The sequence below is a fragment of the Neofelis nebulosa genome, chromosome 9 (assembly GCF_028018385.1).
Source record: "Neofelis nebulosa isolate mNeoNeb1 chromosome 9, mNeoNeb1.pri, whole genome shotgun sequence".
In the NCBI taxonomy this organism is placed as follows: domain Eukaryota; kingdom Metazoa; phylum Chordata; class Mammalia; order Carnivora; family Felidae; genus Neofelis; species Neofelis nebulosa.
This window is the reverse complement of record NC_080790.1, coordinates 50,326,991-50,596,880: the sequence shown is the minus strand read 5'-3', so window position 1 is coordinate 50,596,880 and position 269,890 is coordinate 50,326,991. Positions and strand designations below refer to the sequence as shown.

At 45.1% G+C, this 269,890-nt stretch overlaps 6 protein-coding genes, 3 long non-coding RNA genes and 1 pseudogene across 20 annotated transcripts in view; 7 read left to right on the top strand and 3 right to left on the bottom strand.

Annotated features, from left to right (window-relative positions):
- Window positions 1–835, bottom strand: part of DUSP11 (dual specificity phosphatase 11) — a 17,852-nt gene extending 17,017 nt beyond the window's left edge. The window contains exon 1 of one of the 2 annotated variants that reach the window (XM_058683673.1): window positions 588–835. In XM_058683673.1, coding sequence (XP_058539656.1) covers window positions 588–688 — 101 coding nt within the window. In that variant the 5' untranslated portion in view covers window positions 689–835. The remainder of the gene's footprint in view (window positions 1–587) is intronic. The other variant, XM_058683672.1, reaches the window with a different exon arrangement.
- A 5,144-nt stretch (window positions 836–5,979) lies between these two features.
- Window positions 5,980–12,813, top strand: C9H2orf78 (chromosome 9 C2orf78 homolog). The gene is made up of 3 exons (XM_058683668.1): window positions 5,980–6,086; window positions 9,117–9,878; window positions 10,733–12,813. Exons 1-3 carry the CDS (start codon window positions 5,990–5,992, stop codon window positions 12,649–12,651), a joined length of 2,778 nt encoding a protein of 925 aa, XP_058539651.1. The 5' UTR covers window positions 5,980–5,989; the 3' UTR covers window positions 12,652–12,813.
- Window positions 12,814–21,952: 9,139 nt separating this feature from the next.
- On the top strand, window positions 21,953–46,821 carry STAMBP (STAM binding protein). 2 transcript variants are annotated; one of them, XM_058683669.1, is made up of 10 exons: window positions 21,953–22,059; window positions 23,890–24,107; window positions 33,889–33,964; window positions 34,251–34,346; window positions 35,422–35,788; window positions 38,126–38,250; window positions 39,128–39,265; window positions 44,042–44,154; window positions 44,696–44,795; window positions 46,160–46,821. In XM_058683669.1, the coding sequence occupies exons 1-10, from the start codon at window positions 21,979–21,981 to the stop codon at window positions 46,214–46,216; spliced, it is 1,371 nt and encodes a 456-aa protein (XP_058539652.1). In that variant the 5' UTR covers window positions 21,953–21,978; the 3' UTR covers window positions 46,217–46,821. The 2 variants fall into 2 exon arrangements, with proteins under 2 accessions (XP_058539652.1, XP_058539653.1); XM_058683670.1 differs by having other exon boundaries at window positions 22,058–22,133.
- Window positions 46,822–65,811: 18,990 nt separating this feature from the next.
- LOC131484902 (uncharacterized) lies at window positions 65,812–71,583 on the top strand. Its single transcript, XR_009248494.1, has 2 exons — window positions 65,812–65,923; window positions 71,104–71,583. It is a non-coding gene; the product is annotated as an uncharacterized LOC131484902 (long non-coding RNA).
- A 5,335-nt stretch (window positions 71,584–76,918) lies between these two features.
- ACTG2 (actin gamma 2, smooth muscle) lies at window positions 76,919–99,076 on the top strand. The gene is made up of 9 exons (XM_058683671.1): window positions 76,919–77,029; window positions 84,831–84,992; window positions 85,830–85,958; window positions 90,930–91,040; window positions 91,287–91,371; window positions 92,895–93,056; window positions 93,833–94,024; window positions 96,277–96,458; window positions 98,855–99,076. Exons 2-9 carry the CDS (start codon window positions 84,867–84,869, stop codon window positions 98,996–98,998), a joined length of 1,131 nt encoding a protein of 376 aa, XP_058539654.1. The 5' UTR covers window positions 76,919–77,029; window positions 84,831–84,866; the 3' UTR covers window positions 98,999–99,076.
- A 5,485-nt stretch (window positions 99,077–104,561) lies between these two features.
- DGUOK (deoxyguanosine kinase) lies at window positions 104,562–135,310 on the top strand. 5 transcript variants are annotated; one of them, XM_058683675.1, is made up of 7 exons: window positions 105,070–105,291; window positions 116,786–116,898; window positions 125,052–125,239; window positions 128,707–128,854; window positions 133,823–133,938; window positions 134,548–134,647; window positions 135,086–135,310. In XM_058683675.1, exons 1-7 carry the CDS (start codon window positions 105,150–105,152, stop codon window positions 135,110–135,112), a joined length of 834 nt encoding a protein of 277 aa, XP_058539658.1. In that variant the 5' UTR covers window positions 105,070–105,149; the 3' UTR covers window positions 135,113–135,310. The 5 variants fall into 5 exon arrangements, with proteins under 5 accessions (XP_058539662.1, XP_058539659.1, XP_058539660.1 ...); XM_058683679.1 differs by lacking the exons at window positions 105,070–105,291; window positions 116,786–116,898 and adding an exon at window positions 104,562–104,583; XM_058683678.1 differs by lacking the exon at window positions 116,786–116,898 and having other exon boundaries at window positions 105,159–105,291.
- LOC131484901 (uncharacterized) lies at window positions 112,937–140,804 on the bottom strand. Its single transcript, XR_009248493.1, has 5 exons — window positions 140,694–140,804; window positions 118,311–118,931; window positions 116,128–118,059; window positions 113,636–113,877; window positions 112,937–113,052 (listed from the first exon to the last, which is right to left on the bottom strand). It is a non-coding gene; the product is annotated as an uncharacterized LOC131484901 (long non-coding RNA).
- Window positions 140,805–150,441: 9,637 nt separating this feature from the next.
- On the top strand, window positions 150,442–153,614 carry LOC131484900 (uncharacterized). The gene is made up of 2 exons (XR_009248492.1): window positions 150,442–151,233; window positions 153,337–153,614. It is a non-coding gene; the product is annotated as an uncharacterized LOC131484900 (long non-coding RNA).
- A 3,963-nt stretch (window positions 153,615–157,577) lies between these two features.
- On the top strand, window positions 157,578–264,325 carry TET3 (tet methylcytosine dioxygenase 3). Of its 6 annotated transcripts, none has more exons than XM_058683663.1 (12): window positions 157,578–157,700; window positions 159,747–160,479; window positions 174,497–174,553; window positions 211,206–213,339; window positions 232,078–232,168; window positions 238,419–238,512; window positions 245,271–245,479; window positions 247,264–247,414; window positions 250,089–250,178; window positions 250,690–250,827; window positions 255,575–255,911; window positions 256,496–264,325. In XM_058683663.1, the coding sequence occupies exons 2-12, from the start codon at window positions 160,177–160,179 to the stop codon at window positions 258,271–258,273; spliced, it is 5,382 nt and encodes a 1,793-aa protein (XP_058539646.1). In that variant the 5' UTR covers window positions 157,578–157,700; window positions 159,747–160,176; the 3' UTR covers window positions 258,274–264,325. The 6 variants fall into 6 exon arrangements, with proteins under 6 accessions (XP_058539646.1, XP_058539647.1, XP_058539645.1 ...); XM_058683664.1 differs by lacking the exon at window positions 157,578–157,700 and adding an exon at window positions 158,024–158,135; XM_058683662.1 differs by lacking the exon at window positions 157,578–157,700 and adding an exon at window positions 158,684–158,905.
- Window positions 199,771–199,869, bottom strand: LOC131486424 (U6 spliceosomal RNA; annotated as a pseudogene).
- Window positions 264,326–269,890: the final 5,565 nt, after the last annotated feature.

Below are 269,890 nucleotides of genomic sequence, written 5' to 3'. Positions count from 1 at the left end.
AAGGGGACTTGATGTAGGAGATGGGAGGAAAGGAAGATTTCAAGGAATAAAAGAGTTCAATGCACACATGAGCAAAGTCTTAAAATTAATCATTTGCACAGAAGAAGCTATTTCAAATGAAACGTGTTAGGAAGCAAACCTATGCCCTCTGTGATTGCTGGAAACAATATAAATCAACTTTTTCGGAGGAAAGTTCGGATATACTGGTGGTTTTTTTTCCACTCAAACTTGGTCCTCATTACTCACGTTTGCTGTGTCAAAACAACACAGCTCGAGGAACTGAGGGAGACTCCAATTTGGTAATTAAGGGGTGTCCCCGACACTGGCAGTCAGTCCCATCTTAAAAAGCCATTCCTGTGCATTTTAACAGAGAAGCAATGGCCAGAGCCTCGCTTTTAACGGAATGGGGGGAAAAATCAGAACCCAGTTGCTGTGGGCGGAGCAGCGTGAGGATCCATGCCTCCCAGCTTGGGTGGACGGGCCAAGCGCGTCGCGGGGACAGATACAGGTAAGAGACCACAAGACATGGAGCCCAGGCCGCCGAGCGCCCAAGTGGAGGGCCACGCCCAGGGGCCAGGGCAGATTACCTTTCCGGGACGTGGTTTCCGCCCCTCTTCTTGGTGGAGCGACGTCCAGAGTACGCGCGTCCTTGGCCCCAGCCGCCGCGGGCATGATGCCACTGGCTCATGTAGGCCCCAAGATGCCTCCCACCCAACAGCAAGAGAGCCAAAGCCGCCAGTCCAGCGCCTACGGTGCCAGAACAAGATCCCGGAGCGGAAGCGCCTAGGCAGCAACCCACGCAGTTCCCAGGCCCCTTGCAACTGCGCACGCGCCACCGACAGTCGTGATGACGTCACCACGCTGGCTGACGGAGAAGTTTGAGTAGTAAACAGGAGTCAGAGAGCGACAGTGCCCTCCTAAGCTGGGGGTCGGTAGCGCAGGTTCGATGAGCATGTAGACACCAGAATTCAAAGAGTACAGGACATGGAATGAGGGTTAAGTCCCAGTGCCCCAGTTCCTTGTGTGGTTCTTCCAGGTATTTTCCAACTGCTTACATTCATACTTATTGTGTGTGTGTATATATATATATATATATATATATATATATATATATATATATATATGTTTATTTGTAAATATATGGATATCTTTCATTTTGTACAAAAGCAGTATAGTATACATATCCTACAGTATATCTTGGGTACTGATTTTCCCAGTCAGTTTATGCATACATCCACTCTATTATTTTTAATGCCTGCTTTGCATAGTATTTCATTGATTATAAGAGCCATAATGTATATAACCAGTCCAATAATTGTTTTCAGGTGTTTTTTTTTTTTTTTGGTCCTCTGTAACAGACAGGCTGCAGTATGAATGCCCTTATATATGTATACAACTATATCTAAATCCCTAGAAGTAGAATTTCTGGAATGAATGATATGTTGGATTAAAATTTGGAAGGATACTTCCACATTACCCTCCAAAAATATTGTATCAACCTACACTACCACTCACAGTGAAACTTTTATTGGGTTCTTATCATGCACCAGGTGTCACATTAGAGGTTGACCTTAGGTCTGTAGGGTTTTAGAAAATACAACAAACAAACAGACTGAAAGACAGGAGTGGAAGCTCAAGTCTAAGATTTCCACACAGTGTCAGGCATAGGGAACTGTACCTGCTAGAAAAAGTCTGAATTCTGCTATAATTTAAACAGAAAAGGACAGCATGTCCTACAGTAGGTATGGAGACAGACTAGAGTACTAATTCCAGGTTAAACTGTAGATAATTATAATAGCTAATTTTTTGTTATCTGTATTCATTAGTTTCTAACTTGTGAAAGTGTCTTACATACACTTAGTAGTCTGGTACTGGGTAAACTGAGGGCCAGAAAGGTCAGAGTTATTGAATAAATGATCAAATGAATGGATAAAAAGATCACTATCTTTAACGTTTCTGGGACAGTCATATTCTAACCAAGTTTCAATCCACAAGCATTTACAATTCGGAAAACTTACACATAATTTAAAACAGGTCAATATTAGCAAATTGCTATTTGGAAAAAAGAAAAGGTGTAAGTTAGCACAGCATATTTGCAAACTTACAAATAGACACATTCAAATTTGGTGCTAAATCATAAAATATTCTTTTGGAATTTATTTTTAAAAAAAAACAATATTCAATAGGCATTCAGTGGCCAAAAAGTATGAATGGTACATATATCTACAGACATGAGAATATATAAAATGTGACGTAAGCCTATCAGAAACCATAAGGTATATTGGTCTTGCACTTCTTCTTTTTTAATTTTTAAATTTTATTTATTTATTTTGAGAGACAGAGAGAGTGAGCAGGAGAGGGGCAGAGAAATATGGAGAGAGAGAATCCCAAGCAGGCTATGCACTGTCAGCATGAAGCCCAATGTGGGGCTTGCACTCACGAACTGTCAGATCATGAACTAAAGAGAACCAAGAGTCAGTTCCTCAACCGACTGAGCCACCCAGGCACCCCTGGTCTTGCACTTCTAATTTGCTACAAGACACAAACTCAGTTATAGTTCACGCAAGAAAATCCAGATGTAGGCATAACAGGATTTCCAGAAAATATGGGAACTAGAAAAGAGTAGGCCTTTGGATGGGAGTAGGTCCAACATGAGGTAAAAGAGTACTTTGGGATGCCTGGGTGGCTCAGTCAATTGAGCATCTGACTCTTGATTTTGGCTTGAGTCATAATCCCAGGGTCGTGGGATGTAGCCCTGCATCAGGCCGTGCTGAGCATGGATGCTACTTAAGATTCTCTCTCTCTCTCTCTCTCTCTCTCTCTCTCTCTCTCTCTCTCTCTCTCCCTCTCTCCCTCTCTCCCTCTCTCCCTGTCTCTCTTTCTCTCTCCCTCTCCTTCTGCCCCTCTCCTCCACTCGCTCTCTGTCTCTAAAAAAAGAAAAGAAAAGAATGCCTTAATAGATATGTAGTATACTGGAATGGAAAATATAGGAGCAAGGGATATTTGGAACACCAAACAGCTGAGTAGTTGACACTAACAAAATCTACTAGTATCTGGTAGGGCCCCAGGTACCAAACCTTAGGTGTTTGAGGGATTCTAGTCTTTAACCCAGTCAAAAAGTAACAAAAGGGGAAGTAAAGGAGAGCAGTAGCAGTAGCAGATGGACTGGATATGTTACACCAAGACAAGTCCTATTTATCCCAATGTCTGCAAAATGCAGGAAGAGGGTCTATAGGATAAGACCATACTCTAACCACAAATATAAGACTTTAGGTCAGGATAGGGCTTGATGCTAAGTTCCAGAGTGTTTGACTAAAGCTTTTTAGGTTATTCCTCCTCCATTTTAGAAATTAAGATGATTCTGTAGGTTAAGTCAAATGGCTGAAAATCTGGAGAGAAGATAGGGAGGCTGGGAGCCAGGAAAGGCCTAACTAAGGGTCTGCCTAAGTAGAACTGAATGTTGGAACTAGATATTTTAATATGTAAATATTTCACTACTACCACAATTTGTGTTACTACACTTCCTCCAACCTTACAGCACTCACCCTAACCTGCAGTAGCTATAGATTCCCTTGATTTCCATAGGAACATAGAGAAAAGAGAAACTGGTCTGGCTTGCCTATTATTTCCTATATATTGTTAGCCTCACATTATATACTAATATCATAGAGGTAGGCTATTTGAGGTATGAGTCTTAGAGAAAAAAACGCTGGAAAACATTTATAAGCTTAAGCCATATCTCTATGCTGCAACACCCCTCACAATTTCTTCTCAGATAAGCATCATCCCCCATCACTGAACAAACTCATATCTCATAATAGGAAAAGTAGGCCTATAAATGAAACATTGTCTCTGGAGGTACCACCTGTGAGCTATCTTCTTGTGGGCTCTTGGCATCTTCTATCACGTACCTCCTACTCTTTGGCCACAGGTACTCTTTGGCCCAGAAAAGTCCATAGGTAGGCTGATCTGGGCACTCCTAAAAGCTTACCACTGAGGAAAATGACTTGATCCATAGATTTCCTCCCCCAAACCAGCTTACTTCACATAAAAAGCATTAGCAGTTCAGAACTAACTCACTTCATCACAGGGACAAGAGTGGTTAGTAAGAAAAGTACTAACCCGGGGAACAAAAATAGAGGTAATCCAGGCCAGTTCCAGCTGGCTGCAGACATCTTCCTTATGCTTGGGTGCACAGTATAACTCACCACAGGGCCTTTCTCATGGACCCTTTTTAAGTGTCTCCACAAAATCCAGCAGGTTGATTAGTTCATGATGCTTCAAAAGAATCATCAAGAGAAAAACATGTGATATGTCTTACAATGCTGGATACCTTAAAAATACAAGGGAAAAAATATAGAAAAAATGGAGCATTTAAAAACAACTTATATCCTGCGAACATACCGATCAATGATATAAATGAGGTAATATGACACAAAACAAAGTGAAAAAATATATTTAAGATTATTCTTTTTAGTGTACAGAATTCATGGCAAATGCTGCACTATCTGGTTGCATAAATAAATATATTTATTTAACGAATATAAGATTAAATACTCATATATGTTATATTATAATCAATATATTATATATGCATTGATATTATCATTGTTGTGTCAATATTATGTTAATATATAAGTACGGATTTACACTTATATGTATATAATTGCATGTTCTGTTACTATAAAATGAGGCCAAAATGTGTCAACTTGTTTCTCACAGAAACCCAAAATCCACACGAGGCTCTTTTTTCCTGTACCCTTTCACTTTGCATGTTCCCTATTCTCAATGAATGTCCTCTTCTTTCTGTAAACTATTGTACTCTTCATTTTGCCTGATCTTGCACCCAAGCATGGCAGGCAGAGAATCCTAGAGGCCCAAGATTCTACAGTGGCTGTTTGCAAGAGGGGAAGAAGCTATGGTAACTGCCACACTGGATACACTTATGTGAGAATGAGAAAGGGAAAGTACCCTGAATGCCCGGAATGCCTCTCACGTATAAAACAGCTGGATGGGATTGCAGGATGCCTGTGTGGCCCAGAGATGGAGGGAGCAAATTATGGGCAAAAGAATTGCAACCAAATGCTGGAAAAGGAAAGATCTGTAATCATCTGTGTCTTCCGACTCTCTGGTATTTGCTTCTAACGGGCAGAATTCATTCTGCAAAGCATCAGGCACTGAACAAAAGACTCCTGCTGCTGGAGGTTGACAGGAAGTAACATCCATGAGTGTAAGAATGCAAGATCAAGACCCCTCCCACAAACAATGCCTATGATGAAGGAGAGGAGAAGAGAGATCTAAATTCAACCTTGCCCAGCACAGCCCAGTCCAAGGAAGGTAGGATTCAAGGAGACGAGCCTTGCACCACATTGTTCCCCACAAACTTCACTGAAGCACTGAACAAACTTCACCCTACTCTTTAACCAAGTTACAAAAAGAATTCCTTAATTCCTTCCTTTGCTCCTTAAAAGCTGCAGTAAGTTTACTAATCAGATCCACTAATATTATTTCAGAGCCCCTTTAATTGTTCAACCTAGATGTGCCTTTCCTTTCTAAGGATGTTAGTTAACTGGATATATAATTGTAAATGTAGAATACAGATGATAAAATATAATACAGACTATGAATAATTATTAGTTCGTTATATTAATGATCACCTCTAAGAAACATTGAGATGATTTCCCTAAGATAAGAATGTGAGAGAAAGTGAGACTATCACATCTGTCTTATAGGATTAGGTACCACTTAGGTGTTGTTTTAGTTCTCCTGCCACTCCTTCCACCAATCCCGTCTTCTTGTTGGGAATCTGACCTCCCTATTGGCTACCTCGTACCTTTAAACTGCCTGCTTTGTGACATCATTCTCCCACCAAACCCCCACCACCTGGTGGAATCTTGGGGTTTCCATGGAGTCACCTGTAAATAAATTTGGATCATCGCAAGTGACCAGTGACCAGTGACCAGTGACCGGTGACCTTCGTACTGGACACATGCACTCTTCGGCTTCAGCCACTCAGACATCCTCCAGTATCATCTCCTCATCCCTTGTATCCGGAGTTGATGTTTCCTCTTCTCTGACCATGTCTGGTAAGGAAAGAAACTTAAAAGTTTTTCATTAGATTTTATTTTTGCCCCTAAATGTAGTAGTAGATTCAAAATAGCATAGAATCATGGGAGAAAGTATTGAACTAAAACTCTGGAGACCTCACTTCAGTTTTGACTTTGGCATTTATTACCTGTGTGACTTTGGACAAGTCATTGACTCCTGAAACCTGTTTTTTCTTCATCTGTTATATGAGGATGTTAGATTGGTTGTTCTCTCTGGTCCCTTTCTTTTCTAATACTGAGTCTTAAAGGGCACCCATGTCGAAAATGAAATCAGAGGCTTGTTGAAGAGTGTTTCAACAGAAAGAGAGAAAACCTAGGTTATGTAGAAAACTAGCAACATTTACCAAGATATTTCATCTGTTAACAGTTCCTCCACTAATATTTTAACTTTAGTATTTTTAATTTAGTGCTGCTCAAAAAGTCAAATTCACGTGTTTTCTAACTAATGTAGGTGTAAAGGGAAAACAGGAAAAGAGGATGGAGGAGAGTGGGCTCTAGGGAAGCAAGTCTTGAAAGGTAAGGAAGTTTAGGATTGTTTCCCTCAGCACAGGCTACCAGGAACCAAGGAGGAGGGGAAAATATAAGAATGAAAGGAAAGAGCATAGAGGCGCTCTCAAAGGGAGAGGGTGGGGGAAGAGGTAGTTTAGGGTGGAATATTGAAGGAAACCAAAGATTTTAAATTAAAGCAGAAAGAGCATAAAATGAAATCTGCTTAGAGCAGGGCAAAACAAAGTTGTTTTTAGCTAATACTTACATTAAGAGACTAGGAAGGAAAGTAAGGCCGGAATTGGGCATCACCAGGAAAAGCAACTTACAGAAAGGTCGTACTCAGTTGTTGTTTGCTTGCTTTTTTTGTATTGCCTCTCTGAACACAGATGGCACTGAAAAGTTTTGAATGTAAACATTTTAAGAAATATGCTTTAGAAATGATGCTTCTTAAAAAAAAAAAGAAATGATGCTTCTTATCCAAGAACTTAATAAAAGTGGGTATCTAAGGGGCTGGAGGAAACCGAATATTCAGTTTTATTTCATTCTGCTTTTTTAAGCCATGTAGGTGTTTTGCCTATTAAAAACAAGACTCAGTTTATCTAAAAATTGGTATCTCCTAGACTGAATCATAAGGACTAATTCCTTTGTGTGATAAGTAGGTTCCAAGTCAAGGCTTCCTTTCATCTTTTCAGTTACTTTCTTCCCAACATGGAGCACACATCTGTTTTCATAGCTCAGCAACCTAAGAAGAAAAGTCAAGCCCCACATCCCTAATTCCACATTTATCTAAAACAATTTTGTAGAGTCCTTTGGGTTTTCTTACATTAAACATTTTTGTCTGTTTGTTTGTTTGATTTCAGCGATGGTGTTTTTTTATAGGCTTTGGGGATGACATTTTCCTGAATGCTGAAGATGATTAAAATATATTTTTAGATAAATAGAAAAACCTTCATGATGCTTTTTAAATGTTCTTCCTTTTGTTATATGATTATATTGAAATATACATTTATATTAGACTTAGTATCTGTTACTTGCTGGGTAATATTTGGGAAAATGGGACTGAGTGCAGTAACAATTCCTTTACACTTATTTTCCTCTCTGCTTTGTACCAGATTTCATTGTAATACTTGTCTACAAAAGTTGTGGCTACCTATTCATTCACATTTATGGCATTTGCTGCTTGTTATGCAGTTTTTACTGATCTATCCTTGTCTGTATGTCCTGGTTAGGAATTCATTCAAAATCACCTTCTGTTGTTGTGGGCTCCATTTTGTTTAGTAGTATTCAGCAAAATTGGGTAGGCAATATTCACTTCTGTAATATTGTATGTATGATAAAGAACTTGTTATATCAGTAAACTTATTATGCCTTGATGCTTGCTACATATCCCAGTTTTCATTAATATCTATATATTTCTTCTTAGTTCTGTAATGTGTGTTTTTCGTGATTTTTCTGTCTTTTCAGAACATATCTTCCTTCATATAAATCATATGTAATGTATCACTTTTATTCATGTGTGAATTATTACTACTACCATTGTTGTTGTTACTATTACAACCACTTTATAGATGAGTAAACTGAAGCACAGAGACAGCTTAAATAACTTGATTCTATCAAAAAGCACTTTTTGAGAAACTTAGTTTCAGGTAGTCATTATGAGGTAGGATCAGAAACCAGGCTTAAGAAGAATGACCCTTAAAAAAAAAAAAGGTTTTATTTTTAAGTAATCTCTATACCCAACGTGGAGCTCAAACTCACAACCCTGAGATCAAGAGTCACATGCTCCTCTGACTGAGCCAACCAGGAGCCCCAGGAATGACCCTTTGAATTTACCAGCTGGACTGAGCTGTATGCGAACTGCACAAGCAAAACAAGACCCTGAAGATTACAATGGTAATAGCTGTATCAGTTTCTAACGGGGGAGGAATCTACATTCATTGTATTTCTCCTGGTTTCTGGCAGCATAATGCTCAGAGTAGGGTCCTGGCAAGTATGTCACGATTATTAGTTTTTATAACCTGGTAATGAGACCTAACATAATGGGAGAACTTGAACAAGTCAGTCTGACCTCCCTGGCCTCAGTTTCCTCACTCGTGAAATGAGAATATAGAACAGAGGTTCTCTAAGAACCTCCGAAGATGGAAGTGCTCCACTTCTAGGAAACAGTATGTGAGTGGATAACACTTCTAGGAAACAGTATGTGAGCTGGTGTAGGCTCAAGGGAAAGACAGGGCAGGGAGAAGGTTGCTTCTTGCTTATGGAATGATGTACGAAGCACACCACCTGGGTCTTCCACACATCTGTGCCCAAGTTGGGAGCACAGGCAGTTAATATAGAAGGGTACCTACCAAGCTACTTCAGCCCTTACAACCATCTTAAATGGTTTGATTTTTGGTATCTCAGCAACTATTGGTATTAGAGGCTTCTTGGTAGCAACAACTTTAAGATAATGTGTTTCCTCAAACATAGTGAGAATTGATCCATCTCCCTGATTCTTCATAACCCTCTTGTTCCCTACAGAAAATTTCCAAAATCCATCTTTACTTGGAACTCCAAACTCTCTGCAGCTCTCTCTCCCTGTGGTGAGCAATGCAGCTTCCCTAGCAGGAAGTGTCTACAGCTTCTCCAGAGTCTCTGCTCCAGCAGTCAGTTCGGCATGGCTACTGCCATCAGCTTCTGGCACTTCTTTCCAGCCACTCATGGGTAGTGCCTACCTTTACCAACATTCCAGTACAACTATGTTGTCTGGAGTTACTGCCCAGAGCCAGATCTCCACTTCAGCTGCTTCCTATCCAGGTATTTTTGAGTGGGATAGCACAGGGAGCACTGAAAAGAAGTCATCTTCACTTGTAGACTTCACTGTGACTGTCACTGACCAGGACACGGCTGTTTCTTCCATATCTATGGCAGCCCAGTATGATAAAACTTCAGAGGCCAATAACATGGTCCCTCTGTATTCATCACTTTCTGCCAGCCTTGTTCAGGGAACACCATCTCAGATTCCAAATCGGGGACACAGCCTATCACTTCCCTACCAGGAAGGAAGCCAGGTATATTACTATAATCAAGGCACACTGGGACCTCTACTGTCTGGAGAACTTGGTCCCTACCTGCAGTCCTATGGCTCTGTGTCATACATGGGAAGTAAGGCCTCTGCCCCCCAACCAGAAATGGTCATGGTACTAAAGGAGGTTCAGCCCACAAATGTCCCACCACCAGCCTCCACCTCTGGAATCTACTACTCTGTATCTGCTCGACCCATCACAGAAACAAGTTTTCAAGGTGAGTAGAAATAGCAAGAGGGAAAGAATTAAGGTCGGCATTCAAAAACAGGGTCAAATCTTCAGCCAAGTAGTAGTGAATCCACAGAGAAGCAGAATTTAAGTCCTGAGACTTTAATAACCACTACCCTCACTCAGTGCTCTCCATTTTCAGACTCTGTATAAGAACACTAAATAGGGGTGGGAAGGTGGGACACTGAAATGGCCATCTATGCTACAGGTACAAGGACCCCAAGTGCATACACAAGGGCTACCACACTTTTCACTGCTCTAGCTGATCAGTCTCCTGTACTACCACACTGTAATGAAGTCCTTTCCCTGATCTATTGTTTCAGTCTCTTTGGAAAGCATTTCGGAACTCTTATTGTGACAGTGCCAGTTTAACTTTCCCTCACTTCCTTAATTTACACCAGGATTTAAGACCTTGTGTTCCGAGATGCTGTCCAAAGCAAGCAGGCAAAGAATCTATCCTTATATATTTTATCAGAAAGAGCTCCATTCCCTCTCCTAGTCCATGGTGTGAAGTGTTCTTATTGTCTAAGGAAAGTGGGGAGAATTGCAAGGATTCTATAGGCTTTGTAGAAACATTTCATAATTTAAAAACCACTTTAGCCTCTTATTTTACTTAAACTTTGTATAAAATACAAAGAAAAGCAAGAATCAATGACATCAAATGATCACTGGTAAGAACTAGAAGTCATCTCCCATCTCCTAGCACAGGGTTCTGTCCATGATCCTTAAGAAGAGCTGGTAGAACCGCCTTGCCTATTGCTGGAAGGTGCATGATTTCTGTCTTGGTGTCTGGGGGAGCATCTCACTTACCAGGGAATGACTTCTTCCTTGATTTCTTTGTAGTGATGGAGACTTCCCTGGGGATGGAGACTTCCCTGGGATTGCAATCTCCAAGTCAGACATTTTGTCTGCCACAAACTCCAGAATTCCCCAAGTCCTGCAGTAGCAGAAATATCCAGGTGCTTGAAAGCAACCCACCTCCTGAGCTTGGAGACATCTCAGTGATAGCTCCTGTCCAGAGTTCCAGTAATCTGCTGGCACTGCCTCCAGCTCCAAGCCAGGAACAAACTGAGAATAAGAATTTGAATGATACTAAAACCAAGCTTTCAAAGCCTCTGGATGCCTACCAGATCCCATTAGAAAATCAAGATCCTCCACTACTTCCTTTAGAAATTCCTGATATTCACCAGCTCCTGGCCTGCATTGATCCCCTTGGCCAAGAGGAGCAGTCTGGTTCTGAAAACACTGATCTGGGAAAAAATGGCATGAGTCTTGAGGACCAAGGGACCCTTGAAAATGGGATTGAATCTAGTGGTGGTTTCTCAGACATCACTACTCTAGTGGAGGATATTCATCTTCCCCAGCTCTTTAATTCCTTGAACGACCTTGATCGATCCAAAGGTCCCAAGGTGATCAATGCCAAAGATACCAGAATCATCAAGTTGAATGAAGTGCAAGAAAAGTCAAGTGTCATAAAATTGTCCTCTGATCAAGCCAGGAAGAATAAACACAAAGCTGCTGAGACTATCAATGGTGTTCCCAAGACCAAAATCCAGCCAAAGGACCCAGGATGCCTGTTAGGGGGAGAAGTGGTTATTTGCAATGCTGGAGATAGTGACAGGGCTCGTGTGAATGCAGCCAAGCATTCCAACAGCAAATCTCAGAAAGCTGCATCCAGCAGGATCAGCAAAACTAAGAGCCATGGGCAGGAAAAGACCAAAAGGAGCAGAGAAAACAACCCCAAGAAAGCTGAAGAGAGTAAGCAGTCAGGGAACACAGTCAAGGCAGAAGAGAAGCCAACCATTCCCAAGATGAAGCGGAGGAGAAATCAACCTGAGCTTAGCCAAGAGACCTTTAAAAAGCCTCGAAGCTGCCTAGGCATGCACATGTTGGAGTCCGTACAGATTTTTCACGCGCTGGGGAAAAAGAGTGATAAGAAAATCAGACTCTCTTCCTCCTGGGCCCCGGGAAACTCCAGCAACCCTAAAGTTGCCCAGCCATCCCCAGTTATTAAACGATGGCTAGATACCCCACGTGAGGGTAAAGGTCCTGAGAAAAATAAAGTCAAAGTCCAGAAACAAGACAGTGGTGCTGACACAGAATGTCCATCTCCATCCCAGTATGAGCTGCCACCTCCCGGGAAGGTCAAGTTGGTGCCTTTGCCTTTTCCAACCTTGGAGAAGCCTCAAGCTCGACCTGTTCTTCGGAGGCCACACTCTCTGGCCTCACGTCGGTCTACTGTGGCTTACCCTGCCCGGCCAGGGTCCACTAGCTCAGCTCAACCTATTGCAGTCAATTCATCCCGGCCAACCCCTGTCTCCTTGACAGGTCCTGCCAGACCAGCTCGGCCAATTTCAACCAATCCAACCCGACCAGGTTTGACCAACCCTACCCGGCCTAGTGTCCCTCACTCTGCTGCATCCAGACCTGCACCCTACAAAACATCATCCTGCACCTCTCTCCAGCAGGAACCCATTCCTACTGCTGTGACCAAACTCCAGTCCCCACCCAAACCTCACAATCAATTTCTACTCCAAGACTTCTGCTGTCAACCTATTCCATGGAGAAAACCCAATGTTCCTGAGCCAGTAATGTCGAAGCCCATCACAAAAGAACAGAGGCCAGAGCGAGAGGCCATGAAGCGGCAGGCTCAACAAGAGCGTGAGAATGCAGCCAAATACACCTCTTTGGGGAAAGTGCAGTTTTTCATTGAGAGGGAAAAAGATATGGAAATTGCTCGATACTATGGCTATGCAATATAAGAGCTGCTACGTTTGTTGGTACCACTCTGGGTACCAGCCATTTATCCATATATAGATAGATAGATATAAATTTCTCTATTTATTCAGATGTATTTTAAAACTTAATAAAACATAATAAACATAATTAATAGATGAGAAATAAAGAAGACTTTTTAGTTCTGAGATACTGTTAACTGGGGGTTTTCTTTGGTGGGGGTCGGGATAAAAGTCTGCATGAGAAAGAACCAAAAGTTGGATGGGAGAATAAGGGAAAGGGGATAAGAAGAAAAGAGGAAGGGCCACGAAGGCTGAAAGGGGAGAGATTTTCTAGGTTTATAAAAAGCAGGAGTGGGGGAAATGGCAGAAGCAGGGTCTGAGGTTAGGGTTAAAAGAATAAATAGAATTGAAGATGACAGGAGATGAGTCAGTCTAGGCTGACCAGAATAAATGTAAAGCCTTTCGTGGAGGCTGGCCTTACATCTCATGTCCACCCTATAGTATTTTAGAAAACAAGAGATTCAAGACATACCTCCAAAATGTTTGGGTTGTCCTATCCATCTATGACTATATCTGGGTAAGGTAAGTACAAATCATCCATCTACTGGATGGATGGCAAGGGCTCACATTTATCCTGGGGGCAGCTGATCACTGGAGCCTAGCCAAGCCAACTGCTGTAGCAGGAGGCCCGCCGAGAAGCAGGAGGCACGCCGAGAACAGGGCCTGGGATACAAATCACTGTTTATTCAACACCTACGCACCAGGCCGGTGAACGCACTACTTCAGTTAACCAACACAATGACATGCAACGCTAGTACAACTGTGCCACTTTACTAGTGAGATTCAGCAATGGGCTTAGGTCACACTGCGGGCAGAGGAACGAGGCTTCAATTGGAGGCTTATATATGCCTCCAAAGCCTTCAGTATTAGCAAGCGCCAGCAGATGGCCAACCTGGCTTTCAGATCAGAGCATCCGGAAGTCACATGGTGGTCGAGATCAAACTTCCGGAGGGACTTAAACGTTAACCAGGGGGGCCTGCCAGGTCGTCCTCCATCGACGCCGATGTGCGTGCCCCTTTCTCTAAAACTGACCAACCGAAGCGCAGGAGGAAAATCAGCTGGAGGGGTCCATTCCCACAAGGTAAGAGCGGTGGGCACATGAGGGAACTCGGTAGCGCTCCAACGGCTGTAGCACGCAGGTGCCAAAGGTCTAGAGGTGCTCCTTAGGACTTGGTGGGACAGCTAGAAAGAATTGGGGGGGTAGAGAGAGTGAGGGCGTGGAGGGGGTGGGGCAGGAAAGGGAATGGAGTGGGGGGAGGGGAGGGATGGGAACAACGGAAAATCACCACGGAAAAATTTGCTTTTTTTTTTTTTTTTTGGTAATTTGCTTTTTAAAAATCATCTTGTATTGAGATATAATTAACATACCATACAGTTCACCCTTTGAAACTATAAATTCAGTGTCATTAGGACATTTACAAGCATGTACAACCATCACCATTATCTAACCCATAACATTTTCATCACCCCAAAAAGAACCCCCCTGGACCATTAGCAGTCACTTCTCATTCTCTCCCCCCCTCCACTGGCAACTGGCAACCACTAATCTTTCTGTCTCTCTGAATTTGCCTTCTCTGGACATTTCATAGGTGTGAAATAGTACAATATGTGCCCTTTGACTTCTGTAATTAGCATTATGTTTTCAAAGTTCATCCATGTCCTAGTGTGTCTACTTCATTGATTTTATGACTATAATATTCTATTGCACGACTCTGCAACATTTGTGTATCCACTCATCAGTTGGTGGAGATTTGGGTTGTTTCTGCTAGTATTTTACATTTATTGAGAGTTTCTTCACTCCACTTCACAGATAATGACATAGGCTTGGAGAGTGTCAAAAGTTTGCCCAAGATTAAGAGCTAGCAATTGGGGGTGTTGGGGCTTGAACTCAGGCAGTCAGAATTCAGAGGTAATAAAGTCACGTGACAGAACAAGGTACAAAAGGTATTCAATGGAAATACCCAGCTGCCCATTTCCCTGCCCCCTTAGAGACGTCTACTTTTGCCACACTGTATGTGAATCCTTCTAGAGAAACCATTTGTCTCAACATGAATGTATCACAATGTATTGACTAATTTGCTCCACTGATTTAGAATGTCACTTTTAGAGCATACTAACTTCTTGTATGTATTTGTATTACTCTCTTCAGAGTTGTCCTGACTTTTTTGCCTACCTTTTATATTTGCCATTTCTCTGGAATTCTTTTTATCTTCTTTTTCATCTTTAAAAGTTTCCCACTTTTCTTATTTGTTTCTCTTAAGGCATTATCCATTATGTTCATTTACTCTTGTATTATTTTTAACTTAAGTCTTTATTTCTGATTTTTTCTTTTATTTTTAATTCTGTCCTGAGCTCTATCATCCCTCCTAATTCTGATTTATGTTGGTCTTTCATCTTTTTTTTTATTATGGTAAAATGTACACAACACAAAATTTACCATTTTTTAGTACACAATTTAGCCATTTTTAAGTACACAATTCAGTGGCATTAAGCACATCCATGATGAGGTGAAACCATCACCACCAACCACATTTAAAATAATTATGTCAAAAAAATTGAACAGGACTCCAGAAAGATGGAACCAGCAGCATAGTTTTTGGATGTCCCCAGCCGTCTCATGGAAATAGATAAAACAAAAACCAAAAACCATTTCCAGAGCTTTTTCATCACCCCAGACAGAAACTCTGGAGCTATTAGATAATAACTTCCCTCTCCTTCCCTCCCTCACTCCACATTCTTTCATCTTTTACGTTCCTTCTAATATCTTTTAGCTTGTTGTGAATTTTTTTCAGTGTTTATTTTTGAGACAGAGAAAGACAGCGTGAGTGGGGAAGGAGTAGAGAGAAACAGAGAGGGAGACACAATCTGAAGCAGGCTCCAGTCTCTGAGCTGTCAGCACAGAGCCCGGTGTGGGGCTCGAATCCGTGAACCGCAAGATCATGACCTGAACTGAAGTCGGACACTTAACTGACTGAGCCACCCAGGCACCCCATCTTTTTTTTTTTAATTTTTTTTTCAACGTTTTTCATTTATTTTTGGGACAGAGAGAGACAGAGCATGAGCGGGGGAGGGGCAGAGAGAGGGAGACACAGAATCGGAAATAGGCTCCAGGCTCCGAGCCATCAGCCCAGAGCCTGATGCGGGGCTCGAACTCACGGACCGCGAGATCGTGACCTGGCTGAAGTCGGACGCTTAACCGACTGCGCCACCCAGGCGCCCCTCCACATTGATTTTCAAAGAGTACTGGCTTTTTATTACAGGTACTGCCGAAAACCCAGCTTCAGAAAGATATGACAGCACTGAAAGGAAAATAGCATGACCTAATGTTGAAACTGTGAACCACCCATTAGCTGGAAGCTCACATGGTGCCTGACAGATGTCAAGTATTTCTGTGAACCCTTCAAAAATTTAGAAAATCCCGCTACACCCTGATGAATTTGCTGTGGCATCCTGGGGGCATCCCAGCATACCTTATGAACACAGTCCGTACTGGCTTCTCAGCTAGCACCCTTGCCTCTCTAAAATTTGTCAACACAGTCACCTTAATGATCCTTTCAGAACATAAGTCAGATCTTGTCTTCCTTCTGTGACAGCCCTCTCATGGCTTCCCATTTTTCTCAGAGTCAGACCCAATGTCCCCACAAGGGCCTATAAGATCCAACCTACATCAGGGGTCAGCAAACATTTTCTATAAAGAGCCAGACAGTAATGTTTGTCTCAGTGGGCCAGATTGTCTCTGCCTCAGTACTCAACTCTGCGGTTGTAGCAGGAAAGCAGCCACAGAAAATATGTGAGCAAATGGGCATGGCTGTGTCCCAATAAAACTTCATTTACAAAGACGAGTCACAACATAGTTTTCTGACTCCTATCCTACAGGACCTACTGCTATGGCACCTTTTGCTCATCTCCACTCCACTCACTCCGAGGCCTCACTGTTCCTTAGGTACACCAGCAAGCTTCTGGCCCAGGGCCTTTGCACTTGCTCTTTCTTGCCTGGAATGCTTTTCTTAACCTCCAAGTCTTCACTCAAAATTTTTCAGTGAGGGTTTTCCTGACTACACCATTTGAATCGCAACTGCCTCCCTGTGCTTCTCTTTTCCTTCAGTCTGTTCCATTTTCTCCCATAGCGCATAGAATCTTGTAACATACAATGTAATTTACTTGTTTGTCATGATCATTGTTTATAATCCATCACTCCCTCACCTATCACTAACATGTAAGATCTTTGAGGGCATTGATTTCTGCTTTTTGTCTGCTTTATTCACTGATATATGTCCAAGGCCTTGAGCAATGTTTGGCACATAGTGAGTACACAATAGATATTAGTTGATTGACTGAATGGATACTTTTCAGAGTATCAACATAGGGGCATGCGATTTTTAATCTCCCATTCAAAGTTATAGTGCCGGTTATATGGCAGTATTTTTGCAAAGAAATGTATAAACCAAATACAAAATGATAAAATCCCTCAACCTAAAGTGTCCAATTCAAATAGCCCTATAATTTGTTATGTGATTTAGCCTTAGTTGAAATTTATAATCTTCAGATTGTCAATCAACCTAAAACAAAAGGCTTTGGGTTATTAGGAACCAAATTATATAACTCACAGTTAACTAACAAATACCAAAGGAATAAAATATGTCTAAAATTGATCCCTTATGTATAGATTTAAGCATTAATTATAACAATACACACACATTAAAAGCCTTTTCAAGCATGCATAAAACTCATTTTCCCAACTAGACGTTTTTCTTGGCAATGAAGATACCAGTCTTCAAACAAACTATAGGTGGCGCTCCAATCCTCAGATTCAGCTTGATGTTACCAATTTTACCACAGCTGTCTTCTCAAGGAACACCACTTCATCAGGTGATTCCAACTTCAGCTCAAAAGGAACACAATTCGCATGCATGTGCAACATTGCGTATGTTGTAATGTATAAGCGTTAAAGATCCCGGTACACTTGCTGCATTCCACCCCCCTTTTTTGGGAACACTTCTTTCTACATTCTACATCTTTTTTTAAAAAAAAAAGTATTTACTTTTAAAATTTTGTTTGCCATTTTATATCCCCAATGGGTTCACAGCAAAAATTTTAGCTGTGAACAATTTGTCTTTAGTACACATTCCATTTCTGCTTTCAAAGCACCCCCATTCCCTAGCAATGCTCAAGATAGGCTGCTTCAGTGTTTCAGTGCATGGAGTTCACCTAGAATCCCCTCGAGAAACTTAATCTTTTAAAGATTTTTTTTCTCTTCTGATGGCTTTGGGCTCTCATCCATGAGGGCCTTAAAACAACAGAAACTGAGTTTTTCTTGTTGTTATTGTAGACTCATTGCCTGACATAAGATTCATGAACATGATACATGCTCAATAAATATTTGCTCAATTAATGAAGGTGTCTAGCCTTGGAGGTTTTCTGTTCCTAGTTCTTCTTTGATGTTTATTTTTGAGAGAGAGGGATAGACAGAACATGAGCAGGGGAGGGGCAGAGAGAGAGGGAGACACAGAATCTGAAGCAGGCGTCAGGCTCTGAGCTGTCAGCATAGAGCCCGATGCAGGGCTTGAAGCCACGAACTGCGAGATCATGACCCGAGCTGAAGTCAGACGCTCAACCGACTGAGCCACCCAGGCTCCCCTCTGCTCCTAGTCCTAACTGCCTTTTAGAGAAGACTTGGTCCCAAGAGCATAATGGCCACTGTTTTTCATTGTTAATTTCATTATAATTGGCCACCCATCCTTGTAATTAATTTTGGGGACAGTGAGACAACATTTATTTTAACAATATTTGAACATTCAGCAATCTTTCTTGAGTGTCTTCTGGGTCCCCAAGCTATTCTAGGTACTGGGATTACATGTGTGAACAAGTAAAAAAAAAAAAAAAAGCTCCTATCTTTCTGGAGATTATATTTTAGGGGGGAATTAAAGACAATAATCAATCCAGACCATAAAAGACCAAAGCAGACAGTGGTAAGGACTACAAAAAGAATTAAAACAAGAGTGAGTGGTAGAGGGTGATTGGGTGGCTACTTAGAGTGTGTGGTCAGAGAACATGACATGTAAATTGATAAGTGAATGTTAAGATGGAGTCAGCCAAGTGAAAATCAGGGTAAGAGCAGTCCAGGAAGAGGAAACAGCTGTGCAATGGAACGGCAGATGTTCAGACAGTGTGGTGGAGAGCAGTAAGCAAGAGAGAGAGTAGAAGATGAAGTCTGAGAGACAGCAGGGACTAAGTCACTCTATAAAACCAGGGTGAGGAGTTTGGATTTTTTTAAAGTAGGTGCCACCCAGCATGGACCCCAATGTGGGGCTCGAACTCACCACCTTGAGATCAAGACCTGACCTGAGATCAAGAGTCAGATGCTTAACTGACTGAGCCACCCGAGTTTGGATTTTTAATTCCAAGTGCCATGGGAAGTAATTGGAGGGTTTTTAACCCAGGAGCAACAGAACCTGATTTTTGTTATAAAAGCGTATTAGCTGCTGCTGTAAGATTGCACTGAAGTAGGTAAGAATGGATGGCATTCCTGTATTAGTGAGATTGCCCCTCTAGGTATGTGACTCAGCACAGGGGTAACAAGGAGGCAAGTGATACGTGCCTAGAGTCTTCCTTGTTTTTATCTTTCCCAGAAAGCCCATCTGGACATTTTCTCTCTACCCTGAAGCTATATATTGAGGTAAGAATTTTGCCTTTTAGGAGACTTTTGCTGCTACCCAGGAATGAGCAGTTAGGAATAAACAAACAGGAAGGCTTGAGTCTGTGACACCGAACTTTGCACGAGGTCATATGGAGAATGTTATATTCAGGGAAAATGTACTGACTAGGTACATCTGGGCACCAGAAAGAACGACCACCTCACTTCCTAGTTTGGCCTTGGCCCTCCACGTGAGCTGCCGAAGCCTAATTGCTGACAGAATAGCTTGATGCTTAGCCTCCAATCTTTGGGGCAGGAGTCCTCCTCAGTTTTGCCAAGAACCAACGGAATTCTTGTAGCATTAATTTCCTGGATGCACATACAAAATCGTCCAGTTTGTAGCTTTTCCCGTTAATCAGGAATGTCATGAAGAATGTCAGATGTTCACCTTGGCCAGGGTTTACTTGCTGTTTCTGATACCTCTAAAGCCAAGAGTGCTGATCAGTTGCCCCAGAGGCCAAAGATTGGTCAATATTTACAGATTCCCTTCCTGAATGAACCAGATCCTGCTTACTACATCCTCTCAGCCATTATTTAAGAATTGCCATCACCTGGGTATATCTCCTTTCTAATATCAAGGACAACCTGTGTGTGGTGGTTGCTGTGTTTGTGATTATGTGCACCCCTCTCTTACGTGCTTCCCATTCATGGCTTCTTAAAGGCTTCTCATCATAGTCTTAACATAGAGCATGTTTGTAAACTCTGTTAACTTGTTACGTTAAACATTGCAAAGAACAACCACCACTTGGAAACGGTGCTTAATGGCAGCAGCTGCCCCTGTTCCCCACCCCACCAGCTCTGCTTCTGCCTGTACTGGCACCATAACAATATCCACCTACTGGATTTGTTCACTGCTGTATCCCTAACAACCAGAACAGAAGCTGGCACATAGTAGATACTCAACAAATATTTACTGAGTGAGAGATTGAATGTGTTGGATTTTGTCCTGTGTTCGCTCCTGCCAAGAGTCCAACTGCACTGTATGCCTTCACTATGACCAGCACCCTCAGTGCCTCAATTTCTTTAGGCTGTACCCACCATGTTTACATTCTGAAAGGAAAGAGTCAGTAGAGAAAGAGTTTTGAAGACAGAATAGAGTGCCCTTTACAACTGTCTTCCCAGAGTTATCTTCAGAGGATCCAGGAAAATTGATAGTGGATCCTTGCACTGACATGCCTATTTAATGTTTATTATTTTTGAGAGAGAGAGGGAGAGTGAGACAGAGAGACGGAGAGCAAGCAGGGAAGGGGCAGAGAGAGAGGGAGACACAGAATCAGAAGCAGGCTCCAGGCTCTGTGCTGCCAGCACAGATGCGGGGCTTGAACTCACAGACCATGAGATCATGACCTGAGCTGTAGTCAGCCGCCCAAGTGACTGAGCCACCCAGGTGCCCCTGACATGCCTATTTATGTTTTAAGAGAGAAAGAATCTGGCAAGTGCTTTCAGCCCTAAGTCTGGAAAGCCAATGACCACATAGAATCACTTTGGGAAAATCCCAGACACAGATACACAACAGAGGGCCAGAGAAATTAGAGATCTGGACACTGACCTGGTAGAAGGGCTAACATCCGTGCAGGGGCTTTAAGCTAGACTTTGAAGGATAGGTCAGGTCATCACATTAACGAACTTACAGACAGGGTCCCCAAATTTGGTGGGTAAAGTATCCTCAGAGAGCACAAAGTTTCAGAGTGGTGATATAAAAAGTCTCCTGAGAGAAAATGAATAGCAGGCTTGAAGAACCTCTTGGGAAAGAGACTGTGCATATATTCATACATACACACATCTGTATACAGAATGTGCCACTGTTTGGTGTAAATAACTATTTGGTGTGAATAACTGCCTGTCCTGGCTGTAGGGGCAGGAACTGTGTCATACAGATCTTTGTGGCTCCATTGCTTTGCACAGTGACCCTTGTAAACTAAACACTTGATTTCAATAAATTGTGTTCTAACATTAAAAAGTTAGTTTTGGGGTGACTGGGTGGCTCAGTTGGTTAAGCAACCGTCTTCCCTTCCAGTCATGGTCTCACCGTTCGTGGGTTCGAGCCCTGTGAGGGGCTGTGTACTGACAGCTCAGAGCCTGGAGCCTGCTTTGGAGTCTGTGTCTCCTGCTCTCCCTGCACCGCCCCCCCCCCCAAAATGAATAAACATTAAAAAAAAAAAAAAGTTGATCTTAAGGTTTTTTTCCAGGCAATAGAAGCCTGATACCTCACACTATCAATTTTGTGTAGGTAGTGACAAAAGCAAGCTGAAGTTTTAAGGAGTTTTTCTTTCATGGATTTAGAAACCCTGGTCAGTTTAGCCAGGTACTTGAATCAGTAATTCCCTCCTTGAATGCTGATTTGTGAATTTGTGTGAGTGTGGTATGGGGGCTATCTGGCAGGAAACTCGATCCCAAATCATTTTAATTCTAAAAACATAAGTTAGCTTGGCCATTGGTTCCTTTAATTACTTGGCTTTCCCTTTCTTCCTTGTTGCTTTTCCTTTACCAAGATGGCCGACGTGGAGCCCTCTTCTCATTGGTCGTATTTTCGCAGGTGGCGGCTCTAGCCCCGCCCACCAGCTCGCCGCTCTGGATCCGGTGTTCCCGAGAGTATAATGAGTAGATCAGCGGGAGTGGGAGGGGCGGGCGCCGGATGTGACGTTTCCGGAAGCTCCGAGTGTCGTCCTCGGGGACAGGTGGGGAAGGGTCCTGGGAATGGGGTGGGGTTGGGCCACTGAGCTTGTTCGGACTCTGAAAGGGAACGGCCGCCGTGAGTGTGGGGCCTGCAGCCTTCTCCCCCCGCGCCCTCTGCCCGGTCCGCCGCGCGCGAGGCCACTGATGGCTTCTGTCCCAGCCAGGCCCAGTGCATCCCCGCCTGCCGCGCTCAAAAGACCCGAAAACCTTGGATAATTTTGCCCTGGGTTGGCAGCTTGGGTTGGAGGGCCTTCAAGAAGGGGGCCTCAAGCAGGTGTCAGGAGGTCCCTCTTTACTGAATACACCACCTCTGCGCACTCCTGCTACTTCCCTAGACCTCCTCCTCTCTTCCCCCTTGTTTGCGGGTGCCGCATCTCCTCTTTGGAGGGTTGCTCAGCCCTGTAGTACTGCTGGCCTCAGGAGGGGGTTCCATCCGCCTAAAGATCCTCTTCTCAAAGCTACTGAGGCGCAACAAGCATCCTCTGCTTCAGTTGGTTTTAATGGGCTCTGGACTGAGTTTACTAATGAGGCAACCTAGGAAAGTTTTAGCAGCTTTCTGAGCCTCTAAAAAGGCTTTGGGGAGATGGAATGCCTCTGCATCCTTGGTCGTCCGCACAGCTTTTGGACTACTCGTAAGGGTGTCTAGATAGGAAGCTTGGGCGAAGTGTGACCTAGAGATAGAATTGACCAAGAGAGACCTCTTGGGGAGGGACTGGAGTGGAAAACAGAAAAGCAGTGGCTAGACAAGTGAAACAAATGTGTGGATTTCTGGACAGAATCCAGGACAGAATCCTGACTGGAGGAAAAAGATCTCTGTTGGGAAGGAGCAAATTTAAGATCGAAGACAAAATGGGGCCAGTAGACTTAGGGCCTTGAATTCTAGTATATACAGTTTGTATATACCAGAACGTGCTGGCTAGGGTGTGCTGTAATTCAATGTGTAACAAATACCCAGATTCTTTTTGAAAATGATGGTAGAGTGTTATCTGATTGGAAGTTGGAATCTGATTCTAACAGCAGAGTATCTAGAAAGATTGTAGAATTATTGCGGTTTGAAACACAGGAAGGGAAAACTCTTGGGGTTTTTGTTGATTTGTTTTTTGCATTCCCAGTTACCTTTGTGCCTGTTTGTTGTTTGAAGAATGCTTAGTCTTTGAAGATAGATTTGAGTAAATTGTTTTGTTTTGTTTTGTTTAGATCTAAATTCCTTACCCTGATGTGATGAATGATGTTGTGGGTTGACTGGAATCGTGGTTTGGTGAGCAGAACTAGGATTGTGAGCGTTTGTTCCCAGACCAGTTCCCCTCACCTTGTATTCAGATGTGAAAAAGTACACCATAGAAAAATGTCAGTTACTCTCATTAAATACAAATGATCAAAGTTGAAATCAGTTAAAAATCTTCATGAAAGTTCATTGAGCATACAGTGTCAGGTACTGGAGTAGATGGAAATGGGTAGCTGGTAGGAGAAATAATGCCAAAAATATAAGATACCATCCTTCCTTTTATGGCAGGGCCACCTAGTGGTAGAGAGAATGATTAACTTGAAGAGTAGAACCGAACACCCATTATAGTTTACTCCTTGTACCACGTAATTATGGCACAGAGATTGTAGGCTTTTGAGTCTGCCAGTACTTCTGTCATTGTGATGTGGGCTTCCTTGAGGGTCTCAGCTTTCCTGTAGGAAGGAGACTTTCTTTGATACAAGCCACAGCATATGGTATTTTTCTCTTAATTTCTTCATAAGGTAGAAGTTTGTGGGATGACCAGTTACTGTGTACTAGGCTGTGATGGGGACCATGGTGCTGATGCCACCTGTTTTTTCTGTCTCAGAACTTCTTGGTCCTGATGTCTGACCATGGAGACGTGAGCCTTCCGCCCGAAGACCGGGTGAGGGCTCTCTCCCAGATGGGTAGTGCAGTGGAGATAAATGAAGACATTCCACCCCGACGGTACTTCCGCTCTGGAGTCGAGATTATCCGAATGGCATCCATTTACTCTGAGGAAGGCAACATTGAACATGCCTTCATCCTCTATAACAAGTATATCACGTAAGACACCTCCAGGTTCCTTTTTCTTTTCCGGTGACTGATGCCTCACTCATTCTGCTCATGTGCTCATTTATTCTGCCCAGAATTGCTAAAAGTAGAGAACTTTACAACATCATTAGCATTAATCATTTTTGCAGGCAGCTCCTACATACCGACTGTCCTTGACATAAAGAGTCATGAGTACTGAAAGTGTTATTTTCATGACTCAGTGATTTCATGAGTAAGAGACCTAGCTTTTTTGGCCTGTGCCCACATAGCCCAGCTGTTAGACAAGGGAGATGATGGTTAAACTACACATGTTTTGTATTGATGAGTGCTTTTCCTGTCCTCTATTGAGGCAGCTAATCATAGGATTATTGCTGAGGGGTAGCAGAGCCAAAATTCCTCACCCCTACTTATTTTGTCACAAATTGAGTGATTCAAGAAAAAGGTTTTTCTTCTTAACCTTTATTATAGTCACGCAAATCATCAAATAAGTATTGACCGCCTACAGTTCATGTGACTCATCATAAGACCTTTCCCTTGAGGTACTTAGCTTCTTAGGGTAGGCAGCATAAATAGATGTCAGTATAATTAACAGGGGACAACTTCTAAATCCCCAGTGATAATGAAACGATGTCTAATTTAGGAAGGGAATACTGTTAAAGGATCTCATTTATAATCTCTGGTCTTGTTCTTTTATAATAATACCAAGGCCTTTAAAAAAATAATAACTATAATGTGTGTGTATGGCTCTTCATAGTTCCTAAGGTATTTCACCTGCATTATTCCATTTGATCTTCATAGCTGTGTGTGCATTGAAAGGACACATTGTCCTTCCATTCTACATGTGAGGAAACATACTCTGGGCTCAGTGATCTGCTTTGTTCCACACTTTAGAGTGACAAAACTCAGATTTCCTAACTCTTAATTCAGGATTCGGTCTACAACATAGACCCTGTTTTTGTTTGTTTGTTTTTTTTTTGGTAATGTTCTGTGAGTTGAAGCTAGAGTTGAGACCATAGTGTTGAGCCACACTGACTACTTTTGGTTATTTTTAGGTATTTTTTGAAAAGGTAACATGTACATGTGGTGGAGAATTCAGAAGGCACAAAAGGATATATATATATTTAAAAATGAAGTCTCCCGATCACTTCTCTTTTCCCCAAAATCTCAGTGCCCCTCCCCAGAGATAGTCACCCTTACTAGTTTCTTATATGTCCTCCCAAAAGTAATCAATGTAATTCAATTGTATCATGTTAAGTTTTTGATCCCATACTACTCCGCAGCAGGGTTTGTCAACCTTGGTATTACTGACATCTGGGGTGGAATATTCTTTGTTGTGAGTACTGCCCTGTGCATTGTAGAGTGCTTAGTAGCATCCTTGGTCTCTGTCCACTAGATGCCAGTAGCACCCCTCCCCCTCACTGAATTGCGGCAGCAGAAATGCTTCCAGACATTACCTGATGGTCTCTAAGGGGCAAAATTGCCCTGGTTGAGAACCAGTACTCTAAAGAAAGGTAGCACAGAAGCAGACTTCCTGGGATTCGTACTGTGATTTTAGAGTCCCTTTAGTAGAAAAGGGACTGCTGTTGTCTATTTTAAGTTTAGAAGTAGTGCCTGTGTCCTCAGAGATCGTGCAGTCCATCCATGCCATCGTGCCCTGTTGTGTGACCTTAGTGTTGATAAAGTTTCATAGAGTTATAATTGTATGTAATAATAATATATAATTATAATTATACATTTTGCCTCTCTTTTGCTATTATGAGTTTTTTTATTCCTTGGCACAATGGGTACAAAATTTGTTTTCCCGAGAAATCTCCTTGACTACTGTCCCTTTCTTTTGCTGCTAGTAGAAATAATATTCCTGAATATTTCCAGTGATCTTGTGGAGATTTCTTCCAGAATGAGGCCCCTGGGCACAATTCTTCAAAGAATCATAATTGAGAAAGTTAAGTAGAATCACAGAATCACTCTACCAAGTATTTTCTGAAGGACCTTCTGGATTCTGTTGCCCCTTGCCCTCAGGCCATATTCATTCAACAAATATATATTGCATACACCTGCTACCTGCTTGGCACTGCTCTAGGTCTTGGATATATAAGAAGAAAAATGGCCCCTGCCTTTACTGGTGTACCTTTCTAGTTATAGGAGAAGACAGTAAACAGGTAAGCAAATAAACATCTAGTCTCAAAGTAGGGCAAATGCTGTGAAAGGAACAAAGAGAGTGCTGTGACAGAGAATAACCAAGGGTGTCAAATAGAGTAAGGTCTGTCTGAGAAGGTAAGATTTAAACTGAAAGTTGAAGGATGCCATAGAGTTGGTCATTCCAAGAGCATACACCAGAGTGTTTAAAGCAGGTGTAACTGCATTCAGAAGCTCTTGGGTAGGAATTACCTTAGTGTGTTCTAAGGATTGAAAGAAGATCATCATGTTTGGAGGGTAGCAGTTGAGGGGGGAGAATAAGATGAGGCTGAGGGCAGGTGGAGCAGAATCATGCAGACCACGGTAAGGAGTTTGTATTTTATCTTGACAGCGTTAGAAAGCCATTGCAAAGTTTTAAGTTTTAAGAGAGGTTATGACCTAATCTTACTTATATTCTGAATATATAAATTGGGGCTGCCATGTTGCAAATGCTGAAGGGTGTGTTAAGAGAAGGCAGGGAGATTAGTTAGGATACTCTTAATGGCAATTCAAGAGAGAGGCTGATGGCTTGGAGTGTGGCAGCATGGAAAGAAGCAGGTGGATTTGTATTCTGGAGGTAGAGTCTATGGGACTTACTGACAGTTTGGGAGGGATGATGGTATCAAGGTTGATCTCAGGTTTCTGCCATGAGTAACTTAGGATGTGCTGGCCCATTCACTGAGATGGGGAGAACGGTGTAGAAAAGGGGTTGAGTAGAGAGGATATTCAAGAATTCAGGCCTGGTTTTTTTGACATGTTAAGGTGTTAAGTTTAGGAAGTTGGATGTACCAGTCTGAACTGAGGAGAGGTCTGGGTTGGAGATACAAACCTAGGAGTCCCCTGCATATAGACGGTTCTGAAGCCGTGAGAACCGCTGAGATCTTCTGGCATATAGGTCTTAATCTGGGGTCCAGGAACCCCACAGGGATTCGGAGGTAGAATTTGGACTCCATGAATTCGGTTGGGAAAAACTTTTCTTGTTTCCACTAACCTCTAACTGAAATTCAGCATTTCCTTCAATTTTGCACAGTAATAATAATATTCACAATGTCACCAATAGAAATCACTATTTTTATATCACATTACAATTGATGCTCATACCTCGAAATAGCATTTAACACTTGCCACTGCTTCTGAATTACAGTACTGTTATTGAAGCCACAGTTAGATCCTTTTAAAAATGTATTAATAATATATTAATAAAGAAGCACATGTTACAATTTTTATATTTTGAAAACTGTATTTCAGTAGAATTGGCTTCTTTTGTAATCCTTTATGTTTTGTATTATATCTTTAAAAAATTATTCTGTGGGGTCCATGAGCTTCGTCAGATGCCAGAAGGATTCCTGACACATTCAAAGATCAAGAAAGCTTAATAATAAGACTGTAGAATAGGGGCTCCTGGGTGGCTCAGTCGGTTGAGCATCTGACTTTGGCTTAGCTCATGATCTCACCACTTGTAGGTTCGAGCCCCGTGTCGGGCTCTGTGCTGACAGCTCAGAGCCTGGAGCCTGCTTTGGATTCTGTCTCTCTCTCTCTCTCTGCCCCTTCCTAGCTCATGTTCTGTCTCTCTCTATCTCAAAAATAAAAACATTAAAAAAATTTTTAATAAAAATAATTAAAAAAAAAAAGACTATAGAAGAGACCTGAGGTTGGTTGGGGAGGGAGGGCGGGCGGGCCAGCAGAAGAGACTCAAAGGGAGGTTTGAGAGGCAAGAGGAAATCCAGGAGAGAATGGTGCATTTGCAGGAGAGTGGCCAGGCTGTGTGAGAAAGGGTCAGATGGGATGGGTGAAGTTTTGGGTTTGGTGTCGTGATGTCATTGGTGATCTTGGTAAACAGTTTCACCAGAAGGACTAAGAAGACATTAGATTGGAGTGGGCCGAAGAGTCAGTGGACAATGAGAAAGTAGAGACCGTGAGTCCCGTCCAGAGGTGGGCAAATATTTTCGTAAAGGGCCAGGTAGTAAATAGTTCTGGATTTGCAGGCCATTTGATCTCTGTCACAACCTCTGTCTTGTAGTGTGAAAACAACCATTAGATAACACATGCACGAATGGGTGTGGCTGTGTTCCAACGAAACTTCATTTACAGACACAGGTGGCAAACCGGATTTGACCTATTAGCTGTATTTTGCCCAGCCCAGGCATAGATAACTCTTTCGAGGAGTTTGGTAGGAAGAGTGAAGTGAAAAAATGAGGAAGTAATTGAAGGGGGACAAGGAGTATGTGAATGGATTATTCTGTGGGGTCCAGGAGCTTCATCAGATGCCAGAAGGATTCCTGACACATTCAAAGATCAAGAAAGCTTAATAATAAGACTGTAGAATAGGGGCTCCTGGGTGGCTCAGTCGGTTGAGCATCTGACTTTGTCTTGGCTCATGATCTCACCACTTGTAGGTTCGAGCCCCATGTGTGGTGTGTATTTTAAGATGGGAGATTCTAGAGCATACTATTTGCTAATGGAAAGGAGCCTGTGAAGAAGGAGAGGCTGATGGTACAGCACAAAAAGAGGGTTTAACTGTCGCAGTAAACTCTTGAATAGGCAAGAGGGGGTAGGATTAAGAGTACTTAAATTGATACTGTTCTGTGACTTGGGGTTGCTTTGAGTGACATGAATATCCATGTTAACGGCAAGATCGATATGGGGAGTCTGTCCCTGCACATGGTGCCCACTTACAGGACCATTTAATATGATGAAGTAGGCCCTGGAGGAGAGCTCAGTGGGAAGATGGTGGCATGAAGCAGCTCATTTACTTAGTTTGCTAGATTCGGAGTTTAATTTGGGACTTTGTTGGGTTGGCTTGACCTGAAGCGAAACGTGTAGCTACCTTCATTTTTCTTGCAGGTATCTTCAAGACCCTAATTCTGATTCTGTGAACTGACAAGCTGTAGGAGTTGCAAAAAAGTTCTGGCTTAATATTCTCAGTCTGTTTTTCCACCGCATTTTACTTGGTTAGATTCTTGTCAGTAACAGTAGCTCACTTTGGCAATTATTACTACTGAGGAGGGAGGAGGGAAGGGAGCAGGCATCTACCTCACCACTCCTCTGCCTCCCCCACTATTGCAAGTCATTGTTCTAGACCTTTTGTGGGTACTTCAATTCCGGATTTTAAAAGGCATGTTTGTTCTTTTCCCTGGGCAGTTCAGGCATCTTAATGATCTGAAGCACATTTCCCCCCCAGAGTAGGCATGCTTTGCCTTTTGCAGACCCCAGTATAGCAGGATCTTCAGCATATTAAATCAGTACATATTTTCATGATGAGCACAGACAATAATCCAGGCAGTGAATTCTTTCACAGCTTTTTATGGTCATTGACTAGGCTACACAGAAGGGAGTTACAGAGGACTTAGGCACTTCTCGTCTGCTGTGTGAGCCTCCTATAACACAGACCTGCTTTCTGAAAGTCGTCTGTCACCTGCATTGACAATGTTTTCCATTGGGATTGGGGCTTACAGACTGAAGAGGGTTTTCATCTGTGATCGTGCTCACTCTGCTCAGGAACTTCTAAGATAGGAAGAAATAAGAGCAGAGTCTTTTAGCCATCCACGTTACGGAATTTCTGCTTGGCTTTTTAAATTAGTTTTTTTCTCAAACTGTCCAGCGAGGGAAATATTAGAGCAAAAAGAAGAGTCACATCCCCCAGAGGTGACCACTGTCCTTTCTTGTGTGTCCAGGAAAATGTATATGCCTGTGCAAGCACATAGGCTCACACGTTTATCCTTTTTTTCTTAAAGCTTGAATGAGATCATACAATATATTCTGTTCTACAGCTTGCTTTCTTAACAGTCATATCTTTCCATACTAGGACATACTGATCCATCTCATTCTCTTCAGGGCTATTTCTTCTGCCTGGAACGGTCTTGTCCCAGGTCTCTTTATGGCCTCCTCCCTTCCAGTCCTTAATTAAATGCCATCTTCTTGGCGATGCCTTCCTTAGCTGCCCTATCTAAAATCTTACTCCTTCTCCTGTCACTTCCTATTCCCCTTCCCTATTAATGAGTTTCTCCTGGCATTGATTATATATATATTGCTTTGTTTTATTGTCTGTTCCCCCCACTATAATGCACACCCTCTGCTGGGAGGGATTTATGACTGTTCATCGCCAAATCCCCAGCCTTCACGGTAATGCCTGATCCCATAGTAGATGCTCGGTAAATATCCGTCGAATGAATGAGTGAATGATTATGTTGTTTTTCACATTTGAGTGCAGCATAATTTATTAAATATTCCCCTATTGATGGGCATTTAAGTTTTCATTTAAGTTTTTCTCTACTTTTATGACCAGTGCTATATTGAATAGTCTTATATCTTTGTACTGTTGTGTATGATAAATTCCTAGAGGTGGAGTTGTGAGTTTAAAGGATATACAAATTTTAAAATTTGAATAGTTGTCTCCCCTCCCCACCCCCAAGAAAATTACTGTCCTGTGATAATACAGCGTATTATCAAATTACAGCCCCGTTAAGGGTGTCTAAGGACACCCATTTCCCAACACCCTGTGTATACTGGTTATAATCAGCCTTTAAGCCGTTGCCAATCTGATATATGGAAATGGTACCTCATCTTAATTTGAATTTCTTTCATTATAAGTAAAGTTGAATACCATTTCATATACTTACCTTTTGTGTTTCCTTTTCTGCATATCTCTTTTTATCCCCATCGTCCTAATAGTTTGCTTTGCTTGTGTTTTTGCCAACACATCTTTGCTTTGGTACGTTTCCCTTTCTAGGCTGCAACCAGATCTAACCCAGAGAACAGTATACCTCTGGGCCACAGGTATTCTCCACCTAGAACACTTCTAGCCCTGGTGTTCACATCTTCATCTGTTCTTCTTGCTCACAATTTTTGTTTATTTATTAGTGAAAAACAATCATATAGCATACAGAGCAATCATAGTAGATGTTGGCTGGGTGCAAGGCACTGTGCTCAGCACTTTTTTTTTTTTTTTAATCTCTTTAAATGTCACAGCAACCCTATCAGGTAGTACTAGTTTGTCTCCATATATATAACTCAATACACACACACACATACACACACACACACACACACACACACATACATATAAAGAAGGGTAGTGAGACTGAGTAACTTGCTGGAATTCACACAGCTTGTAATGGCCAAGCCAGGATTTGAGCCCAGGCAGGCTGCGAACTAAACGCTGAGCGCTATTGACTCCTGTACAGGCAATGGGCAACGTTGCCAGTTCTGTTTTCAAGAGACCCTTCTGCCTGTATGTTCCCCATTCAGAAAATTGACTACAGTTGTGGAAACAAGAGAAACGTATTCATGTACAGCTCTAGAAGTTTCATCTTTACTTATAAACTAGATTCCACTGCATGGTTCAAAATCAAAATGATAGAAAAAGGCGTATGGTGAGAGGTTTCACTCCCACTCTTGTCCCATCTGCTCTATTTCCCCTGCCGTCTACTTTCCTTAGTTTCCTGACTTACTGTGTACTTGGAAGTAAATGTATGTGTACGTACACATACAGAATTTTCCCCCTTTCATACTTATAAGATAGCATACTATATGTACTTTTTTATACTTTGGGTTTTTTTACTCAGCTCCTTCAAAGGTTTTAAGACCATTTTATTCCTCAGATATTTATTGAGTGCCTCTTCATCCAGGCACTGTCCCAGCTTTAGAGGGACATGCAAAGAAGCACAAGACACAGGAATCTCTGGCCTCAGGGACTTCACAGTTCTTCAGGCTGATAGCACAAGTGAATATAAAGTGTGGTGTTTATACGACATGGTACTATATTGGCTGATTCGGGCTTTCATACAAAGCACATGTAGCCTGCTAAAGTTATGAACAGGTACCTTGGTCTTTAGGGCCAAGGGAGAGTCATTGAATTATAGGTCTCTTGAACACAAGAACTAGTCTTACTTATCTCAACATCTTCTTCAAGACTCTATTGGTGAACAAACAAATCTGTATTTATTTTAAATATAGACTTCAAGGAAACTTTTATATCTTTTTCATGAACCCAAAGGGAAGTGTTTTAGAATCATTTTGATTTTAGAATTCATCCTTGGCTGAAGGGTCTTGTCAAATTGGATTGAAATAAAAATTTCATGTGCCTAGTATAGAACCAAGGGAGGAGTGCTCATCTAAAAAGAGTTTGCTTTGGGGTGGCTCAGTTGGTTAAGCGTCCAACTTCGGCTCAGGTCATGATCTCATGGTTCGTGAGTTTGAGCCCCACGTTGGGCTCTGTGCTGACAGCTCAGTGCCTGGATCCTGCTTTGGATTCTGTGTTTCCCTCTCTGCCCCTCCCTTGCTCATGCTCTCTCTGTTTCTCAAAAATAAATATTAAAAAACATTTTAAATAAACAAAAAAAATGAAAAGAGTTTGCTTTGGGCTCCTGGATGGCTCAGTCAGTTAAGCGTCTGACTTCAGCTCAGGTCATGATCTCACAGTTCTTGAGTTCGAGTCTTGCATCAGGCTCACTGCTGTCAGCGCAGAGCCCGCTTCGGATCCTCTGTCTCCCTCTCTCTCTGCCCTTCCTCCACTCTTTCTCAAAACTAACTAAATAAAAGCATTAAAATTAAAAAAAAAAAAATAAAAGGAGTTTGCTCTCGTGGGGGTCATCTTCTTTCCCCTTACTGAGCTGTCCTCCTCTGTTTACTCCCCGTGGGCAGAAAGTAGAAAAGAGTCAGTTAGTCCCAACTCTAGTACAGTATTTTAGAACTGTGGGCAAACTCCCTTCAATTGATTTGTTTTGGGCCTTAGCTTGTATATATTACAACTTACTTCTATTAAAAGACGTCTTTGTTCAGTACCCTCCCCCCCCCCCCCAACAGTTCTGGACATTCCAGGACCATGTGGAGGCAGTGTGATACAGTGGTTAGAAGAGCAGACTCTGGAACTGGTCTTCTGGCTTTGGAATTCTTAATCTGCTACTTTGGGTTGTGACAAGTTGTGACAAATACTTCTTTGTGCTTTCACTGTCCCCACATAGACATCATTAATGTTAGAGATCTGTGAATATTTTTCCCACTGAGCTTTACAGCCAGGGACAAAATGTAAAGAGAAAATCTAGCCCTTATATCTCTCTAAGAGCTTTTTATCAGGACCATAATGCAAATTACAACGTAACACGCACATAGTATATACATAACACGTGTACCATCTAAGCATCTTAGTGCTTAGTATGATGCAAGGAATATTCTGCTTTGAAGGAGGATGGATCCTAAAGAAAAAGAAGCCAAGGTTAAGGTCACAGGGCTAATCATAGAACATGGGTTTCCTGCCCTTGGCTGCCAAACTGTTATTTGAAGAAGAATTTGTGACAGAGGCCCTTTCCTTTGGAAGCCTGTCACTGTAATAAGAAAAGAATCTCTTTGGAGGTATATTTTTGGGCACAAGGTAGGTTTGCTTTTCTCCCCTCATCTTTTTAGTTGTGGGAGTCTAGTGCTTCCTGCGCACCTAATTTGGGAGAGGAGGGAAACATAGGGTTGGAGGTGGGTGGGGAACATGGTCACTGGGTGTGTATTATCCCTCCCCTGAATGTCTGGAAACCCGTCTTGCAGTGGGTGCAGGACAAGGGAGTCGCCTTGCTTCAGAGTCTGTTGGAGATTTTCTTTGCATGATAATCATTCTGATCCGTTCCTTTAGGCTCTTTATTGAGAAACTGCCAAAGCATCGGGATTACAAATTGGCTGTCATTCCTGAAAAGAAAGACACAGTAAAGGTGGGTCTTCACTCTCACTGTTGCCCATCTAAAAGCTTCAAAGCAGCACAGACTAACTTCAAGGTAAAAGTAGTGGTGTCCGCATCTGAGCATCAAATCCGGCAACGGGAAATAAGGCCATTTCACCAGATCAGTTATGAAGTAGCAGGTATGGGACAGTAGGGGGTATTCTGCATTGTTTTTGGAAACGTTGTTGCCATTGCCAAGTTGTCTTAAGTCACTTTACTTCTCTGCTTCATTAGCTAGGAATTATCCTAATTCTCAGTTTTTGATTTTTGTGTCTCAGAAGTTAAAGGAGATTGCATTTCCCAAAGCAGAAGAGCTGAAGGCAGAGCTATTGAAACGATATACCAAAGAATATACAGAATATAATGAAGAAAAGGTAAGTATATAATAAAAAGGAAATTATTTTGCGTTCTTAGGCTGTGCCCTAGGATTGCGATATGATATTTTAACAGGTCTTGCGATTTTAGTGTCATAGTTTATTTTTTTCAGCAAAGGCAAGAAACTCAAAAGAGTAGAACACAAGTGTTTAGGCTGAGGATTCTAACATATTTAGCCTGCTTGTCCTGGAGGGTGATTTGAGGGACAGAAAATCTGTTGCTTATGTGCTATATCTAGAGGGAGAACCTAAGAGCAGTGAAACATTTCACTGAAACGTAAGTTTTTAGATCAGTGAATTTTGGGGTATTGATTCACATTTGGTTATACCTGTTGATAATACTTGTTTTTCAAGCTATTTCCAAATGCTTCTTGTTAGGAAGAGTTAGTTAGAGCACGTGGAGAACTCCCAAGGCACTGCCTGTGGTCTGTGTCAGATGTGAAATTCGCACTGCCGGCAACTCCAGATTATTTTGTAGCACTCTGCTGAGCCCTGTTCTGGACTCTGATGTTGAAAATCAGCAGAGAGGTAAACAGCTATGAGGCATCTATTTCTAAGGTACCGAGTGAGTGAAAACCTTAATGAGGGTGATTGTTACTTGATGTTTCTTGTTAGTTTAAAACGTCACTTCGTACTGAGCTAGTCACCAGCTAAATTTTGGAGGCTTCCTTTTGGGTTAAAATTCTGCAAAGACCCCCTTACTTCGGATACAGAATGTATACATGCTAGAGTTAGAGAATAAGACTGTGTCTGATACAGATTATGCAGCGCGAACAGTAAGTTGCATCAAGATTTCAGTTAAGAAGAAAATGTCTTAGTAAGAGCCATTGGGGAAGGGTACTGAGGGGGTCGGGACCGTCACTGTCCTTGAAGAGTAGGTCCGCCGTGGCCTGGTAGACACAAGCGGTGACCACTTGGGCAGACATGAGCTGCCGAGGGAGGCACAGATTCCGTGTTGGGAAATTGGGCCAGAGCAGGGGCACGCTTTAGGAAATCCCTGCCGCAAAGCCTTGTCCCCCCTGAGATGTGAAGTCACCCAGGTGTCAATTGTTAAGCCTAACTCCTTTCTTTGCAGAAGAGGGAAGCGGAAGAGCTTGCCCGGAATGTGGCCATCCAGCAGGAGCTGGAGAAGGAGAGGCAGAGGGTGGCACAGCAGAAACAGCAGCAGTTGGAGCAGGAGCAGTTCCATGCCTTTGAGGAGATGATCCGGAACCAGGAGCTGGAAAAGGAGCGACTGAAAATCGTGCAGGAGTTTGGGAAGGTGGACCCTGGCCTAGGGGGCCCACTCGTGCCTGACTTGGAGAAGCCCTCCCCAGATGTGTTCCCCGCTGTACCTGCCACGTCCACACAGCCTGCGGACTGTAATACGGCGGGAAGGCCTGCCAAGCCACCCGTGGTGGACAGGTCCTTGAAACCTGGAGCGTTGAGCAACTCAGAAAGTAGTGAGTCCGCTTGCTTGTGCCCTCTTCCATCTCAGGGGCAGCCAAACAGAGTGTCATTCTGAGGAGGTTGCCTAAGATTACCTCCATTATCCCACTCATCAGGCTCTGGTCACAGAAGCCCCTTTGATCGGTATTGCCATACTGTGTCCTGTCACGCTGGCCATAGTATGAAGGTGGCCTTTGCTTAAGCCGTGTAACTTACCTGGCACCAGGTTGATATTTGGAAGAGCTCACAATGTCCTTGAAAGTCAGACCCTCAGCTTTTAAGGATTATATAGAGACTCGAAATGTTCAGTGAACCAGAGACCACTGTTGGTTCTCTGGAAGGGAAATTTCATAGCGCCACTTTACAATTCAGCAGTTGGCCTTTAAAAAGTGAAAAAGGGTTACCGAATGCTGTTTGCCCTGGAAGTGTTCCCAATCCTTAAGGAGCTTGGTCATGGTAAATACTATATGTAGTCGGCGATAATTCAGTCTAATCATAACCGCTATTAGCAGTCTTTCCTCCTCTCACCAAAGCTTGCCTATCTGAGAAAATAACAATAGTGGCAAAATGATGATTATACCTTGATTATTAGAATAGATCTTTTGGGGAAGGAATTTCAAGTATCACATGAGGAAGTCAGCTTTGCAGAAGATCCACTTCAAAGGGCAATGTGAGAGTGGGCAAGGGATGCCAGACCCCGAAGCCTGGCCTTTAGGTTTCTCCCCACGTACTTGGCAGGCTAATCTCCCACCACTGCCTCTTCCTTCACATGTATTCCGTGCTCCAGTCAGATTGAACTCTCATGTTCCCGGAGCAGCCCCTGGACTAGCTTATCCAAAGAGGTGTGTTAATATTTGCCCTGAACCGAAAATCTCCTTTCTCTATTTCTGCCTTCCCTGCTCATCTTAAAGTTTTGCCAGGTCTCCTTCCCTTCAATGAAATTGATTCTGTTCTTGAAACTCTCAGGGCTCTTATTATCTGTAATGCAGTTGACATCATTTACCTGATAGTGTAGTCATTTTTCAGTAACTAGATTTTAACTTTTTACTGGTTAGGGCTTGAGTCTTATTCATATTTGTGTTCCCTGGAGGTTAAGCACAGTGTATGCACTGGAATGCACTCAGGAAGTGATTATGGAATTGAAAGGAAAGGACTGTGCCAAGCCTTAATTCAGAATCCTCAGATATTGTCATCAGACTATCATGTGACTGTGTGGTCCCTGGTTTGTTACCTCTCCAGCAATTCAGAGCTCGCTGTTGAATGTGCAGAAACAGAACATCCTTTTGCACTTAAAAAAAATTTTTTTTGTAATCTTTATTTATTTTTGAGAGAGAGATGGAATGCGAGTGGAGGAGGAACAGAGAGAGAGGGAGACACAGAATCCGAAGCAGGCTTCAGGCTCTGAGCTGTCAGCACAAAGCCTGACACAGGGCTCGAACTCATGAATGGTGAGATCGTGACCTGAGCCGAAGTCGGACGCTTAACCGACTGAGCCACCCAGGCACCCCATGTACTTTTTGTTTTTTTTTTTTAAATGAAAAGTGACCATGAAAAACACCCCCTAATTTGAGCCTGTGGGCTCTCTCTCAGGGCTTCTCCGTGGTGTCCAGGGGCTGGGCCTATCCTTGGCATTCTGAACCAGGCTTATAAGCTGCTCTGTGCATTCATGCCTCTTTTGAGGACCAGAATGTGTTTTTTGTGGTTTTGTTTTGGCACTTTAGCATTCTTCTAAATGAATAAATTCAGCATTAAATAGTTATCCAAAGTATTTTCTGTTACCCAGGATATCTCTGGTGTATTTCTTTATAAGTCGTACTCTCCAATATTCTTATCTGAGATAAAAGACTTAAAATAAAAAGAAAAGCTCAGTGGAATGAGGAGGTTATTTTTTTTATCCTCTGTGTTAGACTGTGACAGAGAATTCCTGATAGCTCAGGAACTTGTTTGTTTTGTTTTGTTTTTCAGTTTTTGTTTTAGTTTTAAGTAGGCTCCACACCCAGCATGGAGCCCAATGTGGGGATAGAACTCATCACCCTGAGATCAAGACCTGAGCTGAGATAAGGTGTCAGATGCTTAACTGACCAAGCCACCTAGGCACCCCAAGAACTTGTTTTAAGTAGTAGTTTACCCTCGTCTTGAGTGATTAAAGCCTGTTTTCTTAAAGTAATGTACTTGCAATGGCTGTGCCCACAACCCTCTTCCTTCTGTCGTTAGGCTGAGATCCCCACTCACTGCCCATAGTTCGAGGAACCCCAGTGATTTGGCTTTGCCCTCCCAGGACTGCCTACTCTGGGGCCTGCTTGGGAGGCCTCTCCCTGTGGTCTTACACTTTTCTCCTTTCTCCATTACAGCTCCTACAATCGACGGACTGCGCCATGTGGTGGTGCCTGGGAGGCTCTGCCCGCAGTTCCTCCAGTTAGCCAGTGCCAACACTGCCCGGGGAGTAGAGACATGTGGAATTCTCTGTGGAAAACTGGTAAAAAACAAACGTTTTCCTGAGCTGAGCCTGTTTCTTCCCCCTTGGCCTCCTGTGACTCTGAGAGAAGATATCCAGGGTCAGTTACTCTTTGCAACGATCCCTCTGCAGAAGGAACCATGGATAGCATAATGCAGTGTTACTTTGGATTTGGTGACCTTGCATTTCATTGATTTTCTCAGTCCCTTGAATCGAACTGATTATTTTAATTCTAGTAGTAAGAAATAGCTAATTCTAAACTTGGAGACCAAGAGTCAGTGTTACCTATATATCAGTTTTTGAGTACCTGCTTTATGGTAGGCCTGGGAATATAACATATGTAAGGCTATGAGCCCAGCATGCGTCCACAAAACCTACCAAAGCATTTTGGAGCAATGGGAGCTACACCCCCGAAGAGAAATAGCATGCTGAATGGTATACGCAGTAGAGCACTATGAGTTGGGAGGAAGGAAAGATCACTGAATAGAGGCACTTGAAGAACCCATTACTAACTACTGAATGAATAAATGAGTGAAGGCAATAGACTAACACTGAGCCTTTGAGGATGAGAAGGACTAAGAGAAACAGTCAGAGGGAAGCTACCCTAGACATGAGCAAAAGAAGAGAAATGGTACTATCCTGGAGCTTCTTGGGAATCACAGGCAGACACTTGTGGCTGCAGCCAGAGGCACCTGTGGCTTTGCAGAGTGCCCTTTGCAGTGCATGTGAGCAGCTAAGGTTGGGAACCGCTGAGGTGAGGGACTCAAGGAGCACGAGGACTCTTGCTGGGGTGGGAAGGGCCTTCGCTTGTATAGATGTTTAACTTGCCACAGCTGTGACCACGTGGGGTTGCACAAGTGCCAGGGAGTGGTGACAGGCTGTTTTTCTCCTTTGACAGATGAGGAATGAATTCACCATTACCCATGTTCTCATCCCCAAGCAAAGTGCCGGGTCTGATTATTGCAACACCGAGAACGAAGAAGAACTTTTCCTCATACAGGATCAGCAGGGTCTCATCACACTGGGCTGGATTCATGTAAGCAATTCCGAGCTCTCTGAGGGTTAGTCCTCTCTTCTCTCACCATGTTGTAAACACACTGCTTGTTTCTTTCTTTGAGCAAAGCGAATTGCATGCAGATTATTTAGATGAAGGTTTTTCCCTCCTTCAGATGCAGACTTGACGTTCCTAGCATACTTGACTGCTTCCACTCCAGTATTGATTTCTGGGAACTACTTAGGGCTTTTTCATTTTCTTCATTTTAAAAAAATGGTTTAATGAAAATGAACTTCTTTCCCTAAAGTCCCAGCTTCCTTGTGAGTGTGAATGGTGATAAAATGCTGGCCTAGAGTATATGTGGCTATTGACTGTGGAGGTTCTGCCTACTTCATACAAATGGTGTTCCTGAAAATATCCTGAAAATATTTTAATGAACCAAGGAAGTTAATTAACTCAAATGCTTGCATTTGGTCTTTGTTAAAGCATAAAGCAGCATACACCTTTATGTAAACCAGTAGGGTCCTTAATATAGTGGATTTTCAAGTGTCTTCTGTAGCCTTCTGGTGATATTTAGGTAAAAGGTAATTCTATCCCTAAAGAGTATTTCTGCATTTTCCTTCCTATTCCTTTTCAGCCGGTCACTCCACAAACCAAGCTACTTTTCGTGTTGTGTGATAGGCTTACATACAAGCAAGTCAGCTCGTTTCTGGATTTGGGGAGATTACACATACCTGTATGTTACAATTTGGGAAATACTGACCTGGGAGGCAGTCCCATGTGCCTCTGTCCTTTCTTCATTCTGTGACATTAGTATTTGCCTTCTATTGTGTATCTTCCATTATAGTATATGGGAAGTAGAGAACTTTTTTCTTATCTGCTGGGGGATACAAATTTGAGAAAGACACGACTTTAGTCTCATAAAGTAGATTAGACAAAGAGACAAGTCTTCCCGGGAGGCAGAATGTGCCAAGTGCCTCGAGAAGTACAAACAGCACAATCAAATCGAGGAGGGAAGGACTGCACCTGGCAGGATTTACTAAGATTTTGACAAGATAGGCTAAGGGAGAATTCCATATGCAGGGGGCAGCGCTGGAATAAGCAGACTGTGTTCCTAAGACGTTGAGGTCCAGTTTGGGGTTTATGTCAGGAATCGTAGTAGATAAATAGGCTTTAATGTGATACATTGGAGCAGTGTTCTTGGGGGGAGGATCTTGGGTGGATAGGCAGAATAGTTCTGCTTTTTAGTAAGTGGGGAACTTTTAAAGGTTTTTGAGTAGAGCAATGAATGATATGATCAAAGCCGTTCTTTAGTATATCTAACATAAAGGCAGTTTTAAAGTAGGTTGAGGCAGGGAGATCATTTAAGAGGTTAGCATGCTGATAAAATCTAATGATGAGAGCTAGGGTGATGACATTGAATTTGGGAAGGAGATGAATGTTGAATTTCAGAGGATGTGGGGAATGAGTGAGAGGATGATGAGTAAAAGCCAGTGATGACAGAGAGCAGGCCTGACTCACAGGGCTGGCAATGATTATCCCATAAGCAGAAACAGGGGCTCCAGGAGGATAGCTTACTTTGGAAGCAGGGCTAATTGTGTGTTCAGTTCTGAGCATGTTGAATTTAAAGTGTATGTGAGACATTTTGTCAGTGGAGGTAGTTATCAGGCAGTTGGCAGTGTGGCTGGCGCTGGGGGGCAGGGTCAAGGTGGGAAAGAGATCTGGGAGACCTCTGCATAGAGCCGACCTGAGAAGCCTTAGCACTGGAGAAGAATGGAGAACAAGCTTGGGGGCAGGCCACCCAGGGGAGCGCAGGGAATAGTTGGTAATGAAGCAAAGAGGCGTGAGAGCAGGGCAAGGACAGTGTAAAGGCACAGAGCCAGAGGAGGAAGAGCACTGCAAACGTTTAAGAAGTAATGGGGATCGAGGATGTGGTCACGGTGAGATGGGCACTAATTTTTTTTTAAGATTTTATTTTTATGTAATCTCTAACACCCAACATGGGGCTCGAACCCATAACTCTGAGATCAAAAGTCACGTACTCTGCCAACTGCGCCAGCCAGGCACCCCTACACACCAATTTTTTGAAGAGTTTAGCTCACGGGGAAAGGAAGAAAATGGGATGGTGGCTTAAGGAGTAGCCAGGTTGAGAGAATATTTGCTTGATTTATGGTTTACCATAAAGGCTTGAACATGTGTTTTGATTTTGTTTTTTTGAAACCTTTGTATTTGAAATATATAAGAAAGTACATAAGGGTAAATGGATATTTCAGTGAATCATGAAACAAAACATCTGTGTACGTGCATGACGCAGGTCAAGAGATAGAACATTGTGAGAGGCATGGTCCCACCCCCATGCTCTTGCCCTGTCCGCTTCCCCTCTGATACAGGCAGTCTCTCTCCTGACTTTTCCACAAGTCCTTTGCTTTCTTTATAGTTTTACTACCCTAAATGCATGTCCCTGAACTCAACAGTTTAGTTTTGCCTGGTTTTGAGCTTTATATAAATAGAATTATATGATACATGTTCTTCTGTATCTGGCTTCTTTTGCTCAACATTTTTAAGGTTTACTTACATTCTTGTATGTAGTTGTTTCAATATGTTTGTACACCCAGTGAGCCAGCAGAGCTTAGTGGAGCATAGTAGAGCCAGGAGAGGAGATGTTAAAGGGGCAGAGACAAGGGAATGCGGAGGTAGGAAAGTATTAAATCAAAAGTACAAAAAGGGGGCTCATCTTCATATGGGGGAGAAAACACTCATCCCTCTGAGACAGAATTGAAGGAAGAAAGAAAGATACAGAGATTTTGGAGGTCTGTTTGGAGGGGTTGACGGAACTCCTTTCATTCAACAGTGTTGCAGTCTAGATTCACTGCCTGGCAGGAGGGAGACCGGTGGTTTTAGGAACTGGAGGAGATGGGGGAAAGTTTGGAATAATCCCGGTTTAGACTGCAGATAGAATTCAGCCGCAAATGAATAAAAGGATTTCTAAATCAGGGTTCAGCTAGGAACAAATTTAGAGCCGAAGTCTATAGTATTTCAGCTCTTTTCCCCTATGATAATTTCTGTGCCATTCCTTCCTAACTGGAGATTAAAAACAAACAAACAAGCAGGCTGTAAGGTTTGCTCAGATCTTAAAATTGGCAAGAGCATTATGCAGAAGATCAGTTCTTCCTTCTCCACTTTGCCAGCTGTAAAATCAGGTTCCCGGGTCAAAAAGTTTGTATGGTCATGTATTGATCACCAACTACTGTGTGAGCCTCCAGTCCAGTATTCGGGAGGCTCCTTCATCTGGCTTCAGCCCTGCCTTAGCTCGTATCCCTGTCCTATGGCTGCTCTGCTCCCATCCAGGCACCGAGGCTGCCCCCAGCATCTGCTGTTCTTGTTCATTTCTGCTCCCTTGGTTTATTGTTTTCTCTTCATAAAAATGCCTTCCTCTGTCTCCAGCATGATGGACAAAACTATTTTTTTCAAGAAATCCAATTGTTAAGGGAAGGAGAAAGAGAAAGCACAATAGAGGGGAATAGAGACTCAAGACAGGGTTTTTTGATTTAGTTTAACAATTATTTATTGAGCTTCTATGTATCCCTATATTGTCTTTCTACTTTAGATCAGAGGCCTGGATCAGCTTGTTCCATGGCCTTGTTTGTTCCCAGTTAAAATTCTTTGTTCTAACTGTGGGATGAAAGGTGTTGGCACAGGCCTTTTGTCCCTAGCAGTCTGTAGGATCATATTATTAGGTAGAAACTATTTTTCCTTTGTAGTCACCAAAGTTCTTACCTGCCCCATGAGGATCTGCGTGTGGATTTGCTGTCAGCACTCAGCTAACACGTTCCTGTCCTGCAGGCCTCTTCCACAGTGAGCTGGTCACAGCATTCTGTGGGGTGGTGCTTCTCAGATGATGCTGCACATAAGAATCATTGAATGGCTTTTTTAAATTTCAGGATGGCTATTTCTAGGGGTGGGGCACAGGAGCCTGTGCTTTTGACCGGCTCCTCGGGAGCTTCATTTTGTACATGGCAGGTTTGAAAATGCTGATCAAGTACACTTATTTATTTTCTGTGCTTTCTGTCACTGAAGGTTGGTGGTCTTTTTGAGTCATATTGGGTCGTCTTTTTCCATTCTTGTTCTCTACAGTCACACCCTTCTAAGATTAACATAAGGCATTATATGGTTATTCATTTGTATACAAAGAATGTGTTCAATAAAACATTAAATGATTGAAAACAATAGAAACTGAATGTACATTTCGATGGTGCTTTAACTGATTACCCTCAAATTTCGGTATCTTGGTCCTTTTCCCAAACAAGATAGGGTCCTTTGTATGATGTAACTACTATTGTCCCCTGCTTCTCCTATCCTTGGATGGTATGCTTTAGCCATAGGACAGCTTTTGTCATTGCCCGTAGAGCTCCACACTCATTCTTGACCTTTTAACACTTCTGTCTGGAAGAGGAATTGTTCATCCAACTGTGGTTTGTTAAGTCCTTGACTTTTATCATTTTGAAATATTGGACAGCATATACCATCTATTCCAGAATGGATGACTCTCCATTGCCCTGAGAGAGCTTGTGAGGGGCCAAATAAGTCTTGATGATCAATTAGAAATTATGAGTTTCCTCTCATACTCATGTTAACCTATATTTGTTTACAGTGCTCAAAAGTAATGAACTTCAGACATACCCCCTTGTGGCTGCCAGTGACTTTGTGTTTGTGAGGGGATTGTGGCCAGCTATTGAGAACCATTTGGGTCTGTTTCCTTTATGGGCCAGGCTTGGCTGTTTCACTCAGAGGGTCTCAGACATGTTTTCCTCTTCTCAGACTCATCCCACGCAGACCGCCTTCCTCTCCAGTGTTGACCTACACACTCATTGTTCCTACCAGATGATGTTGCCAGAGTCAATAGCCATTGTTTGCTCCCCCAAGTTCCAGGAGTAAGTACATAGATGTGGTTCTGGGCATTACAAGGAGACAGTGGGGAAAAGCCTCCAAGGAAAAGTTCTCTATTTGGAAGACCTTGTTCTGTGTAAAGTATATAGACTGTGGTATTAACTGGCTGTTCTAAAAGGTTTCCTTTTAAGCACCATATCCGGATGCTCCTACTATTCTTGTTTAAGAAGACATCAAAGCAACAATTTCAATGCTTTTCTAAGAAAAGGACATAAGAAATTTGAAGTGTTTGACTTGAAGCAATGGGAATTTCAAAACACTGATGTCAGATTAGAGAATTTAAAATCAAACAAATTATCTCAGTTAAATTCTTTTTCATTCTAAATCCTGTTATTTACTATGAATTCTCCCAGCAAAACTAGTGTGGTGGCAGTGATGAGTCATTCCCTAACTCTGATTCATTCACCAGAAAAGAGACCTGTGTGCCAGCATAGTTTTGAAGCTGTCTCAAAATGAGTTCTGTGTGTGTGTTTGGGAATGGGTAGACACCTTTGCTTGATTTGGGCCTGCTTTTTCTTATTGCAGAACTGGATTCTTTAAACTAACTGACCATGGACTAGAGGAGATTTCCTCCTGTCGCCAGAAAGGATTTCATCCACACAGCAAGGATCCACCTCTCTTCTGCGTATGTATCTGTGTAGAAGAAATCAGGGCTGTGCTTCAAGCAGGGAGGACGGTCAGAGCTGATGAGGTGCATTGTCTTTTCTGACCCACATAGAAGATCAGCCTCGTCACTTATCTTTGCAAATCTTCCCAATAAGGACATACATGGGAAGCAGTGTGGGATAGCAGTGGATTTGAGTCGTAGCTCTGCCATCGAAGGACTGTCTGACTTTGATCAGACTTCATCTTCCTGGGCCTCAGCCTCTTATCTGTAAAGGGGAAGGACAGTGATGGTAATACCTACTTGATAGGGTTATTGAGAGGATTAAATGAAGTAATATCCAGAAAGCACCTGGTGCAGGAGCTGGCTTGTTAAATGTTAGGTTTTTTCCCTTCGTCAACACCAGTTGCTAAGCCTGTACTTCAATAAGGGATTTGAATTCAAAGGAAAAAAGCCATTTAAGATAGGTAAAATATATTTGATTTTGCAATTTTGCTTAAATAATAGGGATTTTTATGACCCTTCTAGGAAGCTTGTTTTTCTAAGTTGTATTCTGTGAATAAAAAGTTTCAGTTGCTGTTAGAGCAGTATGTTTCAATTTGCCCCTCAAATCTAATGTGATAGGCTGCTTCACTCCTTCCTGGCTGTGGGGTGTTATTTCTTTTGGGTTCATTAAAAAGTGACCAGTATGGAAAAGGGACTCAGAACCTTGTCACATAAAAGGAACTGGGGATGTTTAGAAGTGAAACCTCAGGGAGGCTCTGAAAACCGGCTTTAAGTTTCAGAAGAATTGTTGTATAGAAAGGTATCGAGTGCATTTCATAGGACTCCCAGAACTAAAACTAAGACCTCGTGGAATGAGTTTTCAGCTGAGCATGAGAAAGCACTTTCTGACAGATCTGTTGAAAAATAGGTCAGTCTGCCTTAGAATGTAATAAGTGTCTAGGTACCAGGATGATGAAACAGAGGCTACAAGAAAAGTGCCCAGGTTTTCTGTTATAAAGGCCTCTTTGCATGCCAAAAGTAAGCGTTCCCCCATGTGTCAGTGGGTACGCTGTATTAGCTGGTTGACATAGTGACCCCCAAAAAACTAATGAACTCAGCAATTCTTTCAAATAAGTGTGTATTTTGTGAACGTCTCTAGAATATACATTCATTTGAAAAGTGAATGAAGATATATGGGCCCACATTGATTCAGGCTATGTACAGGTAGGGATTAGAAAGTTACTGATTCCCAGACCCCTTACGATAACTGCCATTTAAGTAGCAGCCTGGCTTCCAGACTGGGAACCACTGGTCAGAATAAGCATGTTAAGTAAGTTTTAAACAAATGACTTCTTAGAATTTTTTAGGACTTTCTCTTTCTTTCTTTTTCCCTGTTGTAGAGCTGCAGCCACGTGACCGTTGTGGACAGAGCAGTGACCATCACAGACCTTCGATGAGAACTTGACTTGAACACCTCCCAAGAATTATAAAACCATACCAGTGTACTGTAGCCCCTTAATTTAAACTTTCCAGAAAGCTCTGAAAGCTTTTTTAGACAGAATTGAAAGTGAGTATCACCTGGGGGAAAACTGATTTTCTATTTCTGGTTTGAAAAAAAAAAATTGGCTGTATTTCTTAGGCAAGTGTGGAGAATAGCATGACCATGCTAAGACAACTTTTCAGTCTGGCTGCAATTAAAAAATTAAGTTGTTAAAATGGTGTAGTGAACACTTACATACCCTTTGTTCTAGATTCACCAGTTGTTAACATTTTTTTTTCTTCTCAGCTAGCCTTCTGGTTTCTCTGCCAACTTGTTTATTGTTTACCTTTGGAATTTTTAAGGGCATCTCTGCAGAAATCTGGAAGCCACTTAGAAAATCTTTGGGTTTTTCTGTGGTTTATGACAATATTAATGAAGCTTATTACGTGGATGAGGGACAGCCCGCCTTGACCAGATGGTGGGGCTTGAAAACCCTGAAGAATGATTTTTGTCAGGAAGTATTGTTATTTAACAAATATTTCAGGATATTTTTTCTTCTACAATAAAATAACCATTAACTTATTTTGTGTGTGTGTGTGTGCTCTAGAGTGATCTGTTTGATCAAGGGTTGTCTAAACAGGCTAACTGAAAGGTCTGGTTGTTTGGGGAAAGGTGAGGGGGAAATGGAACTTGAGCTGTGCTGGTATTGAAGGTGTGTCCCAGTTCACAGTGAACTGTTGAGTGGTTTTTGTCTGCCTGTTGCGTCTTCCAGGGCTGTGAAATTCTCTGTTCTTTTGGTGTTGTCTCAAGTGGGTCATCCCATTCACTTCCTCCGTGTGCCCTAAAAGCTTTCAGCTAAAGATAATAGAGCCTTTGTTTGGAGTGCCAGGTTATACCAAATGAATGATTACATTCCCTTGCCACCCCACCCTACCGATTTTAGGATGTTGTTGATTCTTTTCTGACTCAGGCAACATTTAGGAAGGGGTTTGACACTGCAGTTGATTCTATATTTTCCTTTCTATGAGCTGAGCCTAGCATTGTAAGGTGGCCTAGAAATAATGGTACTGCTTGTGACCCCTCAGGTGACGGCAAGAGGGTAAATACCTTGCATAAGAGAAACATGTTTCTTTTTCTATTAAAATTCTATAGGAAACATTCTGCAAATGTATGAAGTTTGGCTTCATTTTGAAGTTTTGTGTCCTGAATATATTAAGTTCTTTATCACTTAGGTTAGTGTCCTTGAACTTTTCCCCTGGAAGAACCAAGCCTCTATATTCTTCTTCTGTTGGGTTCTTAACTCCCAGGTATCAGAAATTCTTTTTTCTGTAGTTCCAGTGTAAGTGGGAACATGGGGCCAAGTGACTCTGGGAAGGAGGAAGAGTGCCTGTCCTATCACTGCCTTCCTTTCCCTCCAGCGGCCCCAGAGGCAGCCTGGGCTGTTCCACCTTGCCTTAACAGTCCTGTGATTGCCCCAGTTTGGTACTTTCTCGGAAATTCATCCTTTTCTTTCCATGCTCAGGGCTTTATTGCCCCTTACTTGGACTAGTGCAATAGTAGGTTTTTACCAGGTCTCTCTTCTCTCTCTCTCTCTCTCTCTCTCTGGTATTTCTCGACTCCAGTCTGTTCTGCCCAGTACAGTCAGGAGAAGCTGCCCATATTACAGCCATCCTCATGTTTCCTCTCTTGCTCCAAAACCTGCAATATCTTTGCATTGCCTAAGACCTAAATTTAGCCTTTACTCAGAACTTTCTGCATATGGCCACATGACGCTCTTGTCCCTGGCTACACATTCAAATACACATTAAAAAACTACTGATGCTTGTGCTCAACCCCACACCAATGAATTCCAAATCTCTGGGGCGGGGTCCCAGACAGTGTTTTTTGTTTTGTTTTTCTTTTGGTCTCTAAAGCTGCTAGGGTGCAGCCAGGGTTGAAAAGCACTGCAGGAGTCATAGTTCAGGGGCCACTATACCTAAGAATTGGGAGCTCTCTTATCCATCTCTACACTTCAAGGGCATTCTACAAAAGTTTGTTGAAACAAAGTGAACTGAATATGTCATGTGTCACAACTGCATTGATCATTTACTTTTTACCAAATGGCCACTTTTCTTTTCTTTCTTTCCTTTTTTTTTTTTTTTTTTTTTTTTTTGCCTCTGCACCTGTGTACAAGAAATCTCAGAGGCTGCCCAGGAGCAGAAAACCAGTCAGCAAATGCCCCCTTTGCACCTGCTGCAGTGTAGCCACTCTGCACAGGGTGATTTCAGTGTCTCTTCCCCTTAGCTCTGGGGGAGAGATGTGGTGTCAATCCAGCACCCAAGGAAGCAGGGGGACAGGGCAGGTGCATGAAAGAGAAAAGGAGCCAGAGTTGCAGGGAAAAGGGGAAAGGATTCCATATTGTGAATAAAAGGGAACCAGACCATGAAACCTGAGGAAAGCAGCTTATATTGAAAAAGTAGCAACTGCTCAGTGGAGAGACTGATTCCTGAGCTCCTGAAAGACTTTCTGCTCTCCCAAGCCATAGGAAGGAGCACCATGCATACTGGTCTGGGCTGAGTAGGGAGGGAGGGCAGTGTCTGGTTGCTTCCCAGTTGGCTTCAGAGGCATAGACCCTCCCAAGTGCCATGGGCCGGGTGCAGACAGACTCTGGGGAAGCTGTCCTCCTGGGATTCGGGGCAGGGCTGTGTTTCTTCAGATGATCATTTTCACGTACTCCGTTAAACATCACCAAAGAGGAAGAAGAAATCACTTAAGCCTTTAAGAAAGAAATCACTTGCTTTGTCGGGTAGCAGTCACCTTAAAAGGCAACATGGGGAGAAGCATTCCGTAGTGGGGCTAGTGTGGTGGATATTTGTTGCTTTGAGAGGCTAGGGTCTCAGATTTCATTTTGGCACCCCCAATTTTAAAATCACGATGCCTACCCCCTTTGACTGTTGATTGCTACTTCAGGGTTTTAGCTGTCCAGGTGGAAGGAAAAAATTTTTGTGTGGGGGTTGGGAGAAATGGCGACCCCTGAGAATGAAGCTTTAATGGCGTGGAATCCCAGTGAATCCCGCAACTTTGGTCTATTTCAAATAGATTTTGAGAACAGTTTTAGGACCAAACCAGTTGTTTCCTAAAAAACATTTGTCAGTTGGTATTGTGTCTCCTGACTCCTCCCCCCCGGTATCTCAGCGTTTTAACCCCACCTGGGTTTGGAGACCAGTTTGTCTAAGGATCTTTCACACTTGTGACCAGGAGTGGAACTTCTGAGTCAAAGCTCATTTCTTTTTGTGAGGAGCTTGGCCTGGGCACTGAGAAGGCCTGTTTGGATCAGGACCACTGAAACATTATTCTCTGGAGAGGAAGTGCCACTCCGAACATTTAAGACCTCACTTTTAGGTCCAGCTCTTTATTCACCCACAAGTCACTTAACTTCCCAGACCTTTTAAAAAGATCTATAAAATGGGGTCAGCCTGATAACGCCTACCCCAAATGAAGACAAAATGAAATCCATGTGCAAGCCCGAGAGCCGTAAAATGCTATAAAGATTGAAGGTACCTGTTTTTGGTGTCTCCAGAAATGTTGCTTCTACCTACTAGACTTTTATACCACACAACTTCCAGCTAGAAGACTCTGAGCCAGATCTGCATTCTTTATCACTGGCTGGACCTAGGCTCCAAATAGCTTAACCTCCCACTTGGTTGTTCCAGCTACTTTTTGAGGTGAAAGAAGAGGAAGAGAACTTTGACCCTCTTCATGAAGTCTGCGTTCCTTAATCCAGGGTTGAGTTTTTGGGTTGACTTTAGCCTACTTGGGGTTAGAAGCGGGGCCGTAGGCTTATAGGCTGTGTCCAGTATCATTCACTGTGCCTGTTGGATCCAGAATCCAGGCCGGTTGCACTGCACAGCCGTGGGCTCTTGTGTCCTTCTTTGGCGATCAAACCTAATTCCTGTAGGTCTTTGTTCAAGTTCTGCCTCCTCTAGCTCCTTCTCTCACTGGTAAATTCACTCCGAGGGTTCCTTCTTTGAACTCCAGTGGCATTTATAGGCTGTTTCCCGTAACTTGATTGCGGATTTTTTTGCTGTTTCGCAGTGTTTTCTCACTGTCTTCCTATGTAGGTTGTGTCTGAACTCACGTAAATTCTGTAAGGGCAGGGATCATGCTTGTTTTCCAGCACTGTGTTGAGTGCCTTTTTCAGTCAGCGTAGCACTTCCTTACTTTCTTTTGCTTAGCCCTTCCTTGAAACAGAGTCTTTGGTGTTGAATTGTGTGTTAGGAAGCCAGCTGGACCTGTGCCCTCATTGAGAAGATCTGTCTCCACTTTGCGGGAGGCCATCTTAATGCCTTGCCTCAGATGTTGCTTTTGGGGCCTGTGCTGCCACCCCAGTGTCACCTTGTGCCGAAGGTTTGAATATGAGCAAGAGCTCTCAGCAGAGGGAGCCGGCAGTTGAGCTCTCTTCCAACTGCCAGGACAGATGGTTATCCTGCCCAACAGGCTCCATTCTCTGGGTAGTCAAGAGAAGATGCCAGGAAGGCTGAAAGGGGGGAGGTCAGAGAGGCAGGAGGAGACCAGGAGATAGCGGCACCACTATCTTATCACAGAAGCCAAGGAAGGCAACAGTTTAAAACAAGTGGAGTTGCATGGCGCCAAATGGCTCAGGAGGGGTTTTCTGGGCTAACGACCAAGATGAGTTCATGGGATGTGGCAGTTGGCAGTGGTCTCCCCTGACAACCCATCTAAAGCGCCTCCACCCCATCACTCCACCACACCTTCCTTTAACTCTCTGAGTAGCACTGTCATTAGCTAAAATCATCTTGTTTATTTCTAGCTTATGTATCTAAAGTATACTCCTTGAGAACAGCAACTTTGTCTTGTCCACCCTTGTATTCTCAGCTCCCAGAATAGTGGCTGACACTCAGAAAGATAGGAATACGTGCACAGACTTGTCCAAAGTCACCCGGCTACTAAAGTGGGACATCTTTGGAGGTGTTGGGGGGAACAGAGCAGTAAATGCGCATATGTTTTGAATACTGATTTTAAAGATTGTACGATTTAAAAATTCACAAGTTAATCATAGAAGATTACCTCTTAGAAGGTAAAAGAAGGAAAGCATGTGAGAATAAAATCTGCATATATAGCCATTTAGTTATTTAGAGATGAATGATAATGCAATATCATAGGTGAGAACATCTGGAATTTCTACAAAGTGTACAGAGTTGGAAATTTAGAACTTTAAGTGCTTTCACTATTTAATAAGAAAGAATAAAAAAAAAATGAATCAAGCATTTGATTCAAATGAGAAAAAAAGAACAAAATATAGACCAGGAAAGCCAAGAGAAAAGAAACACATACCATAGCAGAAATTATTGAATTTTAAAATAGGAGAATTGGTAAATACATTCATAATGTCATTTTTTGAAAAAACAATGAAATAGTCAAAAAGGAAAAACACAAAATTAGAAATGAACAAGGGTATACAACAAATGTATAAGAAAGTACTATGTGTAACTAGGTTAATGAATTTGCTACTTAGTGAAATAGGTGATTTTCTGGTAAAAAAAAATTATAAGTGTGAATGAAACCAAAATTGTCTTAATTATCTTAAGCTAAGTGGAAGACCTGAAAGATCAATAATCAATGAAGAAATGGAGAAAAGTGTACAAGTATTATCTCCATATGCTTCTATGAATGAGTTCTTTCAAACTTTCAAGGAACAGGTAATTCTCATGCCATTTTCTTTATCATATCACCATTCTGATTTATTTTAATTAATTAATTATTTAAATTGAGGTATAATTGACATACAACATTATATTAGTTTCAGGTGTACAACATACTTATTTGGCATTTGTATATATATTGCAAAATGATCCCCACAATAAGTCTAGTTAGCATCCATCACTATAGATTGTTAGAATTTTTTCTTGTGATGACAGTATTATTAATTATAGTTGCCACATTGTACATTATATCCCCATGACTTATTTATTTTATAGCTGAAAGTCTGTATCTTTTGACTCCCTTCACCCATTTCACTCACCTCCCCCCTCCTCCTCCTCTGGCAGCCACCAATCTATTCTCTGTACCTATGAGCTTGTTTTGTTTTTTAAGATTCTACATATAAGTGAGATCATATGGTATTTGTCTCTTTCTGACTTATTTCACTTTGCGTAATGCCCTCAAGTTCCATCCATGTTGTTAAATGGCAAGATTTCATTCTTTTATTTTTTTTTTTTAATTTTTTTTTTCAACATTTTTTATTTTATTTTTGGGACAGAGAGAGACAGAGCATGAACGGGGGAGGGGCAGAGAGAGAGGGAGACACAGAATCGGAAACAGGCTCCAGGCTCCGAGCCATCAGCCCAGAGCCTGACGCGGGGCTCGAACTCACGGACCGCGAGATCGTGACCTGGCTGAAGTCGGACGCTTAACCGACTGCGCCACCCAGGCGCCCCAGATTTCATTCTTTTAAATAGCTGAATAATATTCCATTGTGTATTGTGCATGTGTGTGTGTGTGTGTGTGTGTGTGTATATTTCACAACGTGTAAATGATTATGTGTATATTACAATTTAAAAATTCTGTTTTGTGGCTGAATAATATTCCATTACAGATATATATGTATATGTATATATATATATATATATATATATATATATATGTATATATGTATATATTGTTTAATCTGTTCATCAGTGAACATTTAGATTGTTTCCATATGATGGCTATCATAAATAATGCTGCAGTGAACATGGTGGGTGCATATATCTTTTTGAGCTAGTGTTTTCATTTTCTTCAGATAAATACTCAGAAATGGCTGCACTGATTTATATTCCCACCAACAGTGCACAAGGTTCCCTTTTCTCCACATCCCTGGAATAAACCTTACTTGATCATGGCGTGTGATTCTTTTAATGTATTGTTGAATTCACTTTGCTAATATTTTGTTTAGGATTTTTGGATCTATGTTCATCAGAAAATTGGCCTTTAATTTTCTTTTCTTGATGTGTCCTTGTCTGGTTTTGGTATCAGGTAATGTTGAACTTTGTAAAATGAGTTTGGAAATGTTCCCTCCTCTTCTGTTATTTTGGAAGAATTTGAAAAGAATAGGTATTAATTCTTTAAATGTTTGGTAGAACTTACCTGTGCAGATGTATGGTCCTGGAATTGTGTTTGTAGGGAGTTTTTAAATTACTGATTCACTCTCCTTACTAGTAATTAGTCTATTCAGATTTTCTCTTTGATTTGGTCTTGGAAGATTGTATGTTTCTTAGAATTTATCCATTTCTTTTACTTTGCCCTATTTGTTGATATGTAATTATAGTAGTCTCGTGATCATTTGTATTTCTGTTATATCAGTTGTAACATCTCCTCTTTCATTTCTGATTTTATTTATTTGAACCTTTTCTCTTTCCTCTTGGTGAATATAGCTCAAGACTTATCAATTTTGTTTACCTTTTCAAAGAACCAGCTGTTGGTTTCATTGATTTTTTTTCTACGTCTTTTTAGTCTCTATTTATTTCTGCTCTGATCTTTATTTTCTTTTTCCTACTAACTTTGGACTTCATTTGTTCTTCTTTTTCTAGTTCCTTGAAGTATAAAGTTAGGTTGTTTGAGATTTTTCTTGTTTCTTGAAGTAGGCATTTTTTGCTGCTAACTTTCCTCTTCGAACTGCTTTTGCTGCATCCCATAAGTTTTGGTATGTTGTATTTCTATTGTCATTTGTCTCAAGGTATATTTTGCTTTTGTTTTTGCTTTTGATTTCTTCACCAACCCATTGGTTGTTTGGTAGCATGTTGTTTATCTCCACATATTTGTGAATTTTCTAGTTGTCTTCTTGTAATTGATTTCTAGTTTCTTACCATTGTGATTGGACAAGATGCTTGGTATGATTTCAGCCTTTTTAAATTTGTGAAGATATGTTTTGTGGCCTAATATATGATCTATCCTGGAGAGTATTCCATATGCACTTGAGAAGAATGTGTATTCCATTGCTTTGGGATGGAATGTTCTGTATATGTCTGTTAAGTTAATCTGGCCTAAGTTTTGTTTAAAGCTGATGTTTCCTTATCAGTTTTCTATCTGGATGATCTATTATGTGAGTGTGTATTAAAATCCTCTACTATTATTGTATTGCTGTCTATTTCTTCTTGTAGGTCTGTTAAAATATTTGCTTTATATATCTAGATGCTCCCAGGTTGCATGCATAAATATTTACATATATTAAATTCTCTTGTTGGATTGACCCCTTTTATCATTATGTAGTGCCCTTTATCTCTTATTACAGTCTTTGTTTTAAAGTCATCTTGTCTGATGTAAGTATAGCTACCCCAACTTTCTTTTGGTTTCCATTTACATGGTACATCTCTTTTCACCCCTTCATTTTCAATCTGTGTATGTCCTTGCATCTGAAGTGAGTCTCTTGTAGGCAGCGTATAGAGGAATCTTGGGGTTTTTTAAATCCATTCAGTCACTCTGTCTTTTGATTGGAGAATTTTGCCCATTTATTTAAAGTAATGATTATTGTGGTAAAAAATCACATAACATAAAAATTGCCATCTTGACCATTTTTAAGTGTACAGTTGAGGACTGTTAAGTATATTCATATTCTTGTGAAACAGATATCCAGAACTTTTATCTCTCCTTTCCTCCCTCTCCCTCACTCCCTGGCAACCACCCTTCTATTTTCCACCTTAATGAATTTGACTTCTTTGGATACTTCATATAAATGGAAGCATACAGTATTTGTCTTTTCATGACTGATTTGTTTTACTTACCATAATGTCCTCGAGATTCATCCGTGTTGTAGCATGTGTCAGAGTTTCCTTTTGAGGCTGAATAATATTTCATCGTGTGTATATATCACTTTGTTTATCCACTCATCCATTGATTGACACTTGGGTTGCCTCCACTTCTTGACTATTGTGAATAGTGCTGCTGTGGACTTTGGTGTGTAAATATCTCTTGCTGTTTTAACTGTTGTAGAGCATGGGAAAATAAGAAAACCAACATAACTCATTTTTATGAACACAACCTAATCATGTACACACACATATATACACACTTCACACTGCACTCAGTAATATAGACGCATGAATCCTAAATAAAGCACTAATGAATGTATCCTTATAGTAAAGGAACAATAACTACCAGCATTTATTGTCCATCCCGTGATGCATTAGACCTTAGAACACATTAGGGTTCTAACCACTGGGTGGTTCAGTTGGTTAAGCATCTGACTTCAGCTCAGGTCATAATCTCATGGTTTGTGAGTTCGAGTCCCACACTGGGCTCTGTGCTGATGGCTCAGAGCCTGGAGCCTGCTTTGGATTCTGTGTCTCCCCCTCTCTTTCTGCTCCGCCTCCACTCATGTTCTGTCTCTCTCTCCCTCAAAAATAAATAAGTATTAAGAAAAAACTTAAAAAAAAAAAGAACTTAGAACACATTAGGGACACCTGGGTGGCTCAGTCGGTTAAGTGTCCAACTCTTGATTTTGGCTCAGGTCATGATCTCACAGTTGTGAGATTGAGCCCCATGTCATGCTCTGTGCTGGGTGTAGAGCCTGCTTAAGATATTCTCTCTCTCTCTCTCTCTCTCTCTCTCTCTCCCTGCCTCCCTTCCTTCCTCCCTCCCTCTCCCTTTCCCTCTGCCTCTCCCCTGCTTATGCGTGCTCTCTCACTTGTTCTCTCAAAGAAAAAAAAAAGAACTTAGAACCCAATACCTCACTCAGCTAGTAAGGCAGCCCAGATCTATCCAGCTCCAGAGTCCTGTTGCATTTGGTGAGTTGGTTGAGAAGATAACGATGGCCCCATAAAAGAAATCCATTAATATCACATTTCACAGAAGTAGGTCAAAGGAAAAAAAAACCAGACTTAAGAGTCTCTCATGGGTAATAAAGTATTTGAAGATGAAAATCAACACTTGTTCTTTATTTTTGAAACTCCCCTAATAAATTAGGAAAAAAAGAAGCTTTATTAACATAAATCTGAAAGAACACCCAGCATCATTCTTTTTTTTTTTTTATTTTAATTCCAGCGTAGTTAACATACAGTCTTACATTAGTTGCAGGTGTACAATATTGTGTATAACAGTGATGCAACACGCTCAGGATGCCTCATTCTTAATAAAGAAATAATGTTGTCAGGGATAAGACAGACCCATTCCAACCCCTATTCTCTCACAGTATCCTGAAAGGATAATCGAGCCGATGTAATGAAGCAGGATAAAAAATTTACTACTGGAAAGGAGACACAAGTTTCAGCTGCAAACTAAGTATCTACCTAGAAATCTAGAGAGAATCAATCCTGAAAAATGGTTAGACCTAATCGAGAGCAGCAGTCGTCCCCTGAAAGCGTCTAACATAGCTTTCCAAGCACAAGAAGCCACCAGTTGTGACCGAGAGAAAGAAATCTCATTCATCCTAGCAACCAAAACTATAAAATACCTTGGCACAAAATTAACAGGAAATGTGCAAGACATACAGGAAGAAGACTACTAAGCTTTGCAGAAGGACATGAAGAAAATAAACGGGAAGGCAGATAGGCCATATTCCATGAGGGGAAGACTTAGTGCTTCAAAGATGTTCATTCTTTTTTCATTGATCCGTAAATTTAAAATGCAAGTCTATAACAACCTCATTTTTTAAGACTTGGAAATATTAGTCTAAAACTAATCTGGAATAAGTGAAATAACCGTTTTTGAAAATTGAAAGAAGAATGTTGGGGGAAATTTTATTACTAGATAACTTACTATAAACCCGTAAGTTAAAGCAATATCGTCCTGGTGGTAGACTCATTTAAAAATTAGCAAACTTTAATGTTGAAGGAGTTAAGATTTAAAGAGAGAAGTTGCCAAAGACCACAGAACCTTAAATGAGTGGTATCAGACTTTCAAACCCATACTCCTAACCACAATGCAATACTGCCTTCCTAAAACATACATAGATACACGTATTCATAAAACAACGAGAAAGAAGCACACCGAAATATTAATATTAGTTATCTGCAGATGAGGGAATTATAGCGTGATTATTCTTTTTTTCCCTTTCTATCCTTTTCTTGAATTTTCCAAATATTCTGTGGAGAACAATATTGCTTTTATAATTGAACAAAAAGGACAATGCCTGCTATTTTCAGAAACCAAAGCTCCACTGCCCCTTCAATGTGGGAATTTGGCCAAGATCTTATTCTTGGACAGCATCAGTGAAAGGGCCTTGGGAATGCTCTTGGGCGCAGCAGCAGAGGCATGTCATATATGGAAACCTTCCATTAGGATGACCTCACTACTGGAACCCATTCAACATAAACCTTGTCTGCAAGAGCTAGCAGAGATCTTTGGACAAAACCTGGAGGGTGGAGAGCTGAGAAAGAACGGACCTAAAGAAGAGAGAACTGGGCTTTTGGCCTGTAGAAGTCCTCTGTATCCATTCGGGCTCAGCAGGTCTCTGTGATTAGTTCCTAGGCAAGGATTACTTTCCCCATCTCACTCTTCTCCAAAAAAGAACTCCTGCAATGGCCAAAGGGTTATTTTGTCTTTTTCCTGGGCCTGAGTGAGAACGTAGGTTGTTACTTGTGTTGGAGAAACAGTAATGGGTTATTAGTGGGTGAAAGAAGTGGAAACATCACCTAGACTAAAGGAAGTAAGACTATTCTTAGATATTCCTCAGCCATTCCCTGTGGTTATTTCCCGATTCCTGGCAGTCTCCTCTCTTTACCTCTCCTTGCCTTCAAAACAGCACTGGTGCCTTTGCCACCTTGAACAGCTCTTAACGGCTCTGCTTGCCATGCTTAAACATCTGTGTCTAGAACTTGTCTCACTCAGCCTAATGTTCTATACTTTTCCCATGGCTTTGGAGTTAAAAAAATTTTTTTTTAAGTAGGCTTCATGCACAGCACAGTGCCCGACACAGGGCTTGAACTCACAACCCTGAGATCCCAACCTGAGCTGAGGTTTAGAGTCAGCCACTTGACCAACTGAGCCACCCAGGCACCCCTTATATTATTCTTAATTGAACCACGGTAGACTCAGGATAAGTTTATACAAATATTTTAGTTCCCAGTCTTAGTGTTGTTGTGTAAGCACAAGGCCTCTGATTATGGCCTTTGGAACTTAAGTGTGGCCTAGGAAGAAACCATATAATGAGAATGGAATCCTGTGTTAGTCTGAACTATTTTCATTCCACTGGCAGAAAGCTCAATTCAAACTGGTGTTCAGGCACAGCTGGATCTAGTGCCCACTGTCATCAAGATTCATTTTTTTGTTTTGTTTTAAAGATTTTGTCTTTTTATTTTTTTTAATTTTTTAAGGTTTATTTACTTTTGAGAGAGAGAGAGAGACAGAGTGCATGCAGGGAAGGGGCAGAGAGAAAGACAGAGACACAGAATCCGAAGCAGAATCCAGGCTCTGAGCTGTCAGTACAGTGCCCGACGCGGGGCTCAAACTCATGAACCATGAGATCATGACCTGAGCCAAAGTTAGATGTTTAACCCGCTGAGCTACCTAGGCACCCCAGATTCTATCTCTTTTTAAATGTTTATTTATTTGAGAGAGAGGCAGACAGAGCACAAGCAGGGGAGAGGCAGAGAGAGAGAGGGAGAGAGAGAATCCCAAGCAGCCTCTGCGCTGTCAACACAGCCTGACGTGGGACTTGATCTCAGGAACAGTGAGATCATGACCTGAGCCGAAATTAGAGTCAGTCGCTTAACTGACTGAGCCGGCCAGGTGCCCCTGTTTTAAAGATTTTGTTTTATTTTAAAATCTGTACACCCAACGTGGAACTTGAATTCACAACCCAGAGACCAAGAATCACATGCTCCACCAAATGAGCCAGGTTCCACCAAATGCCCCGACACTCATTTTGAAGGATATACTCAGTGTTTGTTCGTTTAAGTAAGTTTTCCCAATGTGGTAGCTTTGATGGCTTATACACTCAGTGTTTGTTCATTTAAGTAAGTTTTTCTAATATGGTAGCTTTGATGGCTATAGGTTTATATACTATATAGGTTTATATACTATTGTTTTGGTGAGTCCAACAAGAAAAAGAAAACTTCTGTGTCCAAAAGTTCCCCCAAAAAAGTCCTGGAATTGAGTTGTTGGGTCATGGGTTTGGTCATGACTTCATCCTAGGACCAATTACCAGGGCCAGGGGGTTAGAATATTCTGATTGGCCAGTCCTGAGTCATGTGCCTATACACCATGTGAACCACGTGCACTGAGAGTAGGGGAGAATTCATCCTCCAAAGAAAAATCACGATGACATCAAGAGTAGAAGGAGGAGTGGATGCTGGGCGAGCAAAGACAACAGATGTCTGCAGCAGGTGCCTAGGAGAAAAAGCTAGGGCCTACCTTCACCACTGTGGGCAGTATGACCTAAGGTGAGCAAACTAAGACAGAACTGGAAACACCAAGTGCTACAAGCTTTAGATAATAGCACCAAAATTATGAGGTAGTGACCCCTTCACTCCCAAAAAGGCATGTCACACATCCAGGCCATGAATCTTTTATTCATTTAATTTGCATTTAGTGAGCGCCTACTTTGTGCAGAGCACTGTTCAAAGTACACAGAAGTAAATGCTGTGCTCTCTGTCTTTAAGGAGTGAATAATGGGGTAAGACAAAGGAGCCATACTCCCATAAAATAGCACGAGAGCAATATCTTCCTAACTGATGAGCATACACAGGATGGGCAGCCACTTCGTGTATGGGTGTTGAGGGGACCCAAGCAAGGAGGAGATGAATGTTTTCACTTTATTTATCCTCTACTTTTATAATTTAACTCATACTCTTTATAATTTATTTGTACTCCACCGTTAACTGTTTCAATAAATATTTACCGTATGCCTACTAAGTGCCAAGTGCCCAGACTCTAGATACCAATAGAAAGGTTTTCCAGGATATGTAAAATATTAGAAAGAGAAAATAAATCGATTGAACATGGGGGCAAGTGAATATAGCATACAAGGACGCAACGACATGGATCCGGTAATAGAGCAAAAAATGTAATCTGTGATCACTTACATTCCCAGTATAGATGAGCCACATGATGTGTGATGTCACAAATAATATTAAAATGTGTTCAATGAACCCAAGCAACACAATAGGGTGTTCTGTTTTGCCATGTAAAAGATGGCACAAGATATAGTAAAATATGTGCGTATTATATATATAACATAGTAAGGTACAATATGTAGTAAAGCACAATACATAGTAGGAAGTAATTCTGCTGGAACTCAGGTGGGTGCAGGCATTGGGGCAGTATATAGTTCAGCCCAAACAACTAGCTGTCTGCTAACCTAGCTTAACCTAGATGGTGGACTGCATGAATTTTAAACAACTCCAAGTTCCTTTTCAGTGACATTTTAACATTTAATGACAGTGAACTTGGAATTATAATCTTTGACAAGTGCTTGGGGGTGCAGCTGCCAATCTTTATTGGTGGCCGAGTAAGATCTGAAGTTCTCAACTTTCAAACTGTTTTTGTTTTGTTTTAACACAGCTCACCAAAGTTTTAGTAAGACAGCCTGTGGGTCACTTACTACATCGATTCCCCTTTCACAGCAGGAAAGGAACTGGCAATAACCACAAAGGGTGTCTGTACAAGCCAATATGGGGAGTCAAAATTTGGACTGTGTGGTTGTCTCCTTATTTATGAACTTGGGAAAAACATGGGAATACCTACATGGGGAATACCTACCCAAAACCAATCTTCAAGGTTTTGATCTTGTAGCCTTTCTTTCTTTCCATAATTGGCTAGCAGGGTCTGTTGTATATACAAACCATTCTTTGTCTAGGAAAATAAAGCCCTGTCATCAGAGTAAAAAAGAATATCTTCCTTCCTTTTTGTTTTTTTTTAATAGCAAGGGGCTATGAAACCGGCCCATCCAAAGATAGTATCAATTTTTTTTTTTTTTTTTTAATGAGTGGAAAAGTACTGGTGTCAGAATTCATCCTGGATCAGCCCTCAGGAAAACTGTCCTCCCCCCACCGCTCTGGCCCATGAAGTAGAATAGCAGTGCTGAATCAATTTGTCCATGGCCCAGACTGAGGAAAGGTCAATAAAAGTTGCAGATAATTTGACATTATTCTTGCCACTGTAGGGCAAAAATTATAGCAGTGACCTGTGGTGGAATTGCTTTTTAAAGCCTATCTGTTCCTTATATCCAATTCTCATCTGAGAATCCTGGATTTTCACCACTTGTTACAGAGCTTTATAGAATTAATAAACAAATCGACGTTTTAAAAAAAAATTTTAACATTTATTCATTTTTGAGAGGCAGAGAGAAACAGAGTGTGAGTGGGGGAGGGGCAGAGAGAGAGGGAGACAAAGAATCCGAAGCAGGCTCCAGGCTCTGAGCTGCCAGCACAGAGCCCGAGGTGGGGCTCAAATCCACGAACAGGGAGATCAGAACTGAACTGAACTGAAGTCAGACGCTTAACTGACTGAGCCACCCAGGCACCCCACGAATCAACTTTTAATTTGAGTTAGAGGATGCCCAGGTTGTTCTCACTCAAGAAAGATAAACTGGATTCTGGGTTTAGCTCAACACAGCTAAGTCCAAAGAGTAAAAAAATAAATAATAAACACAATCAATAAAACTGGGGATGGGAGCCCATTGTTTAAGAGAAGTATTAACAACTCCAGAAGCAAAAAGTTGCTCATGGGTGCTTTATTCAGATCGAGTTTTTAAATTGTCTGGGCAGTGAATTGGGCTCTAGTCAGAGATCGGCCTCATATTTATAAAAATTGGGGCAGTTGACTTTGTTTCGTGAAAGCCAGAGGAAGTGAACTTCCCAGGTGTTTGGTCCCACACAAACTCAGTTTCCAGAATAACAGCTCAAAACCTTCCCGAGTCTGCTGTTGTTGCCAGAGTCCATTCTCACCACAAGGTGTTATTGAAGTAAAGTATTTTTAAGACGGTGAAAAAATGTATTCTAAACTTTAACTTTTATGAGGTCCTGAGTGGCCTTTTTCTATTTTGGGTTCTCACAGCTTCTTCATTTGATGTGTTAAAGGTTATTTCAGCTAGCCAAGAATTCTTAAACCAAATGTAGGATAAGCAGGACCTGCATTTGCTATAGCATTTTGAAATTAAGACTGATTCTAAATTATCTGCACAGTGTTGTGATGAGAGAACCTCATCTTCGGACACTTCTAGTAGTTCTCAGCTAATCCCAGGTTGCAAGTATATTTTTCCCCTCCGCACTAGGGGAGGACGTAATGCTGAGGTTACGAGCAGGCTCCAGAGCCAGACTGACCTGGGATGGATTCCTCGCTTCCTCACTTACTGGCTATGTCATTTCAATAAGTGTCTTATCCTCTCCAGCTTCAAAGTCCTCAACTTTATGAAATGTGAATAATACCAGGAGCAAATGAGAGAATGCATACACACAGAGGCTTAGGGCAATTTGGGGCACATAGACACAACTCAATAAGGGGCAGTATTGATAATAACAATCATAGTAATAACGATGAGGCCTAAGCCAATAGTTTGCTGTGAATCACACTTTGGGGACAGGGGAAACATCTTTCTCTTGCCTAGAGAAATGGGCAGAGGGTCCTAATACCCCAGGGAAACCATAGCCCCTGATCACAAAATGAAAGGGGACAGTTCCTGCTTTCATTTAAAAGCCACCCTTCTGGGTGGGCAGGTCCGAGTGTCAGGGAGATCTTGACTTTTAAAAGAACCATCTAGCAGAAAGGCTATCAATCCCTCTAGTCCCATCCATCCCCCCGTCCCTGCCCCACTATAACTCTCCTCCAGCTCTTCCTATCTGAGGATGAAGGTAGGGACTTGGAGCACCACGCTCCAAGGGTTGATGGGAAGGACAGGATGACTGTAGGAGTCAAAGGAAGGCACTGCCTGATAATAAATAAAGGAAATAACGGGGATCCTGGGGGACTTCCCAGGCCAGCCCAAGGTTGAGACACTTAGAAAGTCTAAAGGGCTATAGTCTGTTTCTAATTCCTCCAGGGTCAGGGTCATCCCAGAGGGAAAAGGAAGGACATGTGTCTTTTTACTTAGATGTATGGTAGATTTCAACATTCTCTCCTTTGGCTGTTACTTCTCCATTTAGCACCGACTGTCAAATGCTGGCTTTCTCGTAACGATCACATGTGGAGTTTCCCGTGGGTCCCGTGCAAACCGCACCATTCCACCCAAGTTCACACTTCCTTGATATGGGAAGTCTGGCCTAGTTCAAATACTCTTATCCTCCCTTATCCCCACCTTCTCCAGTGATACACCCACATTCTTTCTCTTGGGTGGGGCATTGGCAAGAACACTCCAGTCCAACCACCTTCCCTGTGCCCATTGGTCCTAAGAGGACACCCCAAAACTGAGGGTGTCCAGTCTGCTCCACATTTCCCCACTGTCTGCCCTATTATTGCCATCCCACTAACATCTTCAGGTGGGCTCAAGGCAGATCAGTACAGCCACTGCCCCAGTAGACACCCAAATGGAAAATGCAAACGGTTATGGGCACCTGTATCCTCCAAACTGTCCTCTAGGAATCCCCCCTTACTTGTGGGGATATAGCCCTCCTTCTCCACAGAATAATCGAAGAATCCATTATGTCACTGCTCTTCCCCAAGGCTGGGGACTCAGCTGGGAAGACTCAGTCTACTTCTTTCTCTGCCTTTCCCACATAGACACCTGGGGGTAAGGACACCAGAAAGTAAGTTGGCTGAGCTGCCTCTCAGTCAGCCCTGGGGGAGGTGCTGGGTTCCATTTCTGGCCATCTCCTAGAGCCTATTGTTTGCATTTGGGGCCATAGCAACAATTTCAGGGAAACAAAAATGTTCACTCAGCAGTCTGTACCAGATAAGATTTAATCCTGTTATTCAAATACTCTATATCTTTCTTGATTTTTTTTTATCTCCTTGTTCTATCAGTTACTGAGAAAGTTGTGTTACTTCCAGTATGATTGCAAATGTATCCATTTCTCCTTTTTGTTTAGTTAATTTTTGCTCTCTCTGTCCCTGTGTGTGTGTGTACATACAAGTGCTACTAGGTGCATACAAATGTGGAATTGTTACATTCTCTGGTAGACTGCTGTCTCTTTCCTTCAGGACTACACCTTGCCTTAAAACATACTTTGTCTCATATTGGTATAACTTTCTTTTGACTAGTACTTACTTTCAACTTTACTGAATCTTTGTATTTAAGATGCATCTCTTGTAAGTAGTGAATTACCAGTTTGATATCATCAAATATCCAAACTATCTTTAAGTAGGAATATTTACTCAATTTAAGTTTAGTGTAATTACTGATGTATTTGGGTATAAGCTCACCACTTACAATTTGTTTTCTTTTTTCTCTCTTCTTCCAGGAAGATGTCTTCTCTGTTAAGGTCATTGCTGCCTGGATGAGACCCATCCCTTTTGTGGTAGATACTCTGCATAACTCAAAGACTACTGATTTAAATGTTAGTATCGTCTTTTCTTTCTTTTTTTTTTTTACAAGATGCATACTAAAATATTTTTTAATATCCATTTTATTTTTGAGAGAGAGAGAGAGGCAGAGTGTGAGTGGAGGAGGGGCAGGGAGAGAGGGAGACACAGACTCTGAAGCAGATTCCAGGCTCTGAGCTGTCAGCACAGAGCCTGATGCAGTGCTTGAACTCACACACCACGAGATCAGGACCTGAGCTGAAGTCAGACTCGTTTAACTGACTTAACTCGCTTAACTGACCGAGCCACCCAGGCACCCCACTGTTAGTTTCATCTTTAAAATACTTCCAGAGAAGGTCACCTGGGTGGCTCAGTCAGTTAAGTGTCCAACTCTTGATCTCATCTCAGGTCATGATCTCATGATTTGTGAGTTCAAGCTCTGCTGACCGTGCAGAGCCTGCTTTGGCTTCTCTTTCTCTCCCTCTCTCAAAATAAATAAATAAACCTAAAATAATAATAATAATAATAATAATAATAATAATAAACCTCCAGAGAAACACCTACATCAATGTTTGGCCACATATCTGGGTACTGTGGCCTAGCCAAGATGACACATAAAGGTGACCATCAGGTCCCAGTGGAAAGAAAGCCCAGAGTGTTTGACAGGCCCCTCCCTACGGTGGCTCTGAACTCCCTAGCCCCATAAGTCTGCCAAAAACATTGATAAGTTTCTTAGTCTCTTAGTTACTGCTTCTTGCTTAACTTCTTTTTTTTTTTTAAAGATTTTATTTTTAAGTAATCTCTTCACCCAATATGGGGCTTGAACTCACAACCCTGAGATCGAGAGTCACATGTTCTTCCAACTGAGCCAGCTAGGCACATTGCTTTTTGATCAACAACAACTTCTTCTTCTTCTTCTTCTTCTTCTTCTTCTTCTTCTTCTTCTTCTTCTTCTTCTTCTTCTTCTTCTTCTTTTTAATTTGAGAGAGAGAGAGAGATAGAGCACGCTTGCGAGCCAAGGAAATGGTCAGAAAGAAAGAGAGAGAATCTTAAGCAGGCTCCGTGCTCAGCACAGAACCTGATGCAGGGCTTGATCCCACAATCCTGGGATCATGACCTGAGCCAAAATCAAGAGTCGAACACTCAACCAACTGAGCCACTTCTTGGTCTCTTCCTTTTGCTGCTCTAACATGGAAGGATGTCTCCAGAGGAAGATGGCACAGAATATCAGATTTGCCCAAATGAGATTCCTCTCTCTAGAAGACTGGCCTTTTATGTCCTACCTGCTTTGGTAGTTCTGGGTGACTACAAACAGGTATGTTTTCATAGTTTATTTTAGTGGGAGGATCATTGAGATGCTGAAAAGGGCATTTTATGAAATCCAACTCCCAATGAATAGCTCTTAAACCTAGAATGGAGCAATATGTCCTTAAGATGTAAAATAATGCAAATTATATTGAATAATACTAGAGTAGGGTCCTCAGTGTTGTATTGGGAAAGAAGATGCTTCAATATTACCTGTGTAGCTAACAAAGCACAGTCACCTGGATCCCCCCTCAGACGTAATGAACCAAAACCTGTGAAGGTTGTAGGGGATGGGTTAAGAACACTGAACTAGACACATTTTCATTAAAGACAAGAATGCCATTTGTAAGGGCAAAACATTAAACATTGTTCTGAAAGTTCTAAATAGTGTAATAAAAATAAGAAAATAAATCAAAGGTAGAGATATTGGTTGAAATAAATCTTTTCAGATGATAGATTATCTACCTAGGAAAGAAAAACTCCAAACTAATGAGTTTAAGATGACTAGATAATGTGTGTATAATATATATGTGTACATAATAAAATGTTTATATTTCCTATACATCAGTAATGAGTTGGAAAATATAACAAAAATGTATGGGGCACCAGGATGGCTCAGTCAGTTAAGCATCTGACTTTGGCTCAGGTCATGATCTCAAGGTGTGTGAGTTCGAGCCCCGATAGGGCTCTGTGCTGACAGCTCAGAGCCTGGAGCCTGCTTGGGATTCTGTGTCTCCCTCTCTCTCTGGCCCTCCCCCGCTCCTCACACTGTGTCTCAGTGTCTCTCTCTCTCTCTCTCTCTCTCTCTCTCTCAAAAATAAATAAGCATTAAAAAGGAAATATGACAAAAATGTTAATGTAGTAGCAAATAGGGGTGCCTGGGTGACTGAGTCAGTCAAGCATTCGACTTCACCTTAGGTTGTGGTCTCTCAGTTTGTGGGTTCAAGCCCCTCGTAGGGCTCGCTGCTGCCAAAGTGGGGCCCGCTTGGGATCCTGTGTCCCCCATCTTTGCCCCTCCCCTGCTTGTTCTCTCTTCCTCTCAAAAATAAAATAAACATTTAAAAAATACATATACAGATAGTAGCAAATAAAAATACAAAAACCTAGTTAAGGAAAACAGAACTGTGCAGGACCTATATGATGAAATCTTGGTGATGTTATTGAGGAAGATAAAGAAAGTTTTGAATAGGTGGAAAGACATAAGTGGAAAGTCCAACAGTATAAAGATATAAACAGTATATAAATTAGTATAAAATTCAGTGTAATTCCAGTTAGGATCTCAAATTTTTTAGGGGGGATTTGGTGAAAGAATTTCACAAAATGGTTTTAAAGTTTTTCTGGAAGAACAAATAAACAGTAATAACCAAGAAATGTTTGAAAGAGAGTAACAATGCAATATTTATTTCTGCATATATTAAAACCTAGAGCTGAATGAAATAAGTCATACAGAGAAAGACAGATACCATATGTTTTCAGTCTTATGTGGATCCTGAGAAACTTAACAGAAGACCATGGGGGAGGGGAAGGAAAAAAAAAAAGTTAGAGAGGGAGGGAGCCAAACCATAAGAGACTTTTAAAAACTGAGAATAAACTGAGTGTTGATTGGGAGTGGGAGGGAGGGAAGAGTGGGTGATGGGCATTGAGGAGGGCACCTGTTGGAAGGAGCACTGGGTGTTGTATGGAAACCAGTTTGACAATAAATTTCATATTAAAAAACAAAAACAAAAAAAACCCCCCACTGATTTAAATTAAAAAAACAAAAACAAAAAAAACCTAGAGCTGTATTTAAAATGGTGAGATAGGGGCGCCTGGGTGGCTCAGTCGGTTAAGCATCCGACTTCAGCTCAGGTCACGATCTCACGGTCTGTGAGTCCGTGAGTTCGAGCCCTGCATCGGGCTCTGGGCTGATGGCTCAGAGCCTGGAGCCTGCTTCCGATTCTGTGTCTCGCTTTCTCTCTGCCCCTCCCCTGTTCATGCTCTATCTCTCTCTGTCTCAAAAATAAATAAACGTTAAAAAAATTTTTTTTAATGGTGAGATACAGGGATGCCTGGGTGGCTCAGTTGGTTGTGCATCTCGCTCTTGATTTTAACTCAGGTCATGATCCTGTAGTCATGGGATTGAGCCCCGCATCAGGAGTGTGGGCCCTGCTCAAGATTCTCTCCCTCTGCCTCTCTCCCACACTTGCACGCTCTCTCTCTTTCTCGAAAAAGAAACAAACAAACAAACAAATAAATAAAGTGGTGAGGTGCTAACGCAGAAATAAGTAGGCAGATAAAGGAAGAAAGCAGAGTGCAGAAAGAGAACATTTCAAATCACGGAGATGGTGTTGACTGGTTTGTAAGTGATATTGACTAGTTAACAAATAGTGTTGGGTAGTAGCTCTTGGGGGAACAGAGAAGACAGGAAAGTCTGAACCTATCTCATAGTTTATATTAGAATAGATTTCAGCGGGATTCAGTAGAAGTTTCAATATAAGATATGAAATAACAAAAGTGTCAGAATAAAATGTAGGTGAATACTTACATAATTATGAGTTGAGGAATGATTTCTTTAAACATGGCCCAAAGGTACATACCATGAAGGGTAAGGCAGATATTTTTATGTCAGAAGTTAAAACTTTATCAGAGTAGTGTTTATCTTGGGAGGATTATTGACTGTGAGAAGTTACATGAAAATCTGATTTGGGTATGGTTACGTGGGTGTAAAGACTCACTGCACACTTAAAATTCACTTGTCTGGGGGCGCCTGGGTGGCGCAGTCGGTTAAGCGTCCGACTTCAGCCAGGTCACGATCTCGCGGTCCGTGAGTTCGAGCCCCGCGTCAGGCTCTGGGCTGATGGCTCGGAGCCTGGAGCCTGTTTCCGATTCTGTGTCTCCCTCTCTCTCTGCCCCTCCCCCGTTCATGCTCTGTCTCTCTCTGTCCCAAAAATAAATTAAAAACGTTGAAAAAAAAATTAAAAAAAAAAAAATAAAAAAAAATAAAATTCACTTGTCTGTATGTGTTATTCTTCAATTAAAAAAAATTTAAGTAAAACTTCTGGTTGGAAAATACCAAGAAAATAATTTTTGAAAAAATGATAAACTAAGAATAAATATTTGCAACATTCACAATATACAAAAGGTTAATTAATATCTCTAATATGTAGTTATTGTAAATCAATAAGAAAAGATTAAACACCCTAATAACAATTAAAAATGCACAAAACCTAATACATATTGACAACAAACAAGAAAAGATGTGTAGCTCATTAATAACCAAATAAATGCAAATTTAAACCCAAGATAGCATTATTTTTTACTTACTAAATTGCAAAGATTAAAAGGTTTGATGCTCTTTAGCTAGGTTGTAAGGAAATGAGCACTCTTGGGGCACCTGGGTGGCTCAGTTGGTTAAGCGTCTGACTTTGGCTCAGGTCATGATCTTACAGTCTGTGAGTTCAAGCCCTGCGTCGGGCTCTGTGCTGACAGCTCAGAGCCTGGAGCCTGCTTCGGATTCTGTGTCCCCCTCTCCCTCTGCCCTTCCTCTGCTCACACTCTGTCTCTCTCTCAAAAGTGAATAAACATTAAAAAAATTAAAAAAAAAAAAAAGGAAATGAGCACTCTTGTACTTGAGTGGGAGAATAAATTGCAATTACTTTCTGGAGGTCTGGCTTAGCAAAATGATTTATTTTTTATTTTTTATTTTTTATTTTATTTATTTTTTAAATTTACATTCAAGTTAGTATATAGTGCAACAATGATTTCAGGAGTAGATTCCTTAGTGCCCCTCACCCATTTAGCCCATCTCCCTTCCCACAACCTTCCAGCAACCCTCTGTTTGTTCTAAATATTTATGAGTCTCTTGTGTTTTGTCCCCCTCCCTGTTTTTATATTATTTTTGTTTCCCTTCCCTTATGTTCATCTGTTTTGTATCTTAAAGTCCTCATATGAGTGAAGTCATATGATATTTGTCTTTCTCCGACTAATTTCGCTTAGCATAATACTCTCTAGTTCCATCCACGTGGTTGCAAATGGCAAGATTTCATTCTTTTTGATTGCCGACTAATACTCCATTGTATATATGTACCACATCTTCTTTATCCATTCATCCATCGATGTACATTTGGGCTCTTTCCATACTTTGGCTATTGTTGATAGTGCTGCTATAAACATTGAGGTGCGTGTGTCCCTTCGAAACAACATACCTGTATCCCTTGGATAAATACCTAGTAGTGCAATTGCTGGGTCGTAGGGTAGTTCTATTTTTAGTTTTTTGAGGAACCCGCATACTGTTTTCCAGAGTGGCTGCACCAGCTTGCATTGCCACCAACAATGCAAAAGAGATGCTCTCTCTCCGCATCCTTGCCAACATCTGTTATTGCCTGAGTTGTTAATGTTAGCCATTCTGACAGGGGTGAGGTGATATCTCATTGTGGTTTTGATTTGTATTTCCATGATGATGAGTGATGTTGAGCAGCAAAATGATTTATAATTAAAATGTGCATTCTACTTGACCAAGAAATTTCTCCTTTTGGAATGATCCAAGGAGATAACCCCACAGGTACACAAGCATAAGTAAAAACATACTTATTGCAGTATTGTTTATAATAATGACAGATTGGAAACTAGTTAGACAGCCAGTCAGAAAAGGACTGGTTCAAGAAATACATTGAAATATATACAGCCAGTAAAATAGATGTTGCTGAAAATATATATACTTATGGACACAGAAAAAAGAAATTCCAAGACATCGTGTTAGGTAATAAAAGTGGGATTTGTTTATTTCTTCATGTAACAGATATTTATTGAGTGCCCACATATGTCAGACCTTCCTCTAGTCACAAGGGATACAGCAGCGAGAGAAAAAAAGTAAAAGCAATTACTGCCTTCCTGGATCTAATATTCTAGTGGCAAATGAAAAATAATAAAAACTGAAATAAATTATGTAGTTATAAAGCAGCGTGTACAGTACAATAGCATTTTTCTAAATGTGTATTTGTATTGAAAATGTCTGCAAAGAGTTTAATTCATAGTGGCTTTCTGCATGGTGGGGATTTTCATTTTCCACTTTATACTTTTTTTTCCCCTGAAATGTTTTGAGTGAGTATTCCTTTTTAATCAGAAGAAAAGCAATGAATTTCTAGTTTGACAAAAAGAAAATGGCAAAAGAGTGTCTGAATAAATTATATTTGCTATTTCCTTCCCCACAAGAAATGAAAAGATCAACAACTCCCAAGTGGAAGAAACTTTTTGACATTAGAAAGAAGTGCTCAGTTACATATCAAAGCCACAGTGATATGGACCAACATTGCTGCTGGGAATGCAAAATGGGTACAGCCATTGTGGAAGGTTGTTTGGAAGTTTCTTACAAAACTAAACACACCCTCACTGTATCATTCTGCAGTCACACCACTTGGTATACAAATGGGTTGAAAATTCATGTCTATACAAATACCTGCTCAAGGATGTTTGGAACAGCTTTAAACTGGGAAGCATCTAAGATGTCCTCCAGTGGGTGATTGGATAAATAAACTTGTGTGTCCATCCAGACAGTGGGGCTGTTATTCCTTACTAAAGATAAATGAGCTATCAAACCATAAAAAGACATGAAGCAACCTTGAATGCATATGATTAAGTGGAAAAAGCCAATCTAAAAAAGATTCACAAAAATAAAATAAAAAATCAAAAGGCTACATAGTGTGTGATGCCAACTATATGACATTCTGGAAAATCAAAACTATGGAGACAATGAAACAATCAGTGACTGCCAGGAGTTGGAGTGGGTGAATAGGGATGAATGGCTGGAACACAGAGGATTTTTAGGACAGCAAAACTATTCTGTATGACACTGTAATGATGGATACGTGTCATCAGATGTTTGTCAAAACCTATGAAAGGCACAGCATCAAAAGTGAACTCTAATATAAACTATGGTCTTTGGGCAATAATAACATGTCAGTGTATGGTCATCGATTGTAACAAATGTACCAATCTGGTTGGGGATGTTGACAGTGGGGGAGGCTATGTGTGTGGAGGGGTAGGGGATATATGGTAAATCAATGTACTTTCTGCTCAATTTTTCTGTAAGCCTAAAACTACTCCCCAAAATAAATAAATATTTGTTGTTGTTGTTGTTATTATTATTATTATTATTTGGAAGACACAAGAGATATCACCTCACACCCATTAGGATGGCTGCTCTCAAAAAATGTGGAGAAATCGGAACACTTGTACACTGTTGGTGGGAATGTAAAGTGGTGTAGCTGCTGTGGTAAACACTGTGGTTGTTCCTAAAACAAACAAAATAGAGTTACCATGTGATCCAGCAATGCCACTTCTGGATATATACCCCAAGGAATTGAAAGCAGTGTCTTGAGGAGGTATTTGTACATTCATGTTCATAGCAGCATTACTCACAGTAGACAAGAGGTAAAAATAAACCAAGTGTCCTTCAATGGATGAATGAATGAATAAATGTGATATGTACATGCAATGGAATATTACTCAGCCTTAAAAAGGAAGGAAATTCTGACACATGCTACAACATGGATGAACCTTGAGGACATTATGCGAAGTAAAATGAGCCAGTCACAAAACGACAAACGCTGTATGATACCACTTACATCAGATACCCAGGGTCGTCAAAGTCACATGAACAGAAAATAGAAGGGTGGTTGCCAGAGACTAGAGAAAGTTGTTGTTTCATGGGTACAGAGCTTTATTTTTGCAAGATGAAAACGTCGTGGACATCATTTGCACAGTAAAGTGAATATACTTAACATTACTAAACTGTACACTTAAAAATGGTTTAAGATGGTACACTTTATGTTATGTAGAGTTTACCACAACTAAAAATAAAATAATGAATAAAAAAAAAAAGAAGCACCCAGCTTTCCTGAGAATGTTATGAAATACAGACAACAAAAAGGAAAGACCTCTGATTAAAGAAACGCCAATAAGGTGCATGCTGCCAGACAAAATCAAAAGGCAAATGTTAAACTGGAAGAAAGATACATATTTGCAACCGATGGGATAGGCTAAAGGCTAATCGTAATCACTGATGAAATGTACCAAGAACTCTTATAACTCAAGAAGATTAAAGTGAACCATCCAATGGAAAAATAGACAGACATGAACCAGCCATTCTCAGAAAGACCAAAAAAGAAAAAAGTTAATAAATGCCACATGAGTTCATTCTCATTAGTTATTAAAAAAATTTACATTTTAATTTTAGAACAAGAAGGTGCCAGGGCACCTGGCCGGCTCAGTCGATAGAGCATGCCACTCTTGATCTCAGGGTTGGGAGTTCAAAACCCCACATTGGGCATAGAACCTACTTAAAAAAAAATAAAAAATAAAACAAGAAGGTGCTAAGTTTCTCCTTTTGTTTTTTTTTTTTTTTTTAAATTTTTTTTTTTTTCAACGCTTTTTTATTTATTTTTGGGACAGAGAGAGAGACAGAGCATGAACGGGGGAGGGGCAGAGAGAGAGGGAGACACAGAATCGGAAACAGGCTCCAGGCTCCGAGCCATCAGCCCAGAGCCTGACGCGGGGCTCGAACTCACGGACCGCGAGATCGTGACCTGGCTGAAGTCGGACGCTTAACCGACTGCGCCACCCAGGCGCCCCAAGTTTCTCCTTTTGGATTGGGAAAAATTTGAAAGATGGTTCTTTAGGGCACAAGGAGATCCAGAGAGGCTCAGCTGGACAACTATCCACTAACGCAAACAAGATGCAAACATCTATTTCCAATTTTTCTTTAAAAAAGAAAAAAACATTGTATTACTTTTATAAGCAGGCGGGAAAACAATTCTAAGCTGAAGAGTCATAGGAAGATTAGCACGTTTCCAAATGTAATAAACAAATATAATGGACCAAAAAAATAATTGAAAAACATCATTGATACTCAGTGTCTGGTGTGTGAAGAAGGAAGTGGTCTCAGACACTCTTGGCAGGAATGTAAACTTGTCCAACCTTTTCAGAAAACAGTTTGGCAGTTTCCACCAATATTTCAAATGTTCTTGTCTAATCAAATAATTCTGCTTTAAGAAAATCATCATATAGATACACACACACATGAAAGCACATAAAGTTTTACTAATTTCGGCGATGTTTATGTAAGTAAGAAATTGGAAATGACCCAAGAGCCCATCAATAGGATATGTTTAAATAATTTATAATATATCCCTACTGCAGAAAACTATGCTAACATTTAAAAAATTACCTGAACTTATTTGGAAAGACATCCAAAAATATTAAGAGAACATGGCAAGTTTCAGAACAATTGTAAAGGGGCACCTGGGTGGCTCAGTCGGTTGAACCTCCGACCTTGGCTGGGGTCATGATCTCCCCGTTTGTGAGTTCAAGCCCCACATCAGGATCACTGCTGTCAGTGCAGAGCCCGCTTCTGATCTTCTGTCCTCCTCTCTCTCTCTCTGCCCCCACCCTCAAAAAAATAAAAACAAAAATTAAAAAAATTTCTTAAAGAATAGTTGTAAAAACATGTTATAATTCTATTTTTATGAAGTAATATAAAAATATAGAAAAATCTAAAAAAAATTAGCAGGAATACACATCATACTGTTAACTGTGGTAATCTCTGATTCAGGTCTGAGATTGCAGGAAATGTTTGCTTTCTAAAATACACATTTTTGTACTCTTGAGGTTTTTTGCATTGATTTTTGAAACGAGGGGTAAAAAACAAATCTTCAGGGTGGGTTTCCTCATACTACAAAAAATTGAGTACCTCCAGGACCTGGTCTAGCCTCCTGCCTCCCATACCCCTCCTTCTCTCTATCAAAGTCAAGGCAGACTGCACCTCCCTAAGAATTTTCTAAGAGCTTCAATTTATTCAGATAGCATTCCTTTGTGATCTCTGGGCTCTTTGGACCCTGAATCACAACAAACCCCTTTGGATCATAGACTCTTTATTGTTTATCAGTTGACTGTGCCAACAAGGTGTGAATGTCTGGCCTCAGTGCTAAATGCTTAGAAGGAAACAGAGCCAACCCTGACACTGCAAAGGGAAACGATGCCCCCTTTAGATTCCTGATCAGGGTGAGAGAGACTACTGCCCTGTCCCCACCCAAGGAGGGAAACTCGGAAGAGGAGCTCACGACCTGGGCATTAGCTCTCAGCTGCCTCGGCCAGTGAGGACTGACAGCACTCTGTCCCTGCTGGACAGCTCCCACTTTATCCGCTGCTTTGCATGCCCCATCCTCTAGTGAGGGCTTTTCCAGGAACCTGAAAGGCTCGGGGAAAACTTCCCATGGGGCCTGGATTTAGACTTCACACTAAGCACTCAGTTTAATTGTCAAAAGGTAAGTATACCTCATGATGGCTACAGTGTCCCTTCTCCACAGGGGACAATCACAAGCCCTCAAGTCAAGCCTTCCCTAACCTATCCTCTGGGTTTTTTTTTTCCCCTCCGTATCTACACTTCTGTTAATCCTCAGTTAATGAGGAAGACAGACCTGCACCAGGCCATTGCACCAGGTCACCCAAAACCATGTAGAACTCCCATATGATGTCCCCCAGAGTGGGTGCAGTTGTGCCCGTCTGTACAGCTAAAAGCTGAAGGAAAATGCCATTCATACCTGGAAGAGAAATCCTGTGTGCCCTGTTCACCTGCTGCCCACCCCCCACAAGCTCCTTAGTCTTGGGCTGAGTCACCAGGTGGGGGTGGGGGAATGTTCCTGGGGACGCCTTAAGCAGGTATTTGATGCACGCTTCTTCTGATGAAGGGTAGGTATCCTGGGCACCCCCAGAGTTTCTGATTCCATCCATTTGGGTGAAGCATGAGAATGTGCATTTGTAACGGATTACCCAGTCATCTGGGTACTGCCCTCCAGTCAGGCTGGGGCACTTGGGAATCACTGGGTTTGAAGATGGGGCAGAGTCAGGAAGCTGTGTCAGGACCAGAGCCTGAAGCAGAGTGGGGCCAGCAAGGGTGGGAGGGAGGCAGCAGAGCTGAGGGACATCTCCGAGGGGAGGGCCACCGGGAAGGGAGCCCAGTTGGCTGCAGAGCAGGAGGTGGGGTGTCTAGACTGACTTGGGGTTTCTTGCCTGAAGGACCAAAGGGGAAGATTGTGAGGTAGGGAACCCAGGAGGCACAGTAGCGTGAAGGGAGGGGATAGGGGTTCAGGTTTGGAGGGTCATCTGGGTGGAGATGTCCAATAGGCACTTGGTCATTTCAGTCTGGATTAGACATCAGGTGTGAGGACTGTGGGAATATGGGAGCAGAGGGTACTTGGGACAGAGCTGATGGCTGGTAGTGTAGGCAATGAAACAGCTATCCAGGGAGAGTACATGAATTATGAAAAGAAGAGCAAGAACCGCAGGACTGTGGAAACTTCTACAAGCCTGTGAGTCTTATCAGGTGTGTTAAGACAGCTCCCTTGGTCTGTAATTCCCCAAATTTAGGGACCAACAGAGGAAATCCAGCAAGGTAAGGGAAACGATAGGGGACAGTGAAGTTCCAGAGGTGGCTGAAGGTATCCTGGGACACCCAGGTTGACTCAGTTCAGCATTTAGTAGCTCGTGTGATGGGCAGGGGGTAAGGAGGGCACACGGGATATCTTTATGGATGGCATTTCCCTTCAGCTTTTAACTGTCCTGGGCTTGCACCAGACAAGGCACGACTGCACCCACTTTGGGGCACAGCATGGGTGTCCCAGGCCGACCCAGGGTGGGGTGGGGGGGCTGCAGACAGCAGGGCCTAAGGAGGGAGGTGTGGAGGGAGGAGGCCCACTGCCATTCTTGGTATGGTTCTCTCTCCAGGAGCAGAGTTGTATCTGGCCTCACTCTGGGCAGCTTATAAGGCCTGGTGTGAGTTTTGTTGATGCAAGTGCAGCATAAAAGGAACAAATCCGCCAGCACCAGGGCTGTTGCCACTGGAGTCCTTTTGCATACATTTCTCAAATGATAATTCACTCTACCCAGCCTCCTTCCCCACCCCCCTAGGCCGATTTATTGAAAAAACCACCTTATATGGTAATATTGTTAACACACCGTCAGCTGGCCTTTTTAGGGACTCTGTTTAAAGAAGATCCGCCTCTGGGGTTTTATATTGCTCTGGTATTTATGCCAAAGACACACCAGCCCTCCGTCACTGGGAGAAGGACCTCTCGTATACTCGGTGAGTACTGCACACACAGCTTCTGCCATCCCTTCCTTTCTGAGGCTGCCTGGCCCCCTGGGTGCGGGAGGTGCCTCCAGATTGGCCTGGCTTCCGTGACGCTGGCCCAGCTCACATGTCAAGGCGCTCGGTGGGCAGTGGGGCCTCCGGGCATGCTGCTGCCTTCCAGGAAAAGGCATCTCTGGGCACGGGGCATGCTGGACAGCCCTGCGACTGGATGGCGGGTGGGATAAAACACCTGTGGTCTCTACTCACCCTGCTCACCTGGGCCACTGCAGATCTATAACCTCATGTCCTCTGTCATGGCTCAGAATGTCTGAGAGGCTGTTTTAGGGAAGCGGATGTTTTGCAGGAAAACAGCTTCTTCTCGGGGTATTTGAATCAAAGCCAACAATGGTCCCAGGATCCATGCGATGTCTGTGTTGGGAATGGAAGTGTGTTTTCTTCAGTCCCCTTGTGGGTCTCACTCTCCTCTGATTCATGCTTGGCTGAGATGAATTGAGAATTTTCTCAGTCCTTGAAGGCTCCAGGGTCATTGGGGGATGTGGAAACTCAGGGTTGGGGCATGGGCAAGTGTCCTGTGGCATCATGCAGGTTTAGGGCTGGCGGGAACATGACAGTCATCTAATTCATTCTGAAGACACTGAGGCCTAGAGAAGTTAAGTGACCTGCCCAAAAGGCTCACAGCCAGCTGTGAAACCACCTACCAATGCCTTCATCCTCCCCTCCGATCCCCTGCAACACATGCACGCACAAATAATTAAGAGGGAAATGAGACCAAGGGGCTGTTTCCACTTTTGTGACCAGAGTTGTGAACATCTGTTTGTGGCTGAGGCAGCTTGGTGCAGTGGTGGAGCCCTTGGAGGCAGACTGCCCAGCTGCCAGAGTTACTTGGTGACCCCAATGTTCTCACCTGTAAAATGGGAGTGCTAATACCTACCTGGTATTATGGGAGTAATAATACCTACCTGGCAGTGTTGTTGTGGGGATTAAATGAGATAATACATTTATAGGGTGCTCAGCTCAACACTGTTAGGGCCTGGCCCTGAGTGCTTTAAGTATCACCTGCAGGGCTTGTTAAAACACAGATGGTCCTCCACCCCACCCCAGATTCTGATTCGGTAGGCTGGGGTGGGGTCTGATAATCTGCATTCCTAATAAGCTCCCAAGTGATGCTGAAGCTACAGTTCTGGAACCACACTTTGCACAGGGAGGCACTGAGGGCTTGCTTTTTACTATTCGAACAAGTGTAGACTTTGAGGTTAGCCTTTGAGCGGAAAAGAAACTGAGCTTCCTCTGGTGGAGATGGATAGGTACTTGGAGAAAATGCAATGAGCAATGTGATACTACATGCCAGGTCTGGGATACCAAATGGGCAGTATGACATCATGACTTTGAGGCTAGAGTTCTTTTCTCCTTCCCTTTGTTCATTGCACCAACATTTATTGAGTACTTATTATGTGTCAGGCTCCTGCTCCTTAGGGACAGTGTAGAGGCTTCTGCAATCACTAGGAGAGATGAGCAAACAAACAGATAAAGCCCAGGAGGGGCCGTCACCCAGTCCTGGAGTTATCTGGGAAGGCTTCCTGGAGGAAGGGTACCTGAGCTGGGTACTGATGTAAGACTAGTCCCCAAATCAGGGAAGCATGGTCTTTGGACTGTTTAAGTGGCTCAACTCCACTGAATTAGATTTCAAGACAGGAAGCAGGGACAGTTTAAACAGAGGGGCAGGCAGCGCTGGATTACTAAGGCTTCATACACTAAAGGGTTAGGCAATGGGGGACCACAGAAGCGTGACGGCAAGAGATCTGCCCTTTGAAGGGACTGCTCTGTCAGCGGTGAAGAGAGTGGACTGGAACAGGGCGAGAGCGCTACCGGAGTATGCAGAGGCCCTGAGCTGGAGCACCGCGGTGGCGCGGAATCAGAAATACAAGACCCCAGGATTGGTTGGAAGGGCAGTGGGAGGAGTCGGGTCTTGGGCGTGGCCTCCAGAGTGGGCGGTGCTCTTCTCTCTCGGGCGGTTCCAAGTTGAGGATGGTGATGAAGGCCGCAGCCCTGGAGGTGGAGTCGAGGTGCTAGGGGCCTGGGGTATAGATGCCCTGCAGGCAGTTTTCTAGAGCCCGGGAGAGGGGTCTGGACTGAGCGGATCCGGCAGAGCAAGAGAGAGAGAGGCTCAGGTAAAAGAACAGGCCCAAACGGCAGATTCCTGAGGATCAGAAATATTACTAACCAGAAGTCATTTTTAATTTAGTTAAGTATACCAACGAAGTCAAGATAACAAAGTTGATTAGAGGTGCTGCTGCTGGAATTTTCCACCGCAGGAGTGTTTTTTGTTAAATTATTTCTCTCTGCCAGGCTAATTGTATGGATATGTGTGTCTGCAGATTATTATAGGCAGCTGCTTAATGTCGTTTGAAGCCCTCACTGCAAAATATTTCTCCAACTATTGTTTGAGGTCCCACCATCTGAGAGGCCTTCCTTTTAGGACTTACATTTTGTACTGAAATGAAAATGCCTTTGGAAAGTGGTGTAAGTTCAGTCTTCCCTTTAGTAATCATTGATTTGTGAAGTGGATGGTTCAACTCCTTCCAATATGACAGACTTCATTATGGGAGCAAGTTCTGATAGAGAAGAGTAAGAGAGGTCATAAGAACTATGATTTTTGCAGCCCTTTGCAACAGGGTTTGGCAAACTTTTTCTGAGGAAGGCCAGATAGTAAATATTTTATGCTTTGCAAGTCTAAAGGTTTCTGTGGCGACTATTCAAGGCTGCCATCATAGGGATAGCAGCCATAGACAGTATGTAAATGAACAGGTGTGGCTGTGTTCCAATAAAAGTTTATTGATAGGCTCTGAAATTCAAATTTCATATAATTTTCTCAAGTCATAGAATATTATTCTTTGGCGTTTTTTGCAACCACTGAAAAATGTCAAAATCATTCTTAGCTGGTGGGGCCCATGAAAACAGGCATTAGTTTGCAGATCCTGATTTACAATTATAAAGCACTTTCGTTTCCACTATTTCTTTTTTTTTTTAAGGGTTATTTTTTTTTTTTGAGAGAGAGAGAGACAGAGCATGAGCGGGGGAGGGGCAGAGAGAGAGAGGGAGACACAGAATCTGAAGCAGGGTCCAGGTTCCGAGCTGTTGGCACAGAGCTCAAACTCATGAACCATGAGCTCATGACCTGAGCCAAAGTCAGATGCTCAACCGACTGAGCCATCCAGGTGCCCCACATTTCCATTATTTCATTTGCTTCACAATCCCAGGAGACAGATGCTACCCTTTCCAGGAAACTGAAGGCCAGAGGGGGATTCAGGGGAAGGGGCCATAGGAAGGGGGTACCCTGAGGGAGGAGAAGGGGAAAGAAAGGGAAGCTGGAAAGAACTCTGAAGCCAAATCTTGTCTCCTTCAGAGTGACAGGTTGGGGGGCTAACGTCTCTGCCCTCATGTTTGCCTGAGGGTGGCCAGGGAGATGAGTGAATGAACACATTTTTTGGCACCCATTATGTCTTTGGGTTTTGACCACCCTGAGGGGCGGGGTGGAGCTGGGTTTCTAACTCTGAAATCCTCAGTGAAGACCAGATGTGCCGAAAGAGCCAGAATAATTCTGTTGGCTTTCTGTGAGCACAGAATGGTTGTGACCCCGGGAAACCACAGTGACTTTGGCTTTGGTTCAGCTGATACACTCAAGCCTAGTCACAGATTACCAGCAAGCAGCTGAGAAAGGTCTAGAATTTCTCTTGGCAAAGACATTCCAGGAGAGCCTGGCTTCATGGTGAAACCTTTCTTCCCAGGCAGTGTGGGACCCCGTGGAGGCCCCACTCCAGGCCAGCAGCCCTACCCCTGTCTTTACCTCTGTCACTTCTCATTTGGTTCTGACTTCAAAAAAGCAGATTTAAATCCAGCTAAAGTGCTGCACAATGGCATTGTTGACAGCTTTAAGTTGCTTTGTGGCTTGTCTCAGCTGCTGCTCAGCTTGGGAAACAAAGTCCAATCCTCTCCTTCCATGTGTGGGGAACTCAGCGGGAGACAAAAGGGTCCATTGAAAAGCCAGACAGGCTTGAACTACAGATCACACCAGAGAGGGATGCTGAGGGGACCCCAGAGGGAGATAGTCACAGAGATGCAGCTTTTCCTCTCGGCCACCTTCTAGCTTTCGAGGTGGTTTTCCCTTCCTGGTGGACCACCTGCTAGAACAGGGCAGCACAACTGGTAGCCGACCAGCTTGTGAAGAGAAAACTGTCTCCCTGTGATTCAAATCAGGCCCGTGTGAGCAAGCTGTCAGGAGACTGGACTGTGGGGACCCAGGAATCCCAGGGGCAGGGCAGATCAGGTTTGGAAAGGGTCCACTCGGGTGGTGGTGGGGGTCACCCACTGTTTATTGAGCACCTACTGTTTGCTAAGCACTGAGTTAGTTTTGAGGGCTGTAAACATAAACCCAGACTTAGTCCTGGCATAGGAGGGGTGCAGAGGCTCAGAAAGAGAAGTGAACACAGATCCTTTTGTTTCGGCCTTTCGCTGCCAACGGCTCTAGAGAGATGGGGAGACAGAAGCAAAAACACCAAACATGGAGAAGTTAGGACAGTTTCACTAAGGAAGGTGTAAGCTTCCGGCTTTGGAACCTGTTCTGAGTTGATGCCAACCCTGCCTCTTCTTGACTGAGAACTTGGGCCAAGTTCTTTCCCTTCTCTGAGACTTGGTTTCCAAATCTGTAAAATAGAAATAAAAACATTTTCCCTTGGGGCTTTTATGAGGATTAAATAGATAATCTATGTGAAGAGCCCCACATTTTTTAAAATTAAAAATACATTTTTACCAAAAATGGAAACATGGACAATACTGGTATGTTTCACCTAGCAATGCAGCTCACCCCTTTTCTGTTGCATTAACTATTCTGCTCTCCCCATTATACAAAGGTTTCAGGCAGTTAGTTTACAAGCCAATTTATTATTCGACAACTTCCTTTGATATTACGTGGCTTCTAATTTTGGTTATTTTAAGCGGTGATAAACTAGCCCGTAGCCAAATCTTTGCATTCACCCATGAGTGTTTCCCAAGGATAAAATCCTGGAAGTGCCTTTGTGGAGTCAAAAGTTATGTACATTTTTAAGACCGGGGACAAGGATTTTCGAATTCCCCTTCTGAAATGCAGTGCAATTTGGCACACCTCCGCTGTGAATGCAAACCCACCTCCCCACACCTTTGCCAGATGCGGGGAGGGGGCGGGGGGCAAGCATCGGACCTGGTGTTCCAGCTAGAGGTGGTGTTAGCTTTTAGCCTGGCCCCAGAGTACTGCTCCCTCTTCCCAAGACCCCATGTCTCGCTTACAGATGCTAAACAAGAGCTATCACAGTTTGCTTATTTCGACCCACGTGCAAAACCTCGTATTTACCCTGTTAGGTTTAATATTATTTGACTTGGCTCATTTTCTCTGTTTTTTCAGATCATCTTGGGTTTTGATTCTTCCATCCAACACATTTAATATTATACTCTCTTCCAGCTCTGGAAGTTTGATCGGCACGTACCCCATATTTTCATCCAACGCATTTATAAAAATGTGTGACAGAGGACTGAGAGTGGAGCCTGGAGGAATATTGCTGCCTCCAGGTTGATGTTGACTCATTAATTAACACCTTTCAGTGACAGTAATTCAGGCAGCTGTAAATATGCCTAACTCATTTATTGTTCAGCCCACATGGCTTTATCAATAGGGATATCACAGGAGACCTCGTCAGATGCCATGATCAAGTTAAGGCCCAAGGTCTCCCACCTTCTTCTGCATTCCCAGCCCACAGCAGTCCCGGGGAAAAAGGGGAGGCTGTCACTCTGTCAACACTTGTTCTTGGTAAACCCTTAGTAATTATAAGAAATCACTGCTTCTTTAATAATGCTTTCTTCTTTAACAGTGCCTTCTGGAAACCTGCCTACCTTGCATATCAAGATTAACTGATGTTTGAGAAGTCTGCTTTCTTTCCCTTTTTGAACATTAGAACAAACTTTGCCCATCTTCAGTTTTCTGACATCCCTTCATTTCCCACTCTTCTAACATGGTAGGAAGTTAGGATCTTCTCTGCAGTCCAGAAACTGCTCAGACCAGAAACTATTGTTTTAAGCAGCTAGGGGAGGGTGCTGTCCTTCAATCTCCATCTCATCTCACACCTTGAGTTCCTCTTACCAGTGTTTGGTCTATCTTTGTTACTCTGAAAATCCTTCTCCTTGACTCCCATTGATTAATTCACTCCTTCATTTTGATGACATTTAAAAGCACACTCTGTGCCAGATATTGTGTTGGGCACACTGAAGAATCGTGGGGGGAACAGGACAGACCCAGCTCCTGCCTTTGCAGAGCTATGAATGAGCCGGGATATGCAGAGTTGATCATTGCTCATGCAAGTTCAAGGTGCTGTGGGGCCAAGAAGAGGGGATACTGACAGACTGGTGGGCCAGAGAGGCCTCATGAAAATGCAGTGTCCATGCAGAGGCCTGGCAGGTGATAGGAGTTAGAGTAGCAAACAGGTGAGGGGAGGGTGCTCCAGACCCTGCGTCTCAAGGTCCGGCAGGGAGAGAAGATGACACAGTTCAGAGAATGGAAAGAAAGTCCATATAGGCAGAGTGAGAAGGCCAAAAGGGGGCAAGAGGGAAGGTGAGCCTGGAGACACAGGCCCGGCCAGACCCTGGGGAGCTCTGTGGCCTGAGTTAGAGGGCTGGGACTTGATCCATAGCCATGGGGAACCCCAGGGGGAACAGGGACAGAGGCAGAGCTGGATTCAGGAAGTCACAGCAGCTTCTTCCCTGGTGTCCACTCTGCTTTGAATGTAACAGGGAAGAGCTTCCTTTTAGCCTTAAAGCGTGTTACTAACCTTCTGCTCAGCCTCGACTTTGCCTTTCTGACCTCATATTCACAAGCCTGTGTCTCTGTCTCCTCCTTGCTTTGTCCACCTTTGATGTGAGGCCACGGAAGAGCCAGCGTCACAGATTTCCATAGCATTTATCTCCTTTCCCGGCCTGTGGTCAAATGTTCTGAATGAAGCTTCCAGGGGCCTTCCTCCTCAGCAGCCACCTGTTTTTCCTGGACTGCTGAGAGTTAACCTCCCTGAGCCCAGGGTCTTTCTGTCTTCCACCTGTCCCCCTGGGGAACCCCCAGGCCAGGGGGCAGTCTGCACACCCTCCCCTGAGCTTCTGTTGTTTCTTCTTTGTCACCGAGCGCCAACGAGTCGTCAGCTGTTGTCTTTTAGCCTCCCTGAAAGAAAGAAAACCTGCAACAGATGTGGGAAAAATGAACTCCCTCACCACTTTGCAGCCATCCCAATGCAGCGATGAGCATCAGCGGACGGACTGCTGCTTTCTCCACCCAAAGAGCCAGGGACTGGGCTTCCTGTCCAGAATCCTCTCTCCTCTCAGGCTGCCCTTCCTCCCCGAGCCGCTTCTAATGTCCACATCCTATAAAGATATCCATCCTATTAGATTAGTCCCATTGAACACCAGTCATATTAGATTATTGACTTCATTCTGCCTTAATTACCTGTCTAAAGACACTATTGCCAAATATGGTCCTGCTCTGACACGCTGGGGGTGAAGACTTCAACATATGACTTGGGGCGGTGGGGACACAATCCAGCCCGGGACAACAGGCTCCAGGGAAGAAGTCCAGCTGCCACGGAGTGGGAGTTCAGGCCCATGTCTGCTCTTCGTGGAACTGGGCCCTGGTTGGAGGTGGAGTCAAGCTTCAGAACCAAGAAGCCTGTCTCCAGCATGATTTTGACAAGGCGCTGACTAGTTCTCTTCTCCCCCTGCCCCGAAGGTGCTCCAGCCCCCGGTTCACTCAGCCACACTCACCATGTGTGAAGAGGAGACCACTGCGCTCGTGTGTGACAATGGCTCTGGCCTGTGCAAGGCTGGCTTTGCTGGAGATGATGCCCCCCGGGCTGTCTTCCCCTCCATCGTGGGCCGCCCTCGCCACCAGGTATGTGCTCATCTGGACCCAAGGCTTTGAGCCTCTAGGAGGAAGCGCTGCATGGTGGAGACTACCTGACGTGTGTGTGCGCGCGCGTGTGTGTATGTGTGTGTGTGAGCTTTGTGAGTGCGTGTGTTGGGGGTGGGGGGGGGACTCGCTTCCAGTTAACTAACAGAGCAAGACCCTTCAAATAGAAATATCCAGGACTAAACCCAACATAGCTCAGGCATGCAGGGATGGTATTATGTTTGGCTTAAGTCTTTGGAAGAAACTTGTCAAAAATACCTGCAAGTAAATAAGAACTTTGCCTTTAAGAAATGTACACTCTGTGAACTAACTTGAGATCACAGGCTACAACAGAGGCAAAATATTTCACCAGGAGGAGCACAAAGGAGGGAGAGATTAAATATGAGCGGAGGGACCAGGGAAGAGAGGCTTTGCAGAACAGGGAAAACTGAGATACGGAGGATCTCCTCATATGCAGATAAAAGCAGGAGCCAAGATGTGGGGACGTCAAAATGTAAGCAGAGGGTATCTGAGGAGAGCAAGTGTGAGCCCTGTGTGCGTGAAGTGAGGGAAGAAGCGCATGGGAGGCCCTGCTCTCTCGGAAAATGACGTTGTCTTAGGAGAGAGAAGAGAGATGAGCCCACAGGAAACCCTCCCCCTTCTCTCCACGCCACCTCCACATTCATCAGTACCTGCCTCACCCATGTCTCATTCTGTCCTGTCTCCAGGAAGAAAGATATCTTTCCCATCTGTATCCTTCTTCACAGCCCCTCCAGTGCCTAGATCCCCCTAAGTGGAGCCCTCAGCCAATCTGGTTCTTCCTTGTCTTTTGCATTACAGGGTGTAATGGTGGGAATGGGCCAGAAAGACAGCTACGTCGGGGACGAGGCTCAGAGCAAGCGAGGGATCCTAACTCTCAAGTACCCCATTGAACACGGCATCATCACCAACTGGGATGACATGGAGAAGGTATTGGTGGACTCCCCCCTTTTGGTATAATAATGCACCGTCATGACCCTCGTCTCCCACAGGCCTCTGTCCTGTCAAGTGCCTCTAAGATGTGTCTCATATCCTTCCTTCCTTCTTCGTCCATCCCCCTGGTCACTCCCCGTGGGGCTGCCAATGGCTCTCGTTGGACGGCTGCAATGGCTTCCTGATTTCTTTGTCTCCAGCCTCACCATCCAGTGAATTCCCTGCACTGCTGCAAAGCCAGTCTTCCTAAAAACAGATCGGATCGTGTCCCTCATCTTCTCGAGAAGCTTCGGTAGCTCCTCATTAACTGACAGTAGCTTCTTAACTCCCTGTCTGGGGTCTGAGGACCTGTCCTACCTAATGCCCAGCTTCATCCTTTCAAACAGCTTTCGCTCTAGCAGGTGCTCGATGCTGCTGCTGCCTCTACGGGGGCAAATGGCTTCTCTCCCTTTCATTTTTTCCTGTCATGACCTCAGGGAGCTGCATTAATGCCATGTCGTTATGATGATTCTCTAATGAAAGTTCTAAGTAGGACTCTCTAGGGGTTTCTAGAAACGCGCGCGTGTGTGTATGTGTGTGCGCAAGAAAATGCAGGGGTAAGGGGGGGATTTTTAAATGGTAGTTTGTGATCAACAAAATCACGTGTGGGAAATGCTAATAGAGCCTTCCTAATATTCTTTTGATATGTTCTGCTGACATTTGTTTGAGAATCCTTGTTTTTGCAAGGAGTGCCTTTTGAAGTGCCATAGAATACTTATCGAACGGACTGCGACCAGAAAGGAGGATGTTGCTGTGAAATCTGTAATACACTCTACTCTTGTCTAAATCCCAGATTCAGTTATTTGGGGTGTGAAGCTTTTACGCTGTGCAGTGGCTAACAGCACAGACCCTGGAGTCCGTGGCAGGGAGGTCTGGCAGTGGGTTCTTCCTTTTGAGCCTCAGTTTCTCCATTTGTGTAGATAAAAATACTTACTTCATTAGGGTTATTTTGGAGACTGAATTAGGTACTCAGTATGATCTCAAGGCATGGAACACTGTACTCAGTAAATGGCATCTATTACTCATAGTATCTAACAGAATCTAATTCAAAAACATAATAGACAAAATATTTTGGTATAAAAATATTTTAGCAGTAATTATTTTAGTAGTAATAATGTGTGACCTCTTTAAAGAAATTCCTAAACATATATTATACACCTCAAAGAAAAATAGAATAGGGGAAAGCTGTCAAATTTTCCCAAATTCATTTATAGGCTCATTGCCTTTCTAATAAAAAACTCACAATTTTTAAAATTGTATATATATATATATATATATTTATTTATTTAAATTTTTTTAACATTTATTTATTTTTGAGACAGAGAGAGACAGAGCATGAACGGGGGAGGGTCAGAGAAAGGGAGACACAGAATCCGAAACAGGCTCCAGGCTCTGAGCTGCCGGCACAGAGCCCGACGCGGGGCTCAAACTCACGGACCGCGAGATCATGACCTGAGCCGAAGTCGGCCACTTAACCGACTGAGCCACCCCGGCGCCCCTAAAATTGTATATATTTAAGGTGTACAAGCTGATGGCTTGATACACATTTATATATGTAAGAGCCACCACATTCCAACTAATCAATGTACCTATCACCTCACATCGTGACTTTTTTTTTCCTCGTACTGAGAACACTTAGGATTTACACTCTTAGCAAATTTCATATACACCGGACAGTAGTGTTACCTATAGTCACCATGCTATACATTAAATCTCCAGAATTTATTCATCCTGCATGAAGGCTTTGTACCCCTTGACCAGCATCTCCCTGTCTCCCCACCCCCAGCTCTTGGTAACTACCATCCTACTTTCTGCTGCCATGAGTTTGAGTAAAAAAAAAAAAAAAAAAAATCACAATTTTTAATTCTGCAGGGTAATCATAAATAACGTACGTTTGGAGAAATAAATAAGGCAAAATTTAGAGAACACAATGAGTAAGGAAAACTATGCGAAGCTTGCCATGTTCACATGTTAAAATATAATATAGTATACAAATTAAAATAGTTTGGTACTAGCACAAAGATAAAGAGGAAATACATGATAAATGAAACTTTGAACACCAAAGGGAGAACAGGGTTGGTCAACAAATTATTCCAGAACAACTGATGAGTTATTTGGGGGATGGGAAGTCTTTATGGCCTCTACCATACACCATTTCACCAAACACATATAAACTGAATATAAAAGTTAAATATAAAAATTCAAATGGTAAAGAAATACAGCATAGTAAGCATGAGCATTTATCAAATTTCTGGTGAAAGAAGTCATAGAGGGAAAAAATGACAAATGTGATTTTCAAAAAATCATGGCTTCTAGTATGTGAAAAACATAACCAAATGTAAAAGGCAAACAATAAGTTGCAAAAAAATTCACAAGAGCAATTAAGATTAATATAAACAGCCAATGTAAATTGATGACTAAAAATACAAAGTCTCCACTGGGCAAATAAATAAAGGACGTGAACAGATAATCCACCAAACAGAAATTATAAAAAGTTGCAAATCTGAAAACACTTAAACTCATTTGAAACAAATGTAAATTGTCAAAGTAAAACAATGAGGTACTATATTTCCCTACCAAATTATTTCCTATATTAAGAGTGAGAACCCTGGATGCAGGTAGGGGAAAAATGGCTTTCTTATTCTGGAGGAAAGAGTAATTTAGCCTCTTTGTTGGTAAAAAGAAATGAAAATGTCTTCTGGGGTGCCAGAGTGGCTCAGTTGGTTAAGCATCTACTCTTGATTTCGGCTCAGGTCATGATCTTATGGTTCGTGAGTTCGAGTCCCGTGTTGGGCTCTGTGCTGCAGAGTCTGCTAGGATTCTCTCTCTCTCTCTCTCTCTCTCTCTCTCTCTCTCTCCCTCTTTCTCTCTCTGCCCTTCCCCCATCTCTTTCATAAATACATTTTTTAAAAAGGTCTTCCAATCACCATGCTAATAGCCTAGTAATTCCACTTTTAAAATTCTTTTCTTTCGAAATGCCCTGAATAGAAAAAGGAAAATACAATATGTGCAAGATAGCTGATAGGATTATTTATAAACAAAAATCAAAGATACCATGAACAGTAATACAATTAAATATACGATAGCATATGATGAAATGTTGTATAAGCATTAAAAATAAATGTTCAATTAATTAAAAAGAAATATTTACTATGAAAAAAGAAATTATTTATGTTACACTCACCAAACAGTGGCAGGAAACAAGATTGAATGTAAAAACATAAAAATAGTGTAACAATAAATAAATACAAGTATACGAAATAAATAAGTCGTGATAGTAATAAATTTGAAAATGCTCAAAGGTGAAAGATTAGTAAGAAGAAAAAGCCAAAGTGTTAACTATTATTAGATGATGGAAATGTGGGAGACTTTTACTCCTCTTAGAAATAGTTCTATAATTTTAAAATTATCAACATCTCTAAGTTTTAAAGTACTTTGTAAAAGCTCTAAAAAGTTAAGTGAAAATGAAGTGCAGGTATTTGGCCTCAACAGCCATGATTCGGATTCCTGGACCCGGGGTCCAGCCTGGGAACCTGCACCAACAGCAGTCACCCCAGCTCGTTCTGTGATAAAGCGTCTGGGGCCCAAATTTGAAGAAATACTGACATCACTCAATTAAGACTCATTGCCATTCGTATCTCTGTTGTGAAACTTACATAGACAGGGCCTTGGCTTCTGCCGTGTCCTCTGCCTCAGATGCCCTTCTCAGCCTCTGGAGACCTTCCTTTGCCTGCAGGGCCAACTCAAATCCCCCAGATAATGAACTGCCTCCTCTTTTACTCAAAATGTGGATATATCTTTCTATTTTGTCTTCTTGGGTGTCTTACTCCTCTCTGGGCCTTGAAACCAACATCAAGGGACCATGTCTGATTTCATATCTGTCCTCACTACAGTTAGCACCATCCTAGCACAAAGCCGGGAGTCCACAAATATATGGGTGCAATGGAAGCAAATGACCCTATGCCCCGCCTCTGAGGAAATCAGAGCCCTATGTCCCTGCCACTCTGCTGAATCCCTCTGAGATGTAGAGTCCTATTTGGTTGTCTTGGATCATTGGACACAGTGAGAAGAAATAGCTTCCTCTAAAGCAGTGATTCTCCACAGGAGCAATTTTGCCTCCTGGGAGACGTTTGGCAATGATTGGAAACATTTTTGCTTGTCATAGCTGGAGAGGTGCTACTGGCATCTCGTGGGTGGAGGCCAGGAATGCCGAACATCCTGTGATGCATAGGTCAGCCTCTCACATCGTGGAATTATCCAACCTGAAATGTCAAAGTGCTGAGGTTGGGAAACCCTGCTCTAAAGCACCAGCCTGGCCAGTAATAGACAGTGACAGTTCAAGCATATCTGACAGGTTCCCATAGAGAGGTGTGAGCAGGGGGAGGGAACCAGGAAGAGATGTTGAGGCACCCAAGTAGTAGGAACAGAGGAAAGCTCTTACATCCTAAGCCTGAAAGGTGGGTTAGGGGCAGTGTCACTAGAGCTGGAAGAGGAGCCACCCAATAGGAGCCGGGCTCACAGTGAGCCACACCATTGCTTGGAGAAACACCCTGACCTCTCTCCCTCTTCCCACTCTCCAGCTTCTTGCTGATGTCTTCCATCCGCCAAGCATAGCCATAAGCCAGGAAGCAAGGAATACTGAGAGATGCAATGGGTCTTCTTCTTCTACAGAAGAAGAGTAAAGAGGAGGGAATTTCCTATGGAAATAATCAAGACGCTAAGTATATTGGCCCCAGATCTGAGTCCTGTCTAGGGCCCTGTTGAAAAGGAATGTAAACGCCAAAGGTTAAGCAGAAATTCCCAGGACTGACAGTCTTCTCTTCAGACCCATCCCACGCTGTGGACATTGTGTCATGCTCCCCCAGCATGTACATGCCAGTGGAATTTTATAGGAGACTCCTCACCTCATTTGACTTTTGTCTCAACCAGATCTGGCACCACTCCTTCTACAATGAGCTGCGGGTAGCACCTGAGGAACACCCCACCCTGCTCACAGAGGCCCCCCTAAATCCCAAGGCCAACAGGGAGAAGATGACCCAGGTAAGAGGCCAAGAAGTCTTAAGCATGACACAAGAAAGCAGCATGGATCCCTTCTCCCTTTCACGCATCAGTGCAGCAAAAATTTTTGAGGACATGCTATGTGTGTAGTCTATGTCAGGCCCTATGGGAGGTGGGGTGGTGTAAATAGCACAGCCCTTGCCCTAAATAAGGTTACAAACCATCCTGTGAGCCAAGGGGTGCTGTGATTTCTGCCAGATCATCCTTCATTCTTCATTGTCCTTTCAGATCATGTTTGAGACCTTCAATGTCCCTGCCATGTATGTCGCCATTCAAGCTGTGCTCTCTCTCTATGCTTCTGGCCGCACAACAGGTGAGCAGCCTGTAATCTGGTCCCTTCCTGACTTGATGTGGGGGGGGCAGGTGCTGTAGAGAAAGCTGGGCTCCTGCAGAAATTCCTGCTCAGAAGAATCAAAGGGACAGTCAAAGTCCAGGGAAAACCCTGCTTAGGGATAACAGAAGGGAAGCCCATGTGGAATGCATTCAGGTCTACCCAGTAGAGCTGGCAAGAATTTATGTGAATGAAGCATGACAAGTACATCAAGCGAGGGCTGTTTCCCTCACAGCAGTCAGTCCCTGAGCTTAAATACACTTTCTAGCAGTATTGGAATGTTTCTGCTCATGCGCCTGTGATGGTGGACATGTATGTGCCCTTGGTATAGAAGGGTGCTCAGGGAAACAGAAGGAACTTCAAGATAGAGCAAGTTGTAATGGGGACTCGATAACTTCCATGAACATTGTTCAACATTCATTCATTCAAGTATTCATTGATTCAATGAATGATTGATTGATTGATTGATTGATTCATTCATTCATTCTTCAGACATTTCCCATTACTCCCTACCAGGTGCCAAAAACTGCACCAGGCCATTGGCATACAGTGACAAATGAGACAGCCCTGCCATCCCAGAGCTAATGGTCTAGTGGGGGAGAGGCAAAATGAAAAGATTGTTTCACTGCTGATGACAAGGACAGTGATGGGGAATGTATGATGGTTCTATAATTCACTTATTTGTTTTACCATTTCTCTACTGCTGGACTTTTAGGTTGTCTCCAGTTTTTATTTTTTATTATAAAATATGCTGTGATCAGCATCCTTGTACAAGTGTAAACTACCTGTCTCTGGATGTTTATTTTGTATCGGGCCCTTACTGAGCCATCTTATTAGCTCTAGCCATGTCTCAGTTGACTCTCTTGGGTCTTCTAGGTGTACAGCCTCATCATCTGTAAATAATGACAATTCTGTTTCTTTTTGATAATACCTCTTATTTCTATTTTCTGTCATATTGCATTGGCTAGAACATCCTCGACTGTATTAAATAATAATGATACAATAATAATTTAGTGTTTCTCCATAGATTATGATATGGATTGAGATTTATTATCGTGTTGAAAAGCTCATTTCCCTCCATGGTTTAATAAGTTTCATCAGTCAAGAATGTTATTTTTTTTTAATTGGATGGTTTTTATGGTCCCTTCCAGATCTAACATTCTCCATGCCTGTGCATATGTGTTAGTTTAATGCCAGCAGGATGTGCAAATTATCCAGTCTCCTTAAAGAATGTGCAATTGAGATGCACACTGACAAGTATGCATTACCATGAAAGTGTTTTAAGGAATACAAGAAGGGAAGATGTTTTACTTGCCTTCCAGAAAGCTACCTTCTCATTTTGGAGAATGAATTGATGTACACAAAAAATATTATTATTGATCCTTATGGTGGGTGAATTTTCTTAGCTGCTTAAGAAAAGTATGGTAATTGAGGATCATTTGGGAACCGGTCCCAGAAAGATGAAAGACAAGAAGTTTTCATGGGTCCTATCCCTCTGTCCATAGGCATCGTGCTGGATTCGGGGGATGGCGTCACCCACAATGTCCCCATCTATGAGGGCTACGCACTGCCCCATGCCATCATGCGTCTTGACCTGGCTGGCCGTGACCTCACTGACTACCTCATGAAGATTCTCACAGAAAGAGGCTATTCCTTTGTGACCACAGGTATCCAGCCCCTTCCCTGATTCTCACTTGAGCTCAGAATGAAATCTGATCTAGGACCAGGTGTTCTTTGATGAGAAGTCTGTGGCCCCCTGCCCTCAAACTCTCCTGGGATAGATGAGGAGGCCCCTAGGCTGGGGCTGGGCCTCTGGACAGGACCAGGTAGTCAAGGCGGCCTTATTTATGGAGGAAGGTTCCCAACCAAGATGCCCTTGGGAAGGCGATAAACCCTCCTAAGTGCCCTTTCAGAGCATTCCCTGCTTCCCCAGGGACGTGCTACCTCTGTCCACATCCACACCAGGATCAGAGATGGTTTTTACAGTGCTAAATGGTAGCAAAAATCTGATGATGCATTTTGTTTCTTAGGGGCATTTGTGGTTTGTCTGAGGAACATGGAATAAATAAGGTCTGAATTTCTAAGGGGAACTTGTCATGCCTCAGTGGCCACCCTGGACAAGAGGAGATCTTAGGCAGGGCCCTTCCTAGATTCTGTAAGATCACAGCAGATTCTCCTACATCTAGCCGGAAACGTGTCCTGTAAGGCCCTCGGGAAGGCCTGTAGCTTTGTCAGGCCAGAGTAAAGATGGCAAGGAGAAAAGCCCATGCGAAGTTTTGCCTGGGAATCAAGATTTTGAACTTGCACTTTAGGAAGAGGAATGAAAAATTAACATTTATCCTAAGAATGAATTCAGAGTAGAGGAGGAGGTTTTCACGGAGATCAAAATAGGACAAACTAACAGAACAGAGTATCTGCTTTCTGTCATTTCTCCTCTTACTAGCTGAGCGAGAAATTGTGCGAGACATCAAGGAGAAGTTGTGCTATGTCGCCCTGGACTTTGAGAACGAGATGGCCACAGCAGCCTCCTCTTCCTCCCTGGAGAAGAGCTATGAGCTGCCAGATGGGCAGGTCATTACCATTGGCAATGAGCGCTTCCGCTGCCCTGAGACCCTCTTCCAGCCTTCTTTCATAGGTGAGGTGTTGCCCACTGTCCCTGCTAATCGAGAGTGGGGATGGGGGGGGGTAAGGTAGAGGGGTGGGGGGACGGAGGGAGAAACACCAGGAGCCATGCACACTTTGTTTATGGTTTATACATAGCCCACATTTTTCCAAGAAGAACCAAAAACACATCAACAATACAACTAGATAAAATCTAATTTTTTAAATGTTTATTTCTTTTTGAGAGAGAGAGACAGACAGAGTGCAAGTGGAGGAGGGGGAGAGAGAGAGGGAGACACAGAATCTGAAGCAGGCTCCAGGCCCTGAGCTGTCAGCACAGAGCTCGATGCAGGGTTCAAACTCATGAATCGGGAGATCATGAACTGAGCCGAAGTCGGACGCTCAACTGACTGAGCCACTCAGGTGCCCCGATAAAATCTGATTTTAAATAAAAGTATAGGAAAATCAAAATAAAGGAAAAGCAGAATAGGGAATATAACATAAAACTAAGAATAAGGTTAATACACAAAACACTTCTTGGATGGCCCAACATTTAGGTCACTGGGACCAAAACCCACAGTGGTAAACAGAATGGGTCTGGGGGCAGACCTGGTCTCAAGTCCTGATTCTGCCCCTTCAGACCCTGTCACCTTGGATGCGTTACCTTCTTCAAACCTCAGTTTCCTCATCTATAAAGTATAAGTAATGATAGTACCTACTAGATAGGGTTACAACAAGGATTAAATAAGAGAATATTTAATACAAGGACAACTACTTTTTTCGAGGAGTGTATAAGAAGAGATGGGCCTGTGAGCAAATGCTGATAGATGGTGTAGTGTTACATACCAACTGCACAAAGTGATAGAAGCCTAGGAAATCAGTGAAGGCTTCTTGGAGAAGGTGAACATTTGAACAGAATCTTGAAGAATGAGTATCATTTGATGGTATCTGGGGACGGAAGGAGTGCAGGATGGGAATGGCCTGCAAGGAGGATGGAAGGCTACCTATAAAGACATGGAGGTGTGAAAGGTCATGTTGTATTTGGGACATGATGGGAGAAGTAGGGGTGTGTGTGTGTGTGTGTGTGTGTGTGTGTGTGTTTGCACACAGGGGAAACTGGAAGGAGTTGCCAGACCCCACAAAGAGCATGGTGTTTAATCATACTAGCAATGAAGATCCCTGCAAGTTTTTAGCTGGCAGTGTAGGAGGGTCAGGTTTGTATTTTAGGAAGATTCCTCTAACCTCAGTGTGAAATTCTGTCACATGGAAAAACTACTAGAGGTGGGGGAGACTAGGTAGGTGGGCACGAGCTGGTTGGGCATGCAGGCCTTTCACTGTGGAAAGTCTTGGTGCCAGGCTAAGGTAGCTAGATGTAACCTGTAGGTTAGGGGGCTGTCAAAGATGATATGACGGGTATATCCATGCAGTGGAATACTGTTTAGCACTAAAAGAGAATAAAGAACTGACACAGGCTGTAACATGGATGAACCTTGAAAACATTATGTGAAATGTTAACATTAACATAACGTTAAGTGAAAGGCGCCAGACACAAAAGGCTACGTATTACATGATTCCATTTATGTGAAATGCCCAAAGCAGGCAAATCTATAGAGACAGCAAGTAAATTCGTGGTTATCTAGGGCTGGGCAAGGGGTGACGGGGGAGATGGCAGTGTCTGCTAATGGGGACAGCGTTTCTTTTTGGGGTGTTAAAAATGTTCTGAAATTAGGTTTTGGAAATTAGAGTTTGCACAATCTGTGAGTATACTAAAAGCTACTGAACTCTAAAGGGGTGAAAACTATGATATATGAATTCTAGCTCAATAAGGCTTGAAAAAAGACGACACAGTGGAATGTTCCCTTAGAAATATATCTCGGGTGGGGCTCCTGGGTGGCTCGGTTGGTTAGGCATCTGACTCTTGATTTCAGCTCAGGTCGTGTTCTCACACTGTGTGAGTTCAAGCTCCACATCAGGCTCTGTGCTGTCAGAAGCACAGAAGCCTGTGCTTCAGATTCTCTCTCTCTGCCCCTCCTCCTCTAGCATTCTTTCTCTCTCAAGATAAATAAACTTAAAAAAAAAAGAAAAAGAAAAAGAAATATATTGGTGAAAAATGTGACAGGTCAGTCAGAACAGGAAGAACTGAAGGCCAGTTAGAGGTCTAATCCTGGGAGGTGATTAAGGGTGTGTACTAAGGTCGCTGCACCAACAGAAGGGTCACTTGAGGAGCTGGAAGTGTGGGTATTTATGACGTGATGGATGTTGACAAGATACTATGACCTGTACTAGGCATGGAGTCTGCCGGGATTCATGAAACCACCTACAATTCCATCATGAAATGTGACATCGATATCCGCAAGGACTTATATGCCAACAATGTCCTCTCCGGGGGCACTACCATGTACCCTGGCATTGCTGACAGGATGCAGAAGGAGATCACAGCCCTGGCCCCCAGCACCATGAAGATCAAGGTGGGTCCTGTCCCAGTTCCCTCCACCCTTTGGGAAAATACAAAGGTCCCAAAGACCTGCCTACTTGGGAGATGCTCCACGTCTCTCTGCCAGGCCCATAGCTTGGTGGTCTCCTGGACTCAGCATCGTCCTGGTCTAGGGCAGATTTCATCTCAGGGGATTATGCTCCTTGGGCACTGGTGAGCTGCAGACATGTTTAGCATGGGATCTCAAATGTAATCACATGATGTCACATGAGAAGGGGGTGAAAGAGCTTGGGATGACGAGAATATTGAGGGGGTTGAGGATGCAATCAGGAGGAGGGAAATAGAGGGAAAGAAAAGAAGGAAGCAATACTACAGCATCTTTAGACTTTAAAAGGGCTGTGTTGCCCCAGAGGAGGGTCAAAGTTTCGGAGAGAAAGTGTGGCGTGGGTCAGGCTGCTGGTTCACTCACAGACACATCACTTGATTCCTGGGCAGCCTTTGATCTGTTGTCTCCTCTTGGTTCCAGTCCTCCCCATGTGGCTGCTCACCAGGGCGGCTCACCTCACGGGCCTCATCAGAACAGGGGCCCACCTGTCTTCTGCTTCTCCCCAGCCTCTGGTCCCCAAGCAGCCATACAGAGCTTTTAGGGCTTCTAGGAGATTTGCTGCCAGCAGGTTTAGAAAAAGAGTTGGGAATTGAATACAGGTAATGAATAGATTAAAAGTTACAAAGTCTCACAGTCAAGTTGGTCTCTGGGAGTAGGCCTGATCTGAGGAAATGTGTTCTAAGAACCTTTTTCACAAAGGAGGGCTGCCCTAGGCCTTCCCCCTTTCTAGCATATGGTGCCCAGCACAGGGAAGCAGAGTAGGTCACCGGGAGCCACTGGAGCCACCGTACTTACTAAGGCCTGCCATACCGGGGGCATTGTGCCAGGGCCGGGGCAGGGGCTTTTTACCAGGACCATGTGTCAGGATCCCACACCTCGCCTCGCCCCCAGATTCTGGCTCAACAGATTTGGGGTGTCCCATCGCCTACATTGATAAACGAACACCAGCGTTTTGATGCATATCCCAATTTGTGAGCCACTGCCCTGAGTGATTCGTAGACATGATCACGGAGGGTGACTTAAATAAGACAAGAGGAGGGGAAAGGGCACTTGAAGCAGGAAAAATACAGAGCACAAAGGTTCCCCATGGTGTGTGTATGCAGGGACAAACACCCCCAGCCAAACTGGACAGCAGGATTTGTACAGAAGAATTGGGGAGATGAGACAGGCTGCAAGGATGTGGAAGAAGAGATGTGAGACCAAGGACACCAGCCCAGGACAGCCCAGTGTTTTCTCACAACCAGAGTGGCACAGCAATAAAGTGGCCATGCTGTCCTTGAGGTGTCAGTCCAAAGAGTGACCGAGTGACCTTTGTCTGACTGAATAATAAGATAACTTCTAAAGACTCTTCTTCCTCTCCAATTCCATGATCTCTGCAATTTAGGAAATATGTAGAGAGAGCCTAAGTAGACAAAAAAAAAAAAAAAAATCCAGTGTCTGGTTTCTTCTAGCACTGAATTCTTAGACCCTTTAATAGCAGTCTTTCTGGATCTGCCTTTAGGTGGAGTTCAAAATTGTTTGACAGGACAACCAATTTCTAAAGGCTAAGCTCAGGACTTGCAGGGGCAAGGATGAACCGTGTGTGTATGAACTTGAGAACTTGTCAGATGTAAGTGGCTGTTGACAGATGAAGCTCAAGACAGGGTGTGAGTGGACCGGCCGGCTCGGGATTGGAAGACTCAGACTGGCTGAGCTGCCCTTGCATCCGAACTCCAGGCAGGAACAGAGCAGCACTTTCCCTGCAGGTGTTTGCACGGGTCATCTATGGCTGAGGCACAAGCAACTGCGAAATCCCAGGGACATAACACTAAGCGTTTGTTGCTTGTGCATCTGCAGGCCAGCTGGGAGTCGGCCAATCTAAGTCAGGCTCGGCTAGGCAGCCCTGCAGGTCTAGCCAGCTCAGGTCAGGTCCATATCTCATTGTGGGGCCCAGGCTGAAGGGCCAGCAGCTTCTCGAGGGAAGCCCTTCCCCTGAAGGTGGCAGAGGCACAAGAGAGCCTGCCTGGCTGCATGCCTGAAGCGCATTTCAAGCTCCCGTTTGTATCACGTCTGCCTAAGTCCCATTGGTCAAAGCAAATACAAGGCCCAGACCAAAGCCACAGGGTGAAGCAACGCATCCTTCCCATGGGGGCGGGGTGGGGGGGGGGAGAGGGAGGGACAAAGATTTGAGCAACAATCTAATCTACCACAAGGTTTACCCTGTTTGTTTCTGACCGTGCGGCTGTCCTTACCTGGGGCAGCCCGCTCTGTAATGAGAGGATTCCCAGACCACCTCGCTCTTCCCTTGGGGACTGACGGTGATTCACCACATTTATTCTTCGCAGATTATTGCTCCTCCAGAGCGGAAGTACTCAGTCTGGATTGGAGGCTCCATCCTGGCTTCTCTCTCCACCTTTCAGCAGATGTGGATCAGCAAGCCTGAGTATGATGAGGCAGGGCCCTCCATTGTCCACAGGAAGTGCTTCTAAAGTCAGAACAGATTCTCTGGGGATCCCCTTGAGACTGCTCTGTTACTAATCATGAAACATTAAAACCTGCAAGCCTTACTTCTCTGCGTGGGGCTTTTTCTCTCCTCCCCCCTGGGCTTTTACGTGGTGCTAAGGACTTTTCACACCTTATTTTTATTTTTTTAAATTTTTTTTTTCAACGTTTATTTATTTTTGGGACAGAGAGAGACAGAGCATGAACGGGGGAGGGGCAGAGAGAGAGGGAGACACAGAATCAGAAACAGGCTCCAGGCTCCGAGCCATCAGCCTAGAGCCCGACGCGGGGCTCGAACTCACGGACCGCGAGATCGTGACCTGGCTGAAGTCGGACGCTTAACCGACTGCGCCACCCAGGCGCCCCTCACACCTTATTTTTAATCCACACAATGATCCTGTGAGATACACATATCCCCATATTATGGATGAGGAAATTGAGGCTCAGAGAAGTTAAGGACTTGCTGAAGACCACAGAACCAAGATTAAAATCCAAGTGTGTCTAACTCTAAAGCTAGTACTCTCACTCTACTGCCTTGTTTCCTTTGCCTTCAACATGAGTAAGAATGAGGGCTAGATGACTCTTGGGAGGGGGGGCGTGTTAAGAAACAAAAGCTTTCAGAGACGTACATCCTTTTACTCAAGGGCAAGACACAGAGAACATGAACACAAAGAGAAACACAAGGATTATAGGGTGTGGCATATGAATGGTTCAAACACAATGTTTGAACTTGTGTGGAGGAAGGTCATAGTGGCTTAAGGTCTCTATGAAGTCCTTTGTTATTGAGCATTAGGCTGTATCTTGCCCTGAAGCTAACTAAGAAAGGAGCAACATTCTTAGGAAGAATATGTTTTTCTTTCTTTTTCTCCTTTCCTCCTTCCTCTTCTTCTCCCCTTCCCCCTTCTTGCTCTTCCCTCCCCTTTTTCTTCTCCTTCTCTTCCTTCTGCTCCTCCTCCTCCTTCTTCTCTCTCTCTCTCTCTCTCATTCTCTTTCTCTTTTGTTACTTGCTCCCCACTCTCTGCCCTCGGTCGATTCTGTTTAATTTCACAAGTATTGACTGAATTTTCGGCATCTGCTATTACTGGGTAAGCCCACATGGAATTTACGTATCCAGCAAAGATGATTCCTGCCCATCAAAGTCTCACTGCATAAAGTGGGAGAAGACATACGCAAGACAATGATTTGAGGTGAAACGGAAGCACCCACAGAGTACTACGAGAAAGTAAGAGATAATAATGATAGCTAACATTGGTTGTGTGCTTCCAATACACGAGGCCCTAGGTTAAGGGCTTTATAATGATTTCCTCATTTGCTCTTCACCATAACACTACTAGCCGGTACTAGTATCATTCCCATTTTACAGCTAGTTTACAAACTAACTCACCCGCCTAGCTAGTTAATAGCAGAACTAGATCCCCACTTTTGCCTGGCGCACCCTTCACCCTCTCTGCCTACCCAAGTCCCATCCTTGCCGCCCCTGAGCAGATCCCACTTGGCTGGGAGCCTTCCCAGACACACCTACTTGGAGACAGTGGACCCCGGTGGAGGTGCACAGACCTCAATGGCAGGCACTCTTCCTCCCCCATCCCCACACTGTCCTCTGGGGTGGAGAAGTATGTTCTGCAAAAATCCTTAGTGGACTCATGTTTTAGGACATGTTTCCCAGAAGCAGACCCTGAAGTAAGGCTACACAGGCAAGCGATTTATTAAGGAAGCGCTCACAGGGGAAACCAGTGAGCAGAATCAGAGAAGCAGAACAAAAATGGAGAGGAAGAGCAGCAGGGGAGCTCTCAAAGTCCCCCAGAGGGTGGCCTCACCCTGATTCCCAGGCAGCTGGGTGTAAAAGCCTGACAGGATATAAGTGGGCTTTCACACTAGCCTATCAGTGATGAGTGAAGATGCACTCCGGGGGGGGGCGGGGGGGGGGAGGTGTGAGGTGGGGAGGAGGGGAGGTAAAGTCCCAGGCTTTCCACCTGTGCTGGGAAAGGGCTTCAGTAGTATGAGGGCAGTATTGCAAAGAAAAGCTGCCAGAACTGGCTGTTGGTAGAGAGAGCCAGGGGAGGAGGCCAGAGGGCAGCCACACACACACACACAGGATCTGAGGAAATGTGGAGCACTGACCATCCCTGCTGCAGAGGGGTGCATCAGAATCTCCACATGAGGAAAGACAGGGAAGCTGACTGGTTGTTCCCCACCCAGTCTTGTCCCACTTCAAGAAGTGCTGTCCTAGAAGCCTTCAGTGGAAGTCAACTATGGGCTGATAGTGAGGGGGGCATGGGTGGGTTACAATGGCTTGAGGAGAGACGAAATACATCAGGAAATCAACTCAAGATAAATATAGCAATAATGTCCCAGGCACAGAAGGCCAAGCCGAAGGCAGCCATCACTTATCACGTAATGTGTACTGGGTGGTAACTGTGTGGCGGGAGGTAAGTGCTGCTTGTGGATTATCTTTCTTAACCCTCACCCCTGGCTATCTAACTGCTCCCTAAATGCCTCCTAACCGCTCCCTAAATGCCTCCCTTTATGATTAGGTATATCAGTCAGAGTGCATTCAAGGGAGCAGAGGCACCATGCACATTATGGGAAGAAGGGGTTTATTATAGGAATGAGACTTTACCTGAAGGTGGGAATAGCTGGGGAAGTGAAGTTCTGGAAACAACTGTAGGATGATCAGGAAGGAGACACTAGGGCTTTGAGGACAAGCTGGGATCTCTCTGTGAACTCATCTGTCTGTCACAGTATCTGAAAGACATCTCCCCAGACGATGGCTAAGACTCTGCCTTCTGAATCTTACACCTGGGCCTCTTTTGGCTGACTCTAACTCAAAGCCCTGTCAGGAGAGGATTCTAGAAGCATACTTCCCGGCTTAACCAAACTGACTTAGCATCATCTAGCACATTAGAAAATCTTCGATGTAGATGAGACTATAACTGACCAGACATCCAAGCAGCAAAAGAAAGTCAGTGTCACATTGGCATATGTTTACCTTCTTATTTTTTGTGGCTATGTTGTAGCATTTTTGTAATATGGGTCTGTATCTATTTGTCACAATAGCACTTACAAACATTTGAAAACAGTAAATCCTTCAGAGCTGTACTCTAAGGACTAGAAAGAGTGCCTGATAACATAGTAGATGCTCGGCAAAAATTGGGTGAAGAAATGGATGCTGAATGACAAGAGTCCGTGTAGTGTAATCAACCCTTATTCATACATCCCAGCAGATATCTGACAAACTCTAGGAGCGTAAAGCGGCCTCATTCCTGTAGACAAGTAGGATGTAATTCTGTTCACCAAGACACTGCTGCTTTTTGTGTTCTGGCCATCACCTGAGAGGGGATGAAAACACCCTGTTTGCTCCTTCCAGGAGGGACCGATCCCTACCTTTTTGGGTGTCTTCCTTGCTCATGATGATCCCTTTAATTGCCTTCCTTCTTTATGCACGGGGTGGGGCAAAATACTCATGTTCATTCCATGAGACCTTCATTTGGGGCACAGCTGGGCCAATTAGATTCTCTCTCTTGGGAATTTGGAATTAGGACCAAGAAAGATATGAATCCATGATATAACATAATAACGAACACTACAAAATAAAAGGGAATAGAGGGGTCATCACTGATATTGGGACAACTGACAGGCAATTTAGGCCATTTTAATTTTTTACTTATAGTGAACACCAAGGAAATTTGAAAGCTTTTTAAAAGCAAGGAACAGAATGAGAGAAAATATTCATAAAGGACTTTATATCCAGAATGAACAAAGAACAGTAAGTAAAAGACAGATAGCCAATAGAAAAGTGGGCACGGGAGTTGACTAGGTCCTCCAAAACAGAAGTTACCGATATAGCCAATAAACATAGGAAAGAGTGTTTCACTTCGTAAATCATCAGGAGAATGCAGATGAAAACTATATACAGCATATTGGACAAAATGAAAAAGCTGACAATACCAACTGTTGTTAAGAATATAGGATGACCAAAAAAAAAAAAAAAAAAAAAAAGAATATAGGATGACCACAGTGCTCACCCATGATGGTGCGAGTCGATTGGGACAAACACTATAAAAACTACCTACTATTTGGGAATATTTACTAATGCTGAACATACAAATAACCTATCACATAGCAATTCCACTCACAGGTATTACCCAAGAAGACTGCATGCTTAACTTCACCAAAAGACATATTCAAGAATATTCATAGCAACCCTATTCATAATAGCCCAAATCTAGAAACTCATAAATGTCCATCGATAGTAGAATGGAGAAAACACATAGTGGTATAGTGACATATTGGAATACTGCACAGAAATGAGAATGAACTACAGCTACATATATAGCATGGATAAATCTCATAGATATTAGGTTGAATAAAAGAAATACTATATGATTCCATTTATCTAAAAAGCAGGCAAAACTATTGTCTGCTCTTAGAAGTCAGGCTATGGATTATTTGGGGTGGGTAGTAACTGGCAGGGCAAATGGATTCAGGAGCTACTAACAATGCTCTATTTCTTTATCTGAATCCAAGGAACATTTTAGGTTTGTGAGAAATTCATTAAACTGTACACTTATGATGCATGCGCTTTTCTTTACTACTTATTACACTTTACTATAAAGTCTAAAAAAATAATAACTTTTAGGAACAGGTTAGTTGCCTGTGTGCACCTAAAGTGGCCGACAACATCATCATTTAACTTTCCCGATATCCCAGATGGCAGTGAGGGCAGGGAAACCTTGGGGGCTCAGAGAGCCTCTCAAACTTGTTTGGATGAATATTTTCCAAGTCTGAGTTTACATAGCTAAAGAAATGCAAGCAATAATTTGACACGGAGGTGCCTGTGAGAGTAGGAGTAGAGGATGGGACTGACTTTAGCTGTTCCCGTATCTATCAGTGCTCCATCCAGGTCATCCTAAATAAATTTATAATCTATATTTAAAAATAATGTGCTTAATAAATGAACATCACTTCAATCATCTCATATAAACATCAGTATAAGAAAAGGTCCCATGCTTGTTATGCAAGACAGGTGTCCCAGCCAGGAACCCTTCCCCAACCCCTCGCAATCTGATCCCCATTTCCTAAAACCTCCCCCCTCTAAGGTGTTGCCTGAAGGCCGTTTTAACTGTTGGGACTCCTGGTTTGACTCTTGTGGTTTCAACGATGGAAAGTGGAAATACCCTCTGACAACATTTCATAACTCGTTAGTTCTGAGATCATTATGACAACTGGGTGGTGGTGGCAGGACAAAGCCAGTCAAGGCCTCACCGGGTGGCAGCAGCTCAGAACTGTCCCTGACCCTCCACAGAGCACAGGTCTCCACCGACGGCAGGACTACAGGTTTATACACCAGCCAAGTCTCTCTCTACTCTGGCTCTGCTCATCCTTTTACAAATCCCACTCAGATTCCCCACCGCCCCAGGCTGGCCTGCAGCTCACCCTCGCCGTGGTTCACACCCACAGAGCCCAACCTACGGTTTAAACGAGTTCCACTCACTTTATCCTAATGGGATTTTTGGCTGCTGTGCAAATCGACAGAGTGAACGTTTATTTCATTCAAGAGACAAAATAAGAAGTGGGATGTAATGAACTAATTTGTTGATTTATTCAGTCATGTGCCAGCATTGTGCTGCGCGTCACCGTGAATGGGAAAAAGTTAACTTGTGTACATCATCAGATTGCGTCATTTTCCTGCTTAAAATAGTCCAATTTCTACCCAAGTTAGAATAAAAAGCAAACACCTGGAAAAGCCTCGTTTAAAATTACAATTACTTTGTCTTTAGTTATGACTTATTTGAAAGTTACACAAAAATACAAAGGTGAGGAGATTGTTGAGCGTATGTCTCTTTCACAATGTTGCTCTTCCGACAAACAGCGAGAGAGCAAGCCACCCAGACAACTGCAGTTATTAACGCTCCCGCACCCCCGCACTAGAAGTCTTTTCCACCTAGCGTTGCTTTGCTACAAATTTCGCGAGAACACAGGGGTCCCTTCGGCCCCTCCCCGCGCGGCCAGCTGAGCTCCACCCACTTCTTGCCCGGCGATCTCCTGTCGTCATAGGCGCGCCGGAGCGCTTGCACAGCGGTGCCGGGGGCGGAAGTGCTATCGGCGGAAGTGATAATTGCGCGAGTCGTGGGTGGGATGACCGCGGGTCAGCTCCTTCGAAGGCTGTTGCGAGCACTTTCCAGTTCCATGGCTCAGAGCCGAATCGGTGGCGTGTCCCCCTCCAGGGGCATGCACGCGAAGCGCGGGCCTCGAAAGCTCTCCATCGAAGGAAATATTGGTAAGGGCCGGAAAGTGGCTGCCAAGCCTTTGCCTCCCCCGAGCTGGTGGCCGAAAGGCTGGGAAAGGGAGCTGGGCCAAGACCACCCTGCCCCCGCGATCTGATGTGACGGGGCCTTTCCCTTCCCAAAGAGGCCTCTTTGATTTTTAGGATGTCAGGCCTCAGTACTCTCCCACAGTCACGAAGTCCGTAGATAGCCCGGAGTTCCACCAGCTTGTTCTGATCGCAATGAATGCGACAAGGAGCAGGGTGTAATTTCTTTTGTTCTCCTAAAATAGGGATGTCGGATTTGGGGGGGGGGGGGGTGAAGTGCCATTTAAAATAGGATTTCAGATTTTAGTGTGTGTGTGTGTCCTATGCAATATTTGGGACATGCATTAGAAAAAATTATTATCTATCTACAATTAAAATTTACTGGCGTCCTGTATTTTATCTGGTAGCCCTACCCTGAGAGTTCTTAAAGTTCAGTTATTCAGATACCACTTAGAGTAATTTTACCATGTCTCTCTTCTAGTCCCATACAATTTAACATTTTTCTTAGAAGAAACTCACTTTTTAAACTTAAAACATGTTTTAAAAGTAACTGTTACAAGAGTAGAGACCCGGTATCTTAGATAAAAAGGAACCAAAGAAACAAAATGAAAGCATAACACTTCGGTTTTTGTTTTTGTTTTTTAATGTTTATTTATTATTGAGAGAGAGCATGAGCAGGGGAGGGACAGAGAGAGGGAGACATAGAATCCGAAGCAGGCTCCAGGCTCTGAGCTGTCAGCACAGAGCCTGATGCGGGGCTCGAATGCACAAACTGTGAGATCACGACCTGAGCTGAAGTCGGGCGCTTAACCGACTGAGCCACTCAGGCACCCCTGCTTCAGTTTAACGTTAATAAGTTCTGACTTGATGCTTTTACCTGCTGAGGTGCTGAATAAGTGTTGAAAATTGAAGACAGCCTAGAAGCCAACTGAGAATTTCTCGTTTTATTCATTTGACAAATAACCCTTTGAGCAACTTCCATATGCTAACACTGTTCTTAACCCTGAGGATATAGCACTGAACAGAACAAATAAAAATCTCTGCTCTCACGGAACTCTAGTAGAGGTAAATAATAAACAGTATGAATTAAGTAAACAATATATTAGATAGTAATGAATGTGATGGGAGAAAATTCAGGGGTGAGAGATTGAGGGAGGTTGCAGTTTTAAATAGGTTAGTCAAGACAGGCCTCACTGAGAAGGTGACATTGAGGCAACAACCAGAAGAAAGCGATGCAACCATGTGAATAACTGGGAGACTCTTCCAGGCAGAGGGAAGACCAAGTGCAAAGGCCCTAAGGTGGATAGCATGTTCAGGGAACAAGAAGAAAGCTGTTGTGGCTGGAGTGGAGTAAGCAAGGGGGAGAATGGGAGGAGATGAGGTCCAAAGGTAAGGGGTGACTGGATTGCATAGGCCTTGTAGTCCATGTTGGACTTCTACTTGCCACTGGAAAAGATTTGCGCTGTCACGTGACATGATTTGACTTAAATTATAAGAAGGTGACTTTAGCTGATATGTTGAAAGTAGGGGTCAGGTGGTTATTGCAATGGTGAGTTGCAGTGAGTTCGAGCAGGGTGGTGACCGTGGAGGTGGTAAGAAGCAGTTGGATTCCAGTTACATTTTAAGGCAGGGCAAACTGGATTTAGTAGCAGATGTGGATGGAGTATGAGGTGAAGAGAGGTCCGTGATCACTCCAATCATTTTGGCCTGAGCAACTCGAAAAATGGGAGTTCCAAATTTTCATAAATGGGAGAAGAACGAGAAGAACAGACTGAGCACAGAGGATGGTTTCAAGATTTTACTTTTAGTCGTGTTAGGTTTTTGTATGCTTGGTAGATATCTGAGTGGAGATGTTGATGAGGCAGTTTGATATATAAGTCTGGAGTTCAGAGTCTCCCTGGACTGGAGGTATAAATGTAGATGGTATTTGAAGCCAGGAGACCTTGTCGTGTTGATGGAAAGGACTAAGCCATGGGGCAGTTAGATGGAAGAAGGAATCAGGCAAAAGAAACAGAGAAGGAATGACTACTGAGGTAGGAGAAAAACCAGAAGAGAATGATATCTTGGAAGCAAAGTGAAGAAGGTGTTTGGGGAGTGGGCATGTTCAACTGTGTAATGCTGTTTAGGTAATGGAGCTTTTTGGTGAACTTGAGAAGAACGGTTTTTAGGGGCAGTAGGGGTGAAAGTCTGATTGGCATAGGTTCAAGGAGAATGGGAGGTGACAATGGATTCAGACAACTACAAGTTTTCCTAGAAAGGGGAGACATGGGGTGGTAGCTGAAATGGGAAGAAGGTTTGAGGGGGTTGTTTCCGTTTTTTTTTTTTTTTTGTAAGAGGTATTGGATCATATTTTTAAGCTGGTGGAAATGGTCTAGTAGAGAGGGCAAAAAAATTCGTGAAGCAGGAGACAGGATATAATTACTGGAGTGATTTTAGTAAGCAAGGAGTGGAATCTCTTGCCGAAGTGGAGAGAGGTTGGCCTAAGCTAGGAGCAGAGTTTATCCCTAGGAACAGTGTGCGTGGCAACATAAATGAGTACTGACTCGAGTAGGTGTGGTGGGAACTTGGGGAAGGTCTTTTGGTTGTTTCCTCAGTGAAACGGGAAGAAGGGTCAGCTAAGCAGAGTGAGTGTGAGGAGAGAGGCAAGACATGAATTAGTCTAGTGAGTGAGCAAGAGAAATGTAGAGAGTTGCTAGGCAGCATTAAGGACCCACTTGGACTTAGTGGTCATGAGTTTAAAGTGAGATCAGTCACCACATCTGTGTGTGTTTCTGCAGCCAAATCAGAAACATCAAAAAGATTGAGAAGGGAGGGTCCTGATGGTGTTCAAGATGTTCTGCCTTTGGGAAACGTGCCTCTAAGGGAAGCTCTGTTCTCAGAGCCCACAGAGGTACCAAAGTACTTCACAAAAGAAGTACTTGGACAGGCCATGAGGTGAAGTTTGATTTTCCTGACCAATTTTCCTGACCTTTGGGTCTTAACCTTTGTAGATGGATGTGCTTCTGCCTTGGTTTCTCCTGAACCAAGACTTACCGAATATGTGCTGTGAGACTCACATGTGATACAGTTCCTGTCCTTTAAGAAGCTCATAGCCAGGTGGGAGGAGCAGACTTGTAAACATCATTCCTGTACCATGTGATGAGTGCCATGTTTGCTTGGGCATGGAAACTCAGAATCTCTGGGGTAGGAATTCCCAAGGGGGAGATGAGAAAGGAATGTTCCAGGTACAGGAAGTAACACTTGCCAAGGCAAAGCCTGAAGAAACATGCGGTTTTAATAACAGGGATGTACCTGTGTGGCAGAACAAGAGGGTGGAAGGGTAGAGTTTCCAGATGTCGAACAACCTTGTGGACCATGCTGGTAGAGGGACCGTGTGGGGGAGGGTACTGAAGATTTGAGGCCGGGATGTGTCACAACCAGATTAATTTTAAAACAGAAATTGGGGGGCGCCTGGGTGGCGTAGTCGGTTAAGCGTCCGACTTCAGCCAGGTCACGATCTCGCGGTCCGTGAGTTCGAGCCCCGCGTCAGGCTCTGGGCCGATGGCTCGGAGCCTGGAGCCTGTTTCCGATTCTGTGTCTCCCTCTCTCTCTGCCCCTCCCCCGTTCATGCTCTGTCTCTCTCTGTCCCAAAAATAAATAAAAAACGTTGAAAAAATAAATAAATAAAAAATAAAACAGAAATTGGCCAGAATGAACAAATAGGAAGGTCCATAAAACAGGCACTTTCTTTATATGTCTTGTTTGCTGCAGTACCCACAGTGTCTTGTATCATTGCTCTGAGTGAATGAGCAGGAACAGAATTTGGAGTAGCTAGACTGGTTTTGTGGCTGCTGTTGTAGTAGTGGTAGTGTGGGAAGATGCCGGCCTGGACAGAGGGAATGGAAGGACTGAGAAGAATGGAGTCATTTGAGAGAGATTCTTAGAAGTGAAATTGACAGGACTAGGTGGCCACTTCTAGTGTAGAAGATGACAGTGAGGCTTTTAGTTTGGACACTGACTGGAAACTGAAGATGGGAATAAAGGAAGAGGAAGTCTGGGGAGGTAAGAGTGACATGTTTAGTTATCAGGTCCCTCTGAGGCATACAGAGATAGATGTTCTGGGGTAGATTAGGACATGTGCCTGAAATCCAGAGGGATGGGACTGAGCTTTCAGGTATGGAAGTTGTTGATGGTGGGGGTAGCTGTTGAAGCCTTGGAAGTGGATGCACTTGCCCAAGGAAAGTGTGACTAATGACAAGTGGACTGGGGGACCCTAATCTGGCTGTTTCTGGTTTTACCTCCTACAACTCTCCATCACCCCACACAGCCTGGTGACTGTCCTCAGGCGGAATTAGTCACTGCCTCCTCTGTGTGCTCCCATAACATTTTGTACCCACAAATGCTGCAGCACTTGACTTCTGTTGAGACCTTCCCTGGGTTGGCGGCTTGGTGTTTTGCTCATCTTGGCATCACCAGCACTTAACCCCTGCCTGACCCATTGTATTCTTCCAGTGTTGACCACATGTTTGGCTCCTGTGCTTTGACATCCACGTGAAAGGTAGTCACTGGTGCCCACGGAAGGAATATGTCAAACTGCTTTACAATCCTAGTCAGGACTGAGCTTGTTCTCTAATCACAGGTGGCATCCCCAAATAAATGAGTACCCATCCAGGAAACCTGAATAGAGGAAGGTAAACCCTTGTCCTGACTGAAGTTAGATATGTTTAGAGGGGCTTTTCTAGTAGTCCTGCTGCTCCAAGTCTTGTTGATCTGATCCTGTAAGTGCAGACACCCTGCTCATGTGTCTGGTATGAGCTGTGAAGCCATCTGCCATGTGTGATGGAACGTCAGAAACTTGGTGCCTGAACAATGCCTGAAAATCTAAGAAATACTTAGCCTATCTTCTAAGTGTATTCATGGCTACAGTATATTATTGCCTCCCAAAGCCAGTTATTTTGTAATTACAAACCTCAGTTGAACAAAGGATTACCATATGAAATACTGGCAGTGAGTGATCTCAGACCATTCTCACTTTGATTTTCAAAGACCCAACCGAAGCAGAAGAAACTTCATCACTTTTACAGTCTAGAGGCTTGTATATAAAGCAGCGGAGAGAGCTTCCCTAATAGCATGTTTCCTGCATTCTAACATCACTAATGCTCATCTTTTGCTTTTATTGCGTGTAAACAACTGGGCAAAGAATCCTAGCGGAAAAGAGACTATTTATTCTAAACGTTGTATATTGGAGTGTTCGTTTCTGTGATTCGCCTCGTTCCATCCATCTCCATTCCTAGGACCTGGCTAGGTACTCAGGATGCAAAGGGAACAAGGCCAGTCTGTCTTCAAAAAGCAAGTGGAGAGAGTGATGGGTCAACAAATAATTACAACGTAATACCTTGGTACATCAGAGAAGGCAGTAATTAGCTCTGCCTCCAGGTGACGTGGAGCTGGAGAGAGTTCAGGAGGGTTTCACGGAGAAGGAGGGAGTGAAAGGATGAATCCTGTAGTGGGCAAAGTGGGGGAGGAAGGTGTTCCAGACCAGTGAGGGTCTCATGCTGAACAGAGTGGTTTGGATTGTTCGGATTGTTTGCTGGGAGCTGGGAGCAACTTTTTTTTTGGTAAACATAGTTTTCCCTAGGAAAAACATTAAAAGGAATGAGGGCAAAAGTGTATTATGTTTCTTTTAAGCCTGCTGAGTGATTTTTGTTACGTTTGCCCAGCGTGCTTTTAGGCTCAGAGCCTTTCTGAACCTAGGTACTTTGTTTCACCGGTGGATTACGAACTTTTTGAGGGCAGGATCTCAGCCTAGTTCATTTTATAGTACCTACTAGTTAGTAGCGATTCCATAAACATCTCATAAACATCTGGTGAGCGAGTGAGTGAGAGGTGAATGTGGCATCACATGCAGTTCCTGAAGTAAAGGCTTTCAATTTTCTTTGGAAGACTTTTGTGTTTAAGATAGACAGTTTTATATATATTGCCTTTGTTTGCTTTTTGGTAAAAGGTTTCAGAATTGGATTTTTGCCATGTTTTTCATTTTGTTCAGGAGAGGAAAATGCTTGGAGGTGATGGTATGTTTAAGAGGCTCACATGAAATACAGCTGTATTAAATTTAAAATAATACATTATTTTGGACATTACACTCTGACTGCTAGGTTTTAGCAGAATGTAGCAATAGCAGGCATCATAGTTTATAGAAAAATTTGTGGAAGAGAGAAAGGAAAAGATGGACATTAGCAAGAGAACTCTTTGGTGCAGCTTGTGGAATGACAGTCTTGGTGCTAATAAAAATCAACATGTTGAACTAATATACTCTAAGAAAGTACCTTCCGCCCTTTTTCAAGTCATGGCGCATATAGTAAAGTTCAGTAATAGCCAAGGCCTGAAGGGAAGGTTTGATTCTGCGATCTGATACCTCCCACATTTCATGATATTAAAGAGTATATTGAAAGATAACAGTGAACCTGGGATCCAACTATCGTGATAATGATATCATAAGAAGCTGGTGCTGTGCACAGAGACCAGACAAAGGGAGGACTTTTTCTTGTTTGCCCAGTGTTGCATAAAGAGGAATGGCTTTTGGTGGACATGAGTGTTCTGCTTGCTAGGAGGAGGCCAATGTAGCAGGAAAGAAGCAGATGTCACCACTCTTATGAAGCCCCTGGAACACTTTAAAACATTTGTCTTAAAAAAAAAAAAACAAAAAACTAACACAACAACCAAAACCCCAGCAGGAAGAAGAAAAACCTGTTATGATTAGGTATTATATCACTAAAAAAAAGTTATGTTGTGTGTGCTTTTAAAATAAATAAATAACTGAATTATCTTTTAAAATTATTCCATATTTGTGGCCTATGCCTGGCACAGCTGAGTTCCATTAGAACATGGTTTTAAGAACTACTGCCCTATGGCAAATGACCCCGGCTCTCTGAGCCCTAGAGCAACATGGATGGCACAGCTCTTAGGACCTGCCACCACCATTTACTGTCATTCTTTGCTGAAGCCAGCTTCTGATTACTCAACTGACTTTCCAGAAGCTTTCGAATGGGCACTGGGGTGCAGGGTAGAGCTGTTGCCCTGGTGTAATTATTCCAGTAATTGGAACTGTAGATTTCCCATTACATCAAATTTGTTGCCATTCTGGGTTTTGTGTGCTTAAATGGCCTGAGTCGATTTCTCAGAGTCCTGACTGCCCTTAGATGAACTAATAGTGTCTGATCTCAGAGGTGAAGTTGACATTTTCTAACCCTGAGGGCCCTTCCTGTCCATCTGCACTAGTTTTTTAGATTGTTTTTAACGTTTAAAGCATTTAATTCTAACAGTCACTTAATCCCAGCCATCTCAATTACCTTAATCTTTTCCTGTTAATTAAAATAGCTTTTCACTGATAGGCAGGAACCATGTTCTAGATTTAATCAACAACCTGCAATCTAAATATTGACCATCTATGCCAAATATTTTAAGCTAGAGACTTTTTAGGGCAGGCAGACATCTGATAATATATAAACTCAACCAATTTGTAATTCCTCTCAGTCTCTTAGGTACTTCACGATAAGCCTGTAGGCTTTTATTCAGTAGTCTGGTATGTGGTTTTAGAACCTATATTAAAAAAAAAAAACAAAAACTACCTCTGTTGATTTTGAACAAATTGTAGTGGACAGCAACCTCAAATATAAGTATGCATCAGGATCACTTTGGGGCATACTTACAAATGTGGATTCCTGGGTCCCAACCCCAGAGAGTCAGGTCCTGTTAGGAAACCAAAAGTAAGACCCATGAAGCAATCAAAACAATTGAATGCTAAACATACTTTATTTTTTTAAAATTTTTTTTAATGTTTATTTACTTTTGACAGAGAGAGACAGAGCATGAGCATGGGAGGGGCAGAGAGAGAGGGAGACACAGAATCTGAAGCAGGCTCCAGGCTCTGAGCTGTCAGCACAGAGCCCGACGCAGAGCCCAAACTCCCGAGCTGTGAGATCGTGACCTGAGCCGAAGTCGGACACTCGACCGACTGAGCCACCCAGGCGCCCCTAAACATACTTTAAGCAGTTAATAAATATTTCGTATTTGATTCACTTGCCCCATATGGTAGAAATTCCATGTGAACTAGAGACATTCTGAACCCATGGAAGAGGTGGGGCCTTGGCCTTGGTAGGGGAAAGGATTTAGACACAGGCCTGGAAGAGCAGGGGAAGGCATTTATTCACTGAAGTGTGGGAAGAGCAGAGGCTGGGCGGATGTGCAAAGGCACGCATGGGCTGGGTGGAGGTGGAACTGAGAGATGAGCGTGACTGTACAGAACACACAGGTTCATGATGTTTGTTCTTACCCTGTGTTGTTCAGACAGGAGTTGGAGTGGTGTGTAATCGATGGCACATATTGGATGTGTGGGCTCTTCTGAGACAATCCCTTCACGCCTGATCAGTAACCCTGGGTGGCTGATAGAATTGACTTGAAGGGCACCTCCCTTCCTTCTCTTGGTTCCATTAAATGTTTCACTCAGTCAGATCATTATGCTGGTTTGTGGTTCCAGTTCCACTCTGTGTGCCCTAGAGGAGCCCCATCTTCTACCTGCAGAAACAGAATTACAATTGCAGTGACAGATTCTTACCCAGAAGGCCAGACCAAGTGTAAAGGATGATTAGCTGATCTAGCTCAGAGGAGTCAGGGTCTGGAAAAGCTTCGTGCAGGAAGTACATCTGAGCAGAATCTTGAAAATTGAGTAGCGGGTTGACCAGGTGAGGGGAGAAGATGCTCCAGGAAATGGGAGCACATTTGCAAAATCACATTTGCAGGGAAGAACATGGCATGATTGGAGTTTGGTCAGCAGGAGCTCAGGGTGCCTGAAGGAAGCTGAGGCCAGAGAGGTATATGCAGGTGTTATGTCGCGTAGACCATGCTAAAGGGTTGGATTTTGTCACAAAAGCAATAGGGAGCTGGTAGAGGGTTTTAAGCAGTGTTATTTTGTGTTCAGTGTGGCTGCAGTATGGATGATAGATTGAAGAGGGCAATGCCAGAGTCAGAGAGGCAAGAGATGAGAGCCTGATGAGCTTGGAGGTGGGAATGGAGAGAAAAGGAGGGATGGGGAAATTTTAGAAGGCAAGTGCAAAAGGACTTGGTGGCTACTTGAGGTTTGGCAGAGGAGGGACAAGCCCTGACAGTGAGTGGATGCTGCTGCCATACCCGGGTCCAGGATATGGGAAGAAAGTCATTTTGGTGGGGATGATGATGACTTCATGTAGGGAGCAGACTGATTTTGAGGTATTTGTGGGACATCCAAGCGGAGGTGTCTGGAGGGCCCTTAGCGAGTCTGGAGCTCAGGAAGCTATAGGCCAGACATTGGTGTAAATGGAAAAAGATAATTTGTTGTACTAGGTTGGTTTCATCTCCAGAATATTTCTCAAAAGCAACCACAACTTTCCACGTCCTCTGCCATCCCTTGGTTCAGGCTACTATTATATTCTAATTGGTGTGGCTGCTTCTGTTAGCGGTCTGTTCTTTTTTTTTTTTTTTTAATTTTTTTTAACGTTTATTTATTTTTGAGACAGAGAGAGACAGAGCATGAACAGGGGAGGGGCAGAGAGAGAGGGAGACACAGAATCGGAAGCAGGCTCCAGGCTCCGAGCCGTCAGCCCAGAGCCCGACGCGGGGCTCGAACTCACGGACTGTGAGATCGTGACCGCGAGATCGTGACCTGAGTCAAAGTCGGATGCTTAACCGACTGAGCCACCCAGACGCCCCGTTAGCGGTCTGTTCTTACACAGCTGGCAGAGTGATCTTTTTTTTTTTTTTTTTAATTTTTTTTTCAACATTTTTTATTTATTTTTGGGACAGAGAGAGACAGAGCATGAACGGGGGAGGGGCAGAGAGAGAGGGAGACACAGAATCGGAAACAGGCTCCAGGCTCCGAGCCATCAGCCCAGAGCCTGACGCGGGGCTCGAACTCACGGACCGCGAGATCGTGACCTGGCTGAAGTCGGACGCTTAACCGACTGCGCCACCCAGGCGCCCCCAGAGTGATCTTTTAAAAACGAGATGGAATCTGGGGCACCTGGGTGGCTCAGTTGGTTGCACGTCCAACATCAGCCCAAGTCACGATCTCACGGTCTGTGAGTTTGAGCTCCACATTGGGCTCTGTGCTGTCAACTGAGAGCCTGGAGCCCACTTCAGATTCTGTCTCTCGCTCTCTCTCTCTCTCTCTGCCCCTCCCCGCTCATTCTCCCTCTCTCTCTCTAAAAAAAAAAAAAAGAAAAATAAATAAAAAATGAGACGGAATCTTTTCATTTCTCTGCTTAAAATACGTTGCCACAGATTTCCCATTGCTCTTAGAATAGATTCGAACTTTTTTTTTTTTTTAATTTTTTTTTTTTAACGTTTATTTATTTTTGAGACAGAGAGAGACAGAGTGTGAACAGGGGAGGGGCAGAGAGAGGGGGAGACACAGAATCTGAAACAGGCTCCAGGCTCTGAGCTGTCAGCACAGAGCCTGACGCGGGGCTCGAACTCACGGACCGTGAGATCATGACCTGAGCCGAAGTCGGACGCTTAACCGACTGAGCCACCCAGGCGCCCCTAGATTCGAACTTCTTACCATGCTACGAGGTCTTGCCTGATCTGGTCCAGCCTGCCTACCTGCTCCTCCAAACATCTTGAGCCTTTGCTTGACCATGTCTCTTCTAGGCCACAGGCTTCTCTTCTGTCTTGTCGTACACCAGGCCCCCCCCCCCCGACCCCCCCAGCCCTTGCTTATGCAGCTCCCTTTGCCTGAAATACCCTTCCCCCATCCTCGGCCTGACTAACTCCTCACCTTTCAGCTCTTACCTCAGAGAACATTTTCTTCAGAGGAACCTTCCCTGGTCTCCTGTGCTGTATTAGAGCCGTCCTGCATTTTTCTTTCCTACCACTCAACACCATTTGTTATTGGTTACTTCCGTGTTTGTTTAGTGTCTCCCGTGCAAGCTCTTTGAGGGCAGAATCCATCCTATGTTTTGTTCATCACTGTACCCCAGTGCCAGATAGTCCTGAGCCCATAGTAAGCACTCCGGTAAATACTGATTAGGTTTGTTGAGCGAATGAGGGTCATCATCTGAATTTTCTTTCTTGAAAAACTTGCAGTTTTTACAGTCACAGAATATGATTCACGCATTACAACTTAAGTAGCTGATTTCATCTACTTCTGGTAGTCTTACATTTTTCAAGGTTATTAAATAGTTTGCCTCTGGGAGGTTGAAGCATTAAAACTGCAAGTCATATCTGAAGGGTATTTATCTTCCCTAATGCCCGTATTCCTTACGGCGACTCTGGTTAGCAGGGCCTGACCTATCCATTGGCCGTCGGACAGTCGTATGGCACTGAGTTTTGAAATTGGGAAACCTGGTGCTTGTTGCCTTAAGTTGGGTCTTTGTGGCAGAGTTTAGTAGCAGCTTCTCCTTCAGCCCTCATTTGGGAAGTGTCCCAATACGTGCTGTTTGCATTGCAGCTGTGGGAAAGTCCACCTTTGTGAAGTTACTCACGGAAACTTACCCAGAGTGGCACATAGCTACAGAACCTGTAGCAACATGGCAGAATGTCCAGGCCGCTGGCACCCAAAAAGTAAGTTTTGAGTTGTGGTGGGTAGTTGGCAGGCATGGGTGAATAAACTCATTGTAATAATCTAATTTGCTCTGAGTTGGTGAAATAGCCCAGTTTGAGTCTCTGTTTTAAAATACTTTCATTCCAGAAAGCAGACCGCATGTGCCAGAGAGGATATGACTTGTTTGAATATGTTTAGTTTTGATTTTTGTGGTTTTTACATGTCTACATAAGTGACTGCCTCTGTTCTTTGTGGTTTCCCAAAGCATGTCCAGCCATCCTGGCTTTGTCATTCCTACCTTTAAGTGTATTACTGAAGCTGGCCATCAGGATTATTAATAGTTAATTATAGTGATCTTAACTTATTTATGAAGTCTGAGAAATTGGAAGGGACTTAGCGAACGTCTTGTCACACTCTGAGTCGATGCAGAAGTAATAGCTGACGTTTATAAGGCACACTCTGCCACTTACTATGCCAAGTGCGGTGCATTTCACTTATGCCTCGTGGCGTAGGACCCAGTGTCACGTCTACTGCTTTGGGAGAGGCCGTAGGTTTGGTTTCAACACCAGCCACATCAGTGTGAGTAGGGAAGGACCAAGTTAGACGTGAACCTCAGAGGTAGCCCAGGGAATGGCACCACCTTGCCTCAGTCTCCACACACTCCTCCCACAGCCACCGGGAACATTCGCCGAGCAGCTTGTTCTGGGTTTTAACAACTCTAATTGTTAGAAAGTTCTTGTATGAGCCACTTTGCATCCCTGTGACTCTGACTCATTGATTCAAGTTCTGCCTCTTAAGTGTTTTGACTTTCCCACATGACAACGCTTCATATAGTTGAAGGTAATGATTTGTTTGCTCTTTCTCTTCCGTGAGTCTTTCAAGCCAAACACCATTTTCCTCCAGACTCTTCCTCATTCCGAAGTAACTTTGTCTAGGCGATAAGCTCCACTTTGTTAGTTTTCTGGTTAGAATTTACTAAAAGTAGTACTCTAAATGGTAAAATATAGAACTTGTTTCAGGTGCCATTTTTCTGTTATTCGAACTCAGAATTGAATTACCTCTTTAGGCAGGCACTTCATGCTTATTGTGGATATATGTTTTTTAAATTGCCTCTTCGTGTGTGTGTGTGTGGGGGGGGGGAGTATTTATGAAATTAGCTTTCCATTTAGAAAATAAATTACCTAGGGGCGCCTGGGTGGCGCAGTCGGTTAAGCGTCCGACTTCAGCCAGGTCACGATCTTGCGGTCCGTGAGTTCGAGCCCCGCGTCAGGCTCTGGGCTGACGGCTCGGAGCCTGGAGCCTGTTTCCGATTCTGTGTCTCCCTCTCTCTCTGCCCCTCCCCCGTTCATGCTCTGTCTCTCTCTGTCCCAAAAATAAATAAAAAATGTTGAAAAAAAAAAATTAAAAAAAAAAAAAAAAGAAAATAAATTACCTATTTTTTTCTGAGTATGCCGCAGGTCACCTGTTACAGGGATTTAAAAAATACGTCCACAAATCGGTGGATGAGCTTTCCTTTGAGAGGTAGACCCAAATTCTCTCCTTGAGTGTGGGCTGGACTTAGGGACTTGCTTCTGATGAATAGAATATAGCAGGAATACAGTGGGACTTTCTGAGGTAGACCATAAAAGACATTGTATTTTCCACTTTGTTCTGTCTTGATCACTTTTGGCTCTGGGGATGCCGGCTGCCATGTCACGAAGCAGCCTTGTCTGTGAAGAGGCCCATGAAGCAAGGGATGATTGAGTCCTCCTGCCAACAGAGTGTGAGTGAGTCTTCTTAGAAGTGGATTGATCCTTCAGCCCCAGTGAAGTCTTCAGATGACTGGCCTCCACCACCATCCTGACAGAAACTTTCTGAGAAACTCCAAGGCAGAACCAGGCAGCTAAGCTGTGCCCCAATTCCTTGCCCGTAGAAACTGAGATAATGAACATTCTTTTTGTTTAAGCCACCAGACTTTGGCACAGTTTGTTGTGCAGCAGTAGAAAATTAATACTCACGTAGTCCCATTATCCAGAGGGAAATAGTTAACATTTTTGTTCTTTTAGATTTCTTTCTAAAGAGGAGAAAATGTATATATTTATATACACCTATGTTAATATGTTAATACACCTATGTTAATGTATTAAAACATATATACATTTCCTTTTTTTTTAAGCAAAAATTGTAATTGTTACCTGCATGGCTTTTGATATACAAGGTCTTCCTTTCATAGTCATTTTAACGATCGCAGTTTACTGCATAATATCATAATTAAAAGACTTAATTTAATACATAATATTACATGTATTAACTTCTTCCTGTTATAAGCAGTGTTACAATGATGAATATCCTTGTAGCTACATCTTTTTTTTCTTTTTAATAGCTAAATTTTGTGCACTTTTGTGTTTTCTTAGGATAATCTACAATTGGAATTTTGATGTCCAGAAATTACACATCTTGTTGACGCTTGTTATATATACTTTACAGAATTTTCCTACAGAAAAGTTGTACTACTCTCCCCATAGTTTTTGGCGACACTGGGTGTTACTGTTTTTCATCCTTTCTAATATGAGGGACAAGAAAATGGTGTGTTACTTTGTTTTACATTTCTTTGATTACCAATGAATACAACATCTTTTTTATGTTATCAGTCATTTATTACTATTCTTTAGTGAATTGTCTATTCAGACCTCTTGCTTTTCTTTTTCCTATTGAGATCTTCACATTTTTGTAATGGCTACATAAGAACTCACTGTATGTTAAGTATCTCAACTCTGTCCTATATTGCTGATACTTTCCCCAGTTGGTCATTTTTCTTCTATCTTTATATATGATCTGTTTTGCCATATAATGCTTTTAAGTTTTCATTTAATAAAATCTTCTTGTAATTACTGCCTTTGATGTTAAAGTTTAAAAAGGCCTCAATCTGAGATTATAAAAATCTTTGCCTATGTTTCTATCTCTTTTATGGTTTTATTTTGCTCTCTGTGTGACTTTAAAAGTTATAGGAGGCTAGTTTTCCCCAAGTCGTTATTTACTTTTCATAATAGTATTCTTGTTTAGTTTATTCCTGAGTGGTTATGTATTTTCTTATTATTGTGACTGGGATCTGTTTTCCCATCATCTTTTTCAAAGTTATTACTGTTTTGAAGGAAAGCAGTTAACCGTATTTGTCTCATGTGACTTAATTTTTGTAACATTATTGTTTTTTTTTTTTTGTTTTTTTGCTTTATCTGCTTGACGTTTTAGAAAATAATAGTTTTCTCTAAAAACTGATCATTTGTAAGAGTTAAGAGTTCTCCGATATCCATACTTCTGTTTTCTTTTATTGGGTAGAAGTTCCAGAACAATACTAATTGTAGCAGCACTGACAGTTAGTTAGCCTTATCTTGTTTTGTCTTTAATGAAACGACATCTGACGCATCAGTGTTCAGTTCTGTGATGGTTAATTGTTTCAGTAGATCATGTGCGGCAAGTGCCCTTCTAATTACTAGGATAGTAACATTTTCCTCAGGATCAGATGTTGAATTTTCATCAAAAGCCCTTTTAGTACCTAGTGAGATAATCATGGGGTTTTTCTTTTTTTAATCTCTTAGTAGTAGTCAATAGATTTGATAGTGGTGCCATTTGTACATTCTAGAATGAACCCTTTTGATCATGGTATACTGTCCTATTAATTTGCTACTAGGTTGTTTGAAATTTTGCATGTATATTTATATATTTAATTGGTATTGCTATTTTTTTAACAGGTTTTACCATCAGGGTTATGAATGAATGGAGAAGTTTTATACTGTTTTAGCATAGGAATTATCTATTCTTTGAAGGTACGATAGAAATCATTTTTTAAATAATATGGATCCAGTGCTGTTTGGGGGGTAGAGTTACTGGACAACTGTTTCTTTCTCAATTATCATTCAGAGTTTGTGTTGTTTTAGGTATTTTTCTTTCAAATAGGATTTTTAGTTTTTACCCAGTGTTAGGGTTTGCCTTTCCTGGGTATTTTCTCTCTTCTATCACCTTATTTTATGCTTTCATCTTTTTTTTTTTTTCCTTTTTGCTATATTTAATATTCTCTTTCATTTTTCTCCCCTTTAGTCACACGAGAAACATACCATTTTTATCCTAACAGCGGAAACGTTTAAATTAAAAATGTACATGTGCTGTTGAGTCTGGTGGCTTTGTCGGTTAAGCGTCTGACTTCAGCTCCAGTCAAGATCTGATGGCTCATGAGTTCGAGCCCTGTATCTGGCTCTCTGCTGTCAGTGCAGAACCTGCTTCGGATCCTCTGTCTCCCTCTCTCTCTGTCCCTCCCCCCCAATATATAAACATAAAAATGTACATGTTTAAACCTATCTTTTAATGTTAGTGGAGTCTCTGTGAAAGGGAAAAACAAACCAAAACAAAACTTTCTTACTTTTTTAAATTATCTTCTTCTCCAGTATATTAAAATTATCTGAAATTTTGTAGATCCTGAATGCTTTTCCATTGTGAAATGTCTCTTTTATTTGGCACTCAGTTTTATACCCATTTAAATAATAGTTCCTTAGTTACATTTCACTCTGTTCTACCAGTTGATCACTGACCACTGTTTTCTCAATACCACATCTTCCCATTTTGTAATTTTTCAGTTGGTTGGAATATATTTTAGAGAATTTTTTTCAGAAGGGGTATGTGGGTGGTATAATTTCTGAGTGATTGCTTGTCTAAAAAATGTCTGTTTTTTTGCTCTGGAATATGAAAGGTAGTTTCTGTTGTAGAGAAGTATTTTATATGGTTCTGATCCTTTTTTTTTTTAATTTTTTTTTAATGTTTATTTTTTATTTATTTTTATTTATTTATTTTTTTAACATTTATTTATTTTTGGGACAGAGAGAGACAGAGCATGAATGGGGGAGGGGCAGAGAGAGAGGGAGACACAGAATCGGAAGCAGACTCTAGGCTCTGAGCCATCAGCCCAGAGCCCGACACGGGGCTCGAACTCACGGACCGCGAGATCGTCACCTGAGCTGAAGTCGGACGCTTAACCGACTGAGCCACCCAGGCGCCCCTTAATGTTTATTTTTGAGAGAGAGAGAGAGAGAGACATAGAGTGCAAACAGGGGAGGGATAGAGAAAGGGGGAGACACAGATCTAAAGCAGGCTCCAGGCTCTGTCTCAGCTGTGAGCACAGAGCCCAATGCGCGGCTCGAACTTACCAACCACAACATCGTGACCTGAGCCAGAGCTGGATGCTTAACTGACTGAACCACCCAGGTGTCCTGATCCCCCCCCCCCTTTTTTTTTTTAAATAAGTAATTTGTGTGATTCCCCCTTGTTAGGTTTTTGTTTTATTTTTATGAATTGTCGACATTTTGGCAGGATAGGTCCAGCTATGGGTTCGTGTGTGTGTGTGTGTGTGTGTGTGTGTGTGTGTGTGTGTGTTTATGCTTATGAAAGCTATATATGTAAATATATATGAAATCTCTTATGGTACTCAGTGAATTTCTCTGGTGGAAAGTCTCATGTCTCAGAGCTTTTCTTTAATTTTTTAGTTTTAGCTTTTCTATCCGATCAGTTCCTTCTTACTATAACTCCTAGTTGTTCCATGGTTTTAAACTGTTCTCAAATACCTAGAGATCCTACATGTTTCTATTAGATAGCAATTCTCAGTGATGATGAAATCTGATGAGAGGGAGATGCACACCTTATGAGTAGGGGTCTTCCTCTGCTCATCTCTTTGTTGGGGGTGGCTTTTCCCCTCCCTGTGGTGGACTCTTGTCTCATAAGAAGGAAAATCATCTCCCTAGATAGCTTTGTCTGAGCTACAGGTACTATGGAGTTCTGGATCATTTTAGCTCTTGTTTGGAAAGTTGTTTGATACAAAATCATATTAATTACTGTAAGGTGGAACACAGGTGACATTACATCCTGATCTATCTTTCCAGAGGAAAGACAAGGAGAGGCCCAAAAAAGCCCTGCCACGATACGACAGTGCACACTGGATCTCTTCCTTCTACCCTGCGTGTCTTCATTTCTGTCATCCTTTTCTGGTTGTTTTTTTTTTTTTTCTCTTAGTTTAAGGACAATTTCTTGAGCCGATTCACTAATTAGGTTTACTGCAGCATACAGTGTGCTAGTTACCATCTTCATTGAGTGCTTTGTTATGGCAATTTCGTTTTTCTTCTCTAAGAATGTTCTTTTCATATTGTTCCTTTTTTTTTTTTTTTTTTTTTTTTAATGACAGCCTGTTTTTATCAGTGTGGCAGTCCCTTAACTCTCATTGAGATTTTTCTGGCAACAGCTCTGTCTCCTAAGGGGCTGCTTGTCCTGAGCACACACATTGGCTTTCTCCTTTTGAATTGCTGAATATTTCTATATCCAGTTATTTCCCTCTCTTTGTTTCTATGTTTGAAGGGATGTCTGCATTTGTTCTGTAGCTGAGGTGGGTTCTTTCAGAAATCGTGTAGACCCTGTACAGTTTTTTGTTTTGGAATGGCCTCCCTTTGGTAGCCCAAAGCCTGCCGGTGGAATAGCTCCCACCTGGTCCACCTAGTACATCTGTACTCACAGCAGCTCGCTCCACTCAGTGGTCTTCTGCACAGTCTGGTCACTGTGCCACACCCCAAGGGCTCCCTACAGTTTCTAGTGACACCATCAGAGACTCAAGTGGATTCTAGTTCATCCCCCTGCTTCTACTTCCAGCTCGTAACCCGGAGCCGTTTGTGAGGCTGCTGTGTGTTTGCGGATTGGAGGATTGAAAGGAGGGAAAACATGTTGTGGTCCATTCTGCTTTACCTGCATTGCTCCCGGTGAAGCCTTTCAGAGAGCTGGGAGCCTTCTGTGTAATCTAGGGTTGATCCTTAGCCAAACTGGACCACTTATGGTTGTCTAACCTTTTACACCTCCTATATCTTTCTCTCCACCCAAATGCTTTTTTTTTTTTTTTTTTAATGTTTATTTATTATTGAGAGACAGAGAGAGACAGAGCATGAGCATGGGAGGGGCAGAGAGAGAGGGAAGCACAGAATCCGAAGCAGGCTCCAGACTCTGAGCTGTCAGCGCAGAGCCTGATGCGGGCTTGAACACACAAACCACGAGATCATGACCTGAGCTGAAGTCAGACGCTTAACCGACTAAGCCACCCAGGCACCCCCCGAAATGCTCTCTTAATCCCCATTTCCATCTGTGGAAATTCCATGTATCATTGACCTCCAAGCTTATCTTTATATAGAGAAACATTAGAATGAAGTTAGAGGAAGCCAGGTTTGAGTCCCTGTTCTGCACTTACTCACCTTGAGACCTTGGACAAGTAAGTTACTTAATTAACCTTTCTGAGTGGACTTGCCTTTCAGGAAAATGAGCATAACAATAGTTCCGTGTTCATGAAGCTGTTTTGAAGATTAAATGAGATAACAACATAGTGAACATTGAAAATAAATCTTAGTTTTGTTTTCTGAACCCCTTACAGCATGGAGCCCATCGAGCCCATGTAGCGTCTCATCCATGCAGGCCCTCAGGTAATGCAGTTGAGTGAATGCAGAGCCAAAGGGCTTTGCATAAAATTCACTTTGTGCTGAGTCAGTGGCAGAGCCCAGGAAAGAATCAGGGCTCTCGAATATCTGACCCATGTTCCCACCTGCACGTGCCAAGTAGGTGGGTCTTTAAATATGTTTCATAAAGTCTCTAGAATGGAGGAGGAAGGTTTTGCTTGGCTGTTTTAATCCCTTCATTGAAGGGAAGGAGAGAGAGAGAGAATTCTCTTTGGTTGGTTAGTTGGATTTTCGAATAATCTGCTGCTTCCTTGTCTGGGTTGGAGTTGTAGAAAGAAATAGCCAGGGATGGAAGCTCAGAAGAGAGGCAACATAGTGTTACAATGGAAAGATTTGATTCCAAGTAGTTGTTGTTGGAGAACTCTTCGTCAGACAGACTCCACAAACCAGTCAGTGAATGTGCTCATTCTGCGTGTGGTTCTTCTTCTGCTCTTCTCTGGTATGCTGAAGGTGGCATGTCCTCTCCCTCTCAAATTCTCTCCTAATCAGGTAGGAAAATCTCTTCCTTGATTATGTGGCTTTAAATAAACTGGGGGATATGATTACATTTTTTTAGAAGGAAACTTCTGTAATTGTTTCCCTCACTGATATTAAACCATGGGTGTGGGGAGCAAACACCATGAAGTAAATGTACCTTCTAGGAAATTCTCCTCTTTTCCCTTTAGGCCTACACTGCTCAAAATCTTGGAAACTTGCTGGATATGATGTACCAGGAACCAGCACGATGGTCCTACACATTCCAGACATGTTCTTTTATGAGCCGCCTAAAAGTACAGCTGGAGCCCTTTCCTGAGAAACAATTACAGTCCAAGAAGGCGGTACAGGTCTTTGAGAGGTCCGTGTACAGTGACAGGTAAGACCCCGAGCCCTCCACTGGGCACAGGCCCCGTGCTCAGCACTGCATGTTTTCTCTTGCTCAGACCCTGCTCCGCTGTGGTTTTTGAAAAGTATACTTTGAAAAATGCTGCTTTTTTCTTTTTAAAATTTTTTAAGTTTATTTATTTATTTTGAGACAGAGAACACAAGCAGTGGGGGGGGGGGGGGGGGGGGGTGGAGAGAGAAAGAGAAAGAGAATCCCAAGCAGGCTCCATGCCCAGTGCGGAGCGCGACGCGGGGCTCAGTCTCACAATGGTGAGATCATGACCTGAGCTGAAATCAAGAGTCGGACACATAAGTGACTGAGCCACCCAGGAGCCCTGAAAAATGCTACATTTTCATTGCCCATTTACTTCTGAAGATGTAAGAAATAGTTACCCATTTACTTCCAGATTAGACAAACCAATTCTACTTCTTGGTGTTCCATAAAGCCTCATGTAGGAAAACACTATGGGTACACTTGTAAATGTCATGTAATTTTTAATATCTCGAAACGCTGCAAGATATGTCATGCAAGATATGCAAAACAGTGCAAGATACGGGCTACATATTCCTTCTCTACCCCAAGAGAGAGCCTCCTAAGGGGCACCTGGGTGGTTCAGTCAGTTGAGTGTCCAACTTTGACTCAGGTCAAGATCTCACGGTTCATGGGTTAGAGCCCCACGTTGGGCTCTATACTGACAGCTCAGAGCCTGGAGCTTGCTTTGGATTCTGTGTCTCCCTCTCTCTCTGCCCTCCCCCGTTTGTGCTTTCTCTCTCTCAAAAATATTAAAATTAAAAAGAGCAAGAGAGAGCCTACCCTTTATAAAAGCTAAATATGTGAATTATAGGTAGTTGGGCTGTAGATTTTGGTTCTTTTCATTTGTTGGGTATACTACTGCATATTTTTCTCTCCCCTTTCCTAAGCCATGCCTCTTGGACTGGGAAGATGACTTACATACAACAACCCTGGTTGCTTGGAAACATGTTCACCATGGGTTTTTTTTATTTCCAGCCCTTTAGTGAAGTAGGCATATGAGAGACCCCCTCGGAAAAAAGAATACTTGGTTTAGAAGGTATAAGATCTTAACATTTACTTGTAAAGGAAGAGATGAGAACTGCTTTTGCTATAGACAGCTATACATTCTAGATGTTTTCTTCAGAGGGGGGCATTTTTGAGGTAGAAAAGATAATTCATTTAATCCTAATGGTAACTTAGGCCTTTTCCCCTTTTTTAATTTTCTATTTTAGAGAGCATGTGCTAGCAGGGGATAGGAGTAGAGGGAGAGAGAGGGAGAATCTTAAGCAGGCTCCACGATCAGTGTGAAGCCTGACACGGGGCTTGATCCCACAACCCTGGGATTATGACCTGAGCTTAAATCAAGAGTCAAACGGACACTCAACCGACTGAGCCACCCAGGCACCCCCAGACCCTTTCCCCTATTTAAAGAACTCATTCACTTGAGGCACCTGGGTGGCTCAGTAGGTTGGGCATCCCACTCTTGGTTTCGGCTCAGGTCTTGATCTCACAGTTCATGGGTTCAAGTCCCACCACATCAGGGCTCTATGCTGGCAACGCAGAGCCTGCTTGGGATTTTTCTCTCTCTCCCTGTCTCTCTGCCCTTCCCCTGCTCACGTGCATGCTCTTTCTCTCAAATAAACATTTTGAAAACATTCATTCATTCATTTGCTCAAGCACAGATTTATTAAATCCCTGTATGTTCAGACACCAGGCTGGATCCTGGGACTCAGCAGTGAGCAAAGGAGACCCAGTCCCTTCCTTCAGGGTAATCCTACTCTAACGGGACTCTGAGACTGCACACGTGCACACGTGTGTGATGTGTGTCTCAAAGGAGGAACACAAATTGTTTGGGAGAGGGGATGACTGGGAGGAAGAAACCTAAATCTTTTTGGTTTGAGTTAAAAGAAGCAAAAGCATGTGTTTTTAGAACAGGGGCCCTGATGCCTGGGTCCTTACGGTTGTTCTTCGCGGCACCTACATGCAGTAGTTCCCTCCCTTAGCCCAACCTTCTCCCTCTCTCCCCATCAACACCAGCTGGGAGAAAGAAGTGCTCATCCTCAAGAAAGATGAGGATCCCTCGTAAAGGCTTATAACAGATATGTTTTTTCTCTTTATAAGATTTTAGTTTCTAAATTGTGACGAAGCTGAAAATATTTTTCAGAAATTGAGTTACAGAAGTCATCTTTTTGTTGCCTTCGGCTAGACCATAGCTAAACCATTCCAGACTGGGAGAGTTGACTTCTGGAGCTCCCAGATTAATTTCTTTACAGCCTAGCAAAGAAGTAGGTATAGTAACAACTACGATGTCTTGAATACTATGCACCAGTCACTCCAGCAAGCACCTTGTCCTACAAACAGTCAACGCAACAATTCTGAGTTGGGTTCTACTGTTACCTCTTTGTGTAGAGGAAGAAATGGGCTCAGGGAGTTTGATGGCTTGCCCATGGTAACACAGCTTATGAATTTGGGGGCCAGGCTCACACTCAGGAATGTGACACTGCAGCCCATTCTTTTAATCGCAACACTTGCAGCCTTGTGGTGTATACTTCCCTGGGCCATTCGTACGCAAGGATTCTGAATTTCATTTTCCCAGAAGTGGCCAGTTGCTAAGCGTTGCCTTAGAAACTGGTGTTCACTGTTTAGGATGTAAATTGTGTTTTGTATCAAGATGCCTGACGTTTGAAAGCAGAATTGACCCTTCTGAAGCAGTGGGTTTCTTGTTAGCTCTGATCTCCTATTTACCAGATGCTCCTTTTGTTGGGGAAGTAAGCAAGGCTCAAGCTAGCTTGATTTTTAGATTTAGCTTCCTTGTACCTGGATTAGAAGCTCAGCAACAGAGGAAACAAGTAAAGAAGAGCTCATGTGTGCTTGGGGGAAGGTCTGCTCTCTTGGTAATACTGCAGTTAGTGAGAAATGCATTTCCTGCTGCATGGGTGACCCCACTTCAGTACGTTTCCTTCTCCGCTTGTTAGCTGTATGAGAGGATGGCTCAGCAGCCTTGGAGACTCAGAAGCCCTCACAAGCCATAGGTTGGTTTTTTGTTTGAAGGCTTGCTACAATAATAATAGAGAAATCTCAAAAGTTTCAGTTTTCGTGCACCATATGCTGTATATTCTGACTGGCTTCCAGCAGGGAAAATTGCTAGCAACCAATGATATTCTTTTCCAGTGCCCCTTTTCTCCCAGTGGATCAGTCCTGTTGGAGAGCTGTGATTTTGGCTTCTAAAGTCTAGATGCTATTTCCCATCTTGCTGTGGGACAAGGAAGGAGATCTAGGTTAAGAATTCAGATTTCTTAAAGATTGATGAGGAGCTAGAAAGGTTAAGTGGTTTGAACAGACGTGGAACAAGTTGGTTATTGATTTTTCTGCTTCTCTCCCTTTTGCCTTTTATTCCCTTTCCCATTCTTCTCCCCTCCCCCAATCCCACTTACATTTCCAACCAGGTATATCTTTGCAAAGAATCTTTTTGAAAATGGTTCCCTCAGTGACATCGAATGGCATATCTATCAGGACTGGCATTCTTTTCTCCTGCAGGAGTTTGCCAGCCGGGTCAAATTACATGGCTTCATCTACCTCCAGGCTACTCCCCAGGTAATGCAGAACTTCAGGCCTTAAGCTTCCCAGCCATATGAAACCTGAGAGGTGACATTCTCCAACTCCTGATTTTCTAGTTGGAGAAATTAGATTGTGGGTATTATCTGGAGCATGGTGGGTAGAGGGTAAACACCCTCCCATTCTGGCATCGAGTACCCCATTTCCCACAGGCTTCTGCAGTAGAGGGCTAAAGCAAATGACTGAAAGGGACTCTCTCAATGTAGTAACAACACAGAAAAAATTGGGAATTGTCTTTATCACCCAGGGTCTGTAGATTGGCTCCTCTGACCAGGTCACCTGTACTCCGTTGCCTCAACTTTCCCTTCTCTCCAACTGGGTCATCCATCAGAGTCTGGGGTGGTCTTGATGGTTTCCTGAATAGGATGCTGGGATGCAGTGGAGAGTTTCCTCACCTCACCCTGATACTACTGTAATTTATAGCTGCCTTTTTGTTGTTGTTGTTTTGTTTTTAAATTTTTTTAAATGTTTATTTATTATTGAGAGATAGACACAGAGCGTGAGCAGGGGAGGGTTAGAGAAGGGTGGGGAGACACAGAATCTGAAGCAGGCTCCAGGCTCTGACCTGTCAGCACAGAGCCCGACGCGGGGCTCGAACTCACAAACCGTGAGATCATGACCTGAGCTGAAGTCGGTCGCCCAACCGACTGAGCCACCCAGGCGCCCCTACAGCTAGCTGCCTTTTGAACCTTGAGGATGGACTACAGAAGTTACATTTTATGACTCTCTGACTTGGACCCTGGAGCCAGCCTAGTATGCAATAGGGTGATATCATAGAAGGAGCACCAGGAAGGAGAGTCTTTGACCGGCAGTGACCCTGGACACCTTTCCCCTGGAGGGGTCCTTGTCTTTTAAATCCAGTGGCTGAGACTAGTGGTCTCCAAGGGCTCTTCTGGAGTGGGATTCTGAGTCAAGGCTGGAGGTATTTTTTGAGACGTGTGTTGCTCTCGGCTTTTGAGACATATGTAATGTATAGTCAAATACCAGATATACTGCATAATCTTAGGAGGAAAGCTCCTTTCTGATTAGAGGCCATGCTTTTTATTTTTTTTTATTTTATTTTTTCTAGAGGCCATGCTTTTTAGAGATGGGACTGAGCCTTGTGGACAGGGGCAGGCCTGAGAGCAGACTGAGCAGTCAGAAGATAGGTAGGAGAGCCCATCACACAGGCTTGCAGGAGCTGGAGAAAAGGCCAGCAAGAGTCTTCCTCACTTGCTTGTGCCCTTTGGAATGACTGTGAGAAGTGATGGTGATGGTGGTGGTGGTGATGATGGTGGCCGTGGTGGTGGTGGTATGACTGACACACCTTCCTGGAGAGACTAACTGAGCTCCTTCAGCAGGGGTGGAATGAGGGGGGTTGTTGAAAAAAAATGAGGGGCTTTGAAGATTTCTTGCAACTTAATGGTAGAAAAAGCAGAAAAGCTTTAAGACTGGTTGTGGATTTTGATGGTCTTTTGATGGTTGTAGAGCCAGAGACCCAGGAATGCTGATATCCTTCCCCAGAGTCACCCCTGACCCCCTCCTGTGAGATTCAGAGGTGACCATATCCGAGGGAAGAGAACAGATGTGAACACGTCTGCATGTGAAAAGCCATGCGAGTGCCCAATACTGTAGTACAAAGCCCTGGGAAAGAAATACTGAGTTTAGAGCATGTGAGATGGACCTCAGTAGGGCATTTTGCTCCTTTCTACCTGCTCTTCCTTAAATTCTAAAACACAGGCAAGGGGCGCCTGGGTGGCGCAGTCGGTTAAGCGTCCGACTTCAGCCAGGTCACGATCTCGCGGTCCGTGAGTTCGAGCCCCGCGTCAGGCTCTGGGCTGATGGCTCGGAGCCTGGAGCCTGTTTCCGATTCTGTGTCTCCCTCTCTCTCTGCCCCTCCCCCGTTCATGCTCTGTCTCTCTCTGTCCCAAAAATAAATTAAAAAAATGTTGAAGAAAAAAAAAAAAAAAATTTAAAACACAGGCAAGCCAACCTAAAAAACAGTCAAAAGAGAAATGTCTGTTCCTCAGTGTCCCACCCAGCCCCATGGAATCAGGAAGAGAGTGCAGCCCTGCCGGGGACTGTCGGCAGCATGGAGCTAGTATGCCGGAAATTCCTGGTACCCGTGGCACCCGGGCTTGGGCTTGGGAAGTAGAGTGGCCAGACCCACTAGTGGTCACAGTCCAGTGTCCAAGCAGCCTCTCTTCCTGCGGTGGTTGGTCAAGGGGGCAGATCAGCAAGAAGGTCCCCGCTTGCTGTGTGCAGCTACACCGCCCTTCTTACATTCAGGTGTGTCCTTTTGTGAGGACTGAGATCAAGAGACACGGGTCTAAAGCACTGCTTGCATATGACTTTTGAAGAAAAGAATTTGTCGAGGGGCATCTTGGCGGCTCAGTCAGTTAAGCGTCTGATTCTTGGTCTCAGCTCAGTTCTTGATCCTACTGTCATGAGTTCAAGTCCTACATTGGGCTCCGTGCTGGGTGTGAAGCCTACTTAAAAAAAAATTGATGTAGCCTTACCAGTAAAATAAGAATTTTGCCAAATGTTCGAAGTAGGAGTTTACCTGTTAATCATGCTCCTTGGAATTTATACCATAAATATGCTCCCAAATGGACACAATGGCTCATGTGCAAGACAGCAGTGTTTGTAAATAACAGATTATTGGAAACAACCCAAGTGGTCATCGGTAGGGATCAGTTGAATGTATTGTGCTCTATCCATACATTGGAAAACTCTAAAGCCATAAAAAAGATGGGAAAACACTAATTGTTAAGTGAAGAAAAGCCAGCACAGGGGATGTAGTGGGACACCTTTTACAAGTACGGTGTTTTTTTTAAAAAGTGGTGGTAAGAATGTGTATATGCATAAAATATTTCTGAAAGTATACAAAATTAACATTGGTTGCTGTGGTATCGAGAACTGGGCAGCTAGAAGTTGGGGGTGTAAAGCTGTGTGATGGGGAAGGGAGGAGAACAAGGGGAAATGTCTTGAGGCCATCAGCAGTAAGGGGGGGTGTATAGGCAGAAAGAGGAAGAAGAAAGCAGGTGCACGGTGAAAGAAAGTAGAAATGGAGAAGATGAAAGCAGGAGAAAAAGGTTAACAGAGCCAGGGAGACGAGGGCAGAAATGGACTCAGCGAACGGCGGCAGGCAACAGAGTTTTCACTGACCACTGGCTGTGCCAGCCCAGCGCTCGGCCCTGAACAGGACAGACTCTGGCTCCCAGCCGCTGTGCTCTCAGAGCTCCCTGTACACGCCTCCCTCTGTCTCCTGAGACAGCTGAAATGCCACCGGCGGCCTGTGTTTCCCCAGGGCCTGGCACAGCGCCGGCTCTCCGAGTGGTGCTCAGGAGCTGGTACTAGAAGTAAAGGGGGGGGGCCCTGCCTCCTCCAGGGAACACCTCGCTGACTCTGGGGCACAGCTGCTCCCTCCCTCATCTGAACTGCTACACTGAAGAAAGATCCAAAGCTCACAGTTTAGCACTTGATTCACTGTTTTGCATGTTGGTTTACCTATTGTCTAAGTAAATTATAAAATCCCAAGGACAAGGACTTCATCTAAGTTTGGGATGATAGTTGATTAGGGGAAAAGATTGGCGAGAAGGAATGGGTGCTAGAAGTATTAACGCGTCAGATCTGTCTCTGTTAATCAGTTTGAAAAGTTGGACATAAGCTCATAAATGAAATTTGTTGACATGATTTCGTTCCCTTAGAGGAAGGGCTGAGCGAGAGGGAAACAGCAAGGACTCTGTGCGTCTTTGGGAGTATTGTGTGCTTCATTTGCAGCTAAAGTTTACATTTGGGATAAAGTTTTTTAAGTGTTTGAAAGAGGGTAGTCCTAGATCAGTGGGCTACTCCACCTGTTCTTCCCAGGACAGGTGACATTGAATGATGAAACGTTTGCCATGTGGAAAGAGGAAGGAAAGCAATCAGGCAAAACAAAGATTGGGAGCAAAAGTCTCAAGGTGGTAAAGAGCTCGGCCTGTCCTGCGGGTCCGATCTGGCTAATGGCACTGAGTCCAGGGAGGTGCTAAGGATGAAGGTGGAGAGGTAGGAGGGGTGGCCAGGATCTGGGATGGCCTTGTGCGACAGGTAAAGGAGGAGAAGACATTCTCTGGGCCAGTGTGCTTCAGACTTTTCTACCAGGTGAAGGCAGAGTGGAATCATGCACTCTCTGGAAAGGGGGAGGGAAGGAGAGTTAGTCTTAAGCCTCACTTTTTGTTTACTTCTTTGTTTTATCTTCGACCTGGGCAGAGTTTGCATTCTGCTGCAGACTCAGTGAATGAAAGGATATGAAAGTCGTGTTTCAGATTTTCCATTTTGTAAATATGCTCCTCATGCTTCCTTGAACCTGGGGCTCTGTGGCTGTAGGTAGTACCGAGCCTGGGAAGTGTTTGCAGCAAGGAGCGCACCGCCACTCTCCTGCAGCACGAAGGAAGGGTGGGTGGAGGGGTCTCACTGGGAGGAGAGAGCAGCTTTGGCCAGGAACTTGACATGCCTTACCTTGGTGAGTCCTCACCAACTCCCCATGGGGTGAGTGGAGGGGAGGAGAGGGAAGCCCACAGAGCTTGCACCACTAGTACAAGGCGAAGACAGGAATCGAATTGTGGGTTTTCTGACTTTAAGGCCTGTGCTGTTCCCATGCACTTCACCGCCTCCAGAATGCAGAGAGCCAGAAGGCTCTTGCCACCATCTGAGTGAGAGGTGATAAGGACCTGACTAGGACAGAGGTGAGAGAGATTAAAGAGAATTTAGGGACTTCCTGGATGGGATTGGGAAGAAGAAAAAAAAGGGTTGATGAAGTTTGCCATTACCCTGTGATTGAATAAGAAAACCAGACAGTAGAAGCAAAGTCATGGCTTACCGTTCTCAGGATAGACATCATGAGTTGAGTCAGAGAGCCCCTGAGGACTGCATTGTCACAGCCAGGATAACACATGAGCTCAGCAGGGCCTGGGGATTGTCTTTTAGGTTTGCTGGAAGAGACTACACCACAGGGCCAGGGAAGAGGAGAAAGGAATTGAGCTGGCATATCTCGAGCAGCTTCACAGTCAACACGAAGCCTGGCTTGTTCACAAGACAACCAGGTAAGCAGAGAAGAGGGCAGCACCACACAGACACCTGCCTCCCTACAAGCCAGTTGCCCAAACATGAGTTCAGCACGCAGCCCCATAAGAAGGTTGAGAGTGTACCGAGTGGTTGGAAATGCCAAGCATTATCCAACTCAGAAACTTAAATGTTAGATGTAATCTGTATAAGCTAAGAGACTTTTTATTAGATTCTGTTTCTCACCTTTTTTGTTTTTTAACATTCCCCTAGATTGAACATTGTGATTGAGGATAGTGATATAGTTAGCTCAGGGTGAAGGTCTGAAAATTTCTGGAGAAATTGTCCTTCTTACTAAGTTGACAGTCCTAGTTTTGGCCTTTCCTTCCTTCGGGCTCGGCATGCTGTCCACTTGAAATGTGTAGGGCTCTGACCTTCCGTATCCATTTCAAGACTAAAGAGAAATTTCAGCTTTCCTCTTTCTGGCCAACTTTATTAAACTCTTTTTCAAATTGCTGTTTACATGCCATTTCATTGAGAAGCCATGTGACTTTAGATCTCTTCTATGGATTACTAAGACTTGGTGAGTATGTGAAGGTTGGCTCAGCTTTCTTTTTTCTGTCCCCTAAAACGTTCATGCTTCTTACAAGGCTCCACTTTGAGGCTCTGCTGAACATTCCAGTGCTGGTATTGGATGTCAATGATGATTTTTCTGAAGAAGAAACCAAACAAGAAGAACTCTTGAAAAAGGTGGGGAGGATCTTAACTCCTGCATCTCGTGATTTTCCTTTATTGCACTTTTGTCTTTGCTTCAGACTTCAGAATGATGGTCTTATGCTTTGTGCTTCAAATTGCATTTCACACTCCAAAGCCCGTGGGACCTTGTACATGTCACAGATATAATCCCTATTCTCTAAAGTATTTGGGCTAATAATTGTTAAATAATTGACTTCCCAGCTAACTTCCTCCTCAAAGGTATTTTAGAACTGGGGAAATACAATTTATGGATTCTGTTCCCAGCTCTGCCACTTGATACTGTATGACCCTGAGCAGGTCCCATTTCTCCCCCATGCCTGTTTTCCCTTCCTCACAAAACCTTGTGGGCTCGGCTACATATGCAGTGTGGGTGGACTGTTGTAGAGTGCTAAAAATGTGAAATATAACTTTTGGTTTTTCTCTTTCGCACAGGTAAACACCTTTGTAAATAATCTGTAACCAGTCCCGGGATGTTCTGGCTCTCTGAGTTTCTAAAGCTGGAAAAATCCCAAGTCATGCACCTTTCCATCGCCTTTTGCCCCTAGAATGCTCTGACACTCAGGTGCATGGTTTGGGTTAGCCTTCGACTTTGCAGTTACTGCCTTTTATGTCTCAAAGGCTTCTAAAATAAAGTGGAAGTTTTGCTTATTCTGTTAATCCAGTTGTTGGTTTATCCCTGTGCATATTTCTTGGTGCCCGCTCTGAATCTCCCTCTAGATGAGCCATTTTCACCTGAGAACAGCCATAGCTTTTCTCCTGAATCCTTCACCACCTAGACTTCCCTGTGTGCTCACTTGTTCCCTCTGATGCGCTTGGGCTGGGATTGTTCCCAGGACTCCCATCCAAGCCCTGCCCTGGGCACGAAGGAGGGAAGTACAGAGGTTCGGGAGAGTGTGGACACTCAGTGCAGGCCCCCAGCACTAGAGAATGGAACCCGAACTCCCGGATGCCCCTGTCTCTTCCCATCCAGCACTTTTGTTTGGGGGTGTGGGGTGCTCTGACCTTTGTGCTAGAGCTGAAGAACCTGGGCCAAAGGAAGATGGAGGGAGGGAGAAAACAAATCATGAGCCCAAAAGTCCCAGCATCTTGCATTTAGGATTCAGTCATCCTGGCACTCTGGCCTGCCCTAAATATACCCAGTGAGTTTCAGGTGATCTTAATGGAGTGACTGTGCTGGAAAAAGAATTTTTTGTGCTGCACTTCAAGCTCCAAGGACAATTTATTGTCAAGAGAAAAATGCATGGCTCTGTAGAATCGAAATGCTCCATTGCAAGAAGCCTGCACCTCCATGAATCCCTGCACTGAGCCCTTAACAGTCATGCAGGCACACAGGAAAATGAATAAGCTCAGAAGTCAGCGTCCCAGGAGACAGAAACCTGTGTTTCTCTTTATACTTGGGGAAACGAGTGTGAGATTGGCTTCTGACAAATGTGTGCTGTCGTGAAATGGAAGCACAGCATTTCTTTATCATACTTAAATTTTTAACAGTTTTATTGAGATACGATTCACGTACGTACAATTCACCTAATTAAAGTGCACAGTTCAGTGGTTTTTAGTATGGTCGATAGGGTTGAGCAACCATCACCATAGTCAATTCTAGAATGTCTTCAGCACCCCGAGAAAAATTGCCAACCAAGTAGCAGTCACTCCCTGTTCCCCATCACCCTTACTTCTTCCACCCCAGTGCAGCTCTAGGAAGTCACCGGTCTACTTTCTGTCTCTAGATATGACTCTTCTGGAGATTTCATGTAAGTGGAATCACATAATATGTAGCCTCTTGTGACTGGTTTCTTTCAAGGTTCTCCACGTTTAGCCATGTTGTAACATGCATCAGTACATCGTTCTTTTTTGTGACGAAATATTTCATTGTATGGATATACTACATTTTGTTTATCCATTCATCTATTGATAGACATGTGGATTCCATTTTGGGGCTGTTACGAATAATGCTATGAAAATTCATATACAGATTTTTGGATTTTAAATTTTCTTGGATATACATCTAGAAGTGGAATTACCAGGTCAAATGGTAACTCTGGAGGAACTGTTAAACTCTTCCAAAGTGGCTGCACCACTTTACATTCTCTGCAGCGATAAATGAGGGCCCCAGTCTTTCCCGGTCCTTGCCAAAACTTGCTGTCATTTCGATTATAGCCGTCCTAGTATCCTATCCTGGTTTTGATTTACATTCCCTGATGGCTAATGATATTGAGCGTCTTTTCATGTTACTATTTGTTATTTGTATTTCTTCCTTGGAAAAATACCCAAATCCTTTGTGCTTTCTTCAGTTATTTGGCTTTTTATTATTGAGTTGTAAGAGACTTTGGATATTCTGGGTACAAGTTTTTACCAGAGACATGATTTATAAATATTTTCTACCATTCCCTCGGGTGTATTTTGATAGTGTGCTTTGAAGCACAAAAGTTTTGAATTTCGACCAAGTCTAGTTTGCCACTTGGGCTTTTGGTGTCACATCTAAGAAAGTTTTGAACAATCCAGGGTGACAAACATTTGCTCCTAAGTTTTCTTCCAGGAGTTGTATAGTTTTGGCTCTTCCATTAGGTCTGTGGTTCATTTTGAGTTAATTTGTGTGTGTGGTGTAAGGATTGACTTCGTTCTTTTGTATGCACATATCCAATTGTCCCACCATTTGTTGAAAAGATGATTCTCTTTTCCCATTGAATTCTCTTGTTAGTGTTGTCGACCCACTTGTTCTTGTGTTTGTCTGCCGCTTCAGGCTTTGGACAAGACCAGGGATGAACATTGAATGGTAGGTATGTTTTAGAAACTCGGTGCTTTTGGTTCGTTAGCTTTGAGGGGCCCAAATGTTTAATTCCCATTTACATTTTCAGGAACCACTAACGTAAAGCCAGAATAAGAGCACTGGGACCCCACCCTTCATTCGTTTAATCAGTCATCAAATATTTGTGAGTATCTCCTGTATGCTAGAGACCAAGGAGATAACAGCACAGCGGAGGCAGGCTGTCCTTACCTTGCAGAATTCGCCATCGGATGGTGAGGGTGAAAGAGCAGACAAGTAATTGCTTATGTGGTGAGCGGTTCAAAAGGAAACATACGGGTGTTCCGTGGGGGCTTATGGCAGAAGGAGCCAACATAAGCTGGGACAGCCCCCCCTTAGAAAGTGGCAACTGTTCCGAATTCTGAAGAATTAATGGGGCAGGGTATTCAGGCAGAGAAAAAGTCACGTGGCAATGTCTTTGTGTGAGAATGAGGCATTAGGCCCAGCTTCTCAAAACCACATAAGGCTAGTGGGTTTCGAATTTAGGAATACGCTCCTATCCTTCACCTTCTTCACTTAGAAAAAGCCTGAAAATCTAGAAATTCAGCATGTCTTTCCCTGCATAAACTTTGCCCTTCAGAATGTGAATGTTCCGGGGGTGCCTGGGTGACTCCGTTAAGTGTCCTGACTCGATTCTGGCTCTGGTCATATTAACACAGTTCATGGGATCAAGCCCTGCATTGGGCTCTGTGTGCTGACAGCACAGAGCCTGCTTGGGATTGTCTCTCTCCCTCCCTGTCTGCCCCTCCCCCCTTTCAAAATAAATAAATAAACTTAAAAAAAAAAGAATGTGAATATTCTGTAAGATAGCACCGTGGACAGTCTACCTGGGTAAAATAATTTGCCGTTTTCCAAATTGGTAGTGAGATGGTCTAGAGAGACTGTTTTAATGAGGACCTTAGCATTCGAGGAGGGACAGGTCTGGGAGGAGTGTTTAAACACGGACAGCACAGTCACACCAGGCCGATGACTGTCCCACTCCCATTTAGGCTGTGCTCCAACGTCAAATAACTTAGATTAGCACATAAAAATAGAGTTCATTCTCACTTGTGATGTGGTAAAACCTACTCTTCCCGAACCGGAATATTACCTTGATGGGTTTGTAATGTGAATTGAGATTGTGAAAGTTCTCAAACTCTCCGGCTTTTAGCATGAAAGGAGAAGGTGGTGGTTTCAGGGGAAAGGCTGTTTATTTTATGAAAATGCTAGAATCACAGGACGATGAAGCAAGGGAAGAACATGTGCTTTAAAACTGCAAGACTGCTTACCCTTCAGCCTTCACTTTTAAGGAGTGGGCAGTTTAAATCTGGACCACTTTCTCCTTGGAACTTTCTCCTTGGTCTCTTCTGTGTTCCGCTATTTGGTCCCTCCCTTTCTGTGTCCTTAGCTGACTCCTCATTTCCTCCTCTCCTCTCAAGTGTTGGCGTCCCCAAGGCACCCTTGGTTCATTTCTGTCTTTACCCACTGTGCTGAGTGATCTTGTATTCCTTTTTTTTTTTTTTTTTTTTTTGCTGCCATATCAAGTTACCACAAATTTGGCTTAAAGTAGCACAAGTTTATCTTCTAGTTCTGTAGGTCAGAACTCTGACGTGGATTCTCTGGAGGACAATCTGTTTCCTTACCTTTTCTGTCTTCTAAAGGCTTCCCACATTCCCTGGCTTGTGTCCCCTTCTTCCATCTTCAAGGCCAGCAACTACGTCTCTGACCCTTCTCCCGTGGTCACATCTCTCTCTGACCACAGCCAGGAAAGTTTCTCTGCTTTAAGGCAGAGTACTCTCCCCATCTCAAGATCTTTAGCCTTAACTACATCTGCCAGGTCCCTTTTGCTATTAAGGTAACATATTTACAGGTGCCGGGGGTTAGGGTGTGGATGTCTTTGGAGGGCTGTTAACTCACCCTTGCAGAGATCTCAAACACCATCATAGCTCCTATTGTTATCATGGGGTGAGTACTTCTCAAGAACTTGGAAACGTGGAAAATGTGGATCATTTGCAATAGCAGAGGGAATAGTGCAAAGAACTGTATCCCCATTACACAGACCCAGTCAGCCTCAGATCACCAGAAACAAGCCTGTAGTTTGACAAAACCAGATTTATTAATTCATTGTGATGAAAGGGACCTCACCAGAGTAACTATGGGTGTCTTACCAAACGGGAAAAGAGAATTAAAGGATCTGGGGGAAGGATAGAGTTTAGGTAAAAATGTAAATGAAGCAGTGCTTTGATAGGCTCAGAGAAAAGCAGGTCTCCGTATACGGGAGTCAACGCCTGCCTGGTCTGAACTGCACTGCAGGCCCAGGTTCATTTCCTTCAGAAGCACAAAGTGAATGTTGTGTTCAGAAGCCCCTTATCTGAAGCTCCAAACCTGAATTGCAAATCAAGACCGTTTCTCTGTGTCAAAGTGACTTAGATCCTCCCAGCAACAGGAGGGTGTTTCATTTTTACTGATAAAATTTCAAATGGCAAACTTTCTGATGGTCCATCATTTCAGAGAACAAGGTGAGCTCAGTGACTCAGAAAGCAGTAGCCACGCAAAGAAGGGGGTGGTTATGACACTTTAGCAGCAGCGTGCCCTTGGGAGGAGTAGTGTTTCATGGCAGCTTTGTAGCTGGCCTTACCTGTGCCGTCTTCCCCACCTGAGATGGTAGCACGGCTTTTGTTTTCTTAGTCTGAGCTAATTTTTACTTTCTCACCCACTTCAGTTATTTATTCAGGGCCAGTTTTGTGTCACCTGTAGCCAACCCACCACTCAGATTGTTTTGAAGCAAACCCCAGACTGGAGGGTGACGTTTAAAGCTAGATCCGTGTGGACTTCTGGGTGTCATTACCTGGATCTCCCTTCTGCTCAGTGTGTGCAAAACAGAGTTCTCACCCCACCCTGCCCCTTCCCCCTCCCCCGGGACAACAAAGCCTGTTTCTTCACGAGGTTGACCATGTTAGAAGCCTTGGAGTCATCCTTGCCCTCCAGCTCTCTTCCAATCCCTTTCTCACCAAATTCTGAAATCTCTCAATCTCTGAAATCTCTCAAGTCTTCCTGCACCTCATTGTCTGCTCTCTAGTTGAAGGTGTAGTGGGCATTGCAGTCGACTCCCCCAAATGCATTCACCCCGCCTCCTTTTTCCTAGCGGTCACATGGCTCCCTTCCTCGCATGGCCATGCCAGGAGTGGCTACGATGCTCACTCCTTACCCTGCCCGCCCATTGCTACTACCAGCGACCATCTGTTCCCCAGGCCACCTCACCTTATTCCCGGCCCTTATCTGCAGTTTCACTTCCCGCAGCTCAGTTACCAGCAGTCAGCCATTGTTCTGGAAGCAGATGATCCTCCTTCTGACGTCTTGAGGGAAAGTCCATAGTAGCCTATTGCTGTGTCATAATGCCTGTCATTCACCTCACTAAGTCTCATCACGTGGGCATTCTGTCATCTCCCAGCATCACAAGAAGAAGCGTAGAGTACGGCACAATAAGATATTTTGAGAGAGAAGGGGCATTCACAAAACTCCTATTACAGTATGTTGTTATAATTGTTCTAATTTGTTAATCATTATTGTCAATGTCTTACTGTGCTGCTTTATAAATCGAGCATTATCACAGGTATGTATGTGTAGGAATAAATAGAGTATGTTTAGGGTTTAGTACTATCTGTGGTTTCAGGCTTCCACTGGGCATCTCGGAACGTGTCCCTCTCAGATAAGGGGGAGACTACCGTACAGAAAACCTGTAGCTGCTGTGTAAAAGCATAGCTTCAAGTCAGGTCTTCTGCCAGCCCCTGCCACCAGACAGCCGCCCCCCAGCCCTTCCTGTGTGGAAGTATTAGAGCTGCCATGTTTTTGTAAGTTTACCTCCCACCACTCATACCTTAAACCCCACAGGACTACCCGTGGGTCCAGACGACATCTTGTGTTTCCCACATAACGCAATGCTTCTCTCTCGTCTTCTGCTCTTTTTTTACCGAAAGGGATACTGATTCTGCCAGTCCCAAGTCTACTCCTGTCTCTGTGAGGCTCTTCCCTCGCACCACCCAGAAGGAACTGGTGTTTGTGCTCTTGGACACACTGCTGATTCAACTATGTCCGACCGTGTGCCAGACCTGATTGAAAGTTGTCTGGAGACCAATGGGCTTTGCCATTTTTGACACAGACCATGTCTTGGTCACTTAGCACAGTGCCTGGCATTTCTCTATTTACTGCTATTTGGTGATACAGACTTGCCCGATATAGACTCGCTAAATAAGTGAATGATGTAAGTGGAGACATGTTGTGCCCTTTCTGGGGCCATTGGATTTGTGAGCTCCATAGTATGGTCACCAAATTATGAAGTGTCTTCTGTGTGCTAAGCACTACAAGGATATGCAAAAAAAATTCTGAGCCCAGATCCCATCCTCAAGTTGTCAAGGGAGCTGATGATTGCTGAATGCCTACTGTGTGCCAGATGCCCTAGTGAACCCTTCTTAAGTGTTGCATCATCCTCTCATTAATCTTATGAGGGAGGCTTAAGATCCCAGTTTTTACCAGTAAGGAAACTGAAGCTCAGGGAAGTTCAGGAACTCACGCAGAGTCCTGCTGTAAGTGGTGAAGCCAGGACTCAAACCCAGGTCCTTCCTGACTCCGAGTCTGTTCTGTTTTCACAACAGACTGCTGGTTAAGGGAGACAAGACGAGACTTGCATGCATTTCCTTGGCTGCCTTTTCAGATGTACCAGTCCACTTTTGTTGCCCAGGCAGGAAGAACTGCTAGCTTGCTAACCCTGCTGGGTGGAGGCCCCCAGGTGCATCCTAAATGTGCCTTTGGCCCAGTGGGTCCTGAGCAGGCAGACGTGCTTCCAGTGGCCCAGATCTCCTCTTCCTGGCAACTGCACCTTCAAGGTGGTGAGCCCCTTCAGGCACCAGGCACTGAGATGCATTTGGAAATTTGGTGAAGGTTCTGGAATGCCTTTACAAATGCCTTTCTACCCTACATCCTGTTCCAACCTGGATGTTCCATCAGACGATTCTCCTAAAACAGCTTTAATCATATTTAATATTCTCCTGTAAAAAGATTGGCATCTAAATGCAAAGTGTATCCTGGATTGGATCCTGGGATAGAAGAAGGACATTAGCGGAAAAAACAGTGGAATCCAAATCAAGCCTGGAGTTTAGTAAATAATAATATACCAGTATCAGCTTCTTAGTTTTGACAAATGTAGCACACAATGCAAGATGTTATTAGCATCAGGGGAGATAGGAAACTTTCTGTACTATCTTTGCAACTTTCCCGTAAATCTAAAATTATTCCTGGGCCCCTGGCTGGCTCAATCAGTAGAGCCTGTGGCTCTCAATCTTGGGGTGGTGAGTTCCAGCCCCACACTGGGTGTGAAGCTTACTTAAAAAAAAAAAAAAAAAAAAAAAAAAAAAATATATATATATATATATATATATATATATATAATTACTCTAAAGTTGGGGCACATGACTGGCTCAGTCAGTACAGCATGACTCTTGATCTCTGGGTTATGAGTTCAAGCGCCACATTGGGCATTTAGCTTACTTAATAATTATTCCAAGGGGCGCCTGGGGCTCAGTCGGTTAAGCGTCCGACTTTGGTCACTTTTGAGGTCATGATCTCATGGTTCGTGGGTTCAAGGCCTGCATCAGGCTCTGCACTGGATCCTCTTGGATCCAGTGGAGGCTCTGCACTGGATCCTTGTGGAGCCTGCTTGGATTCTCCGTCTCCCTCTCTCTCTGCCCTTCCCCTGCTTGCACTCTCCCTCTCCCTCTCAAAAGTAAATAAACATTTAAAAATAAATAAATAATAAATAATTGTTCCAAAATAAAAGTTCATTTAAAAAATGTTGGTGCCTCTTACAAGGTGATGACCAGGCTGCTTGACTGGGTTTTGGGGGTTCTCCAACCTTATCTTCCCCTTCTTTCACCCTGTGAAAGAATCCTCTGTTTGGCTGAATGGTTTTACTCACTGTCCTCCAGACAAAGTCTGTGCTCCCCTCTCCCCTGCATTTGCCCTAGCCATGTACCCTGCTGGACTGATCACCTGCCAAGGAATTGTCACAGTCCTTAACTGCAAACAGAAGCAAGCTAGTGTGAACCTACTGAAGCTCAAGCTTCAGGCCTGTCATTTGCAAGGTCCCAGAGTGTGCACCATGGCTGTTAGGAGAAAGTGATCCCCCTGTAACCGCCTCTGCCACACAAAGATCCTCACAGCCGTGAGACTCTGGGAGGTGTATCTTAGTTGTAGTCTCGGCCACATGTCCTTGACGTGCCAGGTAGCTGCAAGGGAGTCAGATAGTATCTGGCTTTTCATCTTCACTGTGTGAGGCCAGCTCTACCTCCAACCACAGTGGGAAAGTCCCCAAACACAGGAAGGGGATTCACTCACTGGTTCCCCACAAAGTGGCAGATGTTCACTACAGGTGGTGTTTTAGAGCCAAAGCTTCCATGAGGCACAGCAGGCTCAGGTGACACTTGGGAAATCAGCTTGGTTTGGCCTGGAGGCTGCCTGGTACAGACTGTGCTCCTGCATCTGACTCACTAGACCAGGGTCGAGGGGACTTCATCTCCCAAGGGCACTTGACCTAAAACCTTTACAATAAAAAGGGCCCATGTACATGTCTTTAGCAATGGAAAAGGGTCGTACAGGGGAGGTGACAGCCACCTGAAGCTGGGGGTGTTCCCCGAGGCAAGAGAGCACTGTCATGGGAGAAGGTCTGTGTGCTCTGTACCCATGGTGGCACCATCACTCCTCCGGCCACTGCAGCTAGAAAACTGGGAGCGTCAGACTCCTCCCTCTCACTCACCCCCAACATCCAGGCAATCACCTGGGGCTAGCTACTGCCCCCTAATATTTCTCAGGTCCGTCTCATCAGCAAGCATCTTCTTCAGGAAGCCCTTGCTGACCTCCTACCTGGCTGGGAGGGGGAAGGTCAGGGGTCCGGCCTTTGTGCTCCTGTTGAGCACAAAGCTCATTAACTTTGCATGTATCTTATGGTTGCCCTTGCCACATAGCATTAAAATGGTCTATTTCCTCATCTCTTTGTTCAAGCACAGAATGCGCCCATCCCTCTTTGTACCTCCAGTGCCTGGCACACAGGAATGCACGACTCGATAAACATTAGACAGATGGAAAGAAGGAAGAAGGGGAGAAGCCAAGAAGTAGGCTGAGCTTGAGAAGGGCCCCTTGGACTAAGCAATGAAATGTCCCCCACACTCTTACCCCTTAATGCTGCCTGCAGCATGCTTGCCCCAGCCAGACTCAGAGCTGCCTCGCCGGTGTGAAGGGTACAAGTAGAAGACAGGCAGTGAGCCCTCTGAGCTTGCTCTCAGACTCCCCTGTGCCAGGTGATCCTGGGGACACTGGGGACCATGCAGGGCCTCATTAGGAGGGACCTGCGGAAGACAAAAGAGGCCTCAGGCCCTGGGTGGGTTAATCGGCAGCGTTAACCCCATACTGCCCTCCTCAGACTTCTACATGAGAAAGGTATAAACCTAAGTCACTGCTGTTTGGGGTTTTACCATTGTATACGGCTGAACTAATAATCCTGTGGCTCTAAGCTTGCTGGAACATTCTCTCTTGCCTCCTTCGGGGCCCTGCTTGCAAGGCAGGTGTGTGTCAGGAGGCTTGCAATTGGAAGCCCCAGAGAATGTTACCTGGCACTGGTGGCCCCTGCAGCGGATAGATGGTTCCTGGGTCCCCAGTGCCAGCACATGCAAGGAATGAGGAAATGGGGTGGGCAAGTCGTCCGGCCTCTCTACTCCTTGGGTTCCTTGCTCTGAAAACAAGAAAGGTGATCTTCAAGGTTCGTATAGCCTCAAGTTCAAAATATTTGTCTTATGAATGAAAAAGTAGCATGGAAGAGATGGGGGGTTTAGGTGTAGGCATTATACCTGGGCTCCAATCCTGGCTCAGCCACTAACCAGCCGTGCATCTTGGACAAGTTCCTGCACCTCTCTAAGCCTCTGTTTTCCTGAAGTCTGAAAGTGAAACTATCTTTGCGCCTGCTTTGCAGGGGTGTTTCAGGATAAGAAATACTGTAGACAAACGTCTGGGCACAGAGCGGCCAATCGGTAAGTGGGGCTGCTAGGTCTTTGTGGGTGGAAGGTCCTTCAGAGAGTCTAGCTGAGCTGAGCCCTGGGTGGTGAGGTGAGGAACATGATGGCAGGCAGGTAAGCAGCATGGGCAAAGGAAGGGATAGGCATAATGTGATGGTAAAGAGTGGGTACAGTGTGGTCCCAAGCGGGGAGGGACGACACTTCCTTTCAAGTGTGACGCAAGACAGTCTACAACAGGTGCCACTTCCAGCAAAGGGAACTGCATGGGTCACATGGCATATGAGCTGGGCACTACACGAAAGCAGGATTTGTAGAGCAGAAGCTGGAAGACAGTGGAGTTAACACCATGGACCAAGGCAGAGAGCTGAGAGCGTGTCCTGTGTGTTCCGGGGGTGGGGAGGGCAACAGTGGATGAAGAATGCTCAAATGCTTTAAACGGAGCACTTGGGCCCCTCTTCTCTGCAGGACAACGACAAGACAGGCCAGCGAGCCTCCACTGCTCACGCTGTCTCCTACCTGCTTCCTCTCAGCACCTCTGCGTAGGCTGTGTCTGTGAGGCCAGAGCCAGAAGGCCTGGGTCTGGAAGGAGCCTCTGCGGTCCCCTGGGAGACCTGCAAAGGGGCTGGTACAGCACTTGTGTTCAGAAGGTGAAAGACTTGGAGAGCAGGCAAGCAGGCATTCACTGCAGCTTCCTCCCGCCTGGCGGCTGGCTGCGTGCCCTGAACTTGACCTCAGATGACCTGTGTGTTCCCTTCCTGGAAACGGTTCCATTGCCAGAAGCAGTTGAGCTTTGGCTTTGGCTTTCTTTCTCCTTCAGAGCAGGGACTCTGGCTTAGCTGAGATTGGCTCTGCTACTGTAAAAGTCCCCCCATTAGCTGAGCAGGACCTTGCTTTCTTGTCCATCACCTTCCACGGGGGTGGCTGCTGCTCTCCACCTGTCCTCTTACCCCTTGTCAGCCTTCAGGGTTCTCAGTTTAGCTTTGGCGACTTTTAAGAGTGGAGATAACTGCATAGATAAGGTGACTTTAAGAGTGCAAGATCACTGCAAAGATAAGGACATAAAAACCAAGTGGGGGAAGTGTGAAATGTTCTCCCCAGGCTGCTCAGCTAGTTAGCTGTGGAGCTGGGACAGCCCAGGAGTTCAAACTCTCAGACGATGCTCTCTTTCTGGGCTATGAGTTGCCTAACTCCACACTCCTCAAATTCATTAAAGCCGGAGGTGTGGACCTTCGCTAATGTGCAAGTCTGGATTAATGTCAGTGTCTTGAAATCCTCGTGTGAAAACGTGAATTTTGTTTCAGGCATTGTCCTTGGTAACTACCAAATACCATGCTTGGTTGTTTTGTGGATTGGGCTGGCATGAAAAATAATTCCAAAAATGCTTGAATTTGCCCAGTGTCGCTGATTAGTGTTGCCTTAGGAAAGGAAATCCAGTATTAGCCCCAACAAGGGGAAGAAACTGCAACATTTTCTCTCTAGTCAAATGCATAAGGTATATACATAGCATACTTACCAAAGAAAGGGACTAATTTCTAATCAGCATACAAGCTAGAATGTTATTAATCCCATATAGGTTGCTTTGGTCCAAAGCCTTCACACTTACCTTTGGAGCCAGTTTATGGGTCCCAGTAGAGAGCCAAGCTCTGTTTACCGTTCAACAGCAATATGTGGAACATCTGGGTCCCAGGCACTGGGCAGGGTGCTGGGAATACACTGGGTAGCAAATAGGCACACGTGTACTTTAAGAGTGACCTCTTCACTTAAAGAAATGTCTTCTCTAGGTTTGAATGCCATCTTAATCATCAGGTTTGGTTCTGAAAGATATTTTTGACTGCTTTCTAAAATTAAGCTCCTCTCCAAAGGATAGAGAATGAATTCACTGATTGAAACTACCCAGAAAAAAAATGTAGCTTAGACAAAGGCAATCTCAAAAGAGGAATTCCCAAGACATTTTAAGCAATGGCCACGCAACCTCCTAAGGAGACGGTTAAATAAGAAACATGTATTGGGAAGCGGTATTTATTTAAAATGCAAAGGCACATTTTCATGAGAACAAGGTTTTGGCTTCTGGAAGCCAGCCACCTCTCAAAGCAAGATGACCAAACGGTCTGAACCAACTCAGATCTATTGGTTGCTGTCTACTGGCCATGAGCCCTTAGGCTAAGACTGTCCCGGGCATCCACATCTGACAGCACCTGCCTGCGGAATCTCCAAATTAAGGCAAATTACAAGACTGACAGAGCTTAGAAACAAACCCGCTTATTTACACGGGTTCCCCTGTTGCCGAGGATATTTCATTGATCAAAGATAAGTGTTATCATTTGAGTTTCCAGGTTCTCACAAAGAGCTCATTCTATATGTTTTCTATTTTATACAGACCTTTCTCATTTACCCTCTCCCTCGAGGCCATACCCCGACTCTTGTGGTAGGCATTAAAAATTCCCACTGTATGGACAGATGAACTAAGGTTTGGTTAAATGGCTTGCCAAAAGCCTACAGCTACAGCGGGCCACTGATGGGGCTTGAGACCACGTCTTGCAGTTCCTCCTCCATCAGACACAGAGTTTAGACTCCTGCAGAAACGTGTGATGGCTTGTGCAAGCAGTGGTTCCCAGCCTGGCCAAACATTAGACCTCGCCCAGGTGTGGCTAGATGTTGCCAAGGACATGAGGCTTGGAGTCCCCACCCAGGTCCATTCAAGGAGAATCTCTGGGTGTGGGGCCTGGGCACCGGTGTTCCTGGAGTTCTCCAGGTGGCTGCAATGGGCAAAACTGAAATCATTCTGTTAGTAAGCCGGATCTGCTTCCTTCTTTCTCAAGGACCCGCTTTCCAGTTGTCTTTTTTCAATAATAATGTTCTATTTCTCAAGTGTAGGAATAATACTTATTTGTAGAAATTTTAGAAGAAAGGTAGGGCGAAGAAAAAAATCGCCAAGAGATCCATTGTTAATATTTTGATGTATTCTCCTCTAATCTTTGTACATATCTACTTACAAATTTTGGTAATATATACTAATATTTTCTTTTGATTGCATATGGTAAATAGTTTCCAATGTTGCCAAATAGTTTTCAAAAACACTATTTTAATGTGAAAGCAGACAAGATTTTTAAATATACTGTCCCCAACATTAATAGTGATTAACATTGGACTAAATAAATAAACACTTAAGAAAATAAAATAAAATCAGTAAAATCATTATAATGGCTGCATAATAATTTAATGGGCTCACCTCCTATAAATCAATCAATCTTTAATATAGGACACTTAGATTGTTTCTAGTTTTCTGTTATAAGTAAGTCTTCTATGAAGATCCTTGTACCTACATTTCTGTGCACCACTTTCTTAGAAGTGAAATTAATGAGCTGGAGGGTATAAACCTTATGAAGTTTGTTGATAAACATTGCTGAATTGCTTCCCAAAAGGGTACATGAATTGCTGGTCCCCTCGGTGTAAAGAGAATTGGGAAAGAGAATTGTTACAGTCTTTGCAAAATTAAGTATTTTCATTCTGTGATCCGTCAGTTTGCTATGATTATTAATGAGGCTGGACTTTTTATATCTTTATTGGTCATTTGTATTTCTTCTTTTGTGAATGTTCATGTCCTTTGCCTTCCCCTGCCTTTTGGGTGTTTATCTTTTTTCTCACATATGAAGCATACTAAGTATATAACACTTTTCCATTCATTTGTTTTGTAAATGTTTTCCCTAAATTTATCATTTAATTTGGGTTGTTGACATACACAAGAGCTTATTGATTTTATGCTCAGAAATACCTTTAGACTGTTTGATCAGGTAAATAGTTACCAACAGTTTCTTCTACAAGTCTCAATGAATAAAAGCCTGCTTACATAGGAGCAGTTTTTCTGGTTAAGCAGGATTTTATTGGTTTGGACTAAGAAAACCAGTCCATCTCCTATAGGAACCTGACTTGAAATTATCAAAACTATAATACTTTTTAGTTTACATTCTTTGAATTACCCCACTGGATACATGATAATGTAAAAAACATGTTGGTTGTTCCCATCTTTGTAGGGCAAAACATTTAAATTTTTTTAATGTTTATTTATTTGAGAGAGACAGAGAGAGCCAGAGACAGAGCACAAGCAGGGGAGGGGTAGAGAGAAAGGGAGACACAGAATCTGAAGCAGGCTCCAGGCTCTGAGCTGTTGGCACAGAGCCGGACGTGGGGGTCGAACCCGCAAACTGCGAGATCATGACCTGTAGTTGGAGGTTTAACCTACTGAGCCACCCAGGTGCCTCAGTAGGTCAAAATATTTAAAAGCAAACAGTATGCATAGCCTCTCGCAAAAGACTGCCCCACCCACAAATTAACAAAGTCTGCTTTCTCTCTGATTTCAGAAATAGGGTAGGTTTTAGGAGGGTACCACTGGGCCCTAGGTGGAGACTTTCTTTCAACCCAAGCCTCTCCTAGTCTCCCGCCTTGGGGACAGACAGACTCTAAACCTGAGCAGGGTTGCTCTGGAATGTAGTATCTGGTAGATACTTACACTAAAAAATTTTATGTTGCTTCTCTGACCTTCAAATTTAACTTGGATGCCCTGTATTTTTGTTTGCTAAATCTGACATCCCTGATCCTGAGGTTTCCTTTCAGTGGTGATGTTGGGGTCTGCGTCCCAGGCGTGCCCACAGGAAGCAGTAGACAGACGTCGCACAACTGGTAGATCACATAAAGGTGTTTACCTGCCTCCCTCCAAAGAGGCTCTCATGGCCAAGGGGCAGCCTCTTCCCTGGGCCCCAGGGATACTTTCTAAGAAACCCACTGCATTGACTTTTCTATAGCAATCAGCAGGTACTTAGAAACCTAAGCTCTTCACCCAGGCCTTGTGGGCTGCTCCCAGGCTTCCTGCACGTCATGGTTCCTCTTCCTCCTTTTTCTAGCATCTGTGAGGTTCTTCTTGGGCTGGTGGATCCAGGCAGGCCCAGGTAAGTGCCCATCATTGCCTCACTCAGGTGTCCTTAGCCCACTACACGTTTTTGTTTGAGTGGCCAATCTGTTCCCTGTGGCCTCTTTCTGCCTTGACACCTATTTTCTGTCTTGCGGACTCTTGCTTCACTATAAATAATTAGATTGCTTTCCAAAAGTCGGATGCTCAAATTCATGTTTTATTGTGGTTTGAAGTGGCCAAATGACAGGTGGATGTGGGTCATGGCCTAGTCATGCCTCCATTAGGACAACCCTAAAGAATGGCAAGAAGAGGGAGGCATCAGCTCATACCCCCTCCCTGGCTTAGCAGATAAATAGTACAGTGTTGGCAATCCAGAATACTTCCCCAGGAACAGTGCCAGAGTGACCTCGAGTGACTCAGTCCGTTAGTGCAGGTGTTCCCAAGATCGCCTCTCCCGCTCCATGGGGCACGGCTGCGTCCTTTTTACCTCTGGCCCATTTATCTCCAAAGGCTTCTAACGCAGAGCTTCTCAATTTTGAGGGTGCCTAGGAACCACCTGGAAGTCTTGTTAGAGTGCAGACACTGAATGAGCAGCTCTGGGGCCTACTGAGAGTCTGCCCTCTTGACAAACTCATCGCACCGCTGCTGTAGGTCCACGGATCACACTTTGAGTGGCAAGCGTCTGAAGCTTTTCCTGATTGGCTGCAGGATGGCCCAGGCGCCTGGTCTTTTCAATTCCAGGGCTTTGGCGAAACCGCCAGGCCCAGGAGGTTGGAATCCAAGGCAATGTGATCCACGTCTGTGAGAAAGGCAACCGCAGGGAGAGGGCAAGGAGGTAAGCGGGAGTGAGAGCCGGGGAGCCGCGGGAAGCCTGAGAGAGGGGACAAGTTCTGGACAGTTTAGAGTGGAGGTGGCAGGCCCTAGGGCTGCTTGAATATGTAGGGAAGGAGGTGTTTGGAGAGCTGTCGTCTCCAGCTGGGGAGGCTGAGGAAGGTCTCCTGCTCCGTGCCAAGCCGGGTGCCTGGGCACCTACACATCATTGCCTCCATTCTCTTAGGTAATGCATAATATCCTTACTGATTATTGTATAAATTTTAACTTTGGTTGCCATGGCTATTTATAGTTAAAATATTGTAAGACCCTTTCCCTGTGAAGGGGGCAGAGGAATCAGGGGATGGGATGGCTTAGAAGGAGGAGACCATCTGAGCGTCTGCTACATACAAGGTCCGAGATGGGACATTGCCACAGTGTGGCTCATTTGATGCTCTGCAAAGGAACCTGCAAAGGAGCTAGCATAAGTCCCATTTTTACAGATGAGAAGGAGGCTGGGTGAGGGAAATCACCTTGCCCACAGTCACAAACCAGAACCTAGAGGAGTGGAAATGGAGCCCAGGCACCCGGAGGGAACATCTCAGTGTTTGGGGAAAGGGAAGGTTTTGTGTGTGTGGGTGGGGGGGTGGTGGTGGTGCACAATGGCCAAGTGGAATGATGGGGGCTCTGAGGCTTGGTCCCCTTGCACTGCACAGTTCCCGCAAATGGGGCTTGACCCTCACCCACAAAGGATATGGGGAAGGGGGAGCCTCGATAAGGAAAGGGGTGATCTCCAGTTCAGGTCTCAGGACAGCGAGCAGGCTCCTGTCCAGCAGAGATGGAATGGGAACAACATATGGAAACAAGATAATGGGACAAACAGGGTGATGATGAAGAAACCTTTTAGGGATGCTCAGCTCTTTTTAGGAAGCCTCTGCATCACTCTGGCTGGATTCTTAAGATTTGTAGCTCAGGAATTTCATGATTTTTATACTGCACATATTTTCTGTGGTCTCATTTCCCCAACTCTACATGGTTTTGTTTGTTTGTTTGTTTTTGTTTTTTACTAAGTCCTTTTAAAAAGGCTGACCTTGTTGGAGGATTTGATGTTTAAGTTTAACCAGGAGGTAGATAATAAGATCTTGGTCCAGCCAATTTCCCCCACCCCTGAACCTCAAGTCCCCATATATATGCTGCTTCTTGGGTCTCTGGGCATGTCCCACATGTGCCTCAAATGGACATGTCCTTGCTGACTTCATTCAGCCACCCGCTCTTCCTCTGGGCCCCTTGGTGCTACCATCCACCCTGTTGCTCTTCCAGAAACCTCCTCTGTGTGCCCTCATATAATTGATCCCTATCCTGTTGACGTGAGTCACTAAATCTGTTTCCAATACATCTCTGCATCCCCAGCCCACAACCCTAATGGAGACCACCATGATTTTTTTTCTCACCTGGGTTTCTGCAACAGCCTTCCAGCTGGTTTCTCTGCCTCCATGCTGAGACTCTAATACATCCCCCATACCGCAGCCAGCACTGAGCAAGATGTGGTCCCTGTCCACAGCACAGTAGATGGGACAAATCTACTAAATCTACTAATGATGTGATTGGCAGGTTCAGTCTTGAGAGACCATCAAAGGCTTCCTGGGGTGTCACCCGAGTTTAGCCAGGAAGGATGAGTGGGAGTGAAATGGCAAGAAGGCAGGAAATGCTTCTGCCGAAGCTGTGGTGTTTCAGAACTTTCCTTTAGCTGTCAGGCCCCTGGTGACACATATACCCCAAGTCCTTTCCTCTGCTGGATTCTGTCTCAATTTACAAATTAATGCCTACTGAGTTTACCCCACTGCCACTCATCCCTTCCACCAGGCTTCCCTCGGGTCAGATTTCTTCCACCCTGGTCTAAATTTCTGAATCTAGTTCTCTAGTGGGAGGAATGACAACGAATCGACTGGGAATTTCAAGTATATGTCCCCAGGAGGCAGAAGCCTCCATGCCTGCCCTCATGAAATGGACAGAACTGATCGCATTTACACCTACCTTAGAGACCCCACATCCCCGTCACATGCACACACTATTCCCTGTGTGTTAGTTATGAGTGCTCCTAACCAAGTACTTTTGCTTCTGCTTCCAGGCACATGGCATCATTGTACCTACTGCACTTCCCCAACCCCTCATGACTTGCTTTGGCCCGTGAAATGAATGCAGAAGTGACTTGTATTACTTCCGGATGAACACTTGGAGAATTAGTGCTTGATTTGCCCCGTCCTCGCTTCCTGCCTTCAGGGTCGAGGAGGCAGCATGTCCAGTTCCAGCTGCCTGCATCCCTGGGTGGCTGTGGGAAACAGAGCTCCTCTTGACCCACAATGGACACATTTCAGGATCGAGGAATAAACTTTTATGTCAAACCACTGTGATCTGGGGATTATTTGTTATTACATCAAAGCCAAACTGACCCTGACTGATACATCCCATCAAATCAAGGTCTGGGTCGGGGAGCACCGAGGTCTTTATCCCTGTTGGGTATTCAACAACCTGAGTCTCAGAGCCAAAGTTCCCACCCTTCTGCCCAGCCCCCTTAAGTTGGAAGATTTCCAGGTTATTTCATCTCTTTGCCATCATGATGAGGATCCATGCATTCTCCTTGCGAGTTATTTAGTCTATTTGATTCCACCTAAATTCAAAATGAAGTCACAGAAATAAAACGTGAAAGCATTTGCTGAGCTACTCAAAAACCTAGTCTAGATATCCTACACATGTCACACTGACCCATGCATGTCCAAAGCAATCCAGTAATGCATCTCCCTTTCCCCAAGAGCAAAATGCCAGCGTCTGCCCCATATCAGCCCTGGCACTGGTAGGCTAATTTCAGAGGCCCTCGATCGTAGGCCCAGTTCTGCCACTTAGTAGTGAATGACCTTGGACAAATTACCTCTCTGAGTCCCAGTTCTCTTATCTGTAAAATGGTGATAATAATAATAAAAGCTGTGTCACAGAAAGAAAAGGAAAGTAACATTTGCATTTGGCGTGTTAGCCACTCTGCCGACAGAACCATAATGTACGTGAAAGTGCTTTGAAAAGGGAAAGCTCTATGCAAACATTAGCTGATAATATTTTTAACCAATACATGACCAAAGAAGAAACACATCCCAAAGCAAATAAACTTCCTTTAATCTTCAAAACCAAGCCCAGGCGTGGATGGACGTGGCTGTGTATTTACAGTTCTGCAAAAGGTTCCGCAGTACGAAGCTGCTTCTTCAAGTAGGGCAAATTGCTTATTAGCTAAAGAGAAGGAGCAGGATCAAACATCTCAGAGGAGGTTAGTCACATGCGATCATTTACAGGTTCGGCAAACGACCAACAAGCAGCGTTGATTCCACCAAGTGACTTCCAGAAGAACTACGCGGGCACTTCCAACTCAACTTCCTGTGCTCGTTGCCCGCCCGCTCGTGCTGAATCGACCGCAGTTCCTCAGTGGAGCTGGAAGTCCTTATTTCCCAGCCCCACCTCCATCCCCAAAGGGAAACGCCCCCTGCCAACCTCGCAGTGCTGGCCGTCCACTGGGCTTGTTTCCTTCGCGACGGGATTTCCCTTTCTAACCCTTGGGGCAGCTGCAGCAGCCAGGTCCTGACCTCACCGGAGCAGTGGCCTAAAAAGGCTCAGTCTTCGGTCGCTGCGGGTGGGGCCCGCCACGCTGCTTAATAAAAAGAAGCCTCTCTCGCTCTACCTCCTCTAAGCGCCTCGGGCCTGATCCTGGCCGCCGCCTGGGCGCTGAACTTGCTTCTCAACCGCTTCTACTAGTCCAGTGCTTCCCAAACTTGAGCGTGCATCACCCCAAGGGCTTGTTACAACAGAGCGCCGGCCCCACCTCCAGAGTTTCTGCTAGAGTAGGTTTGGGGTGGGGCCCCAGAGCTTGCATTTCTAACAAGTTCCCAGGTGTTGGTGATACTGCATCTGGGGACCACAGTTAGCCAACCACTGCCTCTAGCTCAATGCTTCTGCCAGAGAGAGAGGCGCCCGCTGGGCACCTCCGCCACCGTCCCAGCTGCTCTCCCGCCCCGCGTGCTGTGTGAGGAAGGAACAACCCCGGCAGCACAGGGGGCTGCAGACCCGACACGGCAGGCTGGAAAAAACCAAACAAAACAAAAACCCTGGAAGCCTGTGGGTCTTCGGTGTCACCGGGATGTCATTGATCAGGTTCTACTGACCTCATTTCTTCATTCAGCACATATTGATTGAATGCTAAGTCTAGGGTTACGAAGGTGAAAAGACAAGGTCCCAGCCCTCCAGGAGCTCATAGTAACAGGGAGGGAAATGTGCAAACAATTACAATGCTGATAAGATAACTGTTGTAAGGGGGGGGGGGCATCAAACTTCTGTGGGGAGTAGGTGGAGCTCTGGAATCTGAGGAGCTGGGAAAAGTTTCATGGAAGAAATGGCATTTATGCCCAGACCTGCAGGATGGGTGGGAATTTGGCAGGTAGAAGGAGTAGCTGGAACCCTGGGGGTGGGGGTGGGAGGAGTGGGAAGGGGTTTCCCCAGGCACAGGGAATGAGCAAACAGAGACTGTCCAAGTGCAGGGTTCCAGAGGGAGAAGCAGTCCGGAAAATGACTGGCAGGTGTTGGGCTGGGCCTGGTTTCCCTCCCACCTCTCTGGCTGCTCCTTCTCAGTCTCTTTTGCTGATCCCCTGTCAACTGCTCTTCCTCATGAGCTGGTGTTCCCTGGGGCTCTGTCCTGCCTTTTCCTCCCACTTTCCCTGTCCACTACCGATGAGCTCCTCCACACCTGAGGCCTCACTTACACTCTACTCAGCAATGGGGTTCACGTGTGTGTGTGTTTCCAGCCCAGGCCTCACCCCCTCAGCTCCAAGTGGAGGCTCCAGGTATCTTTCCTCCCATACTCTGTATTGGTGAATGGCGCCAGCATTCATCCAGTTAACTAAGCCAGAGGACTTTGTGAAACAACCCTCTCAGGTAGCTTGTGAAGAGTTATTTGGCACAGTAAATTGCTCAGAATACAGAAAGATGCCAGGCTCAAATTCTGAGTCTGCCATTTTTTTAAGTTTATTTATTTTAAGAGAAAGAGAGAGAGGGAGAGAGGGAGGGGCAGAGAGAGAGGGGAGAGAGAATCCCAAGCAGGCTCCGTGCTGTCAGCGCAGGTCCCAACTCGGGGCTCGATCTGGGGAGCCGTGAGACAAAATCAAGAGTCGGATGCCCAACCAACTGAGCCACCCAGACACCCCCGGAATCTACCATTTACTGGCTGAGTGACCTTGGGCAAGTTACTTAATCTCTGTTTCTTTATCTGTAAAATGAGTTTAATGATAATACCTAGTTCACAAGGTTGTTCTATGGATGAAACAATAACAGTTGTCATTTATTATTCCCTATGAAGAAACAAAAAAACTAACTGATCACAAGTAGTGCTGTCCAGAAAGCCCTAGGCCAAGTACTTTACTTGGATTGTCTCAGAAATGGTGAGTACCTTGTCCAAGGTCACTCTGCTAGCAAATGGCACAGCCAGGTCTGGAACCCAGAATTCTCTGTCCCTAAGCCACCTTCTTCAACCCAATTGTCACACGGTCTGTCTGGAGATTGTATAACAAATGGGGAAATGCTCATGTTATAACGTTAGTGAAAAGAGGGCAGAAAATTGTGTAATCAGTGTGCATACAACTGTTATAAAATTTAAAAAAGGAAACCGATCTACAAATAGAAAAGGCTAGAAAGAATTATAGAGAATGGTTAAACGTGGTTGTATTTTGGTGATGTCTGTCTTCTAATTCTCTGTATTTTCTACATTTTCTTTAATATATATAGTTTTATTAAAACAAAATTACTTAAAACATTAAACATTCATTTACAGTGACAATTGCAAGTCCACAACCTGTTCTCATGTTTGATTGAAAATTACACTAAGTATCTCTTCTCAGTTCTAGACTTACTTCCCTGAACAGAAACTCTTTAGTCCTCTGTAACACGGGAGTAGGAAGTAGGTATTGCAACCATATTCCCCACCCACCCACAACTGACAACCTGGCCACTGGAGCAGACTGTCAAAATAGGGCCTGGGAGGAGGAGGGAAGTTCCAGGCAGAACCCCGGCTTCTCCTACCGCCTAGGGCTTTCTGGACAGAGCTACTTGAGATCAGTTACTTTTTTTGTTTCTTCTAAATAGCCGGCCGAATGCTCTTTTTCCAGTTCTGGCTGAGTTGTTAGCTTCAGCCGGGCAGGGATGCCTGCCAGGTACCTGGCTCTGTGAGCACCGCCCAAACTGGTCAGGCCAGTCCGCCCCATGGCTGTTTCTGCCAGAACTTGCCCGCGCGCGCGAGTGTGTGTGTGTGTGTGTGTGTGTGTGTGTGTGTATGTTAGAGACCCACCCTTCTCTCCAGCAACCCAGGTAGGTGGAAGGCAGCTGCGGGCACCAGCCTGGCAGTCAGGCCAGATGGGTGGAGCTGAATTAATCTAACCTGGAATTTCAACTTGGCCTGCACAACAGGTGAGGGGGAAAAAAAAAAGCAGCAGAGTGAACGGGCAGTTTGGCAACTTGGAAATATTCTTGTGCCTTGTCCCTTGTCCCCTGCCTGGAAAATAGCCCGGGGTGACTTCTCAAAGTGTCTGCACCGGGTAATGGGGCTTGGTTGCACCACGGCCCCCTTCATAGGCTCTCCGAGCCCCTCCTGAACGCTGTCCTCCTCCGTTACCCTCCGCGACGCGCCCGTTCCCCCTCCTCTGGGAGGCAGGGCGGGGGTATCGGATTAGTCTTTGTTTTCGACGCGAAAGAGCCGAGCGCGGCGCGGGGGAGGCTCGCGATGGCAGGGCCCTGGGGTCCGCCTGAGTACGGCGCTCGGCCGTGACCCCTGCGAGGGTGTCCCGTAGCCGGCCCACAGCCTCTGCCCCCGGGTACCCTTTCCTTGCCGGCCAGGCTGACTCGGTACGCAAACGCGCGACGTCCCCCATTGTCCTGCCTCGGAATGAGCGAGCGGCAGCAGGGAGAGGGGGGTCCGTCAGGCCCGGAGCTCAGGGCCCCCGGGGCCGTCCCAGACCTCTCGGGCCCGCAGGGAGCGGCAGGAAGTGGGGACACCGGGGCCGGCTCGGTCGAGGGCCTAGGCTAGGAGGTCCGCGTGCCCCACCCCGCGCGGCCCGCCTGGGCTGCAGAAGCGCGGGAGGGCGGGGGCCACTAGCCTGAAGGGGGCGGCAGGGTCCTGGGAGGGCCGACGCGGGGTTGGGGAGGTACTGCAGGTGCAAAGGCGCTGCGGCCGAGCCGGGCCCGGCCGCCACCCGCTCGCAGGCTGCTCGCTCCGTCCCCTCCCCCTCCGCGGGAACTCCCCCCTCGCGCAGCCCCCGGCCCGGTGGAGGGGGCTGCGGGGCCGGCGGGGCTCGGCGGGGCCGCACGTGCGCGCCCTCCCGGGCGGGGGAGTCCCCGGGCGAGCACGTGCCGCGGCGCGCGGGGGGCGGGGAGTCCCGCGGACGCCTTCATTGCTGCTGCTGCCGCCGCGGCCGCCGCTGCCTCTTCCTTCCTCCTGCGCCGTCCCCTCCTCGGCCCGGGCGGGGGGCTCCGCGCGCCCAGCTCGGCCCGGCCAGGCGCTCCGTCAGGCGGGCGCCCCAGGCGGCGGCGGCGGCGGCCGCGACGGTGGTGGCGGCGGCAGCGCGGGCCGGGAAACTTTGCCCCTTTGTGCGCTCCGCCCCGGAGGCGGCGGGCAGGTCGGTGCAGTCGGTGCCTTTCCGGCTCCGGGGTGGGGGAGGGGAGGCGTGGGGGGCCCGGCCCGGGGGGGGGGGGGTGGGGGAATGGGGGAGGGGACGGCCCGGGGGCCGGCCGGGGGGGCCGCTACTTTGTTGCGGGGGACGGGGCGGGGGTGCTACGGGTCACAGTGTAGCGGAGCCGGGCGGGGGCGGCGGGGCGGGGCGGGGGCTGCGGAGCCGCCAGAGCCGAGCGGCCGAGGCCCCAGAACAAAGGAGCCCGAGCGGCGGCGCGCGCGCGGCCCGGCCCGAGCTGGAGCGCGCCCCCCTCCCCGCGCCCCCTCGTCGGAGCGGGCCGCACTCCCCAGTCTGGCCGGCGGGCGGGGGGCGCGGCGGGGCGGCCGGCGCGGGCTACCCCGGGCGCGCCCCTGTCCAGGCCGCTTCCGTGCCGGGGGCGCTCGGGCAGCCCCGCCGAGTGAAGCTCTCAGCAAACTTTATTTTGAAAGCTCTGCTCCCTTGGGGAGGCCCTAGCGACCTCCAGTGAGGGGTGTGTGTGGGAATTTTGGTGCAACTCTCCCAAGCCCGTGGGGGTGGGGCAGAGGACAACTTTATTAGACATCTCACCTTGACCACCCCTTTAAATTCGTTGAGCAGGTTCCCTCAGCACACCATCAGGCGCTAGGCCTCCTCCCCCAGGCAGGGAGCGGGTGCTGGTGCGCCCTGCCAGAGGTTCTGGCAGGACTTCATTTGAGCAAGCCCTTTCTCTTCCCCCATTTTCTCTCCTTCCAGAAGCAGGAAGAGGTAACATGTGAAAGTTGTCCCTGAGCCTCAAGTGATGCGCTTCCTCTTTCTGTCTCTCTTTTAGGCAGCGCTGCCTTCTCCATCATCCTGACCCCAGAGGACAATTACCAGGAGGAGAAACTCCTCACCCTGCCCAGCCCCCACCACACACTCACCTGCTCACCTCATGCCTGGGTCCAGGGTGGGTGAGGGTGAAGAACCCACCCAGTCAAGATGATCCCTTCTCTGGGGACCGCTGCTGGTGTCCTGCCCCAGATCCTGGGCCCCAGCAGTTGGGAGAGTGGCCCCCAGCTGAGCCCTATCAGACTGCTGCAGAGGAGGTGAAGAGGGGTTGAGAAGAGGCGCCCATCCTGGAGTCTGGAGCTACTTGCCTTCACCCGCGTATACTCTTGACTGTTTTAGGAAAGAAGGACCTGGTGGTGGCCTTTGCAGGCAGGCAGGAAGCTGGACCGTGGCTTTACTCTGGCACCTATGCCCCTACCTCTGGCAGCGTCATGAGCCAGTTTCAGGTGCCCCTGGCAGTCCAACCGGACCTGCCAGGTCTTTATGACTTCCCTCAGGGCCAGGTGATGGTAGGGGGTTTCCAGGGACCTGGGCTCCCCATGGCCGGGAGTGAACCCCAACTCCGAGGGGGTGGAGATGGGCGAAAGAAACGAAAACGGTGTGGTACTTGTGAGCCGTGCCGGCGGCTGGAAAACTGCGGGGCTTGCACCAGCTGCACCAACCGCCGCACGCACCAGATCTGCAAACTGCGCAAGTGTGAGGTGCTGAAGAAAAAAGTGGGGCTTCTCAAGGAGGTAAGCTGGCCCTTGTTTGGCTACCCTGCCCTTGCTGTGAGGGTGCTGTCCTCACAGGGTCTTGCTGAAGACGGTTAAGCCCAGTCTACCATTCTGATCCTTTTGGCCTAACTTTCACTGGGGCCGTGTGTGGGAGCTGTCTTGCTGACAGTTTGTAAGAGAGTAACCACGGAGCGGGGGTCTCCAGCTAGCACGCTCCTCTCTGATGTTTGCATTTGATGGAGGACATACCCAGCCTTATTTCTAGAAGTTGTGTGTGTGTGTGTGTGTGTGTGTGTGTGTGTGTCCTACTTGAAACCTCAGATGTATTTCAAGGTCACACCAATGCTTGGGTGGCATGGGAGTGATGGTGTCAGGTAAGGGGTGGATTTGGAAAGAAAGATTTGGAGTGACAGGGTGCTTTTGTGCTGCCCTGATGAATGGGATGTTTTGTTTTTCCTAAACCTTTTCTCGAGTACCACCGTTTTTTTCAGAAAGCAGGAGAGCCTATTAGAACTTGAAATTTAATGACAACCCATGATTTGGGTTTCCCTACTGGACTGAGGACTTCTTGGGGTCCAAGACTTTTCTTTATCTCTGTGTTCTCAGGACCTGGCTCAGTTCCTTGATGTGTAGTCGGCACTCAGATACTAATTGAATGAATGAATGATGTGCTTTTGAGACACTGTCCAGCCCGGGGAAGAGTACTGCCTTCATTTGGAATAGGGGGACGGAGGGAGGAAAGGAGGAGTGGGGACGAAATGAAAGGGGGAAGCAGAGAGGTAGTGACCCTGCACTGGCCATCGTTCCCTTCTATTCTGGTGGCTGGCTGCCAGCACGAGGTTGGTGGCAGCCTCCATAGCGCAGAGTTGGCAGAAGTAGGGCCGAGCGAAGTTGAGCAGCTCGGGAGAGCGGTGTAGCGGCTTGAGGTCGCTCCAGGCAGCGGAACTGGCGCTGGACAGAGCCGGAGGCCTGCGCTGTCTGTGGGGCTCCTGTGCTCCGCCACTGATTTGTCCAAGGGCTCAGACAACTCAGGCCCCCTCTCCGGGGTTGTCTTCTCCCCGGGGAAATGGAGGGGTTGTGCTTGATGGCCTTTGAAGCCCTTTCCAGCTGGGCTGGGAGCCACCGCGCTTCTGAGGGCTAGGGCACCTGTGGCTTCGATGGGCTGGCGGCTGGCGCTCAGGATTTCCCTGTCCGCTGAGCGCCCAGCTGTGCCGTGAGCTTGGTGGGGCTGTGGTCCTGGGGCTGGGAAGAGAGCTCCAAGTGTTGGGGGCAGGGAAGTGGGTGTTGCTGGGATGTCTTCTGCCCCTTTTCACTTTCTCTTGTCCACTCCCTGTGGAAGCTGCATATAGCGGCCCAGGACCACAGACTCTGTGCTCTGTTTCCCTGGTCTCTGATGAAAGCAGACATCTGGATCACATGTGCAGCTCCCCCTCACCCCCCCCCCCCCCAGCTGGGAAACAGTGTCCGGTCCCTGTATGTTGCTGGTGTTGTGGGGAGTTGGCATCCTGCTGGCCCAGGGCCCTGTGGGTCACTTCTGAAAGGGAGCAGGGGAAGAGCAGGGGTAGACTTCACTCCTGGGCATGAGATCTGGTGTTTTGGAGTAAGGAAGAGTTGTTCGGTCTACTTTTAAAGCTTGGTTCCTCTGCTTGCTTCCTTGAGGCGTCCATCCCATCTTGCCACCCTCTTTGTTTCACTCCACTCTTCCCGTGATCAAACCCGAGGAGTAGGGGGGCTGAGCTTTCTGAACTGGGTGTTCCTGGAACTAGAGGACATGGTGAACTGTGTTTAAGATTTTCTTATGGCACTGATGCGCACATCTGAGTGAAAGGGGCAGGGAGTGAGGCCAGTGTCCTGTCATCCTCCTGCATAAGCTGCTGACCTGGGCTGCTTGGTGATCATGGTTAAGATACAGGGATCTGGGTTGGCTGAGGCTTAGACACAGCCCTGCTGAGAGATCCATATCCATGTAGAGCTCGTCGGTGATGGCTGCCCATCTCAGCCACCAGGGTCTGTGGCTGGTGGCCCGTGGTGTCCCAAGACAGAAGGACTACACACTGGTGTATAGACCAGTGCTGGCCCGCAACAAAGTTCTTTGGTTTCTAGAGAAACCGTGGAAAGGGGACAATGAGGTGAACTTTTTTCTTAAAACTATGTTTGACTAGTTTTAAGGATAGGGCCTTTCTAACTGATGCTCAAAATGCAGTATCTTTTACAATTCGAAGGTGTTGGTAGAAAGTAAATCTATTTTTTTTTTTTAAATCTTTACTTGGTAAAATATAAAATGGTAACTAGTGTCTACATCCACAACTTTTTTTATTGGTCCATGAAAGCCAAAAGCAGGGGAACCACTGTCCAGGCTACACTGCATTTAATGAATGTATCTCTGGCGTAGTCGCGGAGCCAAGAAACGCCCCGAGAGGCTCTGCCTGAGTGAGTCCAAGAGAACCAGCCCCAGGGGTACTGCTGGGACCTTAACCATTAGATCAGAGCAGCCATGTCACCATGTCACAGGAGAGTCCCAGGATTGGGGAGGTTGGGAAAAGGGGAGACATGTTACTGGCATCAGAGTGGGTTTTTTTTTTTCCCCCCGGCTCAGGTATAGGACTTGAGAATTTGGCCCCGATTCTTCAGGTGGGACAAGACACAGCATCCAGGAGTCTCCTGGGAACCAGTCCATCTCCTTGCATCCCTGCTCCCTGGCATTTCCTCTTCTAGGCACCTTTTCCCTCCAGCCTGTCTCCACCTCCCCCTGCTTTTTTGAGCTGACAACTGCTTTGTGTCATTCTGTAAGGGGGAACGTTATCTTGGGTTTCTCTGCTCCTCACTCTTTTTTGCAGCGTGTGTGTGAAGGGGGGGTGCTGTGGAGCCCCTTCACTCAGAAAAGAAGTTCAGCATTTTAAGACTAGAAACAGTTCCCAGGGAAGGGCCCTCCCACCAGAACCAGGTGACTGCTTCTCTGGGACCAAAAGTGAGGTAAACACCTTCAAGTGGTTTATTCCTGTACCGTGGTCTTCCTTTCTAGTGGCAGGAAGAATTTAGATCCTAGGCTGATGTCTGAGACTGTTAGACTTCACATTCTTTTCACCTGAGTGGTGGCTTGTAGCACAAAGAAGATGTCTAATTAGAAGATAGGACGTGGTGGGTATGGAGACAAAGTAGGCCTCAGACCCCAAAGTAAGCCCTGTGCTGCTTACTGTCTTGAGTGTTGGTTTCTCATTTGTCAGATGGGGTAACTTTTCTCTGCAGGGTTGTTGTGAGGATTAATGGAGATTAAAATATGCATAGTGTCTGGCACATAGTAGGTAATCAAAAGGCAGTGACAACACATTCCTAGAACATCTAGGGAAGATGGCTGGGAATTAGCCTCAACTCTGCGGGGGTGGAGACGGGTGAAGAAACAGAAACAGTGTGGTACCTTCACGCATAAATGATTGTGCATTCATCTCTAAGTCGTAATTGTAAAGATATAATACAAATTAGGTGTTTATCTCAAGACATCTACTAGCTTGCTTATAAAAGAACCATGGGGCCAGGCAGAAGGAGGGAAGAATTGGCCAGCCTCTCTGCTGAGGAAGGAGGTTAGACACCCAGGAGCAAGGAGCTGCTGTGGTCTTGGGCCTTCTTGGGCCTGACTGAGAAATTGCTCATGGGTGAGCACCTGATAGGAAGGGTAGGAGAATAACTATGGAAAAAGCAAACAAACCCTGTTTGGAAAAACATGTGTGGAAGGTTGGAAGCATGACTGAGAACATTGTGGGTGAAAAATGAAGAGAAATGGGAATATATATAGTGTGAAAACACCATCTAGCTCTCAGCCAAGTGGATTTAGTGGCTGAAACAGCTCTCTATTGCCGTTTTGAGACAAGATACTTCAAAATTGGGGATCTCTCAACAATACCAGAGTATCTACCGATTCTTGCCTTTCCTGTCGGTAGTCCAATGTTCCTGAAGACAGAGGCTGTGGGGAGGGATGCTTTCAGGCTGGCACCAGTTCCCACCAGCAAAAGGGAGAAGTAATTGGTAAGATAGAAGTGATGAAATTCTTTAGAGAAAGGAACCCCATCTTCCCCCTTTGTGAAGCCAGAGTGAAGACTGGGCAAGGAGCGGCATTTACCACAGACTTCAGAAATCATCTTTCAAATGCAAAGAGTTTTTAACCCCAGGCCCATAGACTAAAAGGGAAGTTAGCTGGAAGGATGGGATTGCTCTTTAAAAAGGAAATGCTGACAGAACAGTCCTGAATGGTGCCCCAAGGAGGAAGGTGATGGGACTCTGGGAGAACTGAGCCATCTGTGTGGCTACATGGGCTGCTGTTGTGTGAGCGCAGATGGTGGGAGACCATGCTCCTTATGTGGAAAGGGGGTGTGTGTCACGGAAGGCAGATTGAGGAGTGGCCTGACCCCTTAAGAGGAGTGTCAGGAAGTACAGTGGCCAGAATGTGCTGAGGCTGGTGGAAAATACTCAAGACAATAAACGTCTTTTATATATTCCCGGCGAGCATGAGAAGGAAGTGTAGGCTTACAACTTCGGGTACATAGCTGGTGACAGAGAGCAGCCACTGGGCCCCTGTCGTGTTGGGAGGAGTGAGCTGGGGAAAGACCGCAGCGTGTGTGGTTAGGAAAGGAGGGCCAGCCAGCTGCCTTAACCTGAGTCTGAGCCATTCACTCCCTGCCGAACACCTTCACATATGCTCACAGAATGCCAATTTTTATGCAGTTATGATGGTTGAAAGAGGACTAAAAGATCAGAGACAGGCAAAAAGTCCAATTTTTCAAAGAGATTTTGGAAACAATAAACGCATAAGCTTGACGTTAATTTTGGACAGCTCTAGAGCAGATTATTAGAAAGATGGTTTGGGAGACTAGAAAGGCAAGTGATGAGCCTTGGGAGGTGGGGGTGTCCCTTTGGCTTTCTATAAAGCAGTTCAGCCAAATTAATAAATCTGGATTTCTGCAAATAAATGATGGTATCTCCTGCAGCTTCTTGGACAGATCAGAGGGTCGGTTTTTGATTTAAAGTCATCCTGAAGAGAGGGCACTGGGGTAACTGCGCGTTCAATCTTTTTATCAACCACGTGGATCAGGGATTCAACATTGTGATCCCCTGGGTCCCACTCCCAGGGATTGATTTAACTGGTCTGTGGTGAACCCAGTTGGGCTGGGGCACCCCAGGTGTATCTGGTGTTTAGTTAGAGTGGAAATTCTCTGATGCAGTTGAGAGACTGAGGTTATGGGCACCGACCTGGGCTCTTCTGCAGAGTGCTTGCCTGAGTCTTAGAGTATGTGAACGACCATACATCCTCCTTTGCTGATCAGTGGACCAGCAGCATGGACATTGCCTGGGAGCTTGTTAGAAATGCAGAGTCTTGGGCCCTATCTAGGACCTCCTGAATCAGAATCTGTACTTTTACCAGATTCCCAGGTGATTTGTATGTCCATGAGAGTTTGAGGAGCTGATCTGCAGCGCCTCTGTGACTGGGAGAAGGGGATGGAGTTGGAGAAGGGGCAGAAGTCAGTCTTGATGAACAGGTAGAGAACTCCAGTTGCCAACAAGAATAAGGAAGATGACTAATCCATTTCTTTACCTGCAGGCCAGGGAGACAAGATCCTCTTGAGATTTACTTCAGGTTTATTCTTGTTCTTCTGGTGCCCATTATTTTGTAGTCTAGTGAGTTATCAATAAAACCCTTTAAGTTTGTGTGTGTGTGTGTGTGTGTGTGTTTAGAATAGTCAGGAAAGGGCTCTCAGAAGATGTTTGCTGCTAAGCAGCCTGACTCAGAATCTTGGAGCCCATGAGAGAGTAGTAGTTGGTGGTGGTTGTGAAGAGGAGACGTGTGTTTATAGAACCTTGGGTCTTATGGGAGGGTCTGGAGACTTATGGAGGAGAAGGCATGTGTACCATCTTCAGAAGATGTAGGTAGGGAGTAGTAGGTGTGTCAGATAGATAGGTGGGTGGGGTGGTGTGCTTATGGTGGCAGTGCAGGTATTAAGTTGAATGGTAGAACAAGGGGTTAAGGAGATTGGGGCAGTCTAGAGCAATGGGCTCCAACCAAACTTGATGGAATGTAATCAGGGTAAATCTAGGGTATTGTGCTTGTTTAAAAAGAGAAAACGCACAAGCAAGGAACCCTGGTTTCCTAGCAAGTAAGAAGAGCTGAAACTCTAAAAGAGATGTTGACAGCCTATCTCGATCTGTCAGAGTGGCCACATGCAGGATGACTGAAGGAAATGGCTCTGCCGCTTGGAAATGAGGAATGCTAAGGTAAGTCTTATGTGAAAGAGGGAGTGAATTTCTATGTGTAGAGGGGTGTGCAGAACTTTTGGAAGTGCGTGGAAGTTATAAGCAGGGATATTGAACCTATGTTAGAAAAAAAAGAATCGTCTAGGGGCGCCTTGCTGGCTCAGTCGTTGGAACATATGACTCTTGATCACGGGGTCATGAGTTCAAGCCCTACTTTGGGCATAGAACTTAATTGGAAAAAAAAAAAAGAGATAAAAGACAAAAGAATCATGTAACATTTACAGCTATTCCAGAAGTGGAGAGCCAGGCCTGAGAGAGGAGTGCATTTCCTGTACCTGTACCTGTACACGTCTGGGTAGAGGCTGGGTATTGACTGGCAGGGGTTTTATGAGGACTTTCTGTATCAGGTGGGACTTCTATGTTTGGTGTCTCTTGCTAAGACCGTAGAGTGTAACATCAGGTCTGTTTTTGTATTCCTTAGACAACTACATTGCAGAAGAAACACCTCTCTTAGGCCGTAAAAGTTTTTGGTCAAGATCTAGACAATCGCAGACCTAATCGCAGACCTAGGTTGGAATAGAGTGTGAACTTTCTGAAACTTTCTGCCAATTGGTATGTGACTGTAGAGGGGTGTGTTTCTTCAGGGGAGAGGGTCAGTGATTTTGTGCAGATTCTCAGTAGTATTCATGGCCTCCCCAAATTTAAGAAATATGCCCTACCTGAGCTGTCCAGTATAGTATTCATTAGCCATGTGTGGCTGTTTAAATTTTAATAAAAATGAAATAACATTAAATTCAGTAACTCAGTTGCACTAGCTACTTTTCAGTGGCTAGTGTCTTGGGTATGGGACAGCACAAGATATATTTCCATTACTATGAGAAGTTCTATTGAACATGGAGTTTCCCTGTGATCTCTGAGCCCTCACTGAAATCTGTATCTGGGTTGGGGAAATCGTGGTTTCTGTTGTCTGCTCTCAGAAGGATATTTTGGATTGGGATCCCTGTCCCCACCCTAAGGTAAGTGGTGAAGGGTGTGGAAATGAATAGTGCTTTTCCTGGCTTCTAACACGCTGAAGCTCATTGCTTCTCCTTGAGGGCATGGGCCATGTTTTATTTACCTGCCATGGGGAAAGAATAACAATAGAAATGTGGTGGGGCTCCCCCATCAAAGGCTGTCTCTGAAGCTCCCTAGGGAGAAGTGGTCTCTAACGCCCACAGTCTTGACCAGCGGCCTTGGTGGACCTTGTCCATGTTTACATGTAGCCCTGAGCCTGTTGTCTCCTCTCAGCGTTGAGCCTCTCATTCTGGAGAAGGCAGTGTGGGGACCAGGCGAGTTGGAAGACCACATCAGGGGTCTCAGGAGTTGTCACTACTTCCACGCCCTCCTTCCCATCACTTCTTTGCAGCTCCCTTGTGGGTTGAGGGCAGATGCTCAGGAAGAGAGGTGTTAGAAAGGAAAGGCACCTCTTCATCTTCCTTGAGCTGTGCTGCAGCTCAGCTGGCTGTTCCAGGGAGAGGCGTTCAGGGCTGCTGTGTGGGCCTCTACCTGAGTGTGGCCGTGCAGGGCGGAGGCTGCTGGCACACCTGGAGTGGACACACCCCTCTGTGGCCTTGTCTCCTGTCATTTGCATAAGAAATCTGATAACCCAAGTTTGTATTGGTCTTTGAGGGAGGGAGAAAAGAAAGCGAGCAGGCAGCTCATTGTAGGGTGACTGGCTGGCCTTCCGGTGACCCCAGGTCTGGGGGTTGCCTGCTTGCTTCAGGTTGCACAAGATCTTCCTGCACTGCTGGCTCTGACCTGTACAAGAGCCAAGTGCAGTATGCCCTACCTCCCCACACCCGTCAGGGAGTCCGTGGACAGAGTAGTGTACCTATCACTGCTGGTCGGGCAGCAATTCTGGATTTTCCACATGGAAGGGAAATTCTAGTGGGCAGAGTCATTTGGGGGTATGTGCCAGACTGCACTGTGCCCCATAGGCCCCCACCCCTCCTCATTACTGCCAGAGGAAGCCTCAGGAAGGGTGTGGAGGTACCGGGTCAAAAACGAATACTGAGGCACTGGACTAGATTCTGTTCCACTTCTGAGCCATTCGTGCGGGAAGGACCCTGAGCGGCTTGCTCTTGACTTCTCTTTTTATTGATTGCTCTGCTCTTCAAGGGTAAGGATTCATGCCCCAGTAAGGAGTGGGGTGTTGGGAAGAGCTAAGTGCTAGGACAAGGAGGAGAGGCACCTTCCCAGAATGTTTCCTTGGTCCCGGGCCTCACAGCGTCCCCAGTGCGAGGGGGAGGGCAATTCCTCTCTCTGGCATCGGCCACAGTTTTCAGTGGTGGGGGGATGGGCAGGACGTCCTCTGCTTTGACTTGTAGACCTGCGAGCTGCCTTCCCAGCCTGATTCAGAGAATTGCCTGGGACTGGCTGTGCGCAAGGCACGCGCGCGCCTGGAGCCTCAGCTGCGGGTAAAGAGGAGGTAGCGCTTACTCCGTCCTTAATGAGCTCACAGTCTGGGGAGGGAGACAAGCATGGAAACAAATAATTACAGTACGGTGTGTCAGGGCTATAAGAGAGGGACGCCTCCAAGGCAGAGATGAGCCTTACTTACCTTTGGGCTCAGTGGGGAGGGGAAGGGACAGATTCTGAGAGTTTCAGTGTAGCGATATGTGAAGGACAAGGGGCTTCCAGGAGGAAGGGAGAAAGGGAGCATTGTCCCTGAGCTTGAGGTGTGTAGAGATGCTTCTTGAATGCTCATGGCTGGTGGCAGGGTGTGGAAGGCTGCGGACAGACAGCAAGGGGCCACCTGAGGGTGTTCCCAGGTCCTCCGGGTGAAAGGTAAGACGCGCTTTGTGTTAATTCCTCTTGGAAGTCTTCCACGGGCGCTATCCACAGGTTTCTAAACCACTCGGCATTCCTGTCCCACCTCTCAACCACCTCTTAAGGTCCGTGTTGTTTGCCTGGATCCTGGAACATTTGGTGGCCCAAGGCTGTTGTATTTGGGGTGGGGGAACCCAGATGCGGCTCGTAGACTGCAAGACTTTCTCACAAGCATCTAGGAGGGCGGGCAGGGTGTGGGCAGAGCTACAGCTGCTACCTGTTAGCTGGGGTGGGGGAGGGGGCAGGTGCATTCTGTTTGTTAGTATGGAAACTTGTGGTGGGGCTGTTGGCTGTTCTGATAGTATTCCCTCGGACATTGCTGGGTGCATGGGTTCAGTTTGTTTCGCTGCATCTCCAGAAGCACCTTTTCTCCTCCTCTCCTTCTCCTCCGCACACTGCACACTCCATCTCCTCCTCCTCTTCCTTGTGATTGCTGTTGACACAGACTTCCGCTGCCAAAGCTAATTGTGAGGCCTGATCAGTGAATGAAGGCAAAGGCAGTTCCCATGACAACCGCAAAGAGTTTCAAATATAGGGGATGATGTGTGTGATGGGCTGCAATTACTTGGGTGGAAATTGATGCGTGGACACCGGGGACTTCAAACATAGGCTCTGAAGGTGGAGGGGGTATTGGGTTTCTTTGGCAGGATCCTTTGTGTGATGGAGAGGGAAGGAAACGAGGGTGTGACTCCCCCACAGTTGACTCCAGGTGCCTTCAGTGTGCGCAAAACCCCTCAGGGGCTTGGGGAAGTCACGACTCCAACCATTCTGGTTGAGGAGGCAGGACACCCAGAGGGAGAAATATCGGTAGCAAGTGTCAAATGAGAAACATTAGAAGTGCTGTCAGCTGGCAGAGGACTGGGGTAACCCTAGAAGGCTTCCTGGAGGAAGTGGGTCTTGAACTGAGCTTTAAAGGAAAGCTTTGTGGGGAATGACCTCATTCAGGACACAGCTATGCCAGAGAAGTCTGTCTACCTCCTGCCAACTCTAGAAGAGGTAAGTTGATACGAAAATCATAGAACTACACAGAGCAGCCCCAACTGTATTACTGCAAGTGAAGGGGTGGCAAGAGCCCTGCTCAGTCATTCTCTCACTGTGTGACCTTAGGCAAGGTGCTTGGCCATCCTGTAAACTGATTTTTCTTATCTTTAGAATGGGCATGAATAACTCCTGTTTCCCTGGTTTGTTTTGAGGATTAAGTAAGAGATGATACATCATGTTCCAAGTATGGGGCCCTACAATGAGGTTGATGTTTGTTTGACGTTCCTGTACAGGCTCCTGAATCTATGTCTGGATGTGTCCCCATTCCCTAGTCTTTGTATATCAGTGTGGTTTCCGGCCTGTGGGTATCCGTGTTCCTGAGATTCTCAGTATTGGGTAATTTGTGTGTTCTGAGAGTGAGTGAATCCATCTGCCTCTCCCCAGTGGGGAGGGCTGTAGCCCCATTCCTTTTGCTGGGAGTATAGTGGGACTGGGGTCATGATAGAAAGTGGGGAGGAACCCTCAGTCCCCAGGGGTCCCAAGTACCTCTGGGTTAGTCCCTGAGAAGACCAAAATGTAGAAAGGCTAATAGAGATGGGAGATAGTTGATTGTATTGTGGGGGTATGGCGCGTGTCTCTGCTGGGAGCATGCACCTTTGTGACTCCTTGGAGCCCTGGCATTCCAGTGTGGGACAGAGATGGGATGGGAGCAGGTGGACTGCCTCTGGGACTCTGGGCTATTCTAGAGTATCTGCAGGCTGCTGGGGGGTGGGCCAGGACCTGTGGGTGGGGTAGGACTGAGTTAGCAGTGGGGTGGGAGTGGGGGTCAAGCAGTCCAAATGGCTCTTGCAGGCTGGTGAGGAAGATATGTGCTGGCTGAGACTCAGCTGTAGTTTAGTTCTAGCAGGTCCTGCCCTCCCATGAGAGCAGGTGTCCCTCTGATACTTGGGGACCTCAAAGGGAAGGTCAACCAGGAGAGTGGCATCTCCATTTCAGTGCCCAACCCCCTGTCTCTCCTCCCTCCTTGCCTAGAAAGTCAGCTCAGCACATTCCAGCTCTGTGCAAAGCCTAGTAAAGTGGGGAAGACAGGGCCCCCGCCCACGTGGGGAAGACCGCCGTGTAAATAAATAACTGCACTTGGTTGTGACTGGTGCTGGAGGAAAGGCTGTGCACTGTGCTGTGAGGCCCCTGGAGGAATGGGGCATACTCACAGAAGCTAGATGAACTGGGAAAGCCTCAGAGGGAGATGACAGTTGGATGAAGCCTTGCACCAGGCCGGGGGGCGGGGGGGGGTGGAGAAGGGGAGGGGAACTGAGTCAAGGAGCAGCTTCAAGAAGTCTCTGAGGCATGAAAAACATTACAATTCTCAGACCCATAGTTTGAAGGGAAGTGGTTAGGTTCAAATGACCCTATCCCTTTTTGCATTTCCCCAGGATTGGCAGAGAGAGGGATTAAAGAACTGGATTGAGAAAAGCATAGATTGGAATTCTAGCTCACTGCCCACCAGCTGTGTGTTGATGGGCAAGTAACTTAACATCTCTAAGTCTGCTTCTCTGTTAAAGATGAGGTTGTGTGTGGAATAAGTCCAATGAGATGCTCCTACAGCGTAATTGGCACAGGGCCTGGGACGTAGCAGGGGCTTGATAAACTGTGGCAGCCGCAGCAGCAACAGTATTAATTGTTACTGTCCAAGCAGTGTTAGTCACTCTTATTCAGCAGCAGACTGTGTATGGTGTGGGTGGGCGGGCCAGGGGTTCTGGGGACCAGAATAAAGGAAGGACTTCACTTGACTTGGCCAAGGTAAGAGCTAGGGGATGCAGAAGCCGTTTTCCATCTTGAGCCATGGCTCAGGACACTGCTCCTTGCCTTTACCTTGTTACCTGCCCTGGGGAGGAGCCCATGAGGGCTGCCCTTTATCCCCAGGGGTGAGGCCCCAGTGCAGTGCCTCTTTGGAGTCTCCTCACCAGAGGCCAGCTTTGCTCTCTCTCCCAAGGCAGCTCATCCCATTCTGAGTATCTCCTTGGGGCCCCGTGGAGGGCGCAGCAGTTGGGCATCTATGGTGGATAGCAGAACACATCACTGAAACAGGGGCTTTCACAGATCCTAACTAGTCCTACCAGTCACTTCTCCTCTGTGACCTCAGCTTCTTCATCTGTAAGATTCTCAAGAAGTAGCAGCTGCATTTCTTCATAGAATCCTCCTGGCCACACATGAGTTAGCTACTGTTTGTAGTTCCATTTTACAGAAGAGCAAAGTGAGGCTAAGACAGGTAAAGTAACACCACCAAGGTGCTGCAGCTAGGTCGTGATGGAGCTGTGAACCAAACCAGATGTGTGAGCACCAGAGTCTGTGGCAGTCCCCTTCCCAGGAGGTGGAAACTTTGGGGTGTTCAGCTACAGGGAGGAGATAGGGTGAAGCAGGGTGTGCTCAGGGATACCCAGGAAATTAAATCCAGGAGTGGTTTGTAAGACTTTGCTCTCCCCATTCTGTTCTCCTGCTGCCCTTTTAGTCTCCAGGGTGTTGTAGGCTTCAAAGGCTCAGAGTCCAGGAACTGGAGGCCAGAGTTTTTTGGGTCTGGGTCACCTCCCCTCCTCAGCCTTTTCTGGGGATAGAAAGTCCTGAGGTCTGGGGAGGCTCTGGGGCCTGGAGGGCCACCTTCATCCATGACCTTTCTGAGAGAGGAGGAAACATCCTAGTGGTGGTAGTGGTGGAGGAGGCTGTCTGGATGGGGTGGGGTATGTTCAGGCATGAGGGATGAGTGATGTAGGGTGAGCTGTGGGTGTTGGTGTGTATGGGGAGGGCAAGGCTGACTCCATGAGTCTGAGCCACAGGCAGTGTGGGTGGGCTTCAAGAAGTCTATTTTCTGAGGTGGGCGCTAGAGGGAGGGAGGAGGAGGACTGTTTAAGGGTTAAGAGTCTGGTCTTTAGAGCCAGATGAACCTGGCTTGGAGTCCCAACCCTGCTGTGTTCTAGCTATTGTCACCTTGGGTAAGTTCCTTTACTTGCCTTGCCTTGTTTCCTCATCTGCAAAAATGGGGTAAAGGTTCATAGTGCCAAGGCTTTCTTCTTCTTCTTGGAAGATTGCAGAGACTGTCACTCCTCCGGCTCTCTTCTCCTAGCACCTGGCACCGGCCTGGCTGCCGCCGGGATCAGGCAGTGTGCTAGTAGTGTTCCTGGGCTGAGAGAGTGGCTGGAGGGGGAATCCCACCAGTGCGCCCCAGCTCGACCTCAGGCGCAGTCTGTTATCTCTGACCCCGGAGATGCAGGAGACGCCCTGGGTATTACCTTCAGGGTCCCCTACTCGGGAGGAAGTGGGGTGCCCCGGGATCCCCGGCAGGCCTGGGAGCGGCGGCGGCAGGCCTGGGCTGCAGCCAGCGCAGCTCCGCGGCACCCTTGGCGGCGCCCCCGCCTCCCGGCTGGGCAGGTCCAGCCCCCGGCGGCCCTGCCCCCGCCCGTCGGGCCACGGGGATTGGCTGGCGAGCGCGCCGCCCCCTCCACACAAGCCTCGCCGGCGGCGGGGAGGGGAGCCAAGCCGGCAGCTGGCCGCCGCCTCCTCTGCAGTGCCTCCCTCCGTGTGCTCCGGCGGGGATAATGGGAGGCCCGCCGGCCGATGCACCAGAGGAGGCCGGCCGAGGTAGAGCGGGCAGGGCGGGGAGGGACGAGGCCAGACAGGACGCAGGAGGAGGGGCAGTGCCCTCCTGGATCTCTGGAGGGTGGAAAGAGGAGAAATGAAAACAAAAACACAGGAAGGCGAATGAGCAGATCCACCGAGAGTCTGGGCGGCAGCTGGAGGCAGGAAGATGGTCCCTGCTATCCTTTCTTTCCGAGGCCCCCTCCCTCCCATTCTCTTCCTTCCCCTGCAGTGGTGCTGGGGGTGTGCAGCAGAAGGACTTTGCTTCTTTGCTGGTGTCAGCCGGGCTCATCAGTCTCTCTGGCTTCTTTTGCAGGTGGAAATAAAGGCTGGTGAAGGAGCCGGGCCGTGGGGACAAGGGGCTGCTGTCAAGGTACCTTGTGTGTGTGCGTGCGCGCGCACGCGTGCGTGTGTGTGTGTGTGTGTGTGTGTGTGTGTGTGTGTGTGGTGGGGGTGAAGTGTTTGACTGGATTGGATAAAAATAAAGGGTCTCCTCTGGTGATCCCTTAATCTCCCACTGTGTGTGTAGCAGCAGCTGAGGGGGAGGGGTGGCGGGGGTGTGGGCGACCAATGAATTCTCAGGCCTGTGTGGGTTTTGTTTGGATTCTTTTTGCTTTCTCAGCTGGATGGTTTGGGTGCAGTTGGGATTGGGTTTGTTGAACTGTTTTTTTTTTTTTTTTTTTTTTTTTTTTTAAGACATGCAACCCACTCCCCACCCTGGCCTCTGGAAATCTCTCGAGAATGTCCCTGGCGCTGCTGGGTTGGTTAGCATCCAACCTGCAGAAATCCCGGGGGGGGGGGTTCAGGGGGAGGGGGGATTGTGCTTCTGTGTCTGAAGCTGATAGGGTGTCATTAGTCATGCTGCTGTCACCATGGAGATGGCTGGAGATGAGAGGAGGTGGTGGGGGTGAGGATATTTTGGGTAGGGTGGGGGCTGATGCAATATCATGACTGGGAATCCGGCGGGCGGCTGTTACTCTGTGCAGATTGGTGTCTGGGGGACTGGGAAGGGAATGTTACCAGGTGCGTGGGAAGCAGAGAAGGGGGCATTGAGCTTCTCCATGTGATCGCCTGAGGGCCAGGACTCGGTATTTGGGGCAGGGCAGAATCTGGTGGGGGTATCAGCCATTACTAGGGAATACAGATGTTCCTCTCAGATTGGCAAGGACCAGGATCAGTAGGTTTCCCTGGGCTTTGCCCCTCTTTTCAGGGCCAGGGACCCGCTGAGTGTTTGGGATTACTCAGCAGTATCCTCTGCTGGCCCAGGGTGGAGAAAACTGAGCAGGAGGCAGTTTCATGTGGCTGCCTCTCAAGTCCAAGCAGAGAGGCTGGGGAAGGAGTGCTGGGCAGGGGCAGTATGGAGGGGACTTCTCCTGGGAGGGAGGGATCCTGTCCCTGCCCCTGGCTCAGCTCTTCTTTCCCCTTTGGCCCATGGAGCCTATGGGGAGCTGGGGGAATCAGGTTGCTTGGGTAGCAGGTAGGCGAGCTGCTGTAGTCCCTGGACGCTTTTAGACTTTGGTCCCTGGAAATCCTCCTCCCACTTCCTGGGAAAGCTGTGGGAAGCTCTGTGGAGGTGCTGGAAGTGGCACCCTGCCGCCTTACTGCCTGGGTGGGGACGCTGGCAGGGAGGGGCTCTGCTTCCCCACGTGGGATGGGGGCTCCTGGGTGAGGCTGCCGGGTGGATCAGGAGCCAGGGTGGTTCCCTGGACTCCTCCCAAGGAACTTGAGGCAACGAAGTGCTTAGGGGAGGGCATAAATTTTGCTTCTGAAACCTGTTCTGGGGGAAGAAGAAGAGCCAGGTGGCATTAGCTCCCCTGGGGAGCTGGGCACGGCTTGGTGAGGCTGGGAGTAGTGGGTGGCCCCTGAGGCAAGCAGAGGGTGGTTGATACTGGCGGTGCTGTGGGTGGGGAGGAGAGAGCTGTGAGCTCACTCGCTCTCTTCTCCGGAGCAGAACCCCCGGTTCCACCTCCGCTTCCTTCCCTGGCCTCCCACTGCTGACTGGGGGAGCTGTAATCACCGTGTGTCCTATTGAGGGCTGTGGGCACAGAGATCATGGAGTGCACCTGTTCTTCCCCCCACCCTGGGGAAAACAGGACAAGGGGATGAGGACAGATGGGCTCAGGGCAGGGGGCAGCTCCCTCCTTCCTCTGTGTCTCCGGCCTTGTCAGCCAGAGCTTCCCTCTCTGCTGGGAGGAAGGACTGCTGGCAGGTTTGTTTACTCCCCGAAGCACCCCCCTCCTGCCTAGCGATGGCTTCTCTTCAGCTCTTTCCAAGTGTGTTCTCCGTTTCTCCCTGCCTGCATTCTGCTGGCCCTGCAGTGCTGCTGGAAGTTCCCAGCCTAATACCTCAACCTTTGGTGTTGTGGGCATGCGGCAGAGGCTACTTGCAAAAGCAGAGGAAGCCTTTCAAACACGTCTTCCTCCTTCCCTCTTCTCAGAGCAGGGCCTGAGCTGGCTTGGTTTTTAAAGTTCTGAGATTGTGTCTGTGCTTGTTTTTATTGTTGAGTCGTCTGTCTGAGAATCCTAGCCTCCTCTTGGCTCGGCTTGGGCATTGCCAGAAAGCACTCAGATCTGACCACCCCCCTGCCAGCCCCTTTCCTGGTGCTGCCTTTCCCCCACATGGAGTTTTCTTAGGTGGCCAGTTGGGTGCGGTCCCACATACCCAGATGAGGCCGTCTTATCAGATCCTCTTCCCTCAGCAGGTTGTGGTGTAGGAAGATGTGTCTGGTGTGTGAGCTCATTCTGAGTTCAGGCCAAGACTCTGGGACATGGGACGAGGGGGTGTCACATGTCAGAGTCTGTGCTCCCATAGTATGGGTGCGAGATGGGTAAACTTCATGGGTGAATGGTATGCAGCAGGAGGTGGGAATGTGCTCATCTGCTGTGCGTTCAGTCCCGCCAGAGTTTCAGGAATATCCATGATGTAGGGTGTGCGTAAGTGATGCCTCGCACAGGCATAGAGTTGAGCTTGATAAACGCAGTTTGTCATTTAACTGGCTAGTATGTTATGTGTGTGCCCATGATATCCCAAGGAACATGCCATAGCACACACTGTTGCCACCACCTCCTTCTTGGCAGCCTGGACAGGAGTGAGTGCCCAGTGCCGAGAGCTCCAGGCCACCCTGCTTTCGGGCTCCCACGCTGCTCCCACGCTCTGCCCCATGGGAATCCTCAACTGGCTGAGGATGTCTGGAAACTATTTTGGGACTATGCCCGGGATCTCTGCCTTCTGTCTCTCCTTTGGACCACTGCAGAAATCCCCCTTTGTTGAGGATTTGTGATCCACACACCGTGGGTGATTCGTACTAGATCTTTCTTGCCTGCTCTTCCTATTCTCCAGCCACTTGTGAGCGTCTAGTGGAAACTTCCCCCCACCCCCGCCCACCCCCCCAGGTAAGTTTACAAGCCGCAGTGAACTTGGGGAGATACAGAAGTAGGCGAGTGCAGGAAGCGAATGGAGCACAGAGGACTTCAGAGTGGAGTTTGAGAATGGAGAGAGTGAGGGCTTCCCCCACCCCACGTGATAAGGACTGCAGTTAGAGTCTCAGAGCCCCACCTCCTTAGTGACCCCAACCACTTTTGAATGTCCTGGGAAGGGAGAGGACATTGCAGGACAGATGTGTGAGTGAGCCGGAGGGAGAGCCTTTCTGCCTGCCAGGGCACGGGGATCACAGTGAGGGCTCTGGTGGCCCTCTTGCTGGGCTTGCTGAGGAGGAGCCTGGGCTCTGGGTTCCCTCCAGCTGCTAGAAATGGTCTTTATGGTCCTGCCAAGTCCCCTCCCTCCCCTCCAAATCCCCTCCCTAGCAAGGGGTTTGGCTGGCTGGAGGTGGGGGCGGGGAGCATGGGGAGGGGCTTTGGTTTGGCTGAGCTTCCGGGTCTCCCAGTTCTCTTTTTCCCACCCTGACCTCTTGGGCTTTTGGCCTCATTTCCTCTCACACTCTCTCGCATCTGGCAGTCAGCTGAGGACTCCCCCTTGTTCCCAGCATGTGTGCAGCTTCTGAGAAGGAGGTGACTTCCTTGGGGGTTAGTTTAAGAAGCCTTTGGGGAAATAGGGGACAGGAATGGCTCAGAGGGTGAGAATCTATTGATTATCATGCTATCCAGGAAGGACTGTGACCCCACTCACTGTATCTCCATTTTTTCTTCCCTTTGTCTTTCAGTGTTTATGAGCGTTTACCATGTTCTAGGTGCAATACTAGATCCTGAAAAAAAAAAAAAAAGAGAAATCATTATTTGATCTTCACCATATCATTGGAAGCAAGAGACATTGACTAAATCACCAACACTCATAACTCTGAGGGGGAAAACCAGCATTGGCAAGTTTTGTTTTTTATGTAGTAAAGGCTTTTGATCTTTGTGTTTGGGGCTGTGAACTTGCATGTGGCTGACCAACCCCTTCACCCCGAGCTGTGCCTAGCTCCTAGCTCTGTATGTTTGCTTTCACACTGGCTCGGTGGACCTCAAGGGACTGTGCAGGAAGAATCCACACACCAGCCTTGTTTTCAGTAAGTTAGTGTTTCCGGGATCTGGTGCTTACAGATTATTAGGGTAGTGGGGTCAGGAATTGAACAGCTGGGAAGAAAGCTTAGTTTTGAAAGGAAAGTGTTGGGTATGGATGTGTTGGGTTTGAGATTCAGGTAAAGCAGAATTGAAATACTGTGTCTGCACATTCTGCCTTGAACCCTGAATTGCCCCCTACTCAGTGGGAGTGTTGTGGGTCTTGCAGCCCTTCCTGCATTGGGGTTCCCATGGAGACCACTGGCTGCGAAGAGGAAGCTGAGAAGTACAGTTGTCTGGTTTCTTCTCCTCTCTCTTCCCAACGCTGCTCTGGTGTCTGGGCGCTGTCATTTAGCTTGGGGGCACTTAGTATCCTTGGACTTCCATTTTCTTTATGAAATGAAGGGGTTACCCAAGTTAGTTTTTCTCAAACTCAGTGTGGCACAAAGTGCCAGTTTTATTTTTCTCTTAACACCCAAAATGTTGCAGATGGAAACATGGTCCTACTTTGTACAAGGAGTTTGCAGCTTGTGCCAGGCATGGCTCACCTTGGGAGTTCACCATTCAGATTGGTCTGTGAGCCACTGGATGGGGTGTGTCCAGTGGACATGCTCTTGCATGTTGCAGCAGGTTCATATCGCTATGATGGCTTTAGGAGTTGTGGACTAGTGATAAACAGTTTATGGGCCATACCCTGAACTGCATTACTTCTCAACTTTGCTTCTGAGAGAGCAGAGGGTCTCTGTTTTGACCCTCTCCCCCCACTCCTTTCTGGACATGACTTCCCCTCTTTTCAGTACTGTTCGTCTGGAGGATTCTTGGAAGAATAAAGATCTTGCTATCCCAGAGATTCTTCCTGAGTACCTCGAAAGATTTACTTGCCTCTCCAGCTTCTGTAGATAAGGATGCTTCCTGTTTGCAAGAAGAACACGTCTGCACGTCTGCACGTCTCAGATTCTGATGGAGAAGTGTCAGAACCTGTGGAGCCCCCTGAAGGGGCAAGAGTGTGTGCGTGCATGTGTGCCTGTACTCCATACCTTGAAGGAAGAGAATGGTTAAGGGGAGGCCAGGTTTCCTGTAGATGCCAGAGCTGACTTGTGCCCTGCGAGACACTAAAGGTCCATTGCTTCAGGCAAGGCACCTTGCCTTTTGAGCTTTTTCCATGTGGTGGCTCCCAGTCATCCAGAAGTGGAGCCCTTTTCATCTGAGGGCTGATCACAAATTCTGCCCTGATTTCCTATAAGGACAGACATCCCAGCATTTTTGATTGCATGAGTTTGGGTCTCTCCCTCCTAGTTTATCCCATCTCCCCCCTGCATGCTCTGCAAAGTTTGTTTTATTTCTCTGCTGAGGATGTTTGGCCTCTTCATTTAGGATGCTGAAGGCTAGACAAAAAAAAATTTTTTTAATTGATTTCCTACTACCCTGGCTGCCTCATCCTAGAGGAAAGCGCGGGCAGGGGCTAAGTATAGGGAACACTGTCTTGCCACAGAAATATTCCTTAAGAGGCAAACATCCTAAGGACACTAAGATTAGGGTCTGAGCAAATCCTGGTTACCTCTGTGGCCTGGAACTCTTATGCCCTTGGTGCTTAAGTAATTGGATTTCTCAACCCCGCCTCCAAGCATTTTTCACATGTAATCCTAACCTCATGGGCTTTGCCAGGGGAACAAAGACATTGAAAGGGTTTGCAACTTGTCCCTGACAGTGAGCTCCTAAACTCTCTGCCCTGTTGACTGAGTTTTCCTGCTTTGCATCTTCTTCAGCATGCACCCATGTCCCCTTCCCAACGTTCTTCTCTGCTCTTTTAGCCTGTGGGCCTTGGTTCCCAGCCCTGCTAGACAGAAGGAGCTGTTTCTGCCCATCCACTGTCCTATACCTTAGGAAGTTTCCATCCCTGATTCCTGCTGGCTTCTCTGCATAAGGTGGAAGAACTGGGTGGGTGGGTGGGGGGGGGGGGGTTAGTAACTCTGCCAGAGGCAGAGACCCTGGAATGGTGCTGGGCTGAGAGTCTTCTCTGCATCCCCAGACAGACTCTCTGCTCTACCTTCGTCCTTGAATGTGGGACAAGGCCCAGGTCTCCTGGGCCAAATCATTTCTCTGCTCACTTGAACAAGTTCAGGCTGGGTACATGGAGCTCCCTCTGACCACCAGGCTCTGCTGGACCCAGAGAGGAGAGACTCCCTTCCCAAGTGGAATCTTTGTCGCCCTACACCCTGAGGTCTCGTGGGCACACAGAGATGGATTTTCAGTGGAATGGGGGAGGCTGTGCCCTGGAGATGCCCATTCTGTTCTTCTTGGTGCAACACATCCCTTTCTCTTCCCCTGCTGTGTTCTCCATCCTAGAACACTGTTCATGGCTTCAGCCCACCCCCAGTCTCGCTCTTTGTGGTTTGAGCTCATCCCTAAGTTCTAGACTGAGAAGAGAGGTCCTTTGAGGGGCTGCTTAGTGTGGTATGGGCCAGGGACTCCTTACATCATGGTTTTATCTAGGAGCTTATAAAATGCTGTGGGTCTGCTGGGCCAAGATAGCTGTCTGCTAGGGTTAGACATGTGTGTTCCTCTCACACATTTAGGTAGGGTGCTTGCAACATGAGGGTGATATGGGGGCCCCAGAGGTTAGTGTTGGAAACTCTGGGCAGGTTGGCCCTGGGGCATCCCCTCCTCATTGGCCCTGCCACTTGTCCCAGAGCCAGGTCCTATGTGATGGTTGAGCTATATGCTGACCTCTGCCCTGTGGCCTTTCTTCTAATTGTTATTTTTCCTCGGTTTCCTGTTTTCCAGCTGTGGGTTCCCAGTGGTGTCATTTGGACCCTGGGTAGTAGTTAGGGCTTAGCTCTGGGGTTGTGTGGTTGCAGTGGTACATGTCTTGGGGCTGTACTGGCAAGTGGTCCAGAGCCCTCTGAACACTCGGCTGGGGGCCAGAACCCAGGGTTCTGTGTCCAACCCTTGGGAAGCTCCTCCTCCACTCTTCAGAGGCTGCCTCCTTCACATGGGGGCATTGTTCCCCACTGGTCTCTATCTGAGGTCTGGGGGAACTGGGACATGGAGGAGGACCTGGGAGGGCGCCAGGGCACTTCAGCCCCTAAACACTTGCTCCCACTCCCCTCATAGCCTCCACCAGGACAGACAGGGACCACGCTTAAACTTGCTGAGAGAGTGTCCAGTCCCTCTGGTTCAGCTAGTTTAGTGTTTCTCAGCACTACTGCATATTAGAATCATCAGGGGAACTTTAAAAAAAGGAAGTATCAATGCCTGGACCCCAACCCCGAGAGTCTGATGTGATTAGTGTGGAGGAGAGCCCAGGCACCAGCATTTTTCAGGACTCCTCAGGTGATTCAAATGTGTGTCCAGGGTGAAAGCCACTGCCCTCATCCTGTTTGGCTTTTCTTGTGTCTCCCATACTGCCCCAGAATTTTTTTCTTGTTCATTGCTAATTTTAGTAGTAATCAATAGAGTCTGGAAAGATTAAGATGAGACATGTCAGACAAAATACTGGATTAAATGTTCTGTTCCATGAAACTGATCCATGAGTTCATATTTATTAAAACCAGAATTTAAGAGGGAGTCTCTGTGGCAGATGATAGAAACAGAGTATTCTCCTCTCAGTTTTTTTTTTTTTTAAATTTTTTTTCAATGTTTTTTATTTATTTTTGGGACAGAGAGACACAGAGCATGAACGGGGGAGGGGCAGAGAGAGAGGGAGACACAGAATTGGAAACAGGCTCCAGGCTCCTAGCTGTCAGCACAGAGCCCGACGCGGGGCTCGAACTCGCAGACGCGAGATCGTGACCTGGCTGAAGTCGGCCGCTTAACCGACTGCGCCACCCAGGCGCCCCGTCTCCTCTCAGTTTTTAGTGAAAAAAAAAAATTATTGAAGTATAGCATACACACGAAAGGGTACACGCTGTATGCAGTTTGGTGAATTTTCACAAGGTAAACACACCTGTAAAACCAGCATCTGGCTTAAGAAATGAGTACTTTCACTCCATTCCCACCACCCAGAATTTCTGTGTCGTTGCGCAAAGTCAGGTCAGGATATGCATGGTACAGAGCGGTGTGCTGGCCTTGGGCCTGGAGGGCTTCAGCTCGTCCTCTGCCAGGAGCATCGTTCCATGCCTGTGTGGGTGCTCCTGAAACCGAGCGGGTTTCCTGATGATAGGACCCAGGGCAGAGGAAGCCTGCCAGCCCCTCCCCTGTGTTACTCCCCTATCACCTTTAGTTCCTTTTCCACCTTAGCCTTTAGGCTTGCCAGTCCTTAATCTTGGCTAAATCCAAAAATCTGTTATCGTTGTTTGGCTTTTTGTTCTCTCTTTTTTGTTTTACAGATAATACGTGTTCTTTGGAGAAATTAGAAAATAGAAATAGGCATGGGGCACCTGGGTGGTTCAATTGGTTAAGCGATCCTTGATTTTGGCCCAGGTCATAATCTCATGGGACATGGGATCAAGCCCTGCCTCAGGCTCTGCACTGAACGTGGAGCCTGCTTGGAATTCTCTCCCTCTCTTTCTCTGCTTCTCCCCAACTCATGGGCATGTGTGCACACGTGTGTTCTCTTTCAAAATAAATAAGTAAACATCAAAAATTAAAAAAAAAAAAAAAAGAAAGAAAATAGACAGGAGGGGAATTTGCCCATAATTTCACAACCCAGTTAACCACTGTTAACTAGTGTTCCTCCAGACTTTGTGCACATAGTTGACCCTTGAACAAGATGGGTTTGAACTGTGTGGGTCCACTTATATGTGGACTTATATGTTTTTTTCCCCAGTAAGTACAGCATGGTACTGTAAATGTGTTTTCCTTATGATTTTCTTTTTTTTAATGTTTATTTTTGAGAGGGAGCACATGAGCAGGGGGAGGGGCAGCGAGAGGGGGACAGAGGATCCTCTGTGCTGTCAGCACAGAGCCCAATGTGAGGCTCAGACTCATGAACCATGAGATCATGACCTGAGCTGAATTCGGATGCTTAACCGACTGAGCCACCCGGGGCCCCTCCTTATGATTTTCGTAATAATGTTTTCTCCAGCTTTATTACAAGTGCATGGTATATCATATATATAACATATAAACTACGTGGTAATCAAGTGTTTATGTTATCAGTAAGGCTTCCTGTCCACAGTAGGCTATTAGTAGTTCACTTTTTGGGGAGTCAGAAGCCATATGCAGATTTTCAACTGCATGGGGGTCAGTGCCCCTAACCTCAAATTGTTCAAGAGTGAACTACTGTTTTGTGTTGTTTATAAAAATGGAGTCCTACTGCATTATTGCCCACTTTATGTTAATAACTAGCTGTAATGCTGTCTGTTGAGTGCTTATCGTGTGTGTGGTGCATGGGGCAAAGTTTTCAGTCTTGGGGACAACTCTGAGGCAGGTGGTAGTAGCTCCAACTTTCAGATAAGAAAACTGAGATTCAGGCCAGTAGTGTGACCGAGGACTGAGGTTTCCCGAGGGGGTAGAGCTGAAATTGAGGCCAGGGATGTCTGACTTCAGAGCTGATCCCATTGTCAGTAGACTACTGCCTCGCTCCTAAGACTGTCCTTCCATGTTAATTTCATTTGGCAAATATTTAGTGAGCAGAGGCCATTGTGATCCTGAGTGATTTTTTTTTCCCCTTTTCACTCTAATGTGAATGTCTGTAGTGTGTTACCCATAAAGCGTGGTATTGCTGATTGTTTGAGGTCTTTGTGTCAACTCCTCTCTCATTCCATTTTAAGAAGTTTTCCCCTATTAGTAGTGGATGTTTCATTTCATCAAATATATTGAACATGGTTTGAAGGTGAAATATTTCTCCTTTGCCTGTTAATAGGATGAATTGTGTTAACGCATTTCTTAATATTGCACAATTTTTACATTCCTTGAATAATCCATACTTGGTAATGGGGTATTAGCATGCTGCTTGATTTGATTTATCAGTGTGGGAGTTTTGCATTTGTTTTTGTGAATGAGATTGACCTATAATTTACCTTTCGTGTTTTCATTGTCAGATGGTGGTATTAGACTAATAGCAACTTCATATAATGGATTGTGAAACTTTCTCTTTGTGCTCTAGAACCATTTAAATAATACAGTTTAAATAGTAATTTCATTCCTTAAGGATTTGATGAAACCATCTGAGCCTGGTACCTTTTTTGAAGGGTGGGTCTTTGCATCTTTGTGACCCCCCCCCCCACCCCTTGCCATGGCTATTGGTATAAAACGTTCACTTTGTGTTTTCCATGAAAGTGAAATATTTTCAAATTTAATAGCATAATGTGTATGCAATGTTGCTTTTCAGTTCCCTCAGTGTGATTTTTTTTTTTTGCTTTCTTAATTTCTAACATTGTATATTTTCTCTTTTCTTTCTTAGCTTTGTAAGTGTTGTATGTAATTTAAAAGCACATAGATCTGTCACTTATACTTTCTGGTTTTCTAAAGGATGACTTTCTGCTTTGGTCTTTGTTGTCTTCCTTAGGTTTATTTGGTATGTGCTTTTTTTAGGTTCTCCGCTGGGTCTGTAAGAGGCTCTATTTTTTCTACTTTTTTTTTTTTTAAATCACAGACACATTTAAAAATATGACTTTTCCCTCTAAGTTCTACTGGCCTTTTCTGCAGGTTTTTACATTTCATGTGTGCTAGTGCTCTTCGGGAGATGCTGATGGCACACCCAGTGTGAGAACACCAAGTCCTGATGCAGCCTGGCTCCCTTTCCTTCCAACAAGGGAGCATCACTGTACATGGAACAATGGCAGGGCCAGACAATGCACTTGATTACTTGCAGGGGCTTTGTCTCCGTCACTGGGCACCTAGTAATAATAGTTTACCAGCTTAGCAGCCAGACCTGTAGGAAAAAAATTTTTTTTAACCTAAGCAAAGCCAATTTGAACTTACTGCCTGGGACCAGAGCATATCCTAGGCCCGTATAGAAGTTTTAGTAGTATTTAGAAAAGCCTCTTGCATTAGCATCAGAGAAGATGAAGCTAGAAGCTAAGGACAGTGAGGTGTTCGGGGAGGAAGATAGAACTTTGACCCGAACTCCTGGCCTAGCTGAGCTGGCCTAGGCTGCAGGTTCAAGTCTTGCTCTGCCCCTCTTTCATGCACTTCTGGAAGATATGGCCCAGTTGATGTCCTGAGGCTGTGAAAACTGCACTAGGATGGAGAGGACAGTAGGGTAAAAGAGGGATTCATAGTGCTAGGAAAAACAGCGTGGGCATCTCTTGAGGACACTCTCCAGTGCTCCACTGAAACTCCATTTCTGTATTCCCCCCAAGAGCTCAGGGTGTAGGGCAACAGTGATCCCAACTGGGAAGGCATACCTCCCCTCTCCACGTCCACCTGGGTCTGGTGTGGTGGGGAGCCCTCTGTACCTCAGCCTGAACTTGTTGAAGCCAGCAGAGAAATGATTTGGCCCAGGGGTTACACTCAAGGGAGACTGTGCAACACCTTGGGGGATAGATTTTCTTACCCTTTATCTTGACTCCATGGAGAACAGTAAAGGCCTGGGAATAGAGAAGGAATGGAGTTCGACCTAGAAACCAGTAGTAATATTACTCCTTTTTTTTCCCAAATGGAAAATAAACTTTTGGACTTTAGGTAAAAGTAATATATGCCCATTTAATGAACTCAAATAATATAAAAGTATATAAATTAGAAACTGAAGATTGCTATTTCTCCTCCATCCTATCGTAATCTCTATTAATAATTCATACATATCTTTCTAGACTTTAGAATGAGTATCTGAGCTTACTACTTTACCATGGAAGGATGTCCTTCCATGGCAGTATGTCTCTTGTAGCCTTTTAAGAGGCTGTGGAATCTTTCATTTTACAGGTTGGTTGTAATTAAATTGACTCCTATTGGTGGACATGTACAGTTCCATTTTTTTGCAATTATAAATGATGTGGTAATTTACCTATTTGTACATATGTTTTTTTGGTCACTTGTTCAAGATTAATTTTTGTATATGATTTAAGATAGGGATTGAATTTTTCTCAGATAGAAAGCCTATTATCTCTAACTTATTCATTGAATATTTACAGTTTCCCAAATGGTTTATAATTCTACCTTACACACTCATGGGCCTCTCTTCAGTTCCATTGAAGTATTTGTCTGATTCTATGTCAGTATTTTATTGTCTTAATTACTGCAGTTTTTATATAACAGTTGGGTTAAAAAAAAAAAACCAAAACTCATTTTTTCCACTTTTTTTTGGCTTTTCTTTTGTATTTCCTTTTCCAAGTAAGTTTATAAACAACTTGTCAAGTTCTGTGAAAAATGTGATTTTTCTGTTGGAATTACATGGAATTTATAGGTTATTTGGGGGAGAGTGGAGAGCTTTACAACGAGTCTTTGTATCCAGGAAATGGGAAGTATATCTTTCCATCTATTCTAGTCTTTTTTTGTGTGTCCACCCGAGTTTTAAAGTTTTGGCTCTTACACACTTCTCATTAGGTTCATTTCTAGGATGTTGTAGGTCTTGTTATTGCTGTACTGAATGAGACTTTTTCTATTACACTCTTAAAATTTTTTTATTTAGTTAAGTAATCTCTACTCCCAGCATGGGGCTTGAACTCACATTCCTGAGATCAAGAGTCGCATGCTCCTCCGACTGAGCCAGCCAGGTGCCCCTGTGTTACACATTACATAGTGGAAATGTTCTGGTTTTTGTCCCCTGCTCTGTGATAGGGTCCCTAACACTCCCACTCCCTGGGCGCCAGCAGCCCCTCATTCCCTCATTACCCCATTCCCCATGCACGAAGTTGGTACCTCTGCAACAGTACTTTAGGGCCTCGTATGAGTTTCTGTGGTGAGGTGCTCTTCTTACTCGATTTCGTTTCCCAGTACCTGGCACAAAGCCTAGCATGCAGTAAATCCTTTTAATGAAGGCTGTAGAACCAAATTGATGAGAGAGGCAATGAGCTTCACCTCCTCAAAGTGTGACAACCTAGGCCAGTCTGAGGAGCAGAATCTAAAGCAGCCCTGGCTGCAAGCCTGGAGGCTGTGAGCTGGATAACAGAGATGGGGCACCTGCCTGATCCCCACGGCAAAAAGAAGGTCCTGGGCTGTTTTCCCACAGGCCGACATTAGGGAGGAGTCCTGTGAACCCACACCTTATAATTACCCTGAGACCAACAGCCCACTTGTCATTAACTCTCATTAGTACTAACTAGTAGGGAGACTTGCCTCCTCGGTTCCCAGACACCTGAAGGTAGCATAAAACACAGACTTACCTGCGGCTGCTCTTTGGGGATGGAGATTCATGGAGGCTGAGAGTGGAGCTTATAAAGACCACTTGTGAAATTGGCTCCACTTCTGTGTGCCTGGTCTCCTTTCTTGAGGAAGCTGGCATCTTTCTTCTTTGCCCTACTGTTCTCCAGAGTCTAAGACTTCCATCAAATATCTTCTAGGTAAAGCCTATCAATGTGCTAATCCTTCCCATCACGTTTGCATTTTAAGCTTCTACTTGTAATTGGGGAATGAGTGGCGCTAGGTTTTTTTTAATGTTTATTTATTTTTGAGAGAGAGAGAGCACACACGTGTGCATGCGAGTACACTCGAGTGGAGGAGGTGCAGAGAGAGAGAGGGAGCGACAGAATCTCAAGCAGGCTCTGCGCTGTCAGTGCAGATCCCCTGTGGGGCTCGATTGCACAAAGTGTGAGATCATGACCTGAGCCAAAATCAAGAGTCGGACACTTAGCTGACTGAGCCACTCAGGTGCCCCTAGAGAGGCACTAGCTCTTGATGGAGCTGGCCAGTGCAAGCCCCTCTGTCCTGACCCCATGGCACTTGTGCCATAGGAGCTGGACCAGTGCTGAGCCCCAAGAACGAGGATGGAGTTGGAGCTGCCTGCCTGCCTAGGAAGGGCTGTGTCCACCGGGACCTGTGAACCTCCTTCCCCGGGGCACCAGGCTACAGACTGGGAGGCGTGGGAATCCCTGCTGCTGTCAGATTCCTGCCTCTGGCCCTGCCTAAAAAGAAGGTGGGGGAGGGCTCAACTCGGCTTGTGTACGTAAAAGAAACGCCAGTTAGAGGTGGGCTGTGAGCTTCCCAATCTCAGTAACAGCCGTGGTGCATCTGGTTCAGTGTGTCACCAGGTTGTGTTTGCAGCAGCGGTGAACGGTTTGCATTTAGCCAGTGGTCTGTGCTCATTCTCCTCTCTCATGTTCAGGCGGCATAGCTGAGAGCAGCCCTTTCTCTGGCTCTTCTGCCAGAGTCCCCTGGGAAACAGTGGAACCAAGGGATGCCCAAGAGGTCCAGGAGGGAGGGGATGTACTTCCCTGGGCCCCCACCCCACCCGTGCCTTACTCCCTCTCCTACTGCCCACCTAGGGCAGGGGAGCAGCCCCAGGGCTGCAGGAGGTCATCACGGGCCCCGCCAGTGCCATGCCAGGTCTCAGGGTCCCTCGTGGCAGCCAGGCTGCATCTTTGCCAGCTCTGGAGGAGCCGCCTTCTCAGGGTGCTGAGCAGAAACTCTGACAGATGGACCTTCGTGAACCCGTGGAGCTGTTCCAAATGCCTTCTCCCGGAGCAGAGCGCATTCTGGCAGGGAGGCTGCGACGCAGGGCTCCTCAGGGCTTCAGCTCACCTGTTGGAGAAGGCTTTTCCTACCCCTGCCCACTTGTTGCCCTCTTTAAAGAGCAGAAGCACTGACCGTTGACTGGTCAAGCCTGTGTGCGCACACGGCAGGGAGAGGGGTGGAAAGAGAACCCTGTCGCCTGACAACCTGTAAGACCCTCGGTTCACCCAATTTCTAAACCAGTTGAGACTTTCCCCTTTTTTGCACTTACCCTCCCATAGGGTTGTTGGCAGGCTGGGGGGCTTCTCAAAAGGTAGTTGGGGGACCACCTGTGTCCATATCCCCTCTGTGGACACACAGGGTTGATCTCTAAGGGTAGGACCTGGGGGTCTGCATCTGTAGCCGCCTTCCTACAGGCGATTCCCGGGCCCACTGGGGTTGGAGTATTGCCAGGGTGCAGAGTAATGTAAAAAGGCTCTGTTTATTTGGGGTTCCAGCACTTGATGATTGAGAGGACATGCCTGTAAGACTGATTTGTGAAAAGGCCAAATATTGTTCAAAGGCTCGTGAAAAGCCAAGAGAGACTAAGTGTAAAAGCTGTTAAATTTCAGAATAAAGTCAGGCTCTAGGAAATAGGTAGAACATTTTTGTTGTTGTCACAAAGAATACAGATTCACTGCAGAAAAACTAGGAAGTTCAGATAAACAAATGGAGAAAATGAAACATCTATAATTTTACCACTTAGAATTCCTGTTAATATTTTGGTGTTTCTAGAACAATCATATATATGGTTTTTTTTTTTAATTTTTAACGTCTTTATTGATTTTCCCCTGATTATCAACAAAATAATACATACTTGTTTTAAAACCTTTATTTTTTCATTGGTATAAAAATTGGCATAACATTTGAAATCTCTTATTGCTGTGTTTAGTTGGATTGGCACTTCTATGTGAATATATTTTGATTTCTTTTGCCCATTTTTTGGTGTTTTGTTATGGGTTAGTAAGAGTTTCATATATTAGTGGCATTAAGTCTTTATCAGACCTTGATAAATGTTACACATTTCTTTTAATTTTTTAATGTTTTATTTTGTCGCACTTTTTTTGTACATGGTTATACGACCAAATCTAGTTCCGGTTGTTTGTCAGTTGATTTATTGACTGATATTTTTGGTTGTGCTACACAGAATAGGCACTGTTTTTGCAGATTTTAATTTTTTTTTTTCAACATTTTTTTAAATTTATTTTTGGGACAGAGAGAGACAGAGCATGAACGGGGGAGGGGCAGAGAGAGAGGGAGACACAGAATCGGAAACAGGCTCCAGGCTCCGAGCAGTCAGCACAGAGCCCGACGCGGGGCTCGAACTCACGGACCGCGAGATCATGACCTGAGACGAAGTCGGACGCTCAACCGACTGCGCCACCCAGGCGCCCCTGTTTTTGCAGATTTTAAAAGGAATTGAAGGAGATTGGGCAGGTGGATATAGGACAGACCAGTGCTTCTTACATTTTAATGTTCATCCAGATCACCTGGGAATCTCTTTACAATGCATTTTCCGATGCAGCAGGTCTGGGGTGGGGCCTGAGATTCTGCATTTCTTTTTCTTTTCTTTTCTTTTCTTTTCTTTCTTTTTCTTCCTTCCTTCCTTTTTCTTTCTTTCTCTTTTTTTCTGAGTGGGGGAGGGAGGGGCCAGAGAGAGAGGAGATTCTGCATTTCTGACAAGCTTTCAGGTGGGGTTGATGCTCCTATTTGTTGGACCACACTCGAAGTAGCAAGGGCCCAGAAGTTTCTAACCCTGGCTGATCACAGAGGTGCTTGAGCATTTTGGAACACAGAATTTTCTGGGCTTTACCCCAGAAATGTCAGGCTGTGGGATTGAGTCCCAGGTTAGCCACGTGTGGCTCAGTGACTTAGAGACAATGCTTTAGCCTCTCTGAGCCCTTGGATTCCTTTTCTGTGAAACAGAGAGATAGTGCTGACCTCATAGGGATCTGGGAGAATTAAATGAAAGAATAAAAGAGATCACCATTTTTATGAGCTAGAAAAATAATGTAATAACTACTGGGCCTGGTGCCCTTTTGGGGGGAGGTAGTTCTCTGATACATTTCTACTTGTCTGGTGATTGATACTTTCAATACCTCTACCTCTTCTTAGAAAATTGTCCTTTCATTAATATTTTCAAAGCTTTTAGTAATGCATTTCATGTCTTATTTACTGATAATAGTTGTATTCCTTTTCACATTTTCAACATTGTTTATATATATTTTTTAAAAAATGTTTTTTAATGTTTATTTTGGAGAGAGAGAGAGAGGGAGAGCGTGCTCATGAGCTAGGGGAGGGGCAGAGAGAGAAGGAGGCACAGAATCTGAAGCAGGCTCCAGGCTTTGAGCTGTCAGCATGGAGCCCGACGTGGGGCTTGTGAGATGATAACCTGAGCCAAAGTCCAACGCTTAACCGACTGAGTCAACCAGGCACCCCTGTATATATTTAAAAAAATTTTTTTTGATGTTATTTATTTTTGAGAGAGAAAGAGAGCACAAGCAGCAGAGGGTCAGAGAGAGACACACACACACACACACACACACACACACACACACAGAATCCCAAGCAGGCTTCAGGCTCTGAGATATCAGCACAGAGCCCAATGCGGGGCTTGAACCCACGGACCGTGAGATCATGAACTGAGCCAAAGTCAGACGCTTAACCGGCTGAGCCACCCAGGCAACTCAGCCCTGTTTATTTATATTTTTATTTTTCAAATGATCGCTTTGCCAGAAGTTTGTTTATTTTAATGGCCTTTTGGAGAGCCATCTCTTAGATTCCATTTATAAATACTACTACATTTTGTTTTCTAATCAACTATTTCTGTCTACTGATTCCTTTTTCCTACATTTTTATTTATTTTTATTTTTTTAAAGTTTTATTTAAGTAATCTCTACATCCCACATGGGGCTCAAACTCACGACCCTGAGATCAAAAGCAGCATGTTCCTCCGACTGAGCCAGCCAGGTGCTCCTTTCCTACATTTTTAAAGTTTTTATTTTCTAACTTCTTGGATTGAGCCTTAACTTATTTCCTTCATATTTACCAAGAGTTATTTATAGAAGCAGTTTTAGAAGGATATAGAATTTTTCCCTGTTTATAGTTGTTTTCATTGACATTAATCTTCACATCTGCAGTTGTGACTTTTTTCCACAGAAACCACTCTATTTTTATACCCATATCAGTTTATATACTAATGATAGTTAATGTACATACTTACCATGACCCATACAGGTAGCATAAATAGTAAATCAGTGTAATTGTGATTTTTATTTCTTTTTCCCCCCTTGACCCTAGATTTATTTAGGAGATGGACAGGATTTCCAGATGTTGTGTTATTTTCGTCAGAGGGGCTGAGGGCTGCCCTGCTTGTCTGTCCAGGCTGTGTTCTGGTGGTGTTTGTGCACTCGTGTTGCTGAAGCCTCTGGTTAGCCGTGGGGTGTGCATGAGAGGAACTGTCTGTGCCCTGTGCATGTGGAGGGAAGGGATCTTGGGAGGAGAGCAGGGTGGTCTGTTTTCCGAAGCTTTCTGCTTCTCTTGACAGCCTCCCGGACATTGTCCAGGTGGCCCCTTTCTTAATTGCCTTATGCTCTGAGGTTCTTGTCCAGTATCTGGGGTGGTGTCTGGGGCTCATTGTCCCTTGCTGGTAGGAAGATCTGGGGGTTGGATGGAGGGAGGACTTGAGTCAGAGACTCTAGTTGTAGAGCCCTCCTGCTGCTGAGGAGCTGACCTCTTCCTGTTTCCTGTTCCTTGTCTGTAAAATGTGGAGAATGTTACCTTTTTACAGAAACTAGAAGAGTCTTAGCAATCATCTAGTAACATAATTCTTTTAAAAACTATTTTAATTTTGGCATACTTTCAGAGTTTCAGAAGAGTTGCAAGGATCATACAAAGAATTCTCTTCACTCAGATTTCCAAATGTTAACATTTTACTACATTTGCTTTGTTTTCTTTTTCTCTGTAATTTTTATTTGAACCATTTGAAAGTAAGTAGCAGACATGATGCCTTTCACTTCTAACTACTTGAGTATGGATTTTCTTTTTTAATGTTTATTTATTTATTTTTGAGAGCTAGAGCATGCATGCAGGCAGGGGAGGGGCAGAGACAGAGGGAGACTGAGAATCCCAAGAATCCCAAGCAGGCTCCTTGCCCTCAGTGCAGAGCCCAGTGTGGGGCTCGAACTCACAAACCATTAGATAATGACCTGAGCTGAAATCAAGAATCTGATTCTTAACCAACTAAGCCACCCAGGTGCCCCTTCTTCTTGTTTTTTTTAGATTTTATTTTTTAAGTAATCTCCACACCCAACATGGGGTTTGAATTTACAACCCAGGATCAACAGTCACATGTTCTACCGAATGATCCAGCCAGGTGTCCCGAATGTGAATTTTCTAAAATCACATAAATAACTGCAGTGCCATGATCAAACTCAGGAAATTAACATAGATACACTACTGCTACAGACCTGATCTACAGACTTTACAAACACTAACATTAACATTAATAAACTAATCTATAGGCTTTGTTCAAATTTTCCCCATTGTCACAACCTTTTGTAGGAAAAAAAACAAACCCAGGTCACACATATTCTGTGTGCTCAGGTTTCTTTGTCTCCTTCAATCTAGAGCAGATCCTCAGATTTTCCTGACATTTATAAAGAATTTTTTTAAAAGCGGATGAGGAATTTGAGGCCTAGAGATAAAATGACTTATCCAGGGCTTATATAAGACAATCTTAGAAAAGCGGGGCTGGCCAGCTGGTATCTCTGCTGAAGTGCTGTCCTGCTCACATGCCCCCCAGCTCCAGGTGAATACCTTGCTGCTAGGACTTTATCATCAGCCACCTGCTGCCTTCTGCCTTTGGCTTTGCCCCTCTGTCTTTGTAGTGTAGGCCACAGCGCCCCACTCCCACCCCTTTCCTAGCTGATTCGGTGTTGGCCAGAGATCAAGGCCATAGCTGGGGAGACAGAGGGACTTTAAAACTGGTCCAGCCTTTCCCTTGAGAACAAGCTGAGGAGCAAGGATTGTGGCCTTGGGTGGGGCACGGCAGCTGCTTTCTGAGGAGTGACACCCTCGGGTTGGGGATGTGATTTTTAATCTCCCTCCCCTGGCAGTTTTGGGGTTGGTGGCTAGGACTTGTTCATCTCCAGCCGAAGTGGGAGCTCGGGATATGTCTTGAAGCTGGGCCTGAGGATGTAAGTCACCTGCTCACCTGCCCCAGCTCCTCCCGAGGAGGTTCTAGAGCAGTCATTCACATGACAGGGGGAACACTTAGCAGGTAGTTGACTGCAAGGTTACCTGGCAGTAGCAGTACCCTCTTATATTGTGGATATTAAAAACATGATTCGTGTTTTCAACAAAATGGTTTGCATTACACTTTTTAAGGGCATGCTGATTGCTTAATATATATTCTCTGTCTTATTTGCTTTAATTTTACTCAACCCCTTGCAGATACCCTTTCCCAATTTTTCTTCTTCTTCTCATTCTTGTTTTCCTCCTTCTTCAGTAAGGACCTTTTGAACCAACCTATATGTCATGACTGTTGCCTAAGACTGCTCAGCTGATCAGTGGAGTTTATGTCAGTGATTCTTGGTTTTGGGGGCCCTTCCTATGCATCTTCAGTGGCCATCTCTTTCTTTCTCAGCACACAGCTCATGGCCACACCAGCCTGCTTTCTGCGCCTCATAGGAGGTACCATGCCCCTGCTGTGCTGAAGAGCTTTTCCTTTCTAAGTGTGGTGGTGGAGTGGAAGGTGGTCTCCCCCTCCTGACCACCAGCACTCACCCCGAGTTAAGACCTCCCTTGTTTTCACTTTCACTGTGACCCAATGGGGAAATAAAGGAAGTGTCAGATCCTTGTGAAAGAGTTACAAAGAAGAGTTTCCATTAAGGTTCCTGACATTCCTCTGTCCCTTACCCTTCACCTTTGCAGTGGGCTCACCAGCTCAGCCATCCTCTCTTGAGCACATGTTGTTTCTGCTTTTGTCCTGAAGCTTCTTACAGAAATGGAGATGTAGGTTTTCTTGAAAAGATTTTTTTTTAATTACAGTTTTATTGCGATTTAATTCACATACCATGTAAGGTGTATAATTCAGTGGTTTTGAGTATATTGAGAGTGGTGCAACCATCACTTCTCTTTCAGAACATTTTAATCACCTCAAAAAGAAACTACTCAGTAGCATTTACCTCATCCTTGTTCTCCGGCAACCACTAGTCTTTTTGTCTCTATGGATTTGCCTAATCTGGACGTTTCATGTAAATGCAGTCATACAGTATGTGGCCTTTCGTGTCTGACTTCTTTCACTTAATGTGATATTTTCAAGGTTCATCTATGTTGTACCATGTACCAAGACATCATTCCTTTTTATGGCTGTGTAATATTCCTCCCCAAAGGCAGATCAGAGACATAACTAGTGAACTGTCACTGAATTGAGATGAAACGCTTGTACTAACGTGAGTTAAATCCTACTTGTTGTCAGGGTTGTTACCTACAGCCTTTGGGGCTGGTAGCGTCTACCCGTTCAGCTGACCAGAGCCCTGACTTGTGCCAACTGTCCATTCCTGTCCTCAGAGGAATCACAACCCCAAACAGAGGCAGGAGGATAAGGAAAGAAACTACCCCCGTAGTCAGTCTGTGCCATGGGAATGCAACAAAAACACAGGGGAACCTCGGCATTCACTTGAGGGGCTCTATGTATGCCCTGCGTGTGTGCCATATACGTACACCGTGTGTGTGTGTACCCCACAAACGTGCCAGGGAAGGCAGTGCAGCTGTCCGCAGTGAAACTCTTGAAGAAGAGTTGACACTATGAAAATACCTATGATACAGTAAGGGAAGAAACCCCGAATTTATTTAAAACCAAAATTAAAAAACAATTAAAAAAACCCGAATATATTCAGTGATCCCAATTTTATTTTACTTTTTTTAATTTTAATTTTTAAATTTTTTTTAACGTTTATTTATTTTTGAGACAGAGAGAGACAGACCATTAATGGGGGAGGGTCAGAGAGAGGGAGGCACAGAATCTGAAACAGGCTCCAGGCTCTGAGCAGTCAGCACAGAGCCCGACGCGGGGCTCGAACTCACGGACCACAAGATCATGACCTGAGCCAAAGTCGGCCGCTTAATTGACTGAGCCACCCAGGCACCCCCAGTGATCCCAATTTTATAAACGAAGTACATGTTGCATAGGAAAAAAAGGCACCAGATGTAAACTGTAGTTGTCTCTGGGAAATGGGAGCTCCTAGTTTTTACTTACTTTCCACTTTTCAGGGACAGAAACTCCTGTTCTTCCACCTCCCTCAGCGTCTTCTGTTGAACCTCTTCTTTACCTTTCTTATCATTCTATTTTTAGGACCTCTCTTTATTCTTTTGGGTCATCCACCAGAGTTTTCCTTGGCTCTGTAATGAGTTTTAGAGTGGCTGTGATATTCTAACAGTAACTGCACAAAGGGCAGCTTCATTCAGAGATAAACTCGTAATTAGTATCAGTTTTCAATGCTTTCATCACCTATTCAAAGCCACAGAGTGCATACCATAGATTAATGCTGTCATACACATTTTAGAGATAGTGGTACGGGACTGTCCTAAAGGAACTTTCCTTTGAATGAGATCTAAGACAAATCCAAACATCTAAAAAGTCTCTGTTCATGAGGCAGAGACTGCTCATTCACTGCTGCGTCCCCAGTGCCTAAAAGTAGCATTCATGTTGTAAGTACTCAACATGCGTTTGTTGGAAGGATACGTGAATTAATACATATGTATGCATGTATGACAGCTGTGATTGTTATGATGTGCTGATGGCATCAGTAGGTGAAATTTTATTATTCTATGGGGCCACTCTAGCTGTTTCTGCTTTTTAAAAAGACTGTCTTCCCTCTTTTGTCATTTTTCTGCATGGTTTTACATAGTTGTAGTAATAACCTTCATATAGTGTGGTATTCTATTTTTACTGTCCATTTTAGCATTTCCTTGGTGTTCATACTTTATGGTTTTTGATGACTGTATAATATTCCATTGAATTGTGTTATAATGTACCAAACTGTTCCCCTCATCCAGAGTTTTCAATTTTCACTAATGTGTAGAGAACATTTTTTGAAGTGCAAATTTATAAACCTGAATTCCTAGGAGCGAGATGGCAGGATCTTTATTGCCTTTGATACATGTATCTGCCTACTTACCTATCTACCTATTTGCTTATTTTTACCATTGAAACCAAAAAGAAGTAGTATAAATGAGACTTTATACTGAGATGTGTTGAGTGATTTTTTTTCCCCCAGGGGTTTAGGATAAATAGAATTTAGCTGCATTCCCTAATTTCCCATCACCAGGCTTTTCTAAGTGGCAGTGCCACCCCCACCCCTTTCCATTTCCTAGCCAACCATGGGAAGTCAGTCTTATGACTGATGGCTGGAGGCCCCTCTGCCAAAATTTACTTTTCCTCCAGATTTTTGGGTGGTGGCTTAAAGTTTTTGTTGTTGTTGTTGTTGTTGAATGAAAAAATGTAAGGCCTCTTGAGTCCTTGAGAAAGGAATGACTGGGGGCAAACTCACTTGACAGGGGTCCGAGGGAGGCTGAAATCATGGATTGTGAGACTCTCCTGCACATACGGGAGCTCGTTCTCTAATAGATGAGAAACTTGGCCAGGGGCATGCACACTTCCCTCCGCTGTTAGATTGGGCTTTGCCTCTCACCAGCGTTGAGCCTTGGAGTATGTTCCTTAACTGTGCCTCATTTATTTGCTTATCCACTAAAATGGATGTTGGGTTGTTGGAAGACTTGAAAAGGTTACATTTGGACACGAAAGTACTTGCTTAATCCACGGTTTCACACGAGGCATTCAAAACTGTTAGCTGCTCTCATCATCAGCCTTGTCCTTTGGTACACCTGAAGGGCCAGTAGGTTTTGTACGCTTTGGGGTACCTTTAGGGAAAGTGCATGGGGCTGTTGGTCAGGGTTGGTGCTCAGCAGACTGTGGCGGTGGCGGGTTTGCTTTCTCATTTCCTCCACGTTTAGTCTTGGGGGTGGGAGGTGGGTGGTGAGAACCGGGTATGGGCAGTCGGGTGGGTGGAGCTGTGGGAGTGCCCAGCCTCGCTGGGGGTTGATGGGGGCTTGTCTGGACGTGCACTGCGTGGTTTGGCCGATGGCCCCAGCGGCTGCTGGAGGGGCGCGTGCGTGCGTGTGCGTGTGTGTGTGTGTTTGTGTGTGTGTGTGTTTTGCTGTCTGGCCAAGGAGCCGCCTCTTCGTCCTGCCCTGGTTCTCGTGCGCTGGCGGCTTCGGAGGCAGCTGCTGCGCCTTTCGCCAGGCCTCAGATGTGGTCGGCTCGATTTCCTCCCCGCTGGCCCCTGGCCGGGCCGCCACCGGCTGCTCGAGGCAGGGGCTTCCGTCGGGAGAGCTGGCCGCGTTGGCCACAGATCAGGGGGCGGTGCCTGCACTGGGCTCCCCGCCCCCACCCAGCACGCACCCCGCCAGCTGCCGGGTCGCTCCGGCGGAGGATGGCGCTGCTGGGGGAGGAGGCTTCCGTGCGGGCGCTGCGTGGTGGGGCTTTACCTTGGACCTTGGTGGGAGCACAGCGAGCTACAGAGAACTTTTGATGGGCGGGGAACTTCAGGCTCCTCACCCCACCTCACCCACACCCAGTTTTCCCCTTCAGAGTGCGCTCATCTTGTAGGATTTTTCCTACTTTCTCCCTCCCCTCCCCTCCTCCCTCCGTGTGTGTGTGTGTGTGTGTGTGTGTGTGTGTGTGTGTGTGTGTGTGTGTGTGTGTGTTGGGGAGATGGGTAATACAAACAACTCCGTAGCAACAGAAACAACAAGAGGAAACTTCATCCACAAATTCCTCTCCCTGAAGCCCCCTTCCAGTCTTTGTTCAAGCGTAGTGTGTGTGAGGTTTCAGGTGTGTTGTACCTAGTCTATTCTAACACTTTCCCCTTAAATAAAAATTTGATACTTCAAATGAATTATGGAGACTATGAACAAGAAAATATTCCCATTCTATACTACCGTGCGATGAGCATTGTTAACATTTCTGCGTATTTTCCCTTGGTGTTTTGTGTGTGTGCACAAGCGTGCATTGTGGACAGAACTGAATTCTTAAATTGGGCAATATTTTGAATCTTGTTTCGTTTTTCCACTTCAAATAGTGTATAAACACTTCCCCGTCATAAAAACCCTCAGGAAGCATCTATTTATGAGTACAAGTACATTCTTGAGTTTCTTTTTTCATTTAAGACATTTCCCTGTGTTTTTATAAAAATGTGCTTTTTTTTTTAACGTTTGCTTATTTATTTTGAGAGAAAGAGCATGCAAGTGTGAGCTGGGCAGGAGCAGAGAGAGAGGGAGAAAGAGAATCCCAAGCAGGCTCTGCACTTGTAGCATAGCCCCGAGCAAACGCTAGGCTGTTTGGACATCCTGGCCCTGGAACTCAGGAACTCTGAGATCATGACCTGAGCTGAAAGCAAGAATCGGTCTCTTAACCGACTGAGCCACCCAGGCACCCCAAAACGTTCTTATTTTTTTAATCGTTTTGAGCAGTTATACATGTACTGATGAAGTAGTATGTATTATAATTGTTCTTATGTATTATTTGGGTGTCATCCTTGGGTAGGGAGCATGTTCATCTTCTCTGTATCCAATTTTAGTATGTGCTACCAAAGCGAGCACTCTCATATATTATTTGAAACATACTTGACCTAGTGTTTTACGTACGTTAAACAGATAAAGCATGATAATGCACACATGTGAAGTACCTACCGAAGATAAAAACTAGAACATTGCCAACATCACTGAAACCACCTGGGTGTTTCCCCTAACCCTGTACCCCTTCTTTACCTCCAGAGGTTACCAATCCCTTGAATTTTGTGTTTATCATTCCCTTGCTTTAAAAACAAGTTTTAATTACATACATTTTATTAAATCTTATACAGTACATTTAATTTTATTTTTTTGTTTGAGCTTTGTAGAATTGGTAGTCTATATATAGTCTTCCGAGGCTTACTTTTTTTTTTTTTTTTTTTTAAACTCGGTGTAGTTTCTGAGATTTGTTTGTGTTCCTGTGGTTCATTTGTTTGCACTGCTGTATAATATTCTATTGTCCCTCTGGTTGGTGGGCACTTAAAAGTATTTCCACAATTTGGTGTTTATTTGTAATGCTGCGATGAACCCTTGAGTACACATCTCCTGATGCATGTGTGCAGAGTTTCTCTGGGAGTGGAATTGCAAGATGATGGGGTATGGGTATGTTTAACATTAAAAGAAACACCACAAACCTTTCTAAAATGGTTCTTCTGTTTTGCCCTCTACTAGTGGTGTGTGAGAAAAAAAATTCCTGCTAAACCCCACCAGCACTTCATGTGAAACAAAAGTACCCTTTCATGGGGCTTATTAGGTACCTGGTACTATTGTAAGTGTTCTTCACGTGTTAATTTGTTTAATCATGACAACCTTGTGAGGTTAGGTACTGTTATTAACCCCTGATATACAGATGAGGAAACAAAGGCACAGAGAGGTTAACTTTTAACCCCAGATTTACAGATAAAGAAATGAGACACAGGTTAACTAACTTGTGGAAGTTCACACAGCTAGTAACTGGTGAGGGCAAAATATGAATTAAACAGTCTTTTTTTTCTTCATTTTGAGATCTTGTTCATTTTATTAAAATAAAGTTATTAAAATAAGAGTAAGCTAGATTCCAATTAACCAAGATTGTACTTCAAGGGATATCTTAGCATCCTGTCCTACCCTAAGTAAACTAAAGAGGCATGCTAATACATGTACAGAATAACAATTAGGATGAAAGAATGAATATTTATGTACTTTATTTTCCAAAGAAAGGTTGCCATGTGGAAGAAAAGGCCTAAGACAAGTATTCATAAAAGAAATAACATATTCTATGGGCATTGTGTCAGTACTTATTTCAGAAATAGCCAGTGAAGGGCACCTGGGTGGCTCCGTCGGTTAAGCATCTGTCCCGCTTCGGCTCAGGTCATGATCTTGCGATTCATGAGTTCGAGCCCTGCGTCAGGCTCTGTGCTGACAGCTCAAAGCCTGGAGCCTGCTTTCAGATTCTGTGTCTCCCTCTCTCTCTGCCCTACCCCACTCGCTCACTCTCTCGCTCGCTGTCTCAAAAATAAACACTAAAAAAACACTACTTAAGAGACAAAATATTAAAAAAAAAAAAATAGCCGGTGAGACTAGGAATGATTGGACATTGATGAATTTTCTCTAGTGTATACCAGCAGAATTAAGCTAAAACTAAATGCTATATAGAGAATATAAAATGGAGTCTCACAGTGGTCTTATTTTGTATTTCTCTGATTACTAATGGAGTCGAGTATTTTTTTTTTCATATGTTTATTCCCCATTTTCTTTTTGTGAAGAAAAACTAACAAAGCAGTTTAAAACCATTCCCCTATTGTTGGGACACTTAAGGTATTTGTAATTTTCTACCGTTAATGCTTCAGGGGAAATCTTTGGCACATGTAACTTTTTTGTTTCTTTAATTGTCTTATTTTGTTTACATTTCCTGAAGTGAGATTAGGAATACTTAATGGTTAAAAATCGCTGTGCTCTTCTGGATTGCTTTGTGATCTTGGGAAAGTTACTTAGCCTCTCTGTGTTCAGGGTCCTCATCTGTGGAGGTACATCTCTATCTTGTAGAAGTTTATGATGATTGGAGGAAGTAAGTGAGGGGGCAGTAATTAGCGTGATGCTCAGCCCGTCTAAAAGTGTTCCATCAGGGTCCTTAGACTTTTCCTAGTTTCTCTTCCTTTCTTCCCTGAAACCACATTGATTACTGTTGGGGCAGAGGGCATGAACAGTGACAGCCTGTGCTTCTGCCAGATATGGTGAGTTCAGGGAATTAGGTCTGAGGTCATCAAGTCTAATTCAGCTTTTTCCCAAGCATCATCCCAGCCATTGAGAGATCTGCTGCATCTGTATCCAATTTGTAGTAGGAAAAACAAAATTAGATTTTCAAGTGTTTTATTGATATGTACATACTAACCACAAGAGCCACTGCCTCCCTCCACCTCATACAGGAACACCCTTTGCCAATATGTGACAGTCTCCAGAAGTTAGACATAACCCCCGAGATTTGCTGTTTGCAGAGAGCTTGGTGTGGAGAGTGCAGACATGGGACTGGGCTAGCCAGTGTGTGTACACACACACACACACACACACACACACACACACACACATCCCCTGAAAAGGCTCCCCTAAAAGTCTCCTTCCCCACTCACAGATTTGTTTCATCAGTAAATCCCAGGAGGGGAGAATCCTCTTAAGAGATGAATAATTGATCACCTCTAGATGGAGCGTGCCATAAACACAGCCCCTGTGCAATGAGACATTGGGGGAGGGGAGGAAGGGCTTGGCCGCTGACCTCTAGGACTAGGGGAAAGGGCGGAGCTGGGAAGTCCAACCCCCTGAACAGCTGCTGGAGGGCAGAGGAGCTGAGCTGCTGGCAGAGGCGCGGAAAGTGCTGGGTGGGGTCTACTGGCCAGCTGGGTGGGGAGCGGCCACCACTGTCTTGGAATCCCACGAGAATTCGTTCTTGGAGATACCACTGTAGAGGATGCACCCTAGACCGGCCCTACCTCCCAGCCACTGGCCTTTATTGACTGCAGACTTTTTCATCCTGGTTGGATACACCTTCCCAGACAGGTTTCTTCTAGCATGGTGTGTAAGTGCTGACGGCCAGCAGAAAACCCTCTGGACTCTGTGCCTCTTATGACGCCTCCTTTCCTAGAGGCCCTGAGATGGTATGGTCAACGAGGACTTTGATCTCTCAAGATGGTAGTCTTTATCTTCCTTCCTTCCTTCTGTTTCCTTTTGATAGGGGATTGCTGATTTGGTTTCAGTGTATTGATAGTCTGAGAGTCAGAAAAGACTTGGAAAAATGTCGTATTTTTCTGCCGCTCTCCCTGTGTTCTAGACAAAATGAGATGTTTGGGGGTGTGGTTCCATACTTCTCTGAAGCCCCTCAGGTGGGGAGGGTAAGCTGTTGTTGAATACCTGCAGATGTCGGGGGGACCAGCTATGGGGAATTGGGAGCAGAAGGAGTTGGCTGTAAAGGGGGAGGTGGGAGGAACCTTGGGAATCCCGACCAGGCAGGGTACAGGGACCAATCCCAATAGAAGTTCCTAGACCACTGGAGGGAGACGTGGGTCCCCTCAGGGTTAGAATCGTGAGGATGGGCTGGCAGAGCTGGATGCACTTGGCAAGTCTTCATGAAGTGGGGTGAGGGATTAAGACTCTTCTTGGATCTGAGAAGGGCATTTAGTCTGTCTTGTAGTAACAAGCCCCTGTTGTCCCCCCATTGAGGGGCACCCCCAGCTTGGACAAGGCTGAGCTTGGGATGGGTCAGAGCCTTGCTAGTCACACTGTGAGGCAGGGAACGGACTGGGTAAGGTAGGGTATGTGGATTCCTACCTCCACATAAGGTAGGTATGTGGAGGCCAAGGCGAGGTTTTATACCTGGAAAGAGGCCATAAGAAGGGGCCCACTTTTGGTGGGCCTTTCTATGGAGGGCAGAGTTGGGGCAGGCTGTTCCAAGATGAGTTGTCAGGTTCCTAAGTCACTTATGACAAAGGTATTCTTGATGGCACTGGCAGCTTCACGGGCGTCTATAGTGTGAACGTTGTTGCCAGGTGCCTAGTAGAGGAGCCGCTGCCGGCTCTGCCCAGAGCTTCACAGACCCTCTTTTCAAGGCTGCTAGCTGCCAGCTCCTGGGAGGAAGAAGCAGCAGATCTTTCTGAACATCTACTGAGTACTCTGCCAGGTTCTGAAGGTGTGATGGGAGCTTTAGTGCAGGAGCTTGCAGTGTACTTGGTCATACTCCCAGGAAGAGATCCCCCAACAGAAGGTGGCTGTGCATGGTGACTGTGGGGTCTGGTTCATACCCTGTGGTGGGCAGGACTGGTGAAGAAGGACTTCATCAGGGGCGCTTGGTTCCGTTTCTTGCCCCTACATTTAATCATTTCTTCCCATCACTGTCGTTCATCTTCGTCTCCCTGCTGCTGCCTTACTCAGTTCAGGCCCTTACCCTGGTGTCGTCTCCTAACTGGTCTTTAGGCTGCTGGCCTTGTAGCCTACAGTCTGAGTTCCACGGGGACATTTGGTTGCCCCTCCTAAAAGGTAAATCAGTTCTGCAGTGAGCCACAGGCCTGTCCTCACCACACTTCGTGCTCAAGCAGTGCTCCCCAGCTTAACCTTTCCCTGGGCCTGCAGGCCTTCTCAGGAATCTGTGCTTTTGCTTATGCTTCTCCCTCCTCCAGGAATTCCTTCTCCTCCCCCTCCTCCAAAATACCTGCCTATCCCCAAGGTTACTTTGAGTTGAGATCTTTTTTTTTTTTTTTTAAGTAATCTCTGTGCCCAATGTGGGGCTCAAAATTCATGACCTCGAGATCAAGGACCACAGGGCTGGGAGAGATGGTGATGAGCATACAATTAATTCTCCCAACAGGTGTCTGAATCCTCCACAGCCTGTCTGCCATGGCTTCCCACTTGAACACCTCCAAGGAGGAAGCGTGGAGACAGGTGGACCTGATTCTAAATTCTGGCTTTATTTCTTACTACCTGTGCATCATGGACAAGTTCCTTAGACTCTCTGAGCCTCAGTTTCTTCATCTGTAAATTTGGGACAGGAATAGCTTTACAGAGTAGTTTTGCCAGCCAGGTGCCCTCAAAGTGAGACTTTTCCTGACTCCCCTGTCCACCCGCCCAGATAGAAGTGACCCCTCACCCTGTGTTCCACACTGTTTTCACAGCGCTCATGTGCTTTGGGGCATTTGTTTATAGTCTGTCTTTTTTCACTTATAAACTTCTTAATGTTCCCGAAATACAGTCTGGTTTTTAATGCCACCCCAAAATTTAGTGGCATAAAGCAATCATTTTATTATGCTCATGGAGCCCTTGGATTCAGAAGTCAGGGAGGATATGGCATGGGAAGCTTGGCTCTGGCCCTTGATGTTTTTAGGGCCTCAGCTGGGGAGGCTCAAAACTTGGAGGTAACTTGACCCCTGGGCTCAAATCCTTGAAGGATTCCTTTACTCACACATTTGGCAGGTGATGCAGCTATTGGCTGGGACTTCTCAGAATGTCAGCTCAGACACCTGCAGGTAGCCTTTGCATGTGGCCTGGGCTACCTCACAGCATAGTTGCTGGGCCTGAGAGTGTGCTGGGAGTCTTGAGGGAGGGTGAGGCATCATCAGCAACAGAGATGGTGGCTGAGGTAGGGGCTGGGGGCACATAGAGTTGCTTAAAGGGGACACTGGCAGGTTGACAATTAGAAAGTGTGCACACACACCAAGGCTCAAATTAGGGGGACAGGAATGGGGAGGGAGGAGATAGAACAGAGAGGTGTTCTCACTTAGAATTGTTTGGGTCTCGTGACCAGGCACACTGGAAGAACACGGGTGACGTTGGGGTTAGGAACATTGGTGAGCGTAAGCATGCCGGCAAGAATAGGAAATTGGAAAAGGGGCTGTTGTAGGTGGGGAGAGGAGTTCAGTTCTGTTTGAGACAAGCTGGCTCTCACTCGGCTTGTAACACGTCTCAGAGGTTGGAGCCAGCTGGGGGTTGGTTGAGAGGTCCAGACAAAAAGCAGACACTGGGGAACATCCTTGGAGTGGCACTTGCTGCAGCCCAGAGGGGAGCAAGGATTGAGAGAGAGAGCTTAGAAGGGTTTAGAGCTGGGGTATTTCTGAACTGAGATTTTGAAAGGGCCTCAACTAGCATCCACCCTCCAGCATTGTCCTGCCTCTCTGCCAGTAATCGCCTGATAACTGTCTTGTTCCTTTTTCAAGTCTCCATTGATAAGGACTTGCTGCCTCCTGGTTGTTAGGGGGGACAAGATTCAGTGCATTTGCATCTCTAAGTTTTAAAAGTCTTCCCTAGGGGCACCTGGGTGGCTCAGTTGTTTAAGCCTCAGACTTCAGCTCAGGTCATGATCTCCCAGCTGGTGGATTTGATCCCAGCGTTGGGCTCTGTGCTGACAGTTCAGAGCCTAGAGCCTGCTTCAGATTCTGTGTCTCTGCTTTCCCTGCTTGCGTCTCTCTCTCTCTCTCTCTCTCTCTCTCTCTCTCTCTCTCTCTCTCTCTCTCTTTCTCTCTCAAAAATATATAAATGTTAAAAAAAATTTTTAAGTCTTGCCTAAGTTGAGCCTAAGTTCACTTCTCTAAAGCTTAAAGTCACTCGAAACAGTCTACTGACAGACTTCAGATGTTTAAAGACTTTCATGAATTTATCTTCGTTAGAACCCAAAGGGTTCCTCTATGGTTTTGAACTGCCTTGCTTGCTCTGCTCTGTGCCCCCTCAGGGGTAGCCCCAAGGGAAATCCTGGGTCAGGTAGGGACTGGGTGGGCAGAGTGGGGCTGTCAGTACCTGTGCTGTGGGTCCTGCTCCAGTCAGGTCATGGCTGTGTATGTGTCCAGCTATGGCTTGCAACCCACTAGTGGACTATAAAATCAATTTACAAGGTTGCAACCTGCCAGAAAGAGAGAGGGAGGGAGGCATTTGTGTGTTAGTAAGGGGAAATATTTGTCCAACTTGTCATATATGTAAGTGCATAACGGGTCATGTTGTAAGATGCATTTCTTACTGTGGATTGTAGTAAAGAAGTTGGAAAAAATCCTGATTATAAGACCTTTTGAAACTGCCAAATCATGGGGCGCCTGGGTGGCTCAGTCGGTTAAGTGTCTGACTTTGGTTCAGGTCATGGTCTTGCAGTTCATGAGTTCAGTACCCATGTTTGGCTCTGTGCTGACAGCTCAAGAGCCTGGAACCTGTTTTGGATTCTGTGTGTGTGTGTGTGTGTGTGTGTGTGTGTGTGTGTGTGTGTGTCTCCCCCCGCCCCTGCTTGTGCTCTGTCTCACTCTCTCCCTCAAAAATAGACGTTAAAAAAAAATTGAAGTTGCCAAATGATCACTTTGCATGTATCATCAGCTAGTCTTTCACCTCTCCTGATTCCGAAGACATTTTTTTAAAATGCCATTTATTAATGTTTATTTACTTTTTGAGGCAGGGAGAGAGCATGAGGGGGGAAGGGACAGAGAGAGAAGGAGACACAGAATTTGAAGCAGGCTCCAGGCTCTGAGCTGACAGCACAGAGCCCGAAGAGGGGCTCAAACTCCAAACCATGAGATCATGACCTGAGCCGAAGTCAGCCGTTTAACCGACTGAGCCACCCAGGTGCCCCGTCCGAAGACATTTTTATGTGCAGTGCTGCCATCTTTGATTTGCACATACATTATTTGGGGCCTAAGTATAAGACCCTGTTTACCCTGTTAGATTTTTTTTCTCTCTCTCCAGCCTGTTGACCTTTTGGCATCGGGTCCTGTCAGTCAACCTGTCTCTATCTGTCTTATTTTCAACATTTGACTGTTTAATAAGTGTGCCTTCTCTATTATTCTTGATAAATATGTTGAACAGGACAGTTCTGAGGACAGAGGCCTGTGGCAGACCACTAAAGACCTTCCCCCTCCAGTTGATACACCACTTGAGTTTGAGTATAGTCATCCTGCCAGTGGTGAGCCAGCCTGTCTGGCCCTGTAATTAATTCTCTGGCCCACGAAGGGATCATGGCAGATCTTAGGAAACTTCAACATCTGTAGCCCAAGTTACAAGTGCAAATGCCTGCAAGGGCTTGGCAAGTAACACAAATGAATGAAGTGATCATGAATTCAGGCAATTAATAAGTAACCTCTGACCCCTGGCCTTGGTTTCAAGAAAGCAGTGTCAGATGGCGAGTGTGGGCGTGACCTGGAGTGGTAGCTGTTGCTCTTCTGCCGAGTGAAGTGTGGACCTTCGAGATAATCTGGGTTTCGTGTAAAATTTGATTATTATTTTTTTAGTGTTGGAAAGACAAATAAAAATACTGTGTAGGCCAAACAAAACAGATCTGTGGCTCATTTGGCCTGCAGCCCTTGAACTGCCTTGCTTGCTTGAGTTTGTGACCTGTGAGGCAGGATGTCTCCCCATCCCCTGGTCCAATGACCATAGGACACAAAAGCAGATTAGTTGGATGTTGATGGCCTTTGGTGAACCTGGCTCTTTGTGGTTTGTTCCCTCAGTTACCCATTCAGAAATATTACTGGGGCAGACCTCGCTCAGTGGACTAAAGTCGGGAATGATCCCTGCCCTTTTCCCGCCTGAAGACACCTTCTCCTGGCGGCATATTTCTTCCGGGATCACCAGCAGGTGTTGAGGAATGGATCAGTGGGATCCCCTGGCTGAGAAACTGCAGTTTAGAGTTTCTTAAAATCTCCCCACCCATCCTGGCTTTACTTTCCTTCCTTTTTGTGTCCACTCTGCCCTTCTCTTTTTGGTCTGAAGAGCATTTTCTTTCCCAGGAAATTCAGAGGCACAAGCGCCAGCCTAGCCCTTCCTTGTTCTTATTCACAAACCAAAAATAACTTTTTAAATCCTTTTAGTTGTCTTGACCATTTTGGGGAAGCCTCAGCTCACACAGCATTAGTCTTCCTGACACTGTTTTTGTAAATCCATGCTACTCCCTCATGTTTCTTCTGGGTTATGCGTGCTCCTTCTGTCTTTTACACAGAAGCGTGTAAAATTTGGCCACTTCAGACTTTGTAGCCTTTGCTGTCGTGGTAGTTTAGGTTTTGAGAAGGAGGGAAGGGACTACTGGGTGATCAACCACATTCCTAAGGGAAAGGTTTCTTTCCTAGTTCCGCGTTTGGAGAGATGGTCAGGGAAAGGCTGCTTAGTCTGTGGCCAGTGGGGGATGGGAAGCCTTTCCCTGGGCTGCGAGGGTGTTACTGCAGCAGCTGTGGGCAGGAGGTGCAGAAGTGGTTAAGATTTGGACTTTGTTTTGAAGGAGCTAGCATCTGGTGGGAGAGGCAGCTGCTTGAATAATAGTAGGAGCATGTGAAAAGTGCTAATAGAGGCATCTACGAGGTACTATGGGAGGCTGGGGGAAGGAGCCACAGGTATGTCTGCCAACCAGGTCGGGGAGGAGGTGACATTGAGCTGGTGTTTGAGGATAAGCTAGAGTGGCCCCACAGAGGCTGGGCAGGGCATTCCCGGCAATGAGAACTACACGTGGAAATCTCAGAAAAGTCTGTTGGAAAAGCATGTGAGTCCTTAGTGACCAGAGTTGGAGCAATGATGAGGATGGGGTGGGAACCGTAGGCTGGGGCTCTGCTCACCTCCCATAGGGCTGATCCCAAATCCCACCTTCCCACCACTGCTTTGGAGCCCAGGGTGGCCATGTCTGACAGTCCGGGGACTAGTATCATTTTAACCCTCTGTTTAATACACTTTATTTTAGTGTTTATAGAAAGGCTGCAAGAAAAGTACCTGGGACTCGCACATACTAAAATGGTTCACATTTCGCTTTGTCATTTTCTTTATATGTGTATATTTTTTATATGCATATAATACTTTTCTGAACCACTTGAGATTGTTAGAGATACTCTGTTCCTTTACCCTGAATACTTCAGTGTGTGTTGTCCGTGTCCTAAGGACAAAGACATCCTTTTACATAATCAGAGTAAAATAATCCCAAGTCAAGAAGACCGAGATTGACACAGTGTGATCTTATCCACATCCATATTCAAATTGCATCACATGTCCCAATGGTGTACATTTAAGCTGTTTTCCCCAGTCCAAGATCTAACCCATGAGCATGCATTTCACCATCCTGTGTCTTCAGTAAGCTGAAGATGTTTTCAGAGATGTTTGTCTTTCTTGTCTTTGACATTTTTGAAGAAAACAATCCAGGTGCTATCTCAAATGCCCTCCAATTTGGATTTATTTGATGTTTCCTCATACTTAGATTCAGGTTGTACATTTTGGCTGGAGTTGTGTGTGAGTGATGTTATAACCTTCTCAGTGTATCATATCAAGAATCTCATGATGTTGGTTGCAATATTGGTGATGATAACTTTGATCATTCGGTTAAGGTGATGTCTGCCAGATTTCTCTTTACTATTATAACTCAGTGATTTTGGAGGAAATACTTTGAGACCATGTATATATCCTGTGCCCCATCAAGATTTCACCTGCTAATTGTAGCATCCACTGAGGACTTCCCAAATCCATCATCCCTCCTACATTTTTTTTGTTGGCATTCTATTGTAAGGAAGAACTTTCCTTTCTGGAGGGATGAATTCTGCAAACTGAATTTCACATTTTTGTATCAGCTTTTAAGTTCCTGGGCTGGGCCACCTGGCTCCTTCCTTTTTATGCCCTCCCCCTTCTGTGTGCTTTGCTGGGTATCAGGTGTATAGGGGTGGTTTTGGGCTTGGGAAGAGGCCTGGATCTTCATCCAAATAGCAACTTGCTTGTTACTGGCATGACCGGCTCGACAAGAGGTGCTAAGCGTACGCAGTGTCCAATCATCAGTGTTTCCCTTGGGCCTGGCTGGGGCTGGGAGTGGGAATGTCATCTTGTCGCCAGCTCTCAGAGCTCAACCAGGGCTTAAGTGAGGACAGTAACAGGCAGAGAAAAAATACTGTGGGTTCCTTCCCACTGAAAAGCTGTGGCTGACCCCTTGTCCAGGCTGCATTTGTTCATAAAGGCTGCTCGCTCCCTCCCTGTACACACACACACTGCACACTTATGGCATATTGCTAGTTGGTGTGCTTGGTTAGCTTTCTCTTGACAAAAACCAAAATCAGTGTAGTCCTGGTGTCACTTTGGTTATTGAGAATTAATGATCTTTTTGGAAACTCCTTAATAAATGCTTGGTTTCTGGGGAGCCTTGTCAGTGTGATTGATCTTAGGCTCTAAAAGGATGTGAGCGACATTCAGAATTCTGGATTAGGACCTTTTAAAGACCTACCTTTCATTTTTGTTGGTGCAGCTAGCTGGGAAAGGAGACATGAAGATGAGTTCAGGTTCAAGCTGTATCAGAGACAGAGTTTGCAAGAAAAGCAGGGTTTAGGTGTGCATCTGAATGGTGTGAAGCAGGACAGTGCTTTTCTAATATTATGGCTCATCTTTTTCCTCTTTTTCTCTCTCTCTTTCTTTCTTCAGACAGGCTCAGAGCTCAGCCCAGTTGATGGACCTGTTCCAGGTCAGATGGACTCAGGGCCAGTGTACCATGGGGACTCACGGCAGCTAAGCGCCTCAGGGGTGCCGGTCAATGGTGCTAGAGAACCCGCTGGACCCAGTCTGCTGGGGACTGGGGGTCCTTGGCGAGTAGACCAGAAGCCCGACTGGGACGCTGCCCCAGGCCCAGCTCACACTGCTCGCCTGGAAGATGCCCACGATCTGGTGGCCTTTTCGGCTGTGGCCGAAGCTGTGTCCTCTTATGGGGCCCTTAGCACCCGGCTTTATGAAACCTTCAACCGTGAGATGAGTCGCGAGGCTGGGAACAACAGCAGGGGACCCCGGTCAGGGCCCGAGGGCTGCTCTGCTGGCAGCGAAGACCTGGACACACTGCAGACGGCCCTGGCCCTCGCTCGGCATGGCATGAAACCGCCCAACTGCAACTGCGATGGCCCAGAATGCCCTGACTACCTCGAGTGGCTGGAGGGGAAGATCAAGTCTGTGGTCGTGGAGGGAGGGGAAGAGCGGCCCAGGCTCCCAGGGACTCTACCTTCTGGTGAGGCTGGCCTCCCAGCACCCAGCACCAGGCCACTCCTCAGCTCTGAGGTTCCCCAGATACCTCCCCCAGAGGGCCTGCCCCTGTCCCAGAGTGCCCTGAGCATCGCCAAGGAAAAGAACATCAGCCTGCAGACAGCCATCGCCATTGAGGCCCTCACACAGCTCTCCTCTGCCCTCCCTCAGCCTTCCCACTCCTCCTCCCAGGCTTCTTGCCCCCTCCCTGAGGCCTTGTCCCCTCCTGCCCCTTTCCGATCTCCCCAGTCCTACCTCCGGGCCCCCTCGTGGCCTGTGGTCCCCGCTGAAGAGCACGCGTCCTTTGCTCCTGATAGCCCTGCCTTCCCTCCAGCAACTCCTAGGACAGAGTTTCCTGAAGCCTGGGGCACTGATACCCCACCAGCAACTCCACGGAGCTCTTGGCCCATGCCCCGCCCAAGCCCTGACCCCATGGCTGAACTGGAGCAGTTGTTGGGCAGCGCCAGTGATTACATCCAGTCAGTATTCAAGCGGCCTGAGGCCCTGCCCACCAAGCCCAAGGTCAAGGTGGAGGTGCCCTCTTCCTCCCCAGCCCCGTCCCCATCCCCCATGCTCCAGAGGGAGGCTCCCACCGCACCCGCAGAGCCCGACACCCACCAGAAGGCCCAGACCGCCCTGCAGCAGCACCTTCACCATAAGCGCACTCTTTTCCTGGACCAGGCCCACGATGGCTCCTTCCCCCCTCCCACGGAGCCTCCTGCTCCGGGCTGGTGGGCCCCACCAAGTTCACCTGCCCCACGGCCTCCAGACAGACCACCCAAGGAGAAGAAGAAGAAGCTCCTGGCACCAGCTGGAGGTCTCATGGGAACCGAGAAAGCCGCCCTTGGGATCAAGCCCAGTGTCCGGAAGCCCATTCAGATCAAGAAGTCCAGGCCACGGGAAGCACAGCCTCTCTTCCCACCTCTGCGGCAAATTGTCCTGGAAGGGCTGAGGTCCCCAGCCTCTGAGGATGCGCAGGCACATCCACCTGCCCCTGTCCCAGCTTCACAGGGCTCTGCTGTCCCCTTGCCCCCAGAACCTTCTCTTGCGCTATTTGCACCTAGTCCCTCCGGGGACAGCCTGCTGCCCCCTACTCAGGAAATGAGGTCCCCTAGCCCCATGGTGACCCTGCAGCCGGGCTCCGCCGGCCCTCTTCCCCCTGCCGATGACAAGCTGGAAGAGCTCATCCGGCAGTTTGAAGCTGAATTCGGGGATAGCTTTGGGCTTCCCGGCCCCCCATCTGTGCCCATTCAGGACCCCGAGAACCAGCCAACATGTCTCCCAGCCCCCGAGAGTCCTTTTTCTACCCGTTCCCCCAAGCAAATCAAGATCGAGTCTTCGGGGGCTGTGACTGTGCTCTCAACCACCTGCTTCCATTCAGAGGAGGGAGGCCAGGAGGCCACACCCACCAAGGCCGAGAACCCACTCACACCCACCCTCAGTGGCTTCCTGGAGTCACCTCTTAAGTACCTGGACACACCCACCAAGAGTCTGCTGGACACACCTGCGAAGAGAGCCCAGGCTGAGTTCCCCACCTGCGATTGTGTCGGTAAGTCCACCTGGGTGTCAGGGAAAGGAGAAGCCTGGTGGGCTCATTCTGTTGTTTGGCAAACGTTTACTGTGTGCGAGTCATTCTCTTGAGGGCTGGGGACACAGAAAAGAGCTCACACGCTAGTGGAAAAGACATTGAAAGAAACAGACAGTGATGGGGCATGTCAGTGGAGGTGGGCATGGGCACTTTGTCGCCCAGATGGAGGCAAAGGCATCGTAGAGGAGGTGGTGGTCCTTGTGTGTTGAGGCCTAAGCTTAGTGGCTGTGAGGGGGTCAGGCTTATTTGGACTGCTCTTGGTCTAGGGGGAGCAAAAGGAGAGGAGTACATGTGGGTAGGAACAAAAGGTGGCCTGAGATGCAGTCAGGGGCCAGATCTTGCACAGCATAATGAGCTGAGGTCAGGAGTCTGACTTGATCTTATAGGTAATAGTGACCTCCTAAGGGTTTTAAAGCAAGTAATGATCTGTCACTTTGTGCTTCTGAAAGACTTTTCTGGCTTGTGGTGGAGAGGAAAGCCTGCCTGGTGGGGGAACCTATAAGAAAGGTGTCACGAGCCAAACAAGAAATAACAATGGCCTGACTGAGAGAGCGGGTGGGTGGAGGGCCTCTCAGGAGGAGGACGTATGGGGTTAGGACAGCCCCGGTCTCTACCTTGGTGGTGCTGGTCCCCAAAAACATATTTGGAAGAGGGATGAGTTTGGGTAGGCTGAAAGCCTAGAGCTCTGAGCTGTGGGTTTAGACATAGTTAGCATCAGGTGGTGGTTGAGGCCTTATGGGTAAGAGCACTGAGGAATTGGTCCATTTCTGAGCCTTGCCTTCCAGTGAAAACACAGCGAAGGCTATGAGGACTGCTCCTGGGAGCTTCTGTCTCGGGAGGTCAGTGACGTATCAGGAAGCCCCAGGTCTATGCTAGGCTGTGACTCTGCTATTTATGAAGCGTTCCGTAAAAGATGTGTTTCAGATGTTGCTCAAAAAGCACGTTGATGCTGGTGAGGAGCATGTTGAAATTCTTGTGATTTTATGATACACAAAACAAGTCTTACAAAAAGTCTGTGTTCTCTGTGTATTAAAATAAATTAATATTAGGTCAATTGTGTGACTAGTTGGGATGCTGTGTCCTTGTCAGGAAGGAGGAGCTGGGCTGTCCTGCCCACTCCAGCTACCCCAGACTCCTGTACTCCAGATAAGGAATCACTTGGGGAACAAGGGCAAGTTGGCCCCCATATTTCTGTCTGAGAGTGCACAGAAGTGGAGGGTTCTGCCAAATGCTCACAGACATGTTTTGGGGTTGTGGTCCCGTCAACGGCTAACCCTGTTCATTCTTGGATCTTAATGATGAGAGGCCTTTGGGGGCCTCCTTATTTCTCAACATTTTGGAGAGGCTTGTTCTGATCATAGGAATTGGGCCCTTCCCTTTGCCCTTTTCTTTCTTTGCCTTGGTGTGTACCTGTCCTATCTGCCTGATACTTAGTACATTGTTAGGTATTTCTTCCTCTGCAGAGTAGGACATAACCTTACATAATGCTTAGGCAATAGTTGGTCCTTACTAAACATATTAAGGGGCACCTGGGTGGCTCAGTTGGTTAAGTGTCTGTCTTCGGCCTACGTCATGACCTCGCTGTTCCCGAGTTCGAGCCCCGCGTTGGGCTCTGTGCTGACAGCTCAGAGCCTGGAGCCTGCTTCAGATTCTGTGTCTCCCTCGCTTTCTGCCCCTCCCCCACTCACGCTTGCTCGCGCGTTCTCTCTCTCTCTCTCTCTCTCAAAAATAAACATTAAAATATATATATATAGGGGCGCCTGGGTGGCGCAGTCGGTTAAGCGTCCGACTTCAGCCAGGTCATGATCTCGCGGTCCGTGAGTTCGAGCCCCGCGTCAGGCTCTGGGCCGATGGCTCGGAGCCTGGAGCCTGTTTCTGATTCTGTGTCTCCCTCTCTCTCTGCCCCTCCCCCGTTCATGCTCTGTCTCTCTCTGTCCCAAAAATAAATAAAAAACGTTGAAAAAAAAATTTAAAATATATATATATATTAATTGTTAATAATGTATATGTGTATATTGTTGGGGCATCTAGGTGGCTCAGTTGGTTAAGTGTCTGACTTTGGCTCACGTCATGATCTCATGGTTAGTGCGTTCAAGCCCCAAGTCAGGCTCTGAGCCTGATTTGGATTCTGTGTTTCCCCTCTCTCTCTTTGCCCCTCCCCAGCTTCTTTGGGTGCTCGCTCTCTCCCTCTCTCTCTCTCTCTCTCTCTCTCTCAAAATTAAAAAATTAATAAATTAAATAAATAAATTTTAATTAATTTAATTAATTAATAAAATTTAATTAATTAATTAAATTAATTAATTTTAATTAATTTAATAAATTAATAAATAATTTTTTTAAAATAAATTTAAAAATATTTTAAAAAGAAATATTTTGTTGAATTCGATTATATGGATATGATATTTGATCGAACTAGTTTTTGGGGGGGTTTTTTTTGGTTTGTTTTTTTGAGAGAGGGTGCAAGTGAACAAAGGGCAGAGAGAGAGAAGGAGAGAGAGAGAGAGAATCCTACGAGGGGCAGGGAGGGGGAGAGAGAGAAGTGGGGCTCACCTGAAGCAGGGCTGGAGCTCACCCGATGTGGGACTTGAACTCACTGACCATGAGATCATGACCTGAGCTGGTCAGATGCCTAACCAAGTGAGCCACCCAGGTGCCCTTGATCAAACTAGTTTTTTAAATTTGAATTCTGGGGCGCCTGGGTGGCTCAGTCGGTTAAGCGTCTGACTTCGGCTCAGGTCATGATCTCACAGTCCGTGAGTTCGAGCCCTGCGTCAGGCTCTGTGCTGACAGCTCAGAGCCTGGAGTCTGTTTCAGATTCTGTGTCTCCCTTTCTCTCTGACCCTCCCCCATTCATGCTCTGTCTCTCTCTGTCTCAAAAATAAATAAACATTAAAAAAAAATTAAAATAAATTTGAATTCTAACTCCATCATTTCTTCGTGCACAAAATAAAAAGATAATAGTATCCCCTCACCAGGGCTGTTGGAAGGTTTAAATTAGTTGAAATGTATAAAGCACTTAGAATTGTGTCTGGCACATTGTAAACACTATAAGAGTGTTAGCTGTCACCGAGCCTGTTGAGTGCAGTAAGGCAAGAGAAAGAAGTAAAAATATACGTATTACAAAGGAAGAAAAGTATTGGCTATTACTTTATTCATCAGTCATTTGTTGATTACTAGTTCTGTACTAACTACCGTTAAGGATAAAAATTAGGAGACATGGTTCCTCTCTGAAGGACTCTGTGGTCTGCTTGAAGAGACAACAGAAACAATAAGATATTCAGTCACCCATTCAACAGCTGTTGGCCCAGTGCCTGTGCAGTCATAATGGATGTGGCTAAACGGTAAGAGCCAAGAGTGCTCCGAAACCCCGGGCTTGGTTGTTGTTAGGGAGGGTCATGTTTTCTTTTGGAAACTCTTGTTCCAGGCTGGGTTTTGAAACATGTAGTGAACACCGATGGGGAGAGGGGAGACGGTGGCCACTGAAGTCGCAGGCGTGTGTGAGCACCCTGTTCGGGGCAACAGAGCAGGCTGGCAGGCAAGCCGGCAGGCCGGTAGCACAGGGGTGGACCTGAACCCTCAGGGCTCCACATTCCATCAGAGAGGACAAGTCTCAGCTTGAAGCTGGAGAGCAGAGGAGCAGGGAGGAGAGTGTCAGCATCACAGACACCAGGCAGTAGCAATGCCAGCAGCTGTTGCTTCTCAGCCCAGAAGGCGGGGCAGTGGGCGAGAGATAAGGGGAGTGGAGAGTCCTACCACCAGTCATTTATTGTTCTGGTTCGTGTTTTATCTGCATCTCATCCTAAACAGAGAATTAGAACCAAACCTACCTCGTGGTGTTAAATGTTAAATTATGGGGTAATGCTTAGTTGGAAACAACGTACACACCTAAACGGTACGTAAATGATCTTCTCACCTATGTAAAAAAAAAAAAAAAAAAAAAAAGGTGGAGGGCACCTGGGTGGCTTAGTCAAGTGACCGACTTCAGCTCAGGTCATGATCTCATGGTTCATGGGTTTGAGCCCTGCGTTGGGCTCTGCACTGACAGCTCGGAGCCTGGAGCCTGCTTTGGATTCTGTGTCTCCCTCTCTCTCTGACCCTCCCCTACTCACTGTGTTCACGTGCACACGCGTGCGCACTCTCTCTCAAATAAAAACATTTGAAGAAAGAAAAGGAAAAAGAAAAAGAATGGAAGGAAATACATCACTAGTGGTTGTCTCTGTGGTCAGACAGTGGCTGACTTTTCCCTTATATGTTTTCTGAGCTTTCTATAATAAAATATGCATTTTATAATCAAGAAATGTTTTGACAGTGTATCCTGGAAGTAGCTTGGAAGATGGATTGGTGAAGGGTAATAGCCTGTGGCAGAAAACTGGTTAGGAAGCTATTGAGAATAATAATAATAATAGTAGTAGTAGTAGTAATGGTAATAGTAATAATAATATTTATGAAACACTTGCTCTATTCCAGGCACCGTGCCAGGTACTTTACAGTTAGTCATTTCATCCTAATAGTATCTATATGAAGGGGGTCCTGTCAGTAGTTCCATCTTAATGACGAAGGAAACAAACTCAGATTCAGCAGTTTACCCAGGTCCACATCTAGCACATGGTAAAAGTGAGATTTGAACCTAGGCAGTTGGACTCTTAAACTGTTTAATTGAGAAATGAGTCCTAAGTAAAATAGTGGTATTAGGTGTGAAGAGGGGCAAAGAAGAAGGGATTCACTTAGAAACAGTTTCTAGGTGCTGGGGGTTCATGCTAGGGAAAGCCATCCTGTTTTCCAGAAGTATCTGGAGACCCCATTTCTGGACTGTTGCTTCCATCAGCCAGTATGGCAGAATTTGTCTCTGTGAACTCGGGCTCAGGACAAGGGTTAGGAATAAAGGCTGCTCACTCTGGGATTGATGTCAGATGGGAACCATCTCATATTCCAGAAACTCATCCCCTCAACTGTGGTAGGTAGGTGCAGAGCAGGTCAGTATAAGGAAGAATTTTCCATGGAAGTGACGGTGAAGTTTGGAGATGCCATTATGCACTAATAACAAACAACTTTATAAAAGCATAGAAAGGTTTTATAGCATAGCAAAAGAAACTTAATATTCAATGTGGTGATGTATGCCAAATCGGCAGTTTTGGCCAATATAGGCTTTACTGGATAACCAAAAACCCAAACACCAAGAGCACTGTTTTTCCCTTGTATACAGACTATGAGTTTCTGAAGGTATGGATGGCCTTCGTATGGACTTACTCTCCAAATCTTGAAATACTAGAATTAAAGTCACCCCTTGAAGCTTCAAAGAAATAAATTTAGAATATGTGAAAGGAAATGCCTTCCTCCAGAAGGTAGTGTGGTATGTAAAGGTTTGGGGAATCTTAGCACAAGTTGAAGTTCTATATTGAATTATTGGAGGAAGAGAGTATTGATACATTTCTAATATCTTGAGACACACATTTGAGATCCCCTTAACCATCCTGTAATACCACGGTCACAAGCTAGTGAGCTGCAATAACTAGGCTCTATGTATTTTATCTATCCCTAGAAATGGGGAAATTCACAAGAGCCAGTTTAGGACAGGGAATGAGTTCAGGTGACTTTTTAGTGGGAATGCATCCTTGGAGATCACCTGCTCATCATTTCATGGTTAAGGAAACTGGTTTGTGTTAACTTTAATAAAAAAAATTTTTTTTAACGTTTATTTACTTTTGAGACAGAGAGAGACAGAGGATGAACGGGGGAGGGTCAGAGAGAGAGAGAGGGATACACAGAATCTGAAACAGGCTCCAGGCTCTGAGCTGTCAGCACAGAGCCCGACGCGGGGCTCGAACTCACGAGCCGTGAGATCATGACCTGAGCCGAAGTTGGACGCTTAACCAACTGAGCCACCCAGGCGCCCCTTGTGTTAACTTTTGAACCTTGTCCTGATTTCTCTGAGGAGCATCCCACAGACAGCTAGAGACATCAAACTGTAGGAGAAGCAGATTAGGAGTTAGATGGTAGGAGTCGCCTTCATAGAAATGCTGTATTTTTATCCAGTTGATCATCCTGCCCTAAAGGAGTAGCCAAAGGCCAATACAAGAAAAAACCTCTCCTTTTGCCTAGAGCATGGTGAGAGTCTGGGTGAGGGGCGGGGAGTGTTGTCCAGAAAATGTGGTTGGTAGCAGTGTCCACTGGGTGCTTCAATACAGACCATAGTTCTGAATGGGGGACACAGAGACTTACCTCTGTTTGCAGTAATGGAAAGTCTATTTCCTATAGTTTTTATGAGAAAGTATCTCCCTCTCCCCCCCACTCAGTTGGAGATAAAGAGGAATTTTATGTGTTTTAAGTATTTTTTTAGACAGCGGAATATTTGGATCCCAGCATAAAGGTGGAGAATATGACTTTGGGTAGGTGAGTATCAGAAGTTCCTGGAGGAGGTGATGTTTGATCTGAGTTTTAAAGGATAGTTTAATGGATTAATAGGAAGAAGGTAGAGTGTTCCAGGCAAAGGGACAGGAAGATTATGGAGATGAAAAATACATGAAAAACCACATGAAGATGTAGAGATGAGAAGACATGGGGAAATACAAGTAGTTGGTATATTGGATGAAAGATTGGGAGTGGCCAGAGAGGGGGAGTTCAGGGGAAGAAGAGACGATACCAAAAGTAGAGAAACCAGTTTGCAAGCTCAGGTGTGGTTCAGGCAAGAAATAATCAGTGCCTGAACTCAGAGAATGACATTGAGTAGGAGGGAGGAGAGGAGTGGGTGGATAAGAGTAAGATTAGGAAAAAGAACTAATGGTTGGCTGTAAGTAAGGAAGAAGAGGGGCTCCTGGGTTGCTCAGTCAGTTGAGTGTCCAACTCTTGGTTTCAGCTCAGGTCGTAATCACACAGTTTGTGGGTACGAGCCCCGCATCAGGCCGTGGGTTGATAACATGGAGCCTGCTTGGGAATTCTGTCTCTCCCTCTCTCTCTGCCCCTCCCCTGCTCATGCTCTCCTTCTCTCTCAAAATAAACAAACATTAAAAAAAGAAATAGTACCTGTTTAAAACAAAACAAAAAAAGAGTAAGGAAGAAAAAACAGCCACAGGTGATTCCTGAAGTTGCTGAGTAGATGGTGGTGCCATTCACCAAGAATCAAAATACTGGGAAGGAAGCATGTTTGGACATCCAGCCTTTGAGATGTCTATGGGGTCTGAAGGTGTGCATCCATGTGGGTCTGTGAGTTGGAGGTTCTAGAGCAAACTGATGGCAGTTGAAGTTTCAATTATGATCATTTCACCAGGTTAAATGTATAGATTGAGAAGAGGCGTGCTAAGGGAGGATACTAGCATTTAGAGGGTCTCAAATAGGAGACTGTGAAGGAGGTGTGAAAGAGAGGTGGGAGGAAATTGAGGAAAGGGAAGCTTAAAGGACCAGCATATAGTTTGGGAGGTTGGGAGGGCTAAGAACCCAGGATTTAATGCTGAATTCTTCTTTGTCTTCCATGATGTGTGTGGTTTTTTTTTTTAATATTTATTTATTTTTGGGAGACAGAGTGCAAGCAGGGGAGGGGCAGAGAGAGAGGGAGACAGAGAACCTGAAGCAGGCTCCGAGCTGTCAGCACAGAGCCTGACACGGGGCTCAAACCCACAAAACGCAGGATCATGACCTAGGCCGAAGTCGGACACTCAACCGACTGAGCTACCCAGGCACCCCCATGATGTGTTATTATATGTGCACTAGTCTCATCAGTTAAATCCCAGGTTCCTTAGGATCAGGGACTGAATGTTGTATTTCTAAAACATTCAGACTAGTGCTGAGCACTGTGGTAAGTGCTCTTCATATTTTTTGGTTAACTGGTCAACCTTATTCTACTTCCATATTTAAACTCTACAAAGATGTCAGATGGGTTTAGGCACGATCTCCTTCCCTTTAATCTTTGTCATCAGTGAGTGTATCCATGTTATAAAGGTATTTGTGTCTATAACCAGCAGGCCTGGCATGCTGCCTACAGGCAGCCTGACCTGTGATTTTAGTTTAAAAACAAAACAAAACAAAACAAAAAATTCATCTAGCACACCTAATCCAGGGTAGGGCCCAACCATCTGCCTGCCCACTGTGTGGATTTATGGCAGCCAGGAAGCAATGAGCTAGCAGTTGGTTATTGACTGTCATGGAAATAGAATCTAATTAGTTCTATAAGCTTAATCTGGTCAGCTTGAAGTACACTGAAATTGATACAGGAAACTGAGGCATTTATATAGGATTGTTTGGAAAAAGAAGACCAGTGCATTAACCTTTTGTGTGATCTTGACACCTGTGCGTTAATTATACCAGTTATCGTCTCTATCAATGGCATAAAGAGAAGAAATGCCTTGACCCAGGAAGATGGGAGGTTCATTTAGAAATTAAGGATCCTTCTTTCTGTTAGGCAGTCATGAGTAGTTTCTTGTGTTTAGTATCTCTTGCAGATAGCAGAAAGGATACATTTCATTTTTTCCCTAGCCTAGTACACAAGTGGAACAGAGCATATTTTTCTATCTTAATGAGTGTAAAATTAAGTGCATAGGGCAGAGAAAAGCACCTGGAGCCACATAACCAATATTTTCTCAAAAATTGGATTTTTCTCTCCTGCGCTCCTACCATGTATTTTAGGGAAAAAATTCACTTCTTTCTGCTCCAACTGCTCAAAATGAGACCTAAAACAGATTTCTCTTTAAGGAGAGTTGAGCTGTTTCCCTGCTCTACCTCTGTAGAGGAGGAAGACCCTACTACGGTGTTGGAGACTAAAAGGAGAATTAATGACTTAAAGCAAGGTAGCAAAATAACCCTTTCCTGAAACCTGGTAAAAGGAACGACAAAAACAGAAGAGAAAATTCGTCAACTGAAGTTTGGAAATAGCCCCAATCTTAAACCATGAATTCCAGGGGCTGTCTGCTAGCTTAAGATCAGTTGAATTTAAGGGGGCTCCTGGGTGGTTCAGTCAGTTAAGCATCCGACTTCGGCTCAGGTCATGATCTCGTGGTTCGTGGGTTCAAAGCCCTGCATCGGGTTCTGTGCTGACAGCTCAGAGCCTGGAGCCTGCATCAGATTCTGTGTCTTCCTCTCTCTCTGCCCCTCCCCCCTCATGCTATGTCCCTCTCTGTCTCTCAACAATAAATAAATGCTAGAAAGATAGAAAGAAAGAAAGAAAGAAAGAAAGAAAGAAAGAAAGAAAGAAAGAAAGAAAGAAAGAAAGAAAGAAAGAAAGAAAGATCAGTTGAATTAAAATAAAGGATGATATGATGTATACGACCCCCACTGTTGGGAGAAACACTGGAGGAGTCTCAGAGGGACCCTGAAGCTTGGAGAGATGGGCTGGAAACCATCCATCTAGAAGACATTCTGGAAAGTGGGGGATGCAAACCAGCCCCTTTTCCCTGCCTATTCCAGCTTCTGATGGGGATGAGGTATGGGGTGAGGACAGTTGGCCAGAGAGACTGGAAGCCATATCCTAGGAGCCAGCTTTGTAGCCGAGGGCCAGCAGCACCAAACAAAGGCCATTGTGCACAGAGAAATATTTGCTGAACCACCAAACAAAAATCCTGCAATCTGTGGGGCTTTATTTTAACTTGATGTCTTATCAGAGTGACCAGCTTACTCCCATATGAGGAAAAGAACCAAAATCCTAGCATCAAGACAGAGCATGACCCAGCCCTCAACACACAAAATAGGTGTATATTTAGAGGCGTTGGTCCCAACAACCGAGTGCCTGGAGATGAAATTTCCCAGTTGCGACAGTCCACAGCCAGCCCCAATTCTTCCCATCCCCCCTTCAGGCTGTTGAACTTTTGAACTAATAATTGAAACCTCTACAGTATCCAGTTCTCTAGCTTAAAGTGTAAGGAAGAATTTGAGCAGTGTCCAATAAGGAGATTCTACTCATTCTCTTTTGGGACAAATGAGTAGACCAGTGGCTTTCAACGAGGGGCTGTTTTGCCCCTCTTCTCCCCAGGGGACATTTGGCAATGCACGGACAGTTTCTGCTGTCACAGTCGGTGTGGTGCTACTGGCATCTAGTGGGTAGAAGCCAGGGATGCTGCTGAATATTCTACAGTGATATGCAGGGCATTACAACACAGGGCTATCTAGTCCAAACTATAGTGCCGAAGGGGAGAAACCCTGGAGATGAACTTTTTCCACGGAAAGGTGAATTAATAAGCAACCAACACGCAACCCATTCAGATTCTATGGGAAAAGGGGAGGGATTATTATAACATTTAGAATGAAAACTTACATTAGAAAAACCAGAAACTTGAAGAACTGAAATATACTGTCAAGGAAGTTGAAAAAGATGTTCGCTCTGAAACAGGAGGTGAAAGGTGAGGTGCTAGAATAGAGTTACAAAGAAGCCACAAGAGGTATGGATTAAATTCCAGAAGTGTGCTGTTGCATAAAGCCTGCACAGCTGCACTAGAAGCTGGAAAAAGCGGAATCAGAGTTACAGGAAGGGCAAATCAGTGAGGAAGAGGGACTTGGAGGTCACTCCAAAACAGGAAAAGAAAACAGGAATGACCGTAGAGTGGGGAGATAAGGGGTACGGACGAGAGGCAGGGGGAGGGATTCTATACACAGATTCATTCTGTCAGAAATACTGGCAGTCACTGGTGAAGAGCCTAGAACAAACTGAACAAAGGCAAGAGTCAAAGAATAGAAAACTTTTCTGAAATGAAAGAAAACGAATAAAAATCAACAAATAACGATCCTGAGGAACTTCCTGAATTTCAAGAATGAAGAATAGTCTACCAATAAATTAACTGAAAAATTAAGTTAGTCACACATGTTCAGTTTTTTTTTAACTTAAATACTTTTAAAAAACATTCTTTTGATTGAAACACATATAGGAAGGTACATAAACCTTAAGTGTACAACTCAGTGCTATGAAAGGCACGTACTTGTGTAACCACATCTAGGTCAAGAAACAGAGTTTTTCCAGCCCCTCAGCAGCCCCACACCCAGTCACCTGCACCCGACTCTTGAAAGCACACTAGGTCTGCAGACCATATCTGGCTCTTCTCTGTGAGCTAAAAATGATGTTTATGGTTTTAAATGGCCTAAAAAATATATCAAAAGAAGAATATTTCATGACTGACAAATTATACGAAGCCCGAATTTCAGTGTCCGTAAGCTTTAATGGAACATAGCCACGCTCATTTGTTTATGTATTATCTACGGCTGCCTTTTCACTCCATCAGCAAAGATGAGCTCTTACCACAGAGACTACATGCCCCGCAGAGCCTTAAATGTTTGCTATCTGGCCCTTAACATAAAAACTTTGCCAACCCCTGTCCTAAGGTGGTAACTACTTTTCCAACTTTTAAAGCCACATTGATCAGTTTGCCTGTTCTTGAATTTCATAGGTATCTACCATAAATACGTGTGCATGTATTCCTTTATGTTACGACTTTTTTGTTCAGTGCCGTGCTTATGAGGTTTATGTATGTGTGTGTAGAGGTACCTATGATCTGTTCATGCTCATTGCTGCATACTACTCAGTGTTATGAATAGGCTACAGTTATCCATTTGGCCACTGATGATCATTCGGATTGTTTCCAATTTGGGGGTTATTATGAATCATGCCGATATAAGATATTCTTCTGTATGTCTCTGAGAACATACACGTATACATTTACATATTTCTGTTGGGTATATACCTAATGACACTGAAATTGTGTATGTTCGGCTCTAGTTGGTACTATTCGTTTTCCAAAGTGGTTGTGACAGTGTAAACTCCTACCCCTGGTGCTCCACATCCTCACCAGCAAACAGTATTAAGTCTTCCTGCCATTGTGGTAGGTGTATCTCGTTGTGGCTTTAATGTGCATTTCCCTGATGACTAATGAGTTGAAGCGCCTTTTCATATCTGTTCATACCTGTTCAAGCCATTTGCCTGTTTCTCTGTTGTGTTTCTCTTTTTCTTATTGATTGTTTGGGGTTCTTTATTTATGCTGGACATCATTTTTTGTCGGATATGCACATTGCAGTTCTCGGAATATTAAGATAAATGTTTGACCCAGGAATTCTATACCCAGTTAAGTTGCCATTCACGCATAAAAGCTTCATTGAAACATTTCCGAATGTGCAAGAACTCACATTTTCTAGAGATGAGTCTGATGAGTAACAGATTGGGGAAGTTCTGTGTTATGAAGGGGCGGGTAGTAAACACTAAATGTATTCAAATGTGACGTCTAAATTTAAAGAAGTGTGATAATTCTTTCCTAAAATGAAGGTGATATACTTACTTATACTTTAAATTATTTTATATTAAATATCTCTTTTATAATAGAGAGGAAGAAATATGTTCACAAGGACACCAACAAAAAGCAGGAGATGAAATGAAGGAGGAGATGGGAAAAATTGTAAGCGTGCTAACTTCTTTCTCTGCAAAAGCACATTTAGCATCACTAAAGACATACTGTAGATTTTTCCAAATTACCAGGGGTATGGGGTGGGGAGTAATAGAAAATACAAAACCTATAACAAAAGATAGGAAAGAAAAAAACCAAGGATACAAGCACGGAAAACAAAATGACAGAAGACCATACATAGGTTATAACTAAAATAGGGTAAACTCACGTATTAAATTTAAGGTTATAGCATTAAACACAACCAAAAGGTTAATAAATCTTATTTTGTCATGAAAAAACAGAAGCACATATTGGTCACTGATTCACAGTATATACTGCATTCTGCAGAACATTCCCCCAACCTGACAAAGTATTGTCACTTGCCCACCACCATAACTGAGGATAAGCCCATTGCTACACAGAAGATATATAGAGATTTACCTATTTATCTATATGTGTATATAACAAGATGTATTTTCTCATATTTATGTGAATATATATAATGAGATATATAGCCTTATGGATATATAAACATGTAAGGATAATTAAGTTTGTAAATGTATACTAGTTTTATAGCTAAGCATACTTAAGTTTAGTTTTTTTCCATAGAATATCTTCTCCCTGATATAGACGTATAATCCAGGAAAGGGATCTGTTTGTCTCTATAATTTAAAGTCTATCTGTACATATATCTTATGTGTTTTTTATATATGTAAAACAGGAAAAAGGATATAATTAAAACAAAATGCTTCCGAAGGGCTCCTTGGGCTGCCTTATGAACCTCTAAAAGGGAAAGAATAATTTTGCTTTTTGTTTAGTACTTGGAGCTATGTCTGCCCTTGGTGTTCTGAGGGCCTTCCGAGAGAAACCTGACCGACCATCCAGTTTCTAGGTTGGCTTGGTTTTGGATCTTTATCTTTTTTCATAGCTGCTAGGGTGGAGTTGCCAAGACTTAGTTTACATCTTCTCCTTGAAAATCTCTCTCTGCCTTTAACTGTGTAAGTTTTGAGCTTTTCTGATTTGGGGCAGAAGGTAGTCCCTAAAAGCTACATTATGTTCTAGTTCCAGTGGAAGATCCTGCAGTCAGTCCATTACTTTGACTTTTTTCCAGATAATAGAAACTGGAATAGGGCCCAGAAGTTCTGGCATATTCTTATGTTCTACTTTTTATATACCATGTAGTCTCCTAGTGCCTATAAAGAGCTTTCAGACCACTACCTCCAGCACCCACATTCTTACATTTTCTTTCCCTCCCCTCCCCTGGTATCCCCCCACCCCCACACTCCATATGTTCCCTTCTGTAAGGCTCTCTGTTTTATGGTTCAAAATAGTGTATATTTGGAGCAAGTCATTTTTAATCCTTTACTTGAAAATGTTCATTCATTCATGAAACATTTAAGCATTGATCGGTTGAGAACAGTACTAGGTGACTACATCTCATCTAATCTTTAACAACTCCATAATGTAGGAACATTATTTTAACTGCTTTTAAGGCTCATAAGGGTTGTGTCATTTGGCCACGGTCGCACAATTTGTTTGGCAGAGTCTGGACAGCAGCTGCCTATTGAGTTCATATTATGCGCCAAATACTGCACGGAGCCCTCTGTGTAGTTGAAGGCATGAGTATTAGAGGCCGGGAAGGTAACTCGTCACATTTGCCCAGGCCTGTCTGCAAAATCCATGTCCGTTCTGCTGTGCCATGCTAATGATAAAAATGTGCTGTGATACATGCCTGGATATTTCCGTTGTATGCAAGGTGTTCTGGGAATCCAGAGGCAAAGCGGACCTGAGAAGTGCACTGGAGTTTCACAGAAGAGGTGGCATTTAGACCTTAAGAGGAGAGTTCTTCCAAAGAGAGAAATAAAGGAAGGCACCGTTGTCAGTGAGAAAGCACGTTAAAGACACGGAGGGGCGGCACAGTTGTGTGCCAGGAACGCTGCAGGCTGTAGCGCTGTGCACGGGCGGCTCCAGAGGGGCCTTGTGGATGCTGCTCTGGAATTTGGGTTCTTTCTTTTGTCTAACGCCAAGTCATCAGTGGGAAGTGGTGTGGTCAGACTTTTGTTTTGGGTGTATTAACCGGTGGGATTGGGTAGGATAATTTAGACAAGAACCTGACCCAGGACATGAAGGGGATGAAGAGACTCCACGAGTGGCAGCCACAAGAGGTAGGCGTGTCCCATCAGTTCATCCGCAGGGACTGCACACACCATTGCAAACCTTTTTTGTGGGGGCGGGAGGGAGGGAATCAAACCGTTTTATTGAGGGGCTTCAGGGAAAGGTTCAATGAGATCTGACGTCCTCAGTCTGGCCAGGATCTCCCCAGCTTCATAATCGCCAGAAAGCCTTCTACACCCTTTGTTTTTAAAGACAGGAACACACCTGAACTCATTTTCACAGACTTGCTCTTATACTTAGTGTGGGTAGTAACCCAAACACTGTTTTTACTCGCATGTGGTGTGTATATGCTAACGTATGTGTGACTGTATATACTAACTATGGTATGTTATACATGCAATATTGAAATTTGCTTTCTTTTTTCCCGCCTAAAATATCTTGGAGGTCATTTTTTGTCAGTAAATCTGGAGCTGCCTGGTTTCTTTTGATAGTGCTCAGTAGTTCATTATATGGATATGCCATAATATGTTTAGAATACATAATGTATCATAAGGAACATTTTGTCATTGCACAGATTTTGTCATTACAAAAGATGCAGTGAGTATTCATATATATGTATTCATATATATGAATATATTCATATATACGAATATACATATAATTGTGTACATATCCAAATTTCCAGAAACAAATTCTTAGAAGACTTGAGATTCTTTGGAATTGCTGAGTCAAATGGATTCATGTGCAGTTGTTATTTTAATATTTTCCTGAATTACTCTCCATAACTGCCTGTTTTCCTATACCCTCATCAGCACAAGACATTGATGGTAACTCATCTGAAGGGTAAAACTGGTATCTTATTGTAGCTTTACATGTGTTTGAGCCATTTGCATTTCCCTTTTTATCCTTTTTAAATTTTTTTCTTGAATTACTGACCTTATTCAGCTACAGGCACTCTTGATATATTAAGGAAATTAGCCTTTTATCTGGTATGAATTCCAGATATTTCTCCTCAGTGTGTTGTTTGTCTTTCAGCTTGACTTTTGTTAGTTATTATTATAATTTTTTTTTTTAAGTTAAATTTATCAGGGTTTGGGCGGGGAGCTTTAGAATTTCTTGTTATACTTTGAGAAGACTTCCCATTTCCATGATTATTTTTAAAGACTCTCCCATTGGGGTGCCTGGGTGGCACAGTCACTTGGGCATCCGACTCTTGACCTTGGCTCAGGTTATGATCTCACGGGTTCGTGAGTTTGAGCCCCACGTCGGGCTTTTCGCTGATGGCGCAGAGCCTGCTTGGAATTCTGGCTCTCCTTCTCTCTGCCCCTCCCCCGCTTGTTCTCTCTCTCTCTCTCTCTCTCTCTCAAATAAAAACTTACAAAAAAAAAAAAAAAACCTCCCATTGTTTTCCTTTCAGAACTTACATCGTCTTAATTTTTTTTGTATTTAAATCCTCCAACTAGGGGCGCCTGGGTGGCTCAGTCAGTTGAGCATCCGACTTCAGCTCTGGTCACGATCTCGCTGCTTGTAGGTTCGGCCCCGCATCAGGCTCTAGGCTGACAGCTCGGAGCCTGGTGCCTGCTTCAGATTCTGTCTCCAACCTCTCTGCCCCTCCCCCACTCATGCACTGTCTTTCTCAAATGTAAATAAATATTTTTTTAAAAAAATTAAATCTTCCAACTATTTGGAATGTATTTTGGGGTAAGGTATTAAGTGTGGATCAGACTTTTTCCCCAATTGTGTCAGTATCATGCACTGAAAAATTCATCTTTCCCCATTAATTTGAAATGCCATTAGGTAGCTTCTTCTGTGTGGATCTTATCTATCCAAGTAGATCATAAACTCTTGAAAGGCAGCCATCACCTATTATCCCGTCTTGAATCCCCCATAAAGTTGAGCATAATGTTCTGCATAAAATAGGTGTGACAGGTTTTTTTTTTTTGCATTAAAAAAATCATGAATGATAGATAGTGGAAAGTATGCAGAACATTCATATACAACTCAATGAAAATGTATAAAGTGAATACCGTGTAACCACAACCTTGATCCCTGTACACCTGCCCTATTCACATTCCTCTTCCACCCTCCTGAGGCAACAACTCTCTCTACTTGTGACAATGATTTTCTTGTGTTTCTTTATACAACCATATAAAATCACCATTGTCTGTAGATAAAAAACCGTTGAATGTCTGTAAGCTCATATTTCAACCTGGTAATTTTACCACCTCTGTGTGGGCCTTTAAATAGTATAGTTTAGTTGAGGCTGTTTTTGTATATTATTTAAATGTAATCTTACTGCTTTTGTTCTTTGGTGTGTGTCTTTCACTTGCCGTGATGTTGTGGTATTCAACCATGTTGTGGAAGGTTGTGGATTCTCAGTGCTAGATAGAACCCATTGCACGCCTGTGCTACATTGTATTTATTCACTGTTGCTGGATTATAGGTTTCCAGTTTTGACTGCTGCAAACAGTGTTGCTCTGAAAATCTTTGTACCTGTGTTTTGATGCATGTAAGTAAGATTTCTTCTAGGACAGAATCAGTAAAGTGGGGTGCGCTGCCTAGTTTTTTTTATTTTTTGAAAGCTTTTAATTTTGAGATAATTTTACATTTATAGAAGAGTTGCAGAATTGGTACAGAGAGTTCCTGTATACCCTTTATCCAGCTGCCCCTAATGTGAACATCTTACATGATCGCGGTGCATTTAAAAATAAGACATTCGTGTTGGTACAATACTATTAACTGCAGACTTTGAATTTTGTCAGTGTTTCCACTGATGTCCTTTCCCTATTCAAGGACCAATGTGGGATACCACATTGCATTTAGTTGTTGTATTTTCTTTAGACATAAAACAAACTTACCAACTATAGCACAGTATTTGTGGAAAGTTCTTTTTGTTTTTAGCCTCGTAGTAGCCAGTCAAAACTGCTTTCCACAGCTACTATTACATAGTCATTTGGGTCGCGTTTCTTTCACTGAGAAAAATTCATTTAAAATTCATCCATGTTGTGTGCAGCGATAATTTGTTCTTTTTAAAAATAATTGTAGTGAGCGTCATATAAAATGAACTATTTTAAAGTAAGCAGTTGCGTGGCATTTAGTATAGTTACAGTGGACAACCACCACCTCTGTCTAGTTCCAAAACACGTTCGTCACCCCAAAACCAAACCCCGTACTCACTCAGCAGTTACTCACACATTCTTTCCCTCCTCCCAGCCTCCGGCAGCTGTCAATCTGCTTTCTATTTCTGTGGCTTCACCCATTCTGGAGGTTTCATATGCATGGGATCATACAGTATGTGATGCTTCTTTCACTGAGCATAATGTTTTTGAGGTTTATCTACATTGTAGCATGTGTCAGTCCTTCATTCCTTTCTTTTTTTTAAATTGTGGTAAAATATACGTAACATAAAATTTGCCATTTTTGTACACTGTTTTTAAGTGTACGTTTTAGTGGCATTAACTACACTCACAATATTGTACAACCGTCACCACTACCTGTTTTCAAAACTGTTTCATCCCCCTAAACAGAAACTCGGTACCCAGGAGGCAATAAGTCCTCCTTCTCCACCCCTCCCAGCTCCTGGTGACCTCTAATCTAATTTTTACCTCTATGAACTTGCCTATTCTGGATATCTAATCTAAATGGAATTATGCAATAGTTGTCCTTTTGTGTCTGGCTTATTTCACCGTAATGCTTTCCAGGCTCATCCATGGTGTGGCATGTATCAGAACTTCATTCCTTTTTCTGGTTGGGTAATATTCCATTGTGTAGATACCCCGAATTTTGTCCGTCTATCGATGGACTTTTGTGTTGTTTTCACCTTTTGGCTCTTGTGAATAATGCTGCTGTGACATTGGCATCCAAGTATCTGTTGGAGTCATTATTTTTTATTCTTTTGTGTATATCCCTTGTAGTAGAGTGGCTTGCCTACCCCAGTCTAAACACACAGAGTAGTAAACTGAATTGCAAGGTGGTTACATCACAATCTTGACGACACTTGATTTTACCAGATTCTTCAGTTTTTGCCAATATGCCCTGTGTGTTATGGTGTTTCACTGTGATTTTAATTTGTATTAATGATTCCTAATGGAGTTGAACACATTTTCACATATTTATAAGCCACTCAAATTTCCTGCTTTGTAATGTGCCCATTAGTTTTCCTGTTGGTGGTTTGACTTGCTAAATTAATGTTGATGAGTTGATGCCTCCAAATAATGTTTACTCTGTGTTTCTGCAGAACAAATAGTGGAGAAAGATGAAGGTCCATATTATACTCACCTGGGATCTGGCCCCACGGTAGCCTCTATCCGGGAACTCATGGAGGAGCGGTGAGTGACGCACAAATGTCCAAGGAGAGCTGGGCAAGTTGTTAGTAGAGCATGGAATTGAAGCACCTCTCGTTTTCATTGCCTTGACCAGACCACACACAGAAAGGAAGCCAGGATATCCGGACTGTGGAGGGTTGAATATGGGATTCTCACCCACAGTGCTTCTGGATTTCTCTCTCTGTCTGTTGGTCTGCCCTCTAGATCTTCCCCTCCCCAGCTTTTCTCTCTGTCTTGAAATATTTTCTTACTGATGAGGTCTGGTTAAATGACTCCGTGTCCCATAGTGTTTCCTGAGGTCTGAATTTTGCTGCTGGCTTTTCTGTGCTATTGTCATATTCTTCTGCCCTCTCTGTGGCCTATAAGTTCACAGTCAGAGCTAAAGACTTCATGGAAATCACATCATTTTTTCTTTCTTTCTTGTTTTTCAAAACTACCTCATAGGTGCTATTTTGTATCTCCACTAGGAAGAATATAATGTCTCCTCTTTGGCCAGTAGGCGCCTATTCAGTGTGTCCTGAGTCGTTCTGATACCATCCCAGGAGTCTCTCATAGCTTTCTCGATTCCTTGTACGACTGTATGATCTGGGCTCGCATTCTGTGTCTATCCACGAAGTCCTGGTCCTTTTTATTGGGGGAAAAAGTTTTCAGAAAACAAACTCTGGTACGAGGTGTGCTCATCATTTCTAGGCCATTTCAGTAGAAAGAGCTAAGATGTATGTGTAGATTTTTTATTTTTGTTCTTGATTGTGATTAAATACATCATGAGTTTACATTGACACTTAGAATTCAAACTCAAGACTACACGGTTTTTACATAACAGCCCAGTTTTGTTTTTCTAAGCAGCTCGTGTAGCTAGAGACTTTAAATTTTATGGGTGGGTCCACAGCAGATATTAAATGCTATGAGTTCCAATGTACAGAAAGGTAAAATAGCTTGGTGATTGAGAGCATGTGAACGCTGAAGCTAGACGTAAGGTCTAATCCTGGCCCTGCCACTTCCTGCTGAGTCCTTGGGTAAGTTGCTCTACTGCTCTGTGACTCAGTTTTCTTATCTGCAAAATGGAGATAATGTAAAAGTACATACACATTGTAGGAGAATTATGAAGATAAACTGAATTGATGTCTGGAAAGCACTTAGTGCTTATAGGGAAGTACCACATATAGGGTATCTTGTCTCATACAACATCTACTGATTGAAATCTTATAACAAGCATTAGTATAGCAAAGGCAAAGACTATGTAGACATAAACATGTTTGCTCATACGTATACATCATATACACACAGATGTGTGGAAGGCAGAGTGGCTTAGAGTTTCCCTCAGATCTGGGTACCATATTTTGTCTGAGCAGGGGAGCCAAGTGAATCCTGTCATCAGTCTAGCAGGGAACGTGAGTTTAAACTGAAAAACTGTATTGGCATCCTTGAGTCAAGAAATGGTAAGATGGATAGAGGACTGTGATCTCCCGTAACGACTCTTAATTGTCCTGTACCATCTGGCAACATTTGTATTCAAAGTAGCCCATCAGAAAAGCATTCAAAGACTCAATCTGTAAATTCAAGCCTGCTTGAAAGTGGACCTCTGAGGCCGTGAGAATGAAACATTTAAAACAAGGTGTGTGTTGCCTGTGTGTGCCTTCGTGTGCCAACGTGCATGTGCATTGTGGTGCCAGGGTTGGGGCAGGCAGCATTTTGGCCAGTGACTTTCTGGTGAGAAATAGCGACGCTCTTATTTGCAGGTTGAGGGCTGCAGGGGAGTCACATGTACAAGTTGACCTGGGACAGTTTTTGTGTTTGTTTTTTGGAAGCAGTTCTACAAAATTTCTAGACAGCTCTCTAAATAACTTTTAGTTATGGAAGAGTATGTTTTGAAACAAGGATTAAGAGATAGTGATAGAGTTGAGATTTGTCCTTCCCCCCCCCCCCCCATTGCTTTAAAAATAACAGCCAAGTGTAGAGTCTTCAGAAACTGATCCAAGGGAGGAATTCCTGTCGAGACCAGGAATACTTGTGTTTTTCCTCAGCAGCTGGTTTATTTTTATCTTAAGGACCTTGTAAATTATGTAACAGATTGTATTTCCATCTTTGTTGGCTGCTGGTTAAGCTTAGAGCCAGATTTGTGTACCCCCTATTGGGAGGAATGTAATTTCTCATCTTTGGCCCATGAGAACCTATTCAGGTTCACTCCTGAGTCCTTTTGACATAATCCTAAGAAACCTTCATTAGCTTCCTGATTTCTCATATGATGAAATTTTCTAGGCTCGTCTCTCAAAAATGCACACAAGACCGTACTGCTTGCATTCTGTGTACCAACATTACGTTCATCTTTTCCCCCCCTTTACTCTGATTTCATCACCTGTTTTTATCTTAATAGACATCTTTTTTTTTTTTTTTTTTTTTTTTTTTTTTTTTAAGTTTTCTTGTGGAACAAGGAGAGGAATGAATAACCAGTGAACATCACCAGGCTGGGGGTCTAGTTTGTGAATGGTCCAGGCTGTCTCCCCCACCCTCTCTCTATAGGACCACTCTACCGCCAGAAGTGGGACAAAGTCAGGAAGGGGAAACGAGCTGAAATCAAGGAGACGTTGTTGCTTTTAGCTTCTCTGGTAAAGATTTGGAAAAAGGAGGGGCAGTCAAACGCAAATCCTAAAATATTATCCCAATTTATTTGTGGGTTCCACACATGGGAATCCAGGTCCCCACTGATGTACATTCTTGTGGTCAGTTGTACAAACCCGTATCTCAGAATGGTGTGCTGCACAGAGCCCCATGTCATCTATCTGGGAAGGGGATTCTCTGCAGCCTAGGAGCTCATTAAATGTTTATTCTAAAAACAGAGAATCACCACTGTGCTAGCAGATCCTCTGAGTTTAGGGAACTAGTCTCATTACTGGGTGGTAAAGGTAACCCCAAAGAAGTACAACTTTAGATCAGTGGCTATCAAACTTGAGCGTGCTTCAGGGTCTCCTGGAGTGCTTGTGAAAGCACAGATCCTTGGCCCTACCCCAGAATTCCTGACCCAGCAGGGCTGGGATGAGACCTGAGAGTCTGTATTCCTCCCAAATTCCCAAGTGATGCTGATCTCAGCACCATCCTTTGAGAACCACTTGCTAAGATGATCAGGTTATCTTTCAAGATAAGGTTTCAGCCTATTCTTTTCAGACTTAGCTTAGGGTCTAGGAGTTCATCTGTATGCAGGAATGAACATTATTCAGATGTTCTAGAATATCATTTTAATGCTAGGCCAGAGAGTAAGACATTTAAGAAAAAAGAGCTAAATCCGGAGTTGATTGGTTGTCATTAAGCACAGAGAAATTTCTCGTTTCAGGAAAAAAAAAGAAAAAGAAAAGGTCTAGCTGATCAGAGTGCTTGGCCCTTTTATTTGCTCTTGAATACGAAGTTCAGTGCAGAAAGTGTTCCTCTGATGGGTGGGATGGGGGGAAGGTACTGGTCAGAGAGCTCGTGTCAGTGTCCTCTGCTCACCCTCCTGAGGGGAACACAGTATCCTGTTTCGGTGAGAGCAGCGTGGACGCCTCGGGCTGTTCATCCCACAGGGACCCCAGGACACACCAAGCACCCAGGCTTTGCACTTGGGGGCCACTTCCTGATAAATGTTTGTGAAATTGAAAGTTTTCCAGGAACCAAACAAAAGCAGCACTATCTGGTCTTTTCCTCTTGAGCCAGGCCACACTATATAAACTCCCCCAGAGTCCTGTCTCCAAACACATTCTATAAGGGACTAACATAGCCTTAGAATTTTAATGTGCTAATTATCAGAAACACTTTTCACCTTGACAATGTGCTCTGTTTCACTCAAGAAACCAAAGAAACCGTACATCAATACTTTAAAAAAATGTATTCTCTTTCCCAATTACCAAAATAAAACCTGTCTATAAAAGTCTTTTTTAAAAAAAGTTTAGAATAAAGCCTTCCAGCAATTATCCAGAAGAAACCTTTTTTAAAAAGTTTGATGTCTACTCTTTAGTTTTTTGTCAGCATTTATAGATGCGCATATATAGAGAGATTTTAAATCAAATGGGATCAGTCATAATGTACCCACTATTTGTAGCCGCTACCCCTCCAGCCCCCAGCTTAATTTCTTCCATGTTAGTACATAGAATTCTGTCGAATCCCTTTTAATGGCTACATGGTTTTCCAACATACAGAAGTTTATTATATTTATTATAGTTTAGCCAATTCTGTACTAGATATTTCAGTTCCTAATTTTTCAGTTGTTGGCACTCCAAGGAACACCTTGTGCCTAACTCTTGGTGTATCTGTACAGTTATTTCAGAGGTGTGGAGATTCCTGGAAGTGGAGTGGATGAGATAAAGGAATACAGATCTCCCTCGCTACCCAAAAGTAGAGCATCCCTTTGAAAACTTTCCTAAACTGAAAATGGCAATGAAGCGAAGAAGCAGTTACCATTAATGTATATGGGAAAACGTCTGAGTGTTCCTGGACCCCCCAAAATAATCTCTTTTAGGCTTTCTGATACCTTAAGATAAATCAAGATAAAGCACAGATGCTCACAGATGCAGTTCCGCTCTCTGGTGGCTGGAATGCTGAGTGCAGTTCCTGGGCCAGGAGCTTGGTGGCGCCACTCTCGCGGCACCACTTGGGGTGTGCACTGCCTCTGTAATGGCTCGTTGCCAAACGAACGCTGAACGCTATTTTCATTCTTTGCCTTTCTTCGTAAAAGCAAAAATTCTCTTTGGATTTCTTCTGGTTACCAAAAAAAACAGGTACTGATGTAGGTCTTTCGTAAAAGCAAAGTGGCATAACATGAGCTTCTGAAAGGTGAGGGATACCTGTATGTGTAATTGTCTATGTGTGTTTGTAGAGACTATGTTAACTGTAGTGTGTATGATGAGATATCTCTCTATTAAAGTAGTATATTAAAAAGGGCCATGACCAGAGTGGATTCATTACAGAAATATAAGGATAGTTTGATTTAGATACTCTGTTAAAATAGCACATTCATATTAATTGATCAAAGGAAGACAAAAACAGTCATCTGTGTCCTTTGTTGCTAAAAGTGCTTTTGATAAAAAGAACCCATTCTTGATTAAAAATCAAGGCTTGAAGATGCCTTCAAACTAAGTCAGTCTCTGTCTCTTTCCCAAACTCAGCCAGCTTCCTTCTCAGTGATGAATAGTTGGCAACATTTTACAATCAAGTGAGGAAATAAGCAGAGATGCTCACTAGCACTTCAGAAGCCTTGGCTGGTACAGTGAGGCAAGACAGTGAAAGAAGGGCATGAAGAGTGAACAGGAGGAGGTGACAAATCACCCTGTTTGTCAATGATATGATTTTGTGCCTGAAGCTAAAAAGCTATTAAAAATAAGACGGTTCAGTAAGATGGCTACTTATGTTGTTAAGAATTAATATTTAGCAGGCTCTCTAAGCCTCACGCAGGAGCTTCAAAACACTTTAAACACTGCATCCCTATGGATTATGTAATTTGTTCTCCTTCCAAGCCCGGGAAGTATGGGCCCTTTTTGTCTTCATGTTAGATTAGGAAACTCAGGCCTTGAGAACTTCAGTCATTTGACTACAGTGCTGCAGCCAGAAAGTGGCTGGGTGAGCATTCAAGCCACCGATGCCTGTGGCACCATAGTTGTGTGGCCTTGGGCAGGTCAGTTCAGCTCTGGAGCCATAGTTTGATCACTTCTGAATTAGACGGTCTCGGAATCCCCGAGTGTGTGTGGGCCAGGGCACGAGTGCGTGCAGTGTGTGTTTACTGCCAGGGCAGTCTCGGAGCCAGATGGTGCTTGGTAGGGTCACTTCCCCTGGCCTCAGCTCTCTGTCTTCATCGTGTTCAAATGTCAGCTGGGGATTGTTGAAAGAAAACAGTAAGATTTTCCCCCATTTATTTTCTTCTGTTTATTGAGTGTATAAATAACAGGGTGACTCCACTAACAAGGCTGGATACAAATGCCCATGTTTAGCCTTTGGTTTGAGTACCTTCCCTGGAGGTTCAGAATAATAATCAGGGACACTGTGTTTGATGACCCCCTCTACCCTGAGACAGAGCTGGGCAAGATGGACCGGAGGCCCTGTGGGCCTGTACGTGGCTGCTGTGTCTCCAGAGGCTCTAAGCACAGAACAAACATTTAAATCCTTCTCCTTCTCTGTTGACCCCGCAGTAACTAAACCCATGCTGAAGCACACTGAGGCTTGCCTTCTTACCATAAGCTGCTCTCTTCTGGGGCTTCACTGTGCTGATGGTGGCTTCTGTCTCCCTCACCAGGTATGGAGAGAAGGGGAAAGCCATCCGGATTGAGAAGGTCATCTACACTGGGAAGGAGGGGAAGAGCTCACGCGGCTGCCCCATTGCAAAGTGGGTGAGTGTCAACCCTGTGGTGGGGGCTGCTGCCTCACTTCCCTCACCGCAGGCCAGGCCAGAGGTGTGTGTGTGGAAACAGACATGTTTATTGTTCAGGGGAACGTGGGAGCTTGCATCTGTGCTTGGTTAGAGTCATTTTCCCCCAGCCTGAGCTAGCCTCGTTTTATCTAAACACCAGCCCCTGGCACCCTGGGCTGGCCTCAGAAAAGCTCTAGTCATTATGCTTGGTTCATACTCTCCCCGTGGATCAGGGATGTGGTTGAGGGGAGGCTGAAAGATGTCATCTTACTCAAAGCTGGGCCCCACTGTGCACCATTTGACGCCTCTGCCCCTCCATATGCCGGTGGCGTTCCTATCTCTGGTCCAGAAGAACTAGCTAGGCCTCTAGGCAGGGCCGGGGACAATCTTGCATCTGCTTTACTTCTGAGCCACTGTTCCCTATAAGGCAGCCTGAGTGTCCCAGCGAGGGGAGCGTCAGTGACTGTGACCCTCGTTTCACCCCCACACAGTTTTCTGACCTTGCTCTTCCAGTCCTCGAGGAGATATTTAGCATCACTGCAGAAGCTCAAGAGCAGCAGCAAGTCATCAGGTGTGAGCTCAGCACTGTGCTGGGTGCTCGGTATGGGGATATGCCTCGAAAATGAAAGGGTCTGTCCCTGTGCCCAAGCTGCTTATGGTGTAGAGACACATGAGATAAGATCACGGAGACTTGAGTGATCAAGGTCCAATTATGAGAGGCGAACTCAGTGCAGTAGAGTTCAGGGTCAAGGGATATGAATGGTGGGAGGAACGTGAGGCTTTGTTTCTCAGAGGAGGGTGATGTGCATGGGATCACAAATACAGGGCCACATTAAATGGGCTGATGAGGGGCGCCTGGGTGGCTCAGTCGGTTAAGCGTCCGACTTTGGCTCAGGTCATGATCTCATGGTTCGTGGGTTTGAGCCCCATGTCGGGCTCTGTGCTGACAGCTCAGAGCCTGGAGCCTGTTTGGGATTCTGTGTCTCCTCTCTCTCTGCCCCACCTTCCCTCTCGAAAATAAATAAACATTAAAAAGTTCTTTTAAAAAATAAATAAATGGGCTGATGGGAGAGCAGAAGCATTTCTGGCAAGGAGAGTCATGTGAGCAAAGGTAATAGGCTGTGTGAATATACAGCTCACTGAGTGAGAGAAGGTGGGAAGAAGACCTTTGTCAGCCTGTGTCCATGTGCACATGGCTGTTTTTGTCTCGTATACGCCATACCTTTGCACCTTTGTTTTTAATGAATATGAAAGGTGTCTGTACCTGAACTATCACATACCTTTTTTTTTTTTTAGCAATTTTCGGTCAGTATTGCAGAATTATATATAATAAAAGAATCTGGAGCTATATAGAGCCTTCACAGGTATGAGGAAGTATAGTGTCCCCACCCTCCTGAAAGATAGGTATTACAGTGGGAGGGGGACTGTATCCGTCTGTGGCTGATCAGGGTGCAGTGTTATCCCTCAGAGAACCCATCAGCGACATGGCATCTGCCCTTATTTCTGCTAATCCATGTAGTCATTGGAGAATTCCACAGTCCTGGATGGGAAACTGAAGATCCTCACACAGGTGGAGCCTGGGGACTTTTCCATCTTCAGAAACAGTTGGATCAAGGGAAGAAAACAACTGGCTATGTAGGTGGTGTCGAAGAAGAGAATATGCATTTCTGGCCCCAGAGCTCTGGGGAGCAGCACCTGTGCCTCTGCTAGGGCTGAGGAAGGAGGTGCCCAGGTGAAGCAGTGAGCTTAGTTCCTGGGGGCAGGAAGAGGGAAGCAGAATGATGGAGGGGGAGGAACTTGGTCTTCACACGTTGGTCCTCCAGGGTCTGTGTGCAGATGCCCAGAGCAGAGCACACGTGGCACCTGATGTTTTGTCCAAAAGATGAAACAGCTCATGGGTGTCACCAAACACCAGTGAGTGATGCCAGCTTTGAAAGAAAAGCCCAGATAGAAGGGAATGCATAGTGACTACGTTCCCAGAGGTGGGGAAATTCTTGTATCTGACGAGGGAAGATAAAAGGAGAGAGGAAAGAAATGGTGTTTTATAGGAAGGGCAAATGGTGGTAGGTCATAGACTATTACAGTGGTAAGAAAATGGTGGTGCAGAGTTGTGTTTTTCTTTTCTAGCTATCTCCCTTAGTGCAGTGGACTTCTCTTGGTTTTTGCCTACACAGCCACCAAATACCCTATCTGTTTTGGTGGTAGAGCTCATCTAAAGAGTTCTACCTCTTTGGAAGTTAGAGAAGGGCAGGTGTTCCCTTCCCCTGCTCCCCCCACCCCCATCCACACACACACACTGGGAAGTGACCCATAAGTGCCAAGAGGGGCAGATTGTCCTTAGTGTCAGCGTGGCGTCAAGAACCCAGGCAGTAGTCTGTGGCTACGGGCGAGCGGCAGCATCCAGCTGCCTGTGGTTCTTCCTGCCCACCGCCTGTTCTGGTCTCCCATCTAGAGCCTGGGTTTTCATCTGAACCAGGTTCATGTCTTTGTCCACAGCCTGAACCCCCAACCAGTAGGTTCATCTAAAAGCAGTGTGTCTGACAAATTCTAGACTTGCCTGGCCAGGCTCTTGGGGGACAAAGTTGAGGCGCATCATGGGTACCCAGCAAATGTGTGTTGAGAGAAGGATCTAAGAGAGCAGTGAGATAGCCCAGGGAGCCCACTGATAATCTGCGGTTTTGAGGTGGCTTGTACAGAGTATGGAAGTCGGCAAGCATGGGAGTAAGGGAGTGACCAGGTAGCATTCCAAAGGCTCAGAATAAATGGAGACATGCCAGAAGCAAACACCACAGACAGCAAAAATGCGCTTTGGATACAAGAACCTTGGAGATGCTGCTTGGGCCAGTCTGTAAAGATAACAGGGGTCAGAAAGCAGATATTTGAAGGCCTCTTGAGGGCAGGGTTGGAACAGACCTCCTGGGGAACCCCAAGGGTTGGAACTAAGTACCGGGAGTAGAAAGACAGATGTGGGCTTCCTTTGGTGCTGTGCTATTCTTGTTCAGTGCACGGGGGATTCCTGCCCAGCTGGGGGGGGGGGGGGCGGGGTGCTATCTGTGTCTGTGGTGGGATATGAACCATCCGTATGGCCACACTCAGGTACTGGTGTCTTCCTGCCTTCCCTTGGCCTTTTGATTTTTGCGCTTGGTGCATTCAGTCCTGCTGGCTTCCTTCCTTCATAGTGTGGGTAGGGAGCTCCACTTTATTGTTTTCTTATAGTTTTTTTGAGTGTACCCATCCGCCTGTGAGGGTGTGGCCACAGAGAGCTGTCTGCTTGTGCTTATCACGTTTATGTGTTTGCCACTTGGGAAACCAAAGAGACGTGGCCTCAACCTCAGCTTTGGTAGGTCAGGTGTTTCCCTGTGTGCTCTGAACACATGTTGCACGTGAGGGCGATTAATTAGCCAGTGCCCTACCCTGGGCACTGAGCAGAGATTGACAGTAGTGCCTCAGAAACCCTGGTGGCAGGGACTGCTATCTTATCAGTACCTGTGATGTGTGATCGTGAACCTGTGTTCACGATGTGCCCGGCTCAGTCTGCGGAGGCCAGGCAATCGCACAGGGAGCTCTAATGCTGCATGACTTAATGACATGTTCGTGTGTTACTGATCCCAGAAAGTTTTAAAAATAATGATATAACCGATGCTTCTGTGGGTTGGCTCAGAGCAGGAACTCATGGGCCAGGGATATATTTTGTTTAACATGTCCCTGAAAATTTTGAAGGAAATCCTGACCTCTGCTACAACCTGGATGAACCTTGAGGCTGTTATGCCAGGGACCAATTCTGTATGACTCCACATGTATGAAGCACTGCCAGTAGTCAAACTATTCAGAGAGTCACAAAGCAGAATGGTTGTTACCATGGACTAGGGGCCAGAGAGAAGGGAGAGTGAGTGCTAAGTGGGTACAGAGTTTCTGTTTGGGAAGATAGAACGTTGTAGAGGTGGATAGAGGTCTGGTGACGGCTGCAGAACAGCGTGAAGGTACTTATGCGACTGAGCCATACACTTAACAATGGCTGCAGTGGTAAATTTTACGTCATGTGTATTTTACCGTGATTTTAAAAATTGAATTAGGTGCTCACATCTTTGAAAGGAGAGATTTCATGTAAAAATCTAGGTTTCTGTTTTCTTCTTGTTAAAATTGGAAGAGGTAGCTGCACTAGGCTGGGATTCCCATCAGGCAGTGGTTGATGGAGAGAAGGCCTGGCTTACCCATTTTGAAGGGGCGTGTGCTTTTTCACTTGGCCATGGTCCACACCACCCCCAGTTGTCCATCTGGCCCACTTTCCTTATTTATACTGCCTGCCTGGCTGCCTCTGTGGACAGCTCCCTGCACTGCTGTACTCATGACCAAGTGCGTCTCCAGCCCAGGCCTCTCCTGACCTCCAGACCCAGTGTATTGGGGTCTTACTAGAAATAGTCACTCAGACATTCCCAAGTAGCCCCAGCATGTTCCCAGTTAACTCATCAGTAAACAACCCCCACTCCACCCACTGTCCTGTGCCACAAAAGTGGAAGTCCGTTTAAGACTTTGCCCTGTCCCTTGGGGTGCCTGGGTGGCTTGGTCAGTTAAGCATCCGACTTCGGCTCAGGTCATGATCTCACGGCCCATGAGTTCGAGCCCCGCGTCGGGCTCTGTGCTGACAGCTCAGAGCCTGGAGCCTGTTTCAGATTCTGTGTTTCCCTCTCTCTCTGCCCCTCCCCTGTTCATGCTCTGTCTCTCTCTGTCTCAAAAATAAATAAACGTTAAAAAAAAAAAAAAAAGACTTTGCCCTGTCCCTCAGCCCCTAGAGTCAGATGGTCCCAAGGTCACTTTTCTCCTCAATGAGTCTGAATACATTCCTTTTCCTGTTTCATTCCCCACTGCCCTACTTCAGCACTTTATCCACTTTTGTTTGTATTTTGTTTGTTAGTGGTCTCCCTGTCACTCTCCCCCTCCACCCTGCCATCTGCCTGCTCCTCTTCTAGAGCAGGAAGCTACTTATGAAAGCCCCTTGTACAGACTTTTTTGTGGAACCCCTGCCTTGAGTTCTTTTCCCCTGAAAGCCCTTCCCAGTCTGCCCTCATCCCTCCCCTCTTCACAGGCCCTCATTTTATCAGGTCACAGAATTAGTTTGGGCTCTTATGGGAGATCAGCCATCTCGTCCCCCAGCTCCCGGGCCCTTTGCCATGCCGCATCTTTTTGGACAGAGTTCTGGGTGTGAGAGTTAGGTGAGAACCTGGCTGGGCAGCAGTGCAGAGCCCAAGGCCCTTGCTTTTGTTTTCTTTAAGAGCCTTATTGAGATATAATTCATACGCCATACAATTAATTTTTTAAAGTTGTGTTAAAGTATACATAACATAAAATTGGCCATTTTAACCATTTTTAAGTGTACTGTTCAGTGGTATCCACTACATTCACATTCTTGTTTTGTTTTTGAGAGAGCGAGGGAGGGGCAGAGGGAGGGGGAGAGAGGATCTTAAGCAGGCTCCACGCTGTCCGTGCAGAGCCCGGCACAGGCCTTAATCCCACAACCCTGGGTTCATGACCTGAGCTGAAATCCAGATGCTCCACTGACTGAGCCACCCAGGCACCCCAACATTCACATTGTTTTGCAACCATCACGACTCTGTATTTTCAAAACTTCTTCACCATCCCATGCAGAAACTCTATACCCGTTAAGTAATAATTCCCCACGCTCTCCGCCCCAACCCTGGCAGCCACTGTTCTACTTTCTGTCTCTATGAATTTGACTATTCTAGGTACCCTCTGTAAGTGGAATCACACAGTGTGGATCCTTTAGTGTGTGGCTTCTTTCGCTTAACATGATGTTACCCAGGTTCATCCATGTTGTCGCATGAGTCAGATTTTTCTTCCTTTTTAAGATTGAGGACTATTCCGTTGTTTGGAGGGAATAGTTTGTTTAGGGAATATTCCGTTGTTTGTTTATCCATGCATCCACTGATGGACTCTTGTGTTGTGCCCGCTGTCTGGCTGTTATGAACAGTACCTGACCCAGTCCCTGCTCTCAGTCACCCTGGGTATATTCCTAGGAATTGCTCGGTCATATGGTAATTACATATTTAGCTTTTGGAGAAACTACCTAAAATTGTTTTCCACAGCACCAAGGCCCTTATTTTTTAATTAAAATCATACAGATATGCAGCATTTTCTCTGTAAATATTTTAAGATACATAAAAATCTCTGAATATATTTTGGCTTACCAATTTATCTGTGTGTTTTTAGTCCTAAGTCTGTGTAATTCATCAGTAACTTCCGTTTTGTAGTAAATATTTTTTATTTTACTCTTAAAAAATAACTTTTGGGGACGCCTGGGTGGCGCAGTCGGTTAAGCGTCCGACTTCAGCCAGGTCACAATCTCGCGGTCTGTGAGTTCGAGCCCCGCGTCAGGCTCTGGGCTGACGGCTCGGAGCCTGGAGCCTGTTTCGGATTCTGTGTCTCCCCCTCTCTCTGACCCTCCCCCGTTCATGCTCTGTCTCTCTCTGTCCCAAAAATAAATAAAAAAAAAAATTAAAAAAAAAATAAATAACTTTTGTATTTATTATTCCTTAATTGTAACGGTCTCTTAGCCTGTATGGTTGCCATTACCAGGTTGTGGTATCCTGTGGACACTGCCCTAAAGACCTGCGTCCCCAGGTCTGGTCAGCAGAGGTGGGGGGTGTATGGCATCCCATGCAGAGGAGTGTGGGGCATGGCTCCCACAGTTAGCAGTGCCCTCCCCACCCCACCCCCCTGCAGGTGATCCGCAGGCACACGCTGGAGGAGAAGCTACTGTGCCTGGTGCGGCACCGGGCAGGCCACCACTGCCAGAACGCGGTGATCGTCATCCTCATCCTGGCCTGGGAGGGCATCCCCCGCAGCCTCGGAGACACCCTCTACCAAGAGCTCACCGACACTCTCCGGAAGTACGGGAACCCCACCAGCCGGAGATGTGGCCTCAACGATGAGTACGTGGGTGGGATCTCGGCGCGCAAGGGTTGGGGTGGCTGGGCCAAGTGTCCATTGGCAGGGCCTTGGGGGGCAGATGCAGGGGGAGACCCTGGGCCCCCCCTGAGGGTGGCGCTGGCCCCTCCCAGGGCCCTGTCTGTCCTGCAGTCGGGACTGTGATGAAAGAAGTTCTCCCACAATCCTGACCTGGGTTCTTCTGGTCCCGGCAAGAGAAGGGTCCCTTGACTTGGCTTGGCTCTGCCGGTGAACCTCAGAGGGACTCTGAGGTTCTAATGGTGAAACAGCTATGAGTGCATGAGTGTCCCACAAATCTAAGGCATCAGTGGTATTCATAAAACCTGCCCCTCTAGGGCCTTTTAAAATTAAGGCGTTTAAATTAAATGCCACTTTTTAAATTAAGGTGTTTTTCTTTTTTTTTTTAATTTTTAATGTTAATTTTTGAGAGAGAGTGCGTGCGAGCGGGGGAGGGGCAGAGAAAGAGGGAGACAGACTCTGAAGCAGACTCCAGGCTCTGAGCTGTCAGCACAGAGCCCAACACAGGCTCAAAACCACGGACTGCAAGATCATGACCTGAGCCCAAGTCGGACGCTTCACCGACTGAGCCCCCGAGTCCCCCACCCCCACTTCTTAAATTAAGGTATTTTTACTTAGATCTACAGTTTGAAGAGGTTTCTTTTTAAGTACCAGTTAGGTAGCATACAACATAGTATCGGTTTCAGGTGTCCAAGTTTGAAGAGTTTTGACAAATGTTTACAGTCACGTAGCCGCCGCGCGAAGATGTATAACCATTCCATCATCCCCTCCAGTTCCCCTGTGCCTGCTTTGTAAGCAAGTTTCCTTCTGCCCGTGGCAACCACCATTCTTGCTTCTTGTCCCTGTGAGTTTGCCTTTGCAAGAATGTTGTAGAGACGGAACCATACGGGGTGTAGCCTCCTGAGTCTGGCTTCTTTTTCCCCTGAGCGTAGCGTTTCTGGGCTTCAGCTGTGGAGGTGTGTAGCTCATTCTTTCTGATTGCTGAGTAGTTTGCCACTGCTGGACGCCTCACAGTTCATTTACCCACTCCCCAGTTGAGGGGCATCTGGAGCATTTCCAGGTTTGATTAGTTGTTGGATTATAATGTCAGTGTTTATTTATTTAAAGGCCTGTCAGCACCTGAGCCTGAAGGAAGCAGGCGTGTTCAAACTCTATAGCCCATGTCACTTCCCTGATTGTGTTGTTTGTGTTGGAACCCGTCATGATATTAGTGTTAAGGCAAAGTATAAACCTTACTGGGGTTTTGACTAGATTTTTCCCACTTGTCTCAAAACACCCAGGGGTTTCTCCCAGCAACAGATTCCACAAAAAATCTTTTTAATGTTTGTTTATTTTTGAGAGAGACAGAGTGCGAGCTGGGGAGGGGCAGAGAGAAGGAGACACAGAATCCCAAGCAGGCTTCAGGCTCTGAGTTGTCAGCACAGGGCCCGACTTGGGGTTCGAACTCAGGAACCGTGAGATCATGACCTGAGCCGAATTCTGACGCTTAACTGACTGAGCCACCCAGGCTCCCCTCCCAAAGACAGATTCTTAGACCTTCAGGCTCAGGGGTGGGAGCAGAAAGGGCTGCTCAGAGCTGACTACTCTATGCGAGGAAATTTGGGGAAGGAGTTAAAGGCGGGAGGGATGTGGTCCCAGTCACTGGGAGACCATGGGTGCCAGGCCTCAGCAGGACCTCCCCCCTGATGTAGGAGGACGATTTCCGAACAAAAAATGTGTCTGTATGCCTAACGTGTGATGCGTATTGCAGCCGGACCTGCGCTTGTCAAGGCAAAGACCCCAACACCTGCGGTGCCTCCTTCTCCTTTGGTTGTTCCTGGAGCATGTACTTCAACGGCTGCAAATACGCTCGGAGCAAGACGCCTCGCAAGTTCCGCCTCGTGGGGGACAACCCCAAGGAGGTAAGCAGAGTTCGCGGAGCGGTGGGGCCCTCCGGCTCGTCCTACCCTGCCTCCCGTCTCTGGTAGTGTGGTGGGGGGTGGGTTAGCACACCCTGACTCACATGTGCAGATAATGCAACTGGCTTTATTTTGTTAACTGACCTTATCTTGCTGGGAAGTAAGGTATGTGGGGTGTGGTGTGGAGGGGTGTGATGAGTGAAAAATTAAACCTAACCAATTATGGGCATTTCAGACTCTCCCAGCTTAAAACAGTCTCTTTAAGGTAAATGGTCAAATTCCTCACCAGAATTTGATCTTCTTCAAGAGTCATTTCTTTTCTTCATTCTTTCTAAGATGTGTTTGTAGGGGTGGGAGGTATGGCAGGAAGAGGCCTCTAGGCCTCGGCCACTTTCTGGGGCCAGTGCTGGGCTTCCCGAAGTGCCCCTCATTCTACCTGGCAGCCAGGCACATGTCTCTGTGCGGTTGTCCACATTTCCAGGCCCTTGCTGTCTTCTTGCTGGGAGCCTAGCCTGTCTCTTGGGCACTGGACTAGGGTCCACAATGGCCTCCTGTCTGCAGCCTCCCGGTCAGGTCAGGCTGCCTTCCTCCCTGCCCCTTCCCCTCTGTTGCTGTGCTTGTGAAGGCCATCCCAGGAGGTGGTCTCCACGCAGAGTTCCAAATGCAGAGAAGGTACAGGTCTGTCTGGGCTCCCTGCCATCTGCCCCCGAACCTACCCCCTCCCCACTACCTGAGCTCTTGTGAGGTAGGGTACTGGGTCCTTTTGTGGGGATCTAGGCAACATCTTGATCCCCAGTTCTATCTTCCACATCTCCCTGAGCTCCTTGTACAAGAAGGGTTTCCTCCTTTTCCATGGGCGTGGGGACTCCCCTGGGGCACACGTTTTTCTACCCTATGTGTAATAAACTTCTATGCTTTGGGTATCCAGTCGTGCTTTTCAGAAGTAAAAGGAAGCATTTTCAAGTGCAGAACTTTATTTGCCTCAAAGCCTGGCTTTTAGACTATTGCATAAGCTAGTTTGATAGTCTGATTTGACACTGGACTTTTCTCGATGGTGGCATCCGCCCTCCCCTGGAAGCAAGTTGTTTCAATGCAGTTGTTTCAATGAAGAGAGGAGCCCCAGGGCCACAGGAACTAGGAATGACCAGGAGTGAAAAGGCATTGCTTTAATTTCTCACACGTACTTCCCCTGTTCTATCAGCTGCCATTTCTGTGCACTTACTTAGTGCTGAGTATTCTGGCCAGCACCTCACAGGTGTGCATCTCCGTTAACCTCAAGACACCCCAGATGTAGGCCCTGTTGCTACTCACCTTACAGATGAGGCAAATGGCTTGCCCAGAGCCTTGTGGCAGTAATGGTGAAGTCAGGCCTGGGTCTTCCCAGAGCTCATGGGCCTCAGCCCTGTGCTGTGCTGGCCGTGGGCTTACCATGTTGGTGGCAGCCTCTGGGCTGCAGCCAGAGACAGGCCGCTGGCAGTGGCTGGCAGCTCTGGCCACCCTACTGGACAGACCGCTGAGCCATTGGTCTTGCTCTTCCATCTCTACTTCTATGAACTTGGTTCTTTTTCTCTCTTCTTCCTCTTTCTTCTCTGCAAACTCTTCATGCCTGTCTGTGCTCAAGGCCTTGTAGAAACAGCCCCCCCCCCCCCAGCTCTACCTGCCACCCTCAGAGGGCCAGGGAGAGGCTGTGGATACCTGAAACCCTTGGCCAAATGTAGCTGGGGTGCGGCTGCTTTGTCTGGGGCAGCACTATCCAGTGGAACTCCTTCTGTGATGATGGAAATGTTCTCTGTAAAAAACGTGTAGCACAGGAGCCACATGTAACCACTGAGCACTTGAAATGTGGCTCGTAAAACGGGAACTGGGTTTTTAATTTTATTTAACTTTCTTTAGATGTTTACTTATTACGAGAGAGAAAGAAAGTGAGTGGGGGAAGGGCAGAGAGAGAGAGAGAGAGAGAGAGAGAGAGAATCCCAAGCAGGCTCCATGCTGTCAGCACAGAGCCCCACATGGGGCTCAATCTCACAAAGGGTGAGATAGGACCTGAACCAGATGAAGAGTCAGACACTTAACCAACTGAGCCATGCAGGCTCAGAGCTGACTCTCTGTGCCCCAATTTTATCTAATTTTAATTAAATTTAATATATATTTCAGAAGCAGCACAGAGCTCATGATAACACATGCAATGGTGCAGGTCTAGAGAATAGAGTGCCCCTGGCTCATGACAGGCTCTGGGCCTGGCTGGCTGTGGAATTCCTGGCTTAGACTTTGACCCGCCCCTCTCTGCCTTCATTTGCCTGCCTGCAACACCAGAAGAAAAAGCCACACCTTTTGATCCTGCTTTTACCTGCCTACTTCATCGAACTTCTGACCTAGGGTGTTGAGCACTCAAAACCAACAACCTGTTTTATGTGTTCTGAGCGGCACTGAGCTAGTAGCTTAGCAGTCAGGATGGCTGGACCTTCAGGACACAGCTTTCCCTGAGCTTCTGTGTCTCCAACATTAAAACAGACATGGTACCCTATGCCTCCCAGATGGAACCTGTAAAAACACCTGATGGCACTTCCTACCTTCCCAGCAACCCAGCGGTGGTTCTAGAATGGAGGTTAATTTCCAGTGTGTAGAGTTTGCCAGGTGGGGCTGGTTTGGATACGTGTGACTGCTGTTCTCTCCACAGGAAGAAGTGCTCCGGAAGAGTTTCCAGGACCTGGCTACTGAAGTCGCTCCCCTGTACAAGAGGCTAGCTCCCCAGGCCTATCAGAACCAGGTACTGGGTCTTGGGCTTTTCTCTGCCCACGTGTCATCTGCATCTCTGTCCGTGTTACCTGAAGTCAGGAAATGGGAGAGTGGGCTCATTTGTGCCCCTTATGGGAAAAGCTCAGCTAGAGATAGAGCAGTGATGTAGGTCTTTGATGAGATCCTTTCTTGACAACGAGCTAACTGCATCCCAGACCATCTTTCCCCTATCCCTTGCTTTCGTGCCTCCCCCCATAGTAATCTTTCACCTCTCCTGGTCTGGCTTCTCCTGGGGAGGCTCAAGTTTCTCTCTCCTGTCACCTGTGCATCTCCCAGATGAGGTGAGGAGGACTTGAGTTAACCCAGAAGGAAGTAATTTCTACGGAGGCTTCATCCGGAAAGCCTACCTCCTGCGGCCCCTCTGCAAGGCCTCCATGGTCCTTAACCTCCTTCCCTCCAAGACCTAGCTTTGCCTCCTCAGCACAGAATCTAGGCCACTGACCTCAGGTCACACGAGCAGTTCTCCTTGGCTGTCCACACAGGTGACCAATGAGGAAATAGCGATTGACTGCCGCCTGGGGCTGAAGGAAGGGCGGCCCTTCTCAGGGGTCACAGCCTGCATGGACTTCTGTGCCCATGCCCACAAGGACCAGCATAACCTCTACAACGGCTGCACAGTGGTAAGGAACCCTGGACCTGTCACAGCTCCCCCTGCGGGATGGTCCTGGGAGGGGGACTGGTTTAAGCAGACAGGTGGGCTCAGAGTAGGGAGGGACCTGGAGACAAGAGTCTCAGATCTCTGGGAGGTGCCCTGCCATACTGGCTGCCCCTGCCCACTTCTCTGAGAAATGCATGGACCGGAATGCTTGGACAAGGCTGGTCTCGTCTCCATGTCTTAGGTGGATGCTGTAGAACACAGTCTGTTGGGCACCTGGAGTCCTTACCTAAAGACTGTTCCAGGTCTCTGTGAACACTGGATTTAAATCCAAACCATTCTTTTTTTTTTTTTTTTTTTTTTTTTTCCAACGTTTTTTTATTTATTTTTGGGACAGAGAGAGACAGAGCATGAACGGGGGAGGGGCAGAGAGAGAGGGAGACACAGAACCGGAAGCAGGCTCCAGTCTCCGAGCATCAGCCCAGAGCCTGACGCGGGGCTCGAACTCACGGACCGCGAGATCGTGACCTGGCTGAAGTCGGACGCTTAACCGACTGCGCCACCCAGGCGCCCCAATCCAAACCATTCTTGACTCATCCACCGAGCAAATGTTTATTGTGCCCCAGATGCTGCTGTAGATATTGGGGAATAAAATGGACCAAGCCCTGCCCAAGTATGTGATACAGTTAATGTCTGGTAGTGTTGAAGGCTGTGAGGAAGATATGAAGTAGGGTAAGGGCTAGAGTGATAGCAGATACCATTTGGGATGCCATGGGCAGAAAGGTCCCTCTGAGGAGGGGTACCTGAGCTGAGACATGAATGAAGCAAGAGAGTAAGGGACCCGAATGTCTGGGGATGGAGTGCTCCAGGCAGAAGGACCAGCATACACAGAGATTCAGGGGCAGGCAGGGACCAGGTCACAGTGAGCCCAGAAGGTGGACAGGGCTGTGGGTTGTGCTCCGAGTGTGAGGGGAAGCTGGGAGTGGTAGGGTCTCCTTGATAAAGTTAGAAGTGCTCTCTTGCTCCTGCAGATAGAAAAGAAGTATGTGGAGATGGGGTGAGTGGGAGAGAATCAAAGGAGAAAGCCAATTAGGCTGGGACACTGTCTAGGCTAGAGGTGACAGGGCTTGGACAGGAGCGAGGGTAGGGAGGGCGGTGGTTGGACAGACTTTGGGTAATCTCGAAGATACAGCCAGCCAAGCGGGGGTTGCTGATGGACAGATGTAGGATATGACAAGGAAGGACTAGAGAGCCACCCAAGGCTTTTTGCTTGAGCACCTGGTCAAGTGTTGGTGTGACACGCTGAGATGTAGAATCACAGGAGAAGCCCAGTTTGGTGGTAAAAATGAAGAGTTCTGTTTTGAGATGCCTGGCAGATGTCCAGGTGGACACGTGGAGCAGGCAGGGGAGCGGGCTGTCTGGAGAACATGTAGTTCACAGTTTCAGGCACAAGGCTAGATGCCGTCACTAGGGGAGTGAGTGCAGATGGAGAAGAGGGGAGGTTTGGACTTGAGTGGGGACCCCCTCAAAGGGATGATGCCAACTCTCTTCTTTGCTTTTTAACTAGGTCTTGGGCAGGCAGGGCTCCCTGGGGAACTGTGGAAGAGGCAGAAGCAATGGCAGTTCACCTGAAAGGGGGCTCCCAGAGTCTGGGTATAACTGGGGTGTAACACAGGGATTGATGGCCCAGCACGAGATTTTATTTCTCTACCTTGTCCTCCTTCCCTTATGTGCAAGGCTAGAAGCAAGATGAGGCAGGCCCCTGTCCACACTGTATTGTGAGGGTTTCGAGCTGACACACAGAGAAAGGGAGGGACCTCCAGGATGAGAAGAGGGGCAGGGAAGGAGGAGGAGACATCAGGAGATAGGAGCACAGTGAGGTTATTTTGATCCCAGAGCTTTGTAGCATTTGGAGTGGAAAAAAGTAAACCTCTTCCAAAATGAACAGTGGTTTTTTTTTTTAATTAAACTATTTATTGCCAAAAAAAGTAAACAGTATAAGAAAAAGTATAAAGTAAAAATTGCCTGAAATCTTAGAGACCTAACTAGTGTTAGCATTGTGATGACCATCCGTTCAGACACCTGAATGTATGCATGTGCGTGTGTGCACAGCTGTGTCAGTTTTACACAGATGTGATCACAGTATATGTATGTGCTGTTCCATGACCCGCTTTTTGTAAGAATGCATGATGGACAGCTCTCTGTGTCACTGGATGTAGACTTACTTCAACGTGTTGTAAGGCAGTATGTATGGCTCTGCCATCATTTATTTGACCACTTCCCCTGTGGATGGACAGTGAGTGTTTCCAGACTCCCCCTCTGTAAACCAGAGTGGGGGTCCATCCTTACCACATCTTGGTGCGGTGGTGGAATAATCCCCTTGACGTCCCAGAGTAAGGACATTTATAGGTTTAGAGTACTGCTTCTCTGGCTTACTTGGCAACACAGGGTTTTCACAATTTCTTTAGTTTTTGCCCACCTGAGAGGCAAATGTACGATCTCACTGTAATTTGTGTTTCTTTTATGACTAGAGAGGGTGAACGTCTTTTTCTCTTTTTTTTTTTTTTTTTTGCCCATTTAAATTTTATCTTTGTGACTACCCGTATGTCCTTTTTTTTTTTTTTTTTTTTTAAAAAAACAAGGATAGCTGTCTGTCGACATTGGTAAGGTATCTATGTTAGGGAGAGAAACGCAGTTTCTATCATATCTCATCCTTTGCTTTTTACTTTTGCTGTGTCGTTTATCACATTGGGTTTTAGGGAATGATGGGAAGCAGGGCCGGTGGTCAGTCAAACCCAGAAAGCCTGTGGGGTCCGCTCAGAGCAGGTCAAGTCTGAAGAGACAGACATACTCTGGGAAGAAACACACTTGGTAGAGCATCACACCAAAGGGGAAACTGCAGATGAAAGCATGAACTTGGTTGACTTCATAAAAATGTACAGTTTCTGTTCAATAATAAAACACCGTGATCAAAATTGAAAGGCCTGTACAAACTGGAAAACAGCATTTGTAACAAGTGACAAAGTGAATGATAACTTTCATAGACAAAGATTACTTTACATAAATGATAAAAAAAAAAATGAATAGTCTAGTATAAAAATGGGCAAGAGGCATAAAACTCACCAAAAAAAGAAGAGAGTTGTATTCAAATATACCCAAGGTTTGTTTTAATGAAGTATGATAAGAGAGGAAGACACACACAGGATTGTCAGGAGGGCCGAACTTTATACTCACAGAGCCCAAGAAGCATGTGCCCACCAGGCCACACAGGGAAGCACCAGGATTGGTCAGGAGGCAGAGGAGTGAGTGGTGAGAGTGTGGCCCAGCGCAGTTGTTGGAGATTTGGTGGGAAGGAGTGGGCAAGGCAGAGTTAAGTAAGCTGACAACTGGAGAGTTTGAATAGTTTGTGGGCTCTGGGCCGTAGGGGTGGTCCCCAGTTGTCCTCCCTGGTCCTGGGTGATGGGGGGCAGGGGGAATATTTGCTTGGTGTGTGAGAGTTTGATAAAAAGAGAGAGTTAGGGGTGTGGGCCCTGGATTGGTCAGTTTGTATATCAGAGTGCACCTGAAGGGGGGTCATTTGCTATCTCTAGGAATTAGCTAGTCTTCGGGGAAGGACGTCCCTCCAGGGTCAAGGCCCCAACTGCCAGAACATCAAGAACACAGAAAATAAAATATAATCAACCCAAGAGTTAGAGAGTAAACCTGACAGGAAAAAAAAAAAAAAGATTAAGCCTTATTAGTAATCAGAGAAATGCAGACCAACGCGATACATTTTGATAATGAGCAAAATGTTTTTCAGAAGTTAGTGGCAAAATTATAAGCAAAAGTATAGGAAAATGGAAGCTCAGCTTCAGCCAGTATGAGTGAAAAATGTGATAATCATTTTGGAGGGCAGTTTGGAGGGCAGCAACGTATGGCTGTTTACTTCACAGCGTTTATTCTAAGGAATGACGTGTTTTAGAAGATTTAGCTTAAAAGTACTGTTTATGATAGGAAAAAATTAGAAACAAGTTTTAATAGTAATGAGGGATTAGTTAAATGAATACATTGATACAATAGAATGATATTATGCAAGTTCTTAAATCATACTGAAGGAGAATATTTAATGCATAAGAAAATATACTATCTTTTAAAAATGAAGTTACTATAAAACCATATGGTAATGAAATAGGATCACATTATACAAAAACTGTGTGTATGTGTATATATGCATATATGATCAAAGTGTTTATAGTGATTATTTCTGGGTGGTGGGATTATGGAGATAATTATTGTTTCCTTTTTGGTGGCCTAAATTTTCTACAACCAGCACATAATAGTTTTTAATAAAAAGTATTTTAAGAGCAAAAGGAGGCTGAGTGTTCAGGGCAAGGAGTGTAATGGTAGAAGGTCTGAGGCTCAGCAAGGTGATAAAGCACAGTGACAATAATATTCCACTGGCGGGCAGAGCATGGCCACTAGGCCTGACCCGGCCCCTTTCCAGCCATGCGACCTTGGGCCGGTCATCTCTTCTCCTCAGCCACATGAGGGTCCCAGGAGGCAAAGTGAATGGATGTCCTTTGAAGGTGTAGAGGAGATTCTAAGTGCTGGGGATACTGTTACTGCATGAACCAGGACAGCTGTGCTTTTAGACATTCTAGAAACCGTGGATGGCTGGTGTTGGGACTGTGTGGGGAAGGGTGGGCGGGTCATGCATGCAGATGCTCAGCCTCTTTCTCTGAGCGCCGGGCCCCCCCAACCCCATGTACCCTCCCTCTCTCTGCCCGGGGCAGGTCTGCACCCTGACCAAGGAAGACAATCGCTGCGTGGGCAAGATTCCCGAGGACGAGCAGCTGCACGTGCTCCCCCTGTACAAGATGTCCAACACAGACGAGTTTGGCAGTGAGGAGAACCAGAATGCCAAGGTGGGCAGCGGGGCCATCCAGGTGCTCACTGCCTTCCCCCGTGAGGTCCGGCGCCTGCCCGAGCCTGCCAAGTCCTGCCGCCAGCGGCAGCTGGAAGCCAGAAAGGCGGCAGCCGAGAAGAAGAAGGTTCAGAAAGAGAAGCTGAGTACTCCCGAGAAGATCAAACAGGAGGCCCTGGAGCTGGCCGGCATCTCCACTGACCCAGGTGTGTAGGGAGAGGGTGCCCACCAGAGGTGGCACGGGCGGGGCGGGGAGGGTTGTGGCCCTGGACAGCTCCTTCGCTGCCCCTCTTCCTGCTTCAAGATGGCACTCCAGACTAAAGTCCGGGGCCTCTCTCCGCCCCGTGGACCACACGTTACCTTAACTTTCAGCAGGCGCAGTATCCACGGCAGCCTCAGGACGCCTGAGTACCTGGGGGCGGGGGCGGGTGGCACCTGCGGAGCCAGCAGAAGAGGAGCTGGGCTTCTCCTCCAGCCTGCCTGAGCGTCTGCAGAGAATCCCACGGCCTCAGGCACGTGGTCTGCAGTGGGGGCAGCTCTCATTTCCCCTGACCCTTGTCCTGCAGAGGCCAGCATGAGGGGGGTGGGGCTTCAGCGAGGACTTGTGGGGGTGTGCCAGGGAGGAGGAGAAGTGCTGTGTGGGCTCTGCCCCCGCTTTTCCCGGCGCTTCAGTGGGGCCGGGAAACCCCTAAGGGAACAGGGAGGTTGCACCCCTGGCCCAATCGCCCAGGGCCTTTGCGGGCCGGGGTTCCCTCTGCTCCTTCTCCGTGTTGATTCCTGTGTTCCCCAGGCCTGGCTCTGAAGGGTGGACTTTCCCAGCAAGGCCTGAAGCCCTCCCTCAAAGTGGAGCCGCAGAACCACTTCAGCTCCTTCAAGTACAGCGGCAACGCAGTCGTGGAGAGCTACTCGGTGCTGGGCAACTGCCGGCCTTCCGACCCGTACAGCATGAACAGCGTGTACTCCTACCACTCCTACTATGCACAGCCCAGCCTGACCTCTGTCAACGGCTTCCACTCCAAGTATGCTCTTCCGTCATTCGGCTACTACGGCTTTCCATCCAGCAACCCCGTCTTCCCCTCGCAGTTCCTCGGTCCTAGCACCTGGGGACACAGTGGCAGCAGCAGCAGTTTTGAAAAGAAGCCAGACCTCCACGCTCTGCACAGCAGCCTGAGCCCGGCCTACGGTGGTGCTGAGTTTGCCGAGCTGCCTGGCCAGGCTGTTCCCACGGACACCCACCACCCCACTCCTCACCACCAGCAGCCTGCTTATCCAGGCCCCAAGGAGTATCTGCTTCCCAAGGCTCCCCAGATCCACCCAGCATCCAGGGACCCCTCTCCCTTTGCACAGAGTTCCAACTGCTACAACAGATCCATCAAGCAAGAGCCAGTAGACCCACTGGTCCAGGCCGAAACTATACCCAGAGACCCTGGTAAGATGAACAAAACACCTTTGCCCGAGGCTTCTCAGAACGGGGGACCCAACCACCTATGGGGACAGTACTCAGGAGGCCCAAGCATGTCCCCTAAGAGGACTAACAGTGTGGGTGGCAGCTGGGGTGTGTTCCATCCTGGGGAGAGCCCTGCGATCATCCCCGACAAGCTCAGCTCTTTTGGGGCTGGCTGCCTGACCCCTTCCCACTTCCCAGATGGCCAGTGGGGGTTGTTCCCTGGGGAGGGGCAGCAGCCAGCCCCCCAGCCTGGAGGACGGCTCCGAGGCAAACCGTGGAGCCCCTGCAAGTTTGGGAACAACACCTCGGCCTTGGCCGGGCCCGGCCTGACTGAGAAGCCTTGGGGGGTTGGGGCCGGGGATTTCAGCTCTACCCTGAAAGGTGGTCCTGGCTTCCAAGACAAGTTGTGGAGCCCCTTGAAGGGAGAGGAGGGAAGGATTCCAACCCCAGGGGCGAGCCAGCTGGACAAAGCCTGGCAGTCCTTCGGCCTGCCCCTGGGCTCCAGTGAGAAGCTGTTTGGGGCCCTGAAGTCGGAGGAGAAGCTGTGGGATCCCTTCAGCCTGGAGGAGGGCGCTGCTGAGGACCCCCCTAACAAGGGGGCGGTGAAGGAGGAGAAGAACGGTGGGGCCGAGGAGGAGGAGGAACTGTGGTCTGACAGCGAACACAACTTCCTGGACGAGAACATCGGCGGCGTGGCCGTGGCCCCTGCTCACGGCTCAATCCTCATCGAGTGTGCCCGGCGGGAGCTGCATGCCACCACGCCCCTCAAGAAACCCAACCGCTGCCACCCCACCCGCATCTCGCTGGTCTTCTACCAGCATAAGAACCTCAACCAGCCCAATCATGGGCTGGCCCTCTGGGAGGCCAAGATGAAGCAGCTGGCGGAGAGGGCCCGGGCGCGGCAGGAGGAGGCCGCCCGGCTGGGCCTGGGCCAGCAGGAGGCCAAGCTCTACGGGAAGAAGCGCAAATGGGGGGGCGCCATGGTTGCTGAGCCTCAGCATAAGGAGAAGAAGGGGACTGTCCCCACCCGGCAGGCACTGGCCGTGCCCACAGACTCAGCAGTCACCGTGTCCTCCTACGCCTACACGAAGGTCACTGGGCCCTACAGCCGCTGGATCTAGGTGCCAGGGTGCCAGGGAGCCAGCGTACCTCAGCGTCGGGCCCCGCCCGAGCTGCCTCTGTGGTGCTTTTGCCCTCACACCTGGGGGCGGGTTGGGGGTGCAGAAGTCTTTTTATCTATATATACATATATAGATATGCATATATATGTATTTATGGTCCAAACCTCAGAACTGACCCGCCCCTCCCTTTCCCCCACTTCCCCAGCACTTTGAAGAAGAAACTACGGCTGTCGGGTGATTTTTTTCGTGATCTTAATATTTATATCTCCACGTTGGTTTTTTTTCCCTCCCTTGTTTGGGGGGGGGTGGCTTTTATTTCCTCTTGTTTTTAAAACTTTATCCTTGTATATCACAATAATGGAAAGAAAGTTTATAGTGTCCTTTCACAAAGGAGTAGTTTTAAATTCCATTTAAAATGTGTATTTATTGGATTTTTTAATAAGCGACAATAGTAATGGTAAAGGACCGGCAGGAAAGGCCAAAAGCGCTCCTTCCTGCCCAGTCTTGCTGGGCCCAGTGAGCCTGGCCCTCTTGGGAGCTGACAAGGTTTTCTCAGCCATCTGCCCCTCATGAGCCAAGTGCAGATTTGTAGCCACCCGGTCCATCCCTCCTGACAGATGCGCCTTCCCTTCAGGGGAGGGATCCCTCAGGACAGCTTCTGTCCTCTCCAGTAGGATGGGAGAATCTGTAGAAAAACAGCTGGAGTCCCTTTTCCAGTCACCGGCTTGGCATCGGGGACGGGGCGGGGGGCAGGTGCACCCCAGGCCAGGCACCTGAGATGCTGGTGTAGATTTCCCCAGAAACTAGGTTGGTAGTAGACAGCTTCAAGCTTGCTAGTCTCCACACTGAATCCTCTCTGTCCGTTATTTATCAAGTCACATGATGTCATGGTTCCCTAGGCAGCACCTCCTGATGGAGCTGGAGTTGAGAGGCTCTTAGGAGCCGTTTCCACCGGGGTTGACAAGCCAATGAATACTGGGCTGAAGGAGTTTGTCTTAGTGGCAGTCTTTCCTAAAATGCCCGAGAGTCTATGCTGATCCTGAAAAAGGGCTACTGTATCTCTAAAAACAAGAAGTTGAACCCAAGCTGTGAAAAGCCAGCATTGTGCCGTCCCTCCGTGCACAGTGCTGTGCAGAGCCTGGTGCTGTAGTATTGTGCTGGGACTTGCTTGACTCTTGGGCAGGTCACATCCTGCGGGAGCTCAGCACACCAGTGTAACGGCAGTTAACGCATCTCTCTCTATTCCTGGATTTCCATGTTGGACAATGGTGCAGGCCTCACGCCCAAGCCGGCCCCCGCCATGCTACCATTGGTGGGGGTGGGCTTACACTTATCAATTTTAAAATGCAGGAGTCAAACGTTTTCAGCAGGTAGCTATGATTGTCCTCCCTAATTGGTGCCATTTCTCTATTTGATCATTTTCTCCTTTCCTTCCTTCCCTCTCCACCCACTTGAACTCCCCCATTCTAAAATTCTGGTGCATTTGTTCAGTTCTTTGAAATGAGAATGTGGTGCTTACTTTTTGCAACTTTGTTGAGAGAGGTTGGGCCTAACTGGGGGAAGCAACATTTGTCCACAGCAAGTCAGACTTCCTGGAGTGTTTGTTTTTCCTGTGGTATTAGCAAAGTTCCTATGAAGCTACCCATGTGGATGTGTGTGGTGCACGGGAGGTTTCATCAGGACACACAAAGGGGATCATGGCCACACAGTGAAATGACAACCAAGCCCTGAGATAAATGTCAGATATTTATTGAGCAGTTTTTTTTTTTTTCAGATGTGGGTCTTTGTAAAACGAGTTTAACAATCAGATGACGATGCTAAAGGCAAGTCCCTGAGCTTCCAGGTGCCTTGTGTAAGAGCTGAGAACCGACCCGCTGGCTGTTCGCTGTAACTGTTCAGAAGCACTGGCGGAGAGTCGCTGTAAGATGTCCTGAGCATTTATGTGGTCTGGTTTTAATTGTAAATAGTGAAAGATTTTTTTAAGCACTTTTGCCTAGATTTAAACAGCAACTTGAAAAAAAAAAAGTATGTTTTAACATGTAATTGTGGGAGAAATTGTAAATAGTAGCTGAATATTTAACGTGCTTTGTCTATCCTTCACTTTTACCATATTCTGTAAAGTTGCATTTATTTTACAGGACAAAAATGAAATATTATTGCTTTTGAAATAAATACCCAAGAGCTTATCAGGATTTAGAATTATTCAGAACTCAGATTTATAGGAAAACCTCTGACCTTCAGTGTGACAAGCTAAAGGAAGCAGAGTCTTTAATAAGCATGCTAATTTTCTAGTTTTGAGGAAAAGTTGGGTCCTATAAATGCTATTTTGCTTATCGCATCCGTACTTTTATGCAGGTCTCATTTGACTCCGTGCTTAGGTAGATGCGGGGGTGCCTTGAAAACTTCATTTTAAATGATCTTAAGCAAGAAATACAATATTTTACGAAACATTTGGAGAATGTGACCGTCTGTATGACCCGGGAAAGCCCCAGGTTGGCTGTTGGTTTGGAAGGTCCCGAGTGTAACCCAGGTGATTCTGATCCTTGGCATGTGTGAATCTTCCTGATGTATGTTAAATATACTCTTCCCCTCGTCACCCTTTGATAGCAAAGCCATTAGATGAAAGGAGAAACCAATACAAGCTAAAAGCATGTGATGTCTGTCCCCGCAGCCCCAACAGCCTTTGGTTCATAAATTCCTAGACTAGCAAATAGGCTGCTGAGAGGTGAGTCAAGAGGCAGTCTCCATTGGATGTTCCCATTCCCCTCAGAATGGTGTTTCAGAAATTAGGTGGTGCTGTTGCTATGCTCGAGCCCATGCTGATTTTTACACACTACATGTATAACCTACCTCAAATCTCAGTCATTAAAATTAGCATGCTTTAGACGTATATTTAAAAAGTAACTATGCACAGCTCTTTATCCCCCCCTTGCTGCTGAAGGTTTCTTAAAGAGAAAAATCAAATTTTTATTTTTTACTGGCACTATCATTTTTTAAGTCCTAAAGATGATTAACAGACGTTTTTATCATGAGAAGAAAAATAAAGCCATTGCAACTAAAGAACCTAACAGCATGACCAAGTTTTAGAGTTAATATTATAGCAATGAGAAATGATGGAGTCCTCATCTCCCCAGTGTGCCCTGTCCACAGATGCCATCCACATGCAGTGCGAATATTTGGTTCCTCTTTCGTTTTGTTTCCCCCTGCCTTTTGCATGCAAGGGAAGTGCTTGCAAAGTTCTGTGCTAAGAGATTTTTAAAATAATCGCTTTGCAGCAGGTTCTCACAAAATAACTGGTGCTAGCTCAAGAAACCGTTATCTAACCATCAGAGATCTTGACTAAAGTTGTTTCATGGATTTTTGAGGTTTCGTTGTTTTTGCTGTCATTGTAGTTTGTTTCTTGGCAGGGCCTGAGTTTCCCACACGCTGGCTTCGTGGGTCCGGCTTTCCCTCTCACCGAGGTGACCGTGGTGTGCATGGAAAGAGATCATACCCTGCCCCCTCTTGGTCCTTCCACCAGACTCTTTTGGAAACAGGAGTTTGCAGAGCAAGGGATTTTTAAAGTGCTAAAGCAAGGGCAGAAGTAGCAGAGCCTAAGTGCTCTGCACCGAACAGCAGTAGGCGTGAGGCGTGAGGATGGTTGATGATCAGTAGGCTGGTAACCTGATTTCATGGAGAGAAATCCAGCCAGACTTTGTAACGTTTAACCAGCGCCAGATCTCAAACCAAGGCAATGCTGGTGGAAAATTTAAGTGATGTCCCTGACGTGCCTCAACCAATCTCTTTCCTTTTGTTACTGAAGTGTGTTTTATGGACTAGGAAGCATTTTTATGAATTGACATAGTCTAAATAAAATGGTGCTATGGTGTTTTAATGTGACTGTCCCTGATCCTGTCCTGCTGAGGTGCTATCAAGGTTCTGAAACCACAACCAACCAAAAACAAGGTGGGCTCCAGTCTCTCTTGGCTTCCCCCCTCCCCCCCCCCCTTTGGTGCTGTCTCCTTAGACCTCTGTTTATCGTGCTAAAACCTGCTCTGAGCAGTTTTTCTGTTTTTAGTACTCTTCCGTTGGTGGCCAAAACCTGAAAGGCAAGTTCCGAAGACAGCCAGCTCCCTAACTGTACTGGGAGTGGGCCTTCCTGGCTTGGCAGGTGCTCTGGTTACACATCTGTCCCCTCAGGCCTAATGAGAAAGGAAAGGTGAAGGGCTTTTTTTTTTCTTCCATTTTTGAGGAAGGGGAGTCTGGGACTCCTGCCTCTTCTGAAATGGCAGGCATTCTCATTGCCAAGGACACACATTTTCCACCTGCAGGGTGCCAAGCAGACACCTTTGAGGACCTCCAAGGCACTCGTATACCGAGGCGTTCCGAGCAGGCCTCCTTCCTCCCCTGGCACTGGCCCCGCCGTGGTGGGCAGTGGGCTTGTTGCTTTGCTCTTCACGGCCCCTGCCCCAGCATTGCTTCTGCCCGTCACTGGTAACCCCTCACGTTCGAACTAAAGGAAGGAGATTTCTTTGCTCACTTGACGCCACTGAGGCTGCTTTTTAGTTGGTGCTACTCTAAATTTCCTCTCGGGTCCACAAAAATTGATGTTTTGAAAACCGGAAGCTCCATTTTATGTCATCCACTGTCACAATTTTTTTAAATACCTCAAAAACAGGACATTGTGACAACTTCAGTAGATTCCTTGAAGGTCTGATACCTGCAGGTTGTCCATCTGATGACTTACTTGACCTTGAAGAATCTGGGGTCATTTTATTTTTCATTCTTCAGCAGTTGAAATGGCAGACTATCTAAAGGAAGGAGTGGGGTTGACTTATTTCATTCTCTTTGTAAGTTTTGCTTTTGAATAAAATGTGAATCTCCTATGCCCATCTCATTGAGCTTTTTCAGGCGTTGTTGTCATTTGAAATCACTTCCTCAAAACTTACTTTATTAGCCAGCTGCATCTGTTGTAGTACATGGCCAACTTCGACATACCCTGGACCAAAATTGTTTTTGAGGTGCATATCCCAGCATAGGTTATACGGCCCCACACCCACACGTGCGCAGAGTGTTTCCATGTGAGACCCTGTCCTGGCATTCCTAGCCCTTCCTCCCGCAGAGCTGCAGACAAGAGCAGAGCAATAGGCTTCTCCCCTGAGCAGAGGCTGCGGCACAGAAATGCAAGGTCTAAAGTTGCTTTTTGCCTAAGAATCTGAGTGATTTGGCCTACTTCCTCATTCGCTTCTATTCTGATATCAGGGATGCTTTTTGTAGTGGTATCATTTGCGCTCTTTTCTCATTTTGACTACCCGTCGTCATTCAGGGATAACTCATCACTATTCACATGGGGATTTAAAAAATACTATTTGGCTCCTTTGAACATCCAAATCTTCTTGATTCCAGTGCTTTTTGTTTGTTTTTTTGAGGGGAAAAAGGAGGAGAAAAACAGGAGTGGTGTCATTTCTTTTTCGCATATTCTAATTATAAAAAACAAATAAGGGCAGGTCATAATTGTGGCATATTAATGCATTAGACTTAACCTAGAATCCCTGTAGCTTTTTGATGTGTTTTATTTCTTCTCTCTTTGAATTCCTGTTTGGTTACTTGGCTTCCAATGGAGGTGAACTTAACAACCATACTTGAATATTCCGTCTTGACTTTGTAACTGTGGCTACTTGAAATGAAGTTTATCTGGGGTTGATGGATGAATGGTAGATTTTTGCAATGTCTCAAGGCAATAGGATGTGTATTATTAAACTGTAGATATTCTTAGTACAGTAAATTTATGCTGATAATTTTATTTTGTATAATTTTTACCTTTCTGTTAATATTTTTTCCTCCCACTTTATTGGTTTGCCTCCTGAGCTACCCCTCCTTACCCTCCCTTCTCCCCCAGTGTTTCAGTAAATTTAATTTAGGGTGCCTAGAAATTGCAAGTATGTATCCTTTTTTGATTTGTATTTTATTATAATTTACACAAACAACTGGGTTTGTGAACTGTATTACTCCTGGTATCTTTAAAATATTGTGGGTGTTTTAATAAATTTTATATTTATTTTTTGCACTCAAATTCAGAGTGGATCCTTTTTTCCCCTCACCTCAAACCAGGCCCAGATTGTGGTATGTGAGATACCCTATAATCCCACCCTCCCACTGTAGGTTGTAGATGCACCAACGAAGGCCTCACTAACAGCAGCAGTAGGGCCTGTCCTTGTCACCACCGGCATAATGTTCAAAGGCCATGAGCTTTTAGAGCTGCATAGAAAGGGACAAGATAGAGATGGCCTTTTTCTCATCTGTGTTTCTGTTTTTCCCCCTTTTATTCAACTTGGAGACTCCTCCCACACTGATTAAAATTGTTCACTTCTGATGTAATATTTGCTAAAGGATGGCTGATTACTGCTTCATTCTGATGGTCCTAAGCACCAGCTCTAGTAGGGAGGGCCAAATATGGCTGTCCTTGGGGAGAGGAGCATTCCCATAAGGTCCCATGCCTGGGGCTACCTCTTTTAATTCAGATTGCCAATCTGCTGCTACAAAAGTGGTTCTAAGAGTAAGTGGTAAGTCGATGGCAATACAGGCCTACCTCAAGAAGCAAGAAAAATCTCAAACAACCTAACCTTATATCTGAAGGAGCTAGAAAAAGAAAACTGAAGACCAACAGAAGGAAGGAAATAAAGATTAGGGCAGAAAGAAATCATATAGAAACAAAAAAAACAAAAACAAAAACAAAAACAAAAAAAACCCACAATGGAACAGATCATTGAAACCAGGAGCTGGTTCTTTGAAAAGATGAACAAAATTGATAAACCTCTAGCCAGATTCATCAAATAAAATCGCTAATGAAAGTGGAAAAATAACACCACCACAGAAATACAAACAATTGTAACAGAATATTATGAAAATCTATATACAAACAATTTGGACAACTTCAAAGAACTAGATAAATTCCTAGAAACATGTAACCTACCAAATATAGAAAAGCAGAAAATTTGAACAGAGCAATTACCAGCAATGAAATTGAATCAATAAAAAAAACTCCGAACACACAAAAGTCCAGGGCCAGATGGTTTCATGGGAGAAGTCTACCAAACATTTAAAGAGTTAATATCATTTCTTCTCAAACTATTCCAAAAATAGAAGAGAACAGAATAAATAGAAAATTCATTCTGTGAGGCCAGTATCATCCTGATACCAACACCAGAAGACCCCACCCAAAAAAAGAGAACAGGCCAATATCTCATGAACACAGATGTAAAAATCCTCACCAAATATTAGCAAAACAAACCCAACAATACATTTAAAAAACTGTACACCACAATCGAGTGGGATTTATTCCCAGGATGCCAGGGCAGTTCAACATTTGCAAAACAATGTGCTATATCAACAAGAGAAAGGATGAAAACCCTATGATCATTTCAGTTGATGGAGAAAAAGCATTTGACAGTGTACATCATCCGTTCATCCAAACCCTCTGCAAAGTAGGTCTAGAGGGAACACACAGGCCATATATGAAGAACCCACAGCAAACAACATACTCAATGGTGAAAAACGGAGCTTTTTCCCCCTAAGGTCAGGAACAACACACTCTCACCACTTTTATTCAACATAGTACTAGAAGTCCTAACCACAATGATTAGACAACATTAAGAAAGAAAAGGCATCCAAATTGATAAGGAAGAAGCAAAATTCTTACTGTTTGCAAATGATGTGATCCAGTGTATAAAAAACCCTAAAGACTCCACCAAAAAAACTACTAGAACTGATCGGTGAATTCAGTAAGGTCACAGGATACAAAATCAATATACAGAAATCCATTGCATTTCAATACACTAATAATGAAGCAGCAGAAAGAGAAATGAAGAAAACAATCCCATTTACAATTGCACCAAAAAATAATAAAATAGAAATAAACTTAATCAGAGAATTAAACACTAATGAAAGAAATTCAGGAGGATGCAAAGAAATGGAAAGCCATTCCATGCTCGTGGGTTGGAAGAACAAATACTGTTAAAATGTCTATACTACCTAAGTAATTTTCAGGTTTAATGCAATCCCTATCAAAATACCAACAGCATTTTTCACAGAACTAGAACAGAAAATCTTAAAATTTATATGGAACTACAAAAGATTTTGAACAGCCAAAGCAATCTTGAAAAAGAGAAACAAAACTGGATGTTTCACAATCCCAGATTTCAAGTTATATCACAAAGCTGAAGTAATCAAAACAGGATGGTACTGGCATCAAAATAGACACACAGATCAATGGAATACAATAGAAAACCTAGATATAAACCCACAATTATACAGCCAATTAATCTTCAACAAAAGGCAAAATATGCAATGGGAAGAAGTTTCTTCAACAAATGGTATTGGGAAAACTGGATAGCTACATGCAAAAGAATGAAACTGGACTACTTTCTTACACCATACACAAAAAATAAACTCAAAATGGATTAAGGACCTAATCTGAAACAAACAAAAATCCTAGAAGAGAGCACAGGTCATAATTTCTCTGATATCAGCTGTAGCAACATTTCCCTAGATAGGTCTCTTGAGGCGAGGGAAACAGAAACAAAAGTAAACTACTGGGATTACATCAAAATAAAATGCTTCTGCATAGTGAAGGAAGCAATCAACAAAACTAAAAGGCAACCGATGGAATGGGAGAAGGTATTTGCAAATGACATATCCTATAAGGGATTAGTATCCAAACTAAGTAACTGATACAACTCAACACCAAAAAAACAATCCAATTAAAAATTGGTCAGAAGACATAAATAGACATTTCTCCAAAGAAGACATACAGATGGCCAACAGACACCATGAAAGGATGCTCAACATCACTCTTGATCAGAGAAATGCAAATCAAAACCTCAATGAGATGTCACCTCACACCTGTCAGAATGGCTAAAGTCAAGAAGACAAGAGACAATAAGTGTTTGCAAGGATGTGGATAGAAAGGAGCCTTTGTACACTGTCAGTGGAAATGCAAACTGGTACAGCCTCTGTGGAAAACAGTATGGGGCTTCCTCAAAAATTAAAAATAGAATTACCATATGATCCAACAATTCCACTACTCAGTATTTACCCAAAGAATACAAAAAAAAAAAAAAAAAAAAAACCCACCACAAACACCAAAGGAAAAAAAAATGAGACAAATCAAGAAACACTCTTAATTTTAGAGAACAGATTGATGGTTACTAGAAGGCATTTATCATGATGACAAAAGGATAGATGGATGGATGGGTCGGTTGGTGGGTAGGTAGGTAGGTAGATGATAGTTAGATAGATACATAGATAGATAGCCAGCCAGCCAATCCTGGTGGTGGCTGATCCGTGAAAAAAAGGTGAAACTGTGAATTGGGGAAAGGAAAAGAGAGAAGGTAAATGGAAGAGAATCCCCTTCTGCTTGAAACATGAAACTGAAATTCAGAGTCTCAGACTGACAACCAAGCCAGCAGTCCATAAAGACCTGAGCATTCTTTCTAGTGGATGCTAACATCCTGTTAGGTCACCAGATAGGAAAGCTGCTCTCCAAGGGCATCTGGATGAAAGCCCATAATCATAACAGGCTGCCAGAGGATAGGCTCATATGGTTTTCCTCTCCGTTTTCTTTCACTTGCAAATGAACCCTCTGGAAATGCCTGAGCACACAAGGCCCTCTGGGGATCCTCATACACATTTGCATGTTTTACAAAAGCAAGATCACCCTGTGTTTGGTAACCTGCTTCTTTCCACTTGACAGTTTGGGTTTGAAAGAGACCTAGTCCTGTCCCGTCCCCAGCCATTGTCATATTGGCTGCATTTGTAGGGCCTGAGGAGAGGGCTGGGAGATTCCTGCCTTAGCAGGGTCTGGCTGACTCCAGGGTAAGTATAATTATGCTTTCATCTCTTCTTATACAGTTAGAAGACAGAAGTTTCTAAAAATTACCTGAAATCCCACTGTAAGAGAACCACACATTGGTTGCAAACATCTTCTGAGTATGTAAATATACATATATATACATATATTTTGAAAGAATAATGCAATAATACTGTTGTAATCTTTTTTCACTTAATATATCTTTAAGCATCAGTACTGCAGAACCACATCATTTAGAGTTGCTGTCAGAAGGTGGAGGAGGGTCAGTAAACTATCCTCCAGACTAAGAAGGCACTCAAAAAACAAAGCAAGCCCCTCCATACCATTTACACAGAGTTTATTCAGGGTAACTTACTGACAGTGGGGATTGGGCAGATGGACAGTCCACACACTACACAGCTATTCTGTGCCCTATCTGGACCTTAACACACAGCTTGTATAAAACAAGGGGATCACTGTGGTGAGGTCAAAGGGTAATTACCTAAAGTAGATACTCCAGAAGGAAAGCTTCCAAATTCATTCTTTGAGGCCAGCATTACCCTGATACCAAAACCAGAGAAAGACACTACAAAAACAACAAAAACACAGGCCAATATTTCTGATGAACATGGATGCAAAAATCCTTAACAAAATATTAGCAAGCTAAAACCAACAATACATTAAAAAAATTGTACACCACGATCAAGTGGGATTTATTCCCAGGATGCAAGGGTGGTGATTCAATATTTGCAAAACAATGAATGTGATATATGTCAACAAGAGAAGAAATAAAAACCATATGATCGTTTCAACTAATGCAGAAAAGCATTCAACAGGGGCACCTGAGTGGCTCAGTTGGTTGAGTGTCTGACTTCAGCTTAGGTCACGATCTCATGGTTTGTGAGTTCAAGTCCCACAGCACTGAACCAGCTTTGGATCCTCTGTCCCCCTCTCTCTGCCCCTTCCCTGCTGGCTCTCTCTCAAAAATAAACATTTTGTTTTTAAAAAAAAAAAAAAACCACAAGATTTATGTGTGTCAAGCATTGACACAGGGATATTTTTTTAAAAAAGAAAGAAAAAGCATTCAACAGTGTACAACATCCATTCATGATTAAAAAAAAAAAAAAACCCTCTGCAAAGTAGGTCTAGAGGGAACATACCTCAACATAATAAAGGCCATATGCAGACATCATTCTCAATGGTGAAAATCTGAGAGCTTTTCCCCCTAAGGTCAGGAACAAGACAAGGTGTCCACCCTCACCACTTTTATTCAACATAATACTAGAAGTCCTAACCACAATGATTAGACAACATTAAGAAAGAAAAGGCATCCAAATTGGTAAGGAAGAAGTAAATCTCTCACTGTTGCAGATGACATGAGCCTATGTATAGAAAACCCTAATGACTCCACCAAAAACTACTAGAACTGATCAGTGAATTCAGTACGGTCACAGGATACAAAACCAATATACAGAAATCCATTGCATTTCAATACACTAATAATGAAGCAGCAGAAAGAGAAATGAAGAAAACAATTCCATTTACAATTGTACCAAAAAACAATAAAATACCTAGGAATAAACTTAACCAAGGAGGTGAAAGACCTGTACTCTGAAAATTATAAAACGTTGATGAAAGAAACTGAAGATGATGCAAACAAATGGAAAGGCATTCCATATTCATGGATTGGGAGAACAGATATTGTTAAAATGTCCATACTACCCAAATTTTCAGATTTAATGCAATCCCTATCAAAATACCAACAGCATTTTTCACAAAATTAGAACAAAT

What these genes read in the sequence shown, in the direction of transcription:
- DGUOK (XM_058683675.1), top strand. Translation starts at nt 105,150, where the DNA reads ATGACCGCGGGTCAGCTCCTTCGAAGGCTGTTGCGAGCACTTTCCAGT. An exon ending in CTCCATCGAAGGAAATATTG is followed by an intron (nt 105,292 to 116,785) that starts GTAAGGGCCGGA and finishes TTTGCATTGCAG; the next exon opens with CTGTGGGAAAGTCCACCTTT. An exon ending in AAGAAGAACTCTTGAAAAAG is followed by an intron (nt 134,648 to 135,085) that starts GTGGGGAGGATC and finishes TCTTTCGCACAG; the next exon opens with GTAAACACCTTTGTAAATAA.
- STAMBP (XM_058683669.1), top strand. Translation starts at nt 21,979, where the DNA reads ATGAGTAGATCAGCGGGAGTGGGAGGGGCGGGCGCCGGATGTGACGTT. An exon ending in CTCTATAACAAGTATATCAC is followed by an intron (nt 24,108 to 33,888) that starts GTAAGACACCTC and finishes CCGTTCCTTTAG; the next exon opens with GCTCTTTATTGAGAAACTGC. An exon ending in AAAAGAAAGACACAGTAAAG is followed by an intron (nt 33,965 to 34,250) that starts GTGGGTCTTCAC and finishes TTTGTGTCTCAG; the next exon opens with AAGTTAAAGGAGATTGCATT.
- ACTG2 (XM_058683671.1), top strand. Translation starts at nt 84,867, where the DNA reads ATGTGTGAAGAGGAGACCACTGCGCTCGTGTGTGACAATGGCTCTGGC. An exon ending in CTATTCCTTTGTGACCACAG is followed by an intron (nt 93,057 to 93,832) that starts GTATCCAGCCCC and finishes TCCTCTTACTAG; the next exon opens with CTGAGCGAGAAATTGTGCGA. An exon ending in CCAGCACCATGAAGATCAAG is followed by an intron (nt 96,459 to 98,854) that starts GTGGGTCCTGTC and finishes TATTCTTCGCAG; the next exon opens with ATTATTGCTCCTCCAGAGCG.
- C9H2orf78 (XM_058683668.1), top strand. Translation starts at nt 5,990, where the DNA reads ATGCACTCTTCGGCTTCAGCCACTCAGACATCCTCCAGTATCATCTCC. An exon ending in CTCTTCTCTGACCATGTCTG is followed by an intron (nt 6,087 to 9,116) that starts GTAAGGAAAGAA and finishes TGTTCCCTACAG; the next exon opens with AAAATTTCCAAAATCCATCT. An exon ending in CACAGAAACAAGTTTTCAAG is followed by an intron (nt 9,879 to 10,732) that starts GTGAGTAGAAAT and finishes ATTTCTTTGTAG; the next exon opens with TGATGGAGACTTCCCTGGGG.
- TET3 (XM_058683663.1), top strand. Translation starts at nt 160,177, where the DNA reads ATGAGCCAGTTTCAGGTGCCCCTGGCAGTCCAACCGGACCTGCCAGGT. An exon ending in GACAAGGGGCTGCTGTCAAG is followed by an intron (nt 174,554 to 211,205) that starts GTACCTTGTGTG and finishes TTCTTTCTTCAG; the next exon opens with ACAGGCTCAGAGCTCAGCCC. An exon ending in TCTACAACGGCTGCACAGTG is followed by an intron (nt 250,828 to 255,574) that starts GTAAGGAACCCT and finishes TGCCCGGGGCAG; the next exon opens with GTCTGCACCCTGACCAAGGA.